This window comes from Chanos chanos, chromosome 3 (assembly GCF_902362185.1).
Source record: "Chanos chanos chromosome 3, fChaCha1.1, whole genome shotgun sequence".
NCBI lineage: Eukaryota > Metazoa > Chordata > Actinopteri > Gonorynchiformes > Chanidae > Chanos > Chanos chanos.
In genome coordinates this window covers 10,125,884-10,414,241 of record NC_044497.1, presented here as the reverse complement: position 1 = coordinate 10,414,241, position 288,358 = coordinate 10,125,884, and the positions used below count along the sequence as shown (strand labels likewise).

The window sequence follows — 288,358 nt, the reverse complement described above, 5'->3', positions numbered from 1 at the left end:
TTTTTTGGGGGAGAGATGGAAGATCTCTCTGCTGATTAGGGGTTGGCTAGGGACTGCCAGCCCACTGCAGTCAGCTGCCACCTGTTCCCACTTGGTTTGCCTTGTTGTCTCTCTTTTTGTATTTGTGTTGTGTTTTCGATATTATAAGCGGTTATAATTTGATATTATAAGCGAGGCTGGTCATTTGTATTGTTCTTAAGAAATAGGCCCGTAATGTTTTGTGCCTTTTGTGCTCACTGCTGTTGGGTAGCCACTTACGTGTGAAATGAGTCGGTAGACTGCCAGTTACGAGATCTTTGTTCTGTAACGTCGAACATTTGCCAGCTATAAACTGATCCAAATGGACAGTAATTTGGCTACTCGATAAAACCAATAATGGCAAAATTTGTTATTGTGTTTTTTTGTGAATCTTCTGTATGTCACAGTAATGTGTCGAATGTCACGACAACACTGTACACAGATATATGGTCCACTCAACGTCCAGCCTTGTATTCTTATCGAGTGGTCGTGGAAAGTAAAATTACACTCATGCGTGGTCGCAATTTGAAATGTTGTTTTTAATACCGAGCCAATGTGCTATTTTTCTCTCTCTCCGTGCAGGTGGATTGTGGACATGGAAGGAGCCCCAGGTACTCTCTATGAAGGAGAAAAATTTCAGCTGCTTTTCAAGTTTAGTGGTCGATATCCGTTTGATTCACCTCAGGTAGGATGTTTCCCCATGGTCAACAAACTGATCAAGGAAGATCAAAATATTTACATATTAGAGTATTGTCCCTGGTTAAGTAGATTGCAGTTCATGCCTTATTTAAGACGGTTGAATTAGTTCTGTAATTAGACAGGACAGTCCTGCTCTGTCAGTGTAGGGCTGTAACATTGCAAGCGATGAAACTGGACTGTTTCAGTCATAACCAAATCAAAAACTCTAGAGAGTTACTTCCAGACATGTCCATCCACTCATCCCACAAAAGAACCATAGCAGGACCCTTTGACCCTATTGTCTGTTATGGCATTTGGATGGATTAGCTTAACTGTTCAGTCTTCCTTTACAAACAAGCGGGACTAAAAATAAGAGCTGGTGCTGAGAAAATGAGATAGACAAGCCCTGACGCTGCAGAGACTAGTTAGTAATAAGATAACAAGTCTCTATGGCATATTGATTGTTCTAGCTGCTCTTCAGATCTTCCTGTTACAGAGGAAGTGTGAGAGACAGTACCTCACCCCTGAGATAATACAGAGAGTGGGCAGAAGATGCTCTGTTTTCTGAGCGTATATTTTTGGACACAGGCGCTTCAGTTTTTTTTTTTTCCTCCTTTCTTTCAGTGGAGGAGAAGGCACTTAGTCCGGTAGCGATAGACAAGCTTAATGCATCCTGTGAGATTGGTCCTGAGTGGCTCTTATGAGTGTTTGTAACGACCATAACACACAGGCAGTGTTTATCGGATCTAATGAGGAGATCAGGGCGTCAGGAGCGTCAAACCCCCCCCCCCCCCCGCCGTGCGCTAACTCCTCGTACAAGGCCAGCCCTGGTGCTGCACTGCTTCTCCGCTCCTCTAATCTCACAGCCTTTTAGAGTTAGAGGAGACTAAGCGTTGGCTTATACTTTAAGTCTCATTACGTTGTGTGTTGTTTTTTTTTTCCCTGCTATTAATGCTCAAATCTGAGATCATTCCCAATGAGTATTTTTCTCAGATCAGCTGGGCTAGGGAAAAAAAACAAAAAAAAAAAAAAACTGTTACGTTGCTGTTCGTTTTGTGAGCTTTGGAATTTATCCATCGCCTCTGTTTTGTTTCGGTTTCCGTAATTCCCGCCTCACAAAGCGCTCTTTCCGTTCTCCCGTCAGGTAATGTTCACCGGAGAGAATATACCTGTCCATCCCCACGTGTATAGCAACGGTCACATCTGTCTGTCCATTTTAACAGAAGACTGGTCGCCCGCCCTGTCAGTACAGTCCGTCTGTCTTAGCATTATAAGCATGCTGTCCAGCTGCAAAGAGAAGGTAAGCCCGACACAGACAGCAGCCACACATGGGGCTGAGAAACACATAGCGGCCCGGCACAGATAGCTGCCGCTGGAAATCGTCATAGTGTTGCTTTGAGATTAGAATGTTTTGTTTGGTGCGTAGCACAACAAGTGTTCTGTAAATGACCTCTTAAATTTTACACATGCTTAGACTGCTGCTGTCGTGTGAAGCTGCGTTACTCAGTAGATAAATGTTATAGGTTGCACTTAATAAGAGTGTTTTTTTTCACTCAGGCTTGTGGTGACTGAATAATAGTTATACTTGTAATTTATTACCTGATTACATCAGCTATTTAATAAATATGGTTTAGGAGGTCAGTAAATACTCAGCTTGCTTAAATGTGTACTCATCATCTTTGTAGACTTTCTGTTTTGCCAAGTTATATGTCACTACTAATGAATCGTAATGTGATGGGAATAAATATTAGGACAGCGTTGTATTTGAGAGTTCAAACAGAAAAGCTACAGAACATCTTCATGAACTCCCCATGGTGCTTTCATAGGTATCATAAGAGCATGATAAGTCCCGACACTTTAAGCCGTGTTTCCATGAAGTTTCTAATCTTATCCTTTTTTGACCGAGTTAAGACAGCAGAGAATGCATGTGCGGTGTTTATGAATGTGTTGTGTGGGTGTTTTTTAACTTTGATATGGGAACATTCAGAGAATGTATTAGAGTTGAGAAATGGTTGTTGTTGTTATTTTGGCCTTTGACTCACTTGGCTGTGTACAAGTTGCACATAGATTTGTAGAGCCACCTGCTGGCCACTGCACGATATTGACCACTGCATGAAAGTTCCCCGATCAGTAAAGTGTTATCGTATCTTATCTTATTTTATCTCATCTTATCTCGACAGGCAAATACAAATGCAGACCTCTGCTTTTGGTTACAGCTTAATAATGATGTTTTGTGGTTTTGTGCCTGATGGATTACTGTTCTGAAAGTGCTTAATGTGAAATAGGGAATGAGGTGAAGTTCTTCATACCACTGCTACCTAAGTCTTTCTAAATGATTCTCTTTATTTACAGAGACGGCCCCCAGATAACTCTTTTTATGTACGGACATGTAATAAAAATCCAAAGAAGACAAAATGGTGGTATCATGGTAAGATTCTTAATTTCACACAAAAGCACAATGACGCGCAAATAGGTCTGTAGATCTGTATCCATCTATCTGTATGTATCCAAATGTGTCCATCTCTCTCTCTATATCTCTATCTATCTATCTATATATATTCATACATACATACATGCATACATATATATATATGGGGGTTTGAGAGTGTTGAGAGTGACAGTAAGAATGAGAGTATATAAAAGAAACAACATGTTGTGTATTGTCTTCATCTAATTTTGTTTGTTTTCTTTTTGCAGATGATACATGTTAATATAGACTGCTATCCTTTTGCTATCCTCCTTGAAGAAATCCAAGTCCTACTGACCGACATAAGCACTTTTTTTAAATCATTCAGTCTCTGAACTTTAACTTTTGACTGGAACTGTTGACATGTACTCCGAGGAGGCTCATCTCTGCGTTTCCAGGAAGGCAGTGGGTTACGTCTTTTCATAGGTTGTTAAAAGTTGAAAATATATTATAAAGAATGATAATGCAACTAAAGGGGATGGTTCTGGGGGAACAGTAGATGTGCAGGAAGCAGGATTAATGTTATTATTATTATTATTATTATTATTATTATTTTGTAGTGGAGTTATTCGGACCTCTCACATGTTTATTTTATATTAATATAATTTAAGGTCCCTGTGTGTCGTGCAATAAAGATGATGGATGCATACTTGGGCCTACAAAGAGAAATCCAAATGATGTAGTTTTATCTGGGAGGGATTGGAGCATTATAATCCCAATGAAATCCTTTCCCCCCCCCCTCCATCAGTTATCTTCTTTTTATAATTTAATTAAAATGATACGCACTGTGAATAAATCCATAGCGGTACAGCTAACGTGCAGTACTACTGAAATGGTTCACCACTTCACCTGGTTTCGTTTTACTTTGTTTCTACCTGCATTTAAGAGCAGTGCTACTCTTTTATTTCTCATATTTTCATTTTAGGTGGACGACTCGTGTGGTTTTGAAGGTTAAAACAAAGAAGGTGTGAGACCATTTAAAACACACACACACAAAAAAAGAAAAAGATACCTCTTTTTGGACAATGTTGTTTAATGTCTGTACAGGCAGGTGATGAGTAACGGTAGTGTAAGATGATTCCTTATAATGAATGTCAGCAAGAGAACTCTCCTGTGTTTTCTTTTTATTTGTATGGTGTGTTTTATATTACGATTGAAGCTCTAATCTAAGGTGTCTATTGATACACGTTTTAATTTTTTTTTTTTCTTTTTGTTCACTTTTTATGGTGCAAACAAAGATGTTACAAAGGGTTTTTTTTTCTGAAAGACAGAAAGTTTGGACGTGTACGTCTTATTTAACATTGAGTACTTATTTGAATTTTTCTGTATCTTAGTTGTCATGAAAGAAATTGCAGAGTTTGCAGATTTTTAGCGCGTACATCTCGAGTGCTAATTCTCCTGGTCATACTTGTCTGGCTCAGGTACATTTTCAAGGAGAAATATCATCTTTAGAAAATTCTTAACAGATATTTTACATTTAACTATATTTTCACCAAATGGACTGTTACATTGTTTAAAGAAAAAAGAAAAAAAAAGTTTGTCTAAATTTGATGCGTACTACTCTTTCAATTGCAAATAATGTAAATTTACAATGAACGCATGGTCTGTTTATTGATGAAGAGAAATTATGTTTTAGCAGAGCACATATTTTATTACTATGGGATTCTCTGTATTTTGCTCTTTTGGGGTCTTTGTTGTCATTTTATCGACGCTTGAAAGAATTTATGGCTAAAGATTTAAATATTCTCATGCAAGAATGAAAGAGGTCGGTGGCAACAACCCCAAATGTTTAAACAACCAGATCTATATAAGGAATTAATGTTATCTGACATTTTACCTTGTCAATGAGTTCTCACTTAACACACTCCAAAGACGTGTTCTGCTGTCAACTGTTTAAAAAAAAAAAACAAAATACTTGAATACTCCCATTGTTTGTTTGTCTTGCTTTCCATGGTTCTCTCTGGCTTCTGTTTATGTGGATTTCTTAGTGAATGTGTTGTTGTTACAAATATGGAGATGGCATGACTAGTGCTTGCCCTCAGCACACCAGTATCAGGGTACTGTATAAATGTAGGGCCATGCCATTAGCAAATGAACGTTTTTTTTTTATTTTTATCTGTTGTACAGAGAACTAGCGAACCTGATTTGAGATGTCAAAGAATTGCGACAGGGCTACGCTGAATGGTGAAACGCAAGCGAAGAGTTATTAAAATTTGAATTAAACCACCCATGCTAATACCAGTTGAGAAGTGAATTAATTAAAGGTAATTGTGTGGATGTGATGCCTCGTTTTGTTTTTTTCTTTTTCTTTTTTTTCATGTTTGTGTGAAGGGTTTGTTTGCAGAGATGCACAAATGCATAGAAGAAGAAGAAGAAAATAATATTGGATTTTCCATTTTCACGTGGTGTAGACATCTCTGGATTTTTTTGCGTAAAGGCAGATGAACATGCATTGTCTTAGTTTTAGACTGAGTGAAATTTAACTGGATTTAGTTCAACTTTAACTGTTTTTTTCCCCAGATGTTGTATCTCTGCATGAATCTACTCTTTCAACATAATTATACATTTTCTCTCATTTAGTGTTTGTGTTGTCCATGTCAAACGCTCTCACTGTACATGCATGTTAATTGTTTATATGGTTTGTCTGGCTGTAATTCCATTGCCTTTCCTTAAATAGTAACAGCCGGTGATCAGTTGTTACATGAAAAAGTAGATTCAAATTATATTGATGAGATATTGATAAATAAATTAAAGCTAGATGATACCCATTATATTATAATTGGAGATATGACCATCTTTGTAGGCAAAAAAGTAAATAATAATAAGTAGTAATAATAATAATAATAAACTTATTATTGTAAGTACTCTTACATACATCTAAATTTCTTAACTAGTACAGACATAAATGCCCACATATTAGCCTTCATTGTATGAGTTGGACGCTATCAGCAAGGTGCATCTCAGGTCATGTGTAGGTGTTTTGGCCATTCGTCCACGTTTGAATGGCAAATACACTGAAAAGACGTTTCAGGTACCGGTTATTTTTTTTTCACGTGAAACATTGTTATACACACGTGCAGTCCTTTAGGTGAGTTTAACCATAGTGGTTACAAAGTATGTGGTGATATGTGATATTGTTATTTACAGTTAGCTTAAAAAATATACCACTTGACCAGTTTCGTTATCAGGAAGCAGGACTGTACCATTCACGCAAAAGAGAAGGGGTGACTTCTTTTATCGCTGCAGTCAAATTACTTTCTACAACCGGTGTCAAAGTTTTGCAATGACGTCAAGGTGCACAGTTTATGGACATACTTCACCTAACACTCTCAACCTTTTGTTCTTGATTCAAGTTTTGTCAGAATGCACATATTCATAGCGTGGTTTGCTCCCAGTCTCATCAGTTCTCTTTAGTGTTTGCCAATGTTGGAGGTGTAACTGGGGTCTGGCCCTGGACAAAGGTAAAGAATTAAAATTTTATGACAATTCGTTCAAGGTAACATATAGCATTTGTACGCAAAAAATGCTCCGGTTGTCACTGAGTGATGTCGAGGTGATTTATAAAGCTTTGGGCTTGAATGGAGAAGTACTCGATCGCTGAGATGCAAGAAGGGTATTTAGTCGTTCAGCCATGATGTCTGCACATTCCCTAGTGGAGTTCAAAACCGGTGTGCTAACAGCGTAGCTTGCAAGCTAGATGAAAAAGATATAGTTATTATTATACTCCCGCTATTAATGGTATAATTGTCACATCGGTTTGCTTACTTGAGAATATTCCGCAATTGTCATTGCTCCGCCAAACCAAATGAATGGCGCTGTCAAATGGTTCTCTGGGAAATGACATTATCGATTAACGTTAAGGGGGTTGCAAGATGCATAACTATCCAGCTGGACGTCAAGTGACATCATGTAGCTGTTCTACATGATGAGTCAGTTTTGCAAAATAGGATGTTCTTGTCATCCGCTCAGATGGTTACTCCAGTCACTGGGTGAATTTGTATTACCAGAGTGTACGGGTGTCCGCGCTATAACAGCATCAGCTCACAAGCAGACCTTACAGGTTATCTGGCCTTTATGTACTGTTACTAATGCCTCCAATTACAAACATGCATAACTGATTGTATATCAGCTTTCGTGGAATTCGAGCCCTGGTTGACTGTACGTCATGAAAGTTTGTCGGAAAAAAATATAGATTTTTTTTCCAATTCTAACTGTATATTCAATCAAAGTGAAATGCTTGAATTACACACCACATAAAAAGAAAACCTACCTAATTCATGCTTATGCAAGAAAACAAAACAAAACAAAACAAAAAAATAATCCGGCTATTGAAAAACACATTTCCCATAACACACGCTGAGCTTCATTTAACTTAAACATTTGAAAATTATGTTGTATATATTTGTTCATCCAGTTTGAACTGTAATTTTCTTTTTTGAAATCTTAGAGACAAGCGTCTGAAACATTCATACAAGGCCTTGTCTATTCCTTCTCTCCAGCACTAGAGCCTGTTTCCTTAGTGGCTCTGTAAAAACCCAAGCCTTTTGAAATCTGTTGTGCAGGGGATTTTTTGGACATTACATTGTCCTATTTTAGTCCAATAGCTTACATGATTTGGAAGCCTTGCAATGTAGAGTGAACCACAGATACTGCTATGAGCCAGACCATTGGCTCTGTCAGTGAACAACATTGAAAGTGAAAAATAGTTACACTAGATTGATAATGCTTATACTAAACAGCAGCCCAGAATGAAGCCAGACTGCTGCGTGTTGAAGGAGAAAACGACTTTACAAACTGTGCTCTAAGCATGGGCTAAAATGAACAGGATACCTGATTAACGGAATAAGATCAGTTTCTTTCTTTTCTTTAATTTTTTTTTTTATTTTTTAAATTCTGGGGTTATGGTTCAGGGGTCACACACAGTTCAAACAGGAGCCAGTCTTATTGTAAAATGTGTGTCGTTGGCCTGTGTTGAAAGAGGGATGTTTCTTCCTGGCTGCACTCTTTCACTGCAAGTCCTGTTATTTGACATTCAGCTTGGCTGTGATGACATGAGCAAAGCCGCTCAGCATAGAGCTTCATTGTGTCGAAGCATTAACTATCAAAAGATCTGAACTTGAGAGACTCCATTTTGACATTTGTGCATTTAATGCTGTTATGTCAGCATGGTTCGATAGTCTTAGATTAGAACAGTCAGTCAAGTTCCCCAAGCTATATTTGTATATTAATTTAAAAAGTGCATTAAGTTACAGTGAATTCTATTTCGATAACTTTTTTTTTAAGGGTGGTACAGTTATTTTCATGATTAGCATTAAGACAACATGAATGAATCTATAGTACAGGATTGGATCATAGTGCATGAAAAGTGCATAGTTTGAGATGTGGAGAATATTTAATGGATTGTCAGTTTAAGACTTTGCCGGTTTGAATTGCTAACGTTCTGCCTGTGTTTCGTAGATATAGAGCATGGCTCAAGTAAAAGTACAGACTTCAGCCCCCTTGTCTGGGCCTGGCCTCTCTCCCGTTGTACCCCCTGTGGCCATGCCCAGCCCAGGAGCCCTGAGTCTGCAGCCCTCTATCAATGGCACAGTGCCAGCCTCAACGCCCAGCTGTCCTAGTCCAGCAGCTGGCTTTGTGGATTCTACTGTGTCTGCCAACCAACCAGGTACCTCATTAGCCAACCTACATCCAGTCTCTTGACAGTTTGTCAATTTATTGCACTTTTACTTACAGTTCCTTTCCCCATAACAATCATTGTTTGATTAGTTGTTTTTTTTTTCTCTCTGTCAGCCTTGTAGGGTAATTTCACTGATGTTCATGCAAACAGTGTAACAAAAACTCAAGTCTATTAGTATAGGACCTACACACAGGGAAGAGTTGCCGTAATATGGACCATATTCATAGAACCTGTTTTAGTGGGAATTAAGTGTTACAAAGGTGATACACAAAACAACACTTCTAGGGGGTTTCTTTTATGTCATGTTTTCAAATGGATTAACCTATGCAATTACTCTGTAGACATATTTGAACAACAAATTTGTTCTCCATCTGTGAGAAAAAGAGCTGTTTTCGATATGTTGTTTCTTTCTGCTGTTAGGCGCGCCCCAGGAAAACATGGCAAACCCTAAAGAGAAAACTCCAATGTGTCTGGTGAATGAGTTAGCCCGTTTCAACAGGATTCAACCTCAATACAAGCTCCTGAATGAGAGAGGCCCTGCACATGCTAAGGTAAAGGGATAGGCTCCTTAAAATCTCATGTTTCCATAACGACGTAAACCATTAACCAGTCTGGACAATTTGCGTTAAAGGGATCAAGACAATTTAGACATGGTTCTGGCGTGATGTGCCTCTATCTAACATGGTGTGCGGTATCTGACATTTATATTAGGTAGATCTACATAAAAATTGTCGATACAAATTCTAGAACTGAACCATTTTATTTAAGGCAAACCGTGAATCAACTTTATAATCAGTATGACATAAACAAGACATTTAGGTGACCTTTCTGCCTGACATTTTCGTCCCAAATATTAAACAGTCTCACTTATCTAAAAATGAAAAGTTTGACTGAATTGCCGTAAGATAAGACAACTGAGATGACATTTACCTTTTCTGATTCCTCTCGGTTATTTATATATTTTGATATTGTATCATCCTCTAAAAGCTTTTAAACACATGCCTACTTTACCTGTTGCACTTTACCTGTCTGCTTTAATAATGTTAACACATTATTATCACCGATGATAAATTGTGAAGCTGTACCCAGATTGGACTAGATCTGAGTGAGCTCTAATAATGATAAGTGGAACATTAGACGGAGGACAGTTGCTCAGTTTTCTATATGCACATTGCGGGTTTTTAGCGACTTCTGTGCGCAGGGTCGCCTTAACAGTGGAGGTCTTTGTGTTCTCTTTTCAGATCTTCACAGTGCAGCTGTCCCTGGGGGAGCAGGTCTGGGAGGCAGAGGGCACCAGCATCAAAAAGGCTCAACACTCCACAGCAACCAAGGCCCTGACAGAGAGTAACCTCCCCAGGCCCCCACCTCGCTCTCCCAAAGTGGACATCAACAGCAACCCAGGTAATCACACCACGCCGCGGCCTCCTGTCTGAGCTCAGAGACCTGCTCACAGCGTAGAAAAACTGAAAGAAAGCGTGGAAACGATTTTGTTTTCCATTTTAGTTTGAGGAGTTTGGCACTTCCGCAATTATATCTGTTGTGGGTGGTGTTGTGTAATCTACACGAACTCCAAAGATGTATCTATTCTTAGGTTCTTTTTCAGTGTGATGTATCTCATGTGTTAAAAAGACCACACATAGAATAGATGCAGAGAGTCAGTTGACAACTTTTACCACTCTCATAGTTTTCTCAATATGTTTTCTTGTTTTTTTTTTTTTAATACAGCATTCAGGATTTGTCTTTAACTACATTGAAATATAAGAAGAGAAGAGAGACTGTTGAAAACTTTATATTATTCATGCACACCTCAAATCAGTCTGTATAGTCTGTATCAAACAGATTAATTAAAATATTATTTACAGTCATGCTTTATAGGTTTGTTCCTTTGAATCACTGATAAATCCAAACATAAATTTGCTGGGGAAATAGAAATAGAAAGATAAGAGTTGGATTTATAGGCATGTGAGTTTATCTGTGCTCTCTGTGAGAGGCTGTTAACCACAGTTTATAAATGAAAATGTAATTGTCTTTGTCAGTAGCTCTGAGTGTGGATTTAAACTCTTCTTTGTCCTTCAGTCTCTCTCTCTCTCTAATGAGAAATGGGTTTTCACTGCCTTTAACTGGTATTGGTTTCAGAAGAAAGCAAAACAAACAAACAAAAACCACTCGATTCGGTCCAACACAATAGCAGCGTACTCAATATTTACTTCAAATACTGTTTGGGTTTACAACATTCCTCCGGCGTTGCTAGCTGAATAGTATTTGTTTTAAATTAAGGTTCAACTACTCGCGCTGTTAAATCAATCAAAGCAGTTTGGTTGTGTCTGGGAAGATATAAGTGTGCTTCGAGATGGGATCAGCTGATGGTCAAATGAGCTCTTGGGCTAAAGGGGGCTGTTTTACAGGCAGCATCACACCCACAGTGGAACTGAATGGTCTGGCCATGAAGAGAGGTGAGCCAGCCATTTATAGACCTCTGGACCCCAAGCCTGTGCCCAACTACAGAGCCAACTACAACTTTAGAGGAATGTTCAATCAGAGGTTAGTGCCTTGCTTTTAGTTTTTAAGTCATGTAGGGATGATAACATGGACAGTTGTGGCTGTTGTTAGTTAATAGGTCATATCATTGTTATGTATTTAGACTGTTTTTATGCTATATTGGGAATGTTAGAGTAACGTGTATACATGTATACTCTATACGCACACACACACACACACACACACACACACACACACACACACACACACACACTTTCCTGCCTTGATATGCATACTATTCTTGACTATGGTTCTTACCACAGTTATTACCTATACGTGATGACATTCCCATCATTTAGGCAGACTTGGCTTTTTCAAGCCAACCTTAAGTTTGTTTTCAAACTGTCTTATGTGTTTGAGGATATTCTCTCATGTTTTTGGTTCTCTGTGTAAAGCCCAAATAAGCCGCAGTGAATAACGGGGGACAGATGACTGACGTGACAGATAGAAAGCTTGGCAAGCATTTGGATCTTATCCACTCGTGCACAGTGTTTGTGGAAGGATAATGTCATCACATCGAGCTGATGTGGTGAGGATGTAAAATCTAGTCCGTTTTCTCGTTTGGTTTGAGAGTGTTTCTACACAATATACATCTGTCCTTTCTTGTACCTCTCGTGGATTGTAGTGGAATGGCGTGGTCATAAATAGGGGTCTGGTTTGCTATAGTCATATGGGCTCTTAATGTCATTGGTATCTTGTTTCCCAGTGCCTCTTCAATGTCCAAATGACAAGTCTGATGGATTTTGACAATGCTTTTGCAGGGTTTATGTTTTTTTTTTCCCCTCAAGTAAAACAAAGCAATGACAACTGCAGCTGCAAGTCTTAAGGCTGACAGATATAGATCAAGTAGTTGCATGAGTTCTAACAATACAGGCTACAATGTAGTCTTTATTACCCACAATGCAACTTTAACCACAAGAGCCACATATGGCGGCTAAATCAGTTATCAAGGTAAAGGACTCTTTCTTATTGATTTGATACAAGATGAATCTTTTTTATTCAGCCAAATATCCTGTTGAGCATCAATCTCCCATCACAAAGAAAATAATATTTTTAAGAAATGTTTTGATGCTTTATGATGCTCTGTGACTGTGGTATACAATAGCGTTATTCCATTCAGCAGTTCTCTTTTCCAAAGACGCTGACTGTATAGGTGGATCTACTAGGGGGGGGATTTTAGCTGATATTTTTCTTCCAAGTTCAAGTTATGCTGTTGAGAAAATAAGGTCCTTCATGCTGAAATTGTAGAGTATGTGGTATACATCACTAAAATAAGCTTGAGACAAAGGTGAAGACTTTACCAGCTGACAGCACCCTGGTAAATGAATTCATACTGGTTTGTTTTTAAGGGTGAATTTTAGTTTTGTGGAGGGACTGAAGGTGTTGATACATGCCCATATGAAGTTGTGTATGTCAGCTCTAATTTTTGAGATATGACGTGGTGCGAAATAACAACAAACACAAAGCAAAAAAAAAACAAACAAACCAAAAAACAGCTTTTCATGTTTTATGTAGTGTTGGCACTGTTAGTACAAAACAGTATTTCCATCAGTTGCCCCTAGGGGACAGTACTGCTTCATTTGTAACTGCGCGTGCTGGCTCTTAGGTAAGCGGATTTGGCAATTGTGTAACAAGCAATTTATGTAGAATTTAACGTGAGTTAATCTCATTATAAAGCTGTCCGACACTCATTATAATCTATAAGTTGTAATAAGAACTCAATTGTTAAAGGGGAAGTTGCAGGCAAAAGAAAAATCGTCATTTAAATCATGTCCAACATCATATACTTTTATCATTCTGCCATTATTAACTTGGATTTTTGGCATACCTTTTAAAGGTAGTATATTTAAAATACCCATTAGATGTAATACCGGATGCAAGCTTTGCTCTGATTTACAACAAAAGGAAAATGGCTCTGAAATTTATACCCAAGACTTTATGTGCATTGAGCAGAAATAATGGGGAAAAGAAAATCACATAAAATGAGTGTAAACCAGCATGATAAATGATAACAAGTGAAAAATACATGGAGTTTGAGTTAATAGACCGGTCCAGTGGCTCTTAGATCTTTCAGGCAGTCTTCTGTGGAGGCTGGGGGACGGAACAAAGGTAAAGTGAGAAACGTCTGGCAATATGGCTTATATCTCATCCTCTGTTGTGTCTAAGAACGGACATGAGGTGATTCTGTAAAAGAGAGAGAGAGAGAGAAAAAAAGCCTGTTTCTGCCTTCTTGTCAATCTGAAGGATCTGGCATATAGTCTTTGAAACACTAGGATTATGAGGAGCTGGTGTGAATGTGATCCTCACTGTGATTACATCATTCTGGCGCAGAGATTGCCTAGGGACCACAGGGTGAGCTGGGGAGGGGAGAGGGAGAGGGAGGGTGTGTGTGTGTGTGTGTGTGTGTGTGTCTGTGTGTGTGTGTCTGTGCGTGTGTGTTGCTGTTCCAGACATTCATAAATGTTACAGAATACCATATTCTGTACTCTCTATATCACTCCAGTCTGTTCCATAGTCAACACTTTTCTCACGTATTGTTAAACTTCAGTGAGTCATTCATTCACACCAGTCTCATTTATCATTGCAGTGAGAGATGTATTGATGCCTGTTCATTATTAGTTAATGTGTTGAATTACTTAGATGGTGAGATTGAGAGCCCTCTAAGATGTCTTATCTCCTCACATAACTGAACGTATGTGTACTGGTCTAATGAGAATATTGATTTGTTCAAATGGGCTGCGTGGTTATCTTTCAGAAAGTGAAATATTTTTGTTTTGGTTTTTTTTTTTCACCCTTAAGTTTTGCTTTCACAATGTATGGCCTGCCTTTTTTTTTTTTTTTTTTTATCTGCACGCGCGTTAATCTCCTAATCATACGAGGAAACCAAACAATTTCTCAAACCAAATTCTCGTTCTCTCCCAGTCACGCTTTGTGGGAATAGAGCGGTGATCAAGTAGCAACGTAACGCTTTCTCATTAATCCACATACACTGATCTCAATGGAACTCTTAGTCATGATGACTAGCTTTGGATTCTACACTATCCTGCAGACATCTCGTGATTTCCCTCCACGGGGAGCGCCTGCATTCCGTCAGAGTCGGAATTTGGATGGGTTTTTTTCCGGGAGGACCTCACCTTCCACGTTCATTTGGGTATGACAGTATCGTTATGTGAGGGCTAGAGCCCTCAGCTGAAACAATAATGAGGATAATTGCTATGGGTGCACTCCAATGATATTTCCTGGTTTGATACCGAGTCCAGCTGAGCGGTTTAGAAAAGACCGGGGCTCTGTGGAGGAGACACGCTGAGCAGGTGCCTGAGCATTGTGACTATGGAAACTTTGCATCAGCGCAAACACCAAATCAACTACGCCTCTACATATTTTTACTGTGATTACGTGACATGCGTCAGCGGTGAAGCGAACTCTGTGATGCAATTTGCGCCCACTCATAGATTTGTCTCCCGGTTCTTGTATTTCGTCATCCCTCTGTCCAGGACCGACTGATGATGATTTAATGTTGGTGACATTGCGCGTGATGTTTGTCCAAGAAGTACTGTATTATGAAGATTTGAGAGCACTTAAATGAAATTAAGTTCTTATGTGCTTTGAATTGTATCCGTTTTGTATGTGATTGGCTCTCGTGGCACAGTTTTATGACCAACCGCAGTACATACACAAATCATGTCTATGGCCTTAGTGATCCTGGTATTTGTCCCACGTGTCCAGTTAATATATTTGAGACAAAATCCTTCGGATTATTTTAGCATAAGTGTATAGAATATTATTTATGTAGAATATAGAGTACTTCACACATCAACTCTGAATTTTGGGGCTTTAGGAGAAGACTTAATACAATAATTTGTTACGGTGATACTGCTCGACACACGATATTTCCAGAATGAGCGAGGTTCTGCTCAGTTTTACGTTCATGCTCAGAAACAGATGAACTATTTGTATAAACGCCTCTGATTAACTTAACTGAATTCTCTCTGTTTTCCAGTTTAAGCCTGTGGCTACAATTCGTACCATAGTTCTGGTTTTTGGGGACCACTAAAAGGGGTTCAGCCTTTTTCACTATGCCTCTCTGTTCGACAACCCCCTGTTTCTGTTTTAACCCACTTATTGGTTTATTGTGCTTTCTCTTTAAGCTGCCATGTCTCCTGGCATTTTTACTGTGAGGGGCACACAGCAGTGTCAATGTTGGGAATTTCCTTATCTATCCCTTTGAAAACATACTCTTGTTGGTGCTGTGGTCAATTCTGAATTAAATTAAAAACTGATAATTGATTCCAGTTCAGTCTGAATTGGAGTTGGAATTAACAGCAGTCTTAAGGATGTAGAATTGGTCTTAAATTGGAAGCACAAGAGATAAAAGTAAGCATTCGGATTAGCCAAACTATGTGTGATCTGCATTCACCCCCACGTAATGATTTTATATTGAATTCCATGTTATTCAGTTCAACTTCATTTAATTCCAGTTCTATTCCAGTTTTAATCCCTTAATGTTTTTTTTTTTCTAACTCAAATTCCAGTGCTTCACTTCAGTTGAAACTGATTAGTTAATACGTCAATTGACCTTAACGTTGCTTCACATGCCTGTTGTACAGTAATGGCGTCTCCGCCCAGCCTTCCAAAAATAGAGAAACATTTATACAATATAACTCACACACTGCAGTACCCAATTAATCACTGCTTTCATAAAACAAACGTGCCCAGTGTTTCATGTTTTCTGCGCGATACACATTCGGCAAAACAATCTTGTTTCTTGAAGTGCATTTGTCCTTTATTAGCAAGGAGAAAAGCGTTTTTTGTGCCAGGAGCCTGGAGCACATCTCGTTGAGAACTAGTGTGAAACGTGTTCATTTTGTCCATTTAGCATTCCAGCGATATGATATCTTTACCCAGACGCACGGCCAAGAGCACAAGGCTGCCAGAACACACAATTCATAAACACAGATCATAAAAGTATGGCTATTATTGGTGCCACACCATCTTCGCATGACATGTGCGCAACAGTTATTTTATATACTCGTACAAAACATATCATTTGAATGGTATATGAATGTAACAGATTTGTTTGGCTGGATATCAGTTAAAAGACCACTGGTTGCTACAAGAGAGTTAGCGAACCATAAAGTATAAAGTCTTTAATAAAGAAAATGCTTCAAGTCATGTATGAGCCTTGTAGACCTTGAATACAGAATAAGCAGAAGAAAAAAGAATTGTCTTTGCTTCTTTTTTTTTTTATCGTTATATTGCATTGTTTTTGTTCGTGAGGATGGTTTGGTGTATAGTATGAAGCATCCCTTCAGCGTGTCTTCTTTTCCCTCTGTTTTTACCAGCTGTTCTGTCTTCTGGTTTCCTTGGACACTAACATTTTGCTTTCATTGTTAGCGTGTTTTCAGTTGATTGAGGACCACGTCTTTCTCAACTCCTCTTAAGAAATGCTTTATTTACTGGCTGCCAAGGTCAGATGGGCGTGCTCACTTACACTGCAGCTTGAGAGGCTAGTTTGTCATTCTGAAGCTCTTGTGGGCAGAGCAGCTGTTGCATCCAGCTCCCTGTTTGTGGTTTGTTAGTTTGAATCATGCCAGATCTCCTTCACATTCATATCAAAAAGCTGGCTGGATGCCTTATTCCCTCCTTATCTCCAGTCATTTTGACTGGGAATTTGAGTTAGCAGCTTCCTGTAAAAGCGTATGTGTAGAGGGGAGCGTGTTTTGGAAATGCAGGGGTTTTACTGTAACGCAACAATAAACTAACAATACTCCTCTGAAGTAGTGTAAGCTCTACGAAGCCTGGGGCAGCACATGTTTTCCAAATGTTTGTTTGGTCGACGTTGTTGTGTTTGGGTGCTTTTGTGGTGGGTTTCTACAGGACAGAAAGCAGCTGCAGACCTTTGAGTCATAAAGCTTGGTTGTCACCCTACTGTGGTTGGGGTCCAGGTGCTTTCTGCATCACACTGGATCACACAGGTGTGGCTTGCATGGAGACTTTAAACCTTCTTTGTTGGTATTTTGGTCTCATCAACCTGTAAGTAAAGAACGGGAGATTAAATTGTTTAGGGGGCTTCATGTGTATGTTTACTTCAAAGCCACATTGGCCATGAATGGTAGCGTTACTGGCCACAGGCTCGATCTTTTCCATTGTCTTTAGTATAAGGATCTACTGCAAACAGACACGCTATGTGAGCCGCAGTACCCGTTCCAAAGAGTTTAAGGTTTCTTATAAATGCCATTTCCAATTAACCAAAAGTTGTTTGTGAACAAAGCAGTTGCTGCCTTCTTAATTAAAACAGTAATGTTCTGCCATATGCTTTGGTATGATGAATAGGGACTGAAGCTGGAGTTGGACTGGGCCGTTTACCAGCCTAACAGAAGAGGGCCAAGCCGTTTAGTTGGTGGGCGGGGTCCCTGTCGCTTTCCTACTTGGGTTTTGTACAACATTTGGCCTTTGTTGGACATGAGCAGTTTTTTTGGCTTCAACCGTGAAGGCTCAGAATCCAATTAATTTCACCAGATTGTAGAAATAGAGCCCGGTTCAAGCAGTATGTCATAATGACTGCGGCAATAAACGTTTGGGGGAGCATTGAAATTATACTTGGCTTTGTGTTATTTTGAACTGATAAAGGCAGAAGAAGAAGAAGAAAAAAAAAAACCCTCCGCTTATTAAAAGCCAATAGTTTGTAATCTCTCCTTTTAAGCTGGAACCATAACAAACAAAGATTTCAGAGAAAATTGAATTTACTCAAGCTTAATTAAAAGTTATGAAACAAGACTTGTCTTTAATACATGAGTGCATGTCACTCCAAAATCAGATAGAGCTGTTTGCAGTAAAGGTCCTGAGTCATAGCTGAAATAATAAGAATAATAATTATAATCTTTGGAGGGGCTCTGGCTACTCTTGTCCTACACAAGAAAACATCATGGTCCGCTCAGGCACTGTCATGTCCAAATGAATGTTTTTGAGCCAAATCTACCCTCTCTGCTGTAGGGTATATGCTCCATGCCTTTGACCTGCATTGGTCAGATGATGTAAGATTCCTTCCCCTCTTCTTTTGAGGTTTGGTCCAGCCTTAGGCCTGTTTCCTGTCCAATGCTCCCTCAGTGACTTCTGCATGTGACACTGCCTCCTGTAGACTGCCCACACCCCCTGACCACAGACCTTGTGCAGCCGAGGGATCGCTGCATATTTTCCCCATCTGCGCTGGGGAAAGTCTGTGTGTGTGTGTGTGTGTGTGTGGGGGGGGGGGCTGGATGATGAGACAGGAACGAAAGGGAACGGCATTCGAAGCCCTTGGCCTGCGTTTTAAGCAAGGCCGGGAGCCAGAGAGTGTCAAGGGTTAAACTGTGTGGCATGGAAGAGAAGAGATGAGTGCGCTCCGGGGACGGCAAAGTGCCATTGTGTTTCTGGTTTCCTTGTTACCTTGTTTTCCTCACACTCTCTTCTCTGGAGAGAACAGCTCCCTCTTTCTGGAGTCCTCAATTAAACTGAGGCCTATCTTCGTTTCTCCACATGGACCTGTGGAGAAACTGAAAGTGGAGGAGGCCTCGCTACATTGTGACGATACACACACACACACACACACACACATACAAACTCTCAGTGAGGGAGGCAAGTGAAAGGTTTATTTGGATAGTGGCGTGCTCACCCTCAGAAACTGATTTCCTGTTGCGATGCGTCTTTACGAATACTCACGTAAAATACTTTTTTTTTTTTTTTTTTTTTCGCTTTCTCCACGATCTGAATATGATCTGGAGAAACAGCGGCCTCTGGAATCTGGTTTCGCGTATTTGTTTTTTTCCGATTGTGTTTGTGAGCGAACCACGTGACGACGCCAGAGTTGTAAGGGGCCTTCACAAAAGGCACGATTAGACCCAGAGATAGATTAAAGTCATCAACAGCACAGCATGTGCTGGGAGCGTTTTTACAGAGACGGAAAGCATGAGAGAGAGATGCTGTGTGATTGGAGGTGGAGGGAGCCTCTGTTGCGTTGCTTGGAATAGCTTAAAAAGGAACTGTCTTGGTGACTGATCAGTCCTTTAGACCTCAGTCTCCTCCTTCGTCTACTGCATTGTGACTGTGTGCTCACTGTTTAGTAATCTGTCTCCCTGTTGTGATTATACTCCTTGCTCTTCTGCCACGTTATTGATCCCGTTGTTGGATCTTGAGTATGGATCTTTTGCCAGTGTTAGTAAGTTGTTAATCCTGTTTTCCTAATTGGTCTGAACAGTGTTGCATAAAATGGAACATCTGGGGGAAGGGCTGGCTAGGTTCCACTCCGGAATCAGAATTTGCACATTCTAACTAAGTTACCATATAGAAGGTTGTGAAAACAATGTACAGGGGATTATTTGACAGTCTGATGGAAAAGGTGTGTAACTGTCATGGTATTCTGTGTTGTCATCCCACACATTCATCACACATCATCTCTAGGAAGTACTGCAAATGTCACCAGTGAACTATTACGAATTCATTATGATAATGGAGTTTCAGCTGAATGGAACACTGTAAACTTTGTTTCCTTGATCTTCAGATGATAATCTCTGAATCGAGTAATGTAAAAGCTTGTGTCCAATACATGTGAATCACTTTTTACTGACATGTGGTACAAGTCTCAGAACTTTAGATTTTATAGCTATCTAATATTACCCTTTGTCCTAGGTTCCTGTTTAGTTGCTATTTTGAAAACATGAATCAATACATTTGTAACAGTACGCCAGAGAGGGAAATAATTCCTCCCGCATTGGTCATAATGGGCCTTTGTAGTTTGATCTTTCTTATCTGTTTATCTCTCTCTTTTTTTTTTTCCAAAAATTGCAGACCTTTCTGATTCAGGATTTCATAATTCACTTGAAATGTCACGATGTGTGACCCGTCTGTCGAATAATGACCACAGTCATTCCCTTTGTGTAAACATCAGTTTAGAGCATTTTCATTGAATCCCAGGACTTCAAAAGCATTTTTTTTGATGGCTCATTTGTCTTTAGTTATTATTTGATGGAGTCATTGTTTTCTTGGACGCACATTCACGCACGCATGCAGACACACACAAACACAAATAAAAGGCGACAGTCATTTACAGCACAGTGGGCTTCTCTCCTCATGCTTCCCATAGGTGTTCCCAATCTGGATCACGTTCCCTCTAATGCAGACCAGACGGGCCTGGCTGGTGTTTGCCGATTGTTTATTGGGTCTAATGTGCTGCAGAGTGTGTCAGCAGCTACTTTCCCACGTTGCACAAAAGGGGCCTCCTACGAGCTGTTCCATAGCCGCACTCCCTTGCACCTGTAATCAGAACGCTGCAGTGAAACCACCGCGCTGGGAGCCTGGCCCTATCCCATGTTGCACTTGGCATTTCCTCCGAGCGTCTGGGACCGCGCTTGACATGCAAGGGCAATCTCCGCCCTCTTAGAGGGCGGTGGTCAGCGGAGCAAAGAGCCCAGTGGAACTCTTGGAGAGAAACGCTGACTCACAAACGCCGCAGCCGCCGACTGGAGGCACGTTGAAAACTAGCTGAGACACATGGTTCTTCTTCGACATGTGCTAAAAAGATTTTAAACCTGCTCCCTTATTTTAGTGAGTCTTCAGGAGTAAGAAGCTGTTTTTCCTCATGCTCTTTTTTTTCTGTTTTTCAAAAAGAAAAAATTAACCAAAAACATCACATTGTATTATATGACAATACAGGAAGACACATACTAAAAACAGATGGTGTTGGATTTTTGCCTTACCTGGGAATTGTGCGATATCAAATGTTGTTTCCATTAAGTACAACCTTCTAAATTAGAGAATCAGGTTCCTATTATGTTTGAGTCACATATGCCAGCCTGTTTCATACGGAGGTTAAATTGGTATTTTTAAGAGAATGCCTTTTAGAACGTACCGTAACATAAGAAGACGGATGAACAGACACTCATCTTTTCAGAGGCTCTTAGGCCTGTATCATTTGGTTTCTCTTTATTCAGCCTTGAGTCATTTTGGACTTGTTGTGATATCATTTTATTGGGCAGGAATACTTTTTCTGTCTTTCATTACTATGCTTGTAATGGTGTCCTTTATTCTTGGGTGGCTTCAGCATAGTCCCTGAATCTAACTTCTCCCAGATGGGATCAGTTGATATTGAATCAGATAATATAATTCCCGCAATGAAATAAAAAAAAAAAAAAAAAAGTTCTCCTTTAGCAGAAGCTAAAGAGCTAGAACATTTACCAAGTCAAATAATCCTGAGACTAAATGAAGCTGATCTCAGTTTTCTTCACTACACTGCACATGCCTGTTCAGATTTCTATCTATGAAAACCAATAGCCAGAATTGACCTAATGTCTTGCAAACTCTTCTTGTCATCAGATATTTCACACATGTTATTTTATTAGTCTAGGACACATAAAGCTACATGTCTAGGTTTCACTGGTAAGAATTACAGCAGTTGGATCATTTCAAGCTCAGTAGAGGTTATCCTTTACAAAAAAAAAAAGAGAGAGAGAGAGAGATTACAAATCTCAGTATTCCATCTAGAAGTAAAACATGTTTTAAATGTTCTGAATTGTGAAACATGAAGTCTGTAAAAGCGTGATTGTTTTGGAATTGGGTGGCTACATTTAACACTGGACTCTGGAGGGGAGAGTGAATGGGTTCTCCCAGGCGGAGGGGGGGCAAGGAGGGGCGGGGGGTGGGGGGGGGGGTGGAGGGGGTGATGTCGGGTCACGCTGTGCAGAGCTTCAGAAAGGCCTGAGAGTGCAAACAGGCCCCTAAATCTGCCCAATGAACAGCGGCCCTGACAGCTCGGCATGGGTGAGCCAAAGTTAAGATAAAGAAAGCTGGATATATGTGAAGCCGCTTTTGTTTTGAGATCCTTCAGTCTTAGCCAATGGGGAGCCATCATTTCACCCTTTCAGCAATGGCTCATTGTTGTGTCATTGACCCTGTTAAAGAAGGGGCCTTTAATTTTGCCCTCATTTCAAACATTAATAACTTCACCAATATTGTTAGGGTTCCGCCTGCAAAATAAATCTGCATTTTTCCAGTTGTTTTAAGACATTACGTGATACTCCCATCTAGTGTTGTGTGGTCAGGCACTCAGTCCATGGGAGAACTGTGGAAGAAACACTCTCATTGGACGAGGTGTAAATAATCGAAAAGGAGGCTTGTTGCACTTTGGGGCGTTCTTTCACAGATTTGTTTTTAATGTAACTCAAGTTGTGTTTTCTTTACTCATCTCTCTCAATTAGCAGCAGGCTTGTTTAATATGACTCCTACGAACTGGAGATCACTTTTTATGGTTCCTCGTATCCTTTCCTGTTTAGGCTTTGCACTGTAGTAAAACCACCAAGTTTCGATAAGCTAATCCTCTTATAAATCAAATGCCTTTTTATCTTCGCCTCTCTCTCACTCATTGTTTCTCTCGCTTTCTTTCTCTGTTATTTTGTTTTTGGCCTTCTCCCAAACTAGGTACCATTATCCAGTGCCGAAGGTATTTTATGTTCAGCTGACGGTGGGGAACAGTGAGTTTATCGGTGAGGGGCGGACTCGCCAAGCCGCCCGACACAATGCAGCCATGAAAGCCCTTCAGGCCCTGAGGAATGAGCCCATTCCAGAGAAACCACCTCAGGTAACCTTGTTCACCTCTTTCTCTAATCAAACCAAAAACTGTATGGTTCACATTCTGATCAATGCAGGTAAAACTTTCATGGAGCCTCTCAGATTCTAACCAAGACTTTTTCTATTAAACATTATCATGATCCATAATATTTTACATCAAGCCTTCCAAAAGAGAGTGATGACCTTCCGATTCAAACCCCCCATTAAAATCAAACTATGTTGCAAGGGCCCCTCTTGTCAGGATCTGTCAAGTTGTTGTTTTTTTTTTTTTCTCTCAAATCCACTGAGGTTTTGTTTCTTCAAGAAATGTATGTCATGTTCCACCACCGGAAACCGTATTCCATTTTTCCCCACATGTCTGGCATCAGGAATGGTTATTTAAAGCGCATTGGCGTCTCACTTGTTTGGTCTTGCTCCCCCTTCTCTTCATAATAAGGCCTTTGTCAGGTACTCCTTCTGTGTATTGCTTTACAAATTGAAGCACATCATCTTTGTGTACACCCCAGGCTAATCATGTTCCTCTCACTGTCTGCTCATTCTTACCCTGGATCTCATAGTTCAGTTGAATATCATACACTCGCTAATGGTTGTGGTCTGTAAGTCTGTGGCTGAAATGTATCAAAAGACAGAACTTAGAGAAGGCTAACAATTATGCTCTTATTGTCAAACAGACCCTGAAATAATGGTGTCCCATCACACACTTATGCGCACACACATGCTTACGCGTGTAATTATTGCGTAAATCTTCAGTAGGCAACCATAAACATCGAAACTGGGTCGACTTAAGTGTGTCTCAAATCAGGATATAGCCTATAAACAGCAACACTGTGGAATGGATATCCTATGACACAAGAAACATCGAATTAAATGTGTATGCGTGAGGAAGAGTCACGCAGGGTCTCTTATCACTGAGGGAAAAAAGCAATCCACACAGTACAACACTGATGAAGGTTTGGATGCTCTTTTATTTGACTAGCACCCTGAACTCAATAAGGACACCCATTTTCAATCATGAGATATATTCTGTCTTTTAATAGTTCTGAGTACAATGTGCAGTGACCATTAATGAATGAATGGGAAATCTCTGAGATGAAAATGTGTTGAATAAGAAAATAGGATTTTCGTATTTTCGGAGCCCAGAGATAAAACAATGGGGCTAACGTCAGATTATTTCCAACAAAAGTCTTTCCTGGAAAAGCAGCTTTTTCAAGAAGCGAATAATGTGGATCAGCCTTTTAGCATTGATTACAATTGAGATGTAAATCTGCTTTTTGTATATGTTCTTGAGTTTATAACCTCATTAGAGCCTGATTAACCAGAGATTCCATTTAAAGAAAAAAAAAAAAAAGAGCCAGATTCAGCCTTTGTTCTGATAGACTCATGTCACATCAAATCTAACAGTGTCCCCGCCACCTGACGGCTCTCAACAACACTTGCAGCTGATGGGCCCTCAGGAGTAATACACACACAGACACACACACACACACACACACACACACACAAAAAGGAAGAACACTTTGGAGGACACCCAATAAAAGCATCTTGTGATCAGAGGTTTGGGAGCGAACTCACATTCTGGGTCATATGATGCAGAAGAACTTACAGTTTATGAATTGGAGCAGTTAGTAATGTGAGGGGTTACAGAAGTGATGGAGTGCTTTTGCTGTAGAACAACTAGGCAACTCTTCTACCTCTTTCACTTCCATTCTCCAAAAATGTAAAACATTGATTTTGAGTACAGTCACATGAGAAAAAGTCATTGGGTGTTTATGTGCACTTTTTTCTCCATCTGCCATCAGATTAGGCAACCGTTGAGTGAAGCCATACCCCACGCTCTTTAAAGATATCTTGGCCAGTGTCTGCATTATGGGAGGGATGAGTTTTCTAAGGGGAAAAAAAAATGAAATATTCCTTTTATTTCAGACAGTTTTGCTGATGTTTCCTTGTAACAGACTGTGTCTGTATACTTAACTCTTTCAGTGTCCAGAAGACAAGAATGAGACAGAGGAGAACAGTGATGCTAGCAAGTCTGAGATTAGCCTGGTCTATGAGATTGCCCTCAAGAGGAACCTTCCTGTCAATTTTGAGGTAAATTTAATGTATGTTGCTCAGATTATAGTGGTATTAAACTCTAGTGAAAGGGGAGAAAAAGTTCTTAATTCTTAATCTCTGTCTGTATGCTACTATTACATATCAGATGAATGGAGTCTGCTTACCTGTTAGGTTTTTAGTTTTAGTTAGTTTTGCCTTTAGTTTTTTTGTAAAGCTTTGTATGTTTTATTAACTGCTCTTTATACACCAACAGAACAACAAAACAATAGCTTTAGTGATTCTTCTAAGTGTTTATTAGGCTACTATATGTGGGATACCGTGAATCAGGAGTAGAAATGACCTTATCCAACCTCCCTAATCAACTGGGTCTCCTCAACATATTTTTTTTGTAAGTTTGTTTTTCACATTGCCACTTTTTAATTCCAGAGCTGCACAGCAGAGCATGCCCAGATTTTTGTTGTATTAAATTAGAACCGAATATTTCATTACGATTAAAATGGATTAGGAACAAAAGCGATTGCATGTGTTGTCTCATATTGGTCATGTCCTGTCAGGCCCGGTTTAATTCGGTAATTGCTCCAAAAACTCAGAATTGGGAAAGAAATGTAGCACAGGGAAGGTGGTTTGGACAACGCTCAGAATCCGCTCTTAGTTAAAGAGTTTCATCGGTGATCTTTTGGCTACGCGCAAACTTCTCTCTTTACTTTAGGCTTCTCTGTTTATGCTATGAAAAACAGAACCGGATGTCTGCCGTTGTCCCTCGTCTCGTGATAGCATTATTTTTATTATGTAAAATGTTTTTCCCTTGCTGTCTCCAGCTATGTAATCTGTAATCAGCAGCCAGGACTTAGCAAGCTTCTTACCCTAGAGCCTCCTGACGCACATTTTGAAGGAATCCTGTGTGCTCGCATGCAATCTGCTACGTCTTGGGCCCCAGTCCAACTTTATTTGCACACGACCTAGTTGATTTTTCCCTCACTATCCCCAACCTCAATTTATTTTTGAAAACTTGGACGGACTTGATCCATCTCGGATAATTTCAGCAAGTTTCTCAAAGCATTTTTTTTCATTTCAAATGCTTAACAAGTACCATAACATGAGTGTAGAGGTAAAATGATGTTGGTCTTGCTCCAAGGAACGAAGTAATGACACAGTACATGAAAGCATTTGGGTTCTGACTGTCGACTTAGCATTTCCTATGAGTTATACCAACGAGTGTCTTCTTTCCTCTCTACCACGAAGGAAAAGATCCCCAAAAGACTAAACACATTCAAAAACTTTGTCAGGGGATATCAAACAGATGGTACTTCAAAGGGATCAATATATAAATCATAGCTTTTGTATAGATGACTCCCTACTAAAAGATACAAGAGATTAATACTCGGGCCAAGAACCACCCATCATGTACATAAGTACCTTCCTTCGGGGCATACACATCAGCATTACATACAAAAGAGCTATTCTTTAGTCTATCAGTCGCCGGCATTGTCCCATCCTGGCCTGATATCCTGCCTTTTCACCGTGCTGAAGCTGCGGAGGTCTACTAAGCATGGATCATGCCACAAAACACTGTATCTTAGTTAGAAGCTCTATCCCTCTCTCATGCGGAGGGATGAAGACAGATCAACCTCAAATTACAGTGCGTTTCCTCCCTACAACTTGATCTGCGTCGTCAGGCGCTGTGAGACAACAGCTCAGACAGAAGAAACGAGCGTCTCTCAGACGTACAAAAATGAAATGCTTCGCTGAAACCCCATCGCCCCGACGAGGATTTTGTGTCGTCTGTTGCTGACGACCACAGCTCGTCTGCCGCCTCGGAGAGCGCTGGATCTCTGCGCCAAGAGGCGCTCAGAGTCATCATTCACCTGAGGAGTGGCGTCTCAAAACAGAAAAGCCCGGCACCTGCCTCGCAGCTAACAAGTGGCTACCTAGTAGAGTCTTTTACACTAGTAACAGTATCTATGGAAACTGTGTCAGGCAGCCAGCCCGCCCCAGTGTCTCCTTGCTTGTCCCAACGTATTGTTAATACATGATAAAGTTACCCAAGCCTGTTTTCGCAAGGCAGACAATTTCAATGAAGTCCAGCTATCCTGAGTCCTGAGAAGAGAGGCAAAACAGGCTTTCCCCACACGGCAGACTGTGGCCTCTTCGACCAAGCGTGAACCAAACTCTTTCTCTCTCGGTTTCATCCGCGTATTAACCACGGTGAGAGCGATCATCACAATAAAACAAGTGTGCGCGCCATTGTTTATTATTATTGTTATGGTTCGTAGGCTCTTCCATAACAGTCGTTTCCATTGAATTATCTTACCTAAGTAAAGAAACAGACCACCCCTGTGTAAAAATCTTGGTGGATTACCAGGACTAATTGCGTTGTCTGGCTGGCCCGATACCACAACTAAACCACAATGTCTCATTCAGAGATACGGTGAGATTACGTTCCAACTCCTCCAAAATGCTTAATCATTAAGCAGAGAATAAAGCAACCAGAGTGTGATGCCGCCCGAAAGGAATCTGGGATTCTTATGTAACATGTGAGTGCGATGATCAAATCCCTCCACATCAAGGCCCTGTAAATATTGTCTCATGACATTCCATCAAATGTGTGAGGAATGCGCAGTGGTCTCTCATGTTCCTCTCCCCTGCCCGACCAGGGCATCGAGCGCTGCAGATGAAAGTCGAGATTGTTGTACGGGGGAAAAATGATTACTGATCGTTATCAGTAATCATTTCATAAAGCTTTGATTATGGCTCTAATGAGGCGGAACTAGAAAACGCAGACACGGAACAGCTTTGATTTTAGTAGTTCATTCCGCAGAGTCTTTTGTCAGTTTCTGTAACAGTCGACGTGTGTTATGCTCAGCTCATTTAAACCTGCACTGGCTTCGTAGCGCATACTATTTACATTTATACCACTTCTGCACTGTTTCACATTCCGTGGATGCGGGGGTGAACAGAGCATGCATGTCACGTGCTTGTGTGAATGCCAGGCTCATCGCAAGGAGCATGAGCGGATGTTAGGGTCTCGAGAGAGGAATTGCTTTCGGTTCGGTCTGTGCGTGGAGAACAGGCGTGGAAGTCAAACTCTGCTGCTGGTAGAAAAGAAGCAGCAGTTGTCCAGCAAGTGAAACCCAATCCTCCCAGTATAGCTCTTTAAGGGTGCTCAGGAGCGCTCACCTGCACTGGGGCCCTGCCCAGAGATGACACAGGAAGTGGACGTGATTGCAGATGAATGATGTAACCCAAGCTGGATCTCTCTTTTTTTTTTATTATTATTATTATTATTATTTTAGGTTTCCCTAGATAATTTGTGTGTGTGTGTGTGTGTGTGTGTGTGTGTTTGGGTGTGTTTGGGTGTGAATAGAATGGGTTCGCTTTTCACTTACGAGCAATGCTTCTCTCTCCGGGTACATTTTCCTACACCAGGTTCTACATGTTTGGTACTTCCAATTTCATGCACATGCTGCCTCTGAACATTAAGTCTTCTGTAGCCTCTGTCCATACGTTTCACAGTCAGTAATGCTGATTAAAAATAAATTAAAAAAAAAAAAAAGATGTGGCAGCCGGCTTCAGATGCGCTGAGGCTAATTAGCGGTGTTCTCATCTCAGCTGCAAAGCCGAGTAGCACAGACAGAACCTGGGGGGATGTTGGAGATTCATGACCAGAATAATTCCGTCTGTTAAGCTCTTGTCGGCGTTGGAGCTGCATTTAGATGGGTTCTTACGCAACTCTCATATCTCCTTTTCCCCAGGTCTTGAAAGAAAGTGGACCCCCACATATGAAAAGTTTCCTGACACGCGTGACAGTGGGAGAATTCTCGGCGGAAGGAGAGGGAAACAGCAAGAAACTCTCTAAAAAACGAGCTGCTCTTGCCATTTTACAAGACCTGAAAAAACTGCCACTCTTACCAGTAGTGGAGAAGCCCAAACTTCACTACAAAAAACGACCTAAAACCATTTTAAAGGTATATGCCTGTAAAACGTGGCTGATATGCTCTAATACTTACTAATGGTGAGAGTGATTTATGAATGGTACTTTTGAACGGCTCATACAGACTCTCTGGCATTCCTTAAGTGAAACTCATGTTACTCGCTCCTTCTTTCCTTCACCCACTCATTTACTCCTTCACTTACTCCCTCACTTACTCCTCGACTCACCGATTCATTCCTTCTTGCTCACTCACTCACTCACTCACTCACTCACTCATTCACTCACTCGCTCAATCACTCGCTCACTCGCTCAATCACTCGCTAATGTCCCCCCGTCACCATCTCTATCTCTCAGACTGGACCGGAGTATGGACAGGGGATGAACCCCATCAGTCGTCTGGCTCAGATCCAGCAAGCCAAAAAGGAAAAGGAGCCGGAGTACATGCTGCTGTCAGAGAGAGGGATGCCTCGTCGCCGTGAGTTCATCATGCAGGTGAGAGAGACAGAGAGAGAGACAGAGAGAGAGACAGAGAGAGAGACAGAGAGAGAGACAGAGAGAGAGAGAAAGGGGAGGGTGAGAGGAGCCCTAGCCAAACACTGATAATGTCCCACTGTGTCATCTGTCTTAATCAGGGTGTCTGTCGCCTCCAGAGACACTGATTACTCCTGACCTTCACTTCTGTCAAAGTCAGAGCCTGTATTCACCACCCACATGCGTACTCTGGGATTACAACCATCCACAGCAGTGATTAATCATTCATTAGTGTTCATTAAGGCAATTTTGCGAATAACATGCCTAGGCAAAGTAATCCCAATTCAACAGTCCACTTAGCTGATCTGTTTAAGAGAATCTAGTGTGTAACTTATATGGACTTTCATGACCTTGACCTTTTGCGATTTTATTCCACAAAAGAAAAAAAAAAGGAAGCAAGGCTAAAATGTGATATTAAGTTTTTTCTTAGACTCTTTCTCTCTCTCTCTCTCTCTCTCTTTTTTTTTTTTTCTTCTTTTTCTTTTTAGTGTCTTGGCTTTTGCCTTACAGCTTTCTTCAAGTTGGTCTTTTAACAATTGAATTTCTTCCAATCTAGGCTTAAACTCCCTCCTTCTACATAGGTGAAAGTTTGGACCTGGCTAATTTAGACTGTTTTACTGCAGGCCATTAAAGCAGGAATACCGGCTGCCTCCACCGCAAAACCTTCTGTCCATTCCTTTCACTCCGTCCTTACCTCATCAACCGAACACAGAATCTCTTGCCCCTGCACTGTATCTGATATTGTAAAACGAGAGGCTTCTTTAATCTCTTTTTGGCTCCATCACGCACAGATACACTTGTGCCATACAGGCTGGTAGAGCTTCCCACCTAGTCATTTAAACATTCACGTTTAATCATCGTGCAAACTGCTTCGCTGTTAAATCTTGGCTCCAGATGCGCGGGGCGCTAAAGCTAGCATCGTTAAGACCTCTCATGAGCCTCCTGGATGACGTTCGGCGCTGAAAAAACGCTCTCTGAGTGTTTTGTTTATCATGTGACATGTTCATTGGAAGAGCTTTTACTTCCCTGTCTCCTGCACAGTAATCCCTCTCTTTCACCAGAACAGTGCGTTTGTGAGTGTCCAGTAATACAGCCTCAAACCGATTATTCATGCTCTTTTCACTGAGGCATTAGTCCCTGCTTGTGTGTGTTTCTTTTGTGTGTTCTAGTTGCTTCTAAAATTTCCACATTGTTCCCCTCCTGGGCTTTGGGCATAAATGAGTTTCTGTTCTGAGGATTACTTGATGCTGTGCTTCAGCGCCTGTTGATTAAACGTGATTAAAAGAATCAAAAGATACTTTTTTGGTCTGTTCATGGGGCTGTTAATTAATTTCTCATATAAATATATAAATATATATATATTTCTCATATATGTGTGTGTGTGTATATGTATATATATATATATATATATATATATATATATATATATATATATATAGTATTGTGTATTTGGACATCAATACAGTTCAATGAGAAGCTTTTGTTATTTTATTATTTTCAGATAAAATTGAAGTATTTCCTGTAGTAACGGGAGCCTCCCTAAGGCGTGTTCATGTTCTTAGCTGTGGAATGCTGTTTTCACAGTGATACATTCTGTTTACCTTACGTATCGCTTTGGGTTTATTCTTGTGAATATCTGCTTGTTTTGCTGAAGGTCTGATTTACTTTTCTGGCTATCTTCTGATGTCTGTGGAAGACAGGGTTTTTTTTTATGTTACCGTTACATAAAAAATAAACAGATATAAAATTAATATAATCCAACTGTCTGTTAACCATTGGAGCATCTAATAGTTGTGGCCAGTCTAATAACCTTAGCAATGTAAAAAACAAACACAGTAGTAGAACTGTCTCTCTTGTTAAAACAAACTCTTCATCAACCAGGCCGTATTTTTATGTGTTATTTTATTGCAGCAACGCTTATATCTGTCTGCTGTGTGTGTACGTGTGTGTGTTTGTGTGTGCGTGCGCGTGCGTGTGTGTGTGTGTGTGTGTGCTTGTGTGTGTGTACATGCGTGTCTGTGTATGTGTGTGTGTGTGTGCGTGCGTGCGCGCGCGTGTGTGTGCGTGTGTCTGTATGTGTGTGTCTAGGTGAAAGTGGGTAATGAGGTGACAACGGGCACGGGTCCTAATAAAAAGGTGGCTAAGCGTAATGCAGCAGAGACCATGTTACTGCAGCTTGGCTATAAGGCCTCCACACCTCTTCAGAACCCACCAGAGAAGGTTAGTGAAAATACACAGTCTGGTGCATGTCGCCTTAGATACAGTAGTTTCATTGTTGGAGGGCACTTTGAACTTTTTTTTTTTTTTAAAATAAACTTTATTTTTGAGGTAAATCGGGAGATCTCTTAATTACGATAACTCTTGCTAGCGCAGAAATACTCTCTTTTTATGAGATAATCTCTGACTAAATCTTATTTTTTTTATGGTTGTTCAGAGTTTGAGTAGCTAATGCTCCTTCTATTCTCTCCGAATTTAGTCCAAATACCATAATGGGGGTGGTCCTGGGAGGGGGGGATTAGTTGTCATTGAGTGAGGAATGACTGTGTCTTTTTTTCCTCATTAGCAATCTCCTTTATGCAGGAGTGAACAGTGAAGGTGCTTTTGAATGTCCCCCCCCCGACCGTTTGGCAAGTTAATGGCATTTATTTTAGTGATGTCTCAATTTCGCCGCAATCCTCCCTTTCTTGTATTAAGAGTAGGAAGCATCCTGTCTGACATGCGTGAGAAGCGCTTCGCTAATCTCAGTCTCTCTCTCTCTCTCTCTCTCTCTCTCTTTCTCCCCCCCCCCCTCTCTCTCTCTCTCTCTCTTTCTCTCCCCCTCTCTCTCTCTCTCTCTCTCTCTCTCTCCCCCTCTCTCTCTCTCACGCCCCACCTTGCTTCTTCTCTTAACATTGCTGCAGATGGACACCAAAAGCTGGAACGGACAAAGGACGGCTTTTCCCGAGGCTACCAGCAATAGTAAGCATTTCTCTCTCTCTTTCCTCGCTATAGTGTAGGTGATGCACAGCCGTTTAATCTTTCTGACTGATAAATAAGCCATTGACTGTCAGCTCAATCAGGCAGCCGCTCCCATTGGGAGTCTGCAGATCCGCCCTATTCACTGGGACTTAGGCTCTATCTTGCAGGAGGGGAACACTGAACCCAAATTCTACACATCCCTCCCCCCCCTCCACACACACACACACACACACACACACACACACACACACACACACACACACCACAGTCCTCATCTGCTTTTCCTGCCTGTGAGTGTGGCCCATCATTCAGCATTAACCCCTCTGACGTGCTGATACTGACTCTCCCATATTAAGAATTTTTTTTTTTTACTGAATTATATAATAAAGCTTCACATCACGTAAGAAGCTAACCTGATCAAAGAAGACTCACTCCTGTCAGCGCAGTATAAATCCAGTGGCTGTTCTGTGCTATTTTCCATGTGTAAGTTACATGAATGCCCCGGAGATCTCCAGAAATGGAAAAGAATGGGTTGATTTGTATTCACTGCATCACAAGTGCCCACAAGTGAGTATTTCATTGGAATAGCTTACAGCAGGTGATTTGCTTTCTCTATATTAAGTTGCTTACATGAGTATTGGGATATTTGTGGTAATAAATGCATCGTAATGCTGCACGAATCAGGTCACTTCACGTTCTCAAGCTGGTGGAATCTTTGGCTCGGGCCAGAAGTGACATTCCTGGAAATGACACACCACACAGAGGAACGTTTTGGTGCCGATGGAACATGGGAATACATTTATTTATTTCCGTCTTTTTCGCATTGAGTACAATGACACGATGGCTGGCCTGTCGCCGTTTCTCGCTGACATGGTTATGGAAATGATCCTCATGTCGGTGGTTGTTGTCATTTCCCTAGATGCTCCCCCTGCACATACACATACACACATATACACACACACACACACATACACGCACGCGCACGCACGCATGCAAACACACGCATCAGAGGAGTTGCAGCGTGCAAAGTTGTAATGAGTCACATGGATGTGCTATTTTTGGGGGTTGCTGGCAGTACGCTTGACTGCGGAGGATGACAAGCATCTATCCTCTTGAGTATTCTTTGGGAAAAGGATCCTCTTCTCCGCAAGCAGATTCTTAAGCCTTTGGCCCTGGTAGCCTCCTGGAAAAGAGCCATTTTTCAGCCAGAGTTTATCTCACTTGGGATGTTGGCTCGGCTATCTCCTAATTATCTCCATAAACTTTTGCCAACTGTGCTGTTAATGTCAAAATAAGGCTCACCACAGAGTTGTAATTTATAGATGCTGAAAACTGCCAATAAGAGACGCAACCTCTCCAGAGGGTACTGACAATATCCAAAGCAGAGTTGTTTGTGAATGGCCCAAGAATCCTTATTTTCTTCCCAATTTTCTGACTTGCATCAGGTTCTCTTTGGTCAGGCTCCTGGACTACCCTGCCATCTCCCATTTACCTTGCCTCAAGTTCGTTTGAACCGCAGTTTTTCAACATGCAAATCCTGACTTCATCACAACTGGAAAGCAGATTCAAGGTGACACACAGAACAAAACAGCCAGCTGGCCTTGGAGGATAGCCTTGGGTACCTGACAAGGGGGTTGGGGGTGTAGATTGAATCAAACTCGTAACAGAGAAGAGATGTTTTAACCGGTCTGTGATGTGAGTCGCATCCAATTCAGCGGGTACGGTCTCGGGGCGCGTGATGTGATGTATTTTAAAAGCAACGGGGCGGCGCGTTGAAAGGTCGGAAATCAATTTCCTGCCGTGTTATCCTGCGCTTGGTTTTAAAAACCAGGTGGGGGATTAAAGGTAGAGATCTAATGTTATGATGGGCCTCCGTGATCTACGAAACCGCAGCGTCGTAGACACATAGCTCGTCCGACCCCCTTTGTCCTCCGGCAGTAATTCATCGCTACTCTAAATGAGATGATGAGAGAGGTATGGGAGGTCCTGGTGATGTATTACGTCCCAGAAAGGCTGTGCATCCCTCTAATTGAGTTTTCATCCTGTATGAAGTGTTGCCATGAGGGAGCATCCAGAAGTGATTAGACCTTTGAGAAGGAAAGAGAAAGAGAAAGAGAAAGAGAGAGAGAGGGACGGACAGAAAGAGAGAGGGAAAAAAAAAAAAGATGAAGGGAGACCTCGGCTCTGCTCCCATGGGCACCGCGGCAGGCTTTTTGTCAGTGAACTTGCCACATTTCATTTCCTGAAAATGTATGTAGGTCTGTGTGTATGCGAGAGAGCAAGAAACTGACAGAGAGAAAAAGTGTGTTTGTGTGTGTGTGTGTGTGTGTGTGTGTGTGTGTGTGAGAGAGAGAGAGAGAGTGAGAGAGAGAGAGAGAAAATGATAGATAAAGATAAAAACAGGGAGAGTACATGAAGTGTTTGTGTGGGCAGCATGTATGAGTGTGTTTGTGCTTAGTATGAGAGTGAATTGCTTCATAGTTTTGATTTACAGTTGGGCTCTCTTTTTGTTATCTGTTTTAAATCAGTGCCTTGGCTCCAGGCTGGCTTTGTGCCAGTTCACTACTCTCAGACGAAGCCCATTATTTTGGGTGGAACTTCTGGAACCAGGGGAAAGGGCTCAGAGGAACGCATGGGACCATTAGGTTTTTTGTTTTTTTTTGTTTTTTTTTGAGCATTTATATGCTTTTTGTTGTTTTGTTGTATTTCAGTGCTGATGTCATGTTGGCTCACACCTTTTTTTTTATGATATTTTTTAAGTATTCATTTGTTGCTCAGGTCTACAGTGCTGATTTGTGTAAGCTGAAATTGAACTTGTCACTGAACATTTAAAAAACTCAAGGATTTTTGCTTGATTGCCAGTCATTGTTATTGAAATGACCAATGGGAATACACTGATGTTTTTCATTTAATGTTTTAAAATCCATGAATTAAAGTCAACAGTGTTCTCCGGCGCTCGACAGCGCTCGCTCCGAGAAATGTCCGAAGGCACTTTGTATATTTATGTCTTTAACAATTTCCCCAGATAATATTTACTGGTTTATGGAGTAAGCACAAAGCTAAAGTCAGTTCTGTTATGTCGACGCAAGTCTAAAGGACTCCCACTTTCAAAGGTTGTTCTTTGCTGCAAACACAAACAGGAAGTGTGGAGTCAGCCATTCTCTAAGTGTAGTACTGGTGCACAGCTGCTCTGCCTGAAACAGCTGTTTTTGTTTTTTTTTTTCTTTTTCTTTCTCTGTCTCTAGTGACCCTGTCTGAGGTTTAAGGGTGCTTGTTTTTCCAACAGGCTTAAGAGTCACCGTCCTGAACACAGAACAGCACCTATAGGTGGCGCTGAGTCTTTTTGACAGGGAAAAAAAAAGAAAGAAAAAAAAAAGAAAACGCAGGCTTGGTTGAATGCAGATTGCCTGGATTATCTCGCCGCTACCTTTAATCAAAGAATTTTCTTATTCACCATCTGGAAATAATGCCTTAATGCGACTTTGGTGTGAAAATCAAACTGACTACAAATCAGCCTGCTTTTCTTCAGATGACAGTTAAACATTCGCTCTCAGTGTCAAGCCCCATCACTCAGTTCAGTTTTTCCGATCAAACTTTCTGTTAACAGTTAAAGCCAGCGAGGAATAAGGCCAGCGTTTTTTTTTTGTTTTTTTTTAAAGTCCTTTATTTCAACCATTTTAGGGGCTTGTTTAACAGACTTACTCAAGGGCATCCCGCTGGGGTGAGACAAAGGGGTGTGATTTGAAGGTTATGTACCTTACTCATGGGCACAATGCATGTTGCCAGTGGAAGGGTGGAGAAATTGCAACCCACGGCCCATCAAAGCGAAGTTACGACTCCTGGGTTCCCTGCCTGGGATTCAGTGCAGCAAACTACCCTCCCCCCCCCCTCCCCAGTGCCTGGCACGGAGCGGTAACCTACTTATCCACTGCCATCCAAATCCATCCTCATCAACAGGACAACAGCCCGTCACTGCTGTTTGAAAGAATGCTAAAGTGATATTCATGATCAGCATTAGCTCTGAATAAGGACAGAGTGAAAGAGTCTGGCCAGTTCAGAATTATCTATTATACTTTGAAGGATGTACTTCGTTGCTGGACGTCGGTTGCACGGACACACATACATTGTCAGGTCTCTTTTAGACTGACATTTCCGTGTACATGTGAGTTATTCCAATAGTTTTTGTCTGACATGTAATGCTATAAAGGGTAATAACCTGTTTCCCTCTCTCTCTCTCTCTCTCTCTCTCTCTGTGTCTCCCTCCCTCCCTCCCTCGCTCCCGTCTCTCAACGGCTCTTTCACCTTAATTCCTTTTCTGGCATACAGCACAAAAGGGAATTCTTCACCTCTCCCCCGACGTCTATCAGGAGATGGAGGCCAGCAGAAACAAAGGCAGCCCGGGGGTGCCTCCAAACTACCTGAACCCCAAAGACATCGGCCAGGGGCCCGTGGGACCCTACTACAGCGCCACGGGAAACACGGCAGCCATCGCCCGAGAACTGCTGCTGAACGGGACGTCTCCCACGGCGGAGGCCATGGGAGTGAAGGGAAAAGCACCTGCTCTGCCCAGTAACTCCGTTCAGCCCTCGCAGCAGCTTGAGTACTTGGCCCGCATCCAAGGCTTCCAGGTATGGGGAGGGGGGGGGGGAAAAAAAAAAAGGGAAAAAAAAAAAACGAAAAAAAAATCCAAAGTGCTTTAACAGAACTCTCCCCTAGCTGTGCCGGGAGGACGCCGCTCGGATTTCATAACATACCGCGCGGCCCCTCTTCCTCCTCCTCGCCGGGCCGCAGGCATGTGGGGCCGGAGTCAAGTGCCTGCTTCTGTCACCGATGTCGATACAGCGAGAAAATCGTTTCCCATAGAAAGGCTACAATTCCCCCTTCCTCCTCCTAGATTCTCTTACAGATAAAAGATGGCCACCTGTTTTTACCTCATCCATGTCCCGCCAGGGTTGTGTGTATGTGTGTGTGTGTCTGTGTGTGTGTGTGTGTGTGTGTATGAAAGAATAAGTGTGTGCATATACAATTGGTAAGGTCATAGGTTGTTTAAAGAAAGCATCCAGAAGTGTGTTGTGGAAACCTCACCTTGAATCGAGCCTGTTCATTTAGTGCCAGATGCTTTTCATAACGGACAGTGAAAACATTTTATCTTAACCTGCAGAGGTTTCCTTTGAAAAACTATTGTTATTGCTCAGGGCTTTCCTGTACTCTGAAACCTGATGAAGAATGGAGGAGCAGCCAAACGTAAACAGGAGGAAGCAGCAGGTTCTACTTAGATGGGGCAGCTGCGGAGTATGATGGAGCAGAGGAGCTGACCCACTAGTGAATCACTCACTATTTAAGCTTTTTTTCCTCCTCAAAAGTCCTGATAAGCAGTCCAGCCAGGGTTCTCCTAATGGATTTATCCCTGGGTTCTTCTGTGTGTTCTGTCATGTGGGATTTAGGTATGTAATGGAGATATGCAGGCAATGTGTGTTTCATTGAGACAGTTGCCAACTATTTCCAGTATGTAATGAAAATGAAACACATGTTCTCCTCTTAGAGGTATGTTTAATGTTTAGTGTAGCCACTTTGTTCAAGTATCTGAAATAGTCTCTGTGTAAAACATGGTTATATTAGAAATGCAATTCACATTTAAGTGCTCTTTCTAAAAATCATTCCTCATTTTCATCATTCCTTAAGATAAAAAAAAGCAAAGAATTCTAAACAGCCAGGAGAGGAAATAGTTACCGTTGCCGCCGTTACCGTGAATGAAATGATATGTGATTCAGTTCTTCCATTTAAAAGTTCTCCTTGTTATTCATACGTTTTTTTAATCTGTACACCTCTTTTCCTATAGCTGCATAGCTCAATGTCCTAAGTCCTGGCCATCTTACGTTTCCATCTGTTTCTGCCGTTCTTTCATTTACCTGCTAAATCCCAGCTCCGAGTTCAGTCGTTTGGGCCTTTGAACGCATAGTGCAGATAGGGAGAGAGAGAGAAAGGAATGTTTGTGGAATTTAGCCAGAGGCACACCTATGGAGCGGGCATCAGTAGTCAGGCTTTTGGAAAAACAGTACGGGCTAAGAGAGCCACGGAGAGACGTTTGTGTTTGCTATTAATTTCAGTGTTCAGAGTCCTGCTGGCACAAGGCATAACTGCTGGAAGTAGGGCAGAAATAATAGAGTGAGTGGAGTAATGCACAACACATGCGCGCTCTCTCTCTCTCTCTCTCTCTCTCTCTCTCTCTCCCTCTCTGTCTTTCTCTTGGGCTGGTGAGATGTAGTTAATGCTATCATTGTACACAGTAGGGCTGCACACTTGAGACCAATTCATGCCAAGTCCCACTCAAAACCTCGTCCTTTTCACTCAGTGCATCTTAGTACCCCCAAACCCGTGTCCTTTCAGTTTAGGTGCCCTCGCTGCTCCGATTCCCCTGCACTATGGTTACCTTTCTATTCACGTAACCGTAATTATAACGCTGCTTATACACGCCGACTTATTCCTTGTCTGTATATCGATCCGCCTAATCTTGATGATTCATTTGGGGCTTGGCAGCACCGTCTGCTCATTTGGACAAATTGCCCTCCCAAAACCCCCCTCCGGCCAGGCCGCAGGAGGACTGCCAGGCCCTGCGAAAGCCCAAGGAGAGCAGAGAGGTGGAGCAGAGAAGCCAATCTCTGTGGGAACTGTGCTTTCCGCGGCACGTCAGGTGCACATCATAAAGGGCCTTTTGTACTGTGTCTGTGTGCCGCAGAGCGCACCAGGTAGAGCTCATATGAGAGATGAGCTGTCCTCTCTCTCTCTCCCTCCCGTCCATTTCATTCATCCCTGGCTTTAGCCCCCTTCTGCCATTCCCAGGCTATGCCAGGGGAACGCTAGACAAACTCTACCTCTGCCCTGTGCTCTCACCATATGTAAAACGTGCTTTCGGGGACAAAAAAAAAAAAAAAAAAAAATTGTGAGCCTCATTTCCCTGTGTTGCAATAGGCCGCAGACTATCTATGTGGATCCACGTTTCAGATAAAGGACAAGACATTCGTCATAGCAACGGCTTCTTCCAATTGATGTGTTCTGACCTTCAGCTCAATCAGTCCGTTCTTTGTGGTTCAGCTAAGGGAGCTGATAGGGGAAGTCACACTTGCATCTTTCTCTCAGCCAAGCCTGGATGTTACCCACAGGCTTGCGAGGTGTTGCCTTTTGATCTGAGCCCTTTTCATCCGGCGTCCGTGTGCTAACGTCTTTGACATCTTGCCATTTATCACTCCGTTTCACAGACAGGTGATGGAACCATTCATATAAATCTCATTTTATTTGAGCTGTAGCCGCAAAGATAGTGGCCATTCATTCAGAGTTATTTAAGTTATTTTAACTCGGGACTTTGATCGTTTGCACTCACCACCTGCTTCCCTTCCATGACCTGTAACTTAACCATCTCACTTCAATGAACTGGCATTGATTGATTGCCATGTCGACGAGGAGAAGAGTAAATTTTTGGTTTCAGTGGAATTTATTTATGAAACAATTCAGTATTCATTCAGCTCTTAATTTCACTCGTTGTGGTGGAGTGATGAAGTTAATGAAAGCGGTGAGGGAAGTGATTCAGAAGCCATGGTGAAAGATTTAATCCATTAGGAAATGCTTATTGGTGTGACTCATGCTATACAGGCAAGCATAAGTTATTAATGGTTTGATGATAAAGCTGTGGTAGAAATATGTGCTTTTTCCCCTTTTCCTCGCTCCTATTAGGATAATACATTTCTGTAACAGCTTAAACATGTACTCGGTTTCTTTATTAAATCATTTAGTACTATCACTGTCTGCTACTCCTAGAGAGACTCAGTTTTGACCCTTAAAAGTTATGTTCCTTTTAACTCTTTTTAACAGAGATGAGTGAGTTCCTCCCTGAATATAAGTTTGCAGTAATGACAGAGTACATAGCAAGAGTGTCAGTCGTTTTAGAAACTGAACTGTTGTATATAGTTATGGGAAAGGGTAAAGCCCTAGTAATACTACTAATAAACTTTAATATCTACCAAAGGGCAGGTAGTGGTCAGCAGACACAGTGTGCAGGTTGATGAAAGTTTATGTTAAAACAAACCATACCACCAACATTGATGTTATATGGTTTTTCTGTTGGCTCAACACACGGAAAATTGCAATATGATGTTATCTAGGTTGTCCACCTGCTAAATTCATGAGCAATAACTGTAGAGATAGCAATCAGTGCTCCGCCGTGGCTGTATACTTGAGTTGAAGATGTTCCAATTTGTTGAAATCAGCTCTTCACTCCTACCTCGCAAATCCTACTTTAATGAAAATACGGGTGATTGGTGGATGTATGTTTATAACATCTGTGCCACAAGTCGTCTCTGACGTGGTCTTTTGCTGCAGTTTATGCTTTCTTGTTTTTTCTTTTTTTCCCCTCTTTGCTTTGTGTGTGTGAGAAAAACCACTTCAAATACCACTGGCAACGGCTTGGGTTCGGCTTGGCTCTGTTACTACCTCATATCTCCATGTATCAACATCAAAAAGCGCCTCGCGTCCAATGTTCAAAGAGTCGGATGGTTTGTTTCCGTCCCTTTTGCCCTTCTCCTGTTCCTCGTCCTCTGTTTACGCCTGGATTTACATTAGAAAATACATGTTGTAAGTGATAATCCCTTTAGTTTTCATTTTGCCTCGTTTTGATGGATCCCAGCTGTGTGTCGTGGTGTATTTGTGTGAAGGGCGATCTTTGAAAACAAGTTTGTCAGTGACATTAATCTTCAGAGCTGACACAGCATTGGCAAGGCACCTAGGCTCTCTTACATGGTGGCCCAGCGCTATGAGTACAGAGATGCGAGAAGTGATGATGTTAGACCACAATTAAGCCCATTAGTAAAGCCTTAAATCACACTCAATCACACGGCACGTCAGTACGAGAGACAAACAATAGATAAGTCTACATTAAAAATAGAGTCCGTGGGCTGTAGATGAATTTCATTTAGACAGTTGGCGCTAACTGTAGTGAATATGTAACACAACGGTAACAAGACTGTAGTTAATGTTATCATTATAGATGACTGCCCATGGGCCTGTTCAGTCATTAATTCCACTGCTGTCGATTAAACTGATTTCTGTCAGATCAACCCCCACTATGTAATCTTTTTCATTGTAATCAATGTTGTTATTTCGTATAATCGTAGCAGTATTTCTTTAATTAATGTCATGTGAGAGAGAATCAATATTAGGTGGAACATGCGTGAACCCACTGTAATTGAAGGATTGACATATGGAGCGATTCAGCAGTTCAAACCAAAAATCACTCGCTGACCAAGAATCTACTCGTATCACTATTGCTTATCATGTAGTAATATGTGAACGAATGCTAACACTGTCGGTTAGTTTTGTTGAGACTTTGAGCTAAACAGCTGTTCTTAGGTTAAAGAACATTGTCAGGCTCCCATTCTCTCAGGCACAAAAAAGCTGACCACACATCCAAAAGTGAGAGTAATCAGTGTTGTTAACATTGTCTTTAAAGCACACTTCATAATAGAATGTTTCGTGGCGACGACCTACTTAGCTTTTTAAGGACTTGACATAAACAAATTACTGTGGCGTTGAGTAAGAGAGAGTCCATTCATTTCTCACTAATAGGTTTCCACCTCCTCCTTGAATTGTGCTTTCACCATTACAACAAATACCCTTATTCATATACACTGGAGTAACCTCCACTATGCTAGATCTAACTGCTTAGCATACTGTTTAATGAGATAGACTGTTTGTATTAGTTTTATAGAATGTATTACTTCCATGAATAAATTTGGCTTCCTCGTTCTTTAAGCATGGAAATTCAACAGTTAATTGGAAGATGGTGGGGATCTGAAAATAATTAATTTGCATTCCTTCTGCGATCTTTTGCGTATGAGGTAGTTAGCTAAACCTTTGGTTGCTTTGGTTTAAAAACGTCTGTGAAATGCTGAATTGAATTGAGTTGGGTGATGTGGGTTCAAATGCTTTATATTTAATATGGATTTCGCCATGCATGAGGTTCCTTAAATTTAAAAGCAGAACCAAGTATGTACTGTTATACAGCCAATATACAAGAAACGGTTATATAATAAGCAGTTCTATATGAAACAGACCACCAAGGCCAGCATGTTTAGCTGCCTTACATAACTTATCCTTCACTTGGTCTCCGTCCTACAAAGCTAGAGCCTTTAATTCCTGCAATAGATAGGGCATCTGCAGACTCCTGGTTCCCATGATTTGCAGTGAAGGCTGAAAGACCCACCCCTGTTGGCAGGTCACTGTTTACTCTGACAGTTCAGTATTTAGGGAAAAGACGCCGTCAACTGCTGTGTTTCGGACAGCCCAGCAGTTAATGAAACAGAGGCCTGGTAATCAGGCATGTGTTTCCCTGACATCATGATTGTGCAATAGATCACACTATTGTACATGGGCCTTTATGTTTCCTTAATGACCTAGCAAACATCTCAGGCCCATAGTGGTGGATTTGTATGCTCCCCCTGTGGCCTGTCTGCAGGTGGGGGCTAACAGAACTGTCCGGTAGTGGACCCCGGACCGAGAGGGGTAAAATATGAGAACTTGCTGGCAAACCCACACTGAACACAGGACTAGTGCTTCTCAGCACACAGTGCAAGGAGACTTGGTCCCCTGAGGATTTAGTTTAGCATTGTAGCTCTACCAGCTTAGTCTGAAATGCAGATTCTGTCTTGCTTTGACAATCTTATCTTATCAGTAGGACTAAGAAAGATTAAAACACAAAGATGCAGTTGAGTTGGTTTGGTTAGCGTGCCGTACTGCTGTAGGTTTTTTTTTCACTTTCTTGTGTTTATATATAGCATTATATTCAACATGAATTGCATTTTTTCTTCATGATGCATGATTCAAAGACATTTGGCCTGAAATGTTCTAAAGAATAGAAGAAGCATTGTGTATTTTTAAGCGCTTCAAGGTCTGTCAGACCTCACTAGATGAAGTCATGCGTATTTTGGATTCTGTGTTCCTCAACCACAGTCTTCGTCGCAGACTCAACCCCGCAGAGTATGACGGTTTTCTCTCTGTGTGAACAGGTGTCTAATCTGTGTGTGTACAAGGGACCTGCCATGGCTCTGTGGTGCTTTGTGAGGTCAGCAGGTTTAGACTTGTTTCGGCAGCGTGTGGGATAGCGTCTGCGCACCACCAAGACATGTGACACTTCATTACCAGATCAACATGTGTCTAGCAGGCAGCAGCTCCTGCTGCTTCGTTAAATATGAACATAAGTCAGCGGAGGAAGCTTCAGTCTGCTGTGGCATGCTCCGAAAGCTGTCTGTCCCACATCATTTCCAACCAATCCCAAGAGCAATCCTTTCCCATGAAGTTGCTGTCTCCTTTCCTAGACCTGAGCAATCAGCCCCACTAGACCTGAGCAATCAGCCCCACAATGATCTGCACAATCATTGATTTCGCATTTCGTGATGTAACTTTTAACAACACAGAAAATTCTTAGTGATATCAAAAAGAACCTTTGTTTTTGTTTTTTTTGTTTTTTTTTTTAATTTGCAGAAGTTCATCCAAATGAAAATCCCAGGCATTCTTAGTGTCAAACATGTTGTAAACGCGGAAGGAAGTCGGCACGCTGAAGCACAAGTCAAGGCGATGATGTTGACAGAGAAGTCTGAGAGAAAGAAGTCAAATGCGAGGTTCATCTACAATAGACTCTGATGTCGAAACAGACAAGCAATTCTACAATATTTGATCACTAATATGTATGTATCTAAGGCGTGACTTGGCAGTTTCATTACTTATCAGCCTTTTGAGAACATCACACAGAGGGATAATACGCTAATATGTCTGCAGTGTGAAAATCCTTCATTACAGCTAAAAACCAACAGTTATCAGTAATGTAGCGCATAGAATGCAGGGAGCGATGTACTGCACAGTGGGAAAAGTCATATGTTCAGTTGAGTCATCCTTCACCCTGTTATCAAAGGACATGTTTGGCACAAGCCAAAAGAAACCTACTGGCCTCAGTGCTTGTTTCCCATGGTGAACGGTTCTGGCAGGTCTGTTACAGTGTCAGTAGATGAAGTGTCTATCCTGTTATGTTTTAGGTAATCTTGTTGAGTGCAGGTAAACGTCAGTAAATACAAATCCATTACAAATGTTTATCCTCATCCAGAAGGTATTTCTATCCAAGTGAGAGTGGTCTCTTCTAGGATGCGAAACATACTTCTTGGCTGACTTAGGCACCATATCTCAACCCAGCTGAAATCTTAAGGATGATTCTGGAGCAGTGTCTAAGAGCTCTTTCCGCCACCATCATCAAAAACCAAGTTAAAGTATTTCTCACGACAGAACAGTGTCATGCCTCTCCTATAAAAATAAATAGATCTAATTAAATAACAGTTTATTTTTTTCCAACCCCTAGTTAATGATTCAGACGTCACCCATGAGTAAAGGTTTTATATGGATCAAATCTTGATTAGTGCAAAATCAGTCACAGTTTTGGGAGATTTCCAGCAATTGAAGGCTCCGTCACACTTTGACCTATGGGAATCAGGCATGAATGTTCCCTCTGTGTTCCACAGAGACTCCATGGCTAGGCTAGAGGTGTTACTAGGTCAGTCATGAAATGATCAATGTGGCCATTATAGAGAAAAAGCCCTGGAAACTGACCCTCTGACATTTGCACATGTACACACATGCAATCCATGGGGTGTTGCTTAAAAGAGTTTGACATGTGGTGGTCTCTGTGGCTGCCCTTAGAAGAAGAGGAATCTTAAAACTGGGCCAGAGCTCTTCCTAAGAGCATCAGGTTCTAAAAGCCACACGTAAAGGATCATTGCATTGTTAACTTTTCTGTGATGAGAATCTATCTTCTTAGAAGTGACCGCCCTTTCTTCTCAACGAGAGGTCAATTCAACTAGAGTCAGCAACGCAGAGAACTGTGATCAGAATGAATCTTCAATTTTTATTTTATCTTAGATTTCATCAGTGACAAAGTACTGAGTAGTGTCTATCTCATGTCTGAGATTTTGTTGACGTCTGTCTTACACAGGTGCAGTATAATGACGGGCAATCCGGAAAAGATTACATGACCTATCTCACTCTGTCACCTGTGCAGATGACTTTCCATGGCATTGGGAGCTCCATTCAAGCTAGCCACGACCAGGTACTGTATCCCTTCCCACACTTCTGTCAGTGGACCGGGGAGATAGTGAAGGACTTTGAAAGTCCCTGCATGACAAACTGAGAAAAAGGCACGTAGCTGATTGAGCAATCATATCTCGAGGGATTTCACAATGCTGTTACTAGCTGATGGCATTTGTTTACTGATAGTTTGGAAATGGGAACTAATTTGAACTCAAGGGAACAATGTGTGAGCCTGCTGAGAATTCAGTGGGAAAAAAATGTGTTCATAGTATGAATTTCACGGCCGATTCAGTGGGAGAAGTGAATGATGCCAATTACAAAGACGGAAGAATTTGAAGAGAATGTAATCTTCTGAGATATTTTATAGCCATTTTGTGTTTGTTTGCGGAGTTACCATGGCGTTTTGAAGATGTATACAGCCAATGGCTGGTCTTTTCAGTGTATGCAGCCAGTTCTGAGCCTCACAAGTAGATTTCATTCAGCTATGCAAGATTTTTATCAAAATTACCATTAAACATGGTTTCAGACATTTAAAACGCACACAGCCGTTCACCTCATTGTTAATGATACGCACCATTTAGGCGCAGTTTCCTCAGACCAGACTGCATTTGATTAGGGGTTTTTTTTTGTTTTTTTTTTTCTTCTCTCTTTTCTTTTTTCAAGTAATTACAAGAAAATCGCCTTTGGATCTGTCTGTTTTTTTGGGGGGCCTGCTCTTATTCAGGAGGTGGCTCATTGTACAACGTCATCCATGCAGAAAACCCGTTGCTTACATTATCTAATCTAAACATAGGACACCCTTTTGTTCTGTCCTTCAAAGCTCCCTCTCTAATAAAGCTTGTTCCATAACCAGTAATGGGATTTTCTGTTTTGGGGACAGAGCTGCCAAATGAAAATGAAGGTAATATAGGCCACAGCCTTGTTGTTGCCAAAAGCACTGGTGCATGACTGACTGTTAGGGAAGCTTTCTTCTACAGATTTTTGAGTACAGTGCTGATTGGCAAGTGAACAATGAGAACAGAAGTGTCTCCGGATTCTGACACTTGCTCGCATAAGTCGCCGCGATGAATTTCGGGCGGATACATTTTCATAACAACTTCGAGTACGTCGCGTTGATACGAAAGGGCGCAACAGTGTGGTTTTTTTGGGAATGGTTTCATTTTTATGCCTCGCTCATGTTGGAGTCGGTATAATGCTAATTGGAATAAGTGTTTATGGCCCAGTTATTTCACACTACAGTGAATGAACGACACGAACACATCCAAATCATAAAGCAAGTAGATACACTATTGGACCATGTGCAGCAGCACCGACGGCATTCATAATACATGCAGCTTGTGTCGCATGTGCTGGAAGCTTGTGCGATAGAGCCGCTTATCTGTGTAATTAGACATTGTTAATGTGGTGAGTGGGACTACGATAATCCTGTGATAAGCGTTTCCTGGAGCTTGCCAATCAGTGGCCGTTTAACAAGAATAAAGGCCATTTGCTCATGCAGAAAATGCAGTTATCTATTGATGTGTGAGTGGAGGTTCCATAGCATTGAATAGTGCATTTAAAGGTAGTTTGTCTTTTGGCTTTGAGAATCGTATCCCACTGAAGTGCACAGTGGCACGGCGTGTCGTTTTCTCGGAGATGACACCCCTGATGTAATTGACAGAGTTCTGTGGGCACTTGTGGAGAGGATATCCTGTACTCTGCTTAGCTCCTGTAGAGCCTGTCAGTTGTCAGGTTTTTTTGTGGGTCTGCTCTTTCTCAGAGGTGAAGGGGATCCTCAACCCTCTGCGCCTGACACTCTTGTCTGCTCTGATCCCTGGCCTTCGACGTGCATTCCTGGAGGGCTTGTGTGTCTTAGATATACAGCTGAATGCCCTCGCCGACCTCGTGCCAGCCCTGCTATGCCATCTGCCCAACACATGTTTATGTTCGCTTTCCGCCGTTACATCATAAAGCTCGTCTCTCACGTATGTCTCCCTCTGTTGATCGCTCAACGGTCAAAGCACTTTTTTTTTTACTGAAAAGCTACTAATTTAGTAATACCTTGAAATTTCTCCTAGCAGGGTGTGACTTGTATAGAATGATGCTTCTGACCAACAAACTTTGTTTGCATTGTCAGTGAATGATATATCTCAGTTAGTTAGTTGGTTAGTTAAGTGTTCTGTTTCATTTGGTTGGTTTAAAAAAAAAAAAAAAAAAGTTGAGAAGTTTTAGGTTTCTTTTTTTTTTTTTTTTTTTTTTCCCCAAGAAATGCATGCATATTTTGACTCAGCTTGCTAGAGGGCCAAAATCCTGCATGTTCTACAGAGCAGAATTAACAGAGATGTCAGCCCAAAGCGGCAACAAACATGTCAGAGCGGGGAGCCGGCAGAGCTATATGCGAGGTGTTGTTCATTCAACATGGAGGCTTTGAAATGAAATGTGACAGGGCGAATTTGGCTTCTGCTGGGCGCGCTGTGCTCAGCTGGCTAGACTCCTCTCATGAGGCTTTGCCCTCATGAATCTCAGCTGATGCTGCTAGTGCAACTTCCTGTATTGCGTGGAGATTCAGTGTTGACCATTGATTTCAATTTATTTTGTTAATTTCTTTCTTTTTTACAGTTTACAGTTGGCCGTAAGATTCTCCTCCCAACGATTTCATACCATACAAAGTGTATTTCAGTATTGCTTTGCTTCGGTGTTTTGCAGGTTCGCTTTCTCCGTACTCCTATCAAGATCTTTAAACTTTACTGAGTAAATTTCATATAGTACCAGCAATGAAAGATAGTTAATGCAGTACAAGCTAAAAGGTGAGTTTGAAGAATTGTTACAATGAATGGGTATATTGTAGGTTGTAACCTACAAATGACTTGACAAAAAAAAAAAAAAAAAAGCTTCACTCCGTAAGTTTCATTTCCCACTGAATGCTGGGAAACTCCCTGACAGTTTCTTCAAAGTATTAGCGATTGTCATTTGATTTCACTTGCATTATCTTAACAGCTGACTTCCCAGCACTGGCAAAACTCCGTCACTCGCACTGTGGGAGTACATGCGTTTCTAAGTATCATTGCTCAAATCCTCCAACACAACCGAAACATCCAACTGTTCAGTGACAGTTAATTGGAGACCTGACCTTGATCTCTTGCAACTTGTTTGTTTGACTCAAACCAAACTCAATTTTAATCGGCATGCAATCCCGCTGGCGGAGGGGGAAAAAAAACAAAACAAAAAAAAAAACGCCTTATCTCTATGACAAGCGGAGAGAAATTGATTGTGCGGCTGATGCAAACACCTGTTGAGTGAACGGGCAGCTATTGACAGGTCTGATTCATGGTGGAATAGCTGTTGGGTCTGTACTCTGAGGATCCCTGCGGGTGCCGGGTCGTTTGAAGTCTCCTCTGGCGCAGGAGTTGGAGCCGTTAGTACAGCAGGCCGTCTCCGTCAGGGGTCCTGCCGTTACTCTACCCGGCAGCTGTTCACATCTTCTCCTTGTGTCATGAGCACAGGCCTTACATAATGTCTATGTTGCCTCCAGCAGCACCTGTAGGAAATCCGTTTATGTAAAAACATAGCCAAAAGGCTGTTGCCTAATCTCTATTGTCTGTGTGGGATTATTTTTTAGGGTGACATCGGGGAAGGACGCTGATGGACGCTAAATGTCTGTTTTGGTGAAAGCTGCTCCTACTATGCTGTCATAATATGTAAAGTTAAAGGCAGAAAAAAAGATAGTAATTTTTTGAGAATTTGCTATCCATAGAAACAGTTATAATTGGCATATTTTCTCATGAGCTCTTCACTGTTAGCAGCACACATGTTGCTCTTTGTAATTACCTGCACTCTACCCAGTCAAAGTTGTATGGTCCATAGCTTAGGGTCTGTTGGACGCTCTAGAAAATACTTACGGACACTTATTGTGTGTATGTGTCAGGGGGACAGTCTGGATGAGCTAACAGTCTGAATTTAGGATAGGAGCCTCATCACTGGATTTGAATGTGTTTCCCTCTAGAGAGCAGTTATAGCATCCTCTAGAACTTCTTTAGAATAATACGAAAAATAAAAGTATGCTTTTTTTCATCTTACTTTTTTTGTTAAAAAAAAAATTAGAGGCAGCCAGTTTCAAAAATGTAAATTGTAGAATACACAAAGCCTCTTGAGTTTCCTCCCAAAGTAGTGTTTTTCCCCCTTCTCTCCTCTTAGCTGATGTGTTAATGGTCCCCATATGAAAGATGTTTAGTATCGTTTCACTGCTCCATGCATTTATCACGCAATAACTCAGGCCTCTGGACGGTCATTATATTGGATAGGAATCTCTTCTGAGGGTCATATGTCATGCCTTATCAGTGCTCGGGGAGTGCTAGGGAAAAGCCTAATAATGACAGTGTAATGTAGCACCACAGTTTGAAGGTATCTAGCACTCACTTTGTCCATCCCTCTTGTGGAATTCAGTGCCCTGCAGTTTTCAGGGGACTCTGAGCTTGGGAAGGGGGAAAGGGTGGTGTGGGGGGGTAGTGGGGGGGGGGGGCAGCGCTGGTTTCAGCAGGAGGTACTGAGTTGCACAGCACCCATTTGTCAAGCGGGCCTATACTGTGGTGAGATCCCATTAGGCTATCTTTGAACAGGGCTCTCAAACCACCCTGCCGAGACACACCTCTACCCCCCTTCTCCTCACCCCCCCCAAGGCCGCCCGTTGCACCAACAGCCGGCCCTGGTGAGAAAACAAAGTGATGGCACAGCCCCATCACTCACCTCTGCCTGTCTGTCATCTGTTTTCCTTAGGAAACGACTTTCAAGTCGGATAGATTAGAATGTGTGTGTTTGTGTGTTTGTGAGTGTGTGTGTGTGTGTGTGTGTGTGTGTGCGTGTGCTTATGGGGGGGGGGGGGGGGGGTGTCTCAAACAAAGCGTCGGGAGACGAAAGGGTGAGAGAAAGAGAGAAGGAGAGCACCTCACTGCTCTCATCGAACCCCTGCGTCTGCTTTGAATCGGCCTGCCAAAGGAAGTGATTGTCGGCCCAACAATCTAAACATGAACTTGCACATTAAGTGGACTTGTTGATAGCTAAGTTGGCCTCTCCAGGACCAAAGAGGTTGACAATAGGGGAACATTAACGACTGGCTAGCATGAGACAAGGTTAACTGCCCCTAGTACTTCTGCCATGTCGGCCCCCCCCCCACCCCACCCCACCCCCTTCAGTGAAGTTTTATTATAATCTGGAAAAGTAGGAGTCATTCTGACTGGGTGGAATTGTGTAGTCACATCATTTGATTCATCCTGCTGTATTTCGTTGTGAATAACAGCCTGGATGTGTGTCATGTTTCATAAGTTGTGAGTATTACCATTTAAATGGGTCTCATTTCAAACATTTATGCAGCCCTGGATCCAAGGTCTTCTTGCCCAGTCAGAATTTCAAATAGCTCACATGTTTCCATCCCTCTCTAGTCAAGCTGAAAAGGAGTGCAAGAGTGAATTTATGTTTATTCCGTGATACTGCCGTAGACAGATAACTTTGAACTTAAAATTTGTATGAAGCCATATGTTGTCTTGATAGCTTTTAAGCTAATATTAGGTTACCATTGTTGAATGATTAACGCATGAGAGAGTGTATCTTTTAAAATGACTTATTTACAGTAGAATGGTAAAAGAAACGTATACAGCTTATACCAACAGGGTCCCAATAAAGCTTAGTTGTTGTTTATTCAAACATTTGCCTTTGTACTAACAAGTGTTGCTTTCATTAACACTTAGGTGCTAACGGTGCTTTGCATTTTGCCATTGGCCATCAATTAGTGCCATTGTGTGGGGTGTGAGTACATTTTTTGCTCCAAGTTGACCAATCAGTATAAACCATTTATCAAGTCCTAGTTAGCATCCTTAAGGTGTTGACTTGGAACGTGAGTCTGTGAAATAATAATGTTATCAGTTTTACAGGTTTTAAATAATTGCAAAGGAAGTTAATTGTGTGTGTTTGAAACATATGTGGATTTTTTTTCCCCTCCATCTCCATAGTTTTCTTCTCTCTGTCATTTCCTTGTCCTGGTTTTTCTTGTAGTTAGGAGGCGTCGGTGCGTATTTTGTTTTTTTACCGTCTTAGCGTAAGTCTTTTGAAATTTAGTTTGAATTACTCACCTGTATTACTTTTTCACCTACAAAAAGCCTAGAGCACCTGGTTAGCCTCTTTTTCAGGATGAATTGAAGGAGAACTGAGCTGGAGGTTTTTTTTTTTTTTTATGAGTTTCGATTTCACACACAGTAATGTAGTCCTATGTAAATTAAGTAGGTTCTGATTCTGTTATTTCCAAAATCACCATATGAGCGATTTCTGGAGGCTTAGACAGGAACAAACTATGTTTGAAATTGTGACATTTGTCCTAAAGAACAAAAAGTGTCCTTTGTATGGGTTTTCAGTTGCACTTGAAGGAAGAACCAGAGGAATTGAGATGGCCCCTTAACTTGATATGTGACACACGTCTTGTGGTTAAGAGCTTTTCAACATTAATCATTGCAGAGTGCTTTTCCAGAAAAGAAAAAAAACCAAAAACTTGCGGCCAGCAACTGTAGGCGTACATAACACAATGAATCTTATTGTTTGTAATAATTAAACACTGTTGTTTCTGTTTTCCGCAGCTATGAAACTCCATCCACACGTTCTTAGATTTATTCATTCAGAAATTATTTTTTATTTCCTTTCTGACATGCTGTAATTAGAGGATATCTTTCCGAAATTACAGACTATTACTTATGTAGCGTGTCTCTTGTGACAGATTCAAAGCAACTCGTGATACTGGCCTTTTGAAATGTTTTTTTTTTTCCCCCATCACTGTGCAGGCATATGGCTGATTGTTTTTGCTCTAGACCGCAGTGCTTACATGACGGTGTTGAGGATTGGCAGGGATTCATTATTGCCTGGATCAATTAGAACACTTTAAATCAAATCCTATCTTATGGAAATGAGAGAGGAGACTGAAGAATGTTTTTCTATCTGTCTCAGAGGCCCTCTCATCTTTCTGTTAACGCATTCTCATGCTTCAGGGACCAGACATTGTGAAACGGGCGTGACAACGGGTGCACAGGGGGTTAATACAGATTACGACCGAGGTGTCACACACTCCTGCAGCTAAAGCAAACACAGGCTTTCTTTTTTGTGTGTGTGTGTGTGTGTGTGTGTGTGTGTGTGTGTGTGTGTCCAGCGCTACCCAGTGTGGGCCAGACACCGAGCTTCTCTAATGAAGGGCAGGATCCATATATCTCTGGCAAGGGTGACACTTCTCAAAGCCTCCTCCATGGCCTTCATCAAGCCCAGTCTCAGCTTTCAGCTTCATTTGAGACTCCCGGCCATGTTTGTATTTCAGCGAGATGAATTCGGTTCGCTCCAGCTCGTCCTTCACTTATATTTACGGGAGACAGAAAACCCGAGAGCTCAGCAGGAAAGTGCATGACAGTTTTTTTTTGTTTGTTTGATTGTTTGGTTTTTTTTATATATCAGATTCATTTACTTTTTGGGGGTTTTTTTCTGATCTGAGAAGGAAATTTGTCTCATGTGAACCTATAAAACTGTCAAGAGTTTGTTGTTTGAATACAGAAATGAGAGGGAAAATGTGCAGGGGTTTTTTTTTTTTTGGAAGACTTAAATTTTGTGTTTTAATTTTGTCAAAACACTTACCACAGATTTCATTGCTGATTTGTTTACCTCACTGAGGGAATAGCTCATACTCTGCAATTAATTATGAATATCTCAAGTTCTGTATTTGATTATGTGTCGTAGGTGGGGGGGTTTGTTTTGTATTTTTATAACCTGTAGTCATGGAAAATACTATATGTGTCTGTAATACAGATGTAACTGATCTAAGTTTGTTTTGAACACATAGACATACTCTTTCAGCAAAATAACATTGGGAGTTTGTTTCTCATTTTTTTTAGGCTCGTTCTTCAATGTACCATGAAGGAACTGGAAATTGTGTTTTGATTGCAGTTTCATACAGCGTAAGGTTCTGTGCGTAAGTCTCGTGTATGTTAGACCTAAGGCTGTCTGTTTGAGTCTTACGTGTGTTAGAGAACATTGCCTGAGTGAGTCACACAAGGTTAACATATGTAACTATAACATGACAGACCTGCTTGAGATTTGTTTGAAATATCCACCATATTCATAGTTGCATCGAGCACTCCCATTCAGTTTCCGTCTTTCAGTAATTGTTCTGTGATGTTTTTGGTATTATTTACTGAAGAGATCAACACTTTTCTTTCCCCATTCTAACTGATCTTTTCTCCTCCTTTCTTTGTAAATTTTTGTGAATGTGTAGCCACGTGAGAATGGCATGGGAGGAGTTAAGAGGAGACTTTGAAATGAGACATGCTATGGACATCACAGAGGAAGTTGTGCTTAGAAGGGCCTGTATTGATTTATAAGAAGCCAACGAGAGAGGAAATGTTTTCAGAAGGTGCAGAAGGCCAGGAGGTCCTCCATTAGTACCCTGACCTCTGATAGGAGGAGCAGAAGAAAGAAGGGAGGGCATGAAGGGGAGACTTTGCTCCTAAGATCAACTCTGTTCATTTTTGCCAACCCAGCTGTCTGGCTGCACCTCGGACCTCCCTCCCTACCTTTGTTTTACCCGTTCCTGTTAGCAGGACTTGCCTCACACCTCTTTACGACTCTCTTTTCAGTTTTACTGTCCGAAATCTAATTAGCTCCATCCCGATCATGAGTTAAATTGCAGTGCCTGGTGTTTACTATGTGTTTGCCATGTTGTAAAAGTCTGTGCGGCAGCCTGTAAAGCTAGACCACAGTGAATCCATTAACTTTCACTTTCAAAAGCCTTGGGTACAGGACAAAACACTGACAACGTGCCAAGCTTCAGTAGTCAGTGCTCACTCTGATGGTGCTGTTTGACTCCATCAACAGTATTAGTGCCAGCTTTGGTGTTTTTCCTCATACTGATAAATGGTTTAACTGGGGTACGGAGAACTGATCCTCTTTGAAGCGCGGACATAAAGCAGAACTCTGGCTCCGGAGACACCTCAAATAGAATGTAACAGTGCAGTCGAAGAGACGTGGCAAAAACTGTTTGAAAGTGTGCAGTCTTTTGTTTCAAGAGAGTTTTGAGGTGTGCTGGACATACTAGAACCTTCGCCAGACATTGTTGCTTATCTGTCATAATGTCTGAAAGGAACATTCCGCGAAATCTGCCTGCTACACACGAGATCATCCCCGCTCCTTGTATGTTCCGATAAAAATGTCTTGACATTTCTTACTTCCTAATTCATTCAGTCTGAGCCATCTAATGCTATCTTAAACAGCAATTACACAGCTCTCATGAACCAATCTGGGGTTTCTAACATTACAAAAGAGTTCTTTACATGAACTGCATTACAAAACCGTTTCTCTGTTTTCTTGAAGATTATCTTTGAGCTGTGCCGTGTAGGTTTCTCTTAAACCAACATCTGAATTGAGGCCATGTTTTACACTCATTTTTTCTGATTATTTTGAGATGTGTAAGCCTGTGCGTGCCGCTAATTAAACCACAGAACACCTTTGAGTGGTTAGCTCTTGATATAAGCAAAGTGGAATGCATGGTTTTCAATAAACATATCTCATCGATGATTGTCTCTTGATTATGGTGCATGTTGCCATGGAAACAAGGTCAAGTTTTTCCCAAACAAGCGCCAAATGTTTGGGGATCCTGCAGTCATTTTGCAGTTAAAACTACACAGTACGACACGGTCCCACCAGCGGTAGGGGGAAATTTAGCAGATGGGGATGTGTCTGTCTGCGTAGACCTCATACGCTCAAGTACAGGGGATTATCGTGTGTCACTAGGGACAAGTCCTACTCATTACACAATGCATCTGAGCGTGGTTCCTGTTGTACATGAAGCGGTTAAACCTTCTGTTGAGGCGGGAGGCTGGGGAGTCATTGGGGAGAAAAAAAAGAGTGTAAAACGCTGTCTGCCTGCAGACACTCTCCAGTTACAAGATTTGATTACCCAGAGTTATTCACTCCATCCCCTTGTTCTCCCTTGGTTGTCTACGACCCTGAGAATGATCCTGCGACAAACCTAGGAGGTGAAGATATAGGCTGAATACATTCAACCACTGGTTTAGATTAGATGGCACAGACATGCAGACATTACATCTCCCACCACCAAGCGTTTATTAGGCCTCGCTCACACCACACGTATTAAATCTTTTACCATCCACTCAGCCACTGTACGGAAGTAGATATCATTAGATTTATTGCATGCAGGCTTTCCTTTCTGTCTATACATTAAATTCCTGTTTGTCATGGAACGAAGAAGATAATTGATTCCTCACTTTCACGAAAAAAAAAAAATTCTGATTGGCCTACAGGGACGTGCAGGCCGATTATGGCTATTGATACAGACCATGCAATCTAAATGGTCAGTTTATTATTTATGCAAATATCAGGAAGTGATTACACGCCCGCGCCAAACCACTGTGATTTAAAGGTCTTTTCCACTAGGTATGTAGTGACATGACAGCTGGCTGCTGATAACAGGTCCCCTATTTGCATTCACTCAGTTCTTATCACTTACACCAGGCCTCCCCCCCACTTCTTCTCCATTAATTTGTCTGCCTCTTTCCAGCCTTAGTGACTGATTGGATCTGTAAATGGGCATAAAGTGAGAGGACTAATTCAGGGAAAGCCCCTGAATCAAGCTCTCTGATAGGCTGAGGCAAGGCATCCACCCCCCAGTTTTCCATGCTGCTTGGGGCAATCCATTTGGTGTGTGTGTGTGTGTGTGTGTCTACATTGCAAGGATGCACCCTAGCTTAGGGAATCCTTTTTCCAATGTGACAGCCCATACTAAGGGGAATCCAAATGATATCTCTTATTCTGGCTGTGGGAATTTCTGAACTGAGGTGTCCGCAAGATTGCTTTTTTTAAATGATTACCAGTATTTTTATGGTGCTTTGAACAAGTAGTAGAATTATCTGCTTGAGTGACAGCTCAGCTGACCAGTGCCCATACATTTCCAGTTATGTAAGTTATTTGTTTATTTATTTTAACACAAGAAGACCCTAGGAACTCAGCTGGGAGTTTGGTTGGGAAGAGCGTAAACACAAAGAAGATTAAAGGGCCTAAAATTTAACCTTGTGGGACACCATATGTGATTTTGGTCCTTTTGGGAAACAGACCTAGACAAATATGACTTTAAAAACGTTCCAGAGATACCCACCCATTCAGGAAGTGTTGATGCAGTCACTCATGATAAGCTGTGTCAAAGGGGACCTCTGCAGTGCTTAGAAAGTGCTAATGAATTGTTTTATACTTCTCAACCACTTTCTGTTTTACAAGAGATGGATATGGGACTGAATAAGACAGCAGCCCAGGGGTTTAACACTGTTTTACATTTATGCAAATTATTTTACCAATTAAGGACTACATATAAATACATTTTACATGAAATGCCTTGGAGAATGTGTAATGCTACCTAATTCCTTATTTCTACCTTAACCTCTTGGCAGTTAAACTAAGTACAGAATTAAGACAAATGTGAGAAAAATAATCCTGTGATCTCGGCACTTTCATATAGAGGGTGTCCTCACTGTTTATGAGTATCAGTTTAGCATTGTTTTTTCATAGAAGTATGAGTTTGTGTGTGTGTGTGTGTGTGTGTGTGTGTGTGTGTGTGTCTTAGTAGACAGCTGATAAGACTGAGTCACTGAGGTATGCAGTGCCCCTACTCAATTCCCATGTGGTTTGTGTTTTCACAAGGGAGGTGCCAGCCTCTGTGTCTAAATGGCGGGTGGATAAAGAAGCCCACTCCGACCCAAATGATGCATGACATGCCACTGCATTTTGTGTCCTAATTTATGGCTTCCTATGTCAGTAGAGTCCCTATCCCCTGGGGAAACTAAGGCGATTGTTGACCTTGCGTTCTGGACCTGTTCCATGTGAAGACGGAATCTGGAATTTTGATCATTTCGAGCTTGGCTTGGGGGAATATACGTAGTCTTGTCTTTTTTTTTGTAAGAAATAGCTCATTTGTATTTGAAAGTGTTATTTACGCTCCTTAGAAACCCTCTTATCACACTCATCAATCTATCTTGTAATTTATGTAATGATTAATTTTACAATAAGTTCTATAAATCTTTGCTTTGTAAATGCAATATATACCCCTGTAAACTCCAAGAGAAATCTAGTAGACTGATTTGTTCAAAAGTGATTTACATGGCTTCCAGGTTTTATTTTTTATTTTTGTAATCACCCTTTGTATGTGTTCACAAACACATGCACACATACGCTAAGCTAAATACTTTCAAGTACATCTTGAGTTGTTTAAATGTGTGCCTACAAATTAATACTAATGCATTGCAACTCCAGGTGAACAGCAGTTTTTTCTCAAACGGCAGTTTTTGTGGGCAACTCCACCATTTCCTCATATTTTGAGAATGTGATCACAAAACCCCTTGAATGTTGATACATGCACTGGGAGTTATTATCAAAATTGTTCTTGAAGTTGGCTCTTAATTATGGTACAAAGAGGACTCACGCAGTATGACTGGGCCTCTATTGGCCTAGCTGTGATTTTGCCCACAGCAAAATGCAGAGCCAAGGCCATTGAAGAGTTCTGCTTGTGCCAGGAGCTTCAGCATTTTGGCATAATTAAAGTAATTCCTCACTTGGCTTCACTGAAGCCTTAATTGGCCTCCTGCTGCCCGTCGTCAGGGCAGCACTGGGACTTAACCGCATATTCAAACACTTCAAGGTGCATCCAACATTCTCAGGTTTCTTGCTCACCTGCCTGTTTAGATAATCCACTTCAAGCATGGACGAGAAAAGGAGGGGGGGCTCAGGGAGACATGGGGTTCTGGGGAGGCAGGAACCAATAGGACCTCTCTGATTCCTTCCATGCTGACATAACAGGGAGCAGGTTTTTAACACTTGGAGCACTCTGAAAAAAATTTAACGCTTCCACCCCTGCCGTATGCGCCTGACGTTTTTACAATTAGTGAGGAGCCAACCAGACGGGAATACAGAATGTGCTGATGAGAGTCAATAAATTATGTGTTAAGGTGTTGATTGTTAATCACTCACCTTATTTTCACCACCGTCTCTTATCTCAACAATGATAAACATAGAGAGAAAAGTTCTCTTTGTCTCTCTAAAGAATTTCATGTGTACTTTTTTTTTTATCTTTCTCTTATAGTCCACCAGTGTTTGGAAGGGGAAAACGTGTAAGCTGGACCTGATAACGGGCAAAAATTCCATGTCTCCCTCCTATTGGGTTCTTCCTTTCGTGTAATTTCACAGCTCATTGAACTGAGGGCTCTGGTATGTCCTGTTTCCAAGTCGCTCATTTGAAATGGTACAGCTCATGCGGCTGCTCTTCTTCTGGCCAGACCAGAGTTTATGGATGTAAGATATAGAGGTAGATGTGGATAGAGACTCTCCCCTCAAGAGTGTTTGAACGCAATGCTGCGGGCTCCCCGAAGAGGCGCAGGAATTTTACTATGAGTCGTCTGCAAAGCTTTGATGTGGCGAGAATGGTGGGGTTTTTGTGGGATTCTCTTTCCTCTCAGCTCTCAGATTACTGGCGCACACCAGTAAGGGAGCGGGCGGCTCTGTTTTATATGCTCTTTTGAAAAGCCAACAACTCTTCCTCTAAACAATAACTTCAGCCCAAGAGCAGATCTGAAGCACGCCAGATCTCCCACAAAATTATCTCATGAATTTAAGAGTTGTAAAACTTTTTTTTTTTTTTCCCCCTCAGTCGTAGCTGTAGCGGATGTTTAGTCTAGTAGATCTTTTAGGATAATGTAGTATAAGGCCTCGACGTATGTTAATCTTTCATTTTTAGTATTCTTCCCGTGACATGCTAGTGTAACGTGTACGACTTTTATGGTCATTTTCACGCGGCTGAACAGTGAAATGATGTAATAAACGGTGTAATAGATGTTGATAAAGCACAGGTTTTTCGATGTCTGTTCACTCTCAGGTTTTGATTAACATGAAACCGTTAACTGGGTAGTTTAAAAATGCCCTACTGGTGTCTGTGTGTGTATGTGTATGTGTGTGTGTGTGTGTATTTGTGTGTGTATTTGTGTGAGTATACACACACCTGCAGTGTGTTTGATTACGTTTCAGATCGCAGACGTGTTTATAGTCCTGCCAAATCTGCTGTGAGAATTGCTTTGTCTTTAGTGCTTAATGGAGGTCTAAATGGACTGTTTCCTCACAGCTTTACTCATAGGGATGAGGTGGCAAGCAAAATAAATGAGGGAATGGCGATCAAAGGGCAGCAGGAAGCCTCACTTGATGCTCTTGGATTGGACCGTGCATGCGCCTTGGTGGGAAGCTGTGTTGGACCATGAGAAAAATCACAGTTAAACAGAGAAAAGAGGCTCTCGACGGTTTGAGAGCCTAAACACAAAGCTTCACCTCGCCCCAATAAAAACAGCAGATGATGATGTCTGATAATATTCACCACTTGGCTCACACATATTTATTCATTAGTTTGTCCAGAAGGGAGGGAGAGTCTAGAAAGAGCATTTCAGAATCTCAGTGATTAAAGATCTTATTTAAAAAAAAAAGAAAAAGAAAAAAAAGAAAAGCTCACCAGGATATATCTTAACTAATAATCTCTCTGTGCCTGGATAGGATGGGATCAGAATCAGAGAAGAATGCTCGCATTTCTCTGTTGAAGAGCTTTTTTTTTTTTTCTGTTTTTCTGTTTTCAATGAGTGATTGGCTGTCAGCTCTTTACCACTCTGGTTTGAAGTGTTCCATGTTCTCCATGGTGGATATCCCTCTCGTGAGGGCCAGGGAACTGGAGGCGTTTGGCCCCAGCTATCCATCACCACCCTCCCCACCAGTGAATGGGGTTCAGGCACACTGGGCTTGTCTCTCGGGGGAGAAGGAAACTGTTTAGCCAAGGCAGTCAAGGAAATGAAAATGCAATCAGAGAAACCATTAATGCCGTGCAGAAAAATGAGTCTACGCTGTCCTTTGACAGAGTTCTCTCTTTTTCTTGTCCTTCTTCCTCTCCTCTTTTTCCTTGCCCAGATATTTAGCCTTGTCACATTCCAAATAGTTTTTCCATCCTTTGAACCCAGTTGTCAAGTAGATTAATGAAAGTGAAGTAGCATTTGTTGAAATATTTCAATTTGGCCAGCAGAACCTTTATTTTTTTGCGAAGTGAATGGTTATCTTAAGTGTGTTGAGGAGGGGCCATCATTAAAACCCCGCTTTAGCGCTGGCCGAGGGTCTGAAGCCAAACCCCACCTAATTTTATTTGTTCAATGACAGATGGACCACTTCCAGGTCGGCGGCCTAGACTAAACATATATTACCCTGTTGATATATCAGATGATCCCACTTCAATGGCCACTCCATCTCATTAGAAAAATAGTGATGTAATTGCCCGTTGATACAATAGATAGTGGGATATTTATCTTAGGCTATGCTGTGAAGTCATGTGCTGCCAGCTCTTTATCACAAACCTGTCGAGGCCATTGATTCATTGTCTTTGTCTGGCTGTAACGATGCAGATGCATACTGTTTATTTACTTAAAGACCATTATTGCACAAACACAACAGCGCTAATTGTCCCCATGATTGCAATTTATTGGCCATAGGAGAAAATGACTGATAACGGTCCTGATTGAGGAGGGGGGCGTCCTCATTAGCTTCCATATGAGTGGGCTTTTAGCGTAGTAACTAAGACTAATATCAACTAAAGATTAAACTCCATTAAAGCATAATCACCGTGTCATACAACAAATAACATCGAGGAAATGGAAGTTTCCTTTTCAATTTTTTTTTAAACGAAACGGAATAGGTCAAATAAATGAGAATCGAGTCGAGTGGAGTATTTTTCTCTCAGAACATTTACAAAATTTATGAATGATAAAAGCAGTGTAAAAGTGTTCTGTTGGAGGCTAATGTATTTCTTCTGCTTTAAATCTTTTTTGTTTTCGCTTTCCCCTCTGTAACATGTTCTCTTGTGTACATTAGATCTCATAAAACAAGGTGCCGTGTATACCTGTGGTGGATTTGTGTAAATGTCCTCCACTGTAACGTGGGCCTGCTCTGAGAATGTGCTGTCAGTGTGTTAGCACTGTATTTCACTGTGAAAAGCCGGAACACCTGTACCGAGTTTTTGAAGAATATGGTGCAATTTAAAATGTTTGCCATGACAGATGCACTCTTTATTGTGTCTAACGTGCTCCTGCCATCAATCACAAAAGAAATTAAATTTAGGCTTGATTTACAAGGGAATTGAACCATACGTTTCTCCAACAGTATCAAATTGTCATAAACTGCGCACCGTAAATAATCACGTGCGGTGTGGATACCGTCGATTTTTTAACAGGACGGATTGTTCCGTGATAGATAAGACCTAATGGTTTCCAGAGATTTCACAACTTGAAAAGATTAAAACATTCCTCATAGAGGAATCTGCTAAAGTGGGTGCTGCCTGAATGGATTAATATTTACAGAGCTGCATATCTCTCATTCAGCTAAGGAGTCCAGACGCTACACCACAAAATTACTTCATTTTCTACTGTACATACTGTTGCCGATTCATCTGGTGTTCGGCGGGATTTTGCAGATTTAAGTAATCAATTATTTTTAGAGAGCAGAGAGATGAATCACAGAACCCACTTGGACGTTACGTTACAGTCATCTGCAATAGATTGGTACATGAATCTTTTCCTCTTTCAGATTATTGCTGGACTGATCACCATATTCAGACCTGAATGAATTGTGCAGAATTTCATCAAGTTGTCTAAAATGAAAATGTTTAGTATGTGCCTTGATTTATCCATTTTCTTGAGTTCTTCCTCTTAGTGTTAATGTTGTGGCGTGCCCCTCTCTTTCTTACCTGCCGGAAAGTGCCGGTTCTCAAGGTTTGACTTACTTGCGCTTGCAGTATCTACCTATCTAGTGGAATTGCTCACATCTCAATAGAGTCTGTGTTTGCAGCCCTAATAGAATTATTCATTTGTTAGGTCTCTCAGTAGGATATGTGGGAGAGCACTCAGGAGAGCAAGCACTCTTTCTCTCTTCTCTCTCTCTCTCTCTCTCTCTCTTACACATTCACTCACATTGACACACAGCTGGGTACCTCACACCAGCAGCGTCTATGACTGTCTTGCCAAAGACTGATTAATCAAGCAGTGGAATGCATACACATGCACGCAAGCAAACACATACACACACGCGCGTGCACACATGCACGCACACACACACACACACACACACACACACACACACACACACACACACACACACACACACACACACACATCTGTGCCTGTGTCCACGCCTCTCTATACTGGTCCTCTGTGAGCAGGAGCAGAGGGGGTGAGCAGAGGGAGGCTCTGTGGAGATTTATGTCATCTCTCCTCCAACCCGAGGAGAACATCTGGACTTCATCGGCAGGATGTTGGAGAGAGTTAGTGTCAGGGAGCTTCAGGCCCGCCACAGCCTTGCCACACCAACCGGACCAGGTGGTTCTGCCCACCGGCAACCCGTTTCTGTCACGGAGAGAACCTCCAGCCCCCCACCACCCCCCATCCCCCCCCCCCCCCCCCCCCCACCCCCTTTCGCGGGGTTTAGTTCCGTCATCAGCGCTGCGTATACTTGGCTACAACTGCAGCATTACAGACATTTTCCATCTGAATGACAAAATGGCTTCCCAGGCTTTGTGATAGAAAGCAGAGGTATATATGTCTTGTATCATGTTCTGTCACGCTCTTAAATGACACGGCTGTGTTTCCTCGCCGCCCCTCGCTCTTACTGGGAGATACCTTTGTATTCTGACCGCTTAGACATTCATTGGTTGGCATAGTGTGTGACGCATTTAAGTATCTTATGAAATGTGAGGTTTTTTTGTTTTTTTTTACGAGAATGATAAATTGCTTGAGAGCCTCTTTTCTGCAATTATTTTAAGCAAATAATTGAATTCACAAATGCAAATGTTTCATTTTAACAAGTCCTAGGTTATATGCATATTGTGTGGCATGTGTATCATTTAGGGATCTTGTTTTGAAAGTATTTCTTGTTTTGATGTAAGCTAGGTTTATCAAAGCTATGCAAAAAAATTGTATTATCAGATTGCATCCCTCTCAATGTGGTCAACGTGGAACTGGACACACCTCTGTTATCAGAGCACTATCAATGTTGTGTCTGTACTTTTTGTCTCAAACCCACTTTTGTTTTATGGCTGTTTTTTTTGCATACTGCTACATTATATTTCCAAGCGGGGGGGGGGGGGGGGGGGGGGGGGGGTGTCACGTAAATGCTTGTCATTGACTTAAGGAAATGCAGGCCCAGCACAAAGTGGAAATGTTAACCCAATTATGTTAGATAAACAGTGAGAGGAAAGGTGCCAAGGAAAACAGAGGGAGGGGGGGAAAAAAAAAAGTGTCCTGTTGGTGTTGGGTTTCCGATAGTAAGTGTTATTTGAAAAGCAGCTGATGTGCGACACTCCCTGACTCGGCCATCTGTTTTCTTACGTCACAGGCCGCTCTAAGTGCCTTGAAACAGCTGTCTGAACAAGGACTGGACCCGGTGGATGGACCAATCAAGGTAGAAAATGGATCATGTGAAATGTATGTACAGACTGAGCTGTAAGTACCACACACTGCGTCCTAACAGCTTTTTTTTTTTTTTTTTTTTAAAAACGAGTACCGCCGTAAATGAAATAACACAGACCACAATGCCTCCATAAGCATTACGCGACGTGGTACTGAAATGCTTACAGATCATTCCAGAAAGCATTTACCGTTAACATAAACTCTTGTAAGATACCTATTAACATAAATTGTTATAAAACACAGAGTAAATAAATAACATAAATGGTATGTTGTTATATTTAAGTAAGTAAATGTTTATAGCTAAGCTTTTATTGCTGGTTACTATGCAATATTGTATGCCTTGTGTCAGTGCTTTAAAGTTTATGACTTATGGGAAATGCTGTGGCAATTCTGTCAAGCAACAGGATAAACATTCGTATCGACGTGGTGTTATTCATGCTCTAATGTTTTCCCCTGAAAATAAAACTGAAAATAACCAATTACGAAATAAGCATGAATCCAGTAGCATTAAAACAGCCACCCAGTAGTGATTTTTTTTTTCTAGTGATTTTTACTGTCAGGCAGAGAGACCATGGTCACTGTTGATTAGAGATTCAGGTTACAGACAGAGGAGGCAGGTGGAGCTGTCATCTGGATGTTAACTTCAAACAGGGATTCGTCCTTTAAATGTCAAATCGGCGACCTTCAAAACTGAGCGACGACCAAAAAGACTCGCCGATTACATAAATGCATCCAACACATCCGCACGCACACTTGCGCACACTCACACACGCCTCATACTCACAAACGCGCGCGCGCGCGCACACACACACACGCACGCACGCACGCACGCACTTAAACATCCTCTTGCATAGGCCGAGGAAAGTCCATGTTCTCAGACGGCACGTGCGGCCGTGTGTGTTTGTGTGTGTGTGTGTGCGCGTGAATCCTGCATCCCGGAGGCTCTAGCCTCCCCCTCAGGTCTTTCACTCGTGCCCATCAGCGAACGTTTCCGTCAGGCTGTCTTTCTCCAGTGGAAACCAGCGCTCGCCATTTACATAGGCCACCGCGCATCTTATTTTGATTTGAGCACTTTGCATGATTTTTATCAAGGCGCAATCAGGGAGACTGTTGTGGGAAAAGAAGGATCTCTCCCATCCTATGCTGCCACTGCAACCTTTGACTATCTCATCCGTGATGGGCCGGGCACTGGAGAATGAAATATGAGAGTGGAAATCATGGGCAGACAAAAGGAAATTGCTGAAACGATTCAAGAATATTTTCATAGTAGGTGTGCCATTGGAAAAGGTTAGAGAAATGTTTTCTCACAGTGGCATGGGTTTGTTGCTCAGGCAATAGCTTGGTAGAACAAAGAGAGGAAAAAACTGCCCATTGCAACTACGTAATTAGGTCACCGTCGATCTAACACTTATTAGGAAAATCATTTTAAGGTGTAGTTATCTGTTTGTCTCATTCTGTCAAGCAAAAAGACCAACCCAATTAACATGAGTTCATTCTCTTTATCTGAATGTAAATACCATTTTGTCGCAGGACGTAATCCTAGCGGATGATCTTTGACCCTAACGTGGTGTTTGCATGTAAACATGCCATTTGAAATGCATGGGGGTCCTAGCACTTAGTATTCCTTTTCACATATTCATCTTTCAGACAAGTGAAACATCTGGGAGAGAGAACAGATAATAAACAGACTAACTCAGGCACCACCGCTCAGGACTGCAAGGATTCAAAGGCCGTCGTCTAGGAGCTGATCGCACCCCTCAGACTCCGCTGCCCCATGGAAACGCCCACGACCGCCGCTGCATCCTTACAAATGTGTCAACATGCAATAGGGTGGATGTGTATCGGGAAACGACTGACTAAAACAGCATTCTTTGAGTCTATGTGAAGACAACACTATCCTGACACATGACATTTCTTTACAACTAAAAGAAATATACATATATATATGTATGTATGTATGTGTATGTATATGTATTTATATATATGTGTGTGAGTGTGTATGTGTGTGTGTGTGTGTGCATATATATATATATATATATACATACACATACATGCATACATATATATATACACATACATATATATATTAAAAAAGAACTTGCAAGCAAATGTAAGAACAAATCGATCAGTGAATGAGTTAATGCATGGTACTGTTGAAATGAAGGGAAGTGACCATATACAATATAGAAAAAAAAAAATCCCCATTTGATAGCTGGTTTCTTTTTTTTGTTGTTGTTTTTGTTCTTGGGGTTTTTTTATTGGTTGTTGTTTTTTCACACCTAGTCTCCAAGTGGTATGGGTAAAACTTGCATATGTATCATGCCATTGACAAAACAAAACATAAGGGGGGAAAAATAAAGTTGCATAGATTTTTTTCTGGGGTATTTTTTTTTTTCTTCTTAATCTATGAATAACAATGCTTGAGTATTTAAAAATTAACCAATGCCAGTGCTGTGAAAGTTGTAGTTGTTGTCTTCATATATAGTCACCCAGCTTACCTTTTTATGCTGACATTAAAAATTCATCTATCTATATGGACGTGTATGGCTTTCAGAGTATCATATGCAAAAGATACGAAAAAAAACAAACAAACACTAAACAAAGTGTTAACAAAAGAATAAAGTAATGGTTGAATTAATCAATAGAGGTACAATATTCAAGAGCAAAAGATGAGACCTGAATCCAAGGCAAGTGAATCTGGGCCTATTTACAAAGTCGTAAGAAAAACGTCTTTCTTTGTACAACACAGTATCCATATTGGTCACTGTACAGAGATTGTTTTGGTTTTTGGGGGGGGGGTTTTTTTTTTTTTTTCCTGCTGTTCCAGGGACCCACATGTGAATTTTTCTCTGAGTACAACAAGAAGGACCTGGTTACAGATACAACCATGGGGTTTTTTTGTAACAGGGTCATCTGTTGATCTGGTAATTCTGTTTCATGGCTTTACCCTTCTACCCACAGTTTTGTTGAACACATCTACACCCGTGTTGTGTGTTGTATTGACTTGATACATCAACTGAGTGCTTTTAATGACTGTATTATATCGAGCATCCTGGAGAGAAGAAGCTGGAGTATGAGAAACAGCTTCTCCTCTCAACTCAAAAAGACTCATAGAAATCATGAAGATGACTTGAATTTATCAAAGCTGACCTGCCAGGAGGATTTTTTGTCCTTTCTGTGAAAGCATATAATGTAATACCAAACTGTCACTGACTGAAAAATGCAGTAAAATCACATCAGTTCATGAGAATATTGTGCCTTGTATCTTTATTTCTTCTCATTGTGTAATGAGTGTTAATTGAATACATTTTTTTTTTTTCCCGCCAGCGGTAAAAGTGATAATCGACAAATAGCACATGCTACTGCACCTTACATCAACAGAACACAGCTGATATTTTTACCAAGATGTGAGTGTAAATTTAAAACAACTGGTGCCTTTGCAAACATATGGCACTGTGCTAAATGTTTTTGTTTGATGTGTTTTAGAAAGTCCAGACTGCGAGCTTCACTCCGTGGCTGCAAGTTTCAAATCTAAGACCATCTTTGGTTACGTCACTTCTTCTCCACACCCACACCAATGCCTATAAATAGTAGTCTGTTGTGTAATAGTTTTGAAAAAGTCAATTTACTGTTAGTAAGGGGTGTTGACAACCCTGTTGACTGTTGCCATTTATCTCTCTTTCAGAATTAAGATTGTGTGTTTGTCAGAAGGTCACAGGCTTTCTTCCTTTCTCTCTTTCTTTCTTTCTCTCTTTCTTTTCTTTCTTTTTTGATTTATTTACATGGACTGCTTCACAACGGCCTTGAGTTTGCTTTATTTTCACGTATGGTTTATCATTGCCGCAACATTTTACCTCTTGCGAAGGCAGATAGTGTTTGTAGAATTGGAGTGCTACTCTGTTCAGTTGATAAAATGTGCCCTGGTTGGAAAGATGTTTAATCAGGATTTTTGGCACTGCTTTGATTCCCTGTCAACAGTGGCAAAGCTGAGAGTTTATTTTTCCGCCATTTTTTATGAATGTTGAAAGAAACAGCATGCACTCCATCAAGGCAATAGTCCTGTCAGTATAAGCTGACATGTTGTTGTTAGATACAGAGAAATTGCAAAAAGGCAAAAAAATTATTGAAAGGCAAAAAATCTTAACTTCCTTCATCTAACTTCATACCTACGGACACACGAAACCTGTCATGTTAGTAAAAATGTAATTTATCATACTTACAGCTGTGTACATTGCTTGGCCTGTGGTTCAAACTAGTGGAATCATCCTTTCCAATCATTTTAGCCTTTTCTGGCCCTATTTCTGATTTCAACAGCAAATGTGGAAGGTTTATCTCGGAGATTTTGGTCGGGGTTTTTTTTCTGTGTCAGAACCTCTAGTCAGTTTCACACTCCTTATCTTTGAGGGGGAAAACTTGTGTCTCTTCAACGCTAAGCTCATCCATTCCGTCTCCAGATAATATAATGCACTTCTTGAGCTAACTTTGGAACAGCCAAAAGCCTGGTATTTTGGCTTTAAAGAGACTCAGTAAAATAAAATGTAACCATGCAACCCCAAATAACAAACCTTCCCCTTGAGTTGTAGACTGACATGAGAAAGTTCTTGAGATATTGTTAAGTCCTTGTTCCCATTTAGCAAAACATTTGAGAGGTGCTGTGGAGTGTCTTATGTCAGTGCGCCGCAATGTCACAGGACATTATTAAATTAAACCAATTGACCTTAACCTTCTCTTTTCGCTGAAGGGTTCTGCTGTTTTGTGTCTGTTGGAAAAAGCTTTGGGCTCCAGATTCCTTTCAGTCTGTACCATATGTGTCAGCGGTCGTTTGACTTCCTGCTTTACATGCGTTCTTTTCTTTTCAAACCTCTTTTCCACATTTATTCTGGAGCTTTTTCATGTCAGTAAACCTGCTCATCTCCCAACTGGACGATTATTTGACGTGTCTTAAATCAACGGTTACCACTTATTAGGGCAGCTCTAAGCCTTTTGCCCCTCCCTGGTTCATTAACTGCAGTCTACATATAAAGCTGAGCCTTAGTTACCATGGAAGCGCAGGTATTGATAGGCAGAGAGCATGGTTCATGAGAGGATGGATGCTCTGCGTTGTCACTCTTAATACTGGAAACGGAGGCTAAAGATAAAAATAGAACAAAAATCAATGTGGCTTTTTGGCAAATCAGGTCAATGGAGAAACAAATGCCAATGCCATTGATTTTTCCAGTAGAATTATGCGTTATCGACTTCTTTAAAACCTCCAAATTAGTGTATTATTGAAGCAAATTTAAATAAGTGAAGGAAATCCAGTTGGCAAGGAAAGTGGATGAAACACCAAATATGTGGCCAAGATTTTAATAGCTCTGTGTTTTTATCAAAGCTGTGAATTCCTAACGTCGCTGTGTCCAATTATTTTCTCAGCAGGTCGCTCTAATTTTGTCACGACCACTTTTTTCATCTTTTTTTTTTTTTTTTTTTCCCCCTCCAGTGGAATGACCATCAATGATTGTGATGTGTGCTGCTGCAGACCGATTGCTGCTGACTGTTTGCTGTTAAAGGATTTTTCTCTGTCAGGGTGGCTCTCTACCGCATTAAAACTAATCTCCCACCCAGCAGCTTCGTCCAGCCCAATTAGTTATGCTTCACAAAATTTCCACGACTGGAGGCAGAGTTATTGATGTCGCTCTGCTTTCAGTCTTCGCTTTAAGAACTGTGAAAGATGTTGAATCCTTAGAGAACTGCATGGTTCTGGTTCTCATCAGACAGGTTAAGAATTGGACGTTTTCATTCTTTTGTTCGGGGCCAATTTAATTAGATTGATTCATTTGTAGATGTCGTGGTTCTTTATCTTTGTTGGGGGTGTGTGAGAGATCCTCAATCTAATAATACCGCGTTGTAATACGTACTAAATGTTCCATCGTTCAGATTTTAATCAGCATCTGAAATAGGCGATATTTTTTTCTCAGAACTGATGTGAGTATATTGATGCAGACATTCCATTTCACACGTTAAAAGTAGACAGTTATGCAAAGTATTTGTCAGCATTGGGTAAGAGGTGAATGTAATACAAAGTCATGGAGTCACACGAGAAAATGGAACTATTACTAAAATTAACTTCCTTATTCTGATAATGTGCATTCCAGAAAGTGAACAGTCCATGCAACTCAGTCTTTGTGGGTGGCCATAAGTGAAAACTGTTTATCTTAGACATTGATAAGTCACATTTGTGGTTGTGAAATGTGTCATTCATAACACAGTCGTGTGTCCAAATTAAGCTTTCTTTGCATGATGCATTTCCTATCGAGTAGCAAATCTTGACGCCCTCAACCACAACACAGGGACTGAAAATTTTAGGGGTGAAAGGACATCAGTGGAATGAGTGAGTAACACCACGCAAAGGCATTCATCCACTCCCCAATGCTGTTACTGATTTATGTAGACTGGGTTATTTAGGAGCACTGGGTTACAGCCCACCAACACAGACTGTGGTCAGCATTCTACTTGCTTTCTACTTTTTTTTTTTTTTTTTGGTCATGTGGAAACAATTGTGAGGATGCTCTTGTAATCGTGTAGTTATGAGAGTTTATCTGCTTCGGGGATGAAAAGGAAAAAAAAAAAGGGCCAACACTTTAAACAGGCCAATATTTTTCTGCTTCTTCCAAAACAAAAGGAGTTACATTTTTGTTAAGAATTTCATTCTGACTCAATGGTTTACAATGAAACTTCAAACAAATATGAGGTGATTTCAGCTCACGTTGAGACAGCTGGTGGTAAATTATAAGCAAAAGGAATCAAAACACACCGCGTAATAATCTAAATCACTTTATTAATTTAAGTTAGGTAGAGACACTAAACATTGGAACCACATAATTTGCTCATGTAAAGAGCAATCTCAAGAAAGTTACAAAAAGAGGCATGTGTCATACTGTCAACAAATGGCAAAAATTGAGAGGTAGAGATTTTAGGCTCATTACCATCAGTCGAGAAATGACGCCTATTGGAATGTCGTTCAAATTCATAAATGATTTTTTTTTTTTTTTGTCGTCTGTTAGCGGAGAGGCCGTTTTGGTACTCACAACAAATAAATGTCAGCATTTTTACTTAACACCATGAAATGGACACTTTCAAGAAATGCTTCATGTTCGAACATCACAGGACTGTTTTCAAGATTACACGATGGTTTCAAACATTTTTTCCACTTAACAACATCTGAATGATATACATAATCAATAACTTTTCCCCCGACCCAGAGATGGTCTTCTCTATAAAGTGATGTCTTGCATTTTAAAACAAGAGGGTACACTTTGTTATAGGTTAAGCCAAAATAAAATAAAAAAAAAAAAAAAAAAATATATGACATTAAGACAAAACAAGTCACGTAGTACAGCACAGCCAAAACTTCATTAGTTGAGTACTGTTGTGTTTTCTGTCAACCATTAACAAGATCAGGACGGATCAACGATTAACAAGACCAGCATAGACCTTGATGACTAAACACTGTGTTCTGAAAATGGCTTTAGACCCTTAGGCCTAGTGACTGCACAACACATTAGTTCAGCAGAGGCCTCTCCAAACAAAACACCATGAGCATCTGCATGGAGACAGTTTTCTGCAAGCATGTCAAAACTCTGTGGAGCTCTTGTCTCAATACACCATTTATTATTGAATACAAAAGTGGGGAAAAGGTGATGTCTGAGGCCGCACTTCACGACTCACATTCATCACTGCAGGGCCTCCTTATACAAATAGATGCGTGTTCGGTGAAAATTTAGTGTAAACGTTCACTTGGTCTATGACAAAAAAAAAAAAAAAAAATGGGCCCATGAGCTTTCGATTTTTGCAACATGCAATGACAGGTCCGGAGCTGGTAACTGTTTGGTTCATTAATAATCCTGTTGTAATTAATGAAACGCTGCCTCTCGTGTGTTGGGGGGCTGGAGTAATGTAACATTTTGACCTGTTCTTATAGTGTTGGCAGTGTGGAGGAAGGAAGTAATTACAGTGCATGTCTACAAATAAAGCAAAAAAGTGACAAGATTTACTGTTCGTACAGTAACATACTGTATATTTTAACAAAAGACACTAAATAATGCTGGTGACTACATTACGTGAAATAGTTAATTATGGAATACCTCATGTATGATTTCAAAACTATTGACACAGTATATAGATGGTTGGTTTCTTCAAACAAACCTTAAAAAAAAATAACAAAAGACAAATAAATCCTTAGTGTAGTACACAGCTTTCTTTGTTCCAGAGGAACAATATGGTAAACCTTTGCATCTGCTCAATGCAAGTGCACCAGTCTAAATTCAGTCTTTTTTCGCTTCCGTTCTCCTGCAGTGGTCTTATCCTCTTCCTTTTAGGAAATGTGCCCTTGTGTGAATTGAAAACAGCGCCCTCTAGATCCCGTTTTTCGCTTCGTTGTTGTTCATGGCCTCCTTCCTCTGAGCCAGGAAGGGGTACATGCATTTGTCTGCTCCCAGGAACCGATACATGCAGACGATGGCTTCAAAGGGCAGAATGCTTAAAGCAGAGAGAAAAAAAAAAAAAAAAGAAAAGAAAAACAAGTCAGCTTTCAGAGGAACAAGTGACCCCATTCAACATGGTTGATTACAATATCTGTATTAATATTTCTTTGTCCATTTAGATTTGAATTTGTATTCAACAAGCAAACATATACAAACTATACAAAAACTAGCTACTACAGGCATATATCTGAACAGAGTCTGTGAATACTGGCTGCTGGTGTCTGTAATGGGAACCACGCCAACCTTTTCATGAAGTTGACCATGTAAACAATACGGGGTGTGCAGATCATGGGCTGGTCAGTCAGGATGGCTCTCATGGCCTGTTTCACACAGAACTCTGGCCTCAGCGGGGGCAAGAAGGGCTCGATCTCCTTCCTGTGCAGAGAAAAAGCAAGTCAATAAACATAGAGAAAACCACCCTTCAAAAAAAAAAAAAAAAAATTCAAACAACCTTTGCCAAAAAAAGGCCTCTGTCCTTTCAGACTAAGTCATTATTCAGAGGAACTGGATCCAACTTGCACCTGCTACAGAGGCAAGTTTCCATTTGAGAGGGGAGAGTACCTTAGTAGAGGCTTCATTGTTTGAGTGGAAAGCCAAGCTTACCATGACATGTAAGGGGACGAGCAAATGTACCCTTTGCTGTTGTTAAGCAATGTCCACCTAAACTAGACGCCCATTATCAAGCCGATTCCTTACTCCTGAAACACTCTGACAAAGTTCTTACCTTATCCTGCAACCTCGGAACATTCCTGTGTCTACCAGGTAGGGACACACCAACGTCATCTTGATCCCATCTTTCTCGGACGCCTTGATCTCGTGACTCAGCGACTCATGGAAGCCTATGGCACCAAACTTGCTGGCACAGTAATCCTGAGAATATGTGAGAAGACACTGGCTTTTTAAAGCTGTACAGCGTACGACAGGTGAGCATTACCAGTCATCCTCAGGCAGTTTTCCTCTCTTGCTAATGACACAGAGTCCCAACTATTGAGTTCTACAGTTTCATTAGCATTCTTCTCTAGAATATCAAGCGATGGTTTAGCCTCACGGGAATGTTTTGATGTGGTTCGCTGTGGACATAATCTTCAAAACGAGCTTGGGCAAACACAGATGCGTGTAGATAAACACTAACGGATAAAAAGATTTGACTGTGCCCACATGCGAGACTGGCAGCTTTAGTCCTTGAATTAATGTAACGCCATAAAATCACATTCAGCGCATTTGAAGGAAGCATAATAGGACAGGGAAATGGACTGTTCCTGGGCTCCTTTGAAGTGAGACTAATAGTTATGGATGAAGGCTTGTAAAACATAAGTGTACATCCAGCTAACAAAACAAAAGGCAAAGTTTCCCAAAGGCTGCTGGAAAACGACACCAGTTTGGACTGAAGTGAAAGGGAAAAAAAAAAAAAGGATTGCACGTCGACCAGCATATTCAATGAGCTGGTCCTTCAAATGCACAAGCCAGTGTAAGCAACTCAGCCACATTCGACCAACCCTCCAGTCACTGCAACAACAAAAAACTCCACCAAAAAAACAAAACAGCTAAATAAGAAGTATCTTCACTCTGAGTGAATTCGTTCTTTCAATCAGTGCAGATAGAGACATCTCACAGCAGCATATGGTTGACACCCCATTCTATTTGCTGGGCCAGAGCTCCACAGGGAGCCAAGCTCTCCTGCAGGTACACACAGAAGAGCCCAGTGTGTAGCTCCCAGCTCAGGCCTGTTCCTTAATTGGCAAGGAGAGCCCACACTACCACACTGAATTTCCATGCCATCTCCAGCCAACACACTGCGCGTCTCTAAACAGACTGTCCTTTTTTCCAAGCTGCCAATAGATTTATTTAGTGGATGAAATGTACTAACCTCCACACCAGCTGTGCTGAATAATCCCAGAGAACTGGCAACTGTCACAATGTGGCCATGGTTCATCTCCAACATCTTGGGAAGAAATGCCTTGGTGGTCTGGAAGAAGACGAGGAGGAAAAAAAAAAAAACAGAAAGAGGTCATTTTGCTGATGCAGATAGTCTTTGCCAAAGCCCTTTGATCCTGCTTCCACCCCCCCCCCCCCTTTAAATAATTCACTAAGACAAAGTACTACCCATCTCCCTGGTTCTGTTAAGGAATTCTAAGAAGACAGTTACAGTAACTGTTTAAAAAGGCTATAACAAAAGAGAAAAGAGTTCAGTTTTCAGACGTGGAAATAATTAATTGAAACGCTTACGTTATATGGGTTTGTTCTCAAAAGAAAGTTTGACTTGGAAAGGAAAATTGTAAAATGGTGCAATTACTATTAATCTTAGAGAACAAGAGAGCAGGGCAGGTAAAAATGTATAGGAGAGGTTTGACCACAGAGCTTCCTCTGCCTGATGAAAGCTCTTTTCCCACAAAGATCCTGTACCCCAGTGGAACATCCCAGCGCACACAGCACAAAGCTCAAGCCACCGCTCACTCAACGCCTCACACAAATCGATTCAACACACTCCATCCCATGATGCTCAGCACTGCTGAAACACTACGGCTGGGTATTAAACAAACTGAGCGCAGTGTAGTCAACCTTGTTAAGTGATTGAGAGTGAGGAGGAGGTAGTGGGGAAGGTTCAGTCATTGATGATAAGAGACACATCTTCACAATGTGACCTCCTAGATAGATCGTCATTGTTCACGGAACGCCCCCCCGAAAGCAGGAGTAACATTTAACTCTGACTGCAGTTAACTGTTACTCCATTTGATGAATGACAACCTCCCTCAGCTGGCTGAAGAAAAAGCAACTGCTACTAGTGTGTATGCTAATAAAAAAAATGGGGGGGGGAGCGGACATGAATTATGGCCATCACAAAAAAAAAAAAAAAAAAAAAAAAAAAAAAAAAAAGGGATCATCCAATGCTTGTTACACACGAACAAAACCTGCTGCTTTATTGAGGATTCTCAATGGAACATGGAACATGCTATGAAAAGTCTATAAATATTAAAAGCCAAGAGTAACAACAGTCTGCTCCAGACTTGAGATGATATCATCATTTATAAACATGCCCAGTAGAAATGAACCTTGCCTGAGAATGGTACCAGCTCGCACAGTTATGCACAGTGTGGAGGAATGCATTTTACAAAAAAAAAAAAAAAATATGCCAGCAAAGTTTTATAGTGTTGTTCTGACATCTTGTTGAGATTTCTTTTGAGTCTTGTTGCTTTGAGTGCTTGAATGTGCATTAAATCTTTCAAAACCAACCACTTCCAAAGAAACCCACTGGTCATGTGTTTGAAGTTTCTGGCAACACTTATTACGGGAAAATATACAGCGCATGAGGACCTCTTATTTCTGACGCTGACAGTCAAATATGTAGTTTTCTAGGACATTAAATGTAAAATTACTAATAGTGAGCTTATTGTGCTAAGGGGTTCATTTCAGGGAGAGGATCTGGAATGGGCCAATGCTTCTTCCGTGCTCTGCATGCCAAACTGGTGGTAAGTCTGCGTGCAAATCAAGCATTAGCTCAACTGTGCCCGTATCTAGCAAATGCCAACACCTTCTTTAACACAATCTACAAGACTGAAGTTTGATTTGGAGAGTTTACAGTCAGTAGTGCTGCCAATGCGCCAGATTAAGTTGCTTTTGCTTCTTTCTTGCGGGTGAAGAGCAGCGTTCTTTGAATTAAGACACAGGACAAAACACAATTGGGGCAAATGAAAAGCCAAAACCAACACAGGGTTCATGTGAATGCATTCAATCACACGTCGTGCTGTTAAACCTCCAGTCTTTGACCTGTCGAGAGAGATGAACCTAATATTACTGGGAACCAATATCTGGAAGCAGCGAAAAAAGAAGCCCACCTAATGGCTTGGGGTCCGATGGCTGTCCTTGCATGTGGCCATGGCCCTGCTGACCTCTCAGACACTAAATGTGTGAAACCAAACAGGAGTTCATGTCTTACTTCATAGCTTTTGTAATTGCTTCTCAACGCTTGCGTTTACGCTAAATTAACTTGCAACAGCCAAGTGTTTCCTTGGGCATGCAGTGGATCTATGCCTGTTACGCTTCCTAATTGAGACAAACTCAAGTGCATTTCTCTCCACAAAGCTCTTCACAGCTGCGGTGTCATCCTAGATTAGTGCTACTGTTTGACCAGCAGGAATATGCACAAATATTGTGAGCAGAGCAGACCAGATGGCCTGTAATTAGTCAGCCCCAGAATAAACTGGACTGATTTGTCTACTGAAATGCGGAGCTGATTTTTTTTTTTTTTTTTTTTTTTAACCTACCTGATCAATGCTCACTTTGTTGTTGAATCCCTACCATCAAATAAACTTTTATCTCAGCCGTCGCATCACTAACATAACATCTGAGATGGTAAACAGGAGGTCTCAAAAAAAAAAAAAAAAAAAATCAGAAAAAGATAACCTAGTACTGGATATTTTGTGTATACGCAGGTGAATGGTAGTGCTTAAAACTGCTTGAAATATTGCTTATATTAGACTCATTTGAAAGGGGAGTTGTTTAAGACAAGAGAACAAATCCTGATGCATCTTCTGCAAACACCAAATATTTGGACTCCAAAAGGCTGACAAACGGCTGCCGAACCTTAACAAGCTAAATGAATGTGTAAATGTAACTTGCTAAGTTTTGAAAACAAATGGAGCAGCACCAAGCAAAGTAACAAGTACAGGTGCACAGGCCTTGAAAAAACGACATAAAACTATTCAAGTAAGACCCTTCTGCCTGGCTGCCCCCTTTCTCCTGGTCGGGCAGGAATGCAGCTCAGAAAACTTGGCTCCTGTCGCTTGGCATCTTGTCAAGCTGATCCCTAGACAAGAAACCAATTGTCAGATAAGTGGGTCAGGCAACAGCTCCCCATTACCAGCTTTGCCTGTGTACAAAACTGTCTTCCCTTGATGCTTTTCTCTGGGGAGTACCGAAAAAGTCCTTCACTTCTACGCCACTTACTGAAAATGCCTCCGCCTCAGCATCACTCACACTTGTGGAATGCAGTATTCAAATGTCTCCTGTTATGACCTGGGTTTGCATCACAGGGAGTCATCAGGTCCAGAAAAAAAAAAAAAAAAAAAAAAAAGACACAAAATCAAACTCAAATTGAAACTGGGCACTGAATCTCAGTCCTTTTTTTTTTTTATTTGGACATGTCCTATGGCAGTCAAGCTGTAATCAAATGTTATTAAGCAAACAAAACACCACTCTTTGAGGAAAGAGGGGGGGAGGAAAATAAAAAAAAAAAAAAAAAAAAAAAAAAAAAAGGAACAGCGCAGGAGAAAGCAGGATTAAGAGTGCACTGACTCTCAGGATGGGATAGGCAGACAGCACTGGCCCCGGGACTCCCCTGCAGCTGTGGAAGGGGCCGGAAAGAACAGAGGGCCTCAGCAGAGCTAAGGCAGCCTGGCAGAGGAGCACACTTAGATAATGGCCTCACTTCCTGCTGGCTTTTACATCCGAGCTGCATTCCCACCACACAATCCAAAAAAATAAAGATGATGTCCATCTGGAATTTGCCCTTCCCGCCTTCCCATTTCGAAACGCAACAGAGCGTTGAAATTAAGGGGGTGAACAGGCTGCCAGGTCATGATCAAGACCATTTAAGAGGATGACATGGATTGGTTGTAAAGCTGACTTGAGAAACTTCAACAGGGGTCAGAAAAAAGGGGAAAAAATCCATTTTTTAAACAGATAAGCTACATATTGAACAGGGAAAATATAAAAAAAAATGGAGATTGGCCCATTGGGAAAAATATACTTTGTTTTCAAATTCTGCCCTGTCTTTAACAATGTCCAGTTTTTTCAAAAATAAAATGCTCAAGGTTGTTGTAAAAGGGAGACGAATGGAGAAGTTTGCATCTGAATAAAATGGCATCAGCCTAGTCCTGCTAGTCCAAGACCAGCGAGACATGATTAAAACCATTTCTACCAATGTTTTCTGGTGTGGATGGGATACTCTCAAAAGCAATTAAAATGAATCACATGGGGAAAAAAAAAAGCATAAAATGCCTTCTTATGAAAGAATCTTACTATTGTTTTGAAAGAAAGCGGTCTGAAGAGTTAACAATTTTAGCAAAGAAAAAGTATCACGGACTGAAAATTATGCTTAGGAAACTGCCAAAAAACTGTATTGTGTCATAGACCATCTGCATGCAGTGACCAATTAAGATTACATGTGTTTGTGCAAGAGAGAGAGAGCGAGAGAAAAAAAAAAAAAAAAAAAAACAGTGCTGGTCCAGGTCTATTCATCTGGCTTGTGGCTTTAATGAACCACATCCTCTGCTCAGTGCTCCTTGCCTGTCCCCATTCATTAAGAGCTGCTTTCATCTTATAAGGCCAAAGAAAGCATGTACTGCATAAAGCTAAAGAAAACATGACCAATCCTTCATTAGACTCCCAACTATCCAACTAACAAGTGGATCCTTTTGAGTTGACGGCATACAGCAGCTTTAAATAAATGTACTGCTAAAACGAAACGAAAAACGAAAAAAAAAAAAAAAAAGAAAGTGGGAAGTGGAGTAAATTCTGATTCATTTATGCTTAATGGATTACACTAGACAGTTTTTGAAAAAAAATTTCCAAACTTAATTTCAAGAGTTGACTACCTATTTAAATTGCACTCTGTTGTGTCTTGTAAATGGAATGCTTTGATTTTTCCAAGAGTTTAAGTAATAGACTGCATGATGGAAACCTCATTCATTATCTCACTCAACTCAGCATGAATACTAAAAACCCTCCTCAGGTAAGATCAGTGAATTGCACAAACTTGATTTCTTTTTTTTTCCCAGGGTCTTTGCCACTGTGACCAAATCAGCAATTTCCATCAACCATCAATCATTTTGTCTCGCTAATAAATAAACAGGCTGTTCTGAGGAGACTGCACCAAAATAGTCCACAGCATGACACTGCACGGCATGAATCTAAACAAACTGCCAACCGTCATAGCACTCACCACAGGGTGGTCTTCCTAAAACAATGTTGCCAGCAGACGTTTAGAGTTTACTCATTTACTAACATGAGGTTAATTAGTGTGAGGCCAAGTGAGAATGGCTTAATACAAATAGCACTTCCCGGGCAGGATGTGCCCTTCAATGGGCTTTTAATTAACAGGCCTGGGCAGAACAGATTATTCCCGGTGTGCTGACCAAAAGCCCCTACTTGTCTCAGCCAGGGTTGTTTATTGCTGGAGGTATCGGTGAGTTTTAAAACAGAACCTGCTTGAATGCCATTTTGTCATTACAAACAGAACCATTCATTGTTCACATCGGTACTGTATCCAGTCTCAGTGTGTAATGTTCATTTTGGCAGACCCAAACAATCCAGATAAATCAAAACAAATGAGTAATAAAGATTCAGAGACAGACATAGAACAGGGTTCCCTCGGTAAGAACTTGCCTTAAACAGGTCTGCAATATTTATTAAAATCTGGAATGGACCAGGACTAGAAACCTTTACTTCCAAAACCAGAAGAAAAGTGATTTGTTTGCACTCAAGACAACAGAATGTTAGGATGTCTGGTCTGGGCTTCTTAAAAAGCAATGTGCTAGTAGAGTTCAGGTGAGGAGAGCAAAAGGGATTATCTTCACCATTTAGTTTCCACATATCTTCAAATAACTCATATTTGGCAGGCTTACAGGGAGGATTTCAAAAAGCAGTCCAACAACAGAGAGAACTGTGTAACTGCACTTCTCACTGCTGCAGATGATAGAACCAGTGAGTACTTTTACTATCGTTTGAGAAAGAGTGATTTTTGATGCATTTTAAGAGGTATACTAAACATGCGCCAAACAAAGATGGCTGTGCATAACGTCAAAGAACAAGCAGGTTTGAACAAGGCAAACTTGTGGACCTTGGCTTCATTTTCATTCAGCGATGACGAAAGTGAAGTCTTGAAAAAGTGTTATGCTAAGGATGGATTAGGGGAACTTACCCAGAAGTGTGCATGGCAGTTTACTACCATGGTCCGCTCAATGAGTTCATCGGGACACTCCAGGAGGTGGTGGCCAGACACCACACCAGCATTGTTGATCAACAAGTCCACCTCACCGACCTCTCGTCTGACTTTCTCAGCAGTGGAGTACACATTCTCTCGTTTGCCCACATCACACACATATGTGTATACTTGTGGCTGGAATGGAGGAACCTCTTCTACACCACTAACAGCTCCTAAGAAGAAGCATAGCAGGAAAAAGTCAAGAAAAGACCTATAAAGACAAAGACCACCACAGCACTACAACTATATCCCAAATCAATTCAACATTTTAGGAGAGATCACAGTATGGCGTGTCATGACTGACCATCGGGTTATGCTTTCTAACACAAAGCCGATGGCGTAATTCCCTGTGCGTACTGCACTGCAACAAAGGCTATTCAAATTGTGGACTGAGTACATCAATGCAGATATTTTTAACAAATCAGCAGTACGTTAAACAACATGTAAAAACTAAGCAGTGTCGTTTTGCCTTTATTGACAATAAAGCAGTAATTCACTGGTTTTATTTTAACTGTACAGCGACTTCCTGTAGCTCTAAGAGTCATCGTTTTCATGCTTTCAGTGTTTCCTTGCGCGCCAGTCTTAACGCAAGAAGTGACTATGAAATAGTCAGGGCAGCGAGTACGAAATGATTGTAAATGTCAGTTACCGTCTTTAGACATTGGGCTGTCCAATTCACGGTAGATCTGTCGCACCATCTCTGCAGTCTCTTCATTACTTTGCTTGTTGATGTCCCAGAGAACAAGTATTGCGCGTCGCCGGGCAAACTCTTTGGCAAAAAGACGCCCAAGACCGCCACCAGCTCCGGTGATCACGCACACCTGTCCGGCAACGCTCTTCTCTTTAGGTCGCACAAACCATTTCAACCCGGCCATGACAATAGCCCAGAGAACTTTCAAAATAACCACGAAGAACTCCGCAAGTATGTTAATCATGTTGACTTGTAAAAAATAATAATAAGAGAAAGAAAAAAAACTGGGGCAAAAAAAGAATCTGGAATCCCTAGAATTGAAACTAGATTTTGTTTGTTACTAACTCTGCAAACAGCATTTACTATGTTCTAGGCTAGTTCATATAAGCGACAAGAAAATTCAAGTCCCCTCTGTCTTAAGTTACCCTCCTTCACACAAGTGCTCACATTAGAGTATGTTTTAACTGATGCCTACCTAATGATTGATACGGAAATACGAACTAAACAGCTACTGTCATAAAAATATAAATATACATATATTATATTCTATTATATACCTATAACCAAGACAACACATTAAATTTCTGAATGGCGATCTACAATAGCACACAAACTACTAAGTTGTAGGTCTCTGTACAGTTAAATATCCTTCCCACGAGATGTTCTAGTGATGCAAAAGCAGCATGACCTAACTTACATGAGTCACAAAACGCTTACACCTCAAAATTTGCAGTAAATTACCATTTGAGTAACCTCTCTAGCAAAGAGCCAAAATACCACGAACGGATCCCGGTTCTCTAACAAGTAAATAGCTGCCACTCTAATGCCCCCTTCCGAGAGAGTGACAGTTCTTGACTGATCTCGTAACATTACAGTGGCTCGAGCTCTTTTAAACCAGCCCAGCTCGCCAGAAAGGACCCCAGAAGGTTATTGGCTCGACTGCCTGACGGAAATGTGTCCTATCTTACGCATAGGGCTGGCGATTACGAAAACTAGAGAGACGTTGATAGAATGTATCCTATCAGAGAGAGTGAAACATTCAGTCGATCTGAACGCATCTTAAACTCTATTCAAGCAGTTTTCTTCTAGCTGATTTCCAACTATCTAGTGAACATCCCATCAGACTAAACGTTTCAAGCAGAATGTTGGGTAATGCGGTCTCAGTAGATCGAATTTAAGTGTCTCGGTGTTTTCAGTGGAGCTTAAAAGCGAACTGATTTGTTAACGTCCAAGTTATATGTTGCTGTGGATAAAACATATCGTAACCCATATAGCGCGGAGTTTAACGCCCTGATAACAACACCAGTTCATCGATACGTATCCCAAGTAATAAAGCGAACCTGCAGATGCTGTATGTGCCCCATTGGTTCAAGTAGTTAATTGTGTAGTAAACAGTAACATTCTTGGGGGAGGACAATTGAGCGTTTAGTAAATTCTATAGTTTATTTCGACAGAGTGAACTTGACATGCATTTTTCCAGACTGCTCTTATCCGTCTAAATGAATGAATGAAATCAAAAAGATTTGCAGTTTGTAGCAAACAAACAAGGTCGGATAGTTTTTTTGCTGCCCATTTTAAGTGTACAGCAGAGAGAGAGATACCTCTCACATGAGAAATGACCCGATACCAGTGATGGAAACGTAATGATTATATGTTTCACACAATCAACATTCTGATGCATAAAGAACTGATGGATAGTATGACTGTACCACAAAGCAATGGATTGAACTACTGTATAATGTACAAGTTCTGAAGACTAACATTGTTTTGGGGATTGTAAAATCATAACAATTGCGCCACCTTGTGTACATTTTTAGTACAATTTGTACATGTAGGTGATAGTAACACCGTTGTCAGTTCTCTTGCTTAGTGGACGCAGTTTATTCGCCACCTGCGTTTGCAAGTCTAAGAGCGCACACTTGCCTAGAGCCACTGCAACCCTACTTATAACTGACAATTTTTTTAATCCCGCAAACAGGTGAAATGCAAGAGGGACAAAGTCGAACGCTTGGTTGCAAGACATGAGTTAATCAGTTTGTGATGGAATTTGAAGACAGTTTACTTCTTAGATTAATTAGTTGTGTTAGATTTATATCTTTCGTTAAGAAATCCAGATTATCTTTCCCAAATAAACACTGTATGTCCCAGACCTCTCTCGTGAGCTGTATCCGGTTTATGTAACCATGGTAATTCTGACGCATAATAAAGTGACTGCGCGAACGCAGTACTAATGATACCAGGTACTCAGAAATTCCCTCCTCCCCTTGTAACACTGAGGTGTCATTGGTAAAATGGTTGTAGAGTGCTACGTTTGACGTCCGAAATGATTTTAGATAGGTTTATTATTTTATCAGTGTTGTTTTATCAGTGCTGGACATGCAACCATTTGCTAGTCCGAAACTGATGATACTTCCAGCTGCGGTGTCCCTCAAGACAAAGGACTGTGTTGACGGAGGTTCCATTTCGACACAGCTACATGATGTGAATGATTTCGGACTTTTCACGAACAAGTATACGAATGTGAGACTAGTCGATGGAGAATTTGTCGGGGGATTAAAGCCAAATAGCTTTTCACCAAGAAAGAGATACCTAAAGATCCCAAGGAGTGAGTTGCATGGGAACATTTTGTATGTTTGCTAGTTAGCAACTCTTCAAAGGTGCTTTCATGGTGACATTATAAATACAATTAGGCCAGCTGCATTTTCCAGCCTACAGTACTGTCAACCAAGTGTGGTTTTACGGGTTCGCCATCTTCTTCATAATTTCATGTTTTGCGCCAGACAGTCAGTACCTGTTTTTCCTGTGAATGAGTTAAGGGTTTGCATCGCATGAGCACTGATCATTTTGCGACCTCCAAAGCTATCCCATGCGACCTTTAGTCTGTGCATTACAAATATACACTTTTCTTTTGATATTATAGATGCCAAGGATTTAAAAGCACTTGATACCAACTGCATTGTTGAGGGGTAAGTTACCTGACACGAGTGGCTCAACTGTTAGCAAATGAGTAGCAATGTGAAACTAATAAATGAATCCTTATGTTTTCTAACTGATCTGTCACTACAGTAAATTACAGAAGTCTTTGGGTAAGGCTAGTGCACTCCAGTGTCATTCTGATTTTTGTAAAAAAAAAAAAGGGAAAAAAAAGATATATATATATATATATATATATATATATATATATATATATATTAGATAATTTGTTTAAGCATAAGGGATATGCTCTAATCTCAGAAATATATCACCAGATTAAATCTCACACTTTGTTATAGACATGTAAAGCCCTTTGAGACCATTTATAGTGATGTTGGGCTCTAAATAAACTTTTATTATTATTATTATCATTATTATTATTATTATTATCTACATCTTATCTGTCAGTGTAATGCACTTATTTTTGCACTTTTGTTCCTTTTTAAATTTATTTAAATAATCAGTAATTATCCACTAGTGATCAGTAAATAAGAATAGTACTGGTGCTAATCTGGTTTGACTTTTATGTTGTCCTCCCATGCTTCTGTTAAGTTATTTTCAGGATTTTTTTCCCCCTCTTTCACACGCTATATAGGTCCTCATTTACATTCTTTGGAAGAAATGAATCAGCGGTGGTGAGACTTAATTCAGAAAGTAGTGCATCCGAGAACAATGTCTCATTTAATAAACAATGGAGAGATGGGATATTCTCTAAGTATGAATGCAAAGGTATCCTCTGCTTTTGTTTTTATGTTCACTACCTTAATGAACCTATTTTTATTGCAATCCTGTTATGCATTTTATAAACCAGTAGATGGTGCCCAGAACTTCATAATCTGTGATCATTTTTAATTTTGCATGAAGTTAAGAATTTTAAGATTGAAATTATTCACAGATGAGTGCTTAATTTAAAATGAAATTACCTTTTATTTTATTTTTTTTAAAAAAAAGAAAGATATGTAATGGAGGAATGTTTTGCCATTGATACAATTATTTTATTCAGTTATTAATAATTACTGTGGAGATGCTTGTAAACACACACTTAAAATGGATGCACTTTATTCATTTTATCAGATGAGGCATCACAGAAGAGAAACTTCATCATCCCTCCTCTTCCTCCGGAATACCGGATTCATAAATCGAATAATTCACCGAGATTTCCCCAACCAAAAGAACGGTCCTGCAGCATACCAAAACCACGAACATTAGGGTAATCATCTGCTGACTGCTCAATCCAATTTTGGTCAAATCATGTAACATGTTTTGGAGACCGTGATGTCATACTGAATGACTTGTTTTAGGCTGATAGCTTTTGAGTAACTCGTAGTTTGTTATTTAAAAAATTATACTTTGTTCAAGGGACTGAGTATTTTGTTTTATGTAATATCAGCATGAAAATATTACATGATCTTAATAATTTCAGGTGCTATATTGGCTATGATCTTACCTCAGTTCCAGCAATTATTTTACCAACTACTACCTCATCTGTCAGTGGGAGGCAGACTTTGTCAGTGGAAGGTTTCAAAACCAGGTCTCAAATATCAGTTTGGCACACAGCACCACAAATATAGTAACTTTTGAACAGCTACATACGTGAAATCTTTAACACTAGAGCTATTATTAATTGTTCTTGTTTCTGCTCCCTTTAATTTTTCTAGATCAAGAATGAGTCGTGCATGCAGTCTAATCACTATTGGTTCTCGCCTAAAAAGTAAGTTCACTGTTACTACACTGTAGCTTTGTAATGCAACATTGTACTCTGGGTTCTAAAAATGTGTTGTTGTTTTTTTTTAGTTTTAAGTTTGGAAAGGGAGTGATAGGCATTTTTTCATCCACCGCGTGCAATGATTAACAGTTGTATTATTCACAACAACATTCACGAATGTCCCAAACTCATAAATCTGAAATGCTCATTTGATTTAAAAGTCTCTGCGAAAAAAAAAAAATTCTACAGATATTTGAGCAAGGCCTAGCATGTCAGTCTGACATATTACCATTGCTTAAGAAACAGAACTTATTGCAGCTTTATTCCTTTATCTCTTTAACAAATCTTTTAGTCTGCCACCTGTGTGTGCTTCATATTTTAACCCATGTTTGTACAGCGAAGGATGAATGTCAAGTGCAGATTGTTCTGTAATGAGCTGTCAGCTCTCCTCTGTCCAGAGGCCCTTAGTGGACTAAGCAGGCTGTGTTTGACCATGCTTTTCCCGGCCTTTTGTTTTGCAGCTGAATCTTACCCTGACCCTGTGTGGGGCGCCTCACCCTCTTTTGTTCAGAGGCTCTCAGAGATCTCCTCTTTGGAAGTAGAAACAGTACGTCAGGAGAAGATTAAAAAACTCAGAAAGAACAAAAAGCAGGAATCGTAATCAGGGTCCATCAGCCAAAAAATGAAACAGACAACACATGAACTCTGAATGGTGCCAAAGGTGTTTCAACCAAGTAAAACAACTTCAGAAGATCCCGAGTGGGAAAGTCTTACTTTTTCATCAGTGTTTCAGATATGGTGTTTAGAAAGAGCCTAGATCTATAAAGTGTTATTAAAGAGCAGTGTTCTATTAAGTTTGTATGACTGTTAAATTATTCCCCTGCACCCCTCCTTAAATACTGAATGATCAAAAGACCAAAGAGAATTACTGAACAGTATATTTATGCATTGTACAAACTATTACTAAAAGCTGGAAGACAGCTGTTTTGATGTTGGAAATAGTTTTTTTGTCTGCATAGACATTAGGTTGTGCTGTCCTGACTAGTCCAGGCTACTGAATCTGCTGTATCATAAAACCTTTTCTCCCCTTTTTTCTTGTCTGTAACTTTGTAAATACTTTTTAATATTGAGTAGCCTATAATTATTACAGAAAAAAAAAAATCATTCATGGTAAAATTATTTACTCGGTTCACATTAGGTTAGTATTTTATAATAGGAAAAGAAAAAAAAAAAAAAAAAGCTTAATCAAATTGACAAATTCGTTCTCTTACAAATTCGTTTGTCGTGAGCTGGATGCGAACACTAAAGATTTGGCACAGGGGAATCTTTGGCCAGCTCTCTTGGTGTAGTTGGGACACTTGCCGACTGTGGCGCCAGCCGTTTGGAATCGCAGTTGGCCGTGCTCCACGGGTACTTTTCAAGCACACATAATGAGGAAAAAACAAGTGATTGGTTTCACAAATAAGGGAGGATGTGTGTGTACGCCTCACCTTGATTAATGGGACTGCTACACAAGGCGAGTGTTACAACAGTCCAAGTCCATGGCAGTCCTCACAGACTGTTCTGATAAAGTTTTAACCGGTGTGTAATGTCAGTAGCCGTGCCAGTTATCCTTGATATTCTCATTATTGAATGCGTACATCTTACAGAGCGACGGTACGGAAAGACAAGGAGCCGTAACTAAAGTGACGCGCAGTTAAGTGTATTAGTCACTTCTGACTGAATCATTATCATTTCTCTTTCAAACAGTACACAAAAGAATGTGAGACTCTGTCAGATAGGGTAGGGGCTACTACAGTGAAGGCCGGAGAAAACTGTTACACAGTTACTCTGTTATCAAGGTATACACACATGCTATGACATCACTTTGGAAACTGTGGCAATTTGTATCCGGGAGCACGTAGTCATGGTTCTGCAAAAAATGTACTTGGTGGAATGTATGTACTATGAGAGAACTACTGAATCAATTCCTTTTTTACTGAGTGTGAACATGCATGGAATTTTTCGAACATTGTATCTGGAGTTTTGTTATTCCTAAAGTATGCCAAGACTTTACAAATAGCCTATAAAGATGTTCTACTGCTTATAATGGTAGAATTTACATTCTTTGTAATTATACATGGAGCATGTAACCAAAACAATCGATGTCCATGCAAAACTGTCCTTCAAGTAATCGCAAAGTGTTACAAGGTGAATTCGGTGAGGGTTTTTCTCATCTATAAACAGGTTAGCGCTGTGTTTGTTTGACCAAAATATGACATTTCTCAACTGGCTGTTTAATAATGGCATTATATTGTTGTGCTTGGGGCTTTCCCAAAGTCTAGACAACAATAGGTCTCAATTCTCAATCAGATCTTCATCTGAGTTAGTGATTTTATAGTAAGTGAAATCCATGAAAAGTATGATTTTTCAGAGAAATATGTTTATTGTCCTCTGTCTTTGTACAATACTGTTTAACTCCACCCACTGATCTCTGGTGTGTATGACCTTTACCAGAGTCATTTTTGATCTTTCTCTCTCTATCCTGCTATCACAGCCATCTCAAATCCTCTTCTTGGATCAAAGAACGAAGAGAGTTCAAAAACAAAGGCAAAGAATCAGGATGTGAGGGACACATGTGCTTATCAAACAGAGAATTTTATTACAGGAACAGTGTGAGATGTTTGCTGAGGCTCGGTTGCCCTCTTGTCTTGTCCCAACGAAATTGGGTCTTTGTAGCATGTGCTTTGATACGAAAGGCAGGCCAGCTGGGTGGGCAGTTCAGCCCGGGGGAGCATGGGATTGTTCCCGTGCTGCTCAGTGTTATTGTTGTTGGAATGAGAAAGAACAATGAGATTTGCTCCAAGTCCAGCCTGGCACATTCTGGGCAGTTGACTTAAAAGGAATCTGGAATGTGATCTGGACAATTTGAGATCTGAAAATGAAAAGTCCTCATACACTCTTAATCTTTGCAGACTGACCAGTACATTACATTCACAGAGAGAGCATCAAAATAAACTCTTGATGATTTGAGCGGCCCTTGCCTTCAAGAAACACTGTCAACAAAAGCGTACAAAAAAGAAGAAGAAGAAGAACAATGAAATTAATAACAGAAATTTAAATTGAATTTGAAATACATACAGTGTATACTGGCGCTCAGGGCTGATGAAGAAGCCCTGTTCAAGTTTCAAGTCAAACTGGCAAGGGGATTTTTTAAGGCTCTACCTTTCCTTTCATCTTCAGTCAAACAAAATGACCTAGAACAAGCACCGCACAAAGACTTCTTTAATGAAATGCCTGATACAAACCTCTCTACCAGAGGTTAAACGTTTCGGTTCAGTTAATCTTAACTCTCTTCCCAACCACCATACAACATTTATAAACACTATGAACATGCCGTTTGACAAAAGAATATTTCTGCAAATAAGGACTTGGATAGGACTGTGGGATTTATTTCTTTTCTAGTCTGTCACTGAAAAAAAGAAAAATGAACTTACTCCGTTTTCAAATGTTGCTCGGGTCAAATGAAATTTGGACAGCACATGAAATTATACTTCAGATTTGATTATGTACCACTTTCAAGGGCATTTATTGTCTATTTTTGTGGCTCAAGTTCGAAATGCAGCTAATCCTAATGTTTAGCAGAATCCTGATAAATGAGCATAAACACCTTAAATTCCTGATGTACAGAAAGGAATGTAAACTGGACTGAACATCACATGGTAGTTGTGATGATAAACTGTAGCGTAAAGCACAGGACAGCCTCTTTCTTTAACTTTATGAATCTGAGAATGTAAGCTGTAAGTCAGCCAAATCCTTACACTGCCAAAGTTACAAATCACCAAAGCCCGACTTTGGCCAGAATCAGAGTTAGTCTGGACGGAACAGAACAAGCTTAAGTAGTATGAGTGGTAGTAAATGACATTTAGCTGAGGCTAGCGCTCCTCTGGACCAGCTGCTGGTACAGATGTGATAGTGACATTAAACTGATATAAACTGAATTATCCTCTCTTAAGATATTTTTCTTTAAATGTGAACTATAACTCACACCCACCATTTTTTTCAGTCATGTTTCTTTTCTTAACTAAAGTTATTCTGGAGAGCAGCTGCCCTGTTGTAGTGTGATAATCCCCACCTGTGAAAATCACTGATAGCTAATGGGGATGTATTGTACAGACTAAGTTCTGTAAGAAAGATATTGTCAGTAAGAGGGATCTTTGTTGAATATCAAGGACCCTGCTGAGCGGAGAGGAAACCAGACAGAGGCTCAGATATATCTCTACAAACATACTTTCAAGGGAAAGAATTCACTGAGACAGAATGTCTCTGTAAAGTTTACATTAAAAAAACATTTAAAAAAAACAAAACAGACAAAGCCTTCATCCTCATATACACTTTTAAGGTTCTTCCACAATATTCTAGCACATTCCACCTTGATTTACCATATCACACATTCCCTCCTATCCTTGAATCCTTTAATGTGCTCACTTAGTGTAAGACAGGAGAGTAACATACTGAGGTGGGTGCAAGTTCACAAAGAGACTTCTGCCTAATGTTGGGTATATATCTACTACATAAATTAGTAAAAGGCAATGCTGGGCAGATTGAGTTTATTGAACTAAAGGTCAAACCTGTGCATAACTGGATTTCATTACAGCTTTTAGTAAAGCACTTAAGCCCTTTATCTCAGAGTATATAAATGTCATGATCTTACTCCTCAAGAGCCAAGGAGTCTTGATCGATGAGACAGTCGAATTTGATGCAATAGCACCTGTGATCTGTTTGTCCCGCTAATGAAATTCGATTCATTGATCATCAGTTCATATTTGTTAACATGATTGAAATGTAATTTAGCAGTGCATGTCAGCTGTCCTTTTCTAACTGTAAATGTTTATCAGCTGATATCATGCTTTAAACTGTTTTAATTAGTCAAATCAGAAGGCTAATAAACACGGAGAAGGTACTAAACAGACCATTTACAATATGTGGAATATAGGCTTGCAAAATTTGCTATTTGCAGGATCTTGAAATAGTTTATAATACTTTAATTATACTGTCGGCTTGCATGCGAGGTCAAAAAAAAATCCACTCGTATTTCTGTCATTTAACTCATACTAGTTAGCCACTATAGTAGCTTTCCTGCAGATTTGAACAGGAACATGTGATTTAAACGCAAATAATGAAAAGAAAAATCGCTGAATATTATTTCTATTTAAAATGTGAATGTAAATTTAAATGTATATGTACTTAAAGCCATTTATAATTGCTCAAAACAATTATTACAATTTGAAATAGTTTTCATCTTGCTTGGCACCATCCATAACAAACAAAAGGATTTGTTTAAGAATACCCCATGCTTAAAAACATCCATGCAAACTGTTGCCTTTTTTGTGTGTGTGTTATAGAGGTGGGTAATATTTCAAGTGCTACCCTGAGAAAAGTTACTGGTTGGTCATGTGCCAGGGCCTTGTGTCCTGTTCTGACAAGGTTTCCTGTCTGATCTTAATGCCATTTCTCACGTCACCGTGTGGCACCGCGCTTCACCAGAGCCGTAAATCAATGCACCCTGCTCTTGACAGGAGTTGATGGGTGCTATTAACGCACACACAGGAGCTTGACCACAGTCACTGTGCTCTGGAAAAAGATAGGGGTTATCTCAGCCTTTAATTAAGGAGAATGTGGGCATCCATCACGTTTGTACCACTAAATCACACTAAGGGATGGCAGAGGGCATTGGCCCTGCAGTATCTCATCATTCTCGGGCATGCCCCTGGGAGATATTCACGGCAAGAGCAAAGGCTTGATAAAACCTCGGGCTGTCCAGCAATGTGTATGGAGCTCAGTGAATCTATCACATCGAAATGCACAGGTCAGGCTAATTATTATAGTTTCAATTAAAGGGTGTCAATCCATCTAAGCCTTATGTATGCTATGGATGATCTTTCCATTTTTGATGGTTATTGTCTGCAAAGGATCACAAGCCCCCTTTCATTAAAAGAATGGTTTTACGCTTCTGAGTAAACTATCAGTTATAATCAGTTATAATATGCTATAATGAGTCCCGTTTTGAAGTATAAAATATGTACTGCTTATTAAACCTGGTAAATGGCACATGAAATGTTGTTATATCATTCTCTCTGCTTGTGTACAACAATAATGACTTCCAGGTTGAGATTTACTTTGAGAGCTTTCGTGCACCTGAAACTCTGGCTCAGGTCCAGGGTTACTGAGTGCATGGTCGAATAGTTCCTTTATCCACCTGCTGTGCCCTCAATTGGCCAAGACCTGCCATGGCTATGATGAAGTATCACACAGTTAACTAATTTCCCTTGAAAACCAATGGCCTGCCAAAACAATAGAGAGAACCCAGTCTTTTTTTAAAGTCTATAGATGTGTATAATGTATCCTAAGCTTTCCTTACAACACCTTCATTGATAGCTTCTCCTTCATGGATAGCTCCCAGATATTTACAATTATCCGCTGACTTTATTTGTCTGGTTAGTTTCACACATGTCATGGCCAGCCAGAACAAACACTAAAAAAAAACCCACACACTCCTTTGATACACACTTCCCAGACAGATACCTGAAGATTGACCTTTTTCTTACCTAATCAGAAACTCATGAAACCTGGCAGAACAGAAGTATGTTGAGCACACCCAGAGAGGAGGGGAGAGGGACTTTTAAAAGGAGGGAGAGCAGATGCAGCCCTGTACCGAGTTGTGAGAACAAACAGATAAATGACATTAAAAAAAAAAGTTCATTTATTTCCTTGTATCTCTGAACTCCAAAGTTACACATTTTCCTCAGAGTTAAACAGTAAAACCTAAACATTTCTTAATTTGATGGTCTAACCTTAATTGTGAAGCGCAATACAATGATTTTTCACTGGAGGGCTGTTTTGCAAACATAGCTTGGTTAACTAACCTGTAGGCAGTACACTGTATGTAAATAGAGTGAATGAGCACTGTTGGAAGACTCACTGCACAGAATATGCATTTCAGTGAATGACATAGGTTAATGTGGTATGTTTAACTGTTTGATTTGGTTTGTCTATGGCAACGGTTGGTAATGACTCTGTATCCATGGCAACCTGCATGGGGGGCTCAGGCATTCCCGATACTCCGTTAAACCCCTCTAGGCTTAACTGTCAGTCATACGCTACTGTCACCTCTGAAGAGGTCTCTAACACCACACACACAAGCAATCACACTGCCTCTCAGATACTGACTGTTCTTTTCAACTCCACGATGCTTAGTGTGAAAAAAACTAACCAATACAAATAATCAAAAACAACAGCAGAAATGTAAAAAAAAAAAAAAAAAAGCTTGTTTAAAGATAGCAAATTGTCATCCTCTGGCACTATGACCACCTTTGATATAGATGGTAAAATGTTCTATCACAAGAGTAATGGGTAAAGCAAGGTTTATAATTTATGAAAGTAAAGTAGCTTTTAAAGGAGCGTCTGTAATGTCATCAAATGACCCGGTATCTTCCATTCATAGCAGTAACATTATCTTACATCAGACCATAGTTTTGTCTCTTGTGTATGAGTATGAGAAAGTACAATGTTCGTACGTCCCTCCAGAAACCATAAAGTATTATGTTTCCTAACACTTTGAAACTGTCACAAACCTAAGGTATTGCAAACCAACCCTTATGTCAGCCAGAACAAACAATCAGAGCCCCACATAAAAGACTGTGTGACATGAGAAAAGGAGAGAGGGAGGGAGTGACCAAGGGGCACAGAAGGGGGGTGGGGGGTTGGGGGGGGGGGGGGGTGGGGGCTGGGAGAGAAAGCGTCGAACCGTGTAGATACGATTCCTTGCGATAGATCAGAGAAAATATGCAAACACACATACGTGATCTTTAGTCCGGGACCTGCGGCACTGCGACAGAAAATGTCATATCTTCAATCTACAGTAACCCACTTAGTGCCTCTTACAGGCTAAAGGAGACCTCCAGACAAATGGAATTAAACTCCAGCCACTGATCCGTTCTGCACAGCTTAACACTCCTTATAGACCAATACGCAGCCTTTGATGTTCTTCACTCACATGAAGTGGCCTTTAATCACAACACACTGGAAGTTTGGCTTAGTGGGAAATCCTTTTCAGAACTTTTTTCCCATTGTTTAGCAGAATGATCCTACTCTTTTTTTTTTGTCTTTTATCTATTTTCTGTAATCCATAAAACACTTGTCATGAAACACAGGAAAAATAAATGCCATTTTGCAAACTTTTTACTTTTTTTTTTTCTTTAGACTTTGAGATCAGAAAAGTAAACTTTGTAATTTCCGGTTGTGGGGTGTGTTCAATTCTATGTTTCTGTAACAAAGGAGACTATAAGATGACTAAATTGATTCAAGACTAGAACTTGGAAAAGAAGAGAGAGAAAAAACAGTTTTAAATTCAAAAATAGCATTTGGCATACGGTCAGCTTTATTAGAACGTGAAATAATATACAGAGCTGAGAAGGATCTCTTTAGACAAGGATTCTGAGCCGTGAGGTATCTGAAGGGGGTTGGGGGTGGGGGGCGGCTGACGATGATGATGATGATGTAGAAGGGTGTTACCGTTGCTTGACCTGGCTGCTCCGGCAGCCAAAAATAAAAAGAGCCATAACAAGCCTCCTGGAGACTAATGCTCAGACCCAGCCCATCTCCCCCCTTCATCCAGCCTCTCCTTCTCCAGACAGCCCTCATTCTTCACGGGATTGGTCCAGGCCGCCTGTGGAGAACTGAATTATTTCATCATGCCATGGTAGAGAAAACACAACACGCCTTTACAGCTTACTCTCATATTTCCCTAGATGATGATCAGTTTCCTACTGTAATAATCATGATGTTGTATGTATCTGAGTCACAAGTAAAAGTATTTGTTTATTAATACTTGTCATACCCAAATATATCAGTTATAATTATTTTTGGATGAATATAATAGATGTGTCATGGATGTGTGCTCGGAAGGCAGAAACCTTTGCTGACGTACGCTGCAAAGTCAACAAATTTGATTATGACTAATTTAATTAGTTAACTCTTTAACCCAGATCTTATCTAAATCATTCTGAAAAGGAAATGTCTAAGACATTCCTCTGTAAAATGATTTACAGTCGGTCGAAAATACCTCATTAACTGTAATCTAATTCTGCATTTCCACAGTAATGTAGAACATCTGTCAATGGTGTCCACAAAGTTTGCATGTGTTACAGTGGGGAATTCACCTGTGTAATGTGTGTGTTCTAGGCCCATTCATTCATGAGAACAGAGATATGACGGTTGACAGGGTTGAGTATGGCTAGCAGCTCTGGGCTCTGGATTTGAGCCAAAGGCTCACATTCCTCCCCCTGTTGCATTAGCTGTTGGGCAGAGACAGGCCGGGCACTGCACTCTGATCTGTACTACACCCCACACTGGGGCACTGCATGAAAGAGAGGGAGAGGGGAGAGAGAGAGAGACAGAGAGAGAGACAGAGAGAGAGAGAGAGAGAGAGAGAGAGAGAGGGGGCGAACTCACACACAACTCTTCACCTCCTCTTGTTTTCTCTCTCAATCTCTCACTCATTCATTGCCCTCTCCAGCAGGCAGAAACGAGGGACACTGTGGGTGAGCACTTTTGGAGAAATCTTTGAGTTGGGTAGATACAGATACAATTCCTCCGCTGTGATCAGCACAGAATGGCTCTTTTCTTCACCGGGAGCGCTCAGTAAACTAGTTTTGCTGCGTAAACAGAGGCACTGTGTGGGGAGGAATTCCAGGTCACCAGGATTCCAGCGGCAGGGCTAACCTCGCCTCAGTGCTGCCGGAGGGAGACAGTTTAGGGACGCGCACACAGTTGGACATGCTGTGCTGTGCATTTGAGGAAGGGGATACTTTTTGCACACTTCTGAATTAGAGTAGCAGAGGTGCCAGAGTACTCTCTCTGTCCCCCTGTTCTTTTTGGCACATCATGGGCTACATACCTGTGGAGATTTTCGCCTTGACACTTGTGCTAGGTTTATACCACTCGGCTGAAGGGGGATGCTCTGGAAAGTGCTGTCGGGGTACGGACCTCACCTGTGCAACCACTGACTGGAGAATGGACCGAATATATGGGACGTGCTACTGCGATGAAGGCTGTGTGAAAACCAAAGACTGCTGCTTTGACTACCCAACAGAATGTCCGGGTAAGGAGACATAAATTGCCTGTGGGGGTGAGTGGAGCTGTTACTGACTACGCCGCCCTCTGTTAGACAGTTTAAATGTGACCTTCAAAAACAACATTCACACACCATGTCAACAGCAACAGCAATGCGAATGAACAGCATTCACCTCATTATAGGGATTTGATTGTTGCTTAGCAAGAGTCTGCTTTATTTTACCATTTTGATTAATAACAAACACTATTTTTATTTTTATTTGTGTTTTTAACACATCTAGTTTCGTTAATTATTTATCAATGAATGAACAAACGCATGGTGAGAGTACGTATGCGTTGCAAGACTTAAATAACCACAAAGTTATTAGGGTAACTGACTTGTTAACACTATTTGGATCTGTAAATAGGTGTCTAAAATACAGCACCGACAGAATTATGCAAATAAACACATTTTAAATTTAATTAGTGTTGACCTTCACATTCGCACACACATTTACATTTTTTTTAACTAAATCTTTTTGCTACACTTTTAGTTTATGTATCTTTTATGTATCTTTTTGGAATATTATGTGGTGGAGAGCAAAACAAGTCTTAATTATGACAAGGGGTAATCAGCTGTGAACTGCAGCCTTCACAGATGGCCTATCCAAATCAAAAGCACAGGGCTCTCTGCTTGAGCAATCATTAGAAATGTGAAAATATGGGATTATGCTGAAGGTGAAGGCACTCTAAGGCAATCCATGGTGTGACTGCATTGCATAGTAACATGAATCAAACCAGTATACATCTTTGAGGTTTTGGTCTGAGTTATCCATAAGGCCTTGTATTGATATAGACCGAGGGATCTCCTGACACTTTGTAATTGTGTCCCTGCAGAGCAGCCATGCGTTGTGAGTGAGTGGAGCTATTGGAGCGGCTGTGCCCAGGCATGCCAACCTTCCTTTCGCGTGCGGAGACGACAGATTGAGAGAGAGCCCAGGAACAGTGGGCAGGCCTGCCCTCAGCTGGAGGAAAAAGCTGGCTGTATGGAGTACCAGTCCCACCAGGGCCAGCATTGTGCTCAGACCTTCGGTAAAACACACGTTTCACATAGAGAAAAAGCGGTTTGCCTTTTCTGCAGTCGCTGTTTTGGGAAACCAATGTTTCAGTCAATTACCCCCACAAATTTCCGTGTTTAACGGACATTTATGTGCGAAGTATCTGTCAACTATGAGTGTGAGCAAGGGGAATTCCAATTTAGGATCTGTTTTGGTGTAATTCTAGGGCCAGCACTGATAACAGCACTGGAGTTCAGCAAAGGAAGGACAACATATGATTTATATGGGGCCCCGCTGGACCCTGGGTATGTATCACTCACCGTAGAGGAAATAAACGCACACACACACACACACACACACACACACACACACACACTAAAAGCTGTAGGTCATATTCTCAAACACATCTAAGCTTCAACCAGGGACGTACTGTATAACTTTCAGTTAAACATGTTCAACATTACCAATGTTCAACACCAGTCTTCCATCAGCAACTAACCTTTTTTTTGGATTTATGTTTAAGTTTGGAAGACATTTTTTAAGCTTTATTTAAGGTAACTCATGCAGAATGCAGAAGTGTGGCAGCCTTACTTATTTGTTTCATAAATTTGATTTTTATGGGACCTTGGAAAAACCTGAATTCAATCTTATGGTCACAGCCTGCGTAAACTGACCTGATGATGCTCGTCCTACAAAGAGTGCATTAAATAAACAGTGCACGCTTGTTTGTGGATTTTATGGTGTGAAACATATATACCTTCATCACTACTATCAGACTATGCAAAATGTCCTTGGCATAAGCTACATAAACACTAAAAAAAGTTCTTGAATAGAAAGAAATCTGAACAAACACAGCTAGTCTGGACCTGTCATGCAGTAAGAGAAAACAGGAACCTGCTCTTGACCCCTCTTCAGGTTCTGCATGGAGTTCAAATTGGAGTCACTGTCCCCTTACTGCATGGTGGAAAACCGTCCCTACACACGCTGGATGCAGTATCTACGTGAAGGGTACACTGTTTGCGTGTCCTGCCAGCCCCCTGCCATGAGAAATAACAGTCGCACCTGCCAAGGAGACGGTAACTCTGCCGACAGGTAGTGTGCCAAACCGATCTCAAACAGGTTTCCCAACAGTGCACCTATTGTTAAGCAAAACTGGGATACTTGGTTCGTTCCATGTAAGTGGAGTCTCCCGGTGCAGAGTTTCTGGTCAGGGCAAAGCTTTGAAAATACAGCCGTGCCATGAAAAGTCATACTCTAAGGTCAAACAGACTTCACAGACGTTTTCGTGCTGCATTCCTTACAAACCACTGTCAGAATGACCTTTACCCTTCTGTAAGTCTATGGCAAACTGTGCCCCTAAAAACATGCACATACCGAACAAATTCTCCGTATTTGCAATAATCTCTTCTCTTATTTATAAGACTATGAAGGATATTTTCATGATGTATTCCCCTCCACTGTGAACAGAATGACCAACCCCCCCCAATACTGTTTGGTCGCAGTGTGCTTGTGTCAGTCAGATGTAAATGTTTAAACAATTCTTGTTATAGTTGCTTGGTCACAGAGTGAGTGTTGCAAGGACAAAAATTGTTTTTTTTTTGTTTTTTTTCCCCTAACAGGGATGAACTCTTACACTGGCAGGCAGTGGGGAACTCCCGCTGTAGAGGAACCTGGAAAAAGGTGCAGAAGCTGGCACACTGCTCCTGTCCATCAGTGCATAGTTTCATCTTCACTTGAACTGTCACACGGCCGTCTCAACGCATAATCACTTCAAATAATGCTATTTACTCCGTATTAAACACACACACACGCGCGCGCACAAAAAAAACATCACTTTGAAAAAACTGTTAAGAACAGGAACATCTTGTCACAATCCAGTGGTACAAAAACTCTTTGCCCATGGAACTAGTTTTGTATTCACTCTGGTGCAGAGAAATAATTGTGACTTGGAGGTAAAATAAATTGACCGGTGAAACACTTCCTTAATCTTTCACTTTTTATTGCCTTCAATCTTGAAATACAAGCTCTCCTTCATGGCCAAATATAGGAAAGGTAGGCAATGGCTACTGCCAGGTCTGCTTTTAGAGCACCCTCTGCTGGCAAAAAGAAAATTAAGCATTTGACAGGCTGTGAAGGACTTAGAAAAGAAATCAATTTAAGTTATACAACTCCACGGATTTCTGTCATTAATGGCCAGCAAAATACAGAATATGTGCAAAAGTTATGCCTATGGTACAAAATATGTACAATTGTATATACTTAACAACAATACAGAGAGAAACATTTCTAAATAAATACTTGTAAACATGGAACTGATGCCGTCTTATTGATTGTTCGTAAAACTAACTGAAATTCAAAAGCCAACTCCAAAACTTGAACATTTCTTTTTAAACTTAAAAAAAAAAAAAAAAGCCCACAGAGTTGGCAGACTAAACAATTACAAGATTTCTACGGATGAGACATGAATGAGTGAAGTGTCAGGTGACCAAAGAGCTCTAACATGTACAGAAGTCAGTTCCACGGGGAGGGTCCACTGCACCGTGAGTGACTGTGGGCTGCAAGAGACCTCATGCTCCAAACAGAGCAGCAAACAATACACTCCCTGACACCCAAACATAAAAGCTGTAAAATGAACAAGAAGCTCAGCGTTAACAGAATGGGCACTTAGATGCTGTTTTTTTTGGGGGGGGGGGGGGGGGGGGGGGGGGGGGGTTGTACATTCTCTCTGCATTTTCAGAGATGTTTACGTTTTAAGGTCCTCCATCTGTCTTTGAGCATTACACTGGTGCGATCTCCAAAATCAAACTCCTGCAGAATTTTGGCCCACTTCCCCTCTCCATAGTGTAGCACTCCACGTCTCAACGCTTTGTCCTCCTCATAGGTCCACATCTGAACGGAAGAAACATACACACATACTGATGGTGCTCAGAATAAACAAACAAACAAACAAACGAGACACAGAGTCAGCAAAAAAAAAAAAAGGTACAATATACACTGCAGATTAAACAGTGCCACTCACCCTTCTGGATCTACCAGCTAGAGGCTTGCTCTCAGTTTTCTGTGGGGTTTCACTGTCAAAGCTTATCCTTGATACCTCTTTGGTGGGCAGAAAAAAAGAGAGGCCTGTTCTTAAAGACATTTATGCATTACATGTTAACTGCCTGCTAAACATTATGCACAACTTTGTAATATCAAGGAGAAACAGAACAATTTTCCCCTCCTAAGACAAGAGGGTGTCATTTAAAAGGGTCGTCCATTACTGGAAAAGTTAATGACCTCAAAGTACAGACTCAAGAGGACGGCACATTGGCATTTGACATATTGGTAATAAGATTCTCACACACTAGATAAAAACGTAACATGACGATAAATTAACTATGTGCCTTTCATCACTATAAAACTGAGAGTGAACATGCTCTTGAGCAGGTTTGTATTTTCAAATGTATCTTCAAACCAGGCAGCATTTTCAAACGTATACTAAAGACCCTTACTTAAACTGGACTTTCTGTGGGTCACGCCGCTGTCTTTTTTGGCAGTGTCAGGCTTCCACGGTTCGACATTTCGTGTCGATAGTAGTTTCTTTTTTGGTCTGTAAGAAAACAGAACAAAACAATAGCTATCAGTTTAATGGCGAAGGAGTCAAAATTGTGTTTTGGGACTCTCTGCAGCACACTGATCATGTTTCAAAACTTAGTACAAAAAGATCTGGGCACTGAAAGGGTGTACTACTAAGGACATGCAGTTCAGAGAAAGTTTCTCGATGTGATAAACTGTCTCTGTAGCGGATGGATTGGATCTAAGATTATACGAATGAAGAACAGCTCAGCACTAACCTTAAACGTAATCCTGATGGAACAGTCTTGTCATCATTCCTGTTTGAGAAACAAACACAGCAAAAATAAGAAATCCAAGACAAAAGCTGAGAACGCATACACAAGAACCCCAGGTTTGTACTGTAGTTATGGATCACAAATGCAGTCGCAATACAACAAAACTATTGAAAACCACAAAACTCTCTCTGCCCCACAGTCTTTCCTGTCACTGCGACGTGGATGACACACAGCTGTTCTTCTCTTTCTCCCCCTCCAACTCTCAGGTCCAGCCACGCGTTGCAGCCTGCCTAGCAGACATTGCCTCCTGGATGTTCACTAACCATCTCAAACTCAATCTGGAGAAGACTAAGCTTCTCTTTTTTTCCCAGCAAAGAGCTCCCCAACGACCGATGCTCCGATCACCATTGAGGGTTCCGTGGTGTCCCCCTCCAGGTCAGTCAAAAACCTTGGCGTGACCCTGGGCGACCAGCTAAACTTCTCGAGCCGCAATACGGCGGTCACCCAGTCCTGCAGATCCTCCCTCTACAACATCAGGAGGATCTGCCCGTTCCTTACTCAACAAGAAGCCCAGCTCCTAGTTCAATCTCCCGTCCTTGACTACTGGCTTATTGGCCTGCGCTATCAGGTTGCTTTAGCTGGTTCAGAATGCTGCACATCTGGCATTCAACCTCCCAAAACACTCATGTCACTCCGCTACTCACCGCACTTCACTGGCTTCTGGTAGCAGCCTGCATCCAGTTTAAGACACTGGTGCTAGCTTACCAGGCCACAACAGACTCTGCCCCGTCTGACCTTCAGTCTCTGATCACTACATACTCTCCAACTAGATCTCTCCGCTCAGCCTCCTCTGGACAGCTGGTGGTCCCCTCACTTCGGGAACCTGGCAGCTGATCCAACACGTCTTTTTTCTGCCCTCATTCCGCGGTGGAGTGACCTTCCTCAACCAATAAGAGTCGCGGAATCATTCGCCATCTTCCGCAGGAGACTGAAAACCCACCTTTTTCAGAATTCACCTGTCCCCTAATGTGTAACCTTTCTTTTACGTTATGCTTTCATATCTTATGGTAAAAAAAAAACCTTTCTGTACTAACCTTGTCTCTATGCTGCAATCTTTTGCTGATGAAGTAGTTACCTAAACTTGACCGATGCACTAACTGTAAGCTGCTTTGAGTTTAAAAGCGTCTGCGAAATACCAAATTGTAAACGGAGACTGGAACAATGCCCAAAGGTAAGAAATCTTGCTCAGTGTTACAGGTATGAAAGAAACACACATCTGACATCTGATCTCACTTCACTGTACATGCGTAAGGAAAAGCTTCATACTCTTTTGTGCTGTCTGAAGACTGATTTACTGAGGACGGCCCGACGTAATCCTGCTCCGACTCTGTCTTCTCCATTCTCTCCTGACGGGCGTGGACCACTCGGGAAGCAGCCTAAAACACAATGGCGTGGACACAGAGTGTAACTGTACACTTGTAATGGTTTAACGTCTCCGTTATCACAATAGGAAGAACAGTGAATCAAAGTTGGGTTGTCTTGATGAATTTCTGCTCTTCTGTTTTAACAGCCACATTAACCCAACACCTCCCCCATCCCCAGCAAAAAAAAAAAATAAAAATTCTGTGTAAGTTTACTGTTCTAATTATCTCTCACCTAAAACAATCCCAGTACACTTACAACAACCTTCAATGCTAATGTAATATCAATTACACAGTCCGATACATCTTGCTCCCATTTCTATTTGGTCATTATTGGATGCAGGAAGTATAGCTAATTACTGTATTTTCACACCCTAAGGACAAACCCCGGCACAAAGGATCCACCTCATTAGTCAAACATTGTACACATTTACCAGTCAACTGCAGAAACCTTTCACACATCTGAGAATACTGCTACTTCTTACCGATATGAGCTAAACAAATCATAAACATCCACACTCGTAGGAAATTCTGGAAATGACTAAGGCAGTTACTAGAACTCATCAGCTTATGAACCTTAAGTAAGAAGTCTGAGGGGTGATCTTTGAGAAAGCCTTCCAGGAACGTGTCAACGCTCTCCAGCAGACGGCTGTGACTGAAGCTCACGAGCAGCGGATCATAGGAATCGTTCTTACTGATAACAGTCGACAGTCTCATCTGCAACTTCTGATGGGGGTAAAAAAAAAAGGAAATATTACAGGTGTAAGCCTTAGTTTCCAAATCTTCAGCTCTTAACTGTTCAATCTCTTCTCTCATCTAAACCATTACCTCCGGTACGTCGCATTTTTTCTCCAGCCGCCGAAGAGTTTCCTTTGCCTGACGTGTATTCCCCTTCTCCAAGCAAACACCGACAGACTGTGTAAAACGTGACCACACAATGCAGTATAGAGCCAATGCGTATCACAAATGTCGCTGCGTTCAGATCATGCAAGTCCTGTGATAAAGTAAGCATGCTCCCCGAAAAAGTTTTGTTGCAAACATCATGGAGCATATGCAATGCTATTGGCAGATTTAGATGACCAATTACAGCCTTACTGCTACTAATGAAAATTTACACTGTGCGCTTCTTTTGACCTTTACTGCATAGACAGCTGCAATCTCCAGAGGAAGAGACAGTTACTACACTCCTAATTTTAACGGCTTTTAAAATAATTTCAAAAATGAAATATGACACTCTGGAGGAAAACCATCCGAAAACAGGTGGTAATCATCAGTAGCTTACCAGGGGATCATAGCTTAGCTCATACACCTGATATGTTTATGTCTTAACCGCAGAGAAGTGAATTAACACATCATGCCAAGACTGGAATAGATCACAGCGGAGAGACTGTTCATATAATTGGCTTGAACTTGCTTTGTCACCTCCAGGAAAAAAAAAAAAAATCTACAAAATATGAAAAGTCCAGATCATAAACAAAAAAAAAAACAAACCCATATAATAATAATAAATCCACTTAGGACTGCAGGAGGTGATTTGGGTTTAGAACAAGACAGGTGGAGCAATGTTCTCTGGACAGAGGGGTCAGGGATGGGGTTATATGTTATATTCAGTACCAACTAAAAATCACCTATTAATATCACTCAAAAGCATGGTGGTTTCCCCATTATGGTTTGAGTCTGCTTTGCTGTCTCAGATCCTGTGCAACTCCCTATTACTAATTCAACCAAAATGTATAAAGGAATAGCTCAGACGGAATGTGAGGTTATCCGTTCAAAAAGATGAGCGGAGCGGAAAGATCGGAAATGCAAGCTTACAACTTACAAATAACTTACATTTAGTTATTTCTACAAAAGGGGACAACACTGGCTATTGAAACTGGGGGGGATATTTACTTTTCCCACACAGGACATTGCAGTTATGTCTTTCTGTTGAATAAATATTTTAAAAGCCTTTTTCCAGTTTGATTTGTGAGGTTATACCATCTTAATCTATGCATAATATTGGAAATCAGGTCTGAAAACTATATGTTCAAAATATGTTAAGTTCTGTGTTTTCTTCTGCACTGCAAAACATTGCTCAGAACACAATTTTTAGAACAGAAAACTAAATTTGAGGAAAGATGCCTTACCTGCACAATTAACAGACATCTGATATTTTCAAAAACAGTCTCATCAATCTCATCGTTTATAATGTCTCTCATACTTTGCCACACCTTGAGTGCTGACGTCAAAGGCGTTATTCGTACATCTTTCTCATACTGTACATCTGTAAGAGAAATAAAATCTTCACGATATCTCCCTTAATTACGTACGGTGCTTCGCGAACGGAAATTAAAGACTAAAAAGAAAGATGGGGAAACCTGAGGTCTGTAACCAAATCAGACCGCATATCTCACCTAAGTTTTTGGCATCCATAATTCTGGCAAGGAAGCAACAGATTGCTCTTTTACATTCCTGGTGGTCCTGTAGTCGGTGCTCCCCGTCAATCATTACTGAAATAATAATATGGCCTAATATGTAATGGATTTGTCCAAGTAATCATAACACAAGTCGATCGTTACCATCCAGCACACCAGCGACGCTTGCAAGCAAAACAACGTTATTATATTTTAGACTAGTTAACTGGCATAATGAAATTGAGAGGACAAGCGTGCGCTGACTTCCAAGATTACTAAAATATGACGACATTACACTAGAGGGCCGACAAACTCACTCAAAACAAACTCTTCTCAGCGGCCTGCTGATTTACCCAGCAAACTTCGCAGTAAGTTGTACCTTCGAACGTGCGCAGAGTTTCGCTGAACTTGTCAGGATTCCTCTCTCTGTAGTAACGACATAACGACAAGAATAGGAAATCCATCATCCATGACTTGGCGACAAACTCCGCATCCGGAAGGACCGTACTATCACCGAATGTATTTGATGTTATGTCTCGACCATCTTCTGCTTTGTCTTCATCCATGGTGCTTTAATTACCTTCTGTGATGTTACCACAGTTACCACTGAGCTCAGCGTTGAAATTTTGGCGCGCTTTCTTGTTGCGCCATGAAAGAGCGGTTACAGCGCCACTGACTGTGTCGGAGGTAAACTGAGTTTACTACGCGAATAGTACTGTCGACAACACGTAGTGGCTGTTAGGGTCAGCACATAGATAACTGGCACGATTAACAATAATTTCTTAAAGGAATCCTGTCGGGGAAGTCCGCCGTAAGAGTTTGTTTACTAGACACAGCGGAATATTTCAAGCTTGACATGTTTCGTAGAATGCTAAAACAGCTATCATATTATACGTAACGCAACAACTGCTCTCACACCTCTCCCTTTAACACTCAAGTGATTAACAGGGTTATTCATTAACATGAAATAAAGTCTTGAAATGTGTCTCTAAGATCACCTTTAATTTCGTTCAGCACTGTACTCTGAAACTACAAACTGACCAAGTTACAATTTGTTATCAAAAAACAAACAAACAAAAAAAAACCCATTACTCTTACTATCTGTTTTTATTGTGTACGTTAAGTGAAATGATTATATAATTTGGTTTGCCAGAAATTTCTCCTGGGTATTTTAGATATGAATGAAATGCAAGGTGGATGATGGTGAAATTTCAGGCATGGAGGAGCACACAGGACACACAAGTGAGTTATATACACATTTATTTGTTACTCTGCATATGCTAGTAGACTTAATGAGGAACAACGTTGTTTATCTTACAGAAATGTTGACATACATGTACCATAACAAAGTGTTCTGTGATCACATAATATACAGATTAACTACATGCATACAAAGATGCTCATATGTGCAGAAACAGTCTGCAGCTCAAAAATGTCTACTGATATTGAGTTACATGATAAACTTTAAGCAAAAAAAAAAAAAGGTCAAAAACAAACAAATTCCAAAAAAAGAGGCAGAAAACATGGAGACATGGGAAAATACAGTGTAGCAGTTATGCATGGGAGGGCTGGATATGACACATAGATGACACAAACATGGTGACACAGTAACTTTTCTTTTCAAGAAAATAAAATCACACAGTTGTCATAACGACTTAAAGAATCACAGACAATAATGTGATGACAGACGAAAAACATGCGTTTTCACAGTCCTTTTGCTGTTAGCTCACAGAGTTAATTTCAGCATGAACGAACACTGCCCGAAAGGAACAAAGTCATACACAGCCAGATCCCCAATTTTTGTCAACAGTACCAATTTCGTGAATGTTTCAGTGTGCACGTGGAGACATGCTGAATACAAATGGGAATAAGTCGACATTAGACTCGTTATGTAATTCATGAATTTTGCTAACACACCAGTGGCATTCTGAGGTGAACTTCTTACATTTGTATTCTGCTGTGATGTTGATGGGTCAGATCAAACCATATGAGGCACAGGGCAAACGATGGCCCGACGTGATCATAAAGAATATTTCTGAGTCGCCAACAAACAGTGAGACAGCAGTGAAGCGACTGAGTAAAGCACAATACTGTGAGATGTAACCATAGGCATGTTCACACCTTTTGCATATGTTTATGGTTCACGCAGTGTTTGTCTGAGCTGTTTGAACTGTTCTTATATCTGGGATTCAAGTGTGTAATCCCACAGCCATTGTTACTTTAAGCTTGGGGGTGCGCGAGGAAAAGAACAGAGCGTGAAACTGTTGCTGCACAGTGGTGGCACTCTCAGTTCTTCCTTGCATCTGTACCTTCCCACTGACTTCTGATTATGCTGTAGCTAGCGTGTCAGACTTACCGACGGGCGCACCAGACCAACGATACTGCCTGTTCGTTAAGTGTTAACTGCACTCCCGTCCGGTATCTGCCAGGCATACATCACCCTATAGGACCATGGCTGACATTGACCCCTTGCTTTTCAGAATAGAGTACCATTTGGTAGCGGTGTGAGTGAAGTGTTGAATGTTCAAGGGCTACACAACCCTGACTGCCAAGACATAAACAAGCATTTTATAACACATTCTTTAAAAAAGAACTAGCTTGATGCTATCTGTAAATGAAGAAAAGGTCTACTCTATTAGAATTGTAGTGTAGTAGAAAACCTGAGAACTCAATAATATTACTTGTATCTATTAATTAAAGACCTGATTTTTCTATAAAAATTAGAGTTTTCTGTACAGTGCTATATGAACAGAGCAATATGACTTTTAGATTTCTCATAAATAAGTTTTTATGAGCAGGTGCACATCATTTCAACCACTCTATGGCAGGAAACTGTGGTCGTGTTTAATTCTGTTTACAAAAAATATAGTCATTGTCAACATCAATTCATAAAAACGTAAAATACTTACTTTGTGTGAGGCCATTGAAGTAACACATTCATTTATATATGCATTTATCAAATTACCTAAGGAAGTGTATCCATTGAGACTTATAAAAGGCCCTTCTGGTCCAATTAGATGAATTTTCCAAAACAGAATTTCAGTACCGATATCTACTATATGTATGACTGACAGTCATACAGTACTTTTGAAAAATGTTTAAAGTACCATTTTGAGCAGTAACACTGTTATTTCAAATATTAAAGATAAATCATCTGAAAAATACAAGTGTAGTTTCTGCCTGTACACTTACAAATCCATTTGACTGTAAATAAAGTGCCACAATTCTTGGCCTGCATAGATTGCAGAATGCTGTATTGCACTTTCCACCACTCTCCAGGTATGAGAACAAACTGAAAATTTGAATTCATCCTCTACTTCTTGTTATTATGATCTCCAGTTTCATTTAGGCTGTGTGACTTTCTCAAACACAATATAAAATATTGACACTCAGCCAGCTGTCATGCCAAGCAAGGGATATACATAGGTTTCCAGCAAACTTGGAGTAAAGGCAACATAAAAGAGAAATTTTCGTTTTGGAGACAAAAACTAAGAAGATGAAACTCAGGGGTTGAAAAGCTTGACTGAATTTGGTTTAGTCCACATACTTATACTCACAGGTACTGTATCAATGCAAAAATGTGTTGAATGATCTGCTTAAGATTTGATCAAACTGAATGGCCACTAAGACATGGCTGACAGAGGAAGGTTCTTAGTGCACTAAGTAAGATGATGCCGCTGCAGTAAAATGATCCACATCTAAAATAAAATAAATTAAAAACTTTTTTTTGCCAATTATTCACAATCCTGCTCGTAGCTTAACTGTGAAGACTTGAAGATAATGCATGTTTCAGTAAAAAAAAAAAAAACATAAAACTGTGCCTGTTTTGGTCCATCGACAGCATAAATATTACTATTTGTGTTAATGGTAGATACATTATCCTTGAATTGTCAAAGGGAAATCTACAAATAGCATATGCAAGATTTAATGACCAGAATCATTTTATTGATTTGTTTGACTCAAAATCTAACCATCCTATTTGCAAGTCAGAATATGTTTGATTTCCTTTTTTGTTCATTTGGTTTATAGAACCATTTAATGATGTAATGGCAGACAAACCTATTGTCCTTTTTTAAATGAGATATTATTTAATTCAAAAGCAGGCTGTAGCTCTTTTTTAAAACTAACATATGTGTTTATTCTGGTTTCACTACTGAAACTGCCTTGATATACAATTAATATTAGTTGCAACTACTGAACAGCATCTTTTATGGTTGTACTAAGTGGTTACATTTTGGCAACTACAGGTATACAATATATGCAGACCTGGGCATCAGAATAATTTAAATAAAAAAAATCTGGTCATTAAATTTCATATTTTTAAACATGTCTCTAACTTGGGTACCTAATATGGTACCTAGTATGCCAAATAATTATATTTGTTAATCTTACAGGTCATTTCTAAATCTAAACATTTTTGTCCAGGTACACATTGCATTTTAACATAAAGTAATGATATGTTTCAATATGTCGCTACTTCATCTTTTTGCCATCTCAGAAGCAAGATTTCGCTTGTGAATAGAGACATCTTCCTCTGACAAACATTATGTCCGAAGTCATCCTGTGCATTGTCATTGCCTTAGTCATTGTAATACTTACAGTGGAACGCTTTTAGCAACCTAAGCACCGTAAAATTACATTTCAAATGCATGCTTTTTTTTAAGGTTTGTCCCTCTGTGCATTTCTCACTACCTCTAGAAAATATGATTAAAACAAAGGTAAAATGTACAGTCAGATCAAAAATGTCTCAGATAAATAGGCTCTAATCGAGCATTTTGTCTGTACCCACTGATTCCAAGTCCTCTCTGCAAGGTTTGCAGTCCTGTTTTGATCAATAGACAGTGACACAATTAAAAGGGACTTTTCATGCCATGCAAAAATATCTCTTTCACTACAACTGTGTGCCCTTTTTTCTTCCAGTGGGTTTACAATTTTTAGCACGCTCCATAGTCACATGCTGGTTTCGCAAGTCGGTGAAATATTGCCATCTCCTGGCATAAGGTGGATCTCTGGTGTAAACATGTGGTTCTCCACTTTGTGTCCACTTTGGTTGCTGTCTGGCTTTTCTTCTCCACTATCGCAGACTACACCTTGAGTGCAGTTCTGCACAGTGGGTTTGGTTGAGGGGATGTCATTGGCAGCACCAGCCTCCCCCATGAGATTCCTCTCCTCATTCTCTGTGACTGAGCCCTGCTCTTCCTGGTCTACCTGATCCTCCAAGAGTGGGGCAGTTTCTCCTGGATGGAAATCGCTGACCAGTCTCTTTGGGGACTGCAGTAATATCTCTCCAGGGACTTTAACCGGTTCTGTATCTGAGCAGAGCGGGGAGCACTCTTCTTCTTCTTCCTCCAGCAGACTACTGCTTATGTCCTGAGGGGAGGACGTGTTGGGTGGCGTCAGAGGTGCTTCCTCTGGAATTTCTGTGAAGTTGACTTTGAGACTCTTTGTTTTCACAGGATTTGCATCTCTAATGGAACTTCTGATATTTTCCACAGTTTGGTCAAAATTGTCGGTTTCTTCCGCGTTTGAGAACTGACCACTCTCCGAGTTGACAAGATCTGAGTCTTTCAGACTATGCTTAGGGATGTCCCCCTCTGTGCTGTCTGTTCTATCAGTTGTATTTGTCTCAGAAGCTGTTGGAGGACTGAAGCCAAGTGAGGAAGGTGCTTTTGCATGTCTTAGGTGTGCTTTCCCCTCTAGAGCGACGTTTGTCTTGTCACCATCACTGATTTCACCAGTGCAGCTTGTAAAACTGTCAACACTTGATATGCTTCTTATGTCAATGATAGGTCTCTCCTTTATTTGACAATCAGGTGCAGAAGTGACCACCTTCAATTCCAACTCTACTTCTTGTGTCGACACTGGTACGGACTGCAGCGCTGATGCTGTTGTGTTGAGATCTGAGAAGGACTTTGTTTTTGTCATCTGATTATACATCTCCTCTAATTTCTGTACATTCAGATGTTGTGGACTTGAACTTTTGATGCACCCTTGAGAGCCAAGTGTAACACTTTCTTGATATTTATTTTCATTGGACCTTAGGCTGGTTTGAGAAGATGTGCGCTTTGGGATGCCCCACCTGCTTGGTGAGAGGTGGTTATCTAGTGAACGCTTATCTTCACCCTTGTCCACTACCACATCCATTAGCTCCATACTTCGAGCAAAGGCGTCTTTCAGATTCATAGAAACGATACTGCCATTCCTCTTTGCTCTTTCTAAGGCTTCTCTTCTCTTGATGGCTTTCTCCTGTCGTTTCTGCTCTTTGTAGAACTCTGAGAAGTTGTTTACAATAATGGGAATGGGTAAGGCAATAACCAGTACACCAGCAATACAACATAGTCCTCCAACTATTTTGCCCAGCAGAGTCTGTGGATAAATGTCTCCATAGCCAACTGTTGTCATGGTAATTGTTGCCCACCAGAATGAAGCTGGGATGCTAGTAAATTTAGTGGCATCCTCATCCTTTTCTGCAAAGAACACGAGACTTGAGAATATCATAATTCCCATGGCTAAGAATAATATTAGCAAGCCAAGCTCATTGTAACTGCGCCTGAGGGTGAACCCAAGTGACTGCAGTCCAGTTGAATGTCTGGCCAGTTTTAGAATCCTCAGTATTCTCATGATACGGAATATCTGCACCACCCTTCTCACATTCTGAAACTGCAACACGCTTTTGTTTGATTCAGTCAGGAAAATAGTCACATAATATGGTAGAATAGCTAACAAGTCAATGACATTCAGTGGCCCTTTGAAGAATTTCCACTTGTTGGGTGATGACAGGAAGCGTAAGAGGTACTCCATTGTGAACCACGCAATGCATACAGCCTCAACGTGTGCAAGTTGAGGATTATCATTAGCTTGCCCAAATTCATCAATCACTTGAAGTTCAGGCAGGGTGTTCAGAGACAATGCAACAGTGGAAAGTATAATGAACAGGATGGATATGATGGCCAAGATCTGTAGGAGAGACAGAGAGGGGCAATTAGTACAATTAACTTTACATATTCTTGCTAATCAGTTGCGATAAGGAAATGCTTAGCTTTTATTAAGTATGTTCTAGTTGGGTTTTTTTTTAAAAATAATCAAACATTTGTGCATTGTGAAAGTAATGCTTGAAAAGTCATCGCTTTACTCCAGAGTTCCAGACATCACACCTGAAGGAATAAAAATATGTGCATGAATCATAAGAGAAAGGAAAAAAAGTTCTTGTCATGTCAGATTTCCTTTCTGACAGACATAAATTGGAGAATATTGTTTTATGACTACACACTAGAACTTGATAAAACATATGCTTTGTGAGGGCTGAATAAGCAAGTGTCACAAGCTATAACGATAAAATTACATGATTAAAGCCTTTGCAAAAATAGCATCCCTGGCTCCTTTGATTTCTTGTAGGGCTTGGGACTTCAATGAATGAGGAAACACTTTGTTTGAATATTAAACATTGGTTTGAATTAAATTTCAAAGCCATGAATGAACATCATTACATTAACTAGTGGGTGGACTGACTGTGAAAAGACCTTCGTCGCTTTTTTGACCAACCGCAATAAGTGCTTATCTTGTCAGCACAGGTTTAAGATGAGTCTTCTCGGTCTATTGTACTCTGCCTCTGCTTTCGTCCACCCTCCACCCCTGTCTGTGACAGAGCTGTCAATGCAGTGTGCTGACCACCTTCATCAGTCCCATCAGGGTCAGGCAGAAATCATGGCCTGTCTGAGCAGTCACATTGTGAGAATGTCAATGGAGGATACCGTGGTATTACTTTTTTTTTTTTTTAAATCCTTCCTCCACACAAGAGTCTGAAGAGGTTTGTTTCACAAATTGCAGTGGGGTTTTGTTTTTTTTTTCTTTCTCTTTTTTTTTTTCTTTTTTTTTGCCACACAACGATGGGCATGTTTGTGATGCAAAGCTTCTTGTCACATGGACCTAGCATCTGGTGTGCAGTTTTAATTTCAATTCTTTCTGTACCCCTTGTGTTGCCTTGTAATCTCCTGTATCAACAGATGTCCACACAAGATAGCACATCTTAAAAAAGCAGGAAAGGATGACCAGATTGGCAGAGGATATGCAAACAATAAAAACTGTGCAAGAGTGGAGAGATGTAACAAACTGTTTACATCTTATTATGTCACATAAAATGAAGAGCAAAGGATTTAAGTTCAGTTAGCTTCAGTTTCAGGAGAGAGATCAAGCATGCATTAAGTACTGGATTTGTTTTGTACATATTCCTTCATGAATATTGATTTTTTGCCTTAGTAGTGGCGCATGATATTGCTTTATTTTCTATAGCGTAAGATGATTCTGTGAGGAGGCAACCAACAATGAATAATTTTAGTGGCCCAAAAAATTGTTTACATGAACTGATTTAAATGGAATGAATGTTAACTCAAAACATTTAAAACATTTGAGAGTAGTTTCCTACTCACAGTGTTATCTCCTAAACACACACATTTAAATTAAAGGTAGCAGAGGTATACACTGAATAGATATACAAAGATACATATACTCATATACTCATATACTACTCATATAGAATGACATTCTGTTGAAACCTTATTCTAAGACACCCAGACTACATTGACAGAGTTGATGCCTTTGCTTATGAGGATCGGATTGATATTCATGGGGTTCAATTATCTTTGGAGTAGCTCAGGTCATTTTGAAGTGCTCACTGTATACTCTGACCTTGGCAGCCCAGAGTGAGGTCAGCTGCCTCCACACTCCCCCACCCACTCATAAAAGCTCCTTACAATAACACTGTGAGGCTGGAGTATTTACCAGTTCTGTAATCCAAGCTACCAAAAGCCCACTTTACTAGTCTAACTCCCACTAAACCTGCTCACATGAATATTTAACAATTCAACTATTATCATGCCTGCAAGTATAACATAATGGACGAAATACAGACTCATGAACACACAACTACTTTGATATTACATGCTGATTAAATACTGATAAAAAGATGGAACAGAAGCATAACTGATGCTGGTGAATAAAGATTCCCATTGAATAAAAGAACGGATGAAATCTGCGTCCATTTGATGACAATGCTCATGGGACATGAAGCCTACTAAGCTTGTGTTGAGTGTGCACTAGGATTGTTAAGTCACGGTGCCCTGAGGACACAGACTGCTGGCTCACCTTTTACTCCTCAGCAATCCTTACCCTGGACTACTGCCACAGAGGCTTGCCCTTCAGTTACACTTTCTATGCAGATCTAGCATTGCTTACAAAGGCTGTGTATCTGCTTCAGTGTTTTAAAGGGTGACTAAGCCATACGGAGAACACAGTCTCAAACAAAAAGTCTGTCTTTCTATCCCTCTTTATCTCAGACATAAATGCACTTGCATGCGCACCCAACAGGACTCTACCTACACAACTTTACCCACATTGCTTAACATATACGCCCACGCCCTCTCACAGAGGCAAGCGAGCACTTATCAATGACACAGACCTTATTTCCATTAAGTATACAGAGATGGCTTATATTAACCTTCTTTAATTGAGTGGGAGTTGTCAAAGTCAGTTTTGGAGGTTGACTTTCCTTGGACACAGCTTGCATCCATGCCAGCAGCACAAGCTTAGTCTCCCAGGAAAAAAAAAAAAAAAAAAATAGAAGTCACCTGGAGGCTGGCGCCAGAGGAGTCAGCCAGATCTTCTGCTCCTACAGCCATTAAACAAAAATGCCACTGTGTAATGCTCAAAAGGTTTGCTGTAGTGATAGCGAAATAAAGAAAAATATGCACTGCTCTGTCCAGTCTTGATTAGCCAAAAACCCTCCCAAAAACCTAAAAGTGAGAAATGTTTAAAAGTGGTTAAAAGGGTGGCAGAGACTAAACAAATCAGTGGGATGTTAAACCTTGAATCCTCTAAGACTGGAGGCTCTGATCCTGTCATTCATCCTGTTCTTAGATAGGCAGACTCAACAAAGCTGCGTGACAGCTGATTGGCTTTGACAGGGAGCTAATGACCCGTTAAGAGCAACTTGGATGAGTACTACATTCCTCAGAAGTCAAGACTCAGGATTTCCATTTCCAGGCCCTCACTAGTCATTGGTACAAATATTATAGTAGGAAATGTATGAGGAGATGCACAGTATAGAAGAAGGAAGCATATGGTGAAAGAAGATATCAAAATATAATATATGAAAAGAATAATTTTACTCCATTTTTTCATTAATGTGCAGAGCTTTAAACTGGCATCTGTATTGACTGCAGCACTGCAGGAATATTGATGGAATTTTATAATCTGGATTGCGTGGATCAGCTCCTCACACATAGACTCATAAGTATAGAAGTCAGAGGTAGAAGCCAGAGGTGACCATCATCAGGACCTTGTCTTTTTCCACAGTGACCCTTGTGTTTACCTCTCAAGCACTTGCTCAAACCTCCTCACCCTTTGGGACCCTACCGACCCCTTCTTAACAACCTGTCATCAAAATACAGCTAGGATATTGTCTCTTTCATCCCTCTGCCTTGCGGAAAAAAAAAGACCAGTGTCATCACACCGCTAGCTCTCTGTCAGTCTGGGGAGGCTATTGATTGTGTATACATCACATTACAGACACTGTGAGGAGTAAGCACTGCCAAGCTCATATTGATCAGATACTTTGTACATTTACAGGCTTCATGCACCTGGAAATGATCCAGTTAGCTGCTCCACATCATCAATTTGTTCCTCAAAAAAATTGAGCTATTTCTCAAGTATGATCTTTTTTTTTTTTTTTGCTGCAGAATCAATTCTTGTGATCATGGCTGTGCAAATGTGAATCAATTTCCCTGTGTGATATTTTTCTTTGCAGCTGAAACTGATGAACCATCAGAGAGCATTATATTTTTTTGACACATAGTGATTTCACAGTCCTCTAATATTACTAGAACAGTGTATTAGTTAAAAAGGAGAGCGATCAAATCATTTTTCTTCACTGACAGAGGACACTGACCTTGGACATATGCCTGTTTCAGTTTTAGGAGCTTCCTCCATAAATTCAACTTTGAAAAAAAAAAAAAATGTTATTAGCCATAAGCCATTGCCCTGTAGGAATAAAACTATAGCACTGATTAATTTTATTGTTGGCAGACATGAGGGCCTTATTCTGGGAACGCCAGGAAGAGCACAAAAGATCTCGAGGCTGCATTTAGCCCCGTCTCTCGACAGAATCACCCTCATAATTCTTAACTCAACACAGCACTAGCTCAACATATTTGATTCCCAAATGTCTTACGGCCTGAGCTATGAAAATGATTTTTTGTTTGTTCACCCTCCAAGGTTTTGAGAGCCTTGGGAAGAAGCCAGCATCGTTTATAATTTGGCTTTCAGCAGAAATGGTCACTGATCCATAAAAGCACAGAGAAAAAAAAAAATACAAAGAGATAAACACGGATGTGCCAGCTGAGGCACAGTTTTTATATAACAAATCTTAATATTCAGATCCAAAAAAGTATTATTCTCTACTGATGGCACAGTGCAAAATATATATATATATATATTTCTTTTTTGTTAAGATGGTTTCTTTGTGATTACCAATAATATCAAGCTCTCTTTGGCAATGTTCCCTATCTGCGCCTGGATGTAAGTATGTAATAATGGTTAATTAAGAGAACCAATGAGCACTTCATTTTCCTTTGACATCATCTAATATGATCTGTAATTACTGTGGATTTATCCCATTTTGTCCTTCCATAACATAGCATTCAAGTGAGCGGCAGAGTGTGCCACTTGCAATTAGTTTTTTGATGGCTCAGCTGCCCTGAGCAATAAACACAAGGTCACACATGCTTGAGTGCAAATTTCATTAGTATTTATAATGTACTTATAATTTCAGTACAGTACTAAGATTGACGTCAGCTACCACAATTCTTCCCCTCTACCATGTTTAGCTGGAGATTTAAACGGTTTGTTCGACATAGATGGATGTTGTTAGTGATACTGACACAATCCTGTGACCTGACAGTACAAGAAGCAGCCCCTAAACTGTCAACAAGGAGGAAGTGAACTCCGACACAGCCTGTTCAGCTAATAAAATCAGCCCTCAGACACAGAAGCACCATCAGACAGGTGAATCAAGGAAGTGGAAGCTTGGGCTTGGGGATGAGCAGTCCAACCTAGCATAAGGCAACATTTTTACAGTAGCAAAAGCCAGTTATTGAAGAGATCTACCACCAGGAGGAGGTAGGAAGATGCGCCAATCAGTGTCATTATTAGAGCCACCTGTGGAGGCCTCCCCACTCCCAAAAACCTAAGCCAGTGGTTTTGTGAAGACCTGGCATGTTTCCTCTGTCAAACTCCTGCAAAGGAAGTTTCACACCGGGAAAATACATGCACATCCAATAGGTGCATTCAAGCCAATAACATTTATTGGCTTGAATGCCCTGCAGCACCCCTTGAGGAGAGGTAAACCTTCATCAATGATTTACTCCCACCAAAACCAAGCCCTAGTCATACCCTCTAATATAGTTTACACTAGAGGGTATTTATCTTTTATAGACTTAGTATATAGTACATACCTAATAATAGCCCTCATTCAGGAAGAAGAGAAACAGCCAAAGCAGTTCTCTCTGAAAACAGATCCAGGCTCACCGAGTGCAGCCTGGGCTGGAAGATGCTAAGAAACCTTGGCTAGAAGCTTTTCCCGCAGAACTTTCCACAACCAACCTCTGAGCAGATCTTCTAATATGGTCCAACCCTGCGCAGCTGGTGGACATCATTAAGCCAGCAGTGCCCTGGGAGGATGTTGTGAATGAGGTGCATATGCTCAAAAACCTAAGGTATACTGAGCTGGCTGCAGAGGTAGAACAACATGCCAGGAAAATCAAGATTTACCCAGGGGAAGTCAGCTGTAGTGGCTTTGTGGACAAGTCGGTAACCATGCTCATGACAGAGCTGCGGATCCAATGGCCCCGCCCAGCATCAAGCCAGTATCAGAGACCACTGAAAGGAGCAGCCACTAGCTATGGCTGAGGAGAAAAAGCCGCATCTGGGTACTGAAGTTACCTTGAGGACTGGAAGATACAGAGGGGGTTGCACCTGTGATACCAGGGGGTATTCCAGAAAGTGAGTGTAGTGAAAACTCAGAGTTGGTTAACTCAGAGTAAGTAGTAAACCTCCTAATAGAGGAGCCCTATGGCTTCATTCTCCTAGCAAAAAAACCCTAGGGCTCTTCTATTAGGAGGTTTACTACTTGTTCTAAGTTAACAAACTCTAAGTCTTATTAGGCTGAACTAGCCCCTGTGGTTACTGTAGCGGAATGTTTGATCATTGTACAATGGTTTACAGTGTTTGAAGGGTTTTGCAGCGGAAAGGTTTGGTGAGTATCTGTTGTGGTGGGGCTTGGTTAGTTTCATGTATTTGTGACAGTGGGGCTTGATTAGTTGTTTGTGGTGTGTAGCAGTCAGGTTTTTTGTGTGGTAATGAAGCCTGATTAGTTGTCTGAGATGTGTAGCCGTAAGGTGTAGCTAGTTGAGTTCACTGTGTAGCAGTGAAGTTTGGCTTTAGCCTAGCTTCAGATGAATCTGCAGTGCAGGGGTGAGGTTTGGCTGGTTGTGGGTTTGGCTTAGTGGTGTAATTTCATTATGTGCGGGCATGCCAGTATTAAGGAAGGAGGGTATGTACATTATAACCCCATGGGATCAGCCAACCACTCCAGTCCAGACATACTCAGGAAATGCAAACGACTGCAGGGATTGTAACACCAAGTCCTACTAAGCTGAACTGAATTCAAAGCAGCAAGTCTAATGTCTTTCCTGTGGGTAAATCAGATCGGCTGAAACGCAGTGGATGGTCTCATTGGTTTACCCTGCTCTTAGCTCCATCAGTTCCCTCTCTCACTGTGTTTTATAGGTCCTGTTATGGGTAAAGCTCAGTCTTAATGTGCTGATGTAATGTTCTCTCTACTACCTCTGACCTACTCACAACAGCCACTAATATTATGTTGATTAATTGTTCTCTTCAAGCGCACAGCTCTTGCGAGTGCACTGATCTGATGCTTTGGAACACAACGCTAACAAACTCGTTCCATCAGATCTCATGCCCTGCAACATTTTTCTTGCATGTTTGTCAAATCCCCTGTGTATTTTAGAACCCCCCTGAAATAGAAACAGTAGCACGAGGCACTGAGGAGTGAAATACTCAGAACGTCCCACTCTGTTAGACGAGCAGTGCCTGGCAGGGAAACGCTAACATCATTTTCTAAAAGGAGCAGGAGAATCCCTCAATACAGCTGTTCTGGGATTCTAACTGCCTGACTATAATGTCATATCCACAAACTAATATCAAAACAACATGTCAGCAAATGTCAGTGTTACGGGAAATCACCCGAGGGATTTTGTCACAAGCCATAATTACTCAGAGAGTGTGTTTACAAAATGAATAACTAGAGTCATGCTCAATAAACTAAACAAGTGAAGGGTTCCAAAGCAATGCTGCGGAGCAGAATGTATTGCTAATGTCAGGGCTAGCCGTGTGGTGAAGCCAAAGGCCAGAGTAGCCCACGATCCATGCTGCAGTAAATAGCGTGGGAAAACACTGCCCTATAGCTTCATTAAGCTCCTGCAAAGACTGCAGCATCTCAGCTCAATGTAAAATGTGCAACAGGCCCTAATAGCCATTCACTTAATATGCACAACATGCCTCTGTTATTACTGACAATATTTTAAACGGAGGGCTCAGGAGTGATGTTCAGAGGAGTGCACTCAGCGTTTTAGTGCTTCCCCCCCTTTCTTTTCCTTGTAACCATGCAACAGCACTCTTGGGGTTGTGTGAATCTATACCTTGAAATGTGAGGCACAGTTCATGATCAGCGGCTCCAGCTGTGTGGGCTGATGGGATATGAAAGGAGCCTTAATGAATAACAAATTCACGCCTACTCATCGGTCATCTCTCCCTCTCTCTCTCTCTCTCTCTCTCTCTCTCTCTCTCTTTCTCTCTCTCATTTACTGGTAGAATATTCCTCAGGCTATTAACTGCCAGCAACTCAGACACACGCAGAGCTACAGTAAAGCTAAAGGTTGCATACAGCAGCATCTGTCTGTGATTAAGTTTGTGATAATACTGTGTGTCTGGTTTTTCATGATGTTGAGTTTCCCTCATTGACATTCACCATGCTCCTCTCTGGGTGCTTTTTCCATATGAGGAAGTTGTAATCATTTAATTATGTGAGATGCTTAGATTTTGCCATTAGCTGCAAGTCCATTTCTTAAACACACACACACACACACACACACACACACACACAGTATATATAGTAGGAGGGAAATTGAAGTAGTATGGTGGTGTGAAATATTTATGATGAGTAATCATTAATGTAGATGTAGTTGTAGCATTCTGGGCAAAATATCAGTCTATTTTACCTTTAAATATATGAAATTCAAATATGTCAGGTGCATGATAAATTCTCTCATTCTGTTCATCAGTTTAATGCACTATTTTTGTCATATGTAATTTTTAACCGGAATGTTAATCTAAGCAGTGAACAAACATTTCAGAATTTAGACATTTTAATTCAGTCTCGATAATTACACGGCTCCCCTCACAATTCAAAAAGAGTGATGTAGGTTTATTTGTAGACTTACAGAAAGCCCAGGGCTGTTTATAGACCAAATTAGAGTCCAAACGCCTGTGCCATGTACTGTGACCTAGCCAAAGCCTTTGACACCAGATCTCTGCACAAGCGGTAAATACTGCTTACACAACAACGGTGTATCTGTGTCTATAGAGATCAGTGTGTGGTTCCAGCACGCAGGTTCATTTGTCTTCAGTACATGGATTATTGAACGATATTTAATCGCGTGGTTTTGTCATATCCGTCGCTGCTCAGCAGTTTTGTCCCGCAGAACAAGAGGTTATTTCTCTGCCTGAACCGAGCCTCATAGAAAGCTCTGTAGAACGGTTCTCTCTTCAGAAGCGTGATTAAGGTGTGGAAAATTCTGGAAATGATATGATTAGACGCAATAGGATCCACCTCCATTCTTTGTTCTCCCTTCCTTGCGCCTAGGTTTCCTCCCGGTGTTATTGTGCCCAGTCACCCTGTGTATGCACCATCTCTTGCCTCCTCCTGACATTTATGACACAGATGCCGCTGTGCAGGAGAGAGTAGCTTTTTATATGAAGGCTGATTAAACCGTGTCCTTCTGAATTGTCCTCTCACTTCCAGAGGGAGAATGACACTTTGAGAATGTGCACCGTTGCATTGGTACATCAAACATCATTAACCTCTGTATCCCCCTTCTACTCTCATCTCTACAGAACATTAAACACACACAGGGCATCCTTTGTCTTGATTTTGAAATGGAGACAAATGATACACGGGGATATTTGCATATAAAATACTTGGGACAACAGAGAATAAATCAATCAAAACTAATGTTCTATCATAACATCACTTGTTAATAAAGCATTTGACAGCTTGTCAGCTACTATTACAAGACTTTTTCTTAATCCTGAAAGATTTTCTTCAAACGTTGCATTGTGCCGGACATACTCTTGTTAGAATCCAGCCACAAGACAACCCAGGTTAAAGACAAAATGTATCTCTCACACCTGATAGTAAATGTAGCGACATCAGGATTTTTAACTTCGTCCTTGTCTAGAACACAAACCAGATATTGGGCACATGCTGTACTGAAAGCACTGCTCACTGGGCTGGTATGAGAAGAACAGCCAGGGAGCTTGCTATAATTGCTTCTGCCCTGTTGTCAACAAAACCCATTCAAAACTGCAGTTTTATGTTTATCGTCCAATGATGCAGCACATTTAAACCAGCTAAGAGAAAACCAAACACAGCACATGATATCTTGGAGTATTAATATTCATGGATTGCAACACAAACAACCCCTTGGCTTTCCTATTCACATCACTTGCTTAGAAACTGACACCAACAAAAGAGCTTTTTACAAATGCTGAGCTCTCCTCTTTCCCGAGAGCTACCTCATCATTTCACCTAAAGTGAGGTGGGGAATGTCGCATGAGAAACGCATTTTTGTAGTGTAATTTCTTTTTTTTAAATTAATTTTCATCCATGTGCAACAATATATAATTCACCCGCTACCAGAACCACCTGCCCACCCGAAAACAACAACAACAGCAACAACAACAATAACAACACAATAGTCTGCTCAGTATAATTATAATAACACAAATACAGTAAGTTTAGTTTACTGCATGCGTGTACATTTGCCCTCATCTTGCCATACCGGCATGTGCCGAGACACACATAGATACACATCCGTACCAGTGCATGTACATATTTATGCAAATTTTAATAATAAATAATAAAAAAATAATTCTATTAAAAGATGTTATATTTGTAGTTTTTAAATAATAAATAAATCTTTTCAAAGTTGTTATGTTCTTGATACAAGTCACAGGTTAATTTTTCTAAGGTTAAGAACACTAAAATTGGACTTATCCACATTCTTAATGTTGATGTGGAATTAAAGCTCCAGAGTACAAAAATACATTACTTGGCAAAAGTTACTTTGCTTCAGATACACCTGATGTGAATTGGCGTGACATCTTTTAATTTGTTCCTCTGTCGATCATTTGGGAAAGCCGTTAAAAAGGCACCTCTGTGCTTACTTCCATTCAGAACGAGTGATTCAATAGACAGACTCTGATAAACAAGAGAATTCCTCTGTTGTCTCTGTCCTCTCCCAGTACGTAAGCTGCCTAACAGGTCTGGATAACTCTGCTTCAGGATAAATTATAAAACCAGAGGTGAGTTTGCCCTTCAAAGCTGACAAATAAAAAGAGCCTTTTGTTTACACTGCTTCATATTAATGTTGGTGCTGTATTTTTTAAATTGAGCCAACTCTGATAGGTCTGCACACAAGAAGTTGCCTTTCTCTCAAGGTTTACTTCCATCATGGTGTATCAGTAGATTGATGTCTTTGATAGGAGGTCTCTATGGCCTATTGTAATTTCAGACCTAAGTCCCAGTGATGTCTATTGAAAGCTCTGTAACTCACTGTACTGCTTTCAACTGTGAAACTCCTCTTGTTTTTCCCGTGAAGGTGACTTCTCTCAAACATTTGACAAATGTATGCCTTCACGCCTGAATAACTTTCTGTTAAACTCTGAAGGATATTCAGATCCTGAATGGCACCTTTTGTCAGATTTACTCAGAAATACAATAATCATGCAAATCGTGCAAAGCATCACTTCTCTCAGGGCACAGGCAAATGAAAAACATCTGATTTATTGATCTCATATTTATTTTTGCATTCTGTGTCCACTAGAGGGTGCTCAACACCCCAACTGGGTCTGAATGGTTGTAGCTTTTTTTATTATTATTATTATTATTATTTTTTTTTTTTTTATGGAATCTCCACATTTGCTGCCAATCACAATTCTCTTACACAAACTATCACCACATGCATCCGCTTACATAGCAGAACATTTCATCATGCAACTGAAACATGATTTATCTGTGACTGGCAAACCCCCACTCCAGTATCTCTGCAGTGTTTAAGATCACACTAGTGCCTTGGCTCAGTGGAAGCACTAGTTTTGGTGTCAGCAGCTTAAAAAAAAAAGAAAAAAAAAAGAAATCGGGAGAATGAGAGATAAATACTATGCATACTCTGTCTCCAGTTCTGTAAAGCAGAGTAAATGAGGTTCTTTTATTACAGTCTCATGAATATATTCATTAAGTAATGAACCAAGCCGTAGGAAGCACTAGTTTAAAGTCTTCAGTCCAGTTTTATCTGGTAGTAAAATTCACACTCAATATGCCTTAACTGCTGTGGCAAGACAAAACAGCTTGAGAGCATCTGCTTACACACAGAATACTGAGCACTATCGGTGTGCTTCAGCGTCTGAGCTCGAGCAGAGATTGACATTTTTTTTTTTTTTTTACCTTCAAGAACTTTAGAGTTTAAACACCCCTTTCAGAGAGCTGAGCTGAATTTAAAAACCTACTGGTCTTCTGACTGCTTGACAGCCTCACACGCTTAGGAGGTAATGCGCAGAAAATGCAGCATCCCAGTGTCAAATTGATGGTGTACGCTGTCGCCATGGCAACAGATGGATGGATTTCCCATTCATGGTGGCGTTGACAGGGAACTCGTCAACACGAAGCATACAAAGGCACACACACACAAAAAAAAGCAATTTTCCACTGAAAGATATTCTGGGAGGGGGTTTCCTCTAACGTAATACCATCAAAACAACTGCCAGTGTCTCTAGGAAGAGAATGAAAAAATGAAAAACCATATTAGGAGAGAACAAACATCCTCTTGAGATGTGTTAGAAAATACCATAGATACACTTTCTTTAATTATTTTTGTGGTCAAAAAAAAAAAAAAAAAAAAAAAACCACACCAAAAATGGGATTCTGGAATCATTAGCAAAGGGTAAAAATGGCATTAGCCGTTTTAAGAAAATTTAAAATAGTCCTTTTATCTGCTCAAACTTTTACGAACATTTAAAAATAAATTAGCTGGTATTTGTGTCAGAAACAGTCAATCCTAGCTCTTGCCATGGCTTTCATTGAGGTATTAGTGGGAGGGCATCGAATAGAGGTGGCAGTGCCCTTCTGCTCATATGAAATCTTTTATAATTAATCCAAACGAGCATGAACACACAAGAGGGGGTGGGGTGTGGTGGTGGTGGTGGTGGGGGTGGGGGGTGGTATACATTTGGGGAAAGACTTGAAATGGAGGATTTTGGAAATGTATTTTCACAAAGCCTAAAGCCATCAACCGTACCAAGATCCCCAGGCATCAATAACATGATCCCGTCTGGTCCGGTCTGGATGGAAGCTACTAGCCTAAGCGTTTACATGAATGTAATGTCCTCTCATTGCATCACTGACAAACTCAAGAGTTTCCATCGGGCGTTAAATGCTGAAAGGCTCGATGAAGAAGTACCAGATTATTTGGCAATTCTTCCTGTGAGGAAAGAATGAGTAACTGCTTACAACCTCTTTATATCCTTACTAAAGATAGAATGCAAATCCTATTACAGTTATCCTGAAACGTCCTCAGACGGAACAGACAGACACTATGAATACATCCCCAGGTTCTCTGCCTCTGCCAATCCAGCAGGTGTGCCAAGCTGCCCACCCACTCATGCAACCTCTAAGGTGGCACTTTTTTTGGGCACTTGATGCCTTGATGGGAGTCTCCCGTCAGCAACCGCTCAACAAATTGCGTAATCACTGGATGGTTTAATATTTGCTCAATAGTAGCTATGTTCTTTAGAGCAGTGATTCTGCTCTCTCTCGCTCTCTCTCTCTTCTGAGTATCTCTTTGTTTTAACTCTTCATTATCACAGTTAATTGAGCTAACAAAGGGCTTGACGATTAATTGATCAGTGGAATCAGGAGTTTCAGTCCTGAGCTGAGACAAAGACATGGAGGACAGGGGGCCCTCAGGACTGGAGTTGAGAATCACTGCTTTACAGAGTTTGAAAAAAAAAAAGCAGTCATATTTCTTTAAAAGCAAATTAAGCTGAATAAAATATAGCATTTGATATATAGCAAGCCTATTCTTTCTCTGCCTAAATTACTATTCCATATGTAGCAAAATATTTGGTTTTGTTTACTCAGGAGTAATAGATGTGAAAAATACCAAACAAAATGCCTCAAAGGACTTAAGGCACAGCAATGTTCATGAGAATTTTAAAATGCAAACAATTAATCAAGACTGTGGCACCAGGACAGAATATCTCAATGACTCCACAATCTCATGTGTTCTGCATTTTAAAGCCCTTACAACTAACCTTGTTTAAGAACCAAAGTGAGCAGAGAACCGGTCCACTTAGATATGATAGACAGAGCGAGGGATAGATAGATAGATAGATAGATAGATAGAGAGAGAGAGAGAGAGAGAGAGAGAGAGAGAGAGATTTGTGGAAAGCAATGAGTCCTTAAGTGCTATTTCTTGTCTGATGATCTGACAACTCTGCACTGAAAAAGTTTATCTCCCTGGAGGGCCAACAAAGGCCTGCAGGTGTCCAGAACAGAGAAAGAAACTGTCTGTGCTGACATGTAGGGAAGTTCAAGTGCGCTAACAAACAATTTCAGTGCTCTCCTCCCAGGACGTTGTGTGTGTGTGTGTAGTTGCGAAGGCATTGCCAGCCATTAATTTTATTTCATGGTCAAGTCAGGGGACAGAAGTTGATTCAAGAATACATCTGCATAACACCAAAACATTTCTTGTTTGCCTAAAGTAAAAGTGTCAACATAAGCTATTAAATACTGAACATTTTTAGATTTGCATCCTGTTTTGGGAACCACAGAACTGCAATCATATAGCCTTGAGTGATCAAGCTCTTTAAAATTTCAATCCTCATGCAGCATCTTGAGTGATGCTCACTCTGTGGTATGCCAGGCTTAGGGCAAAAAAAAATTTCCTTTCTTTTGCTCCTTTGGGTCCCACTCGTATCTAATAAAAGCCCAGTCATGTGAATTTTCACTAAATATGCAAAACAAAACAGAAATTGACTGAACACTCAGTGTGGCCCATCTCCCTTTAGGTACTGTTTTGGAAAATACTTGTTTATTCAGCTGAGGGACTCCTTCGGTGAAGGAGAATTTGGCTCCGTTAACTGGTTAACTGTACACAAGAAATGTTTCAGTGAGAGAATTAATTATGTAAATTAAACAAACATAGTTATTCTTTAATCCACGAGAATTTCTTTCCTGATTTAATGTCCTCATCACATTTTCTGGCTTGCTAAGGGAGCAAGATGATTAAATATGGGAGTGCTAGCGTGAGAGAATGAATAATGAAGACGTGTGATTGACAAAGCTTGGCTTAATATAAATCACACAGCTTTTAGACTTGGCCCATTAGACAGCATCTTTAATGAGCAGGATTAGCAAGCTTTTACCCCATTGGTAACCCGCCGACCTGCGCGGTTAATTCGCCTATAGCAATTTATGTTGGTATTGCTAACCATGGAGCCACTATATCCTCTTCAAAAATCCAAAATCAATGCAATGCATCGATTTTTTTTTCATTTAGTCTGATGTCGGACCTCAAAGTGAGGGGTTTCTAAATTCCCAGTTGGAGCGCCGACCAAATTAATAAAAAAAAAAAAAAAACACTAAGGCGGAAATGCAAAGGAATAAGAGTGTTTTTGGTAAATGGATTGAGGTGAGGGTTATGGATCCCTCTGTGATGATCCAGCGCAAAATGCGTCATGCCCCACAAATCAACTTGACAAGGACTCCCTGTTGCCTTCTCCCAACCTACCAGCGACAGGGGTGGAGGCTGCAACAGGATGACACCATAGAAACATAAATAGCCCTGCCTGCAGGCGTGGCATGTGAGTGGGAATTGTCCCAGAGATGCAGGAATGAGAGATGTGCCACGGTCCTCGTCGTGAACGCCCGCAGGAAGCACAAGTGGTCGAACAAGCCACACCACGCTTTGCCGTGACAAAGACTGCGGTATTCATGTCTAGCCAAGTGACAGAGTAATGTTGCTATCACCTGCAGCAGAAAGGTATGGTTACACGCGGTAGGCGGTGGAGGTTGCGCTCTCGGGCCAAAAGGCGAAGAGAGTCCTTGGATGGTAGATCGCAGCGTGTTGACACCAGAGGTCCCGCAACAGTTGTCACGAGATCAGCAGAGGCTTTAACCTTGGCAACTCCTTTAGATTCCATTTCAGTACCGCTCACATTCCCTCACACAGTGTGAAAACAGAGGCTTTCCTCGTACAGGCGCGACGCATGCCACACACAGAGACAAGTTTACAAATAGACAAAAAAAAAAAAAAAAAAAACCCGACTGCAAAGAGAGATGATATTCGCTGATAAAATCACGCGTGCACTGAATAGCAATGAGGCATGTGGCATGTGAGGTGGAGGGGTAGTGTGCATTTTCACATGTTTACATGGTAACAGCACATACTAGTTCAGTTAAATGGAGCGAGCAAGAGAACATCCATATTTGGATAGCTGTGTTCTCAACAGGGGTACGTACACACACACACACACACACACACACACACACACTCACTAACACATACACACTTACTAGTCCTTGCAGTTGCTGCATTGAATACATACAATGAAGTCATGATATATGTTTCAGTAAGAGAAGGGTCTAAATGCAGGACCTTTTAAAAGTATGATGACCTTGCAAAGAGATCTAAATGATCTCTCTGTGATTAAAATAGAAAATATGTTCGGGATCAGGCATCTTGTCTAGAACCTAAAAGAGATTAAACAATAAACAAGCTTCAGTAAGAGGGAACAGTGTCACTGATGGAGAATCCATTCCAAGTATCCTCAGCCATATCTCTACACATACACTAAGCAGCACAAAGATGTCACATTTCTGTTTGACAATTTGCGTCTGTCTTCTGTTCCATGGCGTACAAACACATCCGCCCCCTGGCCAATCAGAACGCTCTCCTCATCTGAGTTTCCTCTAATGAGAGAATTCATTAGCATCCTTCTCCTCTACCTTCTCACTCACAGGTGTTTCCGTGACAGTGTGATTCTGAAAATTGGAGCATTAGTTCTGGTTTCCCCCAAACCCCCCAGGGAAAGCCATGCTTCCACATTTAGAGATACTCAGAGAGAGAGAGAGAGAAAGAGGAGACACAGAAACATACATATATATTATGTATATATGTATATGTGTGTGTGTGTGTGTGTGTGTATATATATATATATATATAATGTATCCTGATTCACAAACTATACCAAAGTTGTGTGGAACTGCACCTTGCCTTCATATACTATAATTGTTCCCACTAAAATGTGCTTGAAGTATATAGCTCTGTTGGCAGGCTTCAAGCTTATCCATTTAGACAGCGGAGGAATAGTTTCAAAATGAGGTAAGCTATCTAGAGATTAGGTTACTGTGCTTATCTTTGAGTCTGTACTAATGTGGTTACACCACCATGTTTTGGGGCAAGAGGAGATTTGCAGAGATCTTTTTACAGCCCTGACCAGTTACAGTTGATAAGGGAGGCACACAGGAAATCACCCAGGAAAGCCAGCAGACCCCATTACAAAGGAATTACTGTGACTCAGTTCTCTCTCCAGTCTATACGGCCAACCGACAGGAGACTCGCCAGTGCAAATATTCAGACGCCTTGCTTCAATTCCTCTGATACCCATTTCATATTCGTTAGTGTATTATTCTAGGATGCTATTGGCAGTGCTCCCCACAATTAAATAGGAATTTATTTGATTGAAAGCCTGTGTTGTGTATAGCTATTGAATACTGAGATGATTAAAATTCATCCAACTGAAATATCCAATTAGGGGTTCTGGCCATGGAGCATATGAAATTACAGAGTACTATATAGTGGTCATTTATTCTAGTGGAAATGCTTTACCTGTCTGGTATGCGACTAAGAGCATTTGTTTAGCAGATGCATATTGGCAAGGTTTAGATTTATTTATTAGTGTTTAAGTGTTATCAGTTACAAGAGACAAAGATCAAATGCTTTTCCTCCTCACACACAAATAGTTTTACAGAAATGCATGTGAAAATTTAGGAAAGCAGGCATAACTGAGACGCAACACTGGCTGGTGACGGCGAATGAGTAATACACGTTCTGATCTTGCGACCGCAGGGGAAGACCGGCCACGCTCTTGTCTTTTGATAATGCACTAACACTTGACATGTGGTGTAGAGTGGGAGTGTTGCTGCTCCTCCTACACATTTTCTTCATCATCAGGTACTTCCTCAGGCCTGTAAGCAAAAATCCATTATAACATCCACCTCTGCTGTCACATGTTTGGGCCAGAAAGAGATTCCAGTACGACCGTCAACACAAGTTTCTTTCTTTCTTTTTTTTTTTTTTTTGCCTCTACCGGACAAATTACCCGCAGCGCAACGTCGTCCGTTGTAATCGATACGAAACTGGAACCGCAAGCCGCATGCAATGCGCAACTGTAAAGCGGCCCTGTCGCGGCGCGCTAACGCACAGTAGATTGCATCAGGGAACTTAAGCAGCGCACTGCTGAGGTACGTACGAAGACAAGGATTGATTGCTTTTCCCCCCCCCGGTGACGCGCGCAGCGTTTGACGGGACCCCGGCAGTTCTCGTCATCTTTCACTCACGATAAAGACGAAAAAGGGGATCTCATCCCGTCAGCGCCTTGTCCATGGGACATGCCACCTTCAGCCATCCACAGACCACTGGGCATTGTGCTCCGTCCGTGGCTTTCCATTATGTAATGTCTCCACTGCGAGCAGATTGGCGCCTTTCGCTGGCCTTGCTTTCCAGTTTCCTGGGAAGCAGTAATTACTGTCAAGAGCAAATTTGTTGTTGTTAATGAGCCTACATGCTGTAGCAGTAGGGTAAAAAAAGAACAGATGTGCCTTAGCTGGCCAGTTTAGATAGGAGAGATATACTCATCTATTCAGAATACATCAGTGTGTCACAGCCTGCTCTCTGTGTGTGCTGTTATATACTGTCAATGCTTCAAAAGGACTAGAAAGCACCTTATCAGAGCAAGTGAAGAGGACAGCTCTCCATTCACAAATGTAAACGGCCTGTTTTCAGGGACAAACCTTCATAAAAAAAAAAAAAGAAAAGGGAGAAATGTGGTGCTTTGTGAGATACGTTAGTTATTTTAAAAACTGAGATCAAGTGCATGCTCAAATTTACAAGTGTAGTAGAAAAACGAATATTTTGTTTTTTGTTTGAAACTAACAATTATGTTTAGAAGACTACATGCTAGAGACTCCTGTACTCAGTTTAATTTTTTTCTTTTCCAATCTAATTTGAGAGGGGGGGGGAGAGAAATATCTCATGTCTCATGTCTCTCTTAAAGCCTCATTTCCTGGATCAATCTATTTCCCATCTGAAGGATTCTTATACTCCATTCACACTCTGCTCTACTCCATTGCCATTTCACAGCAGAGGGAAATAATATTTACCTGATTAGCCACACTGTTCCTTTAGAATCTCTGAAATGTATACTTATTGTACAGCAGCCCAAGAGGCTTACTAAGGATTTAGTTTAGAAAGGCAAAGTAAAACTAGAAACAGCACAATGCAGAGGCACATAAGAAAACGTATATGTGATTTAGGGTACTGTGATTAATGCAATGAATCCAATACAGTAAGATGTAGACAAATCAGGAGCATTAAGTAAAATGATAAGGTGCTATTCTTAGCATCAAATTCATCAGTTCTGCCCTCCATGATTACAATCTCGTGTAGCACAGATGATGCAATACCTAATCTAATAGCAAAACTGCGCTTCGTCACATATAAATGCCTTTATGAGATTACTATTGGCATTCAGTTTGAAACAAGTTTGGCAAAGAATAGTTATTCATATTTCACAGAATTTCAGAATCGTATGATACTTGCGAACCTGTAAGTAGGCTATACATTTAAGCTGGGTAATGAACCTTCAGTACCAAAACCCTCTTTTCTGTTATCTATGATTATTCTATTAAACTGAGACTGAACCAAATGTGCTCACCTCCAATGTCTGTCTGTCTATATGGCTCTCATTTATTTAGAAATCCTGTCTTTGAATTTCAGGGAAAGAGACAAAAAAGTTTCTGAAAGTGTGTATTATTGTTTTATATTCTAGCAAATGCAATTTTTAAATGTTTGTGTGTACTTCTGAAACTGAGATTGAAATATTGAAGCTTTTTTTATTTTTTTCAATTTTGTCATGTCTCTCTAACACAAAATGAGATTGTTGCTTTCCATCTGTTAGTCCCTTAGATTTTCAGCAAGCTTCTCCTCACAATCAGAAATGTTGCCATCTCTTCACCTGAACTAAAACTCCAAACCAATTCATCAGATTGCAGTGTGCGTCATTGCAGATTAGAACAACAGAGAGCAATCTCTACTCTTGGGCAACAGAATGCAAGCGCTGGATTACAATAAAACCATTCTGATCTCTCAGATAGAAGACTCCTCCCTAAAAATATGGGGGCTTATGAAGGCATGCTGGACCAGAGACTGAAACACTATCTAACTGTTGCATCTGACCTTCATTATTATATGAATTTAGAGATTTATGGTGCCATTGTCTTTCTAATGGCAAAATATAAAATTCTATTTACTGATAAAAGTATGTATATTACATTCATCTGTCTATGGTGTGTTACTTTGTAACTACTTTGTTTATAGGAAGCAGTTACTATGTAGTGATTTTATTACGGAAAGGAAAATGACCTCCTTAATTACGTTCTATATACGGACAGCATTTCCATTGGTACGAATGCTGGATTAATAAAAGTGATGCAACTACTGAGAAATGTTTTTACTGGCGTAGTAAATAATTACTGAGGCTGACCAGAATTTAAGGAGCAATCAAACGAACGTAAAACAAAAACAATTTGAAAGACAGGACCACATTACCTCAAAACAATCTTTTTTTTTTTTTTTTCTTTAATCCATAGTGCTTGTTTGAAGTTAAAACAGCGAGAGATTTGTATTTTTTTTCTCGTACTGTGTCTCCTTTCAGAGGACCAGGCATGTGACGTGTGCGGATTGGGCAGAGCGCGTGGGAACTGAGCCGTCCAACCACGAGATGCCCGTGACCTGTGTGAGAGTCCAGTCCTTGAAACATCTGGCCACAGGGGAGGTAAGCAGATTAATTGAAAGATTTGGATTTCTCTTGTTCAGCCCTGTTAAAGGCAAGGTTCCTCCTCCTGCTCAGTCTAAGACCAAGGAAGGGAAAAAAAAAAAAGAAAAAAAAAAATAGTAATGCCGTAAAATCGTTTACGGGAGCTGCTCCCTCAGCATGCGCAAATTCCCTATCTGACTCCACACGAGAAGCCGAGATTTACTGTCGCACTTCAAGGAAAAACAACACGTCAGTGGAAATATGGGCGACTAGATAAGCTAAACAAAAAAGTCATCGGCCTCACAAATCATGTTCGGTGAAAAGCCAGAATGGAATGAAAACTAACTGAGAAAACTAGCTGAATCTACCATCTTTGGTTCAGAAGGACTGCCATGCAAACTGTGAAGTGTGACGTCTCATAAAGCATTATTTCGGGCGCATTGATCATAGGAGTGAATGGCCGTCCTTGGAACCTTGAAAGGACATTTCAGTGTCACATTTCCATAGGCTGAAGTCTCAGGTGCATGAACAGCGACAAGGCTCAGCTGATAGTTACGGGTGCAGTGGGACCATGTAGGGGGCTTGGGGGGGTGTTCTGTGCTGCAGTAATGAGCAGAGGGGATGGGAATTCTCCTTTGAAGGTGAGATCTCAAGGTGGCCTTCCATGTCTTTGCATGATTGTTTGTTCTGAACCCCTCCAGGAAAACACAGTACACAGTACACATACACACATTAACACACAGATACATAGGTGCAAACAAATACACATTCACAAATGTACACACAAACACACACACACATACACATTATCAGTTATATCTGAAAAAAAAGAAAAACCTTAAAAACAATATAAACAAATTATAAAATTAACTAGGAGTATCACACAGGCAATTTGTTGAATCGTTTTCGTTGTGCACACGGAAAACTCGTTTGTTCAGAAGGGTCACACAAACACAAGCACACACGAACATGGCCACAAGCAATATAATGGGGCTGTCTGATCTATTGTATTGATCAGCTGTAAGCTGCTGAAAAGCCCTATAGAGACCACAGCATCACATAAAAGACAACATTACAGCTTATCAGTTCCGCCCAAACACAAGGTCACCTTAGCTTTACAACATTTTACCGCGGCCAGGCCTGTTACAATTAGCTGGATTGGCAGGGAGATAAAGGTTCCGGTGTGTGTGGCAAGGTTGAATACAGTAGGCCGTGATTTAACGCCTAGAGCTGGATTAGCTGGTACATGGGCCACCAGCCACCATGCTCTAAAAGCCAGCACTTAGCTAGCGTTGGCCGGGGTCACAGACCTCTTTCACTCAAAATAAACAGCTCTTTGGCATTTAAGGACACAAGCTAGCACTGGACTGGATTTGGGCAGCTAAGACAAAACGTCCACCTGCTCTTTGGATGTCGTCCTGTATGCGTAAAAAAAACATAATGAAATGACTTCCTGTCTTCGCGTCTGTCCAATTTTACAGATTCCTACCTACGTGTAACAGCTTCCCGTTTGCGAGATAGCAAATCAGTCTTGTTCTCCCTTCTGTCCCCATTCTTTCTTTTTTTTTTTCGGTTAGCAGACCTCCCATTTGGATGAATAGGGAATGACCCATCGAAGAAAATATCATTACCATAAGAAGAGGAAGGACACACACACACACACACACACACATAAAACGTTATGTCCCACAGAATATAAATATCAAGATGAGCACGGCTGCTGTATTAAGGGACTGCCATTACAAGGCAGACAAAAGTTATGATATGCTTGAACAAATAGATGTTGTTTTGACCTCCTTTGACTCCCCCTCTGTCTCTTGATGAAAAAAAAAAAAAACACACACCTTTCACCTCGAACGCCCTATAAAAGTTTTTGTTCCAAAAGTACAAAAAAACAAACAAACTTCTGCGTAGAAACTCTTATTAAAAGATATCAAATGAGGTCATTTCATTACATCTACGTAAAACTTTAAACAACTTTCTCTTTTATGTTATCTTTGGTTTTTTTTCTTTGCCAGAGTAAACACTAGAGTATGCACTAGCTGAGAACAGCAAGTTGCTGTGTGCATACTGGATCTGTTAGCATAACACACAGTGATATTGCTTTTGGAGCAAAGGAATGGCTTTTTCTCTTAGATATTTATGGTCTTTGAGAGCCTCCTTCCTTTCCTTTAATCTTGCAGTTTAACAAGCCTATGTCCATATGGCCTATATTAATTTACATTTATATAATTAAAACTATTCTGATGCAGAAGATAAACAATGTTTTCGCGAAGTCATAAATCTAATTGGCTACATTTAGGTCAGCATTATTTAGGGCAATTGCCTTCAAGTAGAAGTGACTTGTTATATAAAATGCAAATTATTACACCAGGGCATTGTTAAGGTAATGAACAATCACTGACAGTTTGTAATTAGTCTCCGGAAAGATCAAACAAACAGACAGCTGGTTAACAAGCCCATTTCATAACATTTAAACATATGCCACACATGTCTGCTGCATCCACTGTGGTCCCAAATAGGTTTGATGATTTGCTGAAATGTGTTACTCTGTGGTTTGGTCACTATGGTAAGTTACACTAATTATAACAGAGCTACAGTATCCAATCAGGTAATCAGAGCAAACGCGTCTATTGAACGAAAGCTTGATCCATCCATTTTCTATCACCTCTGAGGCAAGATGATAGTCTCCATCAAGTCAAAGTCCAGCCGAGTTTATAATTAGAAAATCATCCCAAGGAGATGAAGGCTGAAGTGTTTCTGGAAAACCCCGCTTGCACTTTGCCCTTAATGGAAGAAAACGCTCAGCAAAGGAGCGACAGGACGCCTTGATCAATACCGCAGCTATTTATAGAACAGTGACATGACTGGGGTATTGAATTTTCCACTGCTTTTAATGGGGATGTCTTCTGTTTTAAGAGGGCACGCATATCAAAAGTTTGTGGCTAAATCCAAAGCAATGTTACGAGAAAATGTTCCCAGATAAAAAAAAATTGGCATAATGCCATGATTGCCATAAAACCATCAAAAAAAAAAAAAGTAAAATCTTTCAGTGCGAAAGACATAATTGCTAACCTCACAAAGATCTGGGAAATCCTCCAAACAGAGGCAACTCCAGGCGACTCCCGTTACAGAGGCATTGGTTCATAAGAACCCCATGTGGTGAATAGCACACAGTCTTTGAAAGGCCACCATGGGAGAAGTATGTGATTCTGCCCCACTGCAGCAGTGGCCAGAGCCCATGCAGAGAGGACATGAAAAGACAAGTCAACTGTGTGAGCAGGCACAGACCAGAATAGATCCCGACATTCACATCCAGGTAATTCAAAACTAACTCAGTAACAGCCAGGGGGAGAGGACAAAGATAAATGAAATGAAGCATATTGGCATCTGAGTGGGGGGGGGGGGGGGGTGTTCAGGTGTTCCCCTGAGCTAGAGAGGGATGGGAAAGAGCGAGAGACGGACGAGAAGAGAGAGCGACAGGCTAATGAGGAGGGAAATATCTGTGAGGTACAGGTCTGTGTGAATCTTCTAAGGTCTACCCCAGTCACCATACCACTGTCTAGCTAGTGTCTCAGTATACATATAATGTATGCTATTCATTATGCCTACTTGCTTTCCTGCCTGTCTCTCAGTGCCCCTTTGCCTTTGCTGTGTACATATTATAGTTCCAGTCTGCTGTGTGTTAACCAAACTCATGAAGAGAGAACAAGGGCAGAAGCGTCTGAATGAGGTTGAGAAAGATGAGTGTTTTGATGAACTGCCGCTATATACCTCAGAGCAGAAATAGGGTCATACTCACACAGGAGCGTGATGTGAAATCACAGTAATTTTCCTGCCTCGTCAATGATATGAGAAGGCTTAGTGCGTGTGTGTGTGTGTGTGTGTATGTGTGTGTGCATCCTTCTAGCCTCAGTTCAGCACCTAAGACTGCAAATAAGGCTGGGAATAATGAATTCCAGGGTGTCACCACTGGGCTAGCAGAACATGACTGCCAGATAGCTGTTTGCTATTAGAACACAGCATGTGGAGTGCCATTTACACTGCCTCATTGAGTTTTATTCTCAATGGCCCTCAAGAACTTTTCACCTAGAAAAGTTGGCCTATAGAAATGCGACATTAAATTCATGGTCTGTACCGGAATTACAAGTAACAGCCTGTGTTTTAAAGCTTAACAATACACTTTCAAAACATGATGGCATACTTAGATATGACATTTTTACCAGCCCATGAAATGATTCATTCTTCCTTCTCTTCATTGCATTCCCTGAGAATAGTTATAAAACTGTGTGAAAATGGATCCGTCGACTGCTGTCCAAACAACCAATAATTCAAAGAAAAGACCCTGTATTGTTCATATATGTAACCTTGACATCTTACACAACAAAATGGTATTGTTTGTCCCCTTTTCACTGTCGTGCGGAAGTACATCTCCTTAGAAAGGCTTTTTTTTAACAGGACAACATTCAATCATAACAAAGATGGTCGGTCCCTGTCCATCAGGTTGGAGTTATGGATCACGATTCAAAGGTCTGGCTTGAGGAAACATGAAAAATAATAGTAGTAATAAAAAAAACAGCTTGTGTACACCAGCCCAGGGTCCTGTGTTCTCACATGCTTCGCTCTGAAAGTGACACCTGAAGGTCAACACTGAATCTATTTTCCCATGGACCATGACCTCATCCCCACAACCTCAGTTTTCCCTGGGAGGGAGAGCAATCATCTTAATGAGTGGCTGCAGCACTTCCACTGCCACAGAGAGAGAGAGAGAGGGGGGGGGGGGGGGGAGAGGGAGAGAGAGAGAGAAGAAGAAGAAGAAGCAGAAGAAGAAGAAGAAGAAGAAGAAGAAGAAGAAAAAGAATACACCTCTATAATACACGTATATCCTCACATGGAGCCCGATGAACAAGAAGAGCGGGAAAGCGGCTGGTGAGAAGGAGAGGGACTGACTGCATCACACATACTGAGGCAAACTGACTGTTCTGGAGATGTGTATAAAAGAACAACCTTAATCTTGTGATTAAACTTGTCATGATTCAGCAGAGGAACCAGAATTATGTGGATAAATGGAAGTCCTTATGGCCAATTTATGTGACTGAATGAGGCAGCCATCAGAATAATGTGGAGAACAGACTATGTGGCACTTTTTTTTTCTTTTTTTTCCAAGTGTCCTCCAGCACGGGGACTCGGACACTGTGGCTCCCATGTGGTTCTTTTCCAAACAGCCCTGGGTCCATTTCTGTGCTGAATGAGACAGACCACACAGCTCTGAATAGCACTACATGTCATATTAGTATTGTGCTTTTATAGCAGCGTATTCATTATTCAAATTTAAACTGTACCTCTGACAAACACAATATCCATAATCGCTCCCTCCCATCGCAGCCACAATGCACAACAACTTCCACAAAAAATTACTCGAACTGAAAACAGAGCACGCTTCACTTTTTGTCGAACCGACGCGGAGGGCTCTCAGATGCTGTAGCGCACGGCATAAATAAAATGCAAAAATAAATAACGGAATCGATTAGGGGGGCCGATCGATAGGCGGCGGAATTAGAAACTTGGCTGACACAAGTAGTTCCCTTCAGTCCTGGCACACTGTTTCCATCAAACTTTGTTCGTGCTACTTGACACTGAAGTGGTGGGAGCAGCTACAGGCCAGAATTTATGAAGTGCAATCTGCAGATAAAGGCACTCAGGGTAACGCGGGGGGGGGGGGGGGGGAGTTCCATCTGTTTGCATGCCCTTTACCGCTCACCTCACACACTTCTACAGTCTCTAACGAAACAAGGGCTCACCGTACCTATCGTGGCACGGCCACGCTATAAGCGTGGAGAGCGAAGCCGGGGGGAAAGAAACGGAGGATCAGAGAGAGCTATCGAACCTTTTTACGCCTTTCATCTTCAGATTGCTGAGTTCACAAGCAGTTTAGGTCAGTGTCCAAATGATCGTGGTGGACTTGCGCGCATCTGGTGCAGGAGTCCACAAAGCCTAATCAATAAGCATTTGCAAGTTTTTCGCAGGCCGGTTTGAGGATGTTTGTATGAAACGCGTCAGCGGTCCGTTGGTTTGGATTGAAATTCAGAACATGGGCTCAGTGCTCATTTAGGATAACCAGCTTCATCATTTCTGCAAACTGACTAATTGAACCTCGTTTAAAAGGAATGTTGACGACCAAATGGTGTAAGCAGCTGTGCATTAATGTAATATAATCACAGATCAAACTCATGAAGCATTACGGCATTAAATTTGATATGTCAAGGTCCTTAAGATTGTATTTACCGTTATTTTATCATGACTGAACTACTTATATATATATATATATGTGTGTGTGTGTGTGTGTGTGTGTATATATATGTGTGTGTGTGTATTAGCAGCGCAGTAAACGTGGGTGATAAGTTATTTAAATTCAGTAAATGTTAACAAGTTTGTTGGATGATAATTAATTTCAGCAGTTATACAATTTCAAAAGAAGTTCCTTACACAGAGATTAAACATTTTCTCAGAATGAATTTATGTTCATTGAGTCGTGCATTTGATCTATGGTAGGAGATGCATTGTTCCAATCCTGTGCATAATAGTATATCATGCAAGTCTCTAAGGAGCTTAAAGTATTGTTTCCTACTTTCATTAAATATCTCTGTCTGTGGGATGCCTCCACTGAACATCTGCTCAGACTGTAGCTTAAACATTACGTACAAGGAGCACACACACACACACACACACACACATTTTCATTTGTCAACAATTGATAAACCCTCCCTAAATCCATACTCACCCATCAAAATAAGTCTATGATTTCTTGTATTTAATTTTTGTTCAATATTATCTTATGGATATGGTAGTTCTTAGGACTTGCTAGTTGATGTATGTAAACCGGGTAAGCTTTTTCAATGCCCTTTAACTGACTGTCTGTTTGGGCTCTATTTTCCAGTCTCTAGTCATTTGGTTTCTCCAGCACAGCTCCTTCCTACCAAAGATGCTGTGTGCCACAGAGTGTATCTATGGATATGTATGCATAGCAACAGTTGCCTGGAGCTACAATGGCTAAGAATAACTCAACTTGGAGCAAGGGCCACAGAAAATCATTCACAAGAACCTTGGCTCTCTGCTTAATGACTTTGCTGGGAAAATCGTATTACATTAAATGAAACCCTTTAAATTTGCACAGTGATTATTTCATGACACGGTTATTAACAACAACATAGTGCAACAAATTAATCACAATTTAGAATGAATTATTCCAAAGTATGACCACTCATTTCACGACGTGACCAAAATTAGATGCATTTTAATTAATACCTTGAACCATTTTAATAACAGTGAGCACCAAATACGCACTGAGATGAAAGGGCATTTGTTCAAAGGAGCTCTTGGGTTAGGCAAAGTATTGTGTTTTCAAATATCAAATCCATACAACTTGTCCTGTCTTCACTGATTTTTATCTCAAGTGAAGGGAAGACATGAGGTAAAAGAGATTTTGGACAGACCTACTGTAATATTGCATAGTCAGAGCTTGCTCAGTTTACAGCCTTCAGCTTTCAAATTGACATCTGCCTCAGGTTACCAAACCAGCAGCAATATACATAATTATACTGATGACTAAAACACCGCATCACTAAAAAACGCAGCATGTTATACGGATAAGGGGCATTCCTCTTGTAAAAGGCTTCATGTTAATGTCAAACGTTATCTGAACGAATTGCAACAAATTGCACGGTTTTGCAAAGTGATATCATTATTGTTAGATCTTCAGAAAAAAAAAGAAAGAAAGAAAGAAAGACAATGCCTGGAAAGATAATCCATTGTAAAGATCTGAGAACCTAGAGACTGCATTTGGACACAGTGGTCATGCTGCTGAAGGACCAGTAAATTACACAATGTTCAGAGAAATCAGCAAGGGGGAGAGGAGAGAAAAGAACATTATTATGGAGAAAGTCCTCTACACTGCAAGAAAACAATCTTAGTGCAAAGGAAGCAGCTCTTATTCCATGTTTTAGTAATGTAATGGAAGTTAAAATATATGAAAATATATTCTGTCCACTTTGAAGCCCAATAAAACCGTTTCTATGCAAAATCGGCGCATCCTCCTTCCATACTTGTCACGAAAGCCCTTTGAAACAATATGTCTAATATCATATTTATATTTGATTGCATACATTATATTTTGATAAACCGTCTCTCATTGTGACTGCATATGACAATAATAATAATAATAATAATAATAATAATAATAATAATAATAATAATATTAATAATAATAATAACAATAATAATAATGATGATGATGATGTAAAACATGATTCCTGCTCTGCAGTCTGCCCGTATTGTTGTTCCCAAAGGGTTTGACCGCAACACTGCCATATCTTTTGAACCCACCTCAGCTTTAACTACCTCATTTCTCACGCAGAAGCTCCAGTCACCTGAGACTTCCTAGGGCACATGCGCTGCTATCAATAGACCGTGTCTCTGTGTCTTTGCGGTGGAGCTGACACCAGCTCTTCCCCTTTTGCTCTCGCCTGGGAGCAGCAATTAGAGGTGTATTAGTCGAGCGCCGTGACCCCCCTGAACCCAGCTGCGAGGAGAACAGGGACACGTCACAGGGGTGAAACACGGATGGAGGACGACTCTTCTCCTTACGCGGCCTTCGTGGTCCTGGCCTGAAGTCACATGTGCTGTTTAAAAGGCAGTTCGCCGGTGGCCTCGGCCTAAAAAAAAACCCTGAATCATGCCATTGGTCAAGGTGTGAGTTATGATTTTGGCTGACATCCATCGTTGTTTATAGCCTTAATTTAATGGATTTCTTTTTTTTGGCAGTGGGAGGGGCGTAAATCCATTGGAGAAAACAGGAATAATTACCTTGAAAGGTTGTCGTGAATGTCCCTGTTCTCTCGCTTTGTAAGCATCAAAACAAAGGGCAGTTACAAGCTGGTACCACTGAGAAATGTCAAAGACCATAAGTTACAGTTGAGTGCTGCGGATGTTTGGAAGTAAAATATTCCTGCTCAGGGGAAACTTTTAAATGATCCAAGGTGAAAAGTTATTGACTTTAAATTAGCGCGCTATTATTGTGGGCACGGCAGTTCATTTTGATCTCCTCAGACACAAGAGTAAGCTTTCTTTGGGCAGGTTAGGGATGATAAGCCTATCAAGAGATAATTAAAGGCAAGAGCCTTTCCGGCCTTGGTGGCCTCTCCCCTGTCTGAGCGGTCTCTGCTTCACAGCACCTTTAGAAACCTGTGTTCGTTCTGTTTGCACGCCCGTGTATGCCTTCCCAGCACTTTGCCCAGAGCTTTTACCAACAAGCCACCTTCGAAAACCAAACCCGCTTGTCAACTTTATTAATGGCTTCACATCCGAATGGAACCTGATTAAAATTAGGTGAAGGTTGTTATTATAGTAGACTCTGCCTTCAAAATATGCTTACCTGCGCCGTGCAAGGAGAGCTCATGGCCATACATCAACACACCTTTATGTGTTTATCCATGGAAGCCCTTCAAACTTATACTTCATCACCTGTCACACAGTTAGGTTGCATGTTAACATATTACCCTTGGCGGTGCACAGATAAACACAGAAGGGTCCTTGGAGGCTCTTGATAAACCAGGCTCGAAGGAAATGAAGAGAGTCAACGACGCATATTCAGATATTTATGAACGCTCTCTTGCTCTGACTGGGGCTTTTGCTGTACGATATAAAGTGGAAGCTCTTCTCTGCTTTTGGTGAGCCGCTAAAGAACTTGACAGAAAAGCTGCTGGCTGCTCCACGCCCACTCTCCACCTCTTCATTTACATATTCCCCCCACATTAAGAACTCAAATTAAATTTTCATTCTGCAGAACCCAGGGTTATGTAAGCAAAGACATGCAGTTTCAGCGAGACCCCCTTGATAAAAAAAAAAAAAAAAGGATACGTTTCACTAGGCACACAGCAAACAACAATCTCAAGCATAGTGCACTCATGCCTTTGGCCACTGGCTGCACAAAATGTTTACTTTTTCTAACCAGTGTTGAAGCTTTGATTTCAGGGTCCACTGCAAATGGGAATTAATGAGCAATTCACTTCAATGAATAAAGTGAAAAATGCTGACAGAGATGCACCAGATCACACTGCTCTGCATTCAGATAACATGGGAGTTACCACACTGTATTTATTTTTATTTTATTTTTCCTTAAGTCTACATACACTAAAGCGCAGCTATAATTTCTTCTTTGAGCATGTTGAGATCACCGTATACAGCACACATATGGAGTGATTAGCTCGCGACTCTGAATATAGCATTGCCATGGTAACTGGCCATCTCAGAATCTTTGTTTTCCTCTTACCGAATCTGTCAATTGACCCTACTTCTTCAGGCTGACTCGACCTGAGTTAAATGTCACATTGCACAAATGACTGTGCTCCACTATAGAAGAGTTACATGAGAGATCTTGTTAATCTGACGTTTTCAGAAAACCGTGTTTATTGTGAATTATAAGAGTCAGATGAAGTGAGTCTCTACCCATGCAAGACATTTCTACTTCAGTAATTTCAACTCCTACTCATTTCACAAGCGGCCACACTAGCCAGCAGGTTGGAGATAGACGGCCTGTAAAATGCTTTATTACCTCAGTGATCTGTATGAGTTGCTGAAATGTATTTCTCATTACTTGTCAGCTAACTGCATTTCACTTTAATGCCAAAGCAATAATGTTATATTGACTGACACATGCCTGTCGCTGTATTCTTTTCCAATATTCCAACTAAACTACTCTGAAACTAATTACATCACCGAGACAAGCCTTAATTAGAATTATATGATCCGTTCCGATTCATTTAAAACCCGCTTAATATGAAATAGATAAGACCACCCAAATTTATTATCAGCGCTAATTTCACATGACATCTGATGGAGCTGGGCTGCCCCTTTGCCTTTAGGGTGATTCAGCCAATCATGAATTCTATTACGTAAGTTTTGAGGTCTTTCTGTTGGGACACTGGAAAATTCTTCAAGAAGGAAAATACAATTCTTTCAAAGGTCAAGAGGGTGAAAATGTGTTCCACACACTGTGTTCTATAACTTCCTATAAAAGTTTGGCGATGTTTAGATTTGGTGACTAAGGAGGACACTGAAAGAGTTTGACTTTACTTTGGTGGTCATGAAACTGCGCAGTGTGCTGTGTGAGGGCGTTATTGTCTTGAGGAAACAACGTTTGCAGCTGGTTGCCTAAAATGGCATTGTATACTTTAGCCTTAATTCTATAGTGCAGAGTAATACACAGATCCATTGACTCTTGAGAGATGGCTGCCAATACCATAACGGGTCCACCGCCACACTTGGAAACAGGCAGTATGGGCATAGGGTTTCCTTTGGCTTTCACCAAACATAATTCAATACTGGGAATAATGGAAATGGAAAAAATGTATTGGAAAAGAACTTATTGCACCATATCATTTTCTGGCGTTACTCTGAAGTCTGGCTTTTCCTCCCTTCGACTAGCAGTCACTAGGTAACCACACGAAATCACTGCACCATCTTGATATCAACTGCGTGCTTCCTCTGAAACATGTGAAGCCAGTCACTATATCTTTTTTCATACTATGAGCGAGCAAAGAGGAGAGCAATGACAGCACAACAGTTCCTGCAATTATGTAGGGACCTTACTGCCAGTGAATACTGGCCAGCATTGAGAGGGAGAATAATGCTAGCCAACACGCTCACTTACAGAAACATGACCATTTTTGTTCCCCTGGACCTCAGCCACAATCAGTAAGTGTGGTACAGCTGGGATTCAAACCATGAATAGCACATCTGCACTGTGGGAACAGTGCCGTAACAGGGAATGCCATTTGAATGCAGTGCCACTTGCCTTGTGTCCAAGTGTCCTTTCCTCTAAACTTTGATTAGAAAGCACTATTCATCTTTGCTAATATGCTTTCCCATTCGACACATTAACTTATTTTGTTGTTTATGTGACTGGCGCGACAATAATTCAGGTGCCAGCTCTGAACTCTATCAAAATCTGTATGTCTGGCATGTTGCTTTACAGACTCACACGACAAAACTTTTAAGATCATGTTTACAGAAGCAATATATCAGTAATGGGCATTGTAATTAATCTGAAACACAACCCTCCATTATCACAGCTGAATGAGCTAATCAAGGCTATGATGATACGTCGATCAGTAGAATCAGGTGTGAATGCCACCACTCTACCTGTTCCCCAGGACCTCCCTACTCTGCAAACTTTTGTTTTCAGCCCAGCACTACCACACCTGATCAATTATTCATCAAAGCCTTGATTACCTCAATCAGCGGTGATAATGGAGAGTCAAAACAAAGACAGGGCAGGGCAGAGTGGTCCGCATGACTAGACTACCAGGTATTTCAAAATACGAGTCCTTTTTCATTGTATATTCATTCTGTAAACAGAAATGAGTCTGATAAAACTCCATGACTGATAGGTGATGTGAAGGAAATCAAGGTCCAAATAAGTTCATTTAGTAGCAGAGGAGTGATGGTGAAGACCTAAAGATCCAATTCATTTTTTTTCTTTTTTCTTTTTCTTTTTTTCTCTTTTTTTGAATGTCACAGCTAACATTTTTGAAAATCCTGAAATGGAACATGCGATTATGTCTTTTAAATGAAGACAAACCCATGAGCACTAAAGCTGAATTCTTTCTTAAAGAGGAGATGGAAACCGTTTCTCCATGGCTCTTTCCTGTTTTAATCCTCATTAAGATCCGGCATTCAAAAGCACACCAACACAAATTGCATTTGAGGGACATCAACAACTGCTGCAGTGTTCAGCAGAATCAGAGGTTGGAAGCTGCTCCCTTTGAATCTAAGCTCTTTGTTGAAGTTTTTTTTTTTTTTTTTTGTCTTTAAAAAAATGCTATTAGTAAGATTTTAGTGCCCTCTAACAACTTTGTAGAGACTTCCTGCTCACTTCAAGCAAACACCACACATCAAAAATGTGGTCTAACGAGGCTAATCAACCAGACCATTTATATTTCATTGCCTTTGCAGTGCTGCCACGCAGAAGCCCTGCCGTGGCAACTCCAGCCATGATTCTGCTGCTGAGGCGTTTGGTGCAGGACACCCTGAGAAGTGCAGATACGCACTCAAAGCGCATCGAAGAAGAGGACGCCGCATGGTGCGTGTTATTACGCTATGAATTATGTATACTCTGCACCAGTGAAAGTGGTTTTGAAGGGTGCGGTGGGTGGGAAAGGGTGGTGTAGCAGTAACTGATTAATATGAGTTTTCCTCCGCCCGACATTCTCTTGAGGGATGAGTTTCCTGTGGACGCTGAGGATGAGCAGCTCCTGCCACTTTAACTTTATACGTCCTAAAGTGAACACAGGGCACCCTGCCAGCAAACATCCTTTTATTAACTGTCATTGTTGTCTTTTTCAAGAGGACACCTACCACAGCCCACATCAAAAGCCATGATATGAACTTGGGAGCAGTGTACTTCAGACTATCACTGTGGGAGCTTGTAACGGTGCTTCAACACCATGCAATAAAGCAGGGGAACAACCAACAGAGGGGAGTGGAACACAGACTTCTATTTGGACACACATACACACACACACACACACACACACACACTTCTCTATCTATCTATCTATCTATCTATCTATCTATCTATCTATCTATCTATCTATCTATCTATCTATCTATCATCTGTCTTTAGCTAAGAAGAACAGATCTCTCCACTTGTGGCTTTTAGTGTAATCCAATGAGGCCCACGGTGTCCTCATGAATGCATCAATTCCTTTATGACAGCCTGCTTTTGGGTACATCTCTCTACTCTAAATGGCTATGATAGTCACTGGGCTTCTAATGGCAACTTAGAGGCATAATTTCATATTACAGAGACATTACCATTGTCTTTCCATTTGAGAGGTTTCTAATGAATTTCAGACTTCAAAGTCCTCTCCTCTATTATAACAGTGCCTGCCCGACTGGCGGAGAAGCTCATATTTTACACAGGTCAATCAATTTCCTGGAATTTCAGTAACTTTCGAGTGTAAAATCAAAACACACCAACTTTAATGTTGGATAATATCGTAGGTGCTACAGGAGCATTTTTTTTTTATCTTGCCAATTATTTTTCTTTTACCACAGAGCATAATTAAATCTGTGGCAGCCAACAGCTTACCTATCCTTTCTAGGTGAATGAAAAATAAAACTATGTCTAATATCTACAGATATACGGATACATCTGAATTAACATTTGAAGGATCTGAAGAACCATAACCAAAAGAAGGATTAACAATTCTTTAAAATTTTGAATGAAAACTTGAATGAATATTTTAATATAGAAGACTGGAGTACATCAGTGGACAGCTCGTTGGCTTATATGAACTGTTACAGCTCACCATTGGCTCACTATTAGGTTTCATGTTTCAAAAGCCCATGCTGGTCTAAAGAGAGCCCATAATGGTGCCTGTCTAACGCTATCATCAAAAGTCAGTCATCTCTGAATACGAAGCACCTCTTATTTGCAATAAATTTCACTAAGCAAGTCCTTGACATTTTGCATGCCTTAACAAATAAAGTATTTGCTCTGCTGCACACTAGACGGCTCTAGCAAGCCATGGTTGTCTACCACCATCACTGCCAACGATGGATAAAATCCTTTGCTTCTTCAACAACATCAATCATTTATGGCCCCATGTTCTGCATCCGCACTGTTCCGATAATCTACCGTGATGGTAATGGGATTGTTCATGAAGTGAGACATCGTTCAGAGCTGATGACTTCAGCAGATGATAAACTTGGGGTGGGGTTTAGGACGCTGCTCAATAAACCAGTCGATACAGCGAGAAAACGTGCATGCCCGGTGACTTGGGCCGTGCAAATCACGCACATCTTCCCATTGGATTTTCCCAGCAACAATTCCAACCAACGGAATTCCATAGCAGATGCTGCTCACGTCTGAAACAATCCATGAAACCTTTCAGGTGTAACACAGTGTCATATAAACCATCCACACGAAATAATGGGGTAATAAATTAGCCTTTCCTCTCCTGTTACTCTAATTGCTCTCATAATGTGATCTGTGATGCTGCTCCACATGTTTTGGGGGCTGACTGTGAAGGGCTTTAAAAGGGCGGAAATATCAAAGGGGAAAATCAGTGACGCGATGGGGAGAGCTGCTCATCAGTCTCAGGCCACGCTGTCATATCTTCTGTTTTGGAAAAAAAGAAAAGGAGACGCATGCCATGTTATCTCATCAAAGCCATGCTTTCTTTCAGAGAAATATCACTTAATACGCCGCATCCGGCCACAGCCAGTAATCCCACAGTCAGAACGCAGGCATCTGTCAGCTCGTGAACTTGTTTGAGGTCTGCCAGCCAAAGTGACAGCAGCTCGCTCACACCCACAATCGGAGGCATAAATCAGAGGAGCAGTGGGTATTATGTGTCATTGGAAAAGAGGGAAAAATACATAACTCACTGAGGACACAGGTGTCGGTGTCAAACGCCGGGGAGAGGAGTGAGATAGTAGAAGAGGAAAAAAAAAAAAAATCGAGCACGTGTGCTCACATAAATCAGACGTTAATCACAAGCTGTCTTCCATGGCCGACTTGACGAATGAAACTAGAAAATGATGGTTACTGGGGGGGGGGGGGGGACAGGTCAGTTCGAGTCACTTTCCCATCCCACGTCCACGATGTCAAATTAATATTGGGTGTGAGGGAAGAAAGATTTTCATGTACGACTCTCAGAGTAGCTGGTCTTAAAAGCTATTCTTAATGGAGGGGGTCACTGTGCTGCATCCGTGTGACACTGTGACTGCCGTTTATATGCAGCCGCTCTGTTCACTTTACCATCGCCATTATTGCGTTCGCTCCCGAGCCAAAATAATTGGCTGAGATTATTGATAAAGATGAACTGCGTTTGACCGAAAGCAATTATATTCAGTTGCCCCCTTTCACCTTTTCACCGGAGCCATCTCTATAAAAAACTTTACTGCTTTTCATTACAACCTAATTTATTCCAGGGAGGTCTCTTGTCTTATGGGGGCATGGACAGAAATTAGATGTTTAAGGAAAAAAAAAAGCGTGCTGCATTTGCACAGATTTTGCATGGTGACACAAATACAATGTCTGAGACTTACCTTTGACACTCTGGATGGTACAATTACTAATATAGACCCAGAACACGTAAGTCATTCACTAACCCATTCAGTAGACATGACCTTGATCAAGCTTTGGATTCGATGGCTGATTTGATATCTTTCCCCTCTCTGGTATTCACTTAGTATTCTATTCCATGTATGTCCTGTCTGAACTCTGTTTGTTAAGCACTGATGTGGGCCAGCAGAGACACAGTTATATTGTCTGAATGTAGTTTTACACTGACCTGTCCCTGCCCGCATGCTGTTTCATATAAAACAATTCACATTAAGCTGAGCCTGGTTTCTACGGAGAGAAGCATTATGGCGTACCACCCCAATGTGACACCAGCTGGGGCAAGCAGAATGTGTCCCCTGGGGTTGACTGGAGGCGGAGGATTGCCTTGACACTCAGGTCAGTCAGCTGCGGTTCAAGATTTGAGGGGAAATGTCAGGCTGAGGGGAAATCCAAACAGTACAATAAAGGAACGCTGGAGTATCTGAGAGAGACCAGGTTCGGCTCAGGACACTATAATATGGAAAGAAAGAAAGAAAGAAAGAAAGAGAGAAAGAAAGAGAGAGAGAAAGAAGGGAAGAAAGTTCTTCGACGAGTGAATGAAGCTCCGTGTAGCTACGAGTAGCACACATCGGGAGGAACAGCACACCAAAAACTCTGACGGATTTGTAAACAAAGCTCTCGTAGTCCCTGGAGAGAAAGCGCGAGGCAAAAATAGCCGAAACTCTGCAACAGTGACAAGTTAGCTGAGGTAACATTGCAGACAAGTGTCGTATGTGTTCAGAATGCAAACAAACAAACAAACAAAATATCCAAATGCATCAGATGTTGTGGCATTAGGCAACAATGGCAAACCAAATTGTGATATGCTCACTGGGGTGAAATAAGATACATGAGCAAATTAAAAAAAAAAAAAAAAGGATGAATAAATAGCCAAGATGTACCCTCACAATGCCAAAGCCCCTGCCGCTTTTAATACACGTTCTTCATGGTAGAATTCCCATCTGCCTCATTCTTCCCGGTTAGGTTGTCATTTTCTGTGTACATTAATCCAGTTTTCAGATGGTTGCAAGGTCCCATGAAATAAACAGAATAACAATGGTCAATTATTCAAAGCAAAGTAAAGAAAAGTGACTCAGCTCCCTGTGCACTGTTCTCTGTTCCATAAACACACTCTGTGTTCATTAACTCATTTTGCTGGTGGCAATGTTCAATATGCTAGAGTGACTTCCAGAGTTTACAATGTATCACAAATATATGAGAGTGCCACGAGTACTGTATGGGAGAGATGGCATCATATAAACATCAATAAAACATTTGCCTGAGATCTCGGAATCCAACCGCAGGGCTTCAGTTCAATTTTCCAAAGAGATATATTTAGTCCATCGCTCCTTATTCATCTCCTCCCCATGAATGCTTGACCAACCACGCCAAAATCAAGCTATTAAGCAGGAGAGATAGTCTTTCTTTCTTTCTTTCTTTCTCTCTTTCTTTTTCTGAGGCAAACCAATTCTTCCCACGGAATAGTATGAACACTTCACAGACACACCTCACAAACAAGTGAAAGTCCAATGAATCAACCAAGCATAAAACAGGCTGGAAATAACCCCAGTCCTATGCTAAACAGTGTTGTAAAGTATCGTCAGGACAAAAATATTCAGCATGCTGAAACTCCTTCTTAAATTTCCACTAAGGGTAAACTGTGCCGGAGAAAAATGCGGCCAGAAAGTTGAGATGTAAACTCTTGGCTGACACGCGTAACTTTGTATTTACATTCAACCGACAAAGACAGGCCTAAGCCAACTATACTGTCACAGACCGACAAGCTTCCTAGGCTTTTTTCGATGAGGAAATCAGAAGTGTGCGAGCACAAATTGCTGTCAGTTTTATCCAGTTTTCAATCCCCAACGGAGATCAGGAACAACAGAACAGGAGCGGCTGTAAAAAAAAAAAAAAAGGTAAAGCACATCAAAGAGCTGACGCTGCTCTCGTCTTTGCGAAACGCGCAGCGAAAGACTTATTAACATAAATGCAAGAGCGGCTGATTCCTCCCTGCAGGAGCTCTTTTAACGCATAATGTCTTTAATTTGAACTCCTGGCATAACCGGAAACCCCTGTGAACCGCACGCAAAGCTTTAATTGCAGTGATGGGATGCCTTTTTACCCACCGGCAGGGCGCGGGATGCGACGTGACAAAGGTCAAATGTGTCGTTGAGAAAGAGGGGAGCGCCAAAGCGCGGGACGGGATGCACAGCAGGTGGCTGCCCCACTCTGCCTCGTTTCACCTCCAAACGCTAGAGTTAACAAGCACCTGAGAGTACAGTGTCAAACTTTATCGAATTAATAAGTGAGTGATAACCCTGCGCTCTGTGTAGCAAACGCTTTAACTAGAGGGCACAATGAACTATGCTGCATAATTAGCCACTAAATGCAAGGCAAGACGGAGACAAGATCAAATCAGTCCACATAAAGAGGTTAAGTGAATTTTAAACACAATCCATTCCTTGAGGTGTTTAAAATGTGTTTAGCATTGGCTGGCAATCACACAATTATTATCATAAGCGCTAACTGCCCAGCTCAAACAAACTAAGGAAGACTAACGGCTTTGATTACTGCTGAAATAAACTGAAGCAGGGTGTCAACAATTCAACTTGTAAACAGCAGCAGCAACAGATGCCAAAACATGGACACAGACAAAACACACATTTTACTTTCTCTACTTTGTGCGTGTGTGTGTGTGTGTGTGTGTGTGTAGGTGGGTGGGGGTGTGGGAGTGTACCATGAAATGCAAAAACAACAGGTGGAAATCAATTCTGTTAAGAGACGCCAGGTGCCCCTGTCATAAAGGGGCTGAAAATTGATCAGGGGAATCTATGAGAGTCAGTGGCATAAACCTCAACCTGGCTAGTGTCCAGTCAATGCACAGCTGTACGTTAACTCTCTTTTCCTCTTTTTGGACCAAGCACAGAATTCTCTTTGACACTGACAATCTGCCAAGTTTTCTTTTAATTAACTGTGTGCTCCAGGGGCGTAATTACTCTTTTTTTTTTAAAAAAAGTCTCTTCGATTCAGTCAGCGTAAGACATTACATGGTTTGCATCATATGTTCTGTTTTTGTGTTGTTGATTATCCCCGTGTTTTTCTCATCTTTCTTCGCATGGCAACAGCCAAGAGACTTACAGTGATATGCCCAAGTCAGTCAGAAACGTATGAATTCACAGTCATAACCCTGATGTTCTGGTACATTATTTAAAATACCACAAGAGAGATACAGATACAGATAATCTGCAGATAAACTAAGATAAACTAAGCACATATCAATTTGAACATATTCACGTATCTAATCCAATTTATTTACGTTTTCCATTTTTTTTATTAAAACCAGGACAGTCTGTAATGTTTAGAATACACATGTGATTTTACTAAAGGGCCTGACTACATAGTATGCATATGTTTTATTTAACTTTAGGGATCACCTTACCTGATGAATACCAGCATGTAAATGTCTGTGGATGTAACTCACTGTTGTCTTGGTTACTATTTTCTTTCTTCTCTGGGCTTCTAAAAATATCTTTCTGTGCAGTACAAAGAGGACGTCCTTATGTTCATTTTATACAGACATGAAAATAAGTTGAGAATTACATCACTCGAAACGATGCCAGCGTCGAAAAGCCATTTGAAATGGACGATAATATACGCTGGAGATATGCTAAGACATAAACACTTCTATTTTTCCTCTGGAACATTCTCTCACATGTGATGACGAAACTGCTTTCAAAGCTTGCGTGATCACATCTGAGCGAGCACACTTATGAATCCGGCTGCGATGCACTGATCCGGGGCAGCAGGTGCCCTTTATCGAAGCATTTTAACAACACCCTGTGTTTAGCTACAGCTATTGTAAAGAGCTCGCGTATAACTTTGATGACCGGCCTTCTATTTTCTACTCTTAAGCCATTTGCAAATAGCTATAAGCAGCCACAGCAGGTGACATTCTAGCTGACGCACACGATTCGCCACAGCGTTGGCAAGCCGAATTCCTGTCCCGTCACCCTTAACGGGTGTCTCTGTACGCTGGGTCGGTCTTATGTCCCAGGCAAATTGTCTGAATGATCTTGGTTCTCGTAAATAAGGGCACTCGGGCCTCAGTATCGTGATGACATCCAAAGTTTCAAAGCATGGCTCTCTTAATGGACTCATTCCACATAGCGTTTCAGTATGACGGACATTATTTGGCGACCTTGGTATGGCGGAACTCAGTAAGCTATCTGTTCCTTGCATCTAAATCCTGCATTACTTCCACTGAGCATGCTTCTTGAGCTATGACAACATGAAATAAGTAGGTTTTATGATAAGCGTATCTTAATATTACCTCCAAGATATATACAGCTATAAAGATTTGTTGTCAAAGAGGATCACCACACTGGGAAAACGGAGATGACTCAGTGTAAGACCACACACAGTTGTCTGAATTCTAACCAGAGGGCTCTCACACTCGCAGACAGAGGCCCGAGGAGAGTGCATACATTTCTTGTGACGTCTGTTTCTGGCCGAGCCAAGTTCAGCAGCGAGTGTTTAACTTTCAGTTCCATCTGTCTGGGTGTCCTGAAGCAGAGAGAGTTTCAAGTCCAATGTAGGACAAGTTGTTAAAGGCAGGTTGCACAATTTCAAATGCCAGCGACTGCACTATGTCTCAATCCCCAGGCTCATATACGTATTAATATTAGTGACAATCCACAACACCCACTTTCAATCCCCTCTGATTAGACAAACAGGGATTAAGTTATCAGGATGATAAAGTGATAGCAGAGCACTGTAGTATTCTAACTTTGACTTGTTGCAGTGGAAACTGAACTTTAAATAGCCTCCCATGTTTATAAAGGATTACAGTAGGCACACCACTCACACCCTCATTACCCTAAGACATCTTAGAGCCTGGCGTCAGATGGAGTGGGCTGACTTGCATTTCTTTGTAAGGATCCAGCCACTCAGAGTTGACTGAGGTGAAGGCAGAGATCTGAGGTAGCTGAGCATTGGAGGACTGGGGGACAGACACACACACACACACACACACACACACACACACACACACACACACACACACACACACACACAAAAACACACACACACACAAAAAACACACACGCATTGATGAAATGCTTTCCAAATGCGAGGTGATTTTAGGGCATAACATTATGTGCACATCCATTCTTGCAAGTTTTTTCAGAAGAGACAGGTTTAGAGCCACAAGCATCACAGGCCTGGACGTTTTGGGACATTAAAACTGCTGCTTTACGTATGGGTGATTCTGAGTCGAAAAACGTAGCATGACATCGCATGATATCCAATACAACAAATTAGCGCATTTTGATGAGCCTTGAAAAAAGGCACCAAATGACTTGTGAGGCTGGAACTGGATGCAAAACATGGTGCTTAGTGGGAGGAGGGCACTGGCAAATGAGAAAGAGGCTGTGTGGGTGGAAGAAAGAGAGAGAGAGAGAGAGAGAGAGGGAGAGAGAAAAGCATGCAAATAGCAAAGAAGTAGAAGACTAAGAGGAAGAAGGCTATGGAGTGATGAGAGAGAGACAGAGAGAGAGAGAGAGAGAGAGATACGAAAAAAAGAAATCCGAGAGGAGGTAACCGGAGACATTAGAGAACATTATCACTGATACAGAAAATCAATTTAGCTAACAAGTATTAATCAAATACTTACAGCCTTTGCACATTTTCACATTTATGACCATTCCTTACAACATCTAGACATTTTACAATTTTATCTTAAGTCCATTTTTTTTGGCCTCATGAGCCTCACAGAGGCGAAGACTGAACGACGAACAAACGGTTTGAGCACTCTGCTAAAACACACACACCCCCACACTTTAACAAGGAAGAGCTAGCGGCGTGCACACGACACGTTTTTGCGCAGTCAGCAAAGGACAGCTCAGCAGAGCAGGTCTCTGCTCCTCACTGCCGTGGCAGGCTTATGTCTCGCCTGAGTCAATCAAGCCCAGGGATCAAAACCGTGACCTTCAAATCCAAAGGTGCTTAAACATGCCTGCTACAGTCTGGGAGGCCTTCAATCTTCATTGCAGTTTAGTGACAACCATGAGAACAAAAGAGGACCGTCGGTTTCTTACAAAACTTGTGAAATATATTCACGTTGGTGTGTATGGTCAAGTGAGGTGACGACACTCAAAGCCTGTCGTCTGCAGCAATCAGTCACCCATTACGGGGAGGTAATCCGGTAAAGGTTAATTATGGGCTATGACCTAAAGGAAACCTTGCTTGTTGGCCACCGGTCTGTGTCTCTTCTTAGCCCCGTACTGTTCTCTATGCATTACGAAACTGCTCAGAGAGTCTCTTTGACAAACCATCTCCTTCCTCTCCATTTTTCTTTTTGTGTCACTATTTTTTTTTTTTTGCACTTTGCCGTGAGACACTCTTTTCCATTTTTATCCATAACTTAGATTTTGGTCTTCCAGCACTTCGTTGTGATTCTAGCGAAAGTCCTATACATCAATATTTCAGTTAAAAAGGCCTCTCTTTCCCTGTCTCAGTTCACTGAAAACAACAACAACAACAACATGGACAGGTCTAGAAGGCGACAGTTACTTCCATAGATTTCAGGATGAAAAACTGTAATGATTTAAGGATTACATAGCTTAACATTTCTTTTGATATTGATTGAGAGGCTAGTGATGGCCTCACCTGCACCAACACTTACACATTTCAACGAACCTGGAATACCATGCAAAGCAAAAAATGAAAAGAAAATAAGGAACTGACAAATTTAGCAAACGCCAAATCAAAAGCACAAAAATGTAAAAAAGCAAATACAACTGTGTACCAGAACTGTATAGAAAGTGAGCAATGAAAACTTCATTGTCTTTCCATCAGTGATGTGTGAGCTGTGTTCCTTTCCATTCTACTTTTGAATCCCCGAGAGGCCTCGGCGGAGAGGCTCGTAAATGCAGTCAGAAGCCGCAATGCTTTCTGCTCACAAAACAGAATCGACTGAAAATGCATCCATTAGACCGCAGAGTACAGATCCAAACAGGGGAGTGAGTGAGACAGACGAAAACTCTCATCTGATTATACCTTCAACACCTCGCACCTGAAACTTCCTGCCTTCCCTATCCTAGCCCGTAACAGAAAAACCAGAGGCTCCGGATTAAGAGGCAAACTCCGGTTATCTGTAGTCACACTGTACTTCTGTCTCTATAAGCCTCTCTTGGCATCCCATAATGCCTCTTTTAGGTGAATGTAATGGAAACTAGTTAGACAGACACTTCAGTGCTAATCTGATGCATGGAAACTCACTAATTGGGGTGACGTCGTGCCATGTGGTGAACATGGAGGGCTAGACAAACGCTGGACATTTGCTACGATGGACTCCAACTATTTGAGGCACCAGACTTGTTAACACCATCAAATGGGATTATCTATCACCGGGGGGAGGGGTTTCCACCCGGTGAAGCAGCTGTGAAACCCACCCCCCTATTAAGATGCTGTCTTGTACAGACGTCCGCCCCTCTTGCCTAATTGCTCTCTCTCTATGTCAGCGACGTCCCCACATGCTTCCATGCCATTCGGATCTATTCAGCCCAAAACTGACTCAAAAAAAAGCATGATTTTAGAATGAAATAGGTTCACAGAGTTAAAACTACTGGTTCTGTGGTATAAGATTAGATTTTCCCTTGATGAATGTAGAAGCTACATATAAGGAAAGAAAAACTCGCTAAAAATAAAACTCAAGACATTTCAAAGGAAGCTGACAGCACATGGTATTTCATTTCTCTTCCATCTCCCTCCTTTAAAATAACAGACAGGTCATAATGTGTGTTTGTGTATCCAACAGAAAGTCAACGTCCAAATCAGTATGTCTCCTCTAAGGGCTAAATACTGGGGACCGCACATCAAGGTCACCTCCAGAATGTACGTCACCACCACCAAATCCACAATGTTCTGCCTGGATTCAGCCCTGATTAAAAGCAAATACTGTATCAGACAGGCCTTTAAAAGAAAGGGAATGAATTCATATTAAAGTAATAACACAGGAGGAATCAGGAGAGTGATTTAGGGCCTCCACATTTCAGTGTCTCCAAGCTTAATCCACATTATCCTCAGACCATTCACAAACATATATATATATATATATATATATATACATATATATACATATATATGTGTGTGTGTGTGTGTGTGTGTGTGTTTAAATCTGTCTTGATCCAACAGAAAGCCTTTTGGCCATTGTCTTTGAGACAACATTTCACCTAATATAAATAAGAGGATTAATTTAAACTTTTTACTGGGGAAGGGTGTTTTTTTTTCTTAGGTCAACTGAGTAGTTAAATTTAATTTACACTTTTAATGGTTATTTACTAAATTTGCAGCACTTTCCAACTTTTAGTGAATTTAATTGTTACAGGTTAATGGAGTCATTCTCGCTTCTTAGTCATTTATTTGAGTGGATGAAAAATGCATGGATTTTTCACGAATCCCAGGGTCATTCAGTCCGATAAAGCAAGATGTATTCACTCTCTCTGTCTCTCTCTCTCTCTCTCACACACAGACAGACATGCACACGCACACTCACACACACACACAGATCTGCTGTAGCTATTGTTATTTGTATAGCTGCACATTACTCATACTAATGGCAGGAGGCCAAAGAGGAGGTCCTCTTAAGACTTAATACTAGTTGTTTAATAATTTCACGCTACTTAAGGGGATTTATTGCTTAAATGGTGGACATTAAAACAAAAATCTTTAGGTGGAGTTTAGCCAACAACAATGGCCAATGGCCACTATTTCACCCGGACAGTAAATGCAATCCTAAGGAAACAACTGAGTTCAGGTGCATCTTACGACAACAAGACAAATTATGTGAATAATAAGGTGCAAAGGCCCATAAATATTCATTAGCTTTACATGAACCGCTCCTCTTGCTCACAGCTACGAGCATGAACTACCGGTTCTCCAAATGTCGATTAAGCGCCAGTGCATCAGCAATCAAAAATGTTCACGCGCCAATCAAAATTAGCGTTTATTAGTATTGTTCTTCATAATGAATCTGGGGAGTAAAAGCAATGCAGACATTAGGCTGATGGCTCAGGTTCTGACCTCAGCACGGTATTAAGGATAACAGTGTTCATTTGCACCTCCTCTCCACGTGTGAGCTCCTTCCTTTGCCTCGGGATGAATTCCATTTTTGAATTAAGGCCTTTGGGGGTCAACCAATTTGTTGGCCAGATCAGCAGGCTGGTGCCAAGAAGCCAACAGGAGACAGAGGCTTTGTTTTCAGTTGGGAGGCCTTGATGCTTTGGCACAGCTAGGGCAGAGGCAGCATGAAGGAGAGCATTTTATCTTGTGTTATTCCTCAAGGTGCAGAGAGACTACACACAGCTGGTGGAGCGGCCAATGGCTCTGGCATAGCAGAGTGGCCCACACAACGCTAGCAGTTCATCACGCCTTGTCTAACTACAGGCTCAACTTCAGCTCTCACCACCCTCCCCGCCTCATCTAAATTTCCCCGGTGGCCTTTTTACTCTGCCTGTTAATTAATCTCTTCTTTCATACCTCAAAATCCCTTTTTTTTCCCCGCTTTTTTACAGAGCAGGGATGAGACTTCGCAATCGGTCTCTCGCTCAACAATTAGCTTCCTTAGCCGCAGGTTTTCTCATAGAGGCGTAAGGCCAGGTTACAGAGTAGGCTGAAGAGCTGTGCTATCAGGAGAGTGAAGAGGAGAGAGCATGTACATGTTTCTGTCAGTGAGGAGAAAGGGAGGTTATACATGTTCCCCTTGTACTTCTCCTGCACTGACTTCTACAAAATAATTACAAAGAGTGATTATAAAATGACTGACTCCACTCCATTTAAACTAAAGCATATCCCCGTTATGAAATCATTGGGTTGATAAAACATAATAGGGCATAAAAATATATCCATTAAAGAAAAAAAAATAAAAAAACATTTACTTCTTGGCTTTGTAATCCTCTTTCCCCTTGCCAAAGGAGCATTTACAGAAAGGCACTACTTCGTAAAAAAAAGGCGCTTCGATCCCTAAAACATGTTTAAGATCAGCAAACCCTCTAAACATTCTCGTACCTCATGTCCCATCCCCGTATGTACAACTACAATTTTTTTGTTGTTGTTGCTTTTTTGTTGCTTTTTTCTTCAAATTAAGGGTTATATTTCCAAAGGTGTTTCCTTATGTTCTCATTTAGTCATACCACTGGTGTAAATTACCTTCTGTTTTTTCCTGACAGAATAGATTAAAACGAATCGCTCTCAGCTTGTGATTACTGTAAGATAGTGACAGAACTAGGTCCTCTGATCCAAATGTCCAAGTCACTATGGCAACACTACAAACACAGCATTTACTTGGTTGAAAGGAATCATTAAGTCAGGTATTTTTGTATCATTTCGTCTTTATCGAGAAAAGAAAAAAAGAAAAGAAAAGAAATAAAAAAGAAAAACAGACAAAACATTTTGTTTCTGACTCAGAGGTTAGTCACAAGTCAAACTTATTAAAAAGGTCTCTTGGGGAAAATTGATTCATATTTCCTATGTGAAAACATATCCATATTGAGTTATAGGGCTAGAATGGTGCTCAGCCGCTCTTCCAGTGACAAACATTGTGACGCCCAGTAGTAGATAGCTACCTGAGGGCTTGCATCGGCATTGTGCTGAATTATAAGCATAACTGACTGGCAGCCAAGTATAGCAGCATTGCACCTCAGTGCCAGTACAACCCCATACATCTGCCTATGAGATGGCATCACGACCAGGATCACATTTCATTTTTCACCTCTGGGAAGTTCTCTCGCAGCTGATGGGGAATTCTGGTGAACGGACAGCATTCTGCCGCACAAAAAAGAAACATCAGTGCCGTAGCCTAACCAGCTGTCATACCTGGTATGGATGAGTGGTTTTTGCACTTCTCTGAGGCCTTATGTTGGGGTGGTGTGCGAAAAAAGGGGTGCGAGGCAGTTAATGAGGCAAATAAGAGAGACTCGGTGTTGAGTGAACTCCTTCTGTGTTTCCATAGCCCACCCCCGTTAGCAGGGCTATTAGACGCAGCCAGTCCATCTCGGTCAGTGTCCGACTGAACACAAAGACCCTCTTGGCTTACAGTGACTTCACTCCACAGCTATTCGTCTGCAGAGATCAACAGATTAAAGCTGCTCCGACGACCAAACCATGACTATTCATTCATCAAAATTAGACACGCCGTGTCCGGTCTATTCAGTTAGTTTGTGCCCTGTCGAAATGACACCGTATGGATCTGGTCAAGGCCTCCCATGCGGATGTTACGGTCTTCAGCGACTATTAGCCGTGATCTGTGCTCTTTCCTTTGCTGGAGAGTTGCGTTTGAAAATACGGCCATTAAAACAAAGCAGAGAGCGTGAAGCATGTTTGTCAAGCTTGGCGCAAAAAAAACCTCTCGTTTCCTCTCCCATCTTCCCTTCTGTAATTACTAGAGCCATTGATTTCTGGGTTATGTGTGAAATAATTAAAACTGCAAATCAGAAATGCCAAGGATTTCAATGGTACAGATCAATGGTTCTGGTCGGCAGGGAGTTCTTTAAAGCTTTTTTTTTTTTTCCAAACAAATACAAGAGAAAAATTTACACCCATATCTGCAATACAAATAGTCTGGGACCTGTCTGCACAAAGCAGTAAACCCAAACAAATCATGCTTTAAACTCATATTCATCATCCTGTGACCTAAAATACCTGTTTGATAAAAGCCAGATGAGTTCACTTCACTTTAGACAATTTAAGCCTATGAGATAATCTAAGAGTCCCAAATCATACTGCAATTTCATTTACACTAATTTTTTTTATCGGTTCTATCGTTGTGATGGTATCACCACTGTTAGAGGCATTATTCAGACACCATTTTGTAATTATTCTGCCATTTTAGGAGTTTAGATTCACAGAGCATTTCTGTAGCCAATTCCCAAAGACAAATCCATTACTACCAATGAATCACGGGACGAAAGTCCAGGTTACATTGTTCTTGTCCACTCCACACAAGTGTTGTTTTGTGGAATACTGTATACACTGGATTTTTAAATTCATGTTAAGTTACATAACATGACACAAAGTAACTGTTCGCTCATTCTGTAGTTGGCAAAGTCTCCTTCATCAAAGAAGCTCCCCAACCAAGACAGGGCCAGAGGAACCAATGTTATCTATAATCCAGGAGGTCCTATTTTATCTGATTATGAATGTGGGGTAAAGAGGATTTAGGATGTAGTGCCCAAATGCTAGCAGGCGCTGATTAGGTCCCTGTGGGATGTGTTATGTAACTGGAGTACTGCAGCAGAAAAGGTGTGTAGTTGGTTCCCTGGGACCACTAATTTAAGAATACCTGTTTTCTTTAAATCACTAAAAGTCAGTTTGATGCATTGCTTCCGCCCCACAAATATACGACCCAGTAAAGGCAGCAAATAATGCTGCAGAAGCAAATTCTTGAAATATTCATTCTTGTTCATAAACCTGACACACAAAGTGCTTGATCCACTCCCTTACATAGGTTACATGGGTAGGATCAGCGTTTAAAGCCTCTGTTCTCACAAAACAAACAAAAGTCTGTAAAAATCCATTTGGCCCAAGAAGCTAAAAAACATTCTTTCTTTTTTTTTTTTTTTTTCAAATGCCAATGCTTATCGATTTTAGTTTCAAAGGACAGACCACAATTCATGCAGAGATGAAAGGTCTGTAATGAAAAGTTGGCTGCTCCTGCTGCTCTGGCTAGTGACAGAGCCACGCTGCAGCATTGACTTGCTGACTGAGGGGCTCTCGGACAGAGTACTGTTCAGACCACACACTCTGTCTCTCAACAACACAACGTGTGTTCTGCATAGGCTCCCTGAGTCAGTCTTATTTCGCCTATAGCATCACTGAGGTTTGAGCGACTTATGCGTTACGCCGTAGTGAATAATAAATAATAACATCTGAAGACCTGACATTTACCGGATCTCTTATAAGCCTTTTTCGAGTCCATCCTAAGACTGTAAGGCACTCTAAATCTTCCTAGGAACGGGGAGCCAGAAGGTATTTTTGTGATTTGTATTATGCTTTGCACATGTAATTCAATTTGTAATACACACATAAATAAATTCAATGGTGCACCTCATTGCTATATTTGAGTGTAAAAAAAAAAAAGGTCATATTTCATCCACAATAAGTCTCTAAATAAATATTCATTTAGGCAATTTGTAACTTTGAAAGAAATCTATAAATCTGCCAACATCTGCAGTCACTTAAATACAATATAGGCATGTGTTACCATGCAATAAGGAAGATACACTGAAATGGTATTATATGCACCCAACTGGTCGTAAATGTTCAGCAATCTCAGGCTTGCAGAAACCATAAATAAATCAAACATTAAAGCCAGCCTTGTCTCTGAGTGTTGATAGCCCAGGACCTCAGGCTAAATTTCTACCATTAATAGCTCACTACCTTGACTCACCATAATTAGGCAGGTTAGAAGCATGGGAGTTGCTATATACTGTAATAATTTACAGCTTCCTCTCAGTTATTAGTGCATTAAGACTGTACAGATTGCACAGAATAGGATTTAATCAAACAGACACTTCCAGAAATACATACAAACAGTATAACAGAAAGGTCAAGAGCAAAGTGAATGATTTCCGTAGAAAGAATGCACTATTTAGTGAAAAATGGTATTTACCGGTGATATAACTGCAGCAAAGCATTCAAATGGTATGGATGAATTCACAGAGAAAGTAGTGTTTAATTTTCCTGAAGGAAAGCATCACAGCTGTTTACAAAAAGGTTAACTCTTTGCTGCGCTGTTCCCTGCAGTTTTAAAGGAGCTTGTGGAGTAGGGATAACAACTGTATGTAATGTGACATTTTATTTCATCTAATCTCAATCTAAACTCTGTACTCTACTCATATGTTCATGACAGGCTAACATTATCAATTACATGGCTTCATGGTAAATTTAGTCAAGAGTTGACAGGCAAATCAAGTAATTACATTGTATCAAATATGCATTTCACAGAGATGAATTAGGTTTGCTTACATAAATACCTCGTATTTTGTTACATCAGGTATTCTGAGTTGTTTGGAGGGGGGGTTTTCCTGTATTACCTTGGTACAAATATCTCAGAACAGTTGTTCTGTGCCTACACCTGAGGCTACCGTTGGTTTCAGAGGTTAACTATTTATAGAGATACATAGCATCAAGGTACAGCCCTCCCAAAACAATTCTGTATTTCCTGTCAGTACTACCTTGATAAGTCAGAAAGCTTACAACACACAGTGTCCAGCGCTCTGTTGTGTTCTGACCATTCCATTAATTATTCATGGTGAATATTTGAAGAGAACCAGTGGAGCATTCTCAGGCATCACTTAGATTACCTCTGCTCTTTCCAGCATGGCCAATCCCTCACTTACCCATACACTGTACTCTGTAATTCTACCTCTCCTGACCCCCACAAAGCAAATGTCACCCCCTTCCGTACTTATACCATGTTTCAAGAGAACTATGTGTCAAAAAATTGACGTACAGTGTTGTCATAACATTTGGGCAGCTCTCCTGAAATTCCGCTGGGGAAATATAACTTGATAGCATGCTAGATTGCTTTCCACTAAGACTCTAGCAGAGCCTTGATGGCATTGGATTATACTGAGCTCGTAATGGCCTTTTTACTGGGTAGGGGTCAGCTTGGATGGCATCCTCAAAAAAAAAAAAAGAAAAAAAAGATAGAGTCTCTTTTTCTCTTTTTGTATATTTGGTATATCTGGCTTGCATCTGTTCTTCTTCCTCTCTCTTTTGCTTTGTTTCTAACAACTGGCGAAAACCCTCTTGCTTTTTACACTGTAATATGAATATATAAAAAGGAAGAACCAGCACATAGTCTATAATTTGATTTATGGGTAATTTTTGATAAATAATATACAGGCTTCACATACCATTGAGAGAAAAAAAAAGTAATGTGCACATCTGAACTTTACGTGAGCATACATTATAAATGAACATCTGGGCTAATGTTTCAGAATGAGAGAAATCACACACATCAGCTACGTAACAACAGTTAGTTATTCTTTAAGAAAGCATTAAATGAATATATCTGATATCTATCTGAAAGGCTTCAAAAACATCCTGACCAATACAATGCTGATTTCATTGCTGAGGTTCATCAATACAAAACCACAGGATTCAGAGACCACAGAGCTCTTGGCTTTCAGAGCGGACTCATAATCTCTGTCAAATGCACAGCATGCCTTGCACCCTGAACATGCTCAATCACCACATTCATTTTGCTTTGTGCCGGACCAGCCTGCGTCATAAATTAAGTAAGGAGGAGGGAGACTGAAATTGAATAACACATGATTCCCATATTGGCTGTGGAAATGTCCAAGAAAATAGATGACATTGCATTTATGGAATAAAATTGCAGTAACATATTCAAAAGCACCTATAACTTGGTAGCAGCTGCCAGGAACCAAGAGCTGCACATCATACAATATTCAAGATGACCTTATACCTCTGACACAATTTAAGAGGATGTTTTTTTTTTTATGATTGACCCTCTTAGACATGAAATATAATCTTCTCCTGCTGTAAATTGTCAGTGATTGAATTTAATCAGCTATACTCCTACTAATGGGTGAGTCTGAGCAGACCATCGGAATTAAATTCAAGATCCGGAAACTAAAACCAAAAGGTCAACCCACAGTGTTAGCACAGTCAGTTCATACTGTATTATAAGAGGAGATATGTAAAAAAATGAAAACATGTGATATACTATTTGCCTGTGCTCCGTGCGAAATAAACATGTTGAAATTAGTATCTGTTATCTTCAAAAAGGGTGTGATGCCTTGTGGAGGACCACAGTTAAGTTGGAGCAGTTGATGTCAAATACAAAAATGTGATTCTCTGCTGCAAGTAGCTTACAGTGCTGTGCATGAGCACACTGTGTACACGGGACAACTGTTAAGTGCTAATGCCAGCCCATCTAGCCAAACAAATTCATCCTCACAAATAAAAATCTGAAATTCTGCTTTTTTTTCAAACTCTTGGTGCTCCTGGTTCAATTTTTTTTTTTTTGTTTTTTTTATCGCCTAAGATGCCAAAACGGCATTTGCATCTGACTCTCAGTGTCTGACTTTGAATATGCTGGAAACAATATCCCTGTTTCACACTATTGAGCCATTTCCCAGTAACTGGCCTGCCATAACAGATTTTCTTATCATTTTCACTGAACTACAAAGATATTCAGTGAATATGTGGTCATTCTTGTCGGAGTTTCAATGTGCATAATAGAACAATTGATATCATGTTTAACTTTTGCAAATGAAGATGAGGATCTTTGATTAATTTGTGTGTAACAACAGAGAAAAATGTTACTCTGCAAATCTGGTCACTGAAACTGATGTAGTCACGTGTTACTTCTCTCTTGGAATATGAAAAGTACCCAGTCTGGCAGCCTGGCAGCCTTACCTTGGCAGCCACTGAAGAGCTGGGCTTCTCCAAGAGGTCCCATAGCTTCTTCCTCTTGTCTGGGCAGCAGGTGTTATCAAACTCCCCCTCCCCTTCCCTCTCTCTCAGTGTCTCTGCCTCCCTTCTCAGCTCCTCATTCATCTGTTCCTTCTTCTGGTGGTACCGTGCCTGGCAGCAGGACTCCAAATAGATCTCATCAATGCCCCAGTAATCAAGCTCTTGGCCAAAGGACAGAGCGCACATCTCCTCCATCATGTGCAGTTTTCCAGTTCGGTAAAAATTCAAAATTGAGGTGAACGCCCCTGGGTGCCTGTCAAAAAAGTATTCGTTTTCGTTGAGACTGTAGTCGTCACAGACCTCCATTAGAGATTCATGGGTGTTGCAGTCTCTGAGCTTTCCTAATCGGGTTCTTGGGAGTCTATCCAAGGTTCGCCACAGCACTTCATGGTTGAGTCCACCGACGTTGATGCGGACTCTCCTGGAGCGAGCTTTCGTCCGGATGATCTCGATGGGCTCAGGAGGTAGAGAGGCCGTGGATCGAGCGTTGGGTTTGGGGACCCCGAGGCCAGTCTTCTCTGCCATAGTTACCAAGATGACAGGCAACGCTTGCCAGGAAGAGGAGAAATCAAAGAAAATCACAAAACAGAGTTGCGAACTGAGTGAATTATGTCGGATCCTCCTTAGACAAGTCCCTCCATGGCTGAAAAATGAGAAGAGAGAGTGGATACAAAAAGGAGTCTGAAGTTGTGAGAAAGGCAGAAAAATATGAAGCAGTGTGATGAAGTAAATGTAATGCTCTCTCAAAGACCAGCCTTGTTAGTGAATGAACTGAAGGATAATACAAAGGACACCTGTTGTTCCAATATTCCAGTTTTAGCGTGGAAAACTATCCATAAAATATAATAAGTTTTGACATCATCGTGATATGAATGTCGCTCAGATATATGACGAGGCCATAAAATTTTACATTAAATCGTTAAGTTCTGATGACAGTAATTACGATTATTACAGAGTGACTGTGTACCATAACGTATAGATATCACTGGCACCTCTGATTTATATTTACAACACACGTGGAACAGCGTCTCTATTTAGAATTCCCATTAAGAAAACAGGCTATAAACAAAGGAAATTTTAATACTCAGTAATAAAGAGCCAGCAGAGCACTACAACATCATGGCACTTTTTTTCTTCTTCCTATTCAAGAGCATTTATCTGTCATTTACACGAGCATTATCTTCCTGCCACATTCAATATTAATCAAGAGCATTGTCTTCGGTCTTCTCAAGGTTACCGTTCATGAGTCTAATATAAGCCGATAGGAACGGATATAAACTGTGCCGCGCTCCTACATGAAATATCAAGTGCATTTATATTCGGAATTGTAAAACAGTGTGTTCTGTCCCGAATATGGGATCAACACTGAGATACAGACTTTCTCTGTGTGCGTGATATGAAGTTCCATAGGGTGCAGATTTAAGCACGAATGTGTTTTTTATGCCACTAGAAAATGTTAGAATTACCTTATCCCCTCAGTCAGAATCAAGCAGCATATTGTTAAAGGCAGCGGCCGTTGGGAGGATGCAACAGTTTCCAACACACTTTAAGAGTAGCAACAGCAATCAAGAATGATATAAGACTACTTATTTCGAGGTAATTCAGAGCCCTTGTCAAAGTTACTGCTCGTGGACAACTGATGTTGACAATTGAGACTCACATTATTATTATTATTATTATTATTATTATTATTATTATTAAGAATACTAATTTGCGATCCATGCGTTTAATCAATTAAGTGTCAAACTCACTTACAGATCTTGTTAGAAAACTGTTGCACCCTCTTGACGGTAGCGCTAGCACTTTCAACAACATGTTGGCTGCTTCTGAGGGACATACGATCACTTTTTACAATCTCTGTTTCGTTTTCTACGTACATATCTATAAAAACAAGCTATTTGTATTGTTTTAGCAAGTAAATGCTCCTTTTACATTGCCACGACAACAGTGCGCTTTGTAGCGCACAACAAAGTATTGACCAGTTATAACGCTCTTCTTGCTATTTCCATATTTCCATGTTTTTTTTTCTTTCCAAATTAAAAAATAAACATCTTACCTTGCCGAAATAAACCACCTTTTGCATACAAATCGCTGTGTGTACAATCGGGGAAGAGAGAAAGGCTGCGGGATTCCCACCGCCAGACGGCTAAGATTTCGTGCTCTCAGTGGAAGCTTCGATAACTGGGTATATGTCCCACATTTTGGTACGAACAAATCAAGAAAGAAAACGTTAGTTCAAAGAAAAAAACTCTCAGGATTTAACACATGGGCTTTTGTTGTAGAAAAACACTGTCGGAAAGATTGCTGCCTCCATCGGTAGGTTGATATGGTGAGACGAGATGTCTGCAGATGTCGGACGCGTAAAACCGAAATGAAGAGGGGAAACGTACCATGGAGTGAACTGCAGAGTGACACACAGTATTGAGAGAATGAAACGCCTGAACCGCGAGCTGCATCACAGCCTAGAGGTGAAACCTAATTGGATTGGTCTGTACATCATCAAGGACAGCAGCAGATCAACTCAAGCAGGAACACACTTACTGTTACTACAGTAGTTTACTCTAAAAATGTGTAGGATTCCACCTCAGAGAAGTTAATGGTTTTGATCCATTGTATTCCATTTTATTTCTTTTCAAAGCACTTAGGACTTTCAAAAAAGTTCATGTCTCCAGATAGTATGGTAATGTGTTCCTTCTTATCCAAAATGTTATATATATACAGTATATATATTTATTATTCTGTCAAAAGATTACACAACACATGCAGATTTAAATCTGCGACACTTTTTTTGCTGTGTGGTTGATGCTATGCAATAGTACACTACGGCAAACAGTAAGAACACCATATATATCCGTGCTTGCTGCAACAACAAGAAGTAACAACACAAGGGTTAAAATCCTCTGCATCTGACGTTTTCAGGGTCTTTTTTGTTTCATGTAATCTTTTGGGTGAAGAGACTGGTTGTCGACGTGCTCTAGATGTAAACAAATGAGTGTTAATGAAGTAGGATGAGAGAGAGATAGTCCTAATTTCCAAACTGCTCTCCCTGCTGGGATGCAAATATCATCCAGACACTATGACATGAATAGTTGAATGTCTTTATATAAATATATATATATATACACACACACACACACACACACACACACATATATATATATATATATATATATATATGCATACAGATGGGAGATGGGAGTTACAATGTCCGTTCGACAGATATCAGTGTAACGTAACTGAGATTCCCTCTCAAGAGACATGAACATGACTGTGAGATTAAGTTCCCCCCAGCTTCCTCTCTCTCTCATATTACAACTTCTTTGCTCTGTCTGTATATAGCCTTTAAAGCAACTGCCTCTGAGAATGGCATTAATTCGAAGATCATCCGTGCAGGTATCTCTGTCATCAGAGGACTACATAGTGAGACAACAAAAGCTAAGGCACTGGTACCTTTTGGTGCAGATGTACTCCACGTAAGCAGACAGGGTGTTTTTTTGTGTGGTGTCTGTTGATGCCATATGGGAACACTGTTTGGAGAATTACAATGAACAGACTTCACTGTTCAAGATATAAAAGAACAAGCAGAGCCAGAATTTCATTTAAAAACTGTCCTCACTGACCATTATGACGTTTTCAAGAGGATTTTCTCACCCATGTATGGCTAAACAAGAGAATAGTTTAACCACTATGGATTGGACAGAACTTATATCTTTCTATTTTTCTCACCAGATGTTTAGATTCTTTTTTGATTTGAAATTTCCAAGAGTATTGGCACTACACGTGTGGGCTACAGTCAGTGCTTTCAGCTTACACACAACACATACTGACTCAAAAGAGACCAGTGCAGTTATTGACTAGTGACCTATTTACATCTAGGCACTCAAACTGAGGCTAATGCTGTGGCTTCAGTTACAGGATAAGTCAATGTACCAGTTTACTGCACAGTCACAGAGGAAAATAAGAAACGATTTTACCACAGGCTCTGCCAAAATCATATCATTTAACAGAAAATGTTAATGTCCCACAGTCAGTCCACAACAAGAACAACAACAGCAACAACAGCAACAACAACAACAACAACAACAACAATAATAATAACAATATGCAAACTAACCCTATGATAAATGAAAAAGTTATTTTGTTTAGCACTGCCCTCATGGTCTGGAAGCTCTTAGTCATCAGACAGCAATTAAAGCGTGGCATATCTGGTTGATCTCTGGCAACAACCCAGAGAAACAAAAATGTAAAATAATGATGTCAATATAAAACCAAAAATAACTGCTATTACCAGTACTACTGCCACTACCACCACTACTGCTACTACTACTACTAATAATAACAACAACAAGTAAACCATCAACTGAATACATCAACTGATACACTGATAAATTCATTAAAAATTATTGCTGGCTCTTTATGCACTGCATTCTCTTACATGACTGTTTGTTATGAGAGATGTGTTCAATACAGAAATGATCTGTGTATATGCATTGTCTTTCACTTAGCGATTTGCCCCTACCAAAGCATTTCAAAAACCTGATGAAAGGCCGTGTGTATTATTGATTTACCTGCTACGTTCTTTCCTCAAATGACACATGTTCAATAATTCAGTATTGATTAATTCAGTTTTGGACATAGTCCAAACAGTCCAGTACAGAAAAATACTGAAACAAAAACATTTTTGCCATGTTAGATTTAATTACAGTTGCTGACCTTTTGCTACCATAGTCCCCTTTAGGAACCCCCCAGAGGCCACAATACAATCAGTGAAGATTCATCGTGTTTTTACCTCACACTGAAACAAATAGGACCCAGTGGTCTGTCCAAATTAATATGAGCTATTGGTTTTAACCAGTAGATACAAATTTCATCTTCCATACTTGCTTTTGCATGGGTTGTATGGATTTAATAGTGGATCAACTGTGCAAAACATATATGCACCACAATGCACTGTAAAAGGAGTGAATAATAATAGTAATAATAATAATAATAATAATTATTATTATTGTTATTATTATTATTACCTTCTGTTAATGTTAACCATGCAATGTGAACATTTCAGTGATAACTATGCTGAGTAGGTGTCATTCCACATATTTTCACGTTATTCAATAGATGTATCAGTATGGTAAACATATTTTTTTTTTTGAAGAAACTTTTGTGTAAGCTTTGTATCAAAGCACTCTGTGTTTCCAAGACTACAAAACATTTTTGGAAGGTAATGCATGTTTAATACACAGTATCATGTGGGCATGTGTGTGTGGGCAGTTTCCATAGAAACCCCAATGCTAGAATCATGCAGAAGTAACGTTTTGGCAGACCAAACTGGTTATGCCCAAGAGCCAGTACCACTCCATGCTATTGATATATCCTATTGATTTAATATAGAATTACAACAAGGCACCAAGTTCACAAACTTGCGTTTGTATCTCATATTTGTGTGAGTGTATGCTTAAGCATGGGAGCACTTGTGTGTTCTTCGCATGCCTGTGTACGGGTGTGCGTGTGTGAAGGTAAATGAATGTTTTGGGGGCGGGGGTGGGGAGGATGTGGGGGGCCAGTCTTAACCTCACAGCCCTATAATAAATGATTTGACTCCTCTAGCCATCACGTGCCGTGGCTCCTCTGAGCACTGTATTTCTCCCTTTCCATTTCTCGTAAAGTGTGCCCGCTCAATCTTCTCCCCACCTGCCCATAATAAATAATTTGCTTCTATGGACACACAACTATATTAACCACTGGGCAATTCCCACTGGTTTCCAAGATACCACATGTATATACAGTACACATCACAGCTAATGGATACATATAAGGGCCACATTTGAATTGCATTGGTGTATGCGTTGCTTGCTCAGACAAATTGAAGCTCACAAACGCTATTTATTTGCATGTGTGTAAGTGAATAGCATTAAGTCATCAGAAACGGGAAGGGGGAAGTGGGGAGAGACGGATGGCTATAATTTAACTGAGAGTCTGCAGGAGGGGGAAGAGGGAGGAACCGTTCTCTTAAATTATAATAATAAGCATTCAATTGATGCTGGACGCCTTGCTAAAAATAGGTCCACCCTCTCTGGATGGTGAGCCATGTGTGGGGGGATGGGGGGGGGGGGTGTGATGTACGGTATTGGCCGAGAGCTGGAGTAAACACATGCATGAACTTGCTCGGTCTGCTGTTCCCGTCAGTAACGTAGCATGGAGCCCTTTGCTGCCACAGTTTTTGGGAACGTACGCTTTGCACCAGGAGTGTTTGTGGCGCCCGCCCCGTTTACTCAAATCGGGTTCGGAAAAGGAGAGTGACAATGGTGAATGGTTTGGTAGCAAGGAAACATTGCAGGGTGACGGCTGGAGGGTTCTCTGTTCGCAGGCATTACAAATTAAGTGGGAGACCCAGAGTGATGTACTTTTCAATCCAATGATTTATGGCTCTTTCCACCAGAGTTGAGAGTGCACATTAATGAGGCATGCACTGGACTATCTGCTGGGGACTGTTCAGTGGAAGGTTGGGGTATGGATATGGGTGGGGGTTAGGGATGGTTGTCAATAGAGAGGAGGAAACAGCCAATAGCGCCCATCTATTTGTTTGTGACTCTATTTTTAGGCACAACAGGGTAACTAAGGCTCTGAAGACACTAAAATGAATGTTATGGACCTTCAGTGAGATTCCAGACATTGACAGATCTTCCCCATCTACAACACCTGCTCTCTTTACTCATTTCATCAGCATGTGGTGACTACAGCAATATCTTTACTGCCTGTCCGTCTATGGAAAAGTTATGTAACCGATGTCAATACCATCAAAAGTCTATGATGCTGTATAACTGAGACGGCATCTGTATCAAATTGATTTGTAAGAAATGATTTATTGTTAGACTAGCAGTGCCAGTTTAATATATTTAACAAACACGTTCAGAACCATATAATCAGTAATTGATCGGATTGTTTTCACTGCTCACACATTTACGCACAAACACACCCTGATAAAAACACACAGGCTTGATAAAAAGATCAAATGCAGATGAAAGCTCAGACTTTTTTGTGGTCAATTCAATGGCCTTAGCAAATTTATAAGGTATGTTTCTGCTTCTAAAAGTGGGTTGTTATGACAGCTTTATCTTCTCAAGACTGACACTGTGTTTCCAATCAATATTTTGTTTGATGTTATTATCAGCCTCCAGTTAAGCACCAAAATGAATTGTGGTTATGCAATGGTATGTATGAAATAACATAAAAGATATATCATTCAGTCAGAACACAGCATGGATGGACACTCAGTCGTCTTCAGATACAAATTAAGATTAAAAAGCTTGAACGTAGTAACAGTATCTGGACTTCCACAGGAAGCAGAGGCACCAAATGAACGGTAGTGGTGCTCATTTTTCAAAAGCTTCAAAGAAAGTACTGTAAGCAACTTTATTCCCTTGAGAAGTGAGGATACCAAAACATTCAGTTTCTGCTCTATTCAGAGGTCTGTTGCAGCGGTTCAGTACACAGCTACAGTAGGTAACAAGGTTTGATTAATAAAAAGAATAGAACTTAAATTTGGCAGTGCAAAGTAAAACAGTGACACTAGTCATAGGTTAAGTAAAGTAGCTGGAACAAGTGCTTGGGTAATTAACTTGTAAAACAATAACGCTTTCGATGAGAAGATGTGAGTTGAGAATTGTTTGTTTTTTATATTTAAGAGGTACTTCAGAGTTCTCAGGGAAAATGAGGCGAATATTTTCCTTCTAATGGTATTTGTGGCAGGAAAAAACATCTACAACATTTCAAGTTTCTATCTGATGCCTGCGGCTAATGAGAAGCACTCATCAAAGTTAAACCTTAAATCTGGAGTTTGGTGACAGCTCTTTGTCCCTTTATTGCTGTTTTCTTTTGTGACCATACATAACAGCAGGGAGATGCACTTTAAGTCCTGGCATAAAATTGATTGCCAGGTCCTCTTGGGGTTTTCTGCTATCTTAATTATTTTCTCATTTATTTTGCATTTGTGCATGCTCAGATGACTTTAATTTTATTTATTTATTCATGTATTCTTTATCTCATAACAGGGATGTTTTTTTTCAGCAGTTTCAAGGCCTTAGAGTCAATGAAAAGTTGCCAGAGTGTATGGATGTATCTACAGTATTAGGTTTCTCTGCTGAAACTCACCTGTCTGGTAAGGTCGATGTAGGCCAGGTCAGCTCAGGAAACAAACACGCGTGATCTAGTTTCTCCTGATTGAGGCTCTGTTATTTACCCGTTTACTCCGGATCAGTGGCATATCGCTCGATAGAGCTGTTTCATGCCGTGATGCCATCCCCAGCTGGTACTGCTGGCAGTCCTTATTCTTGACACCCAATCCTCCATCTCGCTGATTCCTCCTGGAGAGGTCGGAGACAGACAAGTCTTATTTGTGCTGTAATCATGCTTGACAAAAGCCATTCAGTCTACAAATGGATAAGAGAGAGAGGCAGTAATCCAAACTGTTCCCCTCACTTCCTCTGAGACAACGGATCGTTTAGATTTAAAAAAAAAAAAATGTCCCAAAGAACTGTACTTTAGCTTCAGCAGAACAGGTTTCATGCTATTATTAGTAAAATCTGACATAAATTATAGATTGTCAATGAGTTCCAGTTAAGTGGCATGAAAGACAACAAAGCCATCAAAGCCAAAGTCATTCATCTTTTGAATAACCAAATTTTCTTTAGACTAGTGGCCTAGAGCACTATCCGTGCAGGTCACAGGAGAAACTTATGACTTTTCGAAACTAAAGTAAGGTATATTTTGATGGCACAATGCATATACTCAGCAGTATGTCACCTGGATGTTATCTCAGAGATTTCCTTATAGCTTCTGATGTTTTCCTTAAAACACAGCAGTTGTGAATTGAAATTCATTTCAGGTCTTGACATTGTTTGCTTATTTACTGTTCTCATTGCCTATGTGCTTTGGGTTCCTATAAATTCCAGGATGAGTTTAAGTGTATCGTTTTATGAAAAAAAAAAAGGGGGCCATTGTTCCGTTTGGGTCATTTTCACCGCTGACAGAGCGTTCCGTTCCAAAGCACTAGTGGTTTATTTCCCCACTGCTCAAAATCAGACAGGCCTCCTGAACATATAAATCTCTATCGACAAGCAGGGTTGAATGCAGGGCTGACAACCTGATCCTTGTCCCCCAATACATCACTGCTGTTTGGCAAGAACACACAGTCTGCATTACCACACATTTCAGCACATCCAAAACAAGACCAGTGAAGAAATGAGATTGCTCGAGATGAGTTATTATCTCTGCAATGAAGGTGAAGTTCAAAGATAGGTATGACCGCAGCCACATTCGGCTAACCTTTCAAGGGAACTATCACACCCTGGCTAATGCACAATAACAAGAGACAGTATTGCTCAGAATGACTTGCCATTTTCTTTAGAGGTTTTCTGTGATGAACGGAGATTGCCATCGGAGAATATTGCCCTTAGGCCATCCTAACAGGATCATAGGCTGTGCAGCTTACCTTTCTGTATACTTGCCATAAATGTAATTTTATCTTACTTTGTGTAATCGAAACCTGAGGGCACGTCAAACACTATCTACTCAGTTACTTTGACACACTTCGAGGTAATTAACCTAATAAAGTGTAATCAAGCTGAGTACGGTTCCCTGAATGTTTTATTTGGTGTTTATTCTTGGTGCTTAATTTGCCATGTTATAGACATTGTATCAGTGTTGAATGATTTGGAGGTTTCCAGACTAATGGAAATAAAAAGTCAGAGAGATGTAAACAAATTCTGTACCAAATAAGCAGTTTTGACTCCTGTTACATTTATTAACAGTGCTGTGTAATTACAGTTTTATAGTTCAGTTTAGGGCTTATGGGTTGAAGCCTTTTCTGTGTATGGGACATAGTATTGTACAAAAGTGGAATAGAGCCTAATGCCCAAAATAACAAAGGACAGACTTGAGAGGATATACGGGGATTCATTCATTTGTTATGTGGAAATAATAAGTTGCTAATCCAAAGATTAAAACATCTTTACATAGAGGAGTACATATGACAGAACAACCAAAATGTACCAGTTCAGTGTCATGTTGCAAAATGGGAACGCCAATGAGTTTCTGTCATGGTTTTATCATTACTCCATAGGTTTGTGTGCACCAAGCATTTTTAATCTATTAATGGGTCATCTTTTGCTGAACAGTTTTGAGTTTTTTGAAGAACTGCTATGAAGCCACACAATGTGTATGTTCTTATACGTGGAGCTTAAGGTTCATAATATATATATTGTAAAGTGCTTCTTTTATCCTTCTATTGGGGGAAGACGTAATAGTAGAATAAAACCATTTATTTGTCTCGGCCAGCTGGACTGTTTCAGATAAAGGATTTTTTTTCCCCTCCACGTTCTTCAGCTGGCTATACAAAAAGAAAAGGGTGAACTTGGGAAGGGGAAGGGGTAATTATTTTTCAGGAAATCTCACATTCGGGGGAAAAAGGCACTGAAAACAAATAGATTGGATCACAAATTATGATAGCAATCTGGACGTTATCTACACATGGTATGGGACAAGAGAAATCAATAGGTTACCACAGGTCAGAGCACAATACATGGGGGTCTAGGAGAGCAAAGCAGGCCAAAGGGAGAGGAAGAGCTGAGCATTTCCATCTTATCAGGATGTGTAAAACTAGTACGATAAGCAATGAATAAATTATTGCACGTTTTACTGCAAGGTCAGCTGAGTGGCATGCCTTTTCCCATGGTGAAACAACCCACATGCGGAGGCATATACCCACACACAGGTCAACCGTGTGTTTGAGTCTGACTCTCTCACACATCCTCTGCTTAGAGTTTTACTTTCATAAGGCTTCTCCTCACTCACAGACACACACACACACACACACACACACACACACACACACTGCACAGAGCTGGGTAATGAGCATTCTCTACATTAGGACTCTCACAGGTCCTCCTGCATAACCCCTGCCAGGCACTGTATGTGGGAAGCTGTTTGTTACTGCATGAGAAAAAGAGGGCAGTGGAAAAGACTACTTTGTAACAAACACTATAAAACTGAACCCACTGCTGAACTTCAGCTTGGTTTCCTGCAGCATAGCCTTTTAATCTCGCTACTGATCTCATTTTTCATTAAATTTCCGTTGATTGACTGTGATTTATTTGATTGAATATGGCAATAAAACAAGGTACGTCCAAGCACTTTGTACGTGAAGGTTATAACAATCTATAAATATTCCCCAAATATATATGCAATACATGATTAAAGAGTTTAGGATTATTTACAGTGTACTGAGACTGCATGTTTTTAAGATTATTTATTTTGGGAGCTCTAACAAACATTTATGAGCCTACTTCAGCATTTTGTACCAAAGAAGTCTTCATAAATTCACAGACTCATCTGAAGGCCCCCCTCTCATCCACTGAACCAGGTGAGAGCACTGCTGCAAATGTCACCGTTACTCTTCATCATTTTGTGAAGAGCTGCCTCATGAAACCTGTGTCATCAGCTCCTTGTTCAAAGTATATCCCTTTTTTGGAGGAACTGTGGAGCGCATCCGTGCATTGTGCACAACACTTCAGATGCTGATGATAAGATGAAAGTATATTTGATATTTGATCTTTTTTGTTTTTTGCAACAGGTTCTTTATAAATTGGTTCTTATTAACACAAAGAGGAATTATATCACGTGCAGTGTCGTTGGAGGGTTCGTGAATCTGTGTTAGAATTCTAGTCTATATGTAAAATACAAAGATTTATTACAGTAAAAATAGTTATATTCATTAAGTAAGGGTTTTGGGAAGACCGCATATAAAAGCTTAATGGAATATTGACATTTTGATTACACTTGGATGTAAATATTTGAATGTATAAATTTGGACGATCGACATTTATCCAATGTCCACAAGGTGGAGTTATGTTCATTAGCCATTTGCTCAGCTTTTTCTTCCATTTGAAGCATTCAAACTCATCCGGTTAAATCTACTCAGTGTCCTCATTAATGCATGATTAGCAAAATTAATGTATGTATCAACAGTCTGAAAATACCTTACACCCTTCATGACTAATCCTCTAGACAAAAGTATCTTAGTGAATGTGTGTAGATGAGCAAAGCTGATAAAACAGAGTTTAGAGGACATTTAGGAAAGTAAAGAAGCATTCCTTGGGATGCGTTTTTTTTTTTCTTTCTTTCTTTCTTTTTCACCAATGGTTTAGATTGAGTTGTTGTGAAATCATATACCAAGCTCATCATTGCAGAACCTCAAACAAATCATGCAATTGGGAGAACTCCCGACCAATGGCTTTCGCCTTCAAAATTAAACATTTGTCTGTTCTGAAAAAAGACAGCATTCAATACCACACATACTTGTCAGCAGCTCATTCTGAACAGTACATCCTCACTTGTCAAATAAATCCATACTGCAGAGGAAAGTACTGAACCAGAGACAGGTTACATGACATTTCAACACCATTCACTCCACTCATTTTAGAGTATTAAACATGCTTGTGACTAGTAGATGGTCCTGGCACAAAACCAGACAACAGATGGTGGCAAATGGGTAAATAAGATTAAAATATCCTAAGGGAGGTGATCCAGGGGTTACTGGAGATGCATTGAACGTTTTCAGACTAACCAGTCTCACACAAAGCAATTTACATCCACTGTTCAAGATAACTTATACACAAATATATTAATACTAAATGAATTGAATAACTTCTGAAAACTGTGTATGAAAGAGTTATGTGGATCATGTGGGATAACCCTTAAGTCTTCAAGCATTACACTGTATTTTTACCCACAACTTGAAGCACAGGTCTCTATGACATAGCTGCAAGAGATCTGAGTCAAAGACTTAAAGCTTTAGTTGTTGCTACACGTAGTAGAATATCTGCTCTCAAAGCTTAAGGTCTTGCTTAGTAAAGCAAAGAGTCAATCTGCTGGACAGTGTTTTTCAAGACTGACACTTTATCCTTAAACCTGGTCTTAACGCCCCATTGCCTGCATCTTCGCCGGACTGGCTGATGATTAACTGGTGAAAATCCCAGTAGTAGATTAGGGATGGATGAGACTGTGAATGTGTGAGTGTGTGATTCTTTGAAAAAAAAAATTGAAAAGGAGCAGAAAAGCCTTGGGACTCATCAGTCTAGATCGTAGAATGACTGATCTGCTCAGGGACTCCTGAATAAATGTGTGTAGGTTGACTCTTCTTCTTCAAAACAGTCGAAAAAGGTGAATGACTTGCCATCCGATTTTAGATAAAAAATGACAGAAATAGCAATTCAGAAACTTTCAACCGAAAATAAATTAAAATGTCTAATGCAAATTCTTCCCACTGCAAGTCCTTTCAACGGTGTCATGTGCTAATAGGTATTTGCAATGTTCTGTCTGGCTCCATAAGAAAATGAAAAACTCTTGTGGCTAATGACACTGACATTACATATGAAACATTCAGCTTACCATACATGACATACTGTGGAAAGGCAGTGCCTTGCAGCATCAGGTAAAACAATCATGATCTGGCGGGCAATTGCACTCGTAGTATCTCAAAACAAAATCTAAATAAGGTGGAGAGAGCAAGTCCAATTAAGCAGCCTCAATCTCTCACCACAGGCTTCACTGAACATCTGACGGTTATGGCACAGTTCAAACGCTTTTCTTTATTTTTGGAAAGATAAGCACCATAGATCATTAGCTTTCATGAAAAGAGTTAAGGTATAAAAATCAGAAAGCAAATCCCTTTTAATTAAGACATGCTTATTAAAGCTGTTTCACACAGGCGAAAGAACATTAACACAGATGACTGAGATGAGATGTGAACGAAAGCACTGCAGAGACTGTCAGCTTTCTACTAAGACTATAAAATCAAAAACAATTTCTGAATGACTTCTTTTTTTTTTTGAGAAATGGTATTATTAGACAGAGGAAGGTGAAAATGAATTAAAAGACTGAGGGGGTGAAAGAAACTGCTTTCAAACAATTTCACAACTCTTTGTGATTTCTTTGCTCAAGACATTCATAAATGCATAAAAAAAAAATACCATTACAGTGACAAGCCGTTGTGAACCAAACTATTACTTTGTCTGTGCAGCCTTGCTTTGGTTTGCTATGTAAACATGCTTATTTTGTGATGTGAAGTACGGAACCAAAAGCTTTATTTGTGAAAGCTTAAGGATGTGCCTTAAACGAGCCATGCTCTAAGCTACAGGTCCAAGAGATTAATCTTTAATGTGATCTTAAGCATTCTAAGGCACATATAAGCCTGTGGACACAGCAGTATGTAAAAATGGGGTTGTAAAGATGTAGTAGGTACATAAAAAAAATTCCCTTTAAGCTCCAACTGTTCTTGGAAATGTAACCTACAAATGTCAGTACTGTTGTAAAACTTCTTCTCTTTCAAAGATTGTTAAAAGCATCAAACCAAATTGAGAAACATTACGAAAAGAACATCATGCTTCAGTTGCAAAGTTTGCTGAATCATATTGACAAACCTGTCAGATCCTTAGCCTTTTAAACTTCTTCCATAAATAAATAATGGACTACCCCTGTATAGACCAACATGCAATGTGATTCTCAAATTAGTCTGGCTCCCGTAGGATCTGCACTTTGTGCAGTGTACTGTAAATTTGACTGACAGCTTATGGCTCATGCACTCTTCACATCTCCCTCAAGCATTTCTTTTCAAGTGGAGTTTTTCATTCAAGGTGCCAACAAAGGGGGGGGGGGGGGTACTTTTGAAATGTGCAAATTTTTCCTGTATGAATTGAGGTTCATATTTCACAATTATTTTTTCATTCAAATGGCATTCTTCTTTCAAGTTGCCAACAAAGCCAGGGGAATACCTTCAGAATTTTGAAACAGGTCTTGTATGCTTTGGGAGTCATGTTTCACAAACGTTTTTAAGTCTCATGAATATGCTCAAAAACAAACAGTTTAGACCCATTTTTTTCTTACTCATTACATTGCCTTAAGCTACCATGGAACCATTTAACTATCCAGTGTGAAAAATATATCCTAAATGTATAGTGCAAAATTAATACTAAATAATTTCATGCATTTGACTGTTTCATAAGAGATTGGGCCGAGGGCTAAAAAGTACATTAAATGAGAGTTTTATGGATTTATGGTTTCTGCTGTGAACAACATGCATAATGCACAGGGATGCATAATTCAAAGCAGCACAGTTGCCTACTTAGCACTTTGCTGAACCACAATTACCATGATCACAACTGATAAGCAGACATAAAGAGTTCCGCTGGTGGATACTGTTTTGGTTGAGCTCTAGGAACACTGCCAGTTCTCAAATTTTAGTGAGTCCCAAATCATTCACCCCCTCTGGCTGCACTGAACATTCATTGCCATGGAGGAAGAGTCAGTCAGCACACCATTATCCGTGAGTCTCCGAGTGAATCAATCATCTCGGCTGATGAGTCTCAAGGCTGATATCTTATAAAAACAGCCTCAAGTTATAAACCACCAGCTAGCCTATGGAGGCTTAGAAACTTTTTTTTTTTCTCATTAAGCTGTTAATGACAGTGGTTCATAGATAGTACTGACACCAGTCACAGGAGCTGCATGCTCATGTATGAAGTCTCTGAAACCTAAACCATGTGGCAAGTTTTTGTATATGGTACACAGAAAACCAAACATAATAGACTTAATAGCATCAAAAACAAATAGGAATGACAGGGAAACAGTGCTCACAGTTTAAATATTAACTTAAGGACCCTTATTCATCTGAAGCAATTCATCATTAGTAAACGATGAAATTATTTGCTCTCAGATATTAATTGCATATTCATACGACTGCTGATATATGAGGGACCATTAAACTGCCCAAAGAGTGCACACAGTGACTGAAATGTGATCCAAGTCGAGGATAACACAGCAAACATTTGTTGATGCTATTATGTTTACTGTGAGCAGGTGTTTCTGGAACCATTTTACAATGCCCTCAACAAACACAGCGTACACTGTCTAAGCCATATTATAACACTATTATGCATTGTGACCTGTAAGCTTTGATGTATTGATTATGAATCAAAACTCGATTTACAGTTTAAAAAAAATAGGAAGATCATATGCAGGCAGATTTAATAATGACCTACCAATGTTCTTGTTACCATGAGTTTTTGCCATGCCTTAAGAATTCACTTTGAAATGTTTATTATGTTTATAAAGTCATCTTTTATTGTATGAACAGCCATCGAGCTGTAAAGTGTTCTGTAATATAATCTGAAGACCAAATCAGAATGAGAGCATATATGACAAATTCATGCATAAATGCTTTGAGGCAAATGTATTGAAGAGGGATTGGTCTCTTACTGCAGAGGTGGAAAAAAACATCCCTTTAAAAAGCAGCATGTAGCTGTTAATGTGGGTACAGAGGGGGACGTGGTAGAATTTCATTATGCATACACAGGGTGAAGAGACTTAAAATCAGTAGTATTAGAGGACAATTTCACTTTGCTTTTTCTCCAAACCTTGTGTTTTATTTGTAGCTTAATTTAAAGAATTGTTTTTTTTTTTATATTGCTCAGTCTATAAGATGTAAAACATGGCTGCATACAAGACAGTGGCGATATAAAAGCGGACACCAGAAGTGTTTTTCTGAATGCATTCTGCAAAGAAACCCACATGAAAATGTACTGAGAACTGGGTATACGCAGGTAGGACTAAGAATCAAAACCAGGAAACTGATCAAAGTTGGTACATGAACAAAATAACATATAGGTCGGAACTACACAGCTGAGAAACTCACAGAAAAGAAAGAGATTTGCAAATAACTGAGAGAAACCAGAGAATATATTTACAAGAAGCAAAATGAAAACATGAACCAGAAACAGGTGTATGTGATATACAGCAAATTAGTAAATTTCACCACCACCCTTGGTGGTGCTGGTGGAATTCTTGCATGAGATTTGGGTCCAGGATTTCAGAGGTAGGAAGCCAACGCCAGTCTTCAGGGCCTTACCCCTCCCAATCCACTGGGTACTGCGTGTATCCCCCATGTCTTCTGGGGTCCAGAAGTGATTGGACAAAATAGGCCGGTGATACATCCATATCCTGAGCTGATGGAGTATCATGGGGTATGGTACCAGCCTGGGGACCTGGATCCTCCAGTCCAAGACGAGAAACATGAAAGATGAATTTGTGCTGAATTTGATTAATTTTGTGTGTGTTGGAGTTGATGATACTTGGTTGATCCCCGGAGAGTCTTTGAAGGGTCCCACAAACGGATGTCTGAATTTCCTACTGGGCACGTGGTGTTTGAGATCATTAGCAGAGAGCTGGACATATACTATCTCCCACAGAGGGAGCTGTGGAGGGACAGATGAATCCTTGACTGAGAGCCTCTTGAATATAACTTTTGTTTCTGCCACATACAAGGGATGTATAGGATTGTGAGGTGGAGAAACTCCAGCAAGCAATGGCAATGGCACAGTCCCCATGACAGTGAGGAAGGCAGCTGGTACTCTTAAGCTTAAAATACTTAAGCAAAATCTTGGTAGACCTCAGGAACATTGGGCTGCAGGGAAGTTGGTGGACTCACAATGGAAGGAGGTGGAGTCACAAGGCAGTCTGAGGCAGGTCTTCTGACCAGGCTGTGAATTCAATCTCTCTCCAGGCAGTGGTTGGGTTGTAATGTTGGGGTCAGAGAAGTCCCAGAAATATTTTATATACCAGTGAGTGGATGACCAGGAATGGTAGTGACCCCTGATGGATAGTCGCTACAGAGATTTGAATAAGGCTGGTGACATGTGTACCTGTGCTGGCTTCCCCAAAGGCTTTCTATCCAATACATTCATTGAAACGTGATAGTGGCATGGATGAATGGGGATGTGCAATGACTGTGCAATACTCTTGTGAATGAAATTCCCCGCAGTACCAAGATCTAGAGGAGCTGAGAAGACGGGGGGGATCACCAGATTGAACTGTTACAGGTAACTGAAATGGTTTTACTGAGAGAGAGGAGGAGGGATTGCTTATCTCAGGTGTGGAAACTCAAGTCTTCTGAGTCATGGTTCTTGCTCTTGACAGAACAGGAGGACAAGTGCTTGCACATCGGTCTCACTGGTGACGCTCCTTTCCGCAGTATAAACAACTGAAGTCATCATCACCCTGGAGATATTACTTAGGTCTAAAGCTGTCAACTCTCTCATGAAATGTACATGAGTAAGCATTTAGCCAAAGGTACAAAAGTTGATGTCTTGCTTGTGGAAATAATACATTCCACATTGGCTCTTTCAATAAAAAGAGGATAATGAGTTACATTTGGGAAATGTGGTGCCTTTATTTTTTAATAATATAAATTTTACAGATATCTTTTAACACAAATACAGTTATCATCAACTGCTACTGATTATGTCAATGTTATCATTATTGGCCTACTAAAGACATAGCCTTAGTCTAAAGTTTACAGGTGCCAAAAAAAAAATGGTGACTGTTTAAGTGAAGAACTGGAGTTGGCACAGATGGCATCAGACAACTAGTAGAAAATTTTGCACTAGTTTTTTAAGAAGAAAAAAAAAAAACCTTCATTCACTTACTCTGGTCACCTCCCTCTGAGAGCATCCCTTGACAACTCAGACATTTTGTTACTTTTATCTGAGTGTTGGTCCGTTTTAATAAAATATATTACATACACTTTCCAAATTTTATTAAACTACTCAATACAGCTCCATCCAAAAGCCAGGCTGCATCCTTGAAAATTGTAACTCATATTTTGTAACAATTTTGCAACTTGACAATTTAAGTAAGTGAAGCGCTATATTTGGCTAGTGTTAAATGTTTACATTTTGCTTATTACCATAATTGCATCTAGCTGGCCAGCAAATATCTGTGGCTAACTGAACTAATGTTACTTATAGCGATTGTGTGTTACATGGCTTACAATTTCAAAATAATTTTACAGAAACCAGACAGGCTATGTCCCTCACAAACATTTTGAAAAGAAATTGATTTTGAGTCACAGCAGTTTGTAGTTTGTAAGCTATTTAGTTTGTGAACAAATGTCATGAAGGTAGTGAAAAAAATTAGTTAGTCATGAGGGTTACAAGTAGGGCCACCATTTGTAACTTTTTCTGCCATATTGGTCAAGGCATTTCATAAATTTGATATGCTTTTATCCTTCTCGTATGACTGCCTATGAAAATTAATGAGACCAGGCTGATTGTAAACTTCTATTAGAGTCCTCCTATACTATTCATGATCATCCATATAATTTGAAAAGTCTGTCCTATCACATGTCATCATGTTTGCTTAGTCACTATAAACAGCCCTCGATAATAATGGAGCAAATTTGTCCATTAATTTAACATCAAAATATGCTGATAAACAATTCAGTTTATTTTATCTGCAGGCGTGATTCCTGTCACTGCAAATCATTCCTCAATGTAAGGATATTTGTGAAACATTTCACAGGCAAATTAAAAAAATAAAATAAAATTCTGCATCCCAGAGCAAAACAAACTCCTGTTTTTTCTATACAAATGATATCATATAACTCATGTAGTGCTGTCAAGGAGCCAAAATATTTAATTAAATGTTTACAATAGAATAAGAGGTAAATAAACTGTGCAAACTATTTCTATGCTCTGGACCAAATTAAAGATTGAATCTTCTCCCCAAACAGAATATCCTATGTCTTTTTAAATAAAACCATCCAAATAAAACCAGCCAAAATGACATGTCCCAGAAGTCAAGTAAGTACATATTCAGTGCATAGGCAGCTCTTTCAGGGACTATAAAACTAAATAGAGTTGGACTTTAACATTATCATAAACAATACTAGAGCTTGCCTTGGGCATTGAAAGCAAGGAAACTGACTAACTTTGAAATACATCGGGTGCAGTAATCACAGTCATGTACAGTGAATACAGTACATTGTGTAGGGATAAAATTAAGTGTCAGAGATAAACCGCCTTGGTACTATGAAGGTCTTGAACACAATGTAAGTATACATTAAAACATAACGGGAAACAAAAACTTGAAAAGCTGAGGGGAAGAAAACGAGAACAAACAGTCAAAATTAACAAGGAAACAAACCAAACTTGACTTTATAATTGAAAGTATCGGATGAATCTTGTCTCTTTATCACTACATGCAATTTAGTTAGAGTATTTTTATTTATTTATTTATTTTACAAAACCTTATATATTCTATTCAAGAGTGTTACATCAGAGCTCAGGGCTCTACTTGATATCCTTCATAATACAACATAATCCATAGTTAATGATATACCTTATCTGATAATCCTGCCTGATAAACATTATACCCATTTTTAATTCTCTCCCCCAAAGCGGTATTCTATAATCCTTACAATCAACAACCAAAGGAGTGCAGTTGAGTTCATGTTGATTTGATCTTCTAGCTGTACACTGCTTTGTGAAAGAGTACTAAACAAGGGATTTACCTTTGAGACAGATTGGACCTGGCCTTGTCAGACTGTGCTTAATGATGAAACCCACAATGTATATCAGCGCTTTCATCTCTGAAGTCTACTGTTTGAATAGACATTGAAAGAGACTGTGTTCATTTGCAAACAGAGTTGAATTACTTTGATGATGTGGCAAATAGTAGTAATACTACTATGCATATTTGTATTTATTGCAAATATTGTTCATGTGTCCCCTACACTTTCTCTTAGTTCAGAATTGCTTCAGTAGTAAAAAAGAAAAAGAAAAAAAAGGGCACAGAATAGATCAACAACCTTTTGGAATCAAAACTTTCTATAAAACATTTGTATGTTGACATCAGTAGTGAGGTTGAGCGTTGTCATTAAATAAAGCTGTTTCCATTGCGTTTTGAAAAGGGTTTAAAGCTTGACCATGGGTTAAATTAGCATGCTGTTTATGATTACATCATAGGAAATTACCTCCATCAAAGAGCCACTGTAATAAGATCCCTTTGACCAGAGAGGATATATAACATCCTCCTCATTGGAAGGCTGTTCATAAGAAGAGTACTCTGCACAACCCACTCAGCATCCACACCAAAAAGGTAGGAAATGTCTCACTTTCCTAAAGGCTGTTAGTTAAAGCCATTTGGATCAATCTCAGCACAATCAGATATGCTAACTTTTATTATTATGGTTTTAAGACAGAGAGCAATTTGACTATGCTATTAATTTATTGAATGTAATAAAGTGATTATCTCTTTGGTCCATCCTCTCAATTCTTGATAATCATGTTTATGTGTTGCTGTCTGATTTCATTTTGTTTGAAATGGTCATTTTTGTTTTTAAATATCTGGATTCATTCAGTGAGAGATTTCACTGGGAGCTACTCAGGATAAGTTTGTGCTAATGCTGTGTCTGTGACATAGCAATAAATTAAGAACTTGAGAACTTGAAAATGAAAAAATATGGCTTAATGGTCATAATGATTTTATGGATTTAACCAAACACTCCTCTTGCTATCATTAAAACAACATTAAAACCAACATTATTCATTTTTCATTATTCTTTATGACTGGAAAGATAGTGAGTCATTACTTTTTCTTTCCAGTCAAAACTTTGAAGGTATTGTCTAAAGGAAAAAAAAGAAGACAGTTTCGTTTGCGTAATTCAACAATCAAGTCTCTTGTTTGCATATGTCACCACAGACTGTATTTTGCTAATATGGTGCAGCTGTTTGCTCACTGCCAGGCAACTTGTTTACTTTGAACTAAAGAGACATCCTGTGTTATCAGTTTATCTAACAGAAATTACTCTTTTACTCACACAGAACGTATAAGATATTCCATTACGAGATTGTCATCATCGAACACGTTTAAGTTTTAGGCACTTTTTTTTTAAATTATTTTTTTAATGTTTTCAGCTTTATTTTTTAATGTTTTCAAGGGTGCTACTGATAACTTGTGCTCACAAGGAACATGTTCCATTTCTGAGGCTGGGAGAGAAAAGTTTGAACGTAAACTTAAAGTGGTGAAAAACTGTAATGATAATGTACAGTGTTAATTAGGTCTTGAAAAAAAAAAAGGAAAAAAAAAAGGTTGAGCTGCTCTGTACTCTTCACAGACTGTGTGTGTGCGTGATTCAGTTTGTGATGTGAAGTGTGTATGATTGCTGCCGATTTAATTACGCTCAGGATGATGAGAACCTAAAGAGAGCGCACTAATTTTATAACAAGTGCATATGGATTGTTTACCTCTCCCTCTATAACCTTTTATGAGTTTCATAAGGGCTTTAATCAGCTCATGTCCCCTTCTAATGTTTTGGGTTATTTGTGTTCAACACTTTCCATTGCATGTAATGTTAACATAGGATTCTATCCATAGAGATTTTTAAAAACCTGTCTGAATACACTCTTTGTTGTTTCCCAATGCGTTGCAGGGTATTGCGGTAATGTCTTGTCATATATTACAATATAGCATAGCAATCTGGACTCACATGAAGTTTTTACTGCTGCAAAGTGTGTCTTCTTTAAGCAATAAGTTGTCTGAAAATTATTAAACAACTAGTATTGAGTCTTAAGAAGACCTCCTCTTTAGCATCCTGCTACTGGTATGAATAATGCTCACCTGTGCAAATAACAATAGCTGCAGCAGACCTTCCCTCTCTTTCTCTCTCTCTCTCGCTCTCTCTCTCTCTCTCTCTGCCTCTCTCCACCTACACCCCCCTCCCCCCGGTCTCTCTGTCTCTGTTTCTTTCTCTCCCCCTGTGTGTGCGTGTGTAGATTAAACTTTTTTTTTCTGCATTTCTACATTTCTGAACATCTACATTTCTGAACTTTCTGACACTGTGAGAGAAACCTTTTTAACTTCTTTTTAGTGATATACAATATGATGTTAATGGTGACTTGAATCTGAATGATCTGGTGATGAGCGGGAGAAAGAGTGCTAGTAATAAATTAAATTGATCATTTTGAGCAAAGTCATGATGATACTGGATATCGGCAAAAATACGTTATTAGAGTTATTAGATTAACTACTTGAGTAGAGATGAAAATAACCATATCATCTTAGACAGCAGACATTGCACGTGTTTCAAAATCAACATTTTTCAGCTGGTGCCAGGATCACATGAACATGTTTGATTTATCGCTGATTCCATAATCGCTGTCTTCTCATAGACCTCTTAAAAGAGAAGCTAAAAGATCAGATTTGCTGCATTGTATTGATTGTTAGTTACAAAGTTTAGTGAAAAACAAAACCCGAGGCCCTGGACATTTCCCCCTAGTTGTGAATGCGGTGGGATGAACTCTGACTACGAGAGTGAGAGTATGTGGTCTGGAAGGAATTGTTCTCTAAATTGTGATTCTTTAACTGGCGGGGATGACATAAACTAATAATAATAATAATAATAATAATAATAATAATAGTACTGTTCCTCTGCTGTTTTGTTGCTCTATTGTGGGACTATCATGCCTTTGTGTGGAACTCAGCTTCAGAGGATTTGACACAGGGCCCATGCTGTCAACTGCGTAATGGCTCTCTGAAACAGAGGGGATTTAAACTTAAAACACTTAAAGGACTCCAGTGCCCATGATTAGCTCTCTAGCCAGAGGTATCCTTTTCACCTCACACTCAGCGCACTTTAAAAACAAACAGGGCATTAAAAAAATAATTTCACTCACTTCTCCAGAAAGCCTAACCAGACTTTGAGCCGGGTATGAATACAGTACAGTCAAGCATAAACGTAGATTGCCTGAAATTACAAAATTGTCATTTTAAAAAGTTTTCCACATTTCAGCCACTATCTTTGGGTCTGTCGATGATTACTGCTCTGGGCCACCCAAATGCAGAACAGCGAGGAGTTGACGAGGCAAAACAGTTCCTATAAATGCGTGATAGATGAGGATGACATAACCCTGGCTTCTCCAGAATACTTTGAGGTTAGTCCAAATATCTGCCTCAATGTTTAATCCATGTTTTCTTCTGCGTGTTTATTAAGTGGCTGTTAGGGAGGAAGCGGGGTAGGCGAACAGGTAAACATTTACAGAAGAATGAGAATGGATAAGACTGGAGAATGTGGTTCATGCTTACGCATGATGAGAAAGCAGAAATTCACGTTCACCTGACGTCATAATTGCAGCCAGGCTCAACCTACATCAGATTTTTATAGTGTTGTTTTCTCCTTAAGCTTGGCTCAGCTCTCATGTAATATGGTTTCATAATCTTCCTGCTGCCAGTTGGCTCTCAGGGGTGATGTTCTGGCTCTGCAAAACATCAGCCAGAATCACCCAGAGCACCTGAGCGTACGGGATGACAGCGGCGCCAGCCTCCTGCACCATGCGACTTCAGGCAGGAGCCTGGACGTGATCCGGTTCATAGTGAGCGTGCTCGGCACTGATGGTAAGATTCATTTGGACGTATAAAAGTGCAGCATCACACCACGTGGAAAATCAACATGAAGCTCAGTAAAGTTCACAAGATTTACTGTAAATATGTAACACAATACTTCATAATGGGATTAGGCCAAAGGACAATGTTCATAATCACATTTTTATGGGTATCTGATGGTTCTGAGAAACACTCTTATAGTATGGGATATCTCTAACTCACTCATCTGTTCCCCCTTAAGCCAACAATTCATCACAGACTGGCTCTCTCTGGGATAGTACTAGGGGAACAGCTCATTTTGGCCTTTTGATCGAAAAAAAGTATGATCAGCAAAATTTGGGACCACTCATTTACCTTTGATGTTATTGCATTTAAAGCCTACAACCCAACAACCAAACAATACCATCTCCTCATCTTAAGTGGTAAATGGATCAGAATTTGACTTGTTTCAAGAAACATCTGCTACTTAAAAAAAAAGAAAGAAAAAAGTTAAGTTATACTTGAGTTTAACTCTAAACTGAATTCAACCACTGTATGCTCAGAAGTTTATAGACCTTAGAGTTAGGTTATTCATCTCACTTGTCTTAAACTAACACTGCTTCTTTGATAAGTAAGTACGATATGGCCCTCAGCACTAAATGCCACAGATGAGCAGGGCAGGACACCTCTACACTGGGCTGTTGAGGAGAACCAGGAGGACAGCTGCGCTTTGCTACTGGAGCTGGGGGCTGACCCCAACATCCTGGACACATCCCTCAATGCCCCACTGCATCTGGCTATCAGTCGAGGACACAACCACCTGGTGGAGGTCAGTTAACAGATCTTTTGTTGCAGAACCAGAGCTCAGGAGCACGTTTAACTCTATATTCACTGGTACTATATCACAGCGGCGTGTGTTTTGGCTGTCATGTCGTATGATACACAAGTTTAGGGCCTGGACAATATTACGTGGCTGCAATAAAATGTTAATGTCATTGATTTTAGATATGAGGTTTATAATGTCGCTCTAACAAGACTGGGAAATGGAAACACATGAGGACTTTTGAATAACAAATGATTATTACCCTCAGTGTAGAGAGATGTTGATATCTCTATGTCTCCTCCCGCCACAGGTTCTGGTGTCCTGCAGCAAAACAGATGTCAACCTAGAGGGGGACCTTGGGAACACTCCTGTGATGCTGGCATGCTCCCATAATAACTGCCAGGCACTGCACATACTCGTGCGTATAAAATGATAGTCACAAACAGAGGCTTGTGTGGACGCCGAAAGTAATTAACTGCATGTCAAAGGAATCAGAAATCTTTCACAAAGATTATGCAACATCGAAACAACATTCTTTTTTTTTTTTTTTGTCATTAACAGTTTAAGCATGGAGCAAAGTTGTGTCACCAAAACAAGCTGGGCCATTTTGCTATCCATGCAGTGGCTTTCGCAGGTGCAAAGGAGGCCATGGATGTGATCCTTAAAAAGGGTGAATGAACGCTAATGCTCTTTTATCTTGAGTCATTTCCTGCACTGTCTGAAGAAGATCTACGGCACCGCAAATATATTGTTGGAAAACATGAACTCTTCTTAGTGGAAAATGCGAATTCTTTGGTTTCCTTAATTCTCTTAAATGGAAGATGTCATTCTTCATATGCATATTACTCACATACACAGTGACTCAGCTAATTTTCATTTGCAAAATAAGAAACGCAAACTCAATCTATTGTGATACCACTCTTGTCATTGCTTGTTTTTTTTTTTCTTTTTGTAACTTTTTGTTTTCATTTCTATCTTATTTTTCATTGCGTAGTTAGGTTGCCAACACTATTCCTCATTGTCAGCTTTTTGATGAATGACATTTGATCTATTTGAAGATTTTAAGGGAGGGTCTTAATCTGATGGTCTGCCTTTTCTCTTTGTGTTTGGTGAAGGTGAAGAAATGGGCCATGCTGTTGAAACACACATAAATTACTTGGACAAGTCTAAAAGTAGCCCCCTTCACTTGGCTGTTCGTGGTGGAAACACTGAGGTCATCAAACTATGCATCTCTAAAGGAGCAAGAGTTGACCAGCAGCAGGTAATCATAGGTTCTGATTAGATCAGACAAGTATTGATTGAACTTTTAATGAAATCATAAACAATTGTTGACTTTTGGTTGCAGATGATATTATAATGGCACATGTGAGATTCATTTATGGGTTTGTCAGTCATCGTTTCCTGCATTAGTGGTCTATCTTTGTCTTGTGACATTACAGGAAACTGAAGATCCTTAACCACACAAGATAGCTTGATTATGTCTTTCATAAACATGCACACACACACACACACACACACACACACACATACACACATACATGAACACAGAGAGAGGGATAGAGAGAGAGACAGACAGAGAGAGAGAGAGAGAGAGAGAGAGAGAGAGAGAGCGAGAGAGAAAGGCCTTCATTTGTGTGCACTGCAGCACTCTCTGATTTACCAGAACCATTGCATCCAGTAATAGTTCCAGATTGCTAAATTGATACAAATAACAGGCACTTACAGGCTGGAACTGAACTAAGCCCATTCTGTCCATTGCCCTCACCATTCACCACAGTCTCATTAATGGTTTGTGTTACTCCTCGACAACACTACAGGGGATTATCCCTCTTCCTCTTACAGAGACCCTCTGGCTTGACCCTGTTAGACTCACTTATCTGAGACTTAATGGCAGACTGCAATCTTACTGTGTATCATCTCTTCACTGCTCTGTCTTAACAGTGCGACAAATCTACAGCACTTCACTTTGCCTGCACTCAGGGTGCCATGGAAGCCGTCAAACTCATGCTTTCAGCTTATAACAGAGTGGAGGACATCATCAACATCAGAGATGGCGCTAGCCAGACTCCACTTCACAAGTATAACCTTTTGCGCCTGTTTAATCTGTGTACTCTCAGTGTATGTATGTATGTATAAAGAGGAAAATGTTGACTGACCAATATGGTGTCACATAATTCCCAAAGTAGGGTTATATAAATAAAAGTGATTAAAACTGCCACAAGCCATTTCACACTTGACTGGGAAGAAAACAACAGGTTTGAAATGCTACCATTTCTTTTTCATTAGCCCAAGGATATAGGTTTTGCTATTTCATTATTTCCCCCCTAAAGCAGCAAAAAGCCATCTTTACTTGTGAGGATATGTGAAGATATCCTTTTTCTGCGAAAATGTGTCTCTACCATGACCTTATATAATAGATCCAGCTCCAGATGTGTGACAGAGGTTTTATTAGCTGAATCAGAAATGCTTGAATGGAGCTGTCCTTGAGCCTACACGCTCAGTAGACATTCAGACTCCGAATGCTCTTGGTCTGAGAGGTTCTTAAATCCAGCCAAAAAAAAAAAAAAAGAAAGAAAGAAAGAAAGAAAGAAAGAAAGAAAGAAAGAAAGAAAGAAAAAAATCTTAGGCTAGCATTTATGATTTGTTTAAGTAAATTGCTGACCTGATCTCTGAACCCCCTAGCTCATTTTCCTCTAAAATGAACTGTAGCGGGATTAAAGGCTTTAAGTTTTTTTAGTCTTCTGAAAACAAAACAAAATTTTGATTGAATAAATCTTCACATCCCAGATGTCCCTTTGTTCTGTCACAAAAAGCAATGCTGATTTTTTTTTTTTTCTGCTACTGGGAAAAAACAGAACATCATTCATTACTTTGACTGATAGCGTGTCAATAAAGTCCTAGCCCTACCTTACCAGGGCTTGTGTGGTTTTGGTTTGTTTAACTGATATACAACTGTGTCTTTTTTTTCTCGCTCTCTGTTGCAGAGCAACATTATTTGATCACGTTGAACTGGCTGAATATCTCGTGTCAAAGGTAAACATGTAATGAATCAAACGTTTGGTCACATGATGAAGAATGGAGATTAAAAAATAAAAAAAAAAGAAAGACAAATCGTGATTCACTTTATTCTGCCATGTGGCCAGCCTGAGAAACAACAGACAGATTTCTGAGTACGAGAGCTTACTCAAACAGCTGGATGAACCCTTTGGAAGTGACCTTATTAAAAGACCAAGAACCTCAGCCACTGTGCCTTTACAAGGTGTCATTTCAGATTGCCTTTTGGTTTTATTTGTGTTTTACAAGGGGGCTGACATCAACTGCATTGACTGCAAGGGTCTGTCACCGCTGCTTCTAGCTACAAGCTGCGGTGCCTGGGCATGTGTGACATTTCTACTGTCAAAAGGTAGGCTAGTATGTTATTGGACTTATATTTTAGGCAATATTTAGTTATATCAATTTTTCAAGAGTTTAAAACTAAAAATCTGCAGTATACATTTATTGGCCAACATTTTTTAGCATATTATCTGAAAGAGTGCATTACACATACAGTATTTGCCATATTTGCGTTGCTTGCATTAGGCGCTAATTTCAACATAAAGGACAAATCGGGACGGAACTTCCTTCACCTTGCCACCTTCCAGCCCAAAGGACTGAAAAACATTCCTGAGAATATTTTGCAGGTAGGCCAACACAACCAACATCACAGAAGGTTTTAATGTTGTTTTCCCTCCCCTCAACAACACAAGCCATTCTTCACATTCTGTATTAATATTTTACCGCTGTATTACCATTATTACTATTTTGCCCACAGAGCAATGCAGTGAGAGAGTTATTCTGTGATGAGGACAGTGAGGGTTGTACTCCTCTGCACTACGCCTGCAAACTGGGCATCCATGACTCTGTCAAAAACATGCTAGGTCTAAATATCTGCCTAAACCGCAAATCAAAGCAAAAGAAATCAGCGCTTCATTTTGCAGCAGAGTAAGTCATGCCTGCTTATATGGCAGAGTGGTACACCAAATATAATTTAACATATACCAATAATATGTGGTGCTTCACTGTTAAGAAAAATAATGTATCTGTGGTAAAATTAAATATGACAAAATGTGAAAACAAAAAAAATAGTAGATAAACGCAATGGCTGGATGTGACTGTAACGTATAATACTAAAATACATTCCAAAAAGTAAATCTGAATCTCAGTTTTTTTTTCTCTTGTTAAGATATGGGCGCATTAATACATGCCACAGACTGCTGGAGAGTATCAGAGACTCCAAGCTGCTGAATGAAGAGGATGAGAAAGGTCTGACCCCACTCCACCTGGCCTCCAGAGGAGGCCACACTAAAGTCGTGGAACTTCTGCTCAGGAGAGGGGCTCTCTTTCAGAGGTACACTGAGATAGTCATCCATCTTTAATAAGGAAAATGTCATGCACTGTACTTCCAATGGTCAGAAGACTGAAAGCAAGGACATCTTTTAAGTGGAAAAAAAAAATAAAACAAACAAAACAAACAAACAAAAAAACAGAGACAGTCATAAATAATTTTAGTTTTTTGAGCTGTCTTTTCTGTGACATTTACCTGGCAAGTGAACCTTATACAACATCTAATGCCGTCTGAACAGATGGACCTGACTTTGACATATAGTTCCCTGCACAGAGATTTATGTAGTTTTCTCTGAAGGTTTACTCTTAGATCCCACACACTAAGCAAAACTGGAATGCTGCGAAATGAATTTGGCGGAGAAACGGTTTGGCAGACAACATGTCGTGATGTTGTTAAAGCTTCAGCTGTATGTTTAGTTTAAACTCTGTTATAATCTGCAGTGATTACAAAGGCTGGACATGTTTACATCATGCAGCGGCTGAGGGATATACTCAAACCATGAAAATTCTTTTGGCGGCAAACGTCAAGCTGCTGGACAACACCGATGAGGATGGGGTAAGGAATAAAACAAAATGCAAGACCTAATCCTTTATACACTACAGGTACAACACAAATCATTCTTTACCTTCAAAATATTAGACACAAGACAGAAATTATCTCAGTATTTATTAAATGTGGATGATATGGAGAGATAAGCAATTTGTATATGGTTTACTAGAACACAGCCCTGCATATAGCTGCAAGAGAGGGCCATGTGGCAGCAGTTATACTTCTGCTGGACAGGGGGGCTGAAATTATTCTCAACAAAAGTGACTCCTCCTTCGTTCACGATGCAGTGCGGAATGGTAAAAAAGATATTGCCAATGCTGTCATCGACCACGAGAGGTGAGAAAATTCAAATCTTCTCACCTGTGTCATCTGCACCTCTCAGAATGCAGTTAAATGCAGTTATCTATCTATCTATCTATCTATCTATCTATCTATCTATCTATCTATCTATCTATTTATATATATTAGAGGACATTTTTCAGGTTAGCATCCCCAAAGTATTAATATATAAGAAGATCATATACAGCGAGTGGCTGTGAACATGTGGAAAAGAAAAACGACTGACAGAATCCATCTCAGAAATCCTACAACTTTTGGCACAGTCTTGTACAAGTCAGCAATACAAAAGTTAAATGAGACTCTTTTTATACTGTGATCTGGTCACAGGATTGGTGGTGAATTAACCATGCTTCATTTTATGTGACCAATAATATTAGCAAGGCAGACCACTGGATCAGAGTTACACCAGAATGACAGATATACCAGATGTCATTTGATAAAACAAAGAGAATGTTTGCACAGTTTATCCTGATGAAATTTTCCAACATACCTACATACATAACTGTAGTAACTTGATCATTTTTTTATTGTTTTCATACAAGTAAGGAACATATTTATGTTGAGCAAGGTATGTATTTCTTAAGGCAATATGGACAAGATGAAAATTCAGTATTAATAAATAGGACAACCTTGAATGTTTAAGCTGCCCTGGATGTTGGTTTGAGTTGAATCTTTGCTTTTTAACATTTTCCGTAGATAACAACATAAATGATGTGAACTTTGTAAATGATATGAAACTATTGCAGGTCGGAAGAGGCCTTGAAAAGGTTTAGGGTAGGCTCCCCGAACCGTTGCGTGGTACTGGACCTAATCGAATTCCTCCCAGAGTCTTTCAGGGTTTGTATATTCATTTTGTAGTATATGCAAACATATAAATCATTTATCTATTATTTTATTATGTATTTATTTATTAATTTATTATGTATTCATAAGAACCTCCATACTGAGAGGAAATGATGCTGTTGTCCCTGTCTTCCAACCAGCACCTTCTGGACCGCTGCATGAAAGAGTCAGAACATGATGCTAACAGTGCCGACTACCATGTACGTTCCCACCAGAAATGCTATATTATGATTTACTACATGAAATTTGAGGTGTTTTAGTTTGTGTTGGTTTTGAGAGTAGGTATTTACTTTGTCTTTTGCAGATTGAGTATCATTTTCACTGGCTCCAGGCTCCCATTCAGGCCAGGAAGCTTGCTCAAAATGACAAGTCATGGAAATTTCAGCCACTCATTGCACTGAATGTAAGACTTTTCAAAATCCCTTGCTTCACTCATTTCTTTAACTTTGCCTTGTTCAACATTTGATGGAATCGTGTTTGAATGCTTATTTATATGTTCTGCTCAGGCCATGGTGCAATTTAACCGCATTGAACTCCTCACTCATCCAGTATGTCAGAAATACCTAGAGACGAAATGGTGAGTCTGGTGTGTAATGCTGAAACAAAGATAGAACTAATGTTAAAGATATTACTTGTGTATGTTTTAGACGTATATTCAAACGAACAGATTCTAAAGCGTGAGCTCATGCAGTATTGGTATGCTATGCTAGCCTTTGTGCTTTATATATATATATTTTTTTTTGTTTTGTTTTGTTTTGTTTTGGGTTTTTTGCTTTTGGTAGGGTGGCCTATGGGAGCAAAGTTCATTTACTCAATCTGGCCATCTACCTGCTTGGCCTGCTACCTCTGACCTTTCTTATTGTGAATCTGAGGCCAACCCAAATCAACTCTACCAATGGAACATCTGTCACCCTGAAGCCAGTATCCTTCAGAGAGGTACATAGTCTGTACAAAGGGTTCATTATGCCAATCCAAAAGACTGCATGCAATGAATACTTATGGAGGTACTCTCCTTTCATCATAAGTTCTCCTGATGCTATAAAGTCCTATATGTTCAGTGAAAGGGGCAATAAAGTCTAGTGTCTAAAATTTAGTAATGATGTACGAATATGAGTTTCGCTTATGTTATCTCAGTGATTTCATGTCTTTCAATGGCCTGTTAGTCATGTGACCATCTTTTATTTTGGCAAGATTATGTTTATGTAGTGTTGCTTTCAATGCACTCAGTCATCTTCATCACAAATGCATCGCCTTGGTAGTAACCTTGGTAGTATGTCTTTTAGTCACATTCATTATGAGTTATGTGCTATTCATTCAGACTTTTTCCAGGGTTATATTGCTTGTTTTTTCTTGGCATGACTAAGCTCATTGCTGATACTACTACTTAACTTGAGAGTCATAGAGGTTTTTGTTTTTACTATAAAAGGCCTTACACAGAGATTATCCAGTAGTTTACCAAAATGTGCATGATAAAGAAATTTGCTTTTCAGTTGCTGATACGTTAGCTAAAAAAAATTGATTAGATATAAGATTGGATCACCTAAAGTAAAAGTCAAATAACCGCATATAATACCTTTATTGTTTTAATTTAATAACTCTAGTGATGCTATGTCATCTCTCCCTACCACCCCCCCTCTCTCTCTTCCACAGCAAAATTATTTAATCTCAGCCTGTATGCTTATGGTCCTCATCATGAACATATATGCTATATGCAAAGAAGTGGTGCAAATGACTCAGCAGGTAATGTTCACCTCTCTACTCCTCGCATTGTACTTAGCAATAAATCTCTTCCCTTTCCCTTTAAGTGGGGACTTAAGACATTAGCACTCAGCAAAGGACAACCAAGCCATCACACATGACTCAGTACATTTGATTTACATCAATAAAAGCCACATGGCATTGAGCTTTACCACACAGGTTCCCTATTAATTTTTTGAGCTGCACTAGAGTTGTAGAACAGGAGAGTACACAGTAAACTTGAGTAAAATTTACTCAAATTGAAGAAAACTTTTCAGAGGGGGAACAATTGTTATCTGGCAGAGTGAAATTTTCTTCAGTTCGAGTAAATTGTACTCTGGTACAAATTTGCTGTGTAGTTCTGTCTGCTTGCTGATCTTTTTTCAGTTGCAGTGGTACAGGTTGTTTTTTTTATCGTTTGAATTTGAATTACTTATGAGATGCAGTGTGATATATCTTGTTTTCTTTTCCCTCAAGCGCCTGAGTTACTTCTTTGACACCTCCAACCTGTCTGACTGGGAAACAGCCATCAGCTCTCTGGTCTTTGTGGTCCCCATGTTTTTCAACATGAGCTGTCGGTGGCAGTGGGAAGCTGGTGCTTTAGCCATTCTTTTTGCATGGGTCAACTTTCTCCTCTATCTGCAAAGGTACAGAAAGCCAATGCAAAAAAAAACCCCAACCAACCTTGTCATACAACAGCGAATCTGCATCCGTGATTCTGCATTCAAATGATTGTGATATCATCTGTGTCTTTCCTACAGGTTTGAGCATTTTGGGATATATGTAGTGATGTTTGGTGAGATCATCAAAACGCTGGTCAGCATTATCGTTCTCTTCATATTCCTGTTGCTGGCATTTGGCTTGTCCTTCCATGCTCTAATGCTCCATCGTGTGCGTTTCATCTAGATTTTACTCTGCACCTTACTGTAAAGAACTTATTCATTTGGTTTGTCAATTGAACCTTGGCTCAACAATCATATGAATTTCTTTCATCAGTCTGAGTTTAGTTCCATGAGTTTGTCACTGGCACAGACCTTCGTGATGACTGTTGGAGAGCTGAATTATCAGAACAACATCTTTGATGCCTATGAGAATGGACTGCTGGCTTTTCCTGAGATTACCTACTGTGTGTTTGTTTTATTTGTCCTCCTCATGCCTATTCTTCTGATGAATCTAATGGTAAGGCACCTTCTGACAAACATCTGAAACCAGCCCTAACGAGTCACTGTCACTTCCATCTATTGCAGAGAAGTTGGATTTATTTGTTTTGATCTACTTGTGTCACAGATCGGTTTGGCGGTCGGCGATATTGCTGAGGTGCAGAGAAATGCCTGTCTGAAACGCATTGCGATGCAGGTGAGGAGATGACATGCAATCTGCCTATGTTGCATGAAACCTTAGGTTTGTCAGCATTGTTAATCCTCTGATCGATACCTTTGGCATTTCAGATCAGTCTCCACACTAATCTGGAGGAGAAACTGCCTTACTGGTTCATGAAAAGAGTGGACAAGCCATGCCTCACGATTTATCCCAACCGAAAGTGCTCTGAAGTTAGTCACAGAACTGCTCTACCTCGTGTTTACCACTTGTAAATGTTGCAGTTTGTATGCATAACCTCGTGAATGATTAATAATTTTATTTTCTGGTATATCTCATGCAGGGAGTTTGGCATTTCTGGAAAAACAGGGAGGCCACTGTTATTCGCACTCGCCTTGTTGCCAACTCTCACCAGCACAGCCCTCTGGAGCATGAGATAAGAAAACAGAAATACAGGTGATTCTAAAATTGCTTACCTTTTAATTGCAAAATACAAATATTGCTCCTCAGTGTTTTGACTAACTTTTCGTCCCCAGGAAACTTCACTGAAACGTCCTATACTGTCAGTTTTACTTTAATTCAAATTTTATTTAATTTATATTCAAAATTGTTCTGGACTGTGCTGTGTTTACGGTTGCGTAAATGAATAAGGTGGATTAAAAAATTAAAGTGTCACTGTCCTTAAAGGCATCACTACTTAGAGCCAGACAGAACATGAGCTATAATAGCTTGCTGAAAAGTAACAGTGATTAAATGATTAAATGTACAAGAATGACCAACATCAAGACTGGCATTTTACTCTTGAAATTTAACACTATTTACTACTATATCACTATATCAGTTTATCCTTTTGAACAAAATGTAGCAGACTGAGGGAAAGAGGGAGAGGACACACTCTTTGTGTATCTGTGTCCACGTAAAGCATCGTCAACTGTGTGTGAGCAGCCTCTAGTGTTCAGTGTGTAAACATACAGCGTACAAGAGCACTGTACTTAGCTATCAGTTGTGTGACCTTCTTTACCTTCAAAAAGGTTATGCTGATTTTCTCTCCTTCTTTTTTTTTTGGTAGGCTGAAGGAAATGTCCAGTATGTTAGAGAAGCAGCATAACCTCTTAAAACTAATCATCCAGAAAATGGAGATTACATCCGAGGCTGATGAATATGACGGGCCCCAAGAGATCAGTCGCCCTTGTATGTCACAGAAGTCCAAGTGGATACCGCTTATCCAAACGTATATGTCCAGAAAGTGACCTGAGGACACATAGAATATGGTCCACGTCAAAACCCTCAAAAACAGACTTTTCTTCCTGACCTTAATAACACCAAGGACAAGAAAAGTCTGTGTTTGAGTATTTTGATGGATAACATGTCTTCTATTTGCATGGTTTACATATCATGACTATATTGATTGTTTTAAATTGTTTTTATTTTCATCAAAATATTGTTCATTCTTTATATTCATCTATCATTGTATTGTATTCTTTCTTGCCATCTGCTGGCTGATACATATCTTACATATCTATTTGTAACTTTAACTCAGTAGAACAGTTTTAATGTGCATTGACAGTGTGGAGCACAGAAGCATTTAATGTGGCACTTTTCATTGTATGGGCTCTGTACTGAAAACAAACAAGAAAAAACAAGCAAAAAAACCCCAAAAAACAATTGTTGTATTTTGCATGTAGTCCATACAGAGTACTGCAGACATTAGTTTTGGAGGTGGGAGTTCGTAAAATGGCTTCACCAGCTACAGACTTGACTCCTGTAGTCATTATCCTGTGTCTGAAGCAGGACTACAGAACAGTGTGGTGAGAGACACACTCATGCAGCAAATGCACTGAAATAAGATATGGACATGAAAGGGTATTTGAAAGGCCAACATTTGATTTATGGACCGACGCGGCCGCCTAGGCAAATCCAAAGAGTGCTTTAAGCCATGCGACGCGAAGCATCACAGATACAAATTTATTGCTCCAATCAGTCAGAGGGGTCTATCTTTGAGTAAAAGAATTAGCATGTGAATCCCAATTGGCCTACAGCCCGGACTTAATAACCCTGCAAGCCTTTGTCATAGCAAATGGTAAATTCGTGCCTGTTCGACCAGAGAAGAGAGCAAGCATAATTCTAATTTATTACACAGAGAGCATAATTCAACACATCGTTTATAAGGTTCAGCTACACAGAGATGAAATTCCCATGAAGAGGACATTACACCGAATAAGCATGTTTATCAGACTGTAATTATAATTTCACAGATTATACAAGGGCCATCTCACAGAGAGTGGATTAAGAGGTAAATCTGAACAGCCTCGCTTTTCAAATGTCTCTGTGTTGTGCAACAGCAGCAAGTGATGAATGTGAGTAGTCAAAGTACATTTATTTTCCATATCAAATAGATATACTGAAAATGCTTTATCATCAGCTTCTTGGTTTTAAGTCTGTATATTTAGCTAGAGCCTTAACAGTTTCAGTGGGGAAAATGATACCATGTTCAGCTTCATGCTAAGCATGCCTGTGTATTTGAGGCTTCCCTCTGTGTTCCACCCATGAGACCTGGTGGAGGCCGGTCCTGGTTTTTCACAAAATGCTGAGGGTAAGAAATATAAACAAAGAGCCAAAGATCAGTTGCGGCCTAACACACCTTTTAATTCCCAAGTCTCAGTCCTTTGCTTTGGTAAATGTCTCTGTCAGAGGTTTTCTGGGGTCTAGTGTGTCTCCTTCAGTTGTACAAAACATTTATGGTTACTTAATCATTTAGGTTGTTAACAGGTGATATTGATCGTAATGCTGAAATGCTTACACTACTCTTGGATCCTAATGACCTGTGTAGATCCGCTTTGTCTATGTATGCACCTCTACCTTATATGCGGAGAATCATTCATTTGGAGTAAACTCACAGTCTTACATCATTACACATGATTCTGAGATTTGGAAAACACTTTCATGAGAGCAGCATTGTTACATAAGACAAAACAGGTGGAAAACTGACTTCAGCATTGCATCAGCCATTAGAATTCTGTTTGACTCTGATTGGGGAAAAAAAAAATCACAATGTGCAAGATAAAATCATTTCAGATCATTTTAAATGATAAAAAACATTTTTTTAAAATCAGATGAATATACTGAAAAAGCTGAACGTTGCTCTCAATACTTTTTTCAAGGCAGTTGCTCTGTTTTCAAGGTCACACACTCAATTAAATCTCCTTCATTCAAATGAGTGGCTGCAGTAAAACAGGTCACATTGATTTTCGTAATGGCCATTCTGATGCTGTTACACGCCATTTGTTTTTAAACTGCAGCTGCGAAGCCATGGTGACCATGGGAACCAAGGCGGGAGGAGAGCGCAAATTGACGATGATGTCATAGCCCTGCACCTGTCGCTCTGCTCAGATGCTGTAGGGAATGGGAAAGGGGCTGCCCACTGTATGACCTTTAACACGCCTATTGACAGACATGAGCACGTTTCTCAGAGCACCACCAGCTCACGACAATGTGAGCAACATCGAGCTTAGCCGCAGTTCCCATGTAATTATCAGTTATGTAGGAGGATTCAACTGAAATGTTTACTCTAGAGTCTAATTCATTTAAATGTTGTGTCATCTATGTCCTATTTCCTGGCAGATATTTTTTTTTTTTAGTCTTTTTAGCATACAACTAAAGTTGATTTCAAAAATCTGGCAATATGTACTTTCTAGTCTTAATCTGATAACCTAAAACAGTGATACTGATGCCTTGCATTTTCCGGAATGTCATTCTCTTCATTCGCAAATACAAACAGCTTTCGGTACCACCAAAAATGCTGTCCGTTTGGAATTTTGCCAGTGTGTACAGATCACACATTGTGGGCACTGGAATTCAATATCAACCAGATGAAAAGTTCAACGATGATCCCTTTTTAACACAGTTAGTCCAGCTGATGTGAAGCCTTCATGTGAAACAGTTTAGGGCTGCAGGATTAATGGAAGCATGAGAATGTGTCCTTGGATTAGGAAACATTCCTGTCCTGTGAGAGGGAGAAACGTGAGAAATACTGCACCCCGGGAGCAAGCCGTGCCCTTCACTTCTTCTTCTTCCGAGAGGGCAGAAGTGGGTGTACCCCTGAGAATATACAAATAAACCACATATGTTAAAGAAACTCAAATTTAGAATATTATGCATGAAATGTTATAGACTTGTAAGGAAAACTGTGCCTTCAAAGTTTCACAATTCTGTTGCTAGTCTTGTGAGGCCTTAAAGTGAATTGTCAACATCTTCCTGTCTTGTACACTTTGCTGTTTTGGTGGGGATGATGATAGGTTGTTTTGATTATCAGTCCTCTGGAAAAGAATGTAATTCATATCAAGCCATTAAAGTTTATCTGACAATAAGAATCTTATTCTATTCTATTCTATTCTATTCTATTCTATTCTATTCTATTCTATTCTATTGCTTCTCTTCCCTGGTTCTCTTTATAAATCTGTTGTGCAGGGTGTTATGGGGTTTTGGGTTTGCGATGAGGGGACACAAGAGAGAGACACAGTCCCCTTAGAGGACAGAACTGTTTGACTTATGCTACACTTCCTCCTGGGTTATATCTTACTGGAGTTGGGGATAAGGCATATCCATAAAGCCATGATAAATGTGGCCAAAAACTAGAGTTTCAAAGCTCATAAGATAAGATAAAAGGAAGGTTTTTAAAGCACTGAGAAACAGGACAGATACACCAGTGAAGTTATACACTGTTTACATTACACTCTTCCATAACCCTCACAAGTTGGCAAGCACTTACAGTGAAATGCAGCATGCCTCTCAGCTGTGCTATTAGATAATCTTTGGCACATAACTATGATTGTAATACCAAATCTAGATTTCACACTAATTAAGAGTGAATGACCACTCATAGATATCAGATTTGCTGGAAATATAGTGGGATGCTGAAAACATTGGCTTATTTGGGTCATACCTCAAAGTACTCAGAGAGGTATAAAGGCACATAATTCAAACAATCAACCAGAACGCTTTTGGGAGTGAACACAACATTGTAGTTTTCTCTCAAATACATTATCTCATTTTTTCTTGAGTGATGTGTTGTACAGACTCAACACTTAACCCAAATTCCAAAGCAACCAAGACCACAGAGCACAGAGAATGAATCGAGCATTCCATTTTACCGGTACATACCTCCCTCTCAAACTCAAACTTAATCACAGGGTTAACTTTTCTCCCAGAAGTTAATTCAGGTTAAAGTGCAAACCTGTCCAAGTTGCTGAAGGACAAAGACAGCAGAAGGAGACTTTAAGGAGAATTGGATATCTGTTACACAAAAATTGTCCGTCTATGCCAAAAGTCTGTTTTAGTGCTGAACACAAGGCCCAAGTAAGTTGTGTAAATTCCATAATTGTAAAAAATTATCCTAGATCATTTACAGTAAGTCTCATCTCTTAGGACTCTGAGTGTTTTATATGTGACATAAATAAAGGTATCTCTTTATTGTATTTAAGACTGAGGTTAATTACAGAAACAGGGTGGCTGACAAGGCTAACCATTCTCTGTGAGCATGAGTAGCTTAAGCTTTGTGAAACAAAGTTAAATTGTGGTGTTAATTTATTTAAAATAATCAGGTTTTGGGTGAACCTAAGCAAAATTAAGTCCAGCTCCGCTGATGCTCTATATCACTGCCGCGCGGGATGATCTTTCCCGTCATCATCATGATCAGGATCATCATCATCATCATCATCCTCATCATCATCATCATCATCACCTTTCATATTGCACACATACTATTTTACGAGCAATACAGACTTCTATTACTGCACAATATCCCTGACATGTGTTAAATGTTGATATTGAACATATTTGGCAAAAAGGACACTGTTTGATCCTATTAAGTGTGGCAGTTGTGTTGAATTTCCACTCAAACACAGTCATTTCCTCAGTCATGCTATGTCTCCAGATGTAAAGTGCTGACAGCTGTGGCCAATGCATAGCGCCCGTGTGTGAAAGTACTGTAGAAGAAGAGAAACACAATAGCTCTGTGAAAAGGCCAGTGGATTAGAGTCTTTTGATAAGCCTATCAGACATTTCTATTATCTGAGTAATTATAGAGAAAAACATTACAAAATATCAGTGCTTGTTTACATATAATATGCCAAGTGCAGTGAATGTTGGTGTAGTGTACAGAATACAGTCTTGGGAATACCTCATATGTGAGCTTGATTAAAGTATTAAAAGAGCCCTTTTTAATATCTTTTGTGCCATCTCAAAATGAATGCTTCATTTGATAACCTTCTGAAGGTAGATGCAGAGAGCAGAAACAAAACAAAACAAAAGAAAACAAAAGATCACACTATATGTATTTTTGTTTTCAATAACGAAGGGTGAAATTAAATAGGCCATGCATTCCTCCTATTCTGTAGGCCTATATTTCTTATCAATACTGCTAAAGCTTAATCAGCCGTTACTAAAGGCACAATCTTATGAAGAAAAGGGGTGGGGTGGGAAGGATCCCCCATAAACGATGTCCCACTGCCAAGTCCCAGCCCTTAAATCTGCTGGGTGAGAGAGAGGGCAAAGTCTCAACTGTGAGGAACTTTTAGAGGAGAGGTAAAACAAAGTATGTCATTGTCACTATTGTCATAGCTAAGGTTATTACTGAGGGAAAATGAAGGAAAGGATATACCAAAAAAAACCCAAATCTAATTTTATTATTTACCCCCCTTTTTCTCTATCTTTTGTGAGATTATATCTCTTTTTAAATTGTTCAGCATACATCCTCTGAGAAGAAGACATTAGGCTCCCAGTAAAACGAAAAAAAAAAGAAAGAAAAGAAAAGAAAAGAAATGCTGAACAGCACAGAGGTTGAATATTGCCTGTCAACATCACATCACTTCACTTAACTTCATCTCTGTCCCAGTACAGGTGAAGCTGTCATGTCCACCGGTTCAGCGAGTGATGCTGAGGACACCCAGGAAATATCCTGTCAACCTTTGGAAGTTCACCGCGGACGTTCGATGCGCGACACGACACCAAACGTCCACTTAAACTCGGGCGAAAATTCAGAGGATGAGTTCAGCGCTGATGACGGTTTCGAGGGAAAGAGCAAACGGTTGCGAACTGATTCCCACAATAGACATCAACTGAAGAGTCACAAGGATGGACGCCAATCACAGCGAAACGCAGCTAACGCGAGAGAAAGGGCGCGGATGCGAGTTCTAAGCAAAGCTTTCTCTAGACTGAAAACGAGTCTTCCGTGGGTTCCAGCGGATACTAAACTGTCGAAACTGGACACGCTTCGACTCGCCTCTAGCTACATTTCGCATCTCAGACAGCTGCTACAAGACGACAGACTCGAAAACAATTTTGTACATCCTGTGAACTTGGTATGACGGAGTGTTTTATTCAGTTTTGTCATGTTTTTCTAGTTTACTTGCTGTCTAATATAAAAAAGACACATACACATTTTAAAAAGAAATAAGGCCAGTGATGTTGTGATGTACCCACTATGCAGTGGTTAAAGACTGATAAATGTTATTTCCTGATGGGCATACATGCATATTCACCTGTAAAATACATATTTATGTATTATGTATACATTACATATTATATTATGTACATCACATATAATACATTACATATTATATTTGTGTGCCACTTACATAGCTGAAGAGCATTTCCCTTAATGAACTCATTACTGATGCTCATTTGACTGTGGAAGAGAATAAAAAAATGTTATTTACTTCATAGTGTCCATTAACATGTATTTATGAGGGGAAAAAAGAGTTAGCTGTTGATATCATGGTTTAGTGTTATGACAGGATTACTTTAGTGCTGTAACATGGCTCTGTTGACTCTCTGTCCACAGACATGGCCTTTTGTGGTCTCAGGCAGAGCAGAGGACCCCAAAGAGATTGCAGCTGCAGCCAGGCTTTGTGGAGCTACAGCATAGATACCCCCCCCCCCCCCTCCCTCTCCTCTCTCCTCTTTCCTGTTTGTACTTACTTTTCTCACTGGCTTAACTCTAATAGCATCTTTATTGTCTTCAGTTTCTTTGAACTCTAGTCCAAATAAAGTTTTAACACCAGAGGCTGAATTTACCGCACATCAAAAGTATCTGTCTTCAAAAGAACCGAGTCGCATTTGAATAATAGTGAGTTTAAAGAAGTTCTGTTTCAGTATTGGAAAGAGAGTGTCTAATCTTTGGATGCCTTGTAATATACATTTATTGGTTTCCTTAAGCACAAAGCATGATTACAGTTTACTGTGTGTTCTACTGTATTATTTCAGTTTTGCATTTTCACAATCAATAGGCTACTTCAAGATGTGGTGGTTATTCATTAAATTGTGCCACCTGTGTAAATCATGCTTTTTAAAAGAGAGTGTATTCATTAGTAAGTATTTGTGCCTGAATTGTCTAGGTTCATTCTGCATGACCTTCTTTTTATCTTTGAGGGATAATTCTGAATAAAAAAAATATATCCATTTATTATTACTTTAGTTTGAATAGGTACATTGCTGAAAACCCTTCATAAATAATGAATCACACTAGTTTTGCATTTTAAGTAACAGCATGGGTTTGAAATGATCTCTGACTCTCATAAGGTTTAGGTTTTATCGATACCTCACCTTCTGTTGTTTTGTTGATTTTCATAACGCTTGTGAAGTATGGAGGTTAACTGCAGGTCTGTTCTTTGTGTGTTTTCATAAACTGTCATAGAATGTACAATGTACTTCTGTTGGATGCAGTTAAATCTATCTTGGAGGCACATTTAATATTTGTTTGGAAACACATTAATAAATGTTTGAAAAACAAGTCTGAGGTCCTTATGATAACCTTCAAATAATGTGAAGTTCACACAATTCAACTCAGGAGTATAATTCAGATACATAGAACTGTTTCTAGGAATGCAGGCATGTTAAAAAACACTGGTCTCCGTTAACTCTTCATGCTGTCACCAAATAGCACACATATGGACTGTTATGTTCGATGATTTTTCTTTGATTCCATTTTCCATTTACAACAAGTATTAAACTTTTTTATTTTAAACTTCAAGAATACCTAGACTCTCCGTAACTTTGACTGAATTCATTTAGCCTATCATATCAAAATTTCCATTTGAACCACCCAGTGGGATTGTACATAACACCCAGCTCTAGTCAAAACATAACACTTGTTGAAATGCTTTGAACTGAAGTAAACCCTGAACGCAAATCACATCAGGTAAAGTACCAGATCAAACTATTCATGATACTATTTTCATCCAAGGACTTTAAACATCCCAACTGCGCTAGTTTCAGAAAGACAAAAAGAAAAGGGTTGGGAAAGTCCTGGAGCAATGCGATAATTAAAACTTGTGTGATTTGAAGAGGCAGAGTTTTCATCACATTTGTGGAGGATTGCAGCTGTTGAGCTGTTAGTTTCCCAGAACACTGAAATGGTCCCTTGAGAGTTTCTGGGAAGAGATGAAGCACTTTGTCAGGCAAGGACAGCTTATGACTGCTTCTCATATTCTCCTTTGCCTGGTTGAGTACTTGGGGATTCATTAAGTTAAAAATGAGAGAAGTTTTCACAGAGAGGGGAGATTTGTATTAATATTTTATTTCAGTAGTTTCGTGGTAAACTCTTTAATAATTAATACTGTTTGGAATGTGGTACAGAATATAAAAGAAACAACAAATGCTAATAATCATGTTGTCCTAGCTTTAAGTGAAAAACTTTTTTGGATGTCATTTAATTAAAATTACTTTACAATAAAAGAATGATGAACTATGGTTGTAACTTCCAAAAAAAAAAATGTTAACAGTTCCATCTGGTGGTCAAAGATAAAAACAAGAGATGTATAAATGTAGAACGAGTTTGGTAGAAAAGGACTCTGAAATTTTTTGTACCTTTAAATTCCTTCTCTGTCTTTCAGTCTGGATAAAATAGTAATAATAAGTTACATAAAATCTGAGCTCCAGTCACCGGCAGAAATAATGAGAAAGATCCATAAAAAAAAGATGGGGAATTGATTTATAATAGAAATGTATTAATAATATTCTGACCAGCAATCAAAAGCAGTAGACATTACAGCAGAAGTGAAAAGGAATTTTATGCCCATGCTAATGGAATTTTAGAGGATTTAAATAAAAGTTTATTTACTTGATCAAAACGAGCTTCAAGTCTGTATTAGTTTTCTTTGAAGCCAGGAGAGGGCAGTGTCGTTCCATATTGCAACAGGAGAGGGCCCAGGCAACACACTTACCTCTGAAACTACATGGGTGTTCATTCTTTTGTCTCTCAGTTCATAAGGGAATTCAGATGGTTCGCACCGTTACATTACTGGTAATTTATGTTCCATAATGAACCGGTTACTTCAGAAAACTTTAAGGGACATTTACCTCTTATGACTGTGGGGTTTTTTTTTTGTCTTCTGTGCAAAAACATTAGGGAGATTTATGATAGTTTCTGTGTTTGGATTTTTCTTTACTTAGGTGGAACACATTTACGTTAAGTGAGAGATGTATTTTTGGATATTATCCCACAAGGCAATCCAATATTTTGTAGACCAAAACATATTTTGAAGAAATTTCCATGAACAGGAAGAAACTGCACGTCCAAAGCCAACAGCACTAGCTCTCTGTGGCTTTCTTTGTAGTCTAACCAAAAACACTAACCTCAGGATTTTGGTTAACCGAGATATGGAATTCTGTCTTTGAGGTTTTTAAATACACTCCCAGTATGTTTATTATTCAATATCTACTCACTCAACACCAATGATGATGAAAAATCAGTAGATGAAAAAGCATGCTGCCTTAATTATCACCCTCGTATTCATATTTCCATTCACAATAAAACTATCACGGCAAGGCAGTGTTATCAAATTAATGTTTTTGGATTATTTGTATTCAGGAAATATGCTAAAATATTAATTTGATTTAGCTTTTGCAAGCATTACATTTCATTCATTTTGATCTATTTGGATGGGGAAAAAAAAAAACTAAGGTAACCAGATTACTTGAATGAATATTTTTCCGTTAGGATGGCTCAGCGTGTTCCCACTGAAGAAAAGGCAACTCTGAAAATGGCTCTCTTTTCAGAATGTCACGTTCTCTTTGCTCCTTTCCGGCATGGCCACCACTAAGGCCTTGACGAGAGAGCTGGGAGAGAACAAAACTCAGAGAGGCTTTGAGAAAAGTTTGGTGGCAACTCTGAAGGTCACTTTGAATATTAGCGAGCGTCTGATGCGCTCTGTGGGAGACTTCCTGCTGGACTGGCGGAGATGACACAGTTTTCTGTTAGGCAGGTGATAGAGTTACCATGCGGGAGATGCATGCCCTCTCCAGAGAGAATGGAGTCTCTTTGTGGCTGGATGAGCCATGCTTGGAGGGGAAGGTCGAGTCAGAGGAGTGGGGGAGACGAGGGTGCGGGGGTGGGGGGTTTGGGGCTGGAGGGGGACTGTAGATTGACAAGACAACATCCAGCCAAGACTCTCTGCTCCGCACTCATTGTTCTTAAAGCCGTGTGAGTGGGGTTGGGCCTAGGGCTGGCAGGAGCCCTTGGTGTTGTCATGTGGTATTCTGAGGACAAAAAAAAACAAAAAAAAAAACACCGATAGCGTGAGTAAGGACAGTAATATTTTCACGCAGGGCATGAATACCACCCCTCCCTCTTCACAAGAAAAGGGAAGAACTTTCTGGTATTATGTGCTATCCATTTTGTCATTCACACAATGGATTTATGTGACGCATTGAACGGTGTTGTTGTCCTTAATACCACATGTTTTCACAAAGTCTCCTGGGTGGATAGAATTCGAGAATGTTGTCACTTGTGAAAAGGTCCGTTGTTTTTGGAAGAGTAGTCTAATTTCACAACAAGCAGGACAAAGATAATAAGCCCACAGAGGAGATGCACTATGCATATAAGTGTAGTGGGCTGATAAAAACATCTGAATGGAATTTTTTAGTAGTCGGCCACAAGTATGCCAAAAGGAATGAGATAAACGGAACTGACGATAGACCACAGACACCTGTTTTCTGAAAGAGTATGTATTTTTGAGACTCTCTGCCCGTTTCATTCTGTTTCGTACACTCTCTCTGTTTTTCATGTGGCTATTCTTTTTCCAAATACCTCTCTGAGCTCCATCTGAAAAGCTTTCATGCTGTTAGAGGTCTATTTCCCCTCCAGACGCATATTTGCTCATTCATCATCTGACGCTACAAAGATGGCCACAAAAATGACAATAGGGATAATACTTTCCCTCACAATAGATCCTGCCATCACCCCCCCCCCCCCCCCCCCCCCCCCCCCCCCCGCCCCGACGGCAAGACTTCAGCCGATATAAATGCAACAATTTTTTTCCCATCACTGTCACACATACACACACACACACACACACACACACACACAGACACACCTCAGTGAAGAAATGAAGCCCAGTGTTGCTTAAGGCCCAAGCTGTCAGCAGTCTACAGGGATTAGCAATTCACAGCAACCATATTGTTCTTCAGGCCACAATGGGCCAAGGGAGCTTTTTCTTTGTCATCGACTCTGTTGTGAACTTTGGCGGAGTAACAAAGGTGTAACACACCTGGAACCACGGATTAAAATCTTCTCTTCCCCTCTCTTTTCTCAGTGCATGGCCCTTGGCATTGTCCACCCACATCAAACAATGTATCCTATGAATACCTCCTTAGCATCAGCCCCCGCTTAGACTTTCATTTAACTCAGATCTCAAATGAGTTATTACAACATCAGATGGACTTATTACACTCTCGCCTTTCCTCTTCTATGTTTCCCTCAGGACTGACTGATCTTCCATCTGGACTTTTATGTAGATCTTTTTTTTTTTTTTTTTGGATGTATTCTCAGTGTGTCCTTGTGGTTTGTCTTCTGCTTTATTTGTCTTTTCTCTAATATATCAGACTGACTCAGGTAATACTGAGGTCAGAGCAACTGGATGTGACTTTTTTGCCTTACAGTGCCGACCACCACTGAAGTTGATTATTTGAATCAAATGCAGTTACATCGAATTTCAGTCAAATTCATCCAAAGAACAAAAACAAATGTTCCAGTGATTCCTTAGTTAATCATCACTTCTATTTTGACAAGTAAGAAGTAACCTCTGACCTACTAGGAAAAATAGGCTGTCAAGGACTCTGATGAAGATGTCCAAGCAATGAAAACATTTGTCCCACTTCATTTTTTCTTGAGCGAGTAAACTTTGAGTGACCGCATCAAAAAGATTTCATGGATGTTATGTGAAATGTTGGGTCTAGTCCTGGTCAGTTCAGGAATTTGAGTGAATCAATTTCTTTCCTCTTTCCTTTCTTTTTTTTTTTTTTTTTGAAGTGCTTCTGCGTGGAATGAATGGAGAGCTCTGAGGGAAAATAAAAAATATCCTGAAGTATTCTCAGAGCCTTTGAGGACTTAGCAAGTTCAATATTTGATCATACGAAATGATAAGAAATACTACGAAAATTCTCCCCAGAAAGTCTCCCCATCACTTACTGTGTTACCGGAGTCAGTTTCATCTGGACTCATTAACTTAAACTCAGTGTTTGTCATTAACTCACGCAGGGCGGCGACGCTACCATCTTTTATTTACACCTGTCCATAAATAACTAAACAAAGTCTTATATACTAAGTGCATGAGTCATAGATTGGTCTGTGCGTCATGGCTGCGTAGGCTGCGGGGACAGCCGTAGAGTGGGGATGGGCCATGTGAAGGTTTTTTCGAAGGTCCTGAGGGCAGTGCGGGGTCATGGTCATAATGTAAGAAACTGTCGTCAGCATTGGCCAGTTAGCACCCAAAGATGGATTATCCCCCTGCTTCAGTGACTGAGAGCCTCTTGGGCCGTTAGTGTATCAAATGGCCTGTTAATTATACTGACTTCAAAAGAGCAGGCACTGATGTGTGTGTGTGTGTGTGTGTGTGTGTATTTTTGAGTGTTTGTGTGTATGTGTGTGTGTGTGTGTGTGTGTGTGTGTGTGTGTGTGTGTGTGAGTGTGCGCGTGCGCGTGCGTGTGTGTGTGTGTGTATGCGTGCGTCTGTGCGCGATGCTGATTGACACACATGGAAGAAGCTTAATTTGACTTTAATAAGCACGCGGGGTGGAGCTGGCCTTTTCCCTGCAATTGTCCTTGCGGTGAAAGAGTAACCTGACCAGAGGATGTGGGTGACTACTCTTAACCGCAAACTCCAGACCTCCCCATCAGAAAGCTCTGATTAAAACAAAGCTAAAGAAAGTGATGGAGTATGATTCACAAAAGATCAGGGAGATGTGATCACCTAAAGTTAGTTACTCAGCGTCACAGGAAGAAAGACATGACACATCAAGGATCAGTAAATTCAGCCATTGTTAACAGTGAAACACCTGTTCCAGAGCTTATCAGTGTGTGTGCGTGCATGTCTGTGCATGTGATTGTGTGTGTGTGTGTGTGTCTGTGTGTGTGTGTGCATGCATGCATTGGTACAAGTATGACTGTGCAAAAGTGTGTGGGTTTGAAAGCATGTGCACGTGTACGTGGGCATGTGTGTGCGTGTGTGAGTATGTGCGTTTAAATGTTAACAGTAGCTTCCACAGTATATATGGTGGTATAATGAGCGTGACCAGCAAAGGAACAGGGCTGGACCGGACGGAGGCCTCTGACCCCTCTTTCAGCTATGGCCTTCAGGGGTCTCTGAGATCAAAGCCTGGCCAGGGGATGAGTGAGTGCGCAGGAGAGCCTTCTGTTTGCTCATGCACCAGTGCAGAAAGAGATAAACAAGCAGCTCCAAGGCTGCTAGCCCGGCCTTGCCGACAGAGCCCTAATCCAGGGAGGTTTGTCAAGACCATGCGTGAAAGAGAGAGAGAGAGAGAGAGAGAGAGAGAGAGAGAGAGAGAGAGAGAGAGAGACAATTCATCTGTCCCGTCCATCCACACAAACACATTTTTCATCCTATCCCACTTCCTTGATCGATTAAGCAGTGCAAGTGGGCGGAAGCACAGACTCGTTTGAGTGGGTCTTGAAGTGAGAAGCAGTTTATGGCTTTTTGTATCGTGTGACTGACTGAAGAATGAACAAATTGTTTAGAATAATTTGATAAATGGAAACATTTATCACGTTGTCCCATGTGAGGCATACTGATATTACAATAAAATTGCAATAATTAAAACAATAAAGCAATTTTATTATGACTGCATGCTGAATTACTCAATGAATCATAACTAATGGCACTGATTAGCACTAATTTCCCCTTCATAATGGAAGGCTTAACTCAGGGGTGCCAGTCAAATTGACTTTAAACTAATTGTGTAAACTAATTCATTTTACATTTATTTTTATTATTGTTATTTTTAGAATGAAGAACTCAAGAATTATGCCACTACTTAAATAGATAAATAACCAGAGTCAGCTTTGGGTACAAATAGCTTTAAAAACTGACAGGATTTCATACGTGAAAAGTCATCAAAACTCAATACCAAACTGTGCAACACTGCAGTGTATGTCTCTGCTGAAGTCTTATATTTGAAGGAGCCCTGCTAAGCTCACTCTGTTCCATGCATCACATTTCATCAGCTCCACTGAACCAATTACCACCATAGTGCCTAAGAAATTATTGCTCTATACACTACTCTATATTCCTCTGGTGGCAACAAAAGGACACTATATTCCTCCTATGATTCACGACGGTTTGCTCTCCTCTCTTCTCTTTACAAGGTGACAAAACTCTACCAATGTCTCTGTGCAGCTGGCATCCTTGTAAATTGTGTCTCCCAAAAGATCTATATTGAGTATTCATATGATCTCCAGCGAGGACTCTAAAAAGCCCTATGCCTTTTCCACATGTCTCGGCCCACTTTAATTACTCTCCTCAGCTGTGCCTCACTCCCACGGCTGGCTGTCTTTGTGTGGGAAAGGACAGAGAGCTTCTGCCAGTGCACCACACAGACTGGGCCGTAAGCCACAACCGCTCCATCTCACTCGAGCACTGGGTGTAATAGCTGTTTATGAAATCAATGTGATTGATAGTAAACGTGGGTTATTTGGAGGCTCTGCCCCCCCACCCCCTTCCCCCTCCCTTCGCTCTCATTAAGTCCGCGCCATTTGTCTTTTTTTACGCAGCCAGGTATTAGCACATTGCCGTAGTTTATGGAAACGGATCAAACAAAACCATTTCTGGATACACGCTCACGGAGCACAGAGCCTCCAAAAAAAAAAGACTCTCGGGGTAGTAAGTCGAGGATGAAATTTGAGGTCCAAATGTTGTGTTCAAAGAAATCACCCAAACACATCTGTAATGGGGGCAGACTGGATAAAAGGAATGGAATCAGAAACACAGGACTGTTACTGCTTCTTTTCGTTCATTTGATACGGCAACTCTGGCATCAGCTCTGCTGTGGCTCTCTCTGTCTATATTGTGTGAGAAGGTGAGGTACGGCGATAAGATCAGCCGGTGACCTTTTCCCTCCAATTCTCCTTCTTTTGGCAGCTTTCTTGTTCTCTCTTGGCACGACCATCACTGGGTGGCACCCAAGAGCCAGCCAGCAGAGGGATTGGGTTGCATACATACTCTGGCTCACATGTTTTAGCAATTTCCTCGGCCTTCCGTGAAATTATGCAAATATTTTAGCCCCGTTTCCTTGAGTCTGGAACACCAATTAAGACTGTCTGTTTCACTTTTATGATAGCTGCTGAAGTCACTTGCAGACAGACTTCATTGGATGTGAAGATTTATGCCAGTAACGTGACGGGGGTGAAAGACATCTTGAGCTTGAGTAAGCAGTGGAGAAGTAAGGAATAGGCGCAATATCTTCGTCCATAACAAACTTTATTGTGTCGATAGGGGAGTTGTAACAAACCAGGCCCTCTTTGTTGATTCCATGGAAAACTCCTGTGTCTGTGTTGGCCATATTGCAAAATGGCTCAGGTCACTGGGATGACCAGTATTCATTTCTTTATAAAGATATATGAAAATCTTCAACTGATAGCTTCAATTTTCAATGCGCAGCTTCAGGTATGACCACATCTTATCCAGGTATGACCAGCCTTACAACTTTTCAAAGGGTCAGACTGCTGGGAAAAAAAAAATGTTAAAAAGTGGTTCAGTCTACAGTTGGGAACTTTGTTAGATCTGTTTCTTCAATCAGAGGTGCTGTGCTCTTCCAGAAACCTTTAAACCCATAGAACTATTGTGGAGAGCTAACACATGGAAAACCAGCTAGAGGCACTGCAAGGCATAACTCTGTGACACCCGGCGTCCAACTTTGTTTTGAAGAACCACTGGCACCAAAATTCCCCCCATTATGTAGAAAAATTTGATCTAGGGATTTTGCTGTCGGCTCAAAGGTTCACTAAGATTTACATCCAGAATGGATAGGGATCACTGAATCACAGCGTCCCTCTCAGTTCAAAGGTACATATAGAAATGCTTTTCAGTTAGGAATTAATCTTAGTCAGAGTGAGACCTTGGGAGGGGGAAGCATGTAATCAGATTTAGGAGCGTAACGACTCAGTTAATTATTAAATAATATTGATCTAAGAAGTTGGAAAGAAGAGGTCAATACTGAAACATCAATGTGAAATATGATACTCAAGCATAAAGCACTGCTGTTGATGGACATCAAATATAAAACTGGTGATAAAAGTGGTTTTAACACTTAAAATGTCCACAAAGAACCCATTAAATTTAATTTTACTCTATGACCAGGTCTGATTATGAACTCTACAGCAACCATGAAATTAATAGTTTTGGGTTTTTGAATAATACAAGTGTAATTTTTTCAGCAAATATTACTGAAACCCAGATATGACCTTGGATGCATCTAAGTTATGTGAGTAAATAAGGGTCACTGGTATTGTTGCTATAAGCTTTGACAGCAGAGTTAAAGCGATCATTAAGGTCACTAATTAAAAAAAGCGGCGTTTTTATCCACTGACAGCCAAAGGGAAGACGCTGTATGTTGGTTACTACACAGAGTTCAAAGGCAAGTAACCTCACAACCTCCACCTCTCTCCCTCTCTTTCTTTCTCTTTTTTTGTCTTTCTTTCTCCTTCTCTCTCTTTCTTTCTCTCTCTCTCTCCAGGGTCTTTGTACTGGGGCCCTTTTCTCCAGGTGGTCTGCAGACACCTGCGTTTTCTTTGTGTGCTTGTCATCTGTCTCCAGGCAGGCTTTGTGAGGTTTCCAGTGTGAGGACAAGTGCACTGCATCCTGATGATGGACTTAATGCGTTCTGTCCTGGGTCCTCACAGGGCTTTGGTGTTGCATCTCTCAGGTACCCCAGAACTCACCCCCCGCAGTCCTGCCACAGACCCTGGGAAACTATTTTTTGGACTAGTCATTCTTTTGTTTCCTTGCAGAAACATGAACTAGAATTTACTGGTTATTGACCAGTGCGTATTCCTTGGCAAAGATCTGACACGTTATCATCAGTTTTAGCCTTGAAGCAGTTTCGACTGATTTTCATATGCAATATGAAAGCGCAGTATACTAAAATATACTTACACAGATGATTCTGTGTAATCTGTTACTCTTAAATGAAGGTTTATTTTGTTCGGTGATCTTATGACACAAAACACGCAATCGCAGGATGAGTCGAATTAAAATCTATCAAAGCAACAAAGTAAAAGCCTTCAAGACTCTTACACGACTTGCATTGTCAAACATCTTCTGAGTTTTTTTTTTTGGTTTTGCTGCCTTTCATTTTACAGAGCACGAGGGGTGAAAGCTGGACACTTCAAAGCCACAGACTCTAATCTGAGGCCTTGCAATAAATGATGTCCCAGAGCTATGTCTGTATCAGACTTGAGAGTGTAACCTGACTCAGCCTATTGTTATTGCCTGGAGAGAGTCATCATTCAGACAGAACCTTGATGAACCACCTGTGGTTGTTACCGTGCTCTGAGGTGGACCTGCGAACTTGAAAGAGCTTATCTTCTGTTAAAGGTCTGACGAGCTGCCCCAGTGGGACACCCCGGGCTATGTGACGTACCGGGAACATAAGGCGGGAGCAAACGAGGCTTAATTGTGGGCCAAACAGGATAGTAACACATGGAAATCAATATGAGATAGCCAAAGTTTGTCTATATTTTTATTTGCAGGTTTTGAAAAAAAAAAAATCTTAATAGTTTATTTCATTTTATATTCTAGATGAGAAATGTATGAGACATGTCAGCAAGTACTTTTATTTTGTATTTATTAATTCACATAGTTGATATAATAGCTGTCACTAGCTGTGAATTCTCTATCCCTAGCACTTGCTTAGTATAGAATGTAACTTTGACAGCTCCAAGGGCAAACTGTTGTATTGAATAAAGTGATAACATTGCTGTTCGGTAACATTGTGGTGTGTTAGGACTTATTTGACATTAAATTAAATATATAATTTCTCTAAATTCTGAAAGGAAAGCCTCGTTACCGTGACTCCAGCATTTCTGCCGTCTGTCCAGATAACACCTTATATGAAACAGACAAGTAAGGGCCCGACACAGTTGGCTTAGAGACACATTCACTTCCAGCTGAGCGAGGGGAGCCCGCACATGCACTTTCAGACATCTCCACTTGAGGGAAACGTTACGCAGCTGTGACGGCTATTTATTGCTGGGAGGGTTAAAGCCAGGGGAAAACACATCGCTCACAGAATAAAGTCATTATGTCCTCCTTGATATGCTCAACATCACAGACCAAGCCCCCCATATCCCGAGTTTTATTTACTCCACATCCGGACTAGGAGCGTGTTGATAAATGAGGAGGGGGCGCCCAGGGACTCTCGCCGTTAAGGACCAAGCTCACAATTTATGAGCGCGCTCTCGCAGACTTCACCATGATTAATACGGCTCCTTCGTCCACAGCCCCCGAGCGGCCGCGGGTGGTGCTCCAAGAACGCCACTGGGGCTGTTTGGATAAGCAGATAACATCAAAGCTGCCTGCTGCTAGTGTTAAGAAAATACTGCATTCTGGGTCAACGCAAATGAATCCACAAGGAGCCCGAAACTGTTTTTAATGACATTCCCATCTATATATTATCACTTGTGCGCAGATTGGAGTGGAGAGGGCCATTAATGGCGTTTGCAAATGTGTTTGTTTTCGGCATTCGCCTCACGGTTGACATGATGATGATCTCACTCAAAGTTTATGAATGTGCTATGCAGTTTGAGCCTTCGTTGCGTTTAAAAGAGAGTTCATTGTGTCATAAGATGAAAGAACGGTTTGAGAACTGACGTCTAATTTTGTTTTGCAAGCTAGTACACCCTTAAATGAATGGATGTCAGTCGTGATGTAAGTCGTGCTGTATTTACAGTCATTTTCTTCCCATTACATATTTATATATTACACAATAATACTGGATATGCTTATTTAAACACGATGTTTTTGTACACATGGAAGTTGTCCATTCAGCTGCACATGGAAAAATCATGTAGCCAAGCGACTTCTAATCAACATTTCATCAAGTTTATTTATTATTTTTTTTATGTATGTATTTTCCATCTGTTAGAGAGGGACTGACTTCCAGCCAGCCACAGAAAACCTTAGACAATACAATGTAAGTATTTTTGTGTCTAAAGGGCTATCCAATCATCTATCCAACTTGGGTTTTTTTTCTTTCTTTCTTTAAATGTTTTGGGAACATGGTTAGAAGACATCTGCCACATAGATTTATGCAATTTTATAGCAGCAGATTTACTCTTATCCTCAGTTCACCATTATGACCATTTGCCCCTATTTAATGAAACTAATTTAAAGACACATTTTTGGGAGGATATGTTGGAATCGTAGCAACAATTTAAAATCCTTCAAAACGAATTAACAAGTACTGATGCATGATATATAGGCTAAGTATTTAAAGCAAATATAAAACAAATTATCTCTGGGAGAGACACCTTCACACCTGTCCCATTGATCACAGTTCAACCTGACAGGGTTGGCTAGAGGTGACACAGCCTTCTTTTGATCTAACCACAGTGGCTAGGAGAGCAGCCATAGACCCAGGTAATACTGTCAGAGAGAGGCTGTAAGTCACCATGACAGGGTGTCTCCCAAAGGCAGATAAAGCCCTCACATCCCCCAGTGTTACCCTATCCTGAAGGCTACTGTAAATGTCGTAATCTCTTGATCATTTTAATTACAGAAATCACCTTGTACATGATTCGCCTGAGTTTTAGACAAGGAAGAAAAATGACAGAGAGAAAAGGGTGTAAGGAAATTATTACAATTTCAAATAATGTGAATGTACTTTATAGCTTAACAGCGCTGTGAAAATACAAATGAAGTTTGATACTACTTCCTTCACTGAAGTCCTGGTATGTGAGTGAAAGTAACAAAAGAGAGAGAGAGAGAGAGAGAGAGAAACACAGTTTCTAAACTTACTGATGGGAGACTCATTCTTTTTTCTCTCTACCTACAACTACTTATAGCTTCTACTTAAGTATACCAGTTTAGCTGAATTTGTGAAATCAATGGCTCACTGTTAGCTGCCCATTGATGTAGAACTTTGGTGGAGAATGCCCTTTCCCATGCTTCCACTGGAAGACCTTTGCTGCCCACAAACAGAGGGGACACCTGTTTTCAAGGAACCTCAGCCCAGCACCTGAAATTTTAGCAATGGCCTTGCTATTGAGAGCGAGCTTCGTGATAAGACTGTCCCAGTGATGGACAGCGGAAACTCGATAATGAAAGGGGATGTCTGCCAGATGAATCTGGTGCAATTTGCCAAAACACGCCGGCTTCTTGGGAAGATTATCCACACTTGCAATAGGAAGGCCATTGTCCGGAGGGAGATTTCATTTCTATTATGTATTCATTATCTATACTATGTGACATAATGGCTTGCTTGAGTCTTTAGCTTGTGCATACAGCAGTGAAGCATGGACATTAAATTAAAAGTTCCTTTGCTGCCATTGGCTTAAATCAATGTTATTATATCTGGTGGGAAAGCCCCGACTTCCTGCAGAAATACCTTTGGCTTTGGATAATAAATCCCCATTGCAAGCCTCAGTCCATATGCTCCAGGCCTACACTATACAGTTCACTGTGTGCATTTGTGCATAGTTTCTCTGCTTTCAGTGTTTAAACTCCTGAACCAAAGGAAATTGATTGAGACATAAAATTTTAAAGAGGTTTGGTGCACGCATCATTTGAGTTAAGGGTAATCTTAATATCAGAAATCATTCTGACAAAATGAAAGTCAGCATGAAATATTCTTGTTCCTTTTAATATTTTGCTGGTACGATCTTAGTCAAGACAGTCTTGGAAGAGGCTTTAAGTTTTGTTTAACTGATACTTCATTACTTTATAATTCACTGCTTTAATATTTTGATGACTGCTCTTTAAATAACCACCTCTCTTCCACTTCTGAAGAGTTATGGAGAACAGTAACAATTATGAATGAGAATTTAACCTTTATAGCACATTCGGGTGTAAACGAAAAAGCACAAAGACATATTAAATGGTTGCTATCATAACTAAAATGGTATTTTGTAGTCCAAAATGATGACTCAATCATGGGATTCATAGGGAGGAATATTGGTATGTAATAGGTCCGGCGTTAAGTCGTGTGCATGTGTTTGTTGCGGCCTACAGGAGTTTTCGCAGGAGTGCTTTGGTGAACCTCATATTGTCTCTCTATTCCTTTCTCTGTTGGTTATATATCACCGACCTCCCTCTGAGGGTGCATAACCTCTCCCATACCACCTTTGATGTGTATGGGGATGTTGAAGCACTATTTGTAATCACTGTTGAGTCAGCCTCCACAGGGACCGACTCCTGCCGAGCCCAGTTGACAAACTCGAACCGAGATCTTAAGGGCAAACTTTTATGGTCTGCTCTCACATCCGTTATTGTAACGGCTGAAAAAAAAAGCACCCTTGCCGATACACATGTGTAAATTACAGCTTAAAAACATCTCTGTCTTCATGATTATTCCCACAGACTTATACACGAATGCATAGTCAGAGAAAAATGGTTGTTTGGGGGCTTACATACTTCAGGTAACTTCAAGGGCCAGTGTTCCCAAGCATACATTCATAGACGATTAGTAAACCTGAAGAGTCTGGCTAAGATACATACAGCTTCACCAAAGGACTCTTAAAAAAATTTAAACAGAAATTAGGCTCTCATCAAAAATTAGATTTTGCTGTAATTGTGCAGTTTAGAAATGAGAAATGAGATGTCATTTACTGAAAGTTTAAGGTTATTATTTTTTTGGGCATTTTCATATATTAGATGAGAGCAGAGCCTTCCTGTTATATTGCTATAATGAGCTTAACAACATCTCCACATCTTGCTGTGTTTTTTCTCCTTGATGTTTTTCCAAAATAATAAAGTAAATGAGAGCAATTAAGCAGCGATTCAATGTGCAAAACTGATGAGAGTTACAGCAGTGACCCTGCTGTGAGGAAACCTTGAAGGAGAATGAAAAAAGATGTTTTCTCACTTTTTACTGTCTGGTTAATGTATATTGTAAAATGTTATGACTTGGGCTCTGATGTAGATATCTGAAAAATTCAATGTGGACATTGTTCAGAGCTGTTCAAAGTTTTTCTTTAGAAAATCTAAATAGCTCAAAAAGTCCAAAATTTTACCATGTGTAGCATTTTTGTGGGCTGGAATTTAGTTCCACAAAGTTCTTCCAAACCAAATGACAAGTGTTGTAAGAAAGCCTTCACTTAGGTGCACATGTGTGACAGCTTAATGTCGTCATGTTATTTATTCTACGACCCCCCCCTCACACACACACCCCTACCCTCTTGAAAAAAAAAAGAAAAAAGTATAATGGCCATTGGTTTTTGTGTGGTTGGAGGATTCGAGGGGATGTTGTTGAAGAAGACCAGTTAAACTGTCTTCACCTTTCCACATGGCCTGCAGTTTGGATAAAGATTTCTTTTTTTTTTTTTTTTTTTTTGTACAGAGGCGTCCTTCCTGCAGGAACGTGGGCCTGATTTATGAGCCGACGTGTTGAAGGGGAAATTTAAGGGCACAAACTGAGCAGTATTGATCCAGGGAATCAATCAGGACGAGGAAGAGAGCCATTAGCGCTGGGTCCTGGCAGCAGACATAGGGGCTGATGGGCACTCACAGGGAGCAGCACAGAGCACTCTAATAGGATAACTCCCCCTTCCCTCCCAAGGGCTCCTTTAAAGATGCTATCAGTCTGTACAGACGTCTCCATCAAGCACTGCCACACCGTCGCCAGCTCACACTATACACCATGCAACCCTGTGTGTATTTCTGTGTGTGTGTGTGTGTGTGTGTGTGTGCGTGTGCGCGCGCGCGTGCATTCGTGTATCGGTGTGTATTGATGGGGCACAGCCAAACTGTTTGATTGTATGGAAATGCATCTTTTTAAAAATCATTAATATGATGAGATATGGCAAATCAGATCTCTAATGACATTTGGACGTTGAATCGTCTAAAAGTGCATTTTATTGCTTGCACTGTCAATCTGAATGAATTTGAAAGTAGATTTAGTTATTATAATAGCCTTTTCAGTGGACAAGAATATTTTTCATAACATGGCCCATGTATGACAGATGAATTAAATAGTACCATTTCAAATTGCATCATGTTTCCTTGTTTTACCCTTTATGATATTCTTTAATTGCTAAGCTTAACTTCATCTCAGAGTGGAACATTCAAAATAAACAGCATTCACCACGAACACTCTTACTGTATGGAAATATCTAGAAATCTGACTACCTTCACAAAAACATCATACAAGGGTATTGTGGCCCGCCTCTCAACTATGATGCAATTTACATCAGTAATTTGGATGTTTAAGGTTCACTAAGACAGCACATAGCCGTTTTGCCAAGCATTCATTTTGTATCAAAAAAATACGTTGTTTGGACTGAGCGTAGGAAAATGGAGAAAGATGGGGCCTATATTTGAGGTTGCCATTATTCTGATTTCTTAGTTCATGGGTATGTGGAATAGCAAGGCAACTATGCCTTTACACGCAGCTCCTCTAAAATGGCATATGTCCCAGTCAACCTTGAACTCAGCTCATTGTTCATAAGATGAATATGATGCACAAGTGTCTCCAGATAGCATGAGTGGATAACCATATGCTGTCACTGAAGACCAACAGTGCCTTTGCACTGAGTGCTGAGTTGATCTGGGACTTGTGTAGGAGGTGGAGAGAGGGGCGTGATGCGTGGGAGGGCTTGTTGGGATTTTGGGAGAAGTACAAATCAAGGTTTAAAGTCTAGCTGAGTTCTCATATTCAGCTCTCCGGGAAGATCTTTCTTTCTCTCTCTCTCTCTCTCTCTCTCTCTCTCTCTCTCTCTCTCTCTTTCACTCAGTCTCTTTCCCTTTCTGTGTGTTTGTGTGTGCGTGCGTGTGTGTGTGTGTGTGCCTGTGCCTGTGCCTGTGTGTCTGTGTAAGCACTGAGTGTGAAAACTGGTTATCTGCCCCTTTACTGCAGCACTTTTTAAATCAATGGCACATGTTGTGTGCTGTTTCTCACAGCTGTCACCCCCATGCTTTTTCCCTCTAAAACTGGCTTCTCTCCATTCAGCCACACTCCCCACACCAAAACCAGTAATGAATAAACAAACACAAGCCCACAAACACTCAAAAACGTCGAGTGATGAAGAAGCAGTGGTTGCTCAACAATGTCAAGAGGAGGAATATGTCTTTTGAACTCAACACAAGCGCTGGAGGCGCACGATACTCTTAATTGTTGTTTGGTCGCTAGAGTGCTCTGAAACTATTTGTCATAATTAAGAAACCAACATCTAAACAGTTTGTATGTCATTTTCCCCTAAGGGTGTAATTGCAATGAGGCAGGGTTAGAACCACAACTGTGACTTGTGGTACATATGACATAATTCAAACCACCATAAAACTGCTGTAGAGATGATAAAACATTTAGTTTTTTGTTTTTTTTTTAACTACAGTAAAAAAAAAAAAAAAAAAAAGTGGTCCTAAGGGTTGCGCAGTTCGCTTGCATAATTACAGTTTATACCGAAAGTGTTTAAATTGCAGGCTCAGGTTGTTTAAATCTGTGTCTATGTCTGGCTGAAGGGGACCATTTAGAATAGAAAATGTTCTGTTGTACTTAGTCCTCTATAGGATGCATTACCGTGTACAGTGCTTAGATAAAAATCCTAGGGAACTTTGCTCAGGCTTAGTGATGGGGATGAGATGCTGCATATAAGTTCATGGGAAACTGCCCTTCACAATTAGGTTAGTAATATGCATTGATCCATTTGTCTCTACAGACGCAGTACTCATTGTAATGATGATAATTTGTCCTTTTGGTTTGCCAATTTACGTCTCAGCGGATTGATTAGCATAGTAGGAGATAGGCTTATGAATCTAACTTGTTTACAGAAAGGGAGATAACGTATAATTTCATTTTTTTTTTTTTTTCTTGGTCTATTTTCCTTAAGTCCTGATTAGATCTCTCCGAAGGACGTTGCTTGATTTGGGTTGTTATGATGATTATTTCTTTAATTAGAGAAAATGTTGCTTTTTGTGCATGTTGCATATTCAGGACTGACTGTCTTAATGGTGTCCAATTAGTTCCACAAGGTACTCTTAGATGGATAGGCCTCCAGCCTGATTACCGTGAATGGTGGGTATTTCCTGTGTTTAAGCTAACATATGGATTGAGTAAGGCAGTGGTGGAGAGACTACTGTTTCTCTCTACTACATCTTCATTTCTTTCTGAAAAACGAAATCTTTCTTTCTTTTTTTTTTTGGCTGTTTTTTTTTTTTCAGGCGCTGCTGTCAAAATAGTGAGTCAAATTTTGGCCCAAACTCCTTTAAAACATAGCCAAAGAAAATCTCCAGAGACAAGTGTGGCTAAATGTAGTTTCATTCAAATGATCACCATCCATCTGACTGCGTAACCACACCTAGCGACCCATTGCTTCCAGGCAAACACGTTTTTATTCGATTCACTTATTTATTCTTTTTTTTTTTTTTTTCTCCTGCTCTGGCTGAATGTTTATGACACATGAAAAGAGACTGTTTGAAATCTCCTCATGCAACCAATGTCATAATCATGTTGGTTCCAGTGTGGGTATTGCAGGGGAGTTTTCGTACTGGCCTTGTGAGTCATTTTTATCTTCATCAGATCACTGCAGTTTAGATGGTGTCCCCAGCCCATGATCCTTTGCTTCACACCGGTCATGGCACAGCATAAAATCATCTTGGAGTCAAACCAGCTGATGGTCAGTTTCAAAATAGTGATACCTGATCATATTAACTTAACCATTTTAAGCCTTAATTGATATAAAGCTGCCTTACTTTGAAATTAAATACTGCCTATAATTTAATAATCTTTCAAAAGAGCTTAATTTATTTTCATTTTTGTGGTGAACTAAAATATCATTTACATCAATTCTGATTACCTGTGCACAGAAGATCTTTCTTTTTACATTTATTCTCTATTGTTAAAATGTTGGTCAAGCATAACAAGCTTTTTTTTTTTTGGTCATAAATAAATAAATAAACAAATAATAAATAAATAAATACCTGGACAAATTTGGGTGTGCTAAGGTTTCTATAGTTACAAGCTTAAACAAAAAATTTTGGTGATATCACATGGTAACATTCATGATAATTAAACTCACTCCTGTTATATTCTTTGTGATGGGCAGTGCTATTGCACAGAATTCTTATGTGTCAGCAGTTTCAGTTTCAAACATTCAAAAATTATGGTAGACGTCAAAATTTGTCCGACCAAATTATTAACTCAGTTACTTATTAAACCAGCAAGCGATCTTGATCGTTTTAAAAGTGTTGATTGCATCATGTGTGAATTCAGTGAAACGGTTTCTGATTGCACAATATTTACGAGCATTTTAACTTTAGTTACTTAATTATACAGTTCCTCAGGACAGCTAACATAATGTGGAGTTAAATTTTATGTTTAGAACAAAAGCGTTAATCTTTTTGCACATTCGTGGCCTAACTCTAAGGCATGCAACACCTCATTATTTTATAAAATGGTCTCTGATGAGGGGTGTTTTTCTCTGTGTTATGCCTTTACCAGCAAAGTGTTTGTACTGGCAATCATCCCTCTTACCACTTGGCCCCAAACCCAAAATAACAGTGTGTTTGGATGAGATGAATGATGAATAAAAACAATAAATGATCAGAAGTCTGAGAGATCCAAATATTTTGTAGTATACATTACTGTTTTCAGAGAAAATGGTAATTTATTTTCTGGTCCTCAAAATAAACCATAGAATTTCTGAAACACCTTCATTTTATTGAGGCTGGGGTCGGAGAATTTGGTACATAAATTCAAAATAACTAGGGGCAGTTGGAATTTTCGTCTCACATTTGAAACCTTGGTCAAGAGCGTGCGTTAGCCAGGACGGATCCGATTTGTATGTTGGTGTTTTGACATCCCTTTTTGAATATCAGCATTCTTGGTTGTATCTTGGGATCCTTTAAGCCGCAATGTGTTATGGAAACTGTCTTACAGCAGAGATAAATTATTTGGCTGATAGATTTATATATCGAGTTTTTGATGGGTTGCCATGGGCAATATAACGTCGCCGATGTGAGAAAAAAAAATACTAATACAAGGTGTCCAAAATCTCACCTACTCATGTTTCCTCAGGCATTCACCTATAGGACAACTGTTTGCATTTAATGGAGAGAAAAGACAGGACAGAGGTACAGTGAGATGTTGCACAACAAAAACAATATTATAAATAACCTACTTTCCCCCTTCCTATGATTTTTTCTCCAGGTGCTTGTTATTTCTCATTGCCAGTAATATGATAGGACAGTAATGCAGAACGCCTGTTCCGAGAATGAAATGCAGCAGAAAATGTCATAAGTGTGTTGTCTGATTGGATATGGTAATTGGTCCATTTAGGCACAATAAGCATGGAGTCTTTGCTGAAAATCCAAATAAAAGTCACAAAAAACAGATGTGCCTTCAGATTCCCTCTAGAGATAAGTGAGAAGTGCAGGGCACAGAGCAAGGTAAGATCAACACTCAACCGTGGATGAAAAAAAAACAAAACAGAAGAATAAAAGAAGACCCCCACCCCCCCACCCCCTTCAAAAAAAAAAATACCCAGAGCATTTTTTAAACATTTTTACAGTTTGATATAAATCAAAAAGTTATAGAGGTGCTGAGAATAAAAACTCTTGACGTTTTTGGCATGGAAGACGCATGGGTCCTGGTTAAGTAGCGGCTGGAGCATTGAATGATATTCTGAGACCTCCTTCTGTCCAGCCCACTTCCGTATTCACTCCTACCCTGATGGTGACCTGATCCAGCTGTAGGAAGAAGTTGGTGAAGACCAAATATCAGTTCAACATGGGGGAAAGCAAGGAAAGGGAAGGAAAAAAAAAAGTCACAAGTCCTCCATCTCTGTTCAAAGAGACACATCTTTCAACATACAGTGTATCCCTTTTGCTGGCTTCAGAGCTCCTCCTGTGTTAGCTGGGAAACCGTGTGCTATTTCAAACACAGTAGTTGAAAGTAATGTGCTTTGACCGTTAGACTAGGGGTCTGCAACTAGATCCCCGAACTACACTGAGAACATGAAAACACGTTCATTGATCACATCAATAACAAAGTTATTGATCACAGAGTTCACACTAAATCAAATAGAGGCAGGGTTTGTTTGAAGTTAAAAATGGTTTACAGTCGTGTAAAGCTTTTGGACCCTGCCTCGCTGCCCACTCAAACATACATGGTGAGAAGTGTTATTTGTATTGTTAGATTTACATTAAGTCTATTTTAATTGCATCAGCTGCTAAACGGATCTCACAATAATGGCCCTCACTGAGAAAATTGCAATCATCTGTGGAAGGGGCTTCGAGTATAATGGACAAACCTAATTAATTTAATCTTGTTGTGTTCCATTATGGCAGCACTTTATCATTTCAACAGATGGAGCATGAGGAAATTAAGAATGTGCTCCTGCCAAGCAAGTCCTGCTTCGCAGGCCCTGTTTCTCTCTGACAGTATCACATCCGCCCGCTAGTCTCTATGCCCCCGTGCGAGAGTGTGGTCATCTGTTTAAATTTCTTCTTTAAAACATTATTAGTCATCTCAAATGTTTACCTTCAATCATCAGACATTTTGTAATTAAGTGTTATTGTGTGTAAGGGGTGACTGAACAAGCACTATAATATATAACTGAGTAATTTAGTGTCACTCACATAAAAGAGAGGGAAATGTAAAGAGCTTAAATAAGAGAAGGGTGCGATAGTCTACTTGTCCCTTTATCGAGGGTATGTTGAAACCAAAAGCAATATTTGGACTCTTAGCATGATATATAATGTGTATTGTGCAGTCTTGTGGACCTGTCTTCAAGTTGGCAGGACTGAAATAGTGATTTGCATAAGTTAGCAGTGACCCACAAGGTTAGTGCCATGTTCTGTTCGAGAAGCACATGGATTTATGTAGCACATAAAGATACCTTTAGGGGGCGCATTCTATTCATTGGTTGTGGATTTGTCAGTATTACTTCAAAACCAGCTAATATTATGGCTCAATTCAACACTACAACTGCTCGGTCGTTTAAAGAGGCCTGTAGTCGCTTAAGAACCCTTACTATCACAAAAATGTTAACTGTACCCACTCCATTCTTTAATTCATTAAATAGATAAAAGCAATTAAGAAATAACCGTGCCCTGTCACAGCAACTTCTCCATGACTCGGCAAAAAAAAACAACAACGACAACAATAATACTAATGATGATAATAATAATAATAATAATAATAATAATAATTTTAACATAGATGTGTGCTGTTCATACCACCTGTAAATTTAAACAAGAGAGCTATCTTGAGAGTATGTGTCTCATCTTTGTTATGGCTCTCTAAAAATCCAGATATTAGTTTTAAGAGGTCATGCTTGATGTGTAACATGTACATTCAAATTTATTACAGAATTCTTTTTTTTCTACATTGACCAATCGCTGCGCTCGCGCACAGTAAGGATTCACAGTACGTCGCTATGTGAAATTTAATCGTTTCACTATCAACTGTCAGTAGGTCGTTTAGCTTGTTTTTTTTGCATGGCGTATTTGCCTCGAAATGTTACAGTTAACTGTTGCTTGTAATAAATAACGCCAGGATTGTTTAGTGTTTTTGTACGGTTGAGGAAGTTTTAACCGTGGAGGAGTTTATAAAAACTTTTGAAACTTCAAACAAACAACTCGAGACAGTAAGTGGCCCACTGTAGCCTAATAAATTAGCCTACGGTTTTATCTAAGTGCGTGAGTCTGTGTGTGTGTGTGTGTGTGTGTGTGTGGTAAAGGGGAAAAATTGAGAGTGATGCAGGTGTTCTCAAATTTGATATTAGCTACGTCCTTTGACGGCTTTATACTCAATACGGTTTAACGGCTCTCATTGTGATTTGTAAGGTCACGGGCAGGAAACAAACTAACAGTGTGTGTTGAGTAATCAATTAATAATGCTGACATTTAAATAAATGGTTTGCTGACAGCTAAGAGAACATCGTCTGTTCGTAGATTAATACCAAAATATCAAATAAGAATATGCAAAATTATTGAAAATCACACAAACTGCGTTTCAAAGGTTAAGCTGTGATGAGATAGTAATTTATTTTTTAAACTCAAGAACAAAATATTTAAAATATATTAAGAGTGGCTGTCTACAACAGTACGTTGTCTAATGTGATTTGACCCTGATGAGAGAACGGCATGAAAAGCAAGCATTTCATGCTAGGGGTTGAGGTGTACACTGAAACATAGGTCATGCACTTTAGTTTTTACAGGGAATCATGTGACCTGGTCTGGCGTACCGTGATGCAATATAAGAAGTGTGCATAATCGTCTTTGGCTTTTTTTTGCATACCATTCAGAAACATGTTTTTTTTTTTTCTACCATCCTGTCTCAGCCTGCATTCATTTTTCTGTCTAATTATTTCCTCTTTTCCGCTCACTTCTTTTACATTGACGGATCACAGGTTAAAAAATGGAGTTCTGTCTCAACATCCACGCTGCTATTGGTGGATCTGTTGTGCTGTTCTAAAGTGTAATGATATTTTAGTTCGTGTCTGCCCTCAGACCAAAATGCCTTGGGAAGATTATGTTCATCAATACTTTTCTGGCTGAAATAAGTCACAGCTCGAATTCATTTCATCCCAACAGGTTTTGGGCCAGGGTAACAGGAGTCAAGCTCATTGAGAATAGACTTACTATACAGTATGTGGTTGACATACAAGCCCACTCTTTGGTTAAACATGTTATGTTATCAAGGTTATGTGGTCTCATTACTCTGGCAATAACGCTAGGTTGAGCATATGGTTGAACTAAGGAGGTAATACATGTGTCCTGTAATTTATGTCTAGACTGTTAAACCTGGTTTTCTACTTGTCTTACATTACGGTTCTTGCCTCTTGACTTCACACAGCTCTTACTTTAGTATGTTATATTAGTGATGTTGTTTGATAAAGACTCATCACTGTAGTGCCATTTCAAATAATGCATGTATGAAAATATATGGCAAAGCATACAATGGAAATGTCATTTCTTACAACAAATGGTAAATAAATACTTACCCTCTAAGCACAAAAATATTTTTAAATCTATGTAGCACTCAGGGACTGTTTAATAACGGGAACATTGTACAATTTCTTCAAAAGCAACTTAAGAATATTACAGTCTAGACATATCTTTTGGAACCGTCCTTAGTCTGAGCATACATTACACCAGTGTCATAATCAGTTGTGTGACAAAGATGACCGTATCTCACGGCATAAACGCTCATGGCATAATAAAGAGATACAGTAATCCCCATCAAAGGTTTCTTTGATGTCACTGTTAAATTTTAAACTTTAGACTGTTATAAACACATCATTAAGACTTCTTTGTGTCTATTTCTATGTGTATTTTCTACATGTATGTATTTATCACAGAAACATAAGAAGGGACCCAGGTTAATTTTGCTGTGACCTTTTCACAGTATGTGCAGTTACCACAAATGAATATAACCTGTAAGATCCATATCACGTACACACATTCAGTGGAGAAGAGACTTAAACCTTATTTTTGTTATATGAAGCATATATAATGCCAGATACTGACTCCTGAAATCTTGTGACCATTGGTCCTTAAAAAGCAGATGAGCAGTTATTGCTTCCTAAATAGTATAAGCTATTCTGAACTAAGCCTAAGCAATATTTTTTCTCTAAAGATACAATTTTATTTGCAATGCATTTGTTCTATGATGTTTTTGTTACTCTGGTCTCGTATTTTTTCCGTTTTCACTGAGACTAATTTGCTGTCAGACATGGGGTGCTTTTGCAAACCAGGCAGACTCCAGAAATTAATTTATCCAAATAACCAAGCCCTCCTGGGTCGGCAAGGCAGGGATACTAAAATGGCCTAAGTAGGCAAAGCCTTCTTTTGAAGTCTGGAATGTTTTGACTGACTTAAAACAGGCAACTGGAGTGAATGGATCATTTTCACTAACCCATGGGATTTTTAACCATTTTCATACACTAAGAACAAAACAAAGAATGAATGTTTGGGTTGATTTGCATTGACTTGGCAATCAAAAAGCAACTAGGTTAGAGTGAAACTGATTAGGTGCACGGGGATATTTGGAAGGTTTTGTCAACAGTAAAGTGTGTGATATGTTTTTCGTCTCAGAAGGGTGTGCATGGTGGAACTATGAAGATTTTTGGGGTACCTTTCATACTTTGGAGTACTAGTGGTGTCATAACTAATAAGAGTGCTATACACTGATAAATCAGCGTGAAGAAAGCATGTAGCCTTCATCATGTGATCACTGTGGGATTGATAAATGACTTTTTACTTCAAAATATTGTTAATTAGATTACTGTTTATATATTTTACTTATTCATAGAAATTTGAATTCCACTCCATTTTCCGCAGTTTATCGCTCTGAGGTAAATATCCTTCAGGGGAAAATGAGTATTATTATTTTATAACTGACAAAAATCAAATGTTTTTAGTGTAGCGGTATTCAGTTATAAATAAAATCTTGATGAACGTGTTATTAAAGCACAGATATTATAAACTTTCAGTGATATTAATTAAGTTTGTGTAGTTTAAACAAGTCCAGACAAATAATATGCAAAAACAGGCAGTCTTGGGTAACTTGCACTTCAGTTTCCACGTCAATAAATAATTCAGAACTCCTCTGTCATGAGTTGCTGAGGGCAGAAATACCTAATCACAGCTTTTTATAACCTATGACTCAGCTTGCCATTATGTGCCTGACATCTCAACACAGACCACATCTCCTTTGTCCAATTACAGCCTTCTTGCTGTGCTTCGATAAATCACCTAATCGCTTTACTCTCTCCGTGAACTCGACCTTGCTAATTTTTTTTTTTTTTTTTGGTTTTATGTCTGTTAATGCAGTGAGTAATACTAAGTGTATGGCATGATTAAGTTACTTGACTCACTGCTGCTGTTTCAAAGCAAGGTTGCTTAAACCGTCAAAGCTCCCTTCCTAGGATTTTTTTTTTTTTTTTTTTTATAAATCTGTTGATTGGTGATTGTTGGCAATACTATATCTTCGCGATGTTACAGGTGTATATCAGAAGTACATTCCGTCTTTCATGTAAAGGCATGGATTGGACAAAAATGCAAGGATTTTGAATTGTTAAATGAATTGTTGAAGCATTTTTTTTTTTAAATTTTGCTTTTGTTATTGTAATTGTAATGTGTTTCTCTTTCACCTGCAGGTTTATAAGTGGTGTAGCAACAGTAGCTTTCATTGTGTGTCAGGTAAGGCCAAGTTACATTAATGAATTAACTAGCGTCCCTTGGCTGTTGTATGTCAGGTGACTAATTGGGAAAGCATGAGACTGACTGGCACAGTAGACCTCCCATGTCATGCCAGTTTTAAATATCCAATACCGTTCTTAATTCTCCTGTTAACAGTGTACTCCTGCTTGCTGAAGTTTGACTGTGCTAATATTAAAGTCCTGGTAGTCATTTTTTTTTAGCTTGCCTTTATCACCCTGCAAATTTGTTTTAGACTTTGAGAAAGGAAACCTGACTTACAGTTTTACAAAAGTTATTCCCTTGTGTTAGCAAAGGGAAATAAATCTGGTGACTGTGATTAAGTACTTGACAATAGAGTTAGTGCAGTCCTGGTGGTGTGTGGTAATACAGCGGACAAGCGCAATTAGGCCTACACGATAATTTACTGTACAGCTCACAGGTGTTGCCTCCAACTGGGCAGGAGACCACCTCAGGGACAAATGAGATAATTTGCTATTGAAAAGCATATGTTAGCATGTCTAGAGGAAAGGATTCAGTGCAGTCAGGGCTACCGTAAGCATCTATTACATTTCTGGTCATTATAAATGGTATCCAGTTTACAATTATCTTGAATTCTTTTTTTATAAAGAGAGAGACTGATGCCTTTTCTATGTTGTTGACCTTTTTACGTCACCATAGACATTTCTCCCTCACAGCTACCTATTAATTATGAAATACTGTAGGTTTCGCCCATTTGCTTTTACAGCCTCTTCCTGTTGAACTTGGTGTGAAAGGCTGCTGTTTTTTAACTGAGCGCATAAAGTGAATGTGGAGAAATTCCCTACAGCCTTAATTTTATTTCAACATTATGTCATGGGTGTCAAAAAGGCAAGTCTCAGCTGCGGCTCCGCAGTTTGCGATTATTTCACTTCACAATATCATAAATTCAGGGACAATTGCACTTTTTATTAACTTGAGGAATGATAAACCACCGTATTATGTCGGATATTGCGAATTAACAGTGAACATATTTTTCTGTAGTTATTTTTTCTCGCTTTAGTGCCTTGGCAGAATTAATTAATAATCATTATTCCAAAAAAAAAAAAAAGCATTGTGCAAGAATCATCATAAATGGAAAGTGAAACAGAGAATATACTGCCCCCTTCTGCTTGTTCCTCTAGTCTCTGGTGAGATAGAGAGGTACTGCTGTGTGGATGAATACATTGCCTGAGACCCAGCATGGGTAGGGATCCTGTATGTAGCTGGCTTATCGGCTTCTTGTTTGGGTCACATCGCTTGCTATCCTGCTGAGACCCCTGGAATAACTTACACAGTCCTGATCCCCACTGTCAACACCTCTCTTAAAGTGTGAGGTGATTTCATCAAGCACCCTCCTGACTGGAAACTGCTGTGTTTCCCTTCAAGTTAAGGCCTATAAAATGGTTTGCTTGCCCAACATAATAAATGTCATTTCCACCCTTGGAGTCAAAGATAGCTATGTCAGCAAGTCATAGGCAAACAACACTTGTGGCTGGACTGTGGACAGAACCAGTGTTAAGATTAAAAAATGAGATAGTATTTTTGGGAAAAGAAGTTGGTTCCTCTGTGCTAATTTTCACTCTTGGAATTTTGGAGTAAGATGTGTATGTACTGCACTCTCCAATTCATTGTCCACTTGTAAGCTGCGCACACAAGGTTTTGGATGGAGCATTCAGAAAGCATTCATATACTCTTAGAGCAAGACCACAGAGCAAGTCTGTAGTCACTGTACACACAGATAAACACACAGAAATATTGACCATCAGTAAAATCTTGAATAATAGCTTATCGTAATTAAAAGTAAAACCTCATTAAACTTTGTGATGTAACTGAAACTACATAGCTGACAGACCAGATACTGACCACTGTGGTGTATCTGTTCTTGCCAATGTTCTCATTCATGCAGAGCTAATTATGGAATGGTTTATTCACAAGAAAAGGTTTATTTACAGGGCACCTGTAATGTGACTTCACTCTAAAGACAGACATTGTAAGTCCATTAGTGTTTTGTATCTCACTCTGACAGACAGAGGATTAGAGTTGTTGAGCTCAGCTATTATTCCAGTTATGCTCATGCTGTATTAAAAGTGTCCATCACATATTATTAATGCATTTATTTTTGAGGTGATTATGTTTCCTATTTTAATGACTTACATAAGTGAACAGGGGTAGAACAAACACCAGCTCATAAAGTGTTGCCTTCACCACAGTCGTAAAGCTTCATCCTTAGGAGAGATTAAACATGAAAGTCGTTATTAGGTAATGGCTGCCTAAATAGCTTTTAAACTAAAAGCATTCTGGAACTTTAAAAGAATCAGAGATTTAACTCTTAAATCTGCGCAGGCAGAATCAACCGTTCTTCAGCATTTAATTGCATGCACAGAAGTCTATGGTTGCCAAGGGGCCCTGTAGAGACAGTATTTTGAATCTTAACCGCAGGCATTTCTGGTCTCATCAGCTCTTAAATTGGACGGATATCTGTCAGTGACAGACTGTGCTGCAGTGTGACATTGACTGACAAGTGCGGTGGCTGTTTACTCCTTATGTAACTCCACAAAATTAGAGTGGCTGTTGCTACAGGCTCTCTCCCGCTTACTCACAAATGAGAGAATGAAGGCACCGGTTCAGAAGTTCACTTTTTGGAAGCCAGCCGGAACTACTTAAGGGTGGTGACGTTTTGCAGGAACAGGTGGTTCAAGTGACATAATTTTGGCCCAGCGCTAAGGTCCTGAGACTCATTAGTCTGTCAGAACATTGATTATCCCATCAATATATCCGGGTATCCCTCTTTTTTCGGAATTTGTTCGTTCGCTCTCTTCGAATAAATTGAAACCGACATTTATTTTGAAAGCACTTTTTATTTGTCTTTGACACATCTCATTCTTGAGAATGCCTGGCTGAGAAAGCTATTTATGCCCATGGACTGTTAACTGCTGGCTCTTATGCTCTGGACTGGAATGCCATTCAGAATGCAGAAAATATATTTAGTTCTCACCAACAGACAGCAAAAGGCACCAGTGGGTCTAGCTCGGTACGAGAACAGTTATTTTTATCACAGTATGGACTTTCAATTACCGTAATCTGTTGCTTAGCTCCTTCAAGAAGACTCAAGCCAATTAATGTCTCTCTTATAAAAGAAATTTTGCAATAAAAGGCACTGTAAATTTAATACGTGTGTATACGAGCCATCAACGTCAAAATCTTGTCTTACTTGAATTTAGGTACATTTTGACCAAGTTACATTCACCTTTTTCCATTTCTTGAAGATCAGTTTGTTTGCCTTTCTAAAAATATTCTAATTGTGATTCCTTCCAAGGATACAGTAAGATATACCCGTTCCCTGCAAAATGTGATCAGTTACCAAACTCAGTTCATACACAAGTTATTATATCACTGTTTTACTGTACCATGGAGGAACCAGACGTGCATTAATTAAGGAGAGCTGGTCAGAAACAGAAATGTTCCTTGAGGATGTTGTAAGACAGTGTGGAAATACACAGCTGCTGGCAGTATGGAGGCAGTAACATATCAGGTGCACATACTGGGCACAGACAGTGCATGAAACAAGCAGCCTCAGCATGGCAAGTTTAATTCTTCATCTCTGACTGCCTCATGCCCTATTACATAGGACATTTCCTCACAAAGTTTAACTTTTTGCATTCAGGGCATGTCCCCACAGTTCAGCTTATATGCGTGATATGTCAACTACTCCGTTTAGCTTATGCATGTAAGATGTCTCCCCACAAGATTTAGCAATGAATGAGCTGTGATTTGGTAGTAAGGGATATAGTGGCCTTTCACTAGAACAAGTCAGGGCTATAATGTTACAAAGATAATAATAATAATAATAATAATAGTTAATATTGTTGTTGTTGTTGTTGTTGATGATGAACATTTCATTAATTTGTGGAAAGAGTCAGATATGGACCTTGTGGATAAAGTGAAAGATTGTGTTCTGAAGGGACACCTGTGTTTCTAGACCTCCCACACATGGCAGGAGGTTTGACCAAAGCTCAACAAATCTAACAGCAAATCCATGTGGTTAGACAGGCCAGGTCTGAGAACAATACCCAGATAAGTCAATCACCTGCATGGGAGGAACACAGAAGGGCTGCAGCTAGGCAACTGCCATTTAACTATTTGTGTTGGGCAACACTAAAGCTGCATTGCAAACAACCTGTTAAAATGCCAAGTCATTTCTATGAAGTTGTCACAAACATGGTATGAGTGTTCGTCTCACCTTAAATTTCATTTTCAGTTTATTGAGTGGTTTAATTACAGATCCCTTTGTTTTTTTCTGTGATGAGAAATGTCTTGAACACCAGGGGTGAGAAGAGATGATGGTTTCTATTTTTGAGCCTGTTTTATAAGTATGTTTTCTACTCTGCATTCTCCTACATGATAGAAGAATATCAAGCACACATTAAACTAACTCAAAGACATTAAATGTTTTTCAGAGAAGTCCAATAAAATCCTTATCCTCCCAAGACCTGGGGAACAATTAGCTTACATAACATAAAATGACACCTGTGAATGTGAAGTGGAAGATGTTTAAATGTGCAGAAAAAAAAAGATTACAGAATCTTCCTGTAAGTTACAAAAATGCATTTCTTTTGATTTATTTTCAAGTTTTAATTGTTTTTGGAAGCATCTCACTATTAGAGTTCCAAACCCATTGAGATAATCAAGCCTTTACCTTCCAGGCAGGCATATTTTTCCAATGACAGTAATTTACATATGATTTATTTAGAGAACAAGAGGCTACGCTAATTTTATTTGGAGATTTTCCTTTGTTTTAGGAGTCATTAGCAGCTCAGCCTAATCCAATTTTTACAATTTCATCAGGCCATTTTGGCAATCCTCTCCGAGCTCATCAGAAAGATGCATTTATTGCTAAGTGTGCTCAATTGCATTAGCACACAATAAAGCAACCAGGGACTGCTACAGACGTTTATGTGCAATTCAGTTAACACTCTGCCAATTCGCTTTTTATTGGGACACAATCAATTCTTATTCATTTTAAAACCAAAAGCCCTTCTTTCATTGTGTGCCATCTCAAGCTTATTATGAGACTAAACAAATTACTCTGTTGTTTTCACAAAATGCTAATGTTTATGGTCGAGATTTCCTTTTTAAAATGAAACCCCATGCTTGCATATACAATATGTCTCGATGAACTCTGAGTCCCTCACTCTTTATGTGTTTTGAAAGGATTTTTTACGGCGAGTAGTTTCATCTCATTTGTTCTTTAAAAATGTGTAAAGAAGTGTGGGTGTTGGTTGTTTAGCAAAATGCAACTTCTAACATAAAACTCAGCTCTAGTGGTGGTTACTCAAGGCCTTTATGGCCCTTAGCCCAAAATTCTTTTAGTCGTAATCATAACCCATATACATTTCCCCCCTTAATCAACACATTTTTTTGACCATTGACAGTTCATTCAGGGATGAAACTTTCTAGAGATTTTATATGTTGAAAAAAAATTGTAATACTGCTGGTATCGTATGAAGCGTTCAGTGTAAGCAAGCATAGTGTTACCTAAGTTAAGATTTTTTTTTTTTTATTTTAGTCAATGTGTGAAAAACGTTAATAGTCAATATCTCTTTATCTCTGTGGTGCAAAGTGGCTTCAGCCAGCACATTACCTAGATGAATATCAGCAGCTCTGAGGAATACTTTGCCTGCTTAAGTGCTCCTGAAGACAAGACACACAAAAAGCTCCCCACAAAGAAAGCTTCCTAATGGCTCCCCCAAGGCTGTGATATCATTTAGTTTTTGTATCAGATATACAAGTTTTACCCTTCATAATTTACACAGAGACACGTTTGACCTTACTGTAATGTAGTCAGAGAGCAGTAAACTTTCCTTTTGTTAATGTTCCTTTATCAATCAGAAAAAAAAGAGTGATTCAGTAATCTCAGTGCGCTGGTATTTCATTTCAAAGCACTAACGTGCATACTGAAATGACAGTCAGTGACATTGCCTGTGTTTTTGAATGTGATTTTGGATCTGTGGTGCTAGGGCTGGCCCTGGAATGCTTTCAACACATTGATGAGATGACAAGTTATCATTGATCTGTCCTTACTTAGAAGGATCCATTAAATAATGTATGGGTCCATGTGCATTACTGCACTCTACTGTTCTCAGACCATTAGCCCTAGCTATAAGCACTAGTCTCCCAAAGACCTCAGAGGTCCCCTGGTTTTCATTTAATTAAATTATCTCATAATGAAATCTCCCATAATGAGATTAATTTTAATTATTCATCAGGAGCCGATTTGAGCCAGAGGCCTTATAAATTATGCAGGCGCCAGCTAAACATTTTTCAATTCATCACCTTTTCCTTTTGTGAAAGGTGAAATTTATTAAGTGAGTGGCAACTGCCAGTAAAAGGGGGTGTGGGTGGGGTGGATCTGTAGGTCAAACTGTAGCAGGAAGAACTCTAATTGATTGACAAGTCAGTCTCTAACTCACATGACCAAACTGTCTCATAATGTTTTGTCAGCTTATGCTGTAGCTTATCTATCAGAATGTTTTGAACATATTCAGTATGTATCCAAGTATTGTCTGGTGTCTTTTCTGTTTCATTATTCTATCTATAATAATCTGAGTAACCATATTAGTTTAATGGACCAAAACTGAGTGATTGCTCTAATAGGGAGAAAATCAGAAGAGAAAGTTTAATTATATCAGTTATTTTAATCTCACATTTATAGTACTCTGTACTCTGTTAGATTGTTATAGAAATCCAAATGTGTATGAGAATACACTTGGTGGTAGGCCAAAAGGAAAAAGAGAACGTTGACAACCGTCACAGACAAGGAAACTGTAATTAGTTGGCATGGACACCTTCACAGAATGTTACCTAGCATGACAGAGTGAGCAAATGTAATTTAATATCCTATTTCAAATTCTGCTCTCAGAGAGGGGAAAAAAAGAGAAACATTTACCCTCTTTTGCTTAATCAGCTCTTGCATACATGTATAAGAAATGTGTCTTGTGGTGACTTGGGCACAGGACAAGAATGTCGGGTGGGTAGTCTACCAGGCAGTGTCCTTTTATTAGACCTCATCAATAGCCAATTAATTATTCAGGCAGAGTCCGGGCTCTTGCGAGACCGGATTTCAGCTAGCTGGTAATTTTGCAAATTGCATAGTCATCATGTAATGGGTCATTCCTCACAGCAGCAGATGCTTGGGAGGGATCACCTGTCTGAGATACTCCTTCCTCTGCCTTACACTTTCTCTATCCCCCTTATGATTCCAGCAGACAGATAAGAGTTGTTTTTAACCCCCCCCCCCCCCCCCAAAAACCAAAAATAAATAAATAAATACACTCACGACTTTAAGGAGTAAAATTAAATTAACATGTCATGCAGGGATAACGTTTGCTTTTACTTTGAAATGTCTTTTTATGTGGAGGAGGTGCAGCTGTTTATTCAGAATGCTAACTGAAAGAAAAAGCTAAATGTCTTGTCATTGTTCAGCCCAACCTAACCCAGGTGCAGCTGAGGAGGAGAACAATCCTAGCCCAGTGAATGAACAAACCCCCAATTACCCTGACCGTCCCTCTGATAGCTTTCATTCAAGCAAATGGGCTCTCTAATTGCTCGGACCAGTCCTACCTGTTTCGCGTCCAAAACCACACTATTCTTCTGCATTGTATCCACGGCAACAGGAAGTTTGTGACCTATAAAAAGTTGCAAGTCGTGTAACTGAGACATGACAGGGAGTGTTACCATGGTAGAGTCTGACTCTATTTATAGATTCATCTAGCAGGGACCCCTGGGAAATAAGACTGAAACTGCACTTTGACAGATTAATACTGCTCCTCCATTTCCTTTCCCTCTCTACTAATGAACCTAATTGTTTCTCTTTTTAAGCATTATGATGTTTATGCTTCCCTGTTTATGTTCCCTGCTGCTGGGGCTCAAATATATATTGCTCAGAAAAATTCATAGATTATCCTTGTGTTTTTAAAGTCATCAATAGCAGTGCAAGCAGTACAAGCTTGTCACTTTGATAGGAATTTAAATGACTTTATACGTTTTTGAGTTGCATATGTTTTATAATAGTTTCTTTCTGTTGACTGACTTGACGCCGGACACTTAAATAGACACTGACATGTCTTTTAATGATTCATTGTGAAACTTGTACGTAGAAATATTCAACACTTTAATCTTCCTTCCTTTTTTGTATATTTTCACAATTCTAATCTTCCATAAAGAAAAGTCTTCTTTTCTAGCAGACAAAACTCAATATATATATACATATTGTTGATTGCCGTAGAAGTTTCATTCACATTCCTCCTATTTGTCAAAACTCTTAAATCATACGTCACCCATAAAGGCCCATCCTTTCTCTTGCCCTCATCACTGCTTCCTCCCCTGGGTTTGTTGTCATATCTCCCCTGGCTGATGATCAACGCTGAGAGGGCTCTGTTCACTAGGAGGTCAGGAGGTCACGTGACGAGCATGTGTCATCAGGTGCACTTCAAATGATGTTTTGATACAACTTTTCCTTTACTGCATATCCATTACCAGGATGTCACCCCCACATATCCCATACAGATGCAGTGAGCTTCAACATTCCAGTGAAGTCATGCTAGTGGTTCTTTACAGGCATGAGTAACTTTCATATATAAGAAGAGCGCTTAAATATAAATGTCTGTGTTTGTAAATCAACTTGAGGAAATACATAAGCCAGTCTAGCATGAAAGCATCTCTGTCTAAGTTGAACCGCTGCCAATGAAACTTCCTCTCAGTAGTGTTATTCCTATGGAAAAGTCTATGATGTCACTTTTTTTTCTAGATTTTTTTTTTTAATGTCAATCACTCTGAAGCTCTTATATATGATGGGGTAGAACATATTTTCACAAGTTCAAAGAGTGGTGGCCCAAGAGCCTACAATGCAGTTTCCATTTCCTCATGAAGGAAATCACCTTCTGAGAGAGGCAGCAGCCAGACTGCACACATAAAGAGGAAATAAACATGGAAAGTTGGCACGTCATCCTGTGCTGCATAGTTCCCAAAAAACTGTAACTTTGTCTTCACAAAGTATTTAAATATATAACGTTTATTATTGTTGTGCGATCATTTTCCGTTTCGTTAGAAGAATGTTTTTTTAAAAACTTAAGTTGCTACATTTTCATTTTGATTGCAACAGTAGTTCCTTTCAATGCTTTGAAAATTTCACTTTAAAAAAGAGACCTGTCTTTTTGATTTATACCATTTATATGAACGTAAGCCAGGCCCGCAGACAGAAGACGCACAGAGGTGCTTTGGGGTGCTATTAGAATACACTTCAGCCCTCTAATACATAGTCTCAAACATATGTTAACCCATGGTTATTTTTACATGTCTTGTCCTCCTTCAAGTCACTTTATATGATGCCAAGGTGATGGGAGGGAGCCACCGGTTTAGCAAGCAGCAAATAGTTCAGGCACAGTATGGCTGTGAAAAATCGTAAACCTCAGCATCTTCTCCTGGCCTATAAAACGGATGGCATTCCTTGCCCAGATAATCCAAGTTTCTTTTTAAGAGCATGTAGACAAGGAGAGAGCAGCAGAGAAGTTCAGCTGTTGGATGTCTAACGTAGAGTTAAAAGCGAACTTAAATCTGGCATCTGGTAGAAACACACCCTGATGTTATATACAGTAAACAGAACTGAGTCATTTAATTATATATTTTGTAAAAGAAATTAAAGAACAAATGTGGAAATATTCCGTAACATAGAATATATTTCAACAGTCATTCAGGAAATATTTTCTGATACAACTGGTTTGTTGTTGCTGACAGAGGAAGAGGTTTTGTTTGTTTGTTTGTTTGTTTGTTTGCTTGCTTTTTAGAAATTAAAATAGTTTACTACAGCGCTATAGTTCTTTCAAATTTTGAATTGTGCTGTAATTGAACACTTAAATGTATGTTTTGTGTCAATCCATAAGGCAGCACTTTTCTAGGCTGTGTCAACTAGCCTGTTTACACCGCATACTATAGGACAACAAATCCCCATTATCCTCTGTGCTTTGACGAGATACTGGCTCTGTGCATTCTCTTCCTTGAACTGTCCCCGCTCTAAACTGTATGCAGTCAGCATCCAGACAAGAATGGCTCTGCCCCAATCAAAGTGGCTTTTATCTGGCCAATTTAAACAGACATCCCCACCAGACATTTGCCTAATGTGTTTTTGTTATGTGTGCTCCTGGCTTGGCAAATGTCAGGGAGAGCCGTGGCTCTAACCTCTGTTGTTCCGTTCTCTTCCCCCGCTGGGAGTTGTGCTTCGCTGAAACTAATCCTAACGCCCGAGCGTCCTCTCCACGGGGGAGAGCTCCTGCTGGGGGGCTGGTGCTCAGCAGTCTGGCTGAAGCACTCTGCTGACCTGGGCCCAACTGGGGAGGCAGCTGTGAGGGGCTGGGAATGCCACATTTCTGAACGCCCAGGCCCAGCGAATAAGTAGCTGAGACAGTTGGGGTAGCTCTGACAAATGTTCGTATGGGTGCTCGGCATGCTCTTACAGAGTCATTAGAAGGGTTCCTGAAAATTTATTACCAAACATATTGGTATTTTAGGGTGCAGCTGATTTAAATTTAGTGCGGAGGTACTTTTTCTTATTCAGGAATTCCAGATTCCAAGAGGGGCCTTATTTAGAGTCGGGGAAATTTAAAGGGTCTTTGGAGGAAAGAATCAACAGTTTATTAACTTTAACATGTGGGTTCCATGCTTGATATACATTTTAAGGCATGTTTCAGCCTAAAAGATTTTGCTGTTTTTAAAAGCAGCTGCTCTGGTCAGCAGGTTAGCTACCACAATCATAGTTACCAGTCTAGTTTTGCCTCTTACTGAAATAGATATTCTGTTGTTGTATCTGTTTTCACCTGCCCTAGTTTTGAAAGGACCTCTTTTAAAGCAACTATCGTCATGTAGTGTCAGTTTTGCATTGACTTCATGCAAACATGAGAGGCCTAGGCTTCTGTGTGGATCTGAGATGCGCAGATTTGATAATGTATTGAAATTCTGATGATCTGACCTCTGTCATGATGCAGAGAAAAGGCAGAGGAAAGGTTTGTCGTAAATTTGCAAGGAACTGTAGACCTGTAATATGTTCAATGAAACGCTACTCTTTTGGCAGGACTACACGTGACAGTACAATACAGTAAACTGTGCTGGGGCCCTCCAAGGGTGCATAAAACTAGGACACTGAACAATTGTCTCCATACTTCAGTTTTTCCTCAACGCTGATGCAGTGGTAATACATCTAGATATGTGCTCATAGAACAGTGCTGTTTTCACATAACCACACAGATCAATAGCACGTACTCTTAATAAGAGCCAGATTAAGGTGTGTTGATTTGATATCACCATCAGCATATAAATAAAACAGCATGGAAAATGATTTGACAGTCATTATAATAAGGCTGTCTATTTGCGAACAATGTTCTGTTTAAGCTAGCCACCAACAGTACTGTTGTCTAATCATTAAAATAAACATTCACGCTGCAGGATGTATGTGCAGCTTACCAGCCGATGTCTCAGCGATGTCTCATTTTGAGTAATGGATCTCAGAGGCATGCTTGTTTTCAGACCCTTGGAGAGTAGTAAAATGTCTGCCTGTGGATTTCAGGACCCTTAGAGACCTTTCCCAGGTGTGCTGTACTTCTCATAAAGATGAGACTTTTTTTTTCAACTGCAGGGCATACATGGGAACACGATCTGTCCACTGTGTTTTCTTTGACAAATAACTCTTACCTCCTTTTCCATGACCAATTGCTTAATGTCAGCTCCTGCATGACTTACAATGTCATGCCACTTTTGAATTTTACCCCCAAAATTTCGGAAAGGGTTATATTTTCATTCGTTTTATTTCCGTCATTTTTTGCATAAGAAGTGACAGTGATTGGCTTAATTTGAAACATGTTCGCTGCTGTTTGTGTGTAACTAACATGGTTGCCATCATGCTGTGATGACTGTAAATCGGGTAACATGTTATGTCTTCTGAGGTTAACCATCAGTTATAGCTCCATTGGTTGTGATTTGAAAGCCCCAGTGTGTCTGTGAGGAGGGGGAATACATGTACTTTCATTAGCGACTCCCCCTGCAGACAGACAAACCTGCTGTTTGTTTAGACCTATAGAGAAGTGTGGCTTCCCGTTATCTTTCATTCACCACTTGAAAGTGCTTTACTCACTACTAATTTACCTGGGGGGAGGGGGGGGGGGCATTACAAACAATCTGTCTTTGCTGTCTAAATCTTCATTGTGGTGAAAAGTCATAATGATCAAAGATTACCCTGGAGTAAAATGAAGGCAGTTTTTGAAGGGTTTGATGTTGTCTTGTAATTAGTTCATCACTTTGGTAGGCTACCACTATCTTTTCCCTGGAATTATGCACAGTATACAAGATCATCAAATAGACCTGCACATTATTAGCCTCAGAGAAAAATATCTCTCCGTGTAGCATCTCTGTGTATGGTCCACAGCTCTTTAAGTAGTTTATTATTGAGGATGGAAAGACTTTGAAAAGTGTCCAGTTAAAAAGAAGGGCAGAGACTGTGGTCTGTGAAAATGGTGAACAAGACAGATGGCACACATGTAAGTGTTAGCTTTAATGGAGAGACCTTCCCGTTAGTCTAGGACACAACTCAACACGGGGAAGCGTGGCTCGGTTTTCTCTCTCGGATCTCCAATAGCTCTTTCCCTGCCCTCAAAATGAAGCGTGTGACTCAAGGGCATTCTCTATAACTCAGTTGTTCGGAGAAGGAAACATATTCAGTGTGATAGACGGGATACGAGAAAGAGAGTAAGGAATATCCAATAGCAGCTGCTCAGCTACTTGACAAATTACCATTCAGCAACCTTTGAGCCTCCTATGTGTCAGGGGTTTGGCTATACTTTTGAAGTCCTGAAACTTTATTTTCTTCCATGTCTATAAGAAAACACATCACCTGGTAGTGCTTAGATAAATATGTAAAAAGTTGTTGTTTTCATTAGACTAACACTGGAGTTCAAATTTCTCATCTTGGGGGAGATACTTGGAGTGTTCGGGGTCCAGTGTGCAGGAAAAAAAAGGAACTCGATCCCCCCAAAGTGTGACATTGTGTAAACACTGTAGTAGCCCTTCCCAAACAAACATGCTGCAGTGTGGTACCAGACTTTTACGTTCTGTTTTATTCACACCGCTCCACTCTGAATTACTCGTAGTCATTCGTCCCTTTAGTTTGTTTGGATCCGTGTTATCGAGGTACAGTCATTCGCCTCGTGAAGGTGTGTCCAATGGGTTCAAACAACATAGTAACAGATTACACCACACCAACAATATCATGCATGGAAAAAGAGTACATCAAATGATAAACTGCAGCATTAATAGGATTTGTTGTTCTAATCAGAAGTTATGGAAAGTTGCTGTGTTATTTGAGTGTGAGGTGCTGAGTCTCAGTAAGTACCTCAGATTCAGGCCTTGTATGAATAACAACATAATTATGTGTTTGTTACACAATTCCTAGATAACCTCTGGACGGTGTAGGACACTGTGCATTTACTCCCCACCCCCCCCCCTCCCCTCCACCCATGCACCCCACCCCCACCAGCAGTCTAATTTCTGAGCACACACGACTCACAGTAAGACCATAGGGTCCCATCAAGATAATCCTTAATAAAGAACGGCTTCAATTTTAATCTTAGCTTAGCTCTCATATTTCTTGCTTGATATAGTTTTTGGCAAGTAATGTGCTAGCATTACTGATGTCAGTCTTTTTGTATCAATGCATCTTTGTTTGGTTCAGCTTAGGCAGATAATGACTACATTGCATGCTTGATTTTTTAAATTCTAAGGGTCATAATTGCTAAGCTTTTTCCACTGCAAATGTTGCACCTGTTTTTTTTCCCCCTTATTCTTGTTTGTTTTTCCCCTACGTGATACAAATAACTACTTTTAGTTTATTTGTTTAGTGCAGCATTTTATCTGTATCTTTGGATAGACGAGGACATTTTTTTCCAGGCAAAATGTTGTAATTAAAAAATAAGTTTATTTCCATTTTTATGAAACACATGATGCTAGTTTTTTGTGTGGAGTATTTTGTTATTTTATCTTCCATAGAGTTTAACTGTTAGTAATATGTACATTTAAGTCATGAAGGTTTCAAATTTCCTCATTACTGGATCTGATGATTTACTTCACTCTCACGTTCTTACGTGTTGTTTGTATCCATACACTACGAGCATATTGCTTAATTCTGTATCAATTCTTCGATGATTTGTCATTTAGCCTTCTCAATTTAGCTCGAATAAGTTTAAATTTGATATCACCAAAAAAAAAAAAAGGAAAAGAAAAAAAAGGGGAAAATTCCCATTCTAGATTTTTGCGGAAGCACTATTTCTAGCATATCCTGAATATGATGCAAACCATTCCAAAGCAAACTATAGATGTCCCGTTCTGAGGGAAAATATGAGAGAGTTTGCTTGGGAGATATAAACAACTCAAAGTAATTATACTGTGCAATTTGAAAATAACTCACTTGCAAAATTACATTGAAAGTTAATTTCATACAGCTGCTGAGCGTACGTGTAAGTGAATGCAATATTTCGATTGGCTTGTACACCCGTTAGCTATTACAAATAGTTACTTGAGAATCCCTAAGCATTTATTACTCGATCAAGTTATCTAGAACCTCTTCAAAATGCAATATATTTAATTTTCCGAAGCTGAAATGTGAAACGCCTGGTTTACCTGTAGACACAAGCTTAGTGAAGGATTGGTGATTGCATTTGCATCATAGCCACATCAGTAACATAGCACCTTTGGACTGGGAAAGTGCAGTGGGGGTCTATTTATATGGGCTTCATAGGTCGACTCGACAGAGTTTTGGTCATGGTGACCTGGTCTCCCATATATGGTTGGTTGAATACACCAGCATTTTGGCACACGACTCAGCCAGCGTTAAGGTGTGCACTTGTTTTACCACTATGTATCCCCTTAAAGGTATTTCACTTGACCTCTTTCTAACCAACCAAATGCAAAGAGGATATTGGGCATTGAGATAAATATATGGCCTCTGGGTATTTTGTAACTGTGTAACTGTTGAACAGTGGGGAAAGGTAAGGATGCTAGTGGACTGGAGAATGGAGTGTGCTCCTGTAAGCCGATGTTTGTCCTCTGTATTTGTTATTTACTTATTTGTTTACACTGAGTACTTACTTTCTGTCTTTTTTTTTCTTTCTTTCTTTTTACTGCCTGAAATCATGTTGGTACGTCTATTATGAATTATGCTGGAAGAACAATTGACATGATTCGATTGCTTATAATGCGCAACGAGGTATAAGCAAAAGTCTTTTATTTTCTTTTACTATAAATTTCTTATGGGTATTCAACAGACATTGAAACTGTGCAGGTTTCTAATTCAAACTGTGCTAAGTAAACCCGTGTGAGATGAACAAAATAACTGAAAACAAATGAAGTAATAAACTTGAGCAGACAGAAGGCAGTCATTACCTTACAAACAGCAGTGAGCAGCCTACTTGTTGATGGAGGATTTCCTCTGAGCTGCTGTTCGGCCAGTTTGCTCCAATAAAAGTCCCTCCATCATTAATATAATGAATTTATTGAGAGTGTATCTGCTATGGTCCTTTGTTGGATAGCACTGAAGCTTGCTTAAGGAGGAAAAAAGAGAAAAAAAAGATATGGTTTGTGGAAGGAAAAAAAAGGAAATAAAAACAAGGGGAAAGGAGAGAGAAAAAAAAAAGTCTTTGCCCTTAGGGTTTGTGAGTAGAGCCACGAGATCCAGCAGACTAGCAGAGATGGTTGAAGGATCTGCCATTTCATTGTCTTAGGATCACTGATACAATCTGGAGAGGGCTATATAGCTTAAAGCTGTGAGTGAATGACATATGGAGGGCTGGTGCAAGACAAACTCCCCAGTGCCTCCTCCAGTCTAAAGTCCTCCTGTGAGAGTCCATGCAGCAACTCTCTGCTTTTTCAAACAGCAACCTCTCTCCCTCCCACTTTCTCTCTCTCTCTCGCTCTCTCGCTCTCTCGTTCCCTCTCTCACTCCCCCTCTCTCTCACTCTTTTTTTCCCTCTTCCTCAAACGCTAGCTAGTCACTGCCTGCAGCAGTAATCGGACAAGTCTCGTTCTCGCTCGGAGTCAGTCTCTTGAGATATCGCACGGGGCTCCATGGCTTTTCACACATAAAATGAAAAAGAAAAAAGTTGTCTTCTCGAATCGGTAATTTGTATGTTTAAGTTGTCCCAAAGCCAAACTTTTTCGAAGTGTTTTATTGCTCTGGATCGGATCAACGCTCAGCAGAAGATAAGCAATAAGACAAGGAATAAAGGAAAAGTACAAGGATTCAACCATAATTGTAGTGAGTACCGATTTTATTTTCTGTAAGCAGCCAGTATGTCAGTGTATTTCACTTTTTCAGTGTTCTGTGGCTTGTGTCTTTCTAAAGTTGCACTATGTTAAATACTACATAGTACCAAGTGAAAGTGAAATGCACATATTAAGTTCAATAAAATGAACTGTTACTTAAGTAATTCAACTGATCAAAGATCAAATATGAGATCCAAATTGCCTGCCACTCTCTCCATTTTGCAGATATGATCAGTTAATAGGAAAATTATTAAAGAACTTTAACAAAAGTACATCCGGGCCATGAGCAATAGTGCAGCTTAAGAGAACTACAATACATTACAAACTTTTGAAATAAAAATTCTGTTAGTTTGAAATGAATGCGTGTAGAACATTTACTGTCTTGAGAAAGTTAATAACTTTAAGTTAAATATAATAGTCGGCATGACCACATTTACACGATTTAGCACCAATATCAATATAAATAAAGTGCTCGGTGAAATAAGCATATTTAACAAAGATGCTGGGCCTTGAAACTGAAATTAGAATATTTGTGTGGAAAGACATAATATATCGACACAAGCAAACAAGCACACCATTTGTGATTAGTGATTCAGTGTGACAAAATTTACCCAGGTCTTTGAAAATGTCAGCGATATATATATATAATAAAAAAAATTTTTAAAAAGGGTAGGTGAATTTACACAGGGATATTTACGTTTTCTGTTTCCTAATCATTAAAAACTAAGTTGTAGTGGTGCCATTAATTTAAAGATGTTTAGCTGTTTTAATGTCCCATTCTGGTACTAATATCTGAATCTCTGATGAGTCTCTCTGTGCTATGTACAGCTCAGAAGTCGACCACCTGGTCAGCGCCCTCACAGTTTTTACATTTTACTGTTTTCATCTCTCTCAGCCTTGAGGCAACAAAGCCCTTTTTTGATGCATTTAAACAGGTGTAGTGGCTGCTGGGATGAGAGATACAGTAATTAATAACGGAGCCTTTTCTGCTAAAGGAAATCCCAATGCCAAATAAGTTAACATTTTTCACCCAACAAGCAAAACATACAGGTCCCCACTGGAGACCTCTTTTCAGCTGGCAGAATAAACAAAACCAACTCAGTTAAAGCAGTTGACATCCAATGCCATCTGCAGCCGGCAGGAATTCAGTTAGGAGACGTATAAGCAGCCGGCCTCTGTACACCCATGACTTAGAAGACGTCGGCAGACAGCAGTCACAAAAACGCAGTTGTCAACATTTAGATTTTTTTGTGTTCAGTATGGCCTTGTAGCAATTTACAATTTCACAATAAAATTTTGTACAATTCTGTAACTTTACGTGTAGGACGTACTTGTAAATAGGTATGTGTCTCCGGACTTGAATAAAAATTGACCTTTTTTTTAGTCCTGTTTTACAAAATTCTTCCATTTAGCGATTTGATTAAATTAAGAAAACATTTTTTTAGGAATGTATGAGGAATATGTTTAATTGCGTTGGTATATTGAAAATGCATTAGAAAACAATATGTGAGAGCCATTCATTTTTTGGGGGGGCGGGGGAGAGTTATCAGTGTCTTTAATGTCCAGAAGTGTTGTTTCCTTCTCGGTCAGTTTTGTCTATTCTTTCACACAATACTGCGGCTTATTAAATAAACAGATAATGAGTTGCTTGATTTAGGTTGTTTGCCCACTCTATTTGTTTTAATAAGGTACCGGCTTGTGTGAATTACACTCTCCTTGATAAGCTGCCATGCGAGCAGCCCCGTGCTGTGTGTTGTTTGCTGAAGGCTCAGTGTGTTCCGTATGTGTGCCGTTGAGCTCTTTCAGAGCCGGGAATGGGTTGCGCTGAAAGACAGAGAGAGCTAATTGATACTCCTCTGCTCAACTGTTTATGAGAAAGAGACACAGGAAATGGAAGCCTTAAGCCCATTGTGAGCGATTAGCAAGCTGAGGCTGTTTACTAAATACAGTAGGGTGTTATTTTGTTAACAAGCCACTGATTGTCCCAGGAAAATGTTGCCATTGGAACAGGAAGTGAAGGCTGAGGAGCCCAACTGATGTCCACTCTCGGCTATCAGAAATTCTCCTCTGTTTGTTTATGTGAGATCAACTGTTCTGTTTATGTAAACAAGCTAATAAGGAAACCATAGAGCCTTAATTGTAATTTCGGATTATATATTGCCTCATGTTTTTAGGTTGCTCTCTTGATGATCGTTTTTTAACCGGATTGAGAAAAGGCGAGAAAAATATTTTTCATTGCCCTCAATCACTCGTAATACATTCTTGATTTAGAATATAATTGAAAATAATCTAGTCTTTTGAGGATTAACCATTATTTCTTAGATGACTATGATTGCTAGTTGTTCGGTCGTGTAGTTTATTTTATTTCTTTTTTCTCATCTGATAGAATAGACAGGGAAGCGACATTAAAATACAAATTTGCGAAATAATTCCTTAAAAGGGTTTTCTCATATATATGACGTCGTGGTTGGTTTGGGCAATAGTGACCAGCGTAATATCAGTATTTTTTTTTTTCTTTAATTGCCTGCGTGTGGGTAATGTTGAGTTTGTTTGGTTTTTGCTGTTGTTCTGTAGTTAAGGGCGCTGCGGTAGGGAGAATGTGATAAAATGTATACCTTAAATCTTGTCGGATGGCTACTCAAGGAGAGCTTGCCTTCTGGAAATAATTTTGAGGGTTGAAGAGCACAGTATTAACAGATTTAATGTAGCTATTCAGTGAATTGCTGGAGCACCATGTCAGATTGAACAAAATGAGAGAGACAAATTGCACATCAACAAACCACACATCTGTTAAGGATTAACATTTTAATTACAGATAAGTCTGAAAATTCTAGAAAGTCCAATTATGCACTGTTTCCTCAAATTAATGACCCTACCACTTAGAATAGTATGTGTGTATGTATGTGCATGTGTATATTTGTGGTTTGGTAGTTTTTAAGCATATGTAGTCATTTCAAGGCAGAAGGTGAAATTAGGCATGAAATTAGATGACTAGTTAGTAAGATTTTCTGCAGACCTCACATAAACGTGTGGTAAGTGATGAAGTTTTTTTTTTTTTTTATATATTGTTCTGTTATGTAATAGTAGTATTTAACTAATATGCCTAATACATTAGAAATATATATTTTGATTTTATTTTTTCTCAAAAAACAAAACAAACAAACAAAAAAAAATCCATGTCACTGCTAACTTTCAGTAATTTAGCGTATGACATGATCATGCCTAACTGGATGGTTGATGATAAAAAAGAGCCCGGGCCTGTTATTTTTTATTAGCTTTTTTATTATTTGCTGTGCCCCTTTAGTATAAGACAATCAATATGGCTAGGTTTGGTGGTGTCCATTCTTGTCATGCACATAGAGACAAGTGAAGTGTAGCATTTTGTAAACTGTGTCTAATTCCACTCACATCTGTATCTAATTGTCGTCTACATCTGCATTCTTTGTGAGTGGATTTATTTTTCCTGGGCCACCATGTGGATTCAGCTGACCAGCTTAAGTGCGGATTAGTTGTTTTAGAGTTATTTTGATTAAAGCGTTGTTTTTCAAAACTAGTAACTCACAACATATGGTTTACATAATCTATAAAATTCAAAGGAATATACACACTATGCTATATAGATTTAAAATCACATTAACTCTATGTTGAGGGACTGGCAAAGAATGAATATTAAGCTTTCGAGATGATTTCTCAAATTTCCCGAATGATAATCTTTCCTTTTGTTTGATATTCCCCTTTGGATGCCTCATCTTCCCCGAAATAAAATATTTTGTGGTCATTGTGTTGGACCTTTGGAGGACTGACATTTATTTAAGGGAGAGACTACTTTAGTCCAGTCTATTTATTGGTATTTTTTTTTTTTTTCAAATAAAAATACTCAGGTCTTAACCATCCTCTGCCACGGCAGCTCTGACAGCCAGCATGCGGTGATGATCTATGTTAAAAGCCCGGGCAGTGTTTGCCAATGGAAACGCAGTTCTTGAAATAAGTAAAGCGAGACAAAAAGCCGTACAAACAGTCATGAGTGAGGCATGTTTGGCTTTTTTTGATGACGCTTCCAACGCTCCATCTCCCTCGGCTTTGTTCTACCGTCATCAAAGGGAGCTCGTTCAGGTTGAATTGAAAGGGACATCAAAGATGCTGAATGCAGTCTTTTAAACAATAAATATTTAGTGGTGCAAAAGACGGGCTTGTTTTTGCTTTTAAAAGCAACCCCCCCCCCCCCTCCCTCCCTCACCTGGTGTGTCTGACCTGCTGGCAACATGGGTTTTACCGCGGCAGAGCCATCAGTACGGTTACGGCTCTGTCGCGCTCTTAGAACGCAACTCGCTCTTTATCAGAATTGACTGCTAACTTCGACTGTTTTCATTTTCTAAGAAAAAATTAACGCAATCTTTCTTTGTCTTTGTTTTGGGTTTATGGATGATATCTGCTCAACGTACTGTTTGAGAGTGTAGAGTTGGTATGGCTGAATGGAGTAGGGAGAAAGAAGAATGGGGAATTTCTGAGGCTTGACCACTATTCACGAAGACTCGGTCATAGTGCAAAGAGAAAAGCCTTTAAAGAGAGAGGAGAGCGAAAGAAAGAAAGAGAGAGAGAGAGAGAGAGAGAGAGGGGAAAAAAACCCTCTAAAACCAAACATCTCAAGTTACCTCTGCTCATGTAAACAGCCCACCATTAAAAATTCATGCCGGGATTTTTCAACATTTTTGGGGAATGATTGAATACCCATGACCTTGTTGCATCCTTTGTTGAGATGGTGGGCTCAGTTCAGGCCCAATATAGCAGTATAGTGGCGCGGTACAGGTATATGGCTTTTACTTGAAGTCGAAAAGAAAGAGCCGGGGCAGAAGTGGACAGCAAAATGTAACTGTCAACTAGGAAGAGTAATAGCAGCATTTGTAGTGTCATAAGAAACATATGTGGCTCCACATGTTCTGCATGTTCTCGTTTCCAGTCATTCTTACAGTGAGAGATGCACTGTGGCTGCTGGCTCTCTAAAGTGCTCCTTCTTTTTTTTTTTCTGCTTCTCCCAGTAAGCGTGCCCCCCCCCCCTCCTCCTCCCCAGCAGCCCCAGGCACAGACAGGCCCACGGGAAGCACCTCTGACCATCATTAGGAACTGTCAGTAGGCCTGGAGAGGGAGTACAGATAAATTTCAGATAGTGTCAATTGCAGATGAAAGATCTGCTGAAGATGCTAGGGGTGTCATGCTTGACTTGCTTCTGTTCAACAAGTTCCCATCTTCCAGCAGCTACCTTTAGCAGGATTGTGTCCCCTCCTGCCCCCCCCCCCCCCCCACCTCTCCCCTCGGCCCCCCTCCCCTGTCTGCTTACCTTGGCTAAACCGCTTTGCATGTTGATTGGGGGAGGGCTAATCCAGTTTGCAGCTGTCGTAGACCAATGATGAATCACCTTTCCGTCATTTGGCTGCTTTCCCCTCATTCGGGGAGGAGGGAAGACCTGGAGGAGGAAACAACAGTAGAGGGCTGAGCTCACAGACAATGTGCCTCTCTGTTCCCGACTCTCCACTCTTCCTATTCTGCTAGAGAATAACAATAATGTTTTCTCAGACAACCTCTATTGTATCATGGATGGGTCTGGACAGTGACACTGAGCTAAAATAACAAGAAGTGACATTGTGTGGGCCTGACAGGGGGGAAAAAGCGCACTCTGATTCAGATGGTTCAGATCCGTGCAGATCCAGGTAAGAGTGCGGTTGGGCAGCTGCCAACAGCATCTTTCAGATGCAGGGGCTGTGTAGCAATATGCCGTGGTTTATCAAGACATCTCAAACGGCACGTAGTGGAGTTTTCAGACTCAGAGTAAATGTGTTTACGCTCAGTGTTTTTTTTTTTTTTAATAATTATTTATTTTTTTTAAATTTTATATTTTTGTGTAAAGTGCTGCTCAGAGTGACAGTAAAAGAAAGAGAGAGTGGGAGCGAGAGAGAGAGAAAGAGAGAGAAAGAGAACAAGGGCTAGAACAAGTGTGTATGTGTGTGTGTGTTTGTGTATGTGTATGTGTGTCCATGTCTGTGTCTGTATGTGCAGAGGGATTTACTCAGAACTCTTCTGCTATGTTGCCTTTACTTTTGTTAAATACTTTTTACTTTTAAGTTAAATATTTTTAGATAATTTGCAAATGTCTCTGAATTATACAAGAACATTTAAACATATTTCAGTAATAATAGTAATAACAACAACAACAACAACAATAATAATAATAATAATAATTATTATTAATATTATTATTATTATTATTATTATCATTATAAGAGTAATCATTGTGTAATATATGGCAAAGTAGATTTAGCTTATTGATTTATCTAAGCTAAAATATTTTGTGAATGATGAATTTTTGTTCTAAAATATAGATTTAATCTGTTGTTTCTTAGAAAAGCTAGACATGTATGAAAACAGATGCATTTAGAGTTTTTGAATGCGTTTGGTTAGGCCAGTGAAATGTCTTGCTGTAATGTAATTAGCGCAATAATGCGTTTTAAATGGTCACAAAGAGGAAAGCGTGTTTGAATTTGTAACTATGCTTTCTGTACTCGCTGGCCTGATCTCACTCCCATTTGTTATGCATAATAAAAATCCTGAGTGCACAACTGAGCAGATAGAATGTTGTTTTCAATGGCGTGGACCTCAGTATATAAACAGAGAAACAATTAAGGGGCTTGCCAGAGCAAACAAAATGCCTCGTGAACTCCTCGTTCTCTGTTATTGAGGCATGAGCATTCACAATTACCCTAAACACAGCCCTTTGTACTGCACATCTAGTACAGCCGCAAATCAAAGACTGAGTCAGAGCTCCAGAGGGGGGGGGAATATGTGTTGAAAATGATGATGCTCATTTTACAACTTTGTTAATTATTCATGCCTTAAATCAACCAGTCTGTCAATCATCAGGGTTAGTCATCATTTGCTAAATGTGTCAAATATCATTTGACATGCCTGAGGGAAAGTCTCATTTCCATGTATGTACTCTATCTATTCCTTTAGCTCTGGAATGTTGCTGGGAATTTTTGTTTGGTGTGATTAAATGTTTTGTGCTGGATTTCCTTTCTTTATTTTTCTTTTACTTTTGAAATACTTTTTCATCCCCAAAGTAATGTCAGATCCTTAGTTTTTTCTCTTTTTTTTCTTTTTTTCTCTCTCTCTCTCTTTTTTTTTTTTTTTTTCCAGCTTTTTGACTCTGGAATATATCTGAAACACACCGAAAAGAATTTTTGTGACTTCAGGTAAATATTTCTTCTTGTGTGTTTCTCAGTAATGACTTCTAATTGGATGCGTGAAATGGCGCGTGTTTCTCTCCTCAGGTCTATGGAAATGCAGGATCTAGCTAGTCCGCACAGCCGAGTAAGTGGAAGCAGCGAATCCCCTAATGGTCCCAACCTTGACAACTCACATATCAATAACAATTCCATGACACCAAATGGCACTGAAGGTATGTTCACCCAACCCCTTACCACTGACTGGCCTATGTTATTTGCAATTAACGTGAACCAATGACCGCTTTTTTTTTTCTTTTCTTTTTCTTTTACAGCACTAGAAAGTAAAATGTTTTTAACCTTCTCCCTCCTCCTGTGTAGTGTTTATGCCTCCGTTAACTTGTGAAAAGTTCAGTCGTAGTAAAATGTCTGCAAGTGCTGGTCTCTTGAAAATATGATCTGTTTCCTATTTGAAAGGTGGATTGAAATAAACTTAGTCCTGGGTGAATAAGAGGATAATCTGCTCGTGGAAACGTGATCTATTAAAGCCATTCATATTAAAAACCGCATGATTTTTTTCACCGTAACTGCCGATATTCTAAAAGCCTTTAGATGCTTGTAGTTTTATTTGAGACCTTACAGGAGTATTAAAAAAAACACCTGCTTGTCCTGTACCAGGATTTTCTTAACAGATAAAATTTTGTCCCATGTATACTTAGACTTGTTTTTTTCTTTTCTTTTTTCAGTCAAGTGTTGTGTATGTGCTGTAATGTTATCTTACCTGTGGTTTAGTGTTCCTTTTATTCAGTGAAGAAACCCTGCAGATTGTCATGTGTCCTGTGCCATTCTTTCTCCCCCATAGGTGATAACATCACTATGCTTACCACAGCTGACTGGTTGTTAAGTTCTAGTTCACAGTCCGCTGCAGGTTTGTGCAGTTCTGGTGATACAATGAAAGGACAATACTTGGTGTTATAGTAAAAGAAAAAAAAATAAAAGAAACTCTTTTCTCTTTTTTCATTTCTATTATTCCTGTATGGATTATAAAATGACAATTACCCCAAATTGACATTTTGTGAAGATCATGATTATTCACATCACTTCAACTATTGTGCCTTTCATTAGGAAACTATTTGGATTATTTGTTGTGCTCTATTTTAAATCTGTTATTTGAAGCATGGTTTGAGACTGGCTTTGATTCCAGTGTTAATGAATGGTAAACTTGTGGATACGTGTAATGTGCTTTTAGTTTTCATTTTGATGTCCTCCACTGTTTCCTGAGGAAAGTGGTTATGTGTGGTATGCGGCGACTTGAGTGTGCTAGTTTGTGCATGCACTGTGCCACTATTTTCTCAGACCTTCAAGGGGAAATGTTGGTGTGTGTATTCCCCCGCTCTTCACATCAACATATGTTCTTCAGAGAACTGAGCATAGCCGAAACATGTTCAACATGACAAGCCAATGGCCTCCACAACCATGAGGGATTGCAGTGGGCATGACTCTATACCCACATAGTGAAATTTGTTTTCATAAAAGTTCCTACTCAACCCCCCCCATTCCACCTCCCTCTACCCCCCCCCCCCCCCGCCCCCCCCAATCTCTCCCGCCTTCCGAGGTGGAGTGGATTCATTTCAAAGATCCAGGGCAGTCAGCTAGCTGTGAAATTGTCTCCCCACTGCCTTTACTGTAGTTCTGAGCACTCGGGTCAGACTCATAACCATTTTATACACACTACATTGCCTTGACATTTCAATTATACTGCACGTCCATGCATTCCACTGGACTTTTACTCAAATGATTCTGTCTATTTTTGCCTGTTTTTCCCCTGACGCCACATATAAACCTGGGGTAAGCAATCAAAATGATAAAAAGGTTATTAATGGGTAATTAAGATTTGACATTAATTAGTTGCTGGGTTTTTTTTTTTTTTTTTGCTGATTTCTAAAAGCTTTGATTTTTGCTTTTAAAATTTTTGTATCATGCATGTTATACATTTGTAGACTGAAAAGACTTGGCCCTTACAGGCTTTAAAAAAAGAAAAGAAAAAAATTTGACTGCTGCTTTTGTGCTTGTAAAGTCAACAGCAGACATGCCTTGTATTTAATGGGGAAGCCTCCCTGTTGTTTACTGAAGATTTAAGCATTTAATTGTTGCCTGCATCCCCAAGTCAATTGATTAGAACAGTGTACTCGCATTTACTTAAGAACTCACTTTATCCATGTTTCATGTGTAGACAGTGACATTTTCTCACCCTCTGACAGGCTATAATTTTTTAATAACGTTTTTAACAAATGATTGAGGGATATTATAAATATTAGAGTCTCTGCGGTTTTTTTCCTTATAATGCTTGCACCATCTTCTGTATTGGCACATTACGTAAATAAATCTGGAGCCTTTTGTATAAAATGAGACAATGTTAGTTCTAGATCCTGTTTGGGAGATGTGGAGAAGGGGCTTGGGCTTGTTATGCTGTGTCAGTGATGGTGTGGCCTCTTTGTTTGCAGTTAAAACAGAGCCAATGAGCAGCAGTGAAATCGCCACCTCTGTAGCAGACGGCTCTCTAGACAGCTTCTCAGGATCAGGTGAGGGGGTGGGAGAGGATTTGGGGATAGGGGGAAAGAGGTGTGGGGGAGATTGGATACCACACACACACACACACACACACACACAGACAGACAGACACACACACACACACACATACACACATATACACACACAGACACAGCTGCTGAACTGATTAGTGGGAGATGAGCCCAGAGATGGTTGGCTGATAAGCAGAGGCCCAGGAAGTGTCCCTATTGCTAAAGCGCCAGTAGAGTGAGTCTCTTGCTCAGTTCTCATGCCAGCGGGCTTGAGTTATGACCCAGTGTTCTCAGAGCCCACTCTTCCAGTCAACTGACATGGCGTCCCGCTGGCCCTCACACTCCATCACCCCCTCAGACGGAACATGACCACGACTCATACAGACAACAAGAGTTAACAAAATATACATGATAGAGACGCTGTGTTAAGTAAATACATGATAGAGATGCTGTGTTAAGTAAACATATGATAGAGATGCTGTGTTAAGTAAAGCTAAGTAAAACTGTACGTCCAGGAGAGAAAAAAAAAAGGAATAGCTTGTAAGCTTTTAGCTGATTTTTTTTTTTTTTTGTCTCTTATACTTTAACAGTTATTAACTTAAAACATACGTAAAAATGATCTGCTCTGGCCTCCGCTCATCACACTTACAAAGCAAATGTAAATCCACTGTATGGAGGATTAGGTTCCTGCTAATTTGTCTTATTTCCCTACCTGTTTGACTAAGTATCTGATATGTTAAAGTTAAGCGTACATAAATCATTGCTATGACTTCTGCCTCTGACAGTATTAATGAAAAGTAGTAATTTTAAACCCAGGTCCACAAGGGAGAAAGAGTAGGAGCGCTGAGTAGAAGTGGAGGGTTTTGTCTGGAGACAGGTGCTGATGTTCAGGGAAAAGGCCATAGTATTAATAGTGTGTCTCAGGGCTTCAAGCAGACAGTTCCTATTGCACTTTGCTCCTGAACAAAATCCTTACTTTACATGTCAGAACCAATTACAGATATGTGAGGGGCTGTTATAATCACTGCACCAGAGAAATAAAGTCCACCTGGAAACAGAACAATAAGTAATAGTCCTGCATTTACTCAAATCACTTAGTATTTATTGATGATCACACAACCACAACAACTATTATTATTATTATTGTTGTTGTTGTTGTTGTTGTTGTTAGTAGTAGTACTAGTAGTAGTAGTGGCAGTAGTAGTAGTAGTAGTAATATTCATGTTATTAATATTGTATCTGGTATTATTAGTAGTAGTAGTAGTAGTAATAGTAGTGTTGCTGTGTTTGTTGTTGTTAGTATAAAGATTCAAAACTATTTTTTGTATGATTTTTTTTTTTTTTACAACACAATCTAATGGGGAAAAGCTCTAATAGCCACATAAAGGGACACCAAAGTTCTCAGACTAGCTCTTGGAGGTACTTCAAAAGAGTTCCTTTTGCACAGTAGTCTGTATGTTTTCAGAACAGAGTTCCAAAGTGTTATTAAGAGCTAGGGGCCCCAGAGCTGGTGAGTCCTCTAATGAGGGACTGATTATGCGTGGTAGTTACCTGTAATCAGTGCTGTCACTTTCTCATGGCTTATACTTACGTGCCTCCAATGACCAAGACCACAAGCATAGCCATGAATCAGTCCTGCCTGTGTGTGTGTGTGTGTGTGTGTGTGCAGGCGCGTGTGCATGTGAGTTGACACCAGACTTTTCCATCATTCCTTGTAAGGGTCCTTCAGAGACATATGCTGGTCAGCAGAAAAACTCACGTATTACCTGATTATTTTCCTTCATTATTACTCTCCATTTTTCAACCTTAAATAAGGTTAGCGAAATAAATAGAGTAATGCAATGTAATTACTGTTTCCTTGGATTCCAGAAGTTCTGTTGGCAAAGAATAATATTTACCTTATTTTTTAATGTTTAAATATGTGCTTGCCTCTTTTCTTTATAACTCTCCACAGCTATTGGAACTAGTGGCTTCAGCCCAAGACAAACTCACCAGTTCTCTCCACAGATTTACCCTTCCAAGTAAGGCTTCTTTTATTTTTCTTTAAAAAATAAGCAGCATCCAACTTCATTTGGAGCTTTAATTAGATCCTTCTGCGAGATCTGAACTCTCCAGCAGCTTTGTTTTCATTGATGTCTGCAGCTTGCATACCCCAAAATCTGTTGTAATTATTATCTTGCAAAAATTTCCTTTGTGATTTATTATTCTTTTGCAACATATATCAGCCTGCCAGTCGATAGCTATCTTTTCTTTTTTCTGGTTTTTTTTTTTTTTTTTTTTTTTAACAGCTTGCCCTAATATTTACGATTAAGTAGCAGAATCACAAAGAATTTGTCAGTGAACAAACTTCACATTATGGTTTTGAGCAAAATGTGTTCCTCCCATTTCACTTTTCTTTCTCTCTCTCTCTCTCCCTCTCTCTCTCTCTCTCTCTCTTCTCAAATAGCAGACCTTATCCACATATTCTTCCAACTCCTTCGTCCCAAAATATGGCTGCATATGGCCAGACGCAGTACACCACAGGAATGCAGCAAGCCGCAGCATACGCTACCTACCCTCAGCCAGGGCAGCCCTATGGAATTCCAGCCTATGGTAAATACGCCAGAAAAAAAAAAAAGAGGATATTCTCCTTTGTTCTGTTCTTCTCCATTACATATGTTCTACCAAGATTCTCTTTGCCTTTAACTCATGCAGACACAGAAGTTACAATAAGCTTTTATGAAGTCAATTTTGTCTGTCAACAACAGAGTCAACAAGTTTGGTTTTTTTTTTTCTTCTTCTTTTTTTTTTTTCTGTTGACCTACTGCCTGTTGTTACAGACAGTATCAATGTACTTTGAGTCACCTAGAAACGGTTCTCCTTTAACCCTTCATTTGCGTTATGATAACGCTGACATCAGGACATTGTGTTTTCCCACCCTCAACTGAAATCAAGAACCCTGCTGAGCTGTTGGTTTCTACCTGCACCCTGTAACTCAACAAAACAACAGTCACGGATTTTATGCCAGACAGACAGATGTCAAAGATTACAAAGACAAAATTCCAAAACAAAGAAACAGTTTACAAAGCTACTTTGAGAACAGAATACAGAGCAGAAAATATTCTTTGTTTGTCATAAGGATTCAAAGTGCTTTAACCTCAGTGAAAATACATACGCTGAGCACTGATACTGCATTATGTCAGAAAATATCAAAGGGGATCTCTGATGCTTGTTTGAGTGGGAGCAAATTACAACTGTTTACTGGGCCCGGGTCAACCTAAGCAAAAGGCGGCTTACCTTTAACACTGACCAGAAAGTTCTGGGAACTCTTTGCATTGTACCTTCACAATATACAGCGGTCTCAAGCTACTTGAGCCAAATTTTTCAGTCTTATCAGTGAATTGTTCTGTTGTTAGGCCGAGCCATGGCCTATTGAGAAAGCCAGTATGTGCATTTACATTGATTGCTGTGTTGTTTGACTTGGAGGCAGTGACACTGAGGACTGTGCATCATATTGCTCTGGTGTCACTAACTGATTTAGGTCCATTGTGGGCAGGCATCAAGACAGAGGGCGGCCTGCCACAGGCCCAGTCTCCGGGTCAGAGTGGCTTTCTGAGCTACAGCTCCAGCTTCTCCACACCACAGACGGGACAAGCACCCTACAGCTACCAGATGCAAGGTCAGGAGCTCTCCTCAAAGACACAAAGTGGCAAAAACAAGACACCGTCCCTCTCCATGCCCTTCAAAGAGCTAGACAATTAATGGCAGGCACGGACCGATTCATAACATCCCCAAACAGATGGTTGCATTAGGACCAAATGTAGGCACAGTCTTTTTTCTGTTAGGCCTCAGAGAAATCAACACAGATGGAAAAAGAAGGGTCAGCTTTTTCTTCTTCTCTTCTCTCTCTCTTCTCCCTCTCTCTCTCTCTGTCTCTCACTCCGTTTATTGTAAAGACAGACTGGTGCTTTTCGACATGTTTAGGCTTAATGTTTTACAGTGGATCTGCTTAAGTGTGTTTGTTTAAGAGGAAACACAAGGAGTTCTTGTCCTTGAATCTGATGAATAGAAGTCAGATTCTCATACTACTTTAAACACACTTCAGGCCAGATGCCACCCAGAGTCTCTGTGAAGGACTGTGTCACAGTTGTGACTTGGGCCAATGCCTTTCGCCTCCAGCGCTCGGCAGCCTTTCACAGTTAGCGCTGCTTTGTGTTCTCTCAACCCCAGATAATGTGTGACAGTAGAAACATCTCCACATGGTTTTGAAAACTCTCCAGAGCATCTCACAATAAATAACAAGCTGCCTCAGTGGCAGATGGGCCTGAAGGAGCTCCTTTTCCACACTTAACTAAATGCTCTCTGCTGCCGCGCGACTTTACCGGCTCTCATCCGCCCGAGTCGCACCGGGATGTCACGCTCTTCTCCAAGCACCATGCTCTAAGTCACGATGACAGTGTTATATGGCCATTTGTCTTGTGAGCGTTGCCTTCTCTGTGCCAGGACGGGCCTCTCCTTAGAGACAGCTGAATGTCTCCTCAGGCTCCTACTCCTTCACCCCACGGCGCAATAAACACATTAGGAATCTACAGTCCAGTCAGATGACAGATGACCATTAAACAGGCCAGACTAAACCGCCATCATGTTACTCTTAGAAGTGTATTGATTGGACAAGTCCAGTCCAAGAGAAAGGGTCCAGGACAGAGTGGCCTGGTTTGGGTAGAGGACCACACCATTTGATACCTTCCCCAGACATGACCAGTGTCTGCATGGCCAGTCTGTGCCCAGCTGTCAGAGAGATTACTATTAGATTAATGTTTTTACACTTCTCTTTCATGTCTGATTGCATGACAGTCTGGCGGGTTACTACACTGGTGATCTTAAATTGCCTGAACAGGGCTTTAGGTTCAGGGGTTTAGGTTCACTTTTACTCTTAATTTATTATAATGTTCTTTTTTTTCTTCTTCTTTCTCTTCTTTTTTTTTCTGTTTGGTAGAGAGTTCCCTTCTTGCCGCAACACACCGGATGCAAATGTTTGGAGTTAAAAACTATATTTCAGTTTCACTTAAGCTTTAAAAATATTCAAGATTTTGGAGATATTAAAATGCAAGTGGTTTAAATTCAATGTCAAATTTAATTTAATTTTGTCTCAGGACATGTAGGAATCCCTGTGTACTTTTCATTTATTGCATCCTCATATAAATCAGGATTTAATTAGCAATTGTCATGCCTAATTAGAACTTAATTACTTTTCCACAAGTACAAAGGCTAAAAGAATGGCAGAAAGACAAGGTTCTTCCAATGATTTTATTCTGAGCAGATGCTAATTACAACAATAATTGAGCTCCCCCCATTCTGTACAGAGTATGAGCAGTGGGCTGAGGTCTGCCTTTAAAGAAGCCCATCTGGACTTGATAGCCTACTCCCATGAGAGGCATACAAACTTCTGCTACAAATATTGTGCACTGATGATAGACACAGCCCATGGCAAGAAGACTGATCAAGCAGAGCAAATGGACTCCCAATTGGAGGGCCAGAAGGCGGGCCAATGTCTCGACTTGAGTGAGCTAGCTGGAGCAGGGTAGAGGTTTTTTGGGGGGAGGGTGGGGGTTGGTGGAGAGCCCCCCTGGGAATGGCCAGCCTTCTCCCAGCATGGAGCCATTCTTCAAGGGCCAGAGGGGGGGTCTCTTTTCTTTTATGTGGCTCCACACTCTCCCCAGAGTCAACCGCTGTCCTGCGAGCCTGATCTTTTATGACTTTCTGAACTGTGGATTTAGCTAATTTGTTGTGCAACAGGAGTTCGATGTGTTTGCTTTTTATGTGAGGGAGTGAACAGCCTTTGAAAGAAATTCACAGTTTTGGAACTGCCCCCATGCCACGATAGAGAGAGAGTGAGACTAAGAGGTGAAAATTGAAAATAAATAAAAAGAAGACATCTACTCTGTGCTGTGTCTTGCCTGTGTAGAGGCACTTAGATGAATGAGAGAGATCTCTAACCGTGGAGACATAGTAGTGTTTGGCTTAAGCCTCCGTTGGCTGGCTCAGCCACACATTGGCGCACAATGAAAGCTGCTTTACGTTTGTTACGGTCTGGGGGGCCTCCCCTGATGGCAGTGATGACCAGAGGATGAAAGGCTCTGGCTCTGTTTGTTTCCCTGAACAAAGGTGTAATTACGCTCTTATTTAAGCACAGTAAATGAATCTCTTGTGCGTTTTCATGGGGGGCAGTCGGTGATAACTGAAGAGGAGCTTCAAGATAACATTGCTCACAATGCCTCTGTGAGGTCTCACTTCTGGTCTTTTGACTAGTGGAACTTCAAGTGGTAGAACAGAGCAACTGTTTATAAACTCAGGTTTGTGAATATTACTGAACAGAAAGAGTTGTTTGAGTGACAATTTAGATTTTACAGAATGACTTTAACTAGAGTGAAAGGGTCTCAGGAATGTACTCAATAAACAAACAAGCATTTTTTTTTTTTTGCTGTTAAAAGTCCATTTAATAACTTTTGTGGACAGTGATGTCTCCTTTGAGCAGAGGTTGACATCAGGTGAGGTTTTTGTTAAGAGTCGAAGTTTGGTTCCAGGGTTAAACCCCCTTAGGCTTTCTCAGACTCCGTAACTCATGTCATGTGTATTATTAAGTCATTAGATGTTATCTCCATTCAGGGGATTTAATTACCCAAAAGGTGCCTCTTTTGAGCAGACCTAACTCTGTGAAAAGAAGACAGACATACATATTCATTGGACAGGATGTTGGAGGAGAGACCCAGCCCCCCTCCCTGCTCCTTCCCCTATGCAAACCCCCCTAGCAGCCCCCACACAACAGTGCCACTGTTTCTGTCATTGTAAGGGCTAGGGATGGATGAGAGACCAGACTCCACCCCTCTCCTTCTCTTTCTTCGTTTTCTTCTCCATCGGCCAAGATCCAATCGGTGATAACGAGAGAAAAGCACAGAGATAAGGCTACTATTCTAGCCCCTCCCCTATGCCCCCATTTACCCGCAAACCTTTGTCTTCATGCATTTGAATTGTTTTAGCTTGTTTTACAGTTCACGCTGCCCCATTTTACAGAAAAGTAGCCTCATTCATTGACTTCTAATTGTTTAGTCTTTTACTCTTCCATACCTTCATTTCCCCTAAAACATCTTCGATACTACTGCACCATTTTATGGCCCTCTGAATAATGGCCGTCAGGGGATGGGAAAGACTTAAGCAGATTTTATATCTGAATAGTTACTACACTATATTGCTTTGGCTTCTTTTTCGGTTTGGTATTGCAAACGCAGAAATAACTTACCGTTATGTTTCTTTCTTTTGTTGTAGGAGGCAGTTTTACAACAACATCAGGACTGTATGCAGGAAGCAATTCCCTCACAAATTCAACTGGATTCAATAGCACACAACAGGTAGCCTGTTCCTTTCACTGAATACAATATCTCATTCGTAATCAAAGTACATCATACAGTCATCATTTTTGAAGGATTGTAGCTTTCATGAGGGTATAATGTACTGGCATGAGTGTTCTCCCCTGAGCAGTCTTACGGGAGTTGAGAGCACTTGCATATTATCCGTGAGATATGAATCATTCAGAATAGCTTGACGGTTGGAGAGAAAGATTATCGAACGCTCTATGCTCATGTGAATTATGCCATAGGGGGGAAAAAAGACAGATCTCTATCCAGATGTAGGACACAAGAGACATATGTTCGCATTTATGTTTTGGAATCTGCACTGTGAAGTAGCAGCATTGTAGCAGTGCAATCTCACATTACTGCCCCGACGTCTTTCTTCAGGATTACCCCACATACCCAGCATTTGGCCAAGGTCAGTACGCACAGTATTACAACAGCTCCCCATACACCTCCCCGTACATGACGAGTAACAACACCAGCCCCACCACGCCCTCCACCACTGCCACCTACACCCTCCAGGAGCCCCCCTCTGGCATCACCAGCCAAGCCCTGACGGAGCAGCCTGCAGGTAGGAGATCTTAGCTGTCTCAGCATGTCTGGATTGCAAGTATATGTTTGACATGGTGTCCTACACTTCGAATTCCTTATTTGCTTTGTCCCCATAATTCCTGAAGCACCCAACCTAATAGCACAGTTTTAGTGCCTCATTAAGTGTTAAAGGCAGCATTGTTATTCACAGCATAAGGTCTACATTCAAATAACCCACTGTGTTACCTGCTATTTAAAGGACAACATTAGCTTGCCATTGCCTGATCAAGTGAAGGAAAAGGGAAAAAAACAAGAAAATTGGTTTATATCTATGTCCGATAATATTGTCTGATGGGAAAAGGGTCCTGGCACCACTCTTGTGTAATGGCAATTCTCTAAATATTTATTGGTCACTGCAGCAGTTTTATGGTGGCATGATTGAATTAGGCCTTGAGTCATGCTAATGGCACTGTTACGCATGGAGCACAATGGCAAAACACCAGCAGTCATTGAATAAAGACATGTTGTCATCTAACCTTTCCGAGGAAAAACTACATACAGACAAAACAGAACAATGTCACCTGTGACTAATCCTGCATCCTGTGGCTGGTGTTGACATATTATTGCCAGTTACTAGGAAATAATTAACAAATTCATTTTTCAAATGGGACAAGTATGAGATCACAGTAATTCTGTATTGGTGCCCATTAGATCATTTATTTGCTAATCCATTTGGATCCTTGCTTTTGCATCGTGAGCCAGGGGAAACATAGCAAGTTTTTGGTGTAAAACCATTTTTGCCTTACAGGGGTAGTAACGCCGAGGGCTCTTTTACCACAAACTGACTTAACAATAATAGAAACTTACACAAAACTGACAACCTATAAAACACACAAGTGGAATTTGTTTTACAGTCAGTTTCACCCCATTTCCCCGCAGAAGCAAACACTGAAAATTGCAAGGTTGTTTTTTTTTTTATATAAAAAAGTACAGTGATAAACTAGATTGTTTTGGCCTTTGATGCTAAACATAAACAACATTCTGGCACATCCACAGAATGCACTACTTCTGTTGTTCTTTGGGCCATTGGAAATGACTTGTTTATTTTCTCTTCTTGACTTTTTTTTTCTTTAAACTGGCACTTATGTTTCCAATAGCTTATAAAAGCCTAGGCCCTTGCCTTAGAGCACTGTCAAGTAATTAAGGAATGCTCTCCAGACAATGGAGGCCCACCACACCACACTCCCCTTAGCCGTTATCATTTCCTAAATGGTATCAAGGGTGTAAGGGGATCAGATAAACAGCATATTAGAGCACGTGGGCGGTAGCTACAATGTAGGCTCCTTAGCGAGGTAAATGGATCCAGCTATACTGTTCAGTTTTGAAGGTGAAAGCCTTTTTTATTTCCCTCTTTTGATATACCTTATTTTTTTCAGGAGAGTACAGTACAATCCACAGTCCATCAACCCCCATTAAAGATTCAGATTCAGATCGATTGCGTCGGGCCTCAGATGGAAAGTCACGTGGCCGGGGAAGAAGGAACAATAACCCATCTCCGCCTCCTGACTCTGACCTTGAGGTACAATGACTCTCACGCACCGTACTAACAGCTCTCTTACACTGACTCTCACGCACCGTACTAACAGCTCTCTTACACTGACTCTCACGCACTGTACTAACAGTTCTCTTACACTGACTCTAATGCACTGTACTCACAGCTCTCTTACACTGACTTTCACGCACTGTACTAACAGTTCTCTTACACTGACTCTAATGCACTGTACTCACAGCTCTCTTACACTGACTTTCACGCACTGTACTAACAGTTCTCTTACACTGACTCTCACGCACTGTACTAACAGCTCTCTAACACTGACTCTCACACACCCTACTAACAGCTCTCTTACACTGACTCTCACACACCCTACTAACAGCCCTCTTACACTGACTCTCACGCACTGTACTAACAGCTCTCTTACACTGACTCTCACACACCCTACTAACAGTTCTCTTACACTGACTCTCACGCACTGTACTAACAGCTCTCTCACACTGACTCTCACGCACTGTACTAACAGCTCTCTTACACTGACTCTCACGCACTGTACTAACAGTTCTCTTACACTGACTCTCACACGCTGTACTCACAGCTCTCTTACACTGACTCTCACACACCCTACTAACAGTTCTCTTACACTGACTCTCACACACTGTACTAACAGCTGTCTTAGACTGACTCTCACGCACTGTACTAACAGCTCTCTTACACTGACTCTCACGCACTGTACTAACAGTTCTCTTACATTGACTCTCACACACTGTACTAACAGCTCTCTTACACTGACTCTCACACATCGTACTAACAGCTGTACTAACCGTACTAACAGCTCTCTCACACTGACTCTCACACACTGTACTAACAGCTCTCTCACACTGACTCTCACACACTGTACTAACAGCTCTCTCACACTGACTCTCACACACTGTACTAACAGCTCTCTCACACACCGTACAAACAGTTCTTTCATACTGACACCGTACTAACAGAAGCACATGCACGTACATAACACCACCAGATTATATATCAGCTGATGAAATCCACCGGTAGTTACAACTGTTTTTTTCCACAAACTTTTGAAGAAGAACGTCGTTGTAAGATGGATATAATTCATGTCTGTATTTTAATCACGTGTTGACAAATATGATTACATTGTGCTTATTTGTGTTTTCTAATTTTGAGTAAGTGTAGAATTCACCAGGGTAATTGTTATGCATACAGCCATATACCATAGAACCATATGGATTTTTTTGTGGATAAAAAAACAGCACTTTCACAGAAAACAAGTAACTTACTTCTTGCTGGATTCATCTATTGGAGGCGCATTCAACATCACAGAGGCATTCAAAACAGTAGCAATATTTTTCAAGTGACCATGTGGCCAGTAGTATTAATATGAGTTCTTATAATAAGCGACTTGTCATGATTAATGAATAACACCTTTAACTTTTTATTAATATGAAGCTAAGTTCAGGAATCTAATAGCACCTCTTATAGAGCTGACGTCATAGCATGTTAACATATCGAGTTAATTAGTTTGTCGTTATTGATTGTTTTAATGTAGAGGGCAAAAATGGATTTTGTGTAGTGTGTGGTGGTGGTGCTACTGGTGCTGGTGGTGGAGGAGGAGGTGGGGTGCTATGGTGACCAGCAAATGTATCACCATCCCATGGCACATAAATACATGCGCCCTTCTTATTGATGGGGAGATCACCTTGCACGCTACAGAGTGCACCATTGATTTTGCTCTTTCTTTTCCAGCGCGTGTTCATCTGGGACTTAGATGAGACTATCATCGTTTTCCATTCCTTGCTCACTGGGTCTTATGCCAACAGATTTGGAAGGGTAAGTGACATTAGACTCTGACTGCCTGTTTTATCAGCAAACATATGAATATTGAAAGAGAGCTTGGAAAAACATACAGAAAAGGGTTGGTTTGTATACATGCCTCAGCGAAGGGGAATTCAGAGTACAGATAATTGTTTCTTTTTTTAATAGGTCCAATGAGGCCTCCCAAGCATTTGAGTTGACCAGCAGCTGTGTGAGATATGTGGCTGGTTAAGGCGTGGAGCATAAAGCAGTTGCCCTGTAAATGTCCATTGACACTTCTTAAGGGTTTCTTTTTTTTTTTTTTTTTGTCCTTCAGATATGGTACATTATTAGTTTAATTAAGTGCTTTCCAGACCTGCCCTCTCAGCAAGATTAACTCGCTACAACTTCCATGTGGAGCTTACTTTGCCTCAGACGAGAATAAACTTTCGTCTGTGGCTATGTTTTGTTTTGTTTTAAGCATACATTGTTGTGGTTTACATAATGAATGGAATCCCATGAGGAGAAATGCAACATGACAAGATGCACATAGCCTTTATGGATTTTTTTTTTTTGAGAAATTACCAAGATCCACAGGGTTATGAATAAGTTTATGAAGAAAAAGTTTACTTTTTTAGGTCATTGTATTTGTTGTTTCATGCAAACCATCCAATCTAAATTTAAACTTTCAAAACAAACATTTTGGGAAATATGGCAATTCTCAATTCTCAGGCTTTGCCCTGATCTCATATGTTTGTTTAACTCAGAATGACTAGATGCACCAGATTATGATTTTTCTCTCTCTCCGTTCACTTTAAACCGTACCCTTAATTCTAACATGCTGCTTCATTTTAGAGTGCTCTAATTTACTGTCCTCTGTCGAACCATAATTCACACTGTTGACGGGCCTTGGTGGAGGTTCATGAGGAGTTTCTTTTCTTTTCGCTGAAGTGAATGACAGGAGTGCTCATATGTCGGTAGACTTGGTCCCTATGGTCAGTGCGCTCCCTTTGTTCTGGAGTCTGGGTGTTTGATGGGGGTGGTGTTTTGTTTTAAGGGTGAAGGAGCTCTGCCCCCTGACCCTGCAGTGTTTATTTACTTTAGCTTAGCCGAGCATGCTGGGTAGAGGGAGGCCTAAAGTCAGTGCTGCAGGCTGGAGCCTGGGCCTCCCCTTCCCCAAACTGCCAGCACACCCCTCTGCTACAGGAAGACCTCCTGACTTCATAGAGTCCACTCTCACAGCCACCCTTCATATAGAATATGACAGCCAGCCCCTCTCTACCATGGCTCGCTCAAAACATGCTGACACTCCGCTCAAACCAGAATTCCTATTAAACCAACGCAGATACTGAATCACATTAAACAAAACAAAAAAAAGAAAGAAAAAGAAAAGAAAAAATCAGACTCTGTTTAATCAACATAACCAGACCACTCGTGGTCATCAAACAGCCTCACTATTTCAGAGATATAAACAAAAAGTTAACAAACTAGTGTTTTTGAGGAGCTGTTGAGCGGTAGCTATAAATAGAGCTGTATTAGAGCACACTGCTGTGGTTATCAGTTATCCTAATTGGCATCAAGGCAGCTCGCTCCCATAAAGCTGATGGCTGGGGCCAGCTGTGTGGCCATTGGACGGGAGGAGTAGCAGGGTGCGGGGTACGGTGGGGTGGAGGGATTTGGCGTCCCGTGGCTGACTCTGATGGCCCAAAACAGGTGGAGCTGCCCCACTGACAGAGGCAGCTCCTTGGCCTTCTGGCCTGCTTGTATTCTAAACTCTCCTGATGAATGATTGTTTAGATTTAATTGGAGAGGATTCACCTAGCCAGGGAACTGCACTTTACATTCCTCCTACAACCGAACTTGCTTTTATAAAGCCTCTTATGCGCAACGTCAAACTTACATTGAGCGACCCGATTAAATATCTTGAAATAGACACAACCACGACTGTCTTGTCAGTATGTCATTCATTGAAGCATTTAGGCATCTGTTCCTCTAGAAAAAGAAGCAGCACCAAGAATAAGATTTTTTTTGTTAATAATCTTAACTGCGCTGTAAGGAGCATTTGGCTCTACTTGTGTGGTTTCACTGTCTAGCCCCTTAGTTAAAACATTTGCATTGTTGAGCATGACAAGTAATCAGTAAAAAGCTCAGGTGTTTCTTCAGGTGGTTTTACTTGCTAATCCCAGCTGTATATCTGGCTTCTCGGGCACAATGACTAATCCTCTTCCCCATCTCCTCATTGTCTCTCTCTCTCTCTTCTCTTAATGAGGGTCCTGTGCTAGTACGTTGATTGGAAATTTGAGAACACGAGGAATTGCCTAGTAATTACATAAAATGTTTATTTAAAAAAAAATATATCACTAACTAATATATATGTGTTTTTGCAGTCAAGCCTGCAATTTTTTTCAAGCTTGTGAGGCACCTCTGACTGCTTGCTGAGATGGTCTACTGAAAACTGAAATATGTTTGTATTTCCTTAGGCCATACTAACAAGCGTGTGATTATATAAAAGAGAGCACTCTCTGATCATATCATGTGTATTCAGCTGCTGGAAGAGACAGTCCACATATCATCCCACTAACAAATGAGTCATAGACACACACACACACACACACACACACACGCACGCACAATTGGAGAACTAAAATTATTTAGTAAATGTTGTCTTGAGATGAGCCTCCCAACAGAAAAGAAGAAAAAAACATGGTCAGAGTTTCATTAACTATTTAGTGTGCAGTCTCTCCTCTCTTTGTATTGTCTTTCAGACGGCCAAACTGTATCACTATTACAGTCTGTATTGGGTTACTGACAAAACAAAATACAGTTTCAAGAAAAGTGGCAAATCTTTTCCGTGAGCGTAATTATTCTGCTGCTCTAATGTTGTTCGGGTCAATTAAGAAGGCTATGACTGATATTTTCTTTAACAGTTTTGATCATTGCTTTAAAAACTGTGCTGACGTGTGTAAACTAACTAGGTTATCGTAGGAATGACATTACTGATGATAGCAGTGGGTATGTGAAAGCAGAGGATGAACTGAATCCTCAGTGAGCAGCAGTAGTAGGGGTAGCAGAGAGATGATGCATGGAAAGAAGTATGTGGGGAATGGTGTTTTTACGATGAGACTGTGACCCCAGCTCATCTCAGTTCATCACCCCTGCTAAGACCAGCTTTTACTGCAAACAAAATGGCATAATTAACCACGGCCCTTGTCTAGTACAAATCAAACTCCTGACTCACATCTTAACCACTATTATGTGTGCTTTGAAACCGGTGTGATGGGGGGCTAAAAAAATGCTTGACTAGTGAAGATTTTTATTGTACTATGTACTCTTATATTCTGAAAAAAAAATGCTTTGTTTTCTTTAGGATCCTCCGACGTCTGTGTCATTAGGACTGCGGATGGAAGAGATGATTTTCAACTTGGCCGACACACACTTATTCTTCAATGACTTAGAAGTAAGTGTTTTTTTTTTCTTACTCACTTGTTGCATTGGGTTGTTTCTTTTGTACTCTGTCTATTCAGCTCTCAGTTTCTTATGGTGTCGGTGAACCGTGGCTTTTTGTTCTCGCTCAGTGTACAGATTTCCTCCAGTTCTGTGATGGCTTTAGCAGTGTGTCCTTTTTTTTTTTTTCTTTTGTCCTTTTTTTTTTTTTTTGCCATAATATTTAAGACTTAACCCGAGATGTAGATAAGTCACAACAGAGTGTATACATTACATTACGAGCAAGAGCAGTCCATTAAAGTTTTAGCCTAAGCATCAACAACCATTTAATAGCAGGGTGCCTATTTCTCGCTTACGTCCCACAGTGGTGAAGTATTACCTTGGAGCCCATGGGACTCGATGAATTTTACATGTGCTGTCAGTCTCCGTAGCCTGCGCCCACCACCTCCCCTACCCTCCCCCGACGGCTGGGGCAATTTGTCAGCTTCTAGTGTTTCTGCATGGGCTCTGTCTGTCTGTGGGTCATGCTGTGTGCTCAGTGTCGCCGGCTGCCCGGGCCACAGCCTCTCAGTCACGGCATGAAATTGCCCCTCCGCTTGGCCCGATTCATGTAAGATAGTGTAAAATTTGCCCCCGGGGGCAGTCGATGGTTATGCGTCTGGGTGTCAGCTTCGACCGGTGAAGACTGAACCCCAAGTGGCAGGGTCAACATAATCCAAGCTTGGCACCACATACTGCAGTGTGGCCTGCTAGGACAGCCTAGCTGAGAGCAGCACAGCCTTAGGGAGGCACTGCTGGTCAGCCAAGCTCCCACTAGGCCTTGAACACTATACCAATGGCCCTCTTTTTCCTCAGTGTCCTGCCCAGAACTGACCTCGCTGGAGAGGAAATGTTTTGTTTGATACTTAAGTGTGAAGAGAGCTGTAGTGAGGCTGCCAGCTTTCATTAGTCACCCGCACCGCTCAGCTTTTTCGGCCCAGAACAGGGAGAAAGAAAATGTTTGTGCTGCTTCAGACGGCCGAGTGACGGGGAGATTCCAATTGCAAGCTGTTGTGATCAAAGTTAATTGGCAGCAATTGGCTGTTAAATATTTCCGTATGTTTGGCCATGTAGAATTGAGCAAACTGCACTTTGTTTAATAGATGTGCCCCCATCGTTTGAAAAATGGCATTTTGTGACAAAGCTTACATGTGGTTTGCACAACATCTGTCCTGTATTTTGATTTCTTTTCATGTGTGATGAAACTGCTCTCAGATGAACCGTCAGTTCAGGCCTCCTATAAAATTATTTGAATGTGCAATGCATATTTTTCTTCTGCTCTATCTCAATAACGGAATTATTACATCTCGTTTTGACACTTTAAAGCCAGAGCCTTTTCTCTTAAAACTGGACTAGCACGCAGACAGAAACAGCAGAATACTTAACTTGACACACTGCAGAGTAGAGCGAGTAAGTTTTTGTTTCTTTGTCAGCATACGCAAACATTGTTTCGAGTCTGAAATATGAAAGAGCGTTCTTCGCGAATGTGTTTCTCAAACAGGCATTGGATCATATAATATTTCTGATCTTATCTATGAAAAATTATCTTAAAGACAGTGAGGCAGTCTGCAGCGTTGTAAGCTCTAAGTGAGTTGAGCCAGTTCTGTTTCCTGTTCAGTGATTTACAGGCCCATGTAAGCTAAATGGGACTAAAGGCAGTCCAAACTGTAAATAACATCCCAGCAGTTATATATTTAAGCCTGTGCAGAAATGCACATGCTACATCTAATTTAGTCAAAGCCTTAAAGGGACACGCCTGTGGCTTAACAGATAACACAGATGCACACTCAGCTGCCTAATGGAGTTTGTGCCCCCAGATTGTTAATCTATATCCAAATACATAAAGGACAAACGGTATACTTATATATCCGACGTTCCCTTCGGATACAAGTGCACATGTGTGCGCATTTGTAAGGCTGGTTATGTTGAAACACGCTGTTACGCATTGAATTATAAATCTGTATACATTTTTTGTCACTGTCACCTGTTTGAAACTATCAACATACTTTTCATATGAACGCTTTAGGCTTTATTATTTTTTTTAAGTGCCATCCTTTCTGTGGTAATGGTTTAGGTGTTCTTAGACTCAGTTATGCATCGTGGAGCTGCTGCTGTTATTCCTGTGGTTAGTGTTAGTATTGTGCTGTGTGGTGTTGCTGCTCTTGTGTTTGCGTGTGTGTGTGAATGGCATTTGGTCAGTGCTTATGTTACCGCAATAATACAGAGGAAAGTAATACAGAAAAAGCATGTCGGAGATCTGTTTAGCACGAGTCTCTTACTGCCTCCCTCCGCTCACACTGGCACAACAGAGCAGGGCAAGGCAGGAGCACACACACACACACACACACACACACACATATGCACATACACACTGCCCTGCTAGTCTGACCTCTGACCAGGCAGAAGAAAGGGGAAACTTCAGCCATTGATCAACAGAAACAGTTAGTCCATTTTTAAATAAAGATAAGTCTAAAAGGAAATAGATACTCAGTCTCCTATTTTTCGGTACTAAATTATTAACATTTTACAATGACAGCGTATATTTTTGAAACACTTGTCAGCAATACGATCCTTTTATTGATTGGATATGCAGTATATTAATTCTACATTCCTCTGACGTTCTGAAGTGGACTTTTAGCAGCCACTATTAGGATAAAAAATATTTTAGACTGAGAGATAACTTCACGAGCCCTTGAAATATTTCCAGAACATATAACACATATGATACGAAAATCAATCATTTTGATAATCTGCTCACAACAAAATCTTAATGTTTGTTATTTTATTGTAGTGCATAAAATATCATTTTAATATAAAACAAAAAAAAACCTTTCATCATAGAATATAGAACAAGAAATTAATTTAATAACCATTTTATAGAACTCTGCTTCATTGTCACTGTTAAATCTCTTTATTTTTCACATTCATGTTACTTTTTTTAATTTTAATTGTTCTAAATTCAAATGTTCTAAAAAGCATAAAGAAAATAGCTAGATTACCAGTTCAGCAAGTGAAGATCCTAATTGGATACCATTGTGTGTGTTTTTTTTTTTTTTAATCCATTGTCTTTTTTTCAATTAATGCAGACTATTTACAGAATATTTGTCTTCAGTGGGAGTCCTGTGAGTAAATGTCTGTTTCAGACTGCCCACCCTCACATATTGTGAAATGTTATTGTTGCTGTTATTCCTAGTATATGGCGGGCAGTACCTGAGTTTGAGAAATGGAGAGGATGAAAGCATTCCTGTACAGCCAGTGAGTGCTAGACTGGCTGGCCGTAGCTTTGACCTGCGTGTGGGAATTTGGTAGGCTCTCGGCTTGGCCGAGCTCTTTCTCAGTGGGGAAGGGCCGCGGCTCACCAGGAGAGAGAACAACACAAGCCGTGTGCAGGACAAAGGCCGTTGCCAGCACACACACCGGGGCAGTGCTGTCCTGAGGTGGGAATGGTTTAAATTTGCCTCGGTGATAGCTCCACACACATACCTGTGGCCAGCTCAGTGACACTGCTAAGCCCTGGCTGTTTTTAGCACCTCCAGGCTAACTTCTCTATTTACAATAAGCTACGAGTAGCAAGGCGCTATGAATCAATATTCTGTTTGACTGAAGTTAGGAGGACTAGATAAAGGATTGAATTTTTATTTATTTTTTTTTTTTTTTAGAAAAATACTTGTCAACGCAATACATTTATGGACTTGCATTGGACTCAGCTTAATTGTCAGCTTGTTTTTTTTAATACATGTATAAATAGTCGGTACTATAATCTTAACATGCAAATGCCTTATCAAAATTTTTAGAAAATTCGCCGTCTCTGTTAACATAGACGGGCAGCTCTTTTGAATAGTAAATCAGTCATTATCATAACTTTCCCTTTGCTTACTTTGGGTTTTGAACATTCGATTTGGCTCGGCGGATTTAATAATGTGCCTTTTGTCCAGACTCAGGTAATGTCTGCTGCCCATCAGTGTATGAAGAGTCCCCAGGCAGGAGGGCTGATGTGTTTTGGAAAGACTAGAGAGAGAAAGTAGTGCTTTCAAAGTTGGCCTGTCTATCTTCTCTCAACATCATCCCCCATCCCCCTGAGAGCCCGTAGCAGAGCTCAACATGCTCGCTTTAGGAATAGGGGTTCAGGGTCTGTGGAAAATATAACATTACTAACAGTCCGATGACAAATAGCAGCATTAAGAAATATGTTACTCACCTTAGGTTAAATCCAGAGATTTAGCACCTGCCCTACGGGGTCGTTTATGTGGAAAAAGTGGCAAGACAATATCTAAGGACAACAAGGCTTGATGTGTATAACTCTGATAAAAATGAAAAGCGGAGATGCCTGATACTCGATAGACCATTGATACCCACGGTCCTCAGAGAGTTTATGAAAGCAAGTTTGTACCTGCTCTGACTGGAATTCACACCTATGAGGCAGAAATAGAATAATGTGCTATTATTCCAGGTTTAATTAGTGGAGGTTTACCTGTTTGTTAGTGGCAGTTTACCCGGAGGGTTTTTTGCGCCAAATATTTCTATATTGAGAATGCATGTTGAATTTCTTTTAACTATTTTTATAATGTTTTTTTTTTTTTCAAAAGATTATTGCAGTTATTCCTCAATGGATATTTCTGACTCAAATTCCCTCCTTACAACTGAATCTTCCATTCCTATATCAAGTTTGAATTTAGTGTATGTGCCTTTATACCTCATTTGTTTGAGAGCGTGAAAAACCTCAATATGAGGATACCTGCGTTTCGAAAGGCTTTTGTTTGCTGTGCTGTTTAAATTCCATGACTGTTCAAGCACAAATTGTGGATTGGAATGAAGTGGGTCTGAAGAACTCTCTTTGTTCTCCATATCCTGTGCCTGACCCACAGGTAAGCTGCCCCCTTTTCTCCGCAGTGTGGGCCCACTGCGGTGGGAAATCAGGGGGCGGGCGGGGGGGGTTGGGGGTGCTAGGGTCATGAACCGCCCCACAGACAAGAGGGGGGGGGGGTGTCAGTCCCCCCCACCAATGGAGTGGCAGCATTGAGAACCTGCGAACCATGGATTGGGTTTTTTCACATGGACTTACCTTGTAGGTTGGGAGGAATGCTGTGATGAAGGCTGTAATCGCTCACACTGTGCTATTGTTGCCGGGCCTGCTCACCTGTGAGCCGAGCCCACTCCTCTACTCCTCTCAACTGAGATGGCCGGCCGCGTATCGCCGGGCCGAAAGTCACGAGCAGGGATGAAAGCCTTTACTTCTCGCTCTAGGAAAACAAAATAGGAACAAGCAAAAAAAAAAAAAAAAACCCAAAGTAGCCAGAGAGAGAGAGAGAGAGTAATGTAATACGGATGTTTGCAGCTCCAACAGCAAGGCAAGGGTAAAGCGAAGTTTTGTAGTTTTAAACAATCATTTCCTTTTCGACATTCTGCAGCTCACCTTTAAGTCGTCACCAGCAAAAGCCCTTCCTCTGGCCAACAGGAAGAATCAGCCAGCCTGGCCTGATTGCTTAGTGACAGATGCCAGCTGAACAAAGGAGGCTCTGATAACTTCCTATAAATGAATAGAGCTGTATGGGCTGAGACACAGACAAGTGGAGCAGTGGATAAAAGGAAGGAAAAGAGGGGAAAGAACTTTAAAACATTTTTTTTTTTTTAGTTTGTCTGCTATTCTGCCTATTCTGTGGTTGTACACCGAAACCCTCTCTCTCCCACTCTCTCTCTTTTTTTTTCTCTCTTCCTCTTACGGTTTTCTTTCTCACTTCTTATTTTCAGACAAAGACAGACAGGTAGCGTCATGAAATCGAAGAGCTGAAAAAGTTTGATGAATTAAACAGAAAGACAAAGTGTTTGCATAAGAAGTAATTATGTATGGATTCAAGGGGAGGATCTTTGCACAGCATACAGTAGGAACATCTGGAGCGAGTTAGTGGTGATTGTAGGTTTTGTAAGGACCACTGCTTGGTTAGGGGAGAGCAAGGAAACTGCATTGAAAAATACCAGAGAAAGAGTAGAATTGTGTGCGCTTGACTAAGATCGCTCTTTTATTACCATACCATCTTAAGAGAAGCTCCTTGACACCAGATTGTCTTTAATAGTTCTTTATGATCGCGCAGGAAGCAGTCTGTCACTCAGTCTACGTTGTTCATTGATGATAACCACCACTCACCTCTCCAAGTTCAACTACATTCTGTACTTAACCACTTAAAGCTGCCCCATCCCCAATCATTAGGCTTAACGGTGTTTACGAGTTCTTAAGAAGAGCCCCTAATGACTCTCGTAAGTTACTGTAAGACATTACGCTCAGTCAGTTCCATTAAACTCTCTCTCTCTCTGCAGCTACCAGAGTGGCAGTCAAGTGGTTTATGTGAGCCCCAGCTGTGTGCTGTAATTGTTGGAGGTTGTGCATTCTTTCACTGCTTTAACCTTCATCGCGGAGGTCCTGTGTCCCACAACACAACTGTTAATTGTGTGTCGTAATAAGCGCTGAATTAAAAGGGTATGTAAACATACTGTGATTCAGACAGGGTTTGTGAGGGGGAGAGACTGAAAGCACCCAGACAGCAACTGCACCAGCTGGGTGAGCTCCACTAGAGGCACTTTCACATGGAACGCCGGTGTGTTTTCATCACACCGATTTTCATTAGGCACAATATAAAGAGTTGAGCAAATGGTTTAATCCTTTTTTTTTTGGCATCAAATCGATAAAATGTGAAGACAATTTAGAGCATAGCATTTTACGACTGTCTACTTCTACCGCAAATTTTGATCGCGTGTTAATATTAAGCGCTCAGTTTATACATTTCCTGATAGCTGGTGCTAGACCCAAGGCACTAAGATGCCTCTTTGTTTTGGCAGTCATATTTATCATTCTCATGTGTCAGCTTTTTGCCATTCTATCTGTCTGTCTTTGTAAATTAAGGCAGCAAAACTAGAACAAACATGAAGAGACATTTTATAGTGGAAATACATTGCTTAATTAGCTGTAACTTGAGAGAGTTTTAGAAAATGGCTGCCTAAAGGAACACGCATGGGAGAACACTTAACACATCCCTTTGCATATTTTGGCCGAGGACTTTGTATCAGAGTACTTCTCACAAGTTTTCATAACTGCTTTTAATAACCTTTAATCTTTCACTCAATGTACTATTTCTTCCTCTGTACCAAGCTTAGTAGACCTCAAACGCATTTTCAAGTGCTTATCCATTGCACAGCCTAAATCCAGCGAAGAACTCCCACTGCCATTTTCTACTGAGTGCAGAAGCTTTCACATTATCATGGAGACCTTTTATCTGTAATGATTTCGGCCTGTCCAGAAGTCTTCTGCCAATGACAAATTGCTGCTTCACAACTATTAAGAACACATCTCTGACTGTCTAGAGACAGATTACACAAACAGCTTGAGGAGTTCCTGAGCCGTGGCTCCAACTGGCAGTCTATCTTCTGGCCTGTAACACTCAGAGCTCTCCATGTGAGGTCACACTGACTCCCCCTGCTAGTTCCCCCCAATGCACCCCTCCACCCCCTTATCTGCGGCTGTGGAGCCCTGGAGAGGAGGAGCAGGGCACAGGGTCAAAGTCTTTTCCTCTTTGGATCTTGGGGCTTGCTGGGAGAGGCTTGGCGAGAGAATGGCTGCATTAGAACAGAGGTTGGGGGTCAAGATTTTAATTCTGTTAAAGAACAGCTGGTTTGAGTTTCTCCTCACGTCGCTCACCCCTCCCTCTCCCCACAAATCCAGGGAGATGAAAAATTTGTTCAGAGGGGAACCAGTAAAATAAAAAAGGTTTACGGTCTAAAGCCCTTACCCTTACCCTGCTGTAGCATTAGACAGGAATGCAATAACGTCAGCATTTGGCCAGGTTCACATTGAGTTAAAACAAGGAAGTCCTTTCTGTGTTTTGGTGTCTAAGTAAGCCGTCGAAACTTAATTAAAAGGCTTAAAGAAAAGGGAAAGAAATTTTACTCATAAGTAGGGGGGGGGGGGGGGGGGGGGGGGGGGGGGGGTATCTCCTCCAGGTTTTAACTTCCAAATAAATTATTTCAGACACTTCACAGGCACAATTTTATAATTTTTAAATCAGTTTTACATACGCGTCCAACTCCACATTCTGATCCCTGATAAAAAATCGTTTAAATCATTCTATTTTTTTTCACCTAGAAATTTAAAGTGGAATTCCAGCAAGACATACAACTTCATCACACACAACTATTTTACCGTTCCCCATTTTCACTTTCTGGCACCAGAACTTACAGATACATTTTTTTTTTTATCTATAAACCACTACTTCTCTCTCTCTCTCCATTTGAAATTTGTTTGATTTGAATGCTCAGGAAAGACTTTCTAACATACATGCCTCTTCTAGGGGGAGGGGGAGTGGGACGCCTATAAATGGAAAACTAATAACAGATTTTCAGTCTGCTTTCTCCAGAAAGTTGGCCTGGGGCTGTGTTGGTGTGTGGCTCAGCAGCAATCAGAGGTCATAATTTCATTGGCGGTTAGCATCAGGTTCAATTTTTCTAGTACGTTACATTTACCAGAAAGTCTGGTTTGTGTTACTGTGTACACTGGCTGAATCAGCTCGGAGCTGCAGAATCATTCAGCCTCTCCAAGAAGTGGAGAACCCTGAAGCAAGCACAGACACTCTCATTATCTCTTTGCTATCTCTTTGTTCAGTAACCTTTCCATAGTCTCGCTGAGCTAACACAGAAAATCCCTGCCAAGAACATACCCTCTAAGGAGTCTCTGTGCCACGCTGATTGTCTCTCAATTGATTTGGTGAAGCTAGGGAATGTGTACATCTAGAGATCCCCCTAGTGGTAGAGGTCCACTGAGCTAGCTCTGTAGTCCCTTGATGATGCTGTTTATTTTTATTAACATTGAGCAGGTGGGGAGTTTGGGCCTGGAAGTGGTTGAGGGGCTGATTTGACCATTGGAGAGAGAGCTTAGGCTTCAATTGAGAATTCCACTGTTGTTGACATTACTCACTTCATGGATTCAAGCTGCCAAATCGCACCCAATTTTGCATGTGAAAACCGTTATTCAAAACTGGTGTATTTAAATTTGGCCTCTTTCATCCTTTCCCCAGGAATGTGACCAGGTCCATATTGATGACGTGTCCTCAGATGACAATGGCCAGGATCTGAGGTAGACATGGTGTTTCTTAAATTTTTGTTTTTGAATAACTGTTAGCTGCTGATTAACTGAACTTTCTAAAAGAACACTGTTTCTCTTCTTTTCCCCAGCACATATAACTTTAGCACGGATGGGTTCCACGCTGCAGCCACCAGTGCCAACTTGTGCCTGGCCACAGGCGTGAGAGGAGGTGTGGACTGGATGAGAAAGCTTGCCTTCCGTTACAGACGAGTAAAAGAAATTTACACCACCTACAAAAATAATGTTGGAGGTAATCCCCAGTAAACTGCTTTGCTCAAATTGCTTGGAGGAGGTCTGTCAACAAGCCCTACGTGTATTTTCAAATAGCCCATACACAGAACCACTTGGTCAGGGTAAATTCTGAATTTTTCGAAAGTATTTGGTGGATGGTCCAACTCAAACAACGTCTCTGTTCATTTCAGGTCTGCTTGGGCCGGCCAAAAGGGAAGCCTGGTTGCAATTGCGAGCAGAAATTGAAGCCTTGACAGACTCCTGGTTAACACTGGCACTAAAAGCACTAACATTAATCCACTCAAGGTAGGCCTTAGCACAGGAAAATTATATAGAGTCCCATCCCACATATATATAAATCAACTTGTGAAAAGAATAATACTTTAGCCCTCCATGCTTTGAACCTTCAGAACTCTCTAGAAACACAGAGCTGTGGAGCTTCACGTGAGGGTGGTGTGTCTCCTCATTATTTAGAGAGACAGCATTTTAGAGGTCTGATTAACTCATTTGAAAGTAGTTAAAGCACCATCCATCATTATGAAAGTGCCTGGTGCCTCACAAATGACGAATGGTAACATCTAATTTGTAAAGTCCATGTTTTTCTTGTCCTCCTTTCCCATGATTTAAGGTGATGTCATTTCCCTTTCAATTACAGGTCAAACTGTGTGAACATCTTAGTGACCACGACACAGCTCATACCTGCCCTCGCGAAGGTCCTTCTCTATGGACTGGGAATAGTTTTTCCAATTGAAAATATTTATAGCGCGACAAAAATAGGTAAGTTTGCTACTGCCGCGTGGAAGAATCAGTGCTTCTTCGACAGTGGAAGCCTGACGTGGGGCATTGGCGTGTGGCTGTAATGCCTGTGATATTATGTGTAAACAGTTGGAGACACATGGCGTGTGATTGGGTTAGGCAGCAGAAGGGGCGGACACACGAGAGGGTTGATGTTCAGTTCTAAGGAAGAGGCCTAATCAGGCTAGGATTATTTTCTTGGAGCTCAGCCTCAGCTGGGCCTCTCTTTTTCAGCCCTGCATATGAAACCACTTCGGCAAATTTATGTCATTCCACATGGACATTTTTTTTTCCCCTACACTTTTTCAAATGCAAAATAAACATCAACCTTCACTTTTAGGCCATTGTCAGCTAGATCAACGACTAGCATGGAGATCCTTTTGTGGGCTACATGCCTCTCTTGCTTTGGCATTAGCATGTGAGCCTGATTTAGCTTGTTAAACTCCATTTGTCCCAGGTTCTGGGAGGAGAAAGACACACTTAATGTTTTTCAGACTGCCTTTATCAAGACATTGATCTTATCGAATCCGTAGCCAAGGCTAAGTGTTTACACTGCGTAATTTTGTGTAACTTATTGCGTATTTAAAGAGCTCTCCCAACAGCTTGGTTTTTGGATGGTGCTGCCACGCAGTGCAAAGTGCTAAACCTGTTTCTATTCTCCGCAGGGAAGGAGAGCTGCTTTGAGAGAGTAATTCAGAGGTTCGGGAGGAAAGTTGTTTACATTGTGGTGGGTGACGGAGTGGAAGAGGAGCAGGGCTCAAAAAAGGTAAGAGGGTGCCTCCCTCTTTCATAGCAGCTGCACTTCTTTACCTCACCTCTCCACTTCACTCTTTTCACTTTCATCAGTTCATCCCTTCAAAAGTTTATTGGCTGAACAACAAAAAAAACCTTCACAATTTAATCAGCTCTTTTCCCCTGACAGCTCAAATTTAGAGGGGGCGAGATGGCATAATTATATATTTCTGCCCTGAGCTTATGCAGAGTGAATATGTGTAATGCTAGACAAGTCCTTTCAGGCATGCTTAAGAAACAGGCCCATAAATAGAACACGCATTCAAGAAGCTTAAATCTTTGTTGATGAAATTAGGATATTTGGTGCAATGACAGGCATTTCAGAATGGGAGCAGAAAAGCCTGATTGGCAAAACCTTTTGATGTGCTCCAGGACATGGCTTGATTGCTGCTCAGGTGCTTAAACATCTGAGTATGGGTTTTCCTTTTTCTTTTCTTTTTTTTTTTTGTCTCTCGCTCTGTTGTTCAAATGAAGAGATTTATGTTACCCAAAGCCTGTTGACAAGCAGCTTGTATTCAGAGTGTCTGCCAAGTTTTCATGTAAACTCGGTGCCCTTACCATAAAACCACAAAACCTGAAAATATTCATTAGCCAATTAATTACTCGGGAACTGGCATGTTTTTGTGACAGGTAAGGAACAGACGTTACACTGTATAGAGCTAGGGAGAAATGACATGTTTTTCTGTCATGAAGTGCCAAGTTTTCAATTCCATGTCGTCAATTAATCATGCAAGGAATGCGAAACAGAGGAAGTTAACCAAAGGTAAACTGGCCCTTATGCTTTACGTGTCAGTCTACATTTCCTCTGAGGTACTTCTTCACAGCAATGTTTGGCTGCTGTAGAAAACACTCACACTGAACTGTGGCAATCTAGCAGCAACAGGGAGAAGGGGATATTTTCTTTTAACATGCACAGTGACACAACGTGGAAAAAAAACTACTTTTGATAAACTTTTTTTTTTTTTTTTGCCTGTCTCAGGAAGACTCCCAATTCTCCTCAGGTCAATACCGTAGTCGAGGCGAAAAGAGATAACATCTATGGCTTTTAAACTTAAAAGTGAAGACAATTTACAAAACAAAAAGAAAAGAGCCGTGTAAGGGTCAGTGCAAGCTTCCCTAAGCGGAACGTATGCCTCTGAGAGGGTATACCTTTGATAAGTCTCAGTAATGGTCTGTGTGGAGGGGCAGAGGACTCTCCCTGACAAACCTTTCATTCTCGCGGACTCAGATTTCTCTCAGGCTCTCTAAGGGAACAGTGTCTCATTTGCAATGTTGTCTCAGGCGAGGATTAGACAGAAATGCTGCATAGTGGATTTATACTTACTTTCTACTAGGTAGTTAGAATGTTAACAGCCGTGTGCTCTTGGTAGTACACTGGATATGGACTCTACCAAACCTCTTTGTTTTTCATTTTGTTTTGTTTTTTTTAATCAAAATCTTTTTTGTAACTTCAGATGATAAATGGCAATAAAAAACATGAATTTGTAATCAAAACTTTATAACAGGTACTGAGGACCTAAATTTAACTGAAATGCATGTATAGTATGATTACTTATTCCCATGTAAGCGCTTTTGCAGTGATTTGCTGAGATTATAATAATATAAAAGTACTTTTCCTCTTGAACTTTTCCGATGGAGTAGCTGAGACCCTGGTTGGGAAATCTGGCTGATCTGAGGTGTTGGTGTGGAAACCAGTCCTCTGCGTGGCTTATGTGGTGTTCTGCTTTGTAAAAATGTTCAGGGCCAATTCCTGTGTTGTGGGTGTGATTGTTTTTCCAGGTAAAAAGCTCACTGGGATTTTTGTGTTTGGTTTCTCCCTTTATCCTCAGCACAACATGCCTTTCTGGAGGATCTCCAGCCACTCAGACCTCATGGCTCTTCACCACGCTCTTGACCTGGAGTACTTGTAGCACTGCGATGGCCCCACCTGCCACTTCCAGCCCTATCCCACGCCCAGAGCAGACCTCGCAGCCGAAAAGAGAAACACCACCAACAACGATCTCCTGTGTCGCCTTGTGTCTGCGTTCCAAAAGCACCAGACCAAAAAAAAAAAAAAAAAAAAGACCAAAAAAAAAAAAACTCCGAGCGACATGGTCAACGTGTTGACGTACAGCCACGATTCGTCTTAACCCTAAACCTTTTTTGAAGGGGAGGAGAGTGAATTTATGGCGCTGCAGCTGCTGGCCCTGGTTACTGTGAATTGGCTTCTTTCTAAAGCCATCAAAATGTTTTACAGCCCTGTCTGTACTGGGACTCTGCAAGGGTTCACACCTGTGAAGAAATCAGAGCTACCGATGCCTTGGAACTTAGCAAGACTCCAAACCCACTGCAATTTGGTGTAATATCTCTCTCTCTATATATATCTCTCTGTCTCTTTCCTCTCTCTCTCCATCATGGCCTCCGATGGTACAAAGACTCGAGGGGGGGGAGGGTCAGGGCTGTTTGTTTGGTGAGCCAGCCCCCCGTTTGACCACCATTGTCCTGGATGTCCTATGCTTCTAATTTATGATCTGAGACTTTGTGAGTGGCACTGTCCCATAAAGGTAACTCTCTGAGAGTCTTGTGCCTTTTCACATTACAGAGTACTTTGATTCCATCCCACCACGAAGAAGAAGTTTATGGAGAAAAAAAAGGATTTTCTAA

The 288,358-nt window shown here is 40.3% G+C and overlaps 9 protein-coding genes across 21 annotated transcripts in view; 6 read left to right on the top strand and 3 right to left on the bottom strand.

Moving 5' to 3' along the window:
* The window catches only part of ube2wb (ubiquitin conjugating enzyme E2 Wb), a 10,359-nt gene extending 6,248 nt beyond the window's left edge, over window positions 1-4,111 (top strand). Inside the window, exons 3-6 of the mRNA XM_030767553.1 lie at window positions 601-703; window positions 1,841-1,996; window positions 3,049-3,124; window positions 4,089-4,111. Coding sequence (XP_030623413.1) covers window positions 601-703; window positions 1,841-1,996; window positions 3,049-3,124; window positions 4,089-4,111 — 358 coding nt within the window. The remainder of the gene's footprint in view (window positions 1-600; window positions 704-1,840; window positions 1,997-3,048; window positions 3,125-4,088) is intronic.
* A 2,466-nt stretch (window positions 4,112-6,577) lies between these two features.
* Window positions 6,578-66,035, top strand: stau2 (staufen double-stranded RNA binding protein 2). 5 transcript variants are annotated; one of them, XM_030768760.1, is made up of 15 exons: window positions 6,578-6,624; window positions 8,621-8,828; window positions 9,261-9,391; window positions 10,082-10,241; window positions 11,246-11,381; window positions 22,827-22,986; window positions 24,957-25,064; window positions 28,781-28,993; window positions 29,314-29,451; window positions 31,579-31,710; window positions 32,391-32,448; window positions 36,775-37,076; window positions 45,473-45,586; window positions 64,030-64,118; window positions 65,751-66,035. In XM_030768760.1, exons 2-15 carry the CDS (start codon window positions 8,630-8,632, stop codon window positions 65,842-65,844), a joined length of 2,034 nt encoding a protein of 677 aa, XP_030624620.1. In that variant the 5' UTR covers window positions 6,578-6,624; window positions 8,621-8,629; the 3' UTR covers window positions 65,845-66,035. The 5 variants fall into 5 exon arrangements, with proteins under 5 accessions (XP_030624620.1, XP_030624618.1, XP_030624621.1 ...); XM_030768758.1 differs by having other exon boundaries at window positions 64,030-64,136; XM_030768761.1 differs by having other exon boundaries at window positions 11,231-11,381; window positions 64,030-64,095.
* A 6,461-nt stretch (window positions 66,036-72,496) lies between these two features.
* Window positions 72,497-81,541, bottom strand: rdh10a (retinol dehydrogenase 10a). Its single transcript, XM_030769471.1, has 6 exons — window positions 81,256-81,541; window positions 80,544-80,779; window positions 74,493-74,591; window positions 73,350-73,495; window positions 72,869-73,000; window positions 72,497-72,620 (listed from the first exon to the last, which is right to left on the bottom strand). Exons 1-6 carry the CDS (start codon window positions 81,539-81,541, stop codon window positions 72,497-72,499), a joined length of 1,023 nt encoding a protein of 340 aa, XP_030625331.1.
* A 14,358-nt stretch (window positions 81,542-95,899) lies between these two features.
* sbspon (somatomedin B and thrombospondin type 1 domain containing) lies at window positions 95,900-98,862 on the top strand. Its single transcript, XM_030770088.1, has 5 exons — window positions 95,900-96,116; window positions 96,965-97,159; window positions 97,352-97,430; window positions 98,041-98,217; window positions 98,745-98,862. Exons 1-5 carry the CDS (start codon window positions 95,900-95,902, stop codon window positions 98,860-98,862), a joined length of 786 nt encoding a protein of 261 aa, XP_030625948.1.
* Window positions 98,863-99,858: 996 nt separating this feature from the next.
* On the bottom strand, window positions 99,859-105,338 carry terf1 (telomeric repeat binding factor (NIMA-interacting) 1). The gene is made up of 11 exons (XM_030767552.1): window positions 105,152-105,338; window positions 104,773-104,868; window positions 104,506-104,642; window positions 103,205-103,291; window positions 102,953-103,102; window positions 102,311-102,391; window positions 101,404-101,480; window positions 100,959-100,997; window positions 100,617-100,714; window positions 100,145-100,221; window positions 99,859-100,014 (listed from the first exon to the last, which is right to left on the bottom strand). Exons 1-11 carry the CDS (start codon window positions 105,336-105,338, stop codon window positions 99,859-99,861), a joined length of 1,185 nt encoding a protein of 394 aa, XP_030623412.1.
* A 4,384-nt stretch (window positions 105,339-109,722) lies between these two features.
* kcnb2b (potassium voltage-gated channel subfamily B member 2b) lies at window positions 109,723-165,472 on the bottom strand. Its single transcript, XM_030769330.1, has 2 exons — window positions 164,891-165,472; window positions 109,723-111,729 (listed from the first exon to the last, which is right to left on the bottom strand). Exons 1-2 carry the CDS (start codon window positions 165,470-165,472, stop codon window positions 109,723-109,725), a joined length of 2,589 nt encoding a protein of 862 aa, XP_030625190.1.
* A 23,198-nt stretch (window positions 165,473-188,670) lies between these two features.
* Window positions 188,671-200,435, top strand: trpa1b (transient receptor potential cation channel, subfamily A, member 1b). Its single transcript, XM_030767551.1, has 27 exons — window positions 188,671-188,766; window positions 189,064-189,226; window positions 189,847-190,022; window positions 190,327-190,434; window positions 190,578-190,686; window positions 191,132-191,277; window positions 191,958-192,094; window positions 193,001-193,049; window positions 193,320-193,419; window positions 193,596-193,696; window positions 193,828-193,997; window positions 194,239-194,403; window positions 194,841-194,955; window positions 195,119-195,285; window positions 196,035-196,125; window positions 196,272-196,331; window positions 196,436-196,534; window positions 196,638-196,708; window positions 196,914-197,067; window positions 197,782-197,871; window positions 198,346-198,515; window positions 198,630-198,759; window positions 198,865-199,047; window positions 199,156-199,224; window positions 199,317-199,418; window positions 199,529-199,641; window positions 200,255-200,435. Exons 1-27 carry the CDS (start codon window positions 188,671-188,673, stop codon window positions 200,433-200,435), a joined length of 3,315 nt encoding a protein of 1,104 aa, XP_030623411.1.
* A 484-nt stretch (window positions 200,436-200,919) lies between these two features.
* msc (musculin (activated B-cell factor-1)) lies at window positions 200,920-207,109 on the top strand. The gene is made up of 4 exons (XM_030767550.1): window positions 200,920-200,988; window positions 202,485-202,677; window positions 206,083-206,543; window positions 207,026-207,109. Exons 1-4 carry the CDS (start codon window positions 200,920-200,922, stop codon window positions 207,107-207,109), a joined length of 807 nt encoding a protein of 268 aa, XP_030623410.1.
* Window positions 207,110-257,531: 50,422 nt separating this feature from the next.
* eya1 (EYA transcriptional coactivator and phosphatase 1) lies at window positions 257,532-287,625 on the top strand. Of its 9 annotated transcripts, XM_030768252.1 has the most exons (17): window positions 257,532-257,655; window positions 258,282-258,347; window positions 259,924-260,001; window positions 261,956-262,022; window positions 262,448-262,593; window positions 263,537-263,659; window positions 267,304-267,386; window positions 267,774-267,960; window positions 269,357-269,499; window positions 271,240-271,323; window positions 274,655-274,744; window positions 283,830-283,888; window positions 283,987-284,147; window positions 284,320-284,434; window positions 284,784-284,905; window positions 285,589-285,689; window positions 287,545-287,625. In XM_030768252.1, the coding sequence occupies exons 1-17, from the start codon at window positions 257,532-257,534 to the stop codon at window positions 287,623-287,625; spliced, it is 1,830 nt and encodes a 609-aa protein (XP_030624112.1). The 9 variants fall into 9 exon arrangements, with proteins under 9 accessions (XP_030624112.1, XP_030624116.1, XP_030624115.1 ...); XM_030768256.1 differs by lacking the exon at window positions 258,282-258,347 and having other exon boundaries at window positions 262,451-262,593; window positions 269,360-269,499; XM_030768255.1 differs by lacking the exon at window positions 258,282-258,347 and having other exon boundaries at window positions 262,451-262,593.
* The last annotated feature ends 733 nt before the right edge of the window (window positions 287,626-288,358 follow it).

Excerpts from the sequence above, each read along its gene's own strand:
- stau2 (XM_030768757.1), top strand. The coding sequence starts at position 8,630 with ATGGCTCAAGTAAAAGTACAGACTTCAGCCCCCTTGTCTGGGCCTGGC. Across the intron at positions 11,382-22,826 it reads AGAGGAATGTTCAATCAGAG|GTACCATTATCCAGTGCCGA; the intron begins GTTAGTGCCTTG and ends CTCCCAAACTAG. Across the intron at positions 28,994-29,313 it reads GACCTAAAACCATTTTAAAG|ACTGGACCGGAGTATGGACA; the intron begins GTATATGCCTGT and ends TCTATCTCTCAG.
- rdh10a (XM_030769471.1), bottom strand. The coding sequence starts at position 81,541 with ATGATTAACATACTTGCGGAGTTCTTCGTGGTTATTTTGAAAGTTCTC. Across the intron at positions 80,780-81,255 it reads CAGCCCAATGTCTAAAGACG|GAGCTGTTAGTGGTGTAGAA; the intron begins GTAACTGACATT and ends GCTTCTTCTTAG. Across the intron at positions 73,496-74,492 it reads TCAGCACAGCTGGTGTGGAG|GATTACTGTGCCAGCAAGTT; the intron begins GTTAGTACATTT and ends ACATATTCTCAG.
- sbspon (XM_030770088.1), top strand. The coding sequence starts at position 95,900 with ATGGGCTACATACCTGTGGAGATTTTCGCCTTGACACTTGTGCTAGGT. Across the intron at positions 97,431-98,040 it reads GGGGCCCCGCTGGACCCTGG|GTTCTGCATGGAGTTCAAAT; the intron begins GTATGTATCACT and ends ACCCCTCTTCAG. Across the intron at positions 98,218-98,744 it reads GACGGTAACTCTGCCGACAG|GGATGAACTCTTACACTGGC; the intron begins GTAGTGTGCCAA and ends TTCCCCTAACAG.
- terf1 (XM_030767552.1), bottom strand. The coding sequence starts at position 105,338 with ATGGATGAAGACAAAGCAGAAGATGGTCGAGACATAACATCAAATACA. Across the intron at positions 100,715-100,958 it reads CCATCAGGATTACGTTTAAG|ACCAAAAAAGAAACTACTAT; the intron begins GTTAGTGCTGAG and ends GTTTTCTTACAG. Across the intron at positions 100,015-100,144 it reads TAGCTGGTAGATCCAGAAGG|ATGTGGACCTATGAGGAGGA; the intron begins GTGAGTGGCACT and ends TCTTCCGTTCAG.
- kcnb2b (XM_030769330.1), bottom strand. The coding sequence starts at position 165,472 with ATGGCAGAGAAGACTGGCCTCGGGGTCCCCAAACCCAACGCTCGATCC. Across the intron at positions 111,730-164,890 it reads GCTCTTCAGTGGCTGCCAAG|ATCTTGGCCATCATATCCAT; the intron begins GTAAGGCTGCCA and ends TCTCTCCTACAG.
- trpa1b (XM_030767551.1), top strand. The coding sequence starts at position 188,671 with ATGCAGAACAGCGAGGAGTTGACGAGGCAAAACAGTTCCTATAAATGC. Across the intron at positions 198,760-198,864 it reads ATGCTCTAATGCTCCATCGT|TCTGAGTTTAGTTCCATGAG; the intron begins GTGCGTTTCATC and ends TTCTTTCATCAG. Across the intron at positions 199,419-199,528 it reads CCAACCGAAAGTGCTCTGAA|GGAGTTTGGCATTTCTGGAA; the intron begins GTTAGTCACAGA and ends TATCTCATGCAG.
- msc (XM_030767550.1), top strand. The coding sequence starts at position 200,920 with ATGGCTTCACCAGCTACAGACTTGACTCCTGTAGTCATTATCCTGTGT. Across the intron at positions 200,989-202,484 it reads TGAAGCAGGACTACAGAACA|CTGCGAAGCCATGGTGACCA; the intron begins GTGTGGTGAGAG and ends TTTAAACTGCAG. Across the intron at positions 206,544-207,025 it reads TTGTACATCCTGTGAACTTG|ACATGGCCTTTTGTGGTCTC; the intron begins GTATGACGGAGT and ends CTCTGTCCACAG.
- eya1 (XM_030768252.1), top strand. The coding sequence starts at position 257,532 with ATGGAAATGCAGGATCTAGCTAGTCCGCACAGCCGAGTAAGTGGAAGC. Across the intron at positions 267,387-267,773 it reads GATTCAATAGCACACAACAG|GATTACCCCACATACCCAGC; the intron begins GTAGCCTGTTCC and ends GTCTTTCTTCAG. Across the intron at positions 269,500-271,239 it reads CTCCTGACTCTGACCTTGAG|CGCGTGTTCATCTGGGACTT; the intron begins GTACAATGACTC and ends TTTCTTTTCCAG.